Here is a 222,411-nt window from a genome sequence, read left to right as displayed (position 1 = left end):
GATCATAAAATCACAGAATATCCTGAGTTGGAGAGGACCCACAGGGATCATCCAGTCCAACTCCTGGCTCTGCACAGACACCCCAACAATCCCACCCTGGGCACCCCTGAGAGCGTTGTCCAGAAACTCCTGGAGTTCCCAGGGGCTGTGCCCATTCCCTGGGGAGCCTCTTCAGTGCCCACCATCCTCTGGGGGAAGAACCTTTTCCTAATACCCAAACCTGCCCTGGCACAGCCTCATGCCAGATCCTGAGGCTCAGAGGGCTGTTATACTGAGGGCGAAGGAAAGCCCTTTTCTGTGACAGCAGACGTGACAATGCTATGGGGATTTTCTTCCTGACTACAGCTTCAGGAATTTTGAACTTCCTGATATGACATTTAAAATTGAATCAAGTGAATTTTGATCATTATCTCGTGTTCTTGCTCGGGTGGTTTGAATTGATATTTTGGCTTTTACCCTTCAAGAGCTGAGCATTTTTGTTTCAGTGTCTTTAGTAATAAATGCTTAGTATTTTCTTGGTTTTCAGAGAACCAGCTATTCTATCTACTATCTCTTTAAAAGTGTGTCACTTCTCTGAAATTCGGGCTGTTTGTGTGAAAAATTATTCATCTATTGTGCAGCTGCTGTCATTTTGACTATTGCTTTTAAGTGTGATTGATTCTTAAAGTACAGCTAATAGAGCTCTTTGCCCACTACCCTCTTGTCATTGCTGGAGATAGAAAGAACCTTTTCAGTGAGAGAAACTATTGATTTTATTACACCTTGTACAGACTGCCATCAAAACAGAACCAGGGAGCTTGATCCTTCCCTTTCTAATCCCTGTTTTACATTGGTAATTCCTCCAGCTCGTTTCTATGAGAGAGAAGAGAGGCTCACACAACCTCTGCAGGTGGAAGGATTGGAGCTGCCATCCCTCAAAACACTGCCCCTTAAAATTATTCAGAAAAAAAGCATAAGGATTGTGGGGCTTGCACAGAAACCCTGAGAAGGTAGAAGAAAGTGGTCACATCTCTACTTTACCCAAAAAGCCCTTAATTATTGATGAGCTCTACCTGCTTACATAACTCCCATAATGTAAACAGACCTGCACATCACACAGATTAATGGATTTGTCCTTAGGCCACCTTGGCAAGGCAGGGAGAACTTAAAGGTAAATTTGATGTTAAAGCACAACCCCCCCCATGCCTTAAGACATGGAGGTGAAATACAAGTGCTTTAATCCTGGCAGTGCAGTGAGAATTGCCAGCCCAAAGCTCACAATGGCCATGATTTTGATCGTGATGTTTCCCTGATGCTTTTAACAATCTGTTTCAGCTTGTGTTCAGAACTGCCTCTGTCGGAGCAGGGCTTTGCCTGCCCCTTGCTGACACCCCTCTGTGCTGCCTGAGATAACCTCTCCAGAAGTCATGGAGCCAGTATTTATCCTCAACAGGGATTATGCCAGAGGACACAGGTCTCTGTTCTTGCCCAACAGTTCAAAAGAAAATACCTTCCTTCAGTGTTTCCTGTACTTCTGTGAGTCTTCACCTTTGGAGACACCTGACAAAGGAGAAATTGGGATGAGAAATTGGGTACTTCTGGAAAAATGCTGAGAGGAAGAGGAAGCCAAGGCAGGGATGCAGATGGGTGGAGGTGCTCAGAGAAGGAGCAGAAGAAGGAATTGAGCTGAAAAAGTGGTAACTTGGCCTTGACCTCTCATCTAAAGATTGCTAAATTATCAGTGATCACTCGACATAAAGATCAGGGTAATCCCAGACTGCAGAGCCCAAACAGACAGGAATTTATTCACAGTCCAGTATTTAAGGCTAGAGAAAGGTGAGAGTTAGGACGCATCTTTGTCCCTAATGTTTTTCTATGGGATAATTTACATGGCTTCCTTGTGGTGATGCTGTGGATCCATTTCTCCTCTGCTGCAAGTTTAGATACTGCAGCTCTGCTTTAGGGGCTAAACAGCCCGGAGTTATCTTTTTTTACAACTTTACAACTCTTCTCATGACTCCTTTCAGGTCACCTATGAGCTTTGGGAGCAAGAAAACAAACCCAATTCCCATAAACTTTTAATTCCTAAGCTACCAAATTCTGGTTCCCATGCTGCATTTACTGACCTTTAAGTAAGTAAAAACATGGCTTAAGATGGACAGAATGGTTTATCAGTAAATAATGTACATCTGAACGATATCACTTCTGTGCTCAACACTTAAACAGACAAAACACAAGAAACACCTTCAGTTTAAAGATTTTGGCTGCAACAGCCAAAATACATCCCAGCAGTTTGGGAAGCAAATCCCATTTTCACTGAATATATTGTACAAAAAGACCAACTGCTTTCAAACTGGGTTTTAGTACATTGATGTAATTCCTAATAACAGGAGCAGTGTCCTGTGGGGCTGCTGCTTAGTTCAACACACACAGAGTTAAGTGACAGGGGAGGAGCACCTCAGCTGCAGAGGCATCCCCTTTTACCCACAGGGCATCCCCTTTATCCATATCATGCCCACTCCAAGCTCTGCCTGTCAATTTTATATTGCCCTGGCCCAAATTATCAGCTGTAACACTAATTGATGTTAAGTGAATGTTGTCTACCATACCAGCTTCATGAAATTAAATGTTTCTGTCGAATTTTCCTCTCACGAGTTCAGTACCAACGTGGGGGAAATGCTGTTGCACAAAATGTTCTGCAGTCGTTTAGATCCACAAAATCAACTTTGTAATTACTGATCAATCCACAGCCTTTTTGCCTGCATGCATCATTGCTGGGGATAAAGAAAATTTAGGAGGCAACTTGCTGATGTGATAAAGATGTGATAGAAGCCTCTGACAGCCCTGCAGTGATAACCTTGAGCAGTAAATACATGGTTACAAAAGAAGGTGCTGCTACACTGAAAAGAAAGCTGGCACATGCTATTTTCTAATTCTAACTAAATTATAAAAACTTATCATCTCCCAGTGTCAGGAACACTGCAAACAAGCTCAGCCAGCAGGTTTGGACTGCCTTGGCACCGCTGCTGTAGTAACCCATGCTACCATGACATGGGTGCATGCAAATTTACCTTTGCAAATTGCAGCTGCTCTTTGCATTTATTCAGCCTCTGGCTGTTTTTCTGTGATCTAAAAGACAAATAAATTTCTCTGCTAAGAGAAAACATCACGGCACGCTCAAATGTTAGGGCTAGTTGTCTCTTTTCTGGTTATTATTTAGATTAGCACAAGGCTGAAGATCCCCAAGCAAGGTGCAGGATTCTCTTGCACCCAAACGCAAACCAAAAGGATTATTCCCATTTCCAGGAGCAAAAGGCTGAATTGTTGGTAGTCACTGAAAGTTAGTTAAATTGGCCACCTCCAAAGCTATTTCCTACAGGTACTTGAGGCATAACCTCGTTTTGAGCACAGGAGTTACCAGAAGAAGATCAGTGTTGTTCGTGTACCTGAGGCTGCAGCACACTATGGTCATGGTGATGGGATTCATAATTAAACAGCTGAAACCCAGCAAGGAGCAAGGGATTGAAAGGCACTGCCTGGTGACCAAATCCAGTTCCCTGTTATCACATAAAAACATATTTTAGAATTCTTTTAATGAATTTACGAATTTCCTCCACGTCAGCTCTTTATTTTGCTGCTATTGCTTGCATTAGGCTATCCCTGACACTCGCTGCTCAAACATCTGTGTGGCTGCTTTGGGCTGGCTTGTTCTCATGCCAGCCTCTTTTACTGTGCCAGCATTCCTGGGTGTCCCTGAAATTTGTCCTGTCCCACCCCCCTTTCCATGGTGTGCTTTAAGATAGCACTCACGTAGCAATCCCTCTCTCCTCCCTTACCTCCATCCTGCTGGTTTAAACAAGCCTTAGTTTTGCTCGTCCAAACGGATCAAATTCCTTCTCTTTTCCTGGCTGTTTGGTTCATCCTAATAGTCCTGTTCCATGTCTGCATCATGTTGAATTCTCATCTCCAGCTCCTGAAGAGCCAAAATTGGACGAGGTAGCTCAGAAGACCCCCCAGTAGGAGCAATTATTCTTAGTCCCCAAGTGTGTCATCCAGCTTTCCATGGCTTTAGATTCCATCCATGTTGTCCACAGACTTCAGCCTCAAAGTAACCTTGATTTTCCTGCAGGAGATTCTCATTCTCATCAGCCTTTCCCACAGCAAACTCCATGCAGCTGTGCCTATCACTTGTGCCATGGGCAAAGATAAAGCTATTTTTTCCCTGAGACTCATCACTGAAAATTCATTAATGAGCTCCCCATAACTGCACAATTCCCCTTTTGACACAACTCTCCATTATATCCCCGTTAGCTTTTCCTCCACAGAGAACTGCTTGAGGTTAAACAAGTAATTTTCCACATCTAAGAAATGCTTTGCTGAAGTCTGTAGAGATCAGAGTTTGCATCTAAAAAGTCAATAATAGAAGAAAAATGTTGAGTTAGTTTGGCAAGGTTTAGCTTCATAAACTTTTCAGAACTTTACCGGCATTTCTATTAATCTTTAATTATAGTAAACTTCAGAAATATTTTTGATTTTTGCACAAATCAGGAGGTCAAGTCTAAAAAGCCTGTAACTGCTGACATTGCCTTTTCCCCCGTATATCTAGGTGCTTAATTTATCATTGTCTTGATACTTGAATTAATAAAACATGCTCGGTTTGCAGTAGTCAGTCCAGGCAACGCTGATTTTCTTGGAGGGCGGGCTGCTTTTTGGACTGCTGTATGTTCCTTTTATGTAATTCTTTATAGCAACCTGTGTTTCTCAGACACTTCCCATGTAAGTCTTTGTAGGAAACGGGTTTCTCCATGAGTTAATCACAGAATTAGGAGATGGGGATTCCATCCCAACACCGTTAATTGTTGCTGGATGTGGCCGTGGTGCTGCAGATAAAGAGCCACGTGGGCATGTGTGAAGTATTTAATTGCCGCTTGCTCGCTGCAGCCCCGTGCCCGCTGTTTCCTGGAGCATGGGCAGCGCAATTCCCACGCGCACCACGGTTTTATTTGCATTTAGCAATAAATACTGCTGATGCTAATATCTGCCTCCCCGAAGAATTTTAAGAGAAAGCTTATTAAACCATTTTCAGTTCATCAGCTCCCTGTGGACAGCAGTGTTTAAATCCTGCTGCAGAATATGTAAATATCCATCTCTATGTGCATGGCAGTATGGGGTTAACTCTGTGGATTAAAAGAGCTGTTCCAGGGCATGTAGAATTCCTTGAGAATAAAGGAAATTAAGTACCTTTCCACTTACCAGAGTTATTACAGCGACAAGGATCCTCTATGCTTCTTAGATATCTAGGATGAGGAAAACAGGATCTGTGTACTGCTAACTTTTAAATAGTTCATTTACTCTTCTAGAAGAATTTAGTCATTAACATTTGAATATTTATTTTTCTTTTAAATCATGGACCCTGATGAGTACTTTTGGAGTATATGTTTTAGCGTGGGGCATCCCAGAGAAGCTGTGGCTGCCCTATCTCTGGAAGTGCTCAAGGCCAGGTTGGATGGGGCTTGGAGCAACCTGGGATAGTGGAAGGTGTGGAACTGCATGATCCTTTAGGCCCTTCCAACCCAAGCTATTCTGTGATTTCCCTGTCCTTGGTCCCAGACTGAAGTCAAACTGAGTGGTGGTGTTTAAACCGTATGTTCAGGCACCTGAGTTTGACCCATTTTGGTTAAAAATGAATCTGGATAAATTCTGGGGAGGGGACCCAGCAAGAAGGAAGGAGAGAAAAAAACCCCTTCTTTTTCTATCAAATATAACAAAGGTATCTTAATTTTAAAGCGTCTGTTTTAGTTCTAAAACAATCTGAAAATCTGGGTCAGGTCTTGCAGTTGCTACTCACTCCAAATATACAGTGCAGTCCACGAGTGTCAGTAGGGGAAAAACAAATACAAAATCTTAGATTTCTTTTATTCTTAGATTTTGGTATCTCCATTCCCATGAAATTCTCCAGGTTTCTGTTAAGAGTTGAGGAACAGATTTACGGTAGGTGAACTGTCAGGAGGAAAAAGCACAGACAAATGCTCCTTTATGCTATGGATAAAGCACCTTTCAAAGGCAATAAAAACATCAAGAATAAGAAAAAAAAATCTCCTTTTTCATTTCATCCTTCCCTCCAAGCCACTACATTAATTAGCTCTCTGACTGATTACTCAGTCAAGGATTTAAAAGATCAATGGTGACAGTAGCCAGGCAGGTAATTTGGAAGAAAAACCAGTAAAGTAATGCTCTAATGTCTTTGGGAGAATGAAGTGTGGTCCAGTTGTGTCAGCAGAAGAGACAGAGAGGGAAGTTACACACAGGAACACACTATTGAGTTTCAGTTCTGTGACAAATCACCTGGAAGTGTCTTCCTGGGATTTCATTAGCTCCTAATTGGAAGCAAACAAACAAAGCATTTATTCCTTTGAATTTTAGTATTTTAAGTACCAGTGATGTGCTCAGCGCTGCGTTAGACAAAGGAGGAAGCACAGGCTCACATGGCAGCTCACATCTGAGACCCATGAGCAATTCCAAAGGGACGAGGAAACCCTGAGGAGAATCCGACTTCTGAGCACTTCTTTTCTTTGATTTATTTTGCGACTGCATTTTCAGTGATGTAGATGAGTGTTACCAGCTTGAACATCTAAAACCCAAATTTTGAGGGGGCTGCCTACCCCAGAGGATAAATTAGAATGATTGAAGCATCAGTGCTGGTTGAGGCTGGAGTTTTACAGGCTGAGGTTGCTGGAGTGTTGTTACTGCCTGCTTTGTGTGATTGACTTCATCCCTTTAGTGTTGCCCTGGCACTCATTGCACTGTGCTATGAACCAACTGAAAAATTCATCAGGGGCAGCAAACCTCTTTTATCACATATTTTAATGGCTTTGGGGTTTTTTTTCATTTATTTGTTTCAATTTTCTTGGAGGATAACTATTTGAAATTTCCTATCCTCTGGATAGATCAGGAATATTTGATAATCAGATTGTGTTGCCTATCTCTGATTGTCCAAGTCTCCAAGGGCTCTCTGTATCTCCTGACTTGATGAGCCTTTAAACACTCCTAGCACGAATACCCCAAATTTGACTTCTCTGCCTGCACAAGCATGAAGATACTCTGCTAAGTTTTAGAATGAGCTGCTTTTTCAGCTGCTTGCACGTTTTTCAGGTGGGTATCAGGGTGGCCAAAAGAAGATCACTGTGAACAAGAAATTGGTTAAAACCAAATAAAATAGTTCCTCCTAGAAAATACTTAGTAGTACATGCACTGCTCTGCCAAATAATGGATTGCTCTAAAGTTTCTAAACCCTTATTCTTTCCTTTGTGTTGAGGTGAGCCTGGAATAGCTGCATAAAATTTAGAGTCACATCTGGCTCTCACCTGTGTAGGTCAGAGAAGATGTGACTTGCCCCCTAATGTGTGATTTTAATTTGAATGTACACAAGCACACCAGATTAGCCACTCATTGGAGTGTCGTTATCCCAAATCCAGAAATAGATGAAAGTACTCCCAGTTGCTATTGCCTGCCAACAGAAAACTTATTTTAGGATTATATTGTCAAGAGCCTGTTCTTACCAGAGTTTTGGTTAACTAATGCTAAAGAGAAAAGCTCAGGAATGAGATCAGTGGTCTTTATAGAAGTAATTGTGGATGTGGGTAACATTTTATTTTCCCAATCAGATGTAATAGGTCCCTACAGAAATATCCTCCTGACTTGAATACCAATGGGCTTCTGCTAATTCTGTCAAAATGAAATACTTTGTTTGAGCATTTTTCCTGTTTGGAGAGACTGAGTGGAGTGAGGGGACACCTTATTGCCCTCTAAAACTACCTGAAAGGAGGTTTTAGTGAGGTGGGGGTCAGGTGTGTCCCAGTGACAGGACAAGAGGAAAAGGTCTTAAGTTTTGCCAGGGGAGGTTTAGATTTGATATTAGGGAAAATTTCTTCATGGAAAGGGTTGTAAGCATGGGAACAAAGTTCCCAGGGCAGTAGTGGGGTTATTGTCCCTGGAAGTGTTCAAAAAACATTTGGATGTGGCACTCAAGGACATGGTTTAATGGTCAGTGGGGTGGTGTTTGATGGTTGCACTTGATGATTGTAAAGGTCTTTTCCAACCTTAACAACTCTGTGATTCTATGATTCTACTGCTTTGAAGTCGAATTGTTCAGACCTTTTTTATTTTCCCTCCCTTCCAACCTCTCCTGCCCTCTCCTCTGGAGGAAGACCAGACATGAATGAAAACCTAAATTCCTGTTACACCGGTGACTGTAATTTCTGCAGCTGGTGACTGCTGGATGGGCAGGGTGAAGGTGGCTGGGGAAGGAGTAGGATGCTGATGGGGAATGCCCACAGAAGGCAAACCTGTTGACCAAACATTCCCTGCCTCTCACCATCCCCTGTGGTGGTGCTGCCCAGGCAAGGGCCACGAGCAGTGTCCCAGCCCCCAGTCCCCACCAGTTTGCTCAAACACAGAGAGTTTGTCCTTACTCTTGGTGGCAGTCTGTGGGTAGCTCTGCTGCTCCCAAGTAATGGAAGAGAGGGTCAGAGGGCAGAAATGCTCAGAAAGAAAGAAATGAAGCAGGAATTTCAATTCACAGCTAATGGATGGGCTTCGGAGGCTGCTATTAGCAGAAATTATCACTGTGTTAATGTACTTCAGGCAGCATTTTTTACAGTTGAATATGGTGTTATTTTCCTAGTTATCCATTCCCTGACAAGTGGTTATAATCAAAGCTGTCTGTGAGCACTATTATCAGAAACTTACTATTATGTGCTGGAGGAAAAAATATCACAGGACGCTGCAGTGCCAGAAAACTATTGTAGGTTTTAAAGATCTACTGCAACACCAAGTATTTATTTATGTACTACTTTTACCTCCTGTGGAAGAAAATAATTTTAACTTAATTTTCTTGTCTCCCCCAACTGCTTTAGAAAATGCACCTCCCAAAATAAGTCCATAATTATGATTAACAACCCGGGCTAGATCCTCAGTTGCTGTAAATTAGCATTCCCCCATTCCTTGCAGTGGAGCAAAGCCAATTCCTTGCAACAGAGAAAGTTTCCAGTGCCCTTGGCATGCTGCTTTACATCTTAGAGGGTATTAACAAACCTTCTTTAATGTAGCACTGCACAGAATTTGCTCTGGCCAGAACAAACTTAAAAAAAGAAAAGAGGATAAATCTGGCATCACGGTCCTGAAAGTCTTTAAAATTATCTCATAAACAAAAGGAATCCTTTCAATATATTCTGTTGATGAATTAAATCAACAAAATTGCTATTGCTCTGTCATGTGATCTGGCTTCGGAGAACAACTTTATTTTCTTCTTAATTTTCAGGTTGGCCATATACTTAATAATACTACTGTAATTCTGGCACAGCTCTGTGAAGGAAGGAGCTCCAGTGAGGCAACATAGAAAGGAAGTCATTAACAAAAAACGTTTATATCTATATAGCCGACTGCGAAGCATGAAGGAAAAAAAATCCCCTACCATAGGGATTTTGAGGTTTAAGGATATGAATAGGCAATGAAAAATTCTGCACTTTTCATTAAATAAATCCTCAATAATGATCAGATTAATCTGAGCATCAGAGTAATCATTTCTGAAAACATTCTCTGCCACACTCTCCATTCAGTTGGTGCTGATGAAAATGATGGTCCAAGGCTAAGACTAGTGAAGAAATATCCAGAATTCCTGAGGATTCCCTGATAGACACTTTGCATCTGGAACAGGTACTATCCCTGCAACTTCTCAGAACTCCCCTTCTCAGCTTCCCGTCTTTTTCATCTTACACCTGGGAATTGAACAAACAGAGTCCAAAAATGGCTTTGGAACAATCCTAAATCAGGGATACTGTGAAGACAAATGGTAAATGTCTGTTACCCCAGCTGCTAAGTTAATTACTGTAATGGGAAACATCTTGACAGAAGCATTGCATATGGTTATTAGCAATTAACCCACCACTCCAAAAATCACAATTCCTGCTAATAACAGAACAGAGCTCAGCCTTCCTAATTACAATCTCTGCACAAAAATTTCTTTATATCAGAAGGGACTGTTAAATGCTGTAACTAGCTACAATTTAAAAAGACTGGCAATGGAGATACTGAGAATTAGACAGAAAAATGAAAATAGAACAGGATGGTGTGACACTGACTCAAAGTTGTGGGCAACACTCGCTCATGCTTGGGGATACACAACAACTGCCACAGCCTGTGTGTAGGAAATTATACATCAAAATTAAAATGCTAATGAAGGGGGAAATATGTTTTAAAATGGAAAGGACAGGATGGAACATTGTGAGAGGTACCAAATCTTTTACAGAATTCCTGATCAGGACAGTGTTGTAAATAATGTGCTGAATTTGGATTGCACTGGAATCTGACAGAACAATTTTCTGATCAACAAGAGAGAACAATAATGTAATTTCCATCCCTTAGAAAAGTCCTTCAGTACTATATGGAGGGCACGAGCTGTTTTATTCTCCCTAACCACTTGCACTCTAGGCAATTGGATCCCATTGTAACTGCACAAAGCCACCAAGGGGAATCAGCACTTTACCTGCTCAGCTCAAAAGCTGGTTTAGCTGAGCAAGATGCAAGTTAATTGACTCCTTTCCCTAGCTGGGAAGGGACCTCTGGTCAACATGTCAACATGGTTTGGTAGTGGCCAGGGTGCCGTTTGTAGGTGCCAAGGTCGAAGATGCACAACTTACAGCAAATACATTTCAGGAGAGCAGCAACGTGCCTGGTTGGTCATAGAAAGGATGTGGAGTATAAAGAAGTAACTAATGCTATTTCCAGTGCCCTTTTTTTCCAGAGCCTAGTGTAAGAACTGCAGTAAATGAGTCAGCTTCTACCTCTGTGTCAGGTCTGAAGGTTTAACTGACTTGAGATCCCAGCAGATCAATTATCTCAGGAGGCTCTGAAACTCCTTCCACCAATGCTGCAACTCTACCCATGGGAATTGTCCCAGTAAAGTCAACAGCTCTGCAGGATATTCTCAATTAAAACACAGCTGAGGAGAAAACATGAGATAATATTTGTAAGAAGGGCACATTGCACGGACTGGGTTGGCTTTGGAGTACAGGACAATGTCAGGGTCTGTAAATCTTCCTACCCAGAAAGCAGGGGATTTTACACAGCTCCAGCTCCAGAATTTGGCTGCAGCTGCATTTTGCTGTGTGGCCCCCAGGCAATGGTCTCATCTATTAAGTGGCCTTCACTCTGCATTTCAGTACCTCCCAATTTGCATGTTGCTGGTCCATTATTCTTAACAACTGGGTATAATAAATGTTGTGTATAATTTGTAATGATCACATACAGCTTTGAATAACAATGTTGAATAGTTTATTTTTAAGTTCCTTAAGATGGAAAAAATTAAAGTATTTTTTTAAGACTAATTTACCTCTCCTGGAAAAAAACCCAACAACCAAGGAATGAGATCCTTTGCTATTTTGCCATGATATGATCCTGAAAATAATCCAGGTTGGGATGACATCACAGGACATAATGAACACTCAGCCTTGACATAATGAATGTCTATTATTTTATGAAGAAAGATTTTCTAGGGTTTAAGAAATAAAACGATTAGAAAACTACGTGCTCTGCGGGAGGTAATGAGATTAGCTCAACACAAGGTCCTGTGGAGTTAAAACTACTCCAGACCCAAGAAAGACTCAGGCATTCAGTGGAAATTTCAGGGTACAATTATTCTGCTCTAAGGTCAGATAAGGGCTGTGTGTTTTCTTCCCCAATGAAAAAGAAATCAGTTGATAAAATCTCAAAGGGATCATGTCCACGCAAGCTTCAAAACAACGAACAATATAAAACCAGTTTTCTTGTTATGAATGCTAAATGTTTACCTATTTTAGCAAAGGCCTTGGAAAATAAAAACCATACAGGAAACCAGTTGTAAAGTGTGTGTAAAATGAGAAGTGGGTGTATCGTGTTACAGGGCTGGAAGGGAGATAAATTAATGCTCTGTGAAGCAGAGGCTGACTCCTGACTGGTGAGGATGCTGCTGTACCCATCCAGTTGTGTCTGTCACAAATCTGTGCAGGAGCTTCTGTAGAGCAAGGGAGACCAAGCCCATGCCATTGGAGTGGAAAGAAATCGCACTTTTTAGCACTGGTTGGCTCAGGGCCCATCTGCTCGTTCACAGCCCAGTGCCTGGTTAGTCACAGCTCTCTGGAGAGAGGGAAACCGTGGTGTAATACACCCGGAGACCTACATTAGATCATCGAACGCTCAAGGTGTGTTTTTCTCATTTTTTACTTGCTGCTATGCACAGTTCCCTTTCCAGGCCAGTTGATATCCCTTCTCTCACCAGAAAAGGGGAAGGAGTTGTGTTTTGACAGCAGTAAAGGTCTGGAGAGATCATAAAGATGAGAGGATGGATGGTCTAGAGGACGGCAGGCAGCTCTGGGATTTAAAAACCACTCCTCAGTTCCCCGTTTTATGTTCTTGCTGTCACTAACTCTGACCAGTAGCGGTGTTATCCCTCCCTCAAGATGTTAGATGTGTTTATTTTCACGGTTACCTCTTGGAAGTGCTCAGATATGATTGCAGCGGGCATGCCGTACAGAACAAAGAAGGACCAGAGGAAATAAAGAGAAGCCAAGATACGTCTCTGTCAGCGCAGCAGAACGCGCTTAGCATCCCAGCGCCGAACGGAGAGCAGAGGCTGGCGGCTGGGGCCGGAGATTGCACATCCCTGCGTACGTGCATCGAAATCGACCCCCTGCTCATCTCCGCCTGCGTGCCGCACCCAGCGGGGACGCGGAGCAGGGCAGGCTGCCCTTGCAGGCGGGAGTGCGGCGGCACGGCCCCGGGAAGCTCCCGGGACACGGGCACAGCCGGGCGCACACCGCTCCCCTCACGCCGCGGGCGGGGCGGGCCCGGCACTGCCCGGCGGGGCGGGGATGGGGGCGGGCCGGGGCCGCCCCGCCCGCGGCGCGGCTGTGCCGCCGCTTTAAATGATTTGGGGTCCGGGGTTGGGGCTGCTGCTGCTGCGGGTGTTGCTGCTGCTTCAGCCGCCGCTCCCATCCCGGCTGCGCCATGGGAGCCGGGCCGGTGCTGCTGTCCGTGTTGCTGGGCTGCGCTCTGGCCGCCCGCAGCGCGGTGGCGGAGCCGCGGCTGCAGCGGGGCATGTGAGTGTGCGGGGCTCGGGGGGACGGCACGGCCGGGACACGCCGCCTTTGGCCCTGCGGGGAGGGCCCTGCGCCCCTCGGGAACCTGGCCCGGCAGGGAAAGTTTGGGTGGGTGCGCTGGAACTCCGGGAGTCCCCCCAGCGCAGGTCCCCGACCCGCGGAGTTGTGTTGGATGGGGCTCGCGAGGCTCCCAGGGAGGAGGGAGGGCTTGGCTTTGCCGCGGGAGATGAAGGCAGCTCCCGGGAGCGCATCGGCAGCGCCGGGGCTGCTCCTACCTTCGCGTTCAGCCAGCGGAGCCTGGGGAACTGAGCCCGACCTGGGGAGAGCAGCAGGACAAAGGTCGGGTTCACAGCGGGAAGGGCAGGGAGAGGTGAGAGCGGGGAGCGTCCGCCCGCGGCCGGGAGCGCGCACAAAGAACTGGCGGCCGCACGTGCTGCGGGTGCCGGGGAAGTTCCTCTGAGCGGCTCTGCACGGCACGAGCAAGGAATGCCTTTGGTTGTAAATGCAGCGGAACGCTTGTGTCCAGAGATAGTTTTCTGCTCAGATGCTAAAGGAGAGTAGCTGGCCGCGCGCACGAAATCTGTGGTTAAAGTTTTTGCGTGTTGAAATTGAATGTTTCTGGAAACGGTTTCCTGCCTCGTGTACCTTTCTCGTCTTGTGTTTTTAAGGAATGTTGTGTCCCCCTGCTCTCCCTTTCAAAACAACCTGACAACAGCCTTTTCAGATGTCTGTGTATGTGTAATTTCTAACCCCTCTTATCTTCCTGGGTTTTATCTTCATCAACTTCAACCCACTCTTTCATAATTAATGTCTGGTATTTGCTTTCAGTTTAGTTATTTATTCTGTCTGAAAATTGAGATTTCCAAGCCTACTGCTCACTGGCTTTCTATGCAATACATATTTACACGGTGTTTACCAGAAGTGCTTTTAAGGTGGTTTCTATTACTCCATTTTGCTGAAGCATGAAGTATCCATCACAGTGCTTAGAGAAGTTAAGCTCATTCTGTGGTAAAACATTTTCCTTTGTTAAAAGTGCTCTGTGTTTCTTTCAGGCATGCTTTGTGCTCTCTTTCTGAGCAATTACTCTATCAGGTGGAGGAATAGTGCTGGCCTACATTAATGTGTTTGCATTTGACATCAGTAATAACTATGATTCTGCACTTCAGAAGCTGGAGGTGCTGTTAACTGTGAATTGCCTCTGAACAATTTTTGTTTGCTTGTACCCTTTCAAAGATGCGTCACTGAAAGAATAGAGGACACATTCCCTTCTGGAAGTGATGCTGTGTGAGGATGTTGCTGCTGGGCTGGAGTCACTGGGAGCAGCAGTGCGCTGGCAGCCAGCAGCAGTCGGGAGCACCCACCCAAACCCCCAGACCTGTGGCAGAGCCTTGAGTGCTTTTCCCAAGAGTCATATTCCTGAAATTACTGCCATTCTTACTGTTTTTCCTGAGCTGGGACAAGTATAAGTATTCCTCCAAACTTTCTTGCTCTTTAGGGACCTTACCTTTGGTGTAAGTAGAAATGCAAGATGTCACTACTCTTTAGGAGTGAGTCTGCTGGCTTTCACCAAGAAACAGTGAAATATCCGGGGCGGTTCTTTTCATGAATCACCTTTTTCTAATAATTCTGGTTTGTTCTTTTGACGTTGGTCATCTGCAGTCAATGAAATCAGAACAGAGAATGTATCCCTTGGAACATACCTTGCTGAGTGTGTTCTTTGCTGTTGTTTTGATTGAGCTCTTACGTGGCTGAGGCTATACAGGATATTCTTCATAATTGTTTTCGTTCTGTTGCTAACTTGAGTGTTTGCTCCTAGCTAGAAATGCAAGGGATCTGTGTGGATGTTGGTGTTCTGTTTCCAAGCCCCCTGAGGAGATTTAATGTAGAACAGACTACAGGGTGCTGAGATATTTCTGTGAACTGCTTTTCCATACAATTAGCCCTTGATGATCCTCTAATAGAGCTTCAGACAATTCTGGAATGGCCAGAGAACAGACATGCCATTTTCACTGTAGAGCATATTTGGGCCTTTAAATGAAGAATTGACCATCTCTCATGATAAAAAGCACATTTTTAACACTGTAGTGAGCTCTCTAGTCTAGAACTGGGGTGTGTAAGATAATGTAAGTGTGATGTTATCTAACACTGGGTTCACGTTCAGCATTGGCCTTCACAGAAATTGGGGGTAGTTGTGGGATAGGGCAGAAATAGGAACTAAGAGAAGAGAACTTGTGTTGCTGTCAGAAGTGGTAAATCCTCTCCTAGAGAAATATTCCTCTGGGAGTTTGAGCAGTGCAGATGTGTGCTCGTAGTTAGTGATGTAGGACAGAGCAGGAGGCAGGGGTGGTTATGAGGTATGTGCTGGGAACCCCCTTTGTGCAATAAATATCACCTTTCAGAGTTAGGACTGGGACAGGGCTCAAGAAGGGATTTTTCTGTTCCCAGGTGAGGCGAGTGAGGACTTCTCTGAGAAAGTCAGGAGATAAGTTTTGTTCCTGTCATCATTAAGCCCCTTGAGTCACTATGGTTTTGCAGATCTGGGATGACATCTAAAGGGGCTGGTTTGCTTTTAGAGGATCCAGTCTCAATCTTGCAATAAAACTGTTTTGCTTAGGGCTTTTTTTTTTTTACTGTTCACATGTTGTATCTGCATATTTTCACTTTATCCATGAGCAATCTGGTCACATTCCAAGGAACACCTCGATGTAGAGCTGGATTCCTGGCTGAGTAACTGCTTTCCAGCTTCTTCAATTCTATGGGGCACCATTGGTTTTCCTGTGCTCCTACAGATAAATCATGTTCCCAAAAGCAAAGTCTAGCATCCACATGTTATCTGCATTTGCAACCCTCAAGTAAACTTGGCCCTTCAGCTGTACCAGCTGTTGGGTACAATGACACAGGACTGCTTTTGCACCACTGCAAACAGATGTGGCTGTGGGCACTATTTTCAAGAGACATAAATAACAATTTCTTTTAAGGTATGATTAAAAAAGGTGAAGTCCACTTTTTTTTTTTTTGGATGGAACACATTTGAAGAACTAACTGCTGTTGTGCAAAGCATTTCCATGTGAGGAGATGCCTCTGAGTTGTGATTGTTACAGCGGAACAAATCTCATGTCAATTTGAATATGTTGGAAGGCAGTGCAGAAAACAAAGTAACATGAGAAATGCTTCCATAAAGTATATGGAGATACAGCGTAAACTTGGAGCCTGGGATTTTGTCATAATGCTGTCCAAATGATGTGAAAAGTAGGTTGTGTAATCATTTCTTGGTGAGATATTATCTCAATGTATTGGCTGTTTAGCCAATATACTTTATTTTCACCTCCAGTGATGTCAATTTGCAGGTGTGAGGAAAGCCTGTATTCCTTGCATTAAATAAGGGCTTAAAGTATGTTTACTTTTTTGAGCTGAACTGAGTAATGCAGTGGAATCTCCTTCATTTCTTTGAATTTCTTACACTTGGAGGCTTTGCAATTAAAAAAATTTACAGGTTTTTTGGGTGAAAATAAAGACCGAGTTTGCCACTGGTGTATTTAAATTTGTACCTTAATTTAATACATTTTTGTAGTAAATTTGTACATTGAATGGTATTAGGTCTTTCTCTTTAAACCTTGAAGTGATGCTGGCAACTGAGACTCATTGCCAAATTTTGATTTAGGCTACTGAATTTTACCTAACAAGTTGTTTTCAGCTGAAACCTCAAGCCTTTCTTCCTATTCCTGTTCCCTCAGAATCTGTAGGGTTGCAGTAAACCCTCACTGCTCCCGAACAGCAGCTACTCCAGCCTTTGAGGCTTGGATAATGGGATTGTAGTAAGCATGGTTTAAATGCTTTGGCATAAAAGTTTATGGTGGTTTCATCCCCTCATTTCCCCTTCCATGCCCCCCAGTCCTTTAATGTGCAGTTGAAGACTGAGATGTTTCTCATCTTTGTGAATGTGAACATCACACTGAAGAAAAATAGTTTTTTTAGCCTGTGCACTACAGGATGTTGCCACCAGATAGAGCTCCTGCTGGTCAGCACTACAGCACAGAATCCCATTTCTCAAGACTTTGCACTTAAAGCTTCTGTTTCACAGCTCCTGGAGGAATATTAATTTTGAATTTAGGCTTTTAACAGATGGCAAAGCGCTCTTTTTCTCTTTTTCTCCCCCAGTGTATTCACTGTCAGGAGACTTAAAGATAACGAATGAGTGTCATGGTGGTACTGTACTTTTCCTGATTTATGATGTTTTCCTGCTCTTCAGGAGAAAAATGAGATCAAGACTTTCTCCTAAACTCTGAAATAGCTGTAAGACAGGATCATAAAGTGTGATAGCCTGAAGTTGTTGTATTTATCAAAGATGAACTTGAACTGTAAATATTTTCCAGTTCTAGAAATTCTTGAACTTGTATCAGAGATGTCATAAAAGTGGTTCTAAATCTCAGAGGAGATTTAGAAATTGGCTGCTCATAATCACAGTAGCTTATATGTACTGTATGATCCTTAAATCTGCACCTTTCAGGTAAGAAAGATCCTCCTTCACTTTTAATGGAATTTGACTTCTGTCATTACTCTCCAAAAAAACACTGCAAGAGGGAAAAACTTGTCAGGTTTCTTTAGGTATAATTGTGCTGTTGTGGAATGTTGCTATAGTTTAGTTATTGATGCAATAGTTTAATGTGCTTGAAATGGGTGTTTGCAGTATTTCTTGGGAAAATTGCCTGGGTTTTGCTTCAGCTTGTCTTCTGTGTTGTTTATATCCAGCACTGCCTGTTCTTTCTAGTTCTAGGCATGCCATGATCTAGGTATGACAGACTGTGGAGTATTTTTAATAAATTTGAAGAACTCTTTGGTGAGGGGGGATGAGATTCTGTGGTGGCAGACCTGGTCGCAAGGTGACTTTTTAGCAGAAGTTTGATGGAAGCGATGCTTTGGCTCCCAGAGGGTTAACAGCCCATATTGCAGGCTTGTGTTATTCACCAATTAAATACCTTCTCTCTTTGAACACAGTTAATAGATTTCCTTCCTCTGAAATTCAAGCCTGTTCTTGCTTACATTCCCTCTCAAATCTATTGCTTTTAATTTATTTCTGGGGAGGAAGAAATTTCCTTTCATTACTGTGAAATCAAAGCATTTTAAAATTATGTTCTGAACATACGTAGTCCTGGTTTGTGCTTTGGATTGCAGGCTAGTCTTGGTTTAAAACTAATCATTAATTGTTCCACAGGGGAACTTGATATTTCTGCCATTGGTGTGAGATGATGCGTGCTTTCATGTGTACACTGAGCTCCATTTCAGTGCCTTTGACCTGTGGATGAATTTTGTGTGTGGAAAGGGGAGTGTTATTTAAGTGAGAGTGCTGACACTTGTTTTTGTGTTTTTTGGTAGAAACTCCTTCCTGTCTTCCCTCTGTAAGTCAGAGCAGAACTTGGCACAAAATCTTGATTAGAGGATAATGCCATGCCCAGACTATGTTACGTATACAGGCTAATTTAATATGGAAAATATATCCTAATATCTCAGGATGTGCCTGAGAAGTGGCTTTATAAGGTACTTTGTACTGTTTTTCAACAAAGAAATCTCCTCAAATTACAAAACACTTGGGTATTTTGGGCCTGGTCTTTTCAGGTTGGAACATCCCTGTATAGGAAATGAATTTTTAGACACCTTACCCCCAGGAGACTCTTCAGTGGTTGCCCTTCTGTTTGTAATTGCTGGTGTTCTCCCTGCCTGACCAGTGAACCATCAATGATGAAAAATGCAGTTGCATGAACTTCTCTCATCATTATGTTGTTTGTATCTTAGAATTGTGAGTCAAGGCCTGTCCATCTCTTTCGGTAGAGTAACACCAGGAACTGTGGATTATTTAGAACCTCAATATAAGTTTCTAATCCAAAAGATAATAAATTGAGATTTTTTCCCCCTTCTAGTTTGTCACTGCTGAACACTAATCCACTAATGCATAAATGTTAGTTTTTCTGTGGCTAAAATTCATAAAATATTTACCTTAACCAAGTTTTCTTAATGTTAAAACAAACAAACAAAAACCCCAAACCAAACAAAACCCCTCCAAAAATGGATATTGGTATCAGTGGTATCAAGCTAATGATTTTTATAGGGGAGTAAAACTCTTGGAATATTTTAAGATGTAAAACATTGTCATGTAGGGATTTTTCTGACACATATTGCATACATTAGATGCAATCATATTGGTTTCAGTTTGACTGGAAGTTACAGATTACATGTTATTTTAAAAGTGAGCTTTCAAAAAAAAGTTTTGCTTTGAAACTGTTCAAATCTGGCAACCACCAAAAAAGCAGTGAGCAATTCCTAGATACTGGTTGCTGAAATAAAACTGAAGATTTCACTACCTTCTAACTCATTTAATTGTCAAACAGTGTGGCACTTGCTGTAAACCAGAGTGAGCTTTCTCTCCTTATGAAATAGTGTGACACTTGGAATGATCTTTATGTTAATATTTTAACATCAGGTCCCTCTGTGCCTTCCTGCCAGAAGCAGCTCAGGTGTGTGCACCTGGCAGATTTACTGGGGTGACCTGTGTCACACACTCCTCTGCAGGGGAGTGGTAATGGCAATGGGTGTAGTTAATGTGAAATTACACCTAGAGGTGGCTGCTGCTCCTCAGGGCTTTCCTCTCTAATTTCACACTTTTACATCCCCAGTTTAGTCTGGATTTTGGACCCTTACCTGCTTTTTCTTAACGATGAGTGCATGCCTACTGTTTCTTAGCCTGCTTTATGTGATATCCCATATGGTTTTCTAATTATGTTCAGGGAGAGAGTCTTGGGACACGAGTCCTTAAGTTTGTAAAGCTGTTTGTTTGTGCTGCCTGGGGCCTTGCAGGCCAGGTCACTGGCAGTGGTGCTGGTGCTCTCCTGGATGTAGTAGACAAAACTATAAAGCTGGGTGTTTCTGGGGACTGAGGTTATGCGGCTCTAAAAGAAAAAAAAAAAATCACTCGCTGGTTTTAAAATGCAAAAAAAGGTGGCTTGGCCAATCATGGTTAAATGATCTGGATGTGCATGTTTCTTCTGCTTTTCTTGCCAACCAAAATAGATTATTCTGTGCTGGGGGGAGGGAGGAGGATGGTTAAGTAGAAGGTAAACGACAGGCGCCGCACTTTGATAGCGACAAGAAGTAAAAATCTTATTGTTGTTATAATAGCTGAGTGTGTAATTAATCATCTCCTATTGATTTGCTCTTCATCTAGATGCAGGGCACAAAGGCTGAAGGAACTCTCATGTTATTTAGCTGCTCCATCTAATCAAAGAGGGGATGTGAGTAAGACACAGCAGTGCATTAGAAACCTGTGGGATGAGGGGAGTCTTGTGTGGTGGACCTTCATCCACAGAGCCAGAGAACAGCAGTGATAATGAGACTTAATCTAAATGAGCTTGGTGCTTACAATCCATGCCCCAGAGGGGCTATAAACATCACAAATATTGATACAGGATCAGGAGAGAGCAGGGATTGATTAGTGGTCAAGGGAGCAGGATGTCCTAATTGTCTCTGGTGGTGCTGATTAATTTTATCAGGGAAATGAGCTTTAAAATAGATTAAGGGTAGAAAGGAGAGCATGGCAGTTTAAAAAATAAAAGCCTTTTCTGTTATTCTAGCCTTTGTGAATTATTAAGCAATATGTATCTAGAGACAAAATTTATGTATATAAGTAAATATGTGTAACTTGTTCTTTGGACCTTTTGTTTCTGTGGCCTGTTTCCTGATTTGACTTTTCTTTTTCTCTGTTCAAATAAAAATTGCTTTTTTCTCCCTTCCAATTGAGATTATATAGAATAAAAACTTTTAATCAACATCTCCTTTGCATACAACATCATGCTGCTGGCTGTTTCTCCTTTACAGTGCCACATGTTTCTGCAGGGTGCCACCTTGCCTTTCTAGAGATCTTTTTTTATAAGACAGTGGGGATGTTTTGCTGGGATGTTGGAGGTGTGAGGAGGTTGAGACAGTTAACCTGAAAAGTTTCTAACCAAATCCATTGTAGCAGTGTACAACTATTTTCAGATCAACATCAGTGTATTTCTAGTGCAAAAACATTTATCATCACAGCAGTGGAGAATTCAGCCCTGACTGTAATCTTGGTTGCCTGAAGGAAAATTCTTATTTGATCTTTTCAAACTAAAACTGAATAAGCAGACTCTGGTTTTCTAAACTTTTAATAACAGCATAAGGGGAAGGAGCACCAACCAATTAGTGCTTTGAAAATACAGAATTCTGGCAAGTTGCTTCTTATGACAGGTTTCATCTATTGACTGTTTTATGGGAAGATCAATAGTGTTCAGGCTGCAGATTCATCAGCTGAGGCAATGCAGGCTGCAACATCTCATTTTTAGGGAGATGTTAACAGCTGTCTGACTTAGTGTAGAAGGTGGTGTCATTCACGGAGTCTCTGTGGAAAGACCGAAAATCAGACAGCCAAATTCATATTCCTTAATGTTTTGATTTAAAGTTTGTGCTGGTGAAAGAAATCTTTAGGGATATCTTGATGTGTGTTTGCTCTCTCGCTGCTGTTAAATCTACCTACCTTTAGCTTCTTGTACTGAGCTGGGAGAAGGTCAATGGGTAGAATGAGAGATTTGCTTTGGCATTCCAAAGGCAGAAAAAGAAAATATCCATGTCAAAGATATGATGGACCTTTACAAATGGAAGTGACCAAGGCCAGGTTGGACGGGGCTCGGAGCAACCTGGGATAGTGGAAGGTGTCCCTGCCCATGGCAGGGGGTTGGAACTAGGTGATATTTAAGGTCCTTTCCAACTCAAACCATTCTGTGATTTTTGTGGTAGATGTATTCCCTTTCTTTTTAAAATTCCAAACACAGGAATGAATTACGTCCCTCCTGGACATGCTTTTAATTTTCTCTGAACTTTTCCCGTTGGGCAGTGGTTCATGGGCACCACAGCCATATGATTAGCCCAGGCTGCTCTTGTTCTGTGTTGGTCTAATTATCTGTTCATTAGAATCTCAAGTCTTGAGCTGGAAGTGTGTAGGGTGTCTTTGTTTAAAGGGCAGTCCCCTAATGCAAATATTAAGAGAGCTTTCTGCCTTGCCTGAGTCAGACTGATGAGCTAATAATAGCCTTGGTGTTAGCCTTGGCTAGCACAGAGCACCAGTGCAAAGAGGTTTTAGGGACCCGTCTGTCAATCAAATCATGGGCCATAATATGCATTTTAGTGTTTTGCTTGTTTTAACACTTAAGTTCTCATTAAGAAATGTCTTCTGAATGCAAAGGGCACAGCAGTAGAATAGGAGCTGTTCTATAATACACCATTAAATCCACTTAAGGCTTCAGCTTACTCCTGGATGGCCTCTAATTAACAGAGTCTCACAGTGCTAAACTGTACCTTCAATAGCTGTAGCCTTGTTCCAGAAGTTGTTCTGAAGTTTATAGGTAAGGTATCAAATGAGTCAGATGGCTTAAAAATTGGCTTGTTGACTGTATGTGGGGAGCTGTGAAGATGCTGAATTGTTGGAGAGGGCATGTTTGATTCCCAGCTTTGCCAGCACAGGATTACATGTTATGCAATTGCTGCAATTTAATTATAGTGTTCCAGCAGTTTTGATATCTGCCTTTAAATTATCCCAAGGGCATCAAGGAGGCATGGCTTACTTTGAATAAATCTTCATAAACACATGACTCTGCTGCTGCCTTGTTTTGTTCTGTGAGCGCCATTTGTTCCCATTAACTATATCCTAGAAGTCAATACTGCTATTCCTGGAAACATGGCAGTGTCACATGAGGAGGAACTTGTGGGATGGGCTCAATGTGTCATTACAACAATTGTCAGCTCCTCTCTTTTATTTATGGAAGAGCGATGCATATGAATGTACCTTTATCTGCAAAGTTTTAGGCAATTCTAATAAAAGGAGATACGCATGAATTATCAGAACACGATGTTCTATTCACTGGAGGGAGAGTCATTTTAAAAAGCTTGCTAAGTGAGGCATGGTTGCTAAGTAAGGCAAGGGTTTTATTAGACCAACTGACGTAATGGAAAAAAAGAAACCAGGCAAGATTTTGGGTACACAAAGATCTTCTTTGGATGGGAAACAAATGGCAGACTTTGTGCTAAGAATGGCTTGGGAACAATGGCTCTGAACTCCAGCTAAATGTGTAAAATGGGGAGGTAATTCTGGAGGGACGAGGTAGCTGGGACACATGGGAAGGATTGCTAAGTAATGGAGATGACATGGGAATGTGGAGGAAGGCTGGTTTTTTGAGGAATTGAAGGCAATCTGAAATGGGCTGTGACCATCTCCTGTCCTGCTTCGAGGTGTTGGCATCCAGGGCAGACTCGAGGAATGGGAAATACGGAGCAATATTGAGTATGGACTGCAGTCCATTGAGTATGGACTGCATTGGAGGAGGAAGAACGTGGAGGGGTGTCCACTGGCAATGTGCTTTTGGATGGTAGAGATGAGCAGTTACTCTACAGGCTGGGAGAAACAAATATTCTTGTTCAGGGAAGTAACTTCTGTCAAGGTCAGATGTTCCAGTGCAAATGGAATCTATACTTTTTTTTCCATATGGTGAGATAGGACAATCAGAGCTTACAGTTGTGGGTTTTCTTCTCCGAACTTCCCTTACATGGGCTACATGAATTCCTGAAGGGGTGATTGGTTTGTTTCTAAATCTGTTTTTCTGAAATCTTCTAAATCTTCTTCTACTGAAGTGTCCTTGTTGGGCAAAGGTCCTCTCTACCCTGAGGTAATGTCCCAGGTATTCCCCTGGGAGCTGTGGTACCTTTGGGAGACCTGGCTGCATTTTCTGTTCTCCATGGAGTGATGACAGTGTTCTGCTCAGCACTGGGAGTATTGTGGAGTGGATTTGATCCAGGCAGGGCTTCTTCCAAGTATTCAGCTCAGCAGTAAAACTGATTATGCTTATAGTACTTTCCTGTTCTGCACAGGCTTAATTTAATGGTATTTGTAAACTACTTGGAAGACCTGTGGATGAAAGATGTTGTGTTATTAGCTACCTTGTGTGGTGTTCAGGCATAATAGGGAGCCTCTGAGATAAAAAGCACCATAAATCTTGACTGAGATATTAACAATATTCAGTGTAAGTGATCATGACCAACTGCCAGGCAGCTCTTGGGCTAGAACTGCTCTCTTATTAGTGCTACCCTCAGGTTTTCTAGCACAGGGTCATGTTCTTACCTGTGATGAGTGACAGAGAAAACAAGTGTGACAGTGTGTTACCCTCTAGCTTGGAGAGGGCTCAGACTGAAATTTGGGGAAGGGCTTGTCTGCTGAGTGTTTTTGTTGCCAGGGTGGGTCTATGTCTCAAACCAGAACAGTATGGGAGCTCCCTGTTCCCCCCTGTGTTTTGCTTATTGAGGCTTATGCTTGCAGAGCCTCACCAGACTGTCTTGGGGAATTGGCGATTAAATTATCGCACTAATGATCTATAAACGACTCAAAAAAGAATCAGTAAATTAATTTCATTTTTGTTACAGGAAGTTCTTTCCTTAAAGATGACAAAACCCCTCATGTTCTGTGGTTTTAGTTAGACCCTTCTTGTTTGATGCTGTTCTTTTCCATCATGTAGAATTTCCTAATTTATACCAGGGCAAAGAAATCAGGAAAAGGCAGACAACATCTCTGCAGAACCATCAGCGTGTAACTTTTTTTTGACCCTGCATACCTTCTGCAATCTGGCTATTTTTGTAACTCTGGCTAGGTAGCAGGATGAAGATTACATATCATCCTCCAAAGCAGTGCTTTTATTTTGGCCTTGTTATTTTAGGAATAATCAGCAGAGAACAAGGATACTTCCTCTTACGAATTTCGTGTGTTTCCCTGAGGGGACTGATAGTGATGGTGGCTCTTACAGAACATACAATTCCCCCAGCAATAGCTTAGATAAATCTTATCTGCCCTTGAATCTGTGATAAATTTTTCACTGACTTGTGTGGAGCCCAAATTTCAGCGCATTGTTTACGTGCTGCCTTCTAAGGCTTGGAGCTGCAGTGTGCTCAAGCACCAGTAAAAATTCTGTTCCAAACTGTTGCACACAGCATAGTTTTATGTCTATTTCTCTAGATGTCTAAAATTTGTGTTAGAAATAAAAATTATCTTTTTCTTTCCCTCCAGGCCGAATGTGTGCCCGGTGTTTGAGCTGGCACTGGTGGGACGCCAGGAGCCGTGTATTCAGTCCTTCAGTCGGATGGTCAAGATGTGGAAACAAGGCTGCACAAAGAGGAGGTGGTGTGTGAGCTATGAGAGAAGGTAATGTATTATCTTTTGTTAGAAATGCCTTTTGTTGCTAATCTTTGTGCAGGTTCTTTAACTTCTTTGTGAGAGAAGTTGTAAACTGTTTCATCTGAAATGTGTGGCTATGGACATAGTGTCCTCCTGGGACTTGACTTGAAATCTGTTATTACTGAGTAGAAAATGTGACTTTTTTGTGTTTTGGGTTGCTCATGAGCTTCGTGGCTGGCTTTAGAGTCAGAATTTTACATTATCAGAAAACGTTCCCGTCTTGTTCTTGTTCAGGTGAAGCCCAGCTGTCAAGTCATTGACTTTGAAAAATTGAACTTCTTCCTATTTCTGTCACATGCTTAGAATTGATGGGAGATCTGACTCCCCCAACAGCTAAACCCAAAATTGATTGCAAAAAAAAGAAAAAAAAAGAAATTACTCACCTTTGACTAGCTTGAATACAAATTCTTCAAAATAATATGTGCACACAGCATATAAGGGCTGTTGGATGTTATCAGGATGCAGTTTGCTGTATTTGCTTCGTTTTTAACGAGAACTTGTGATAGCGGCTGAAGAAATGTCTCATAAAGATGACATATGAGTACAGTGTGCTACTGATGAGATGGGAGTAAGTGGAGTAGGAGTTGTGATTGCTCTCTTAAACTTCCTTTCCCCAAAGGTCTGGGTACTACACGGTTTACAAGCAGGTGTACAGGATGGAGCACCAGACTGTCTATAAGTGCTGCCCTGGCTGGGCCCAGCGTGACAACGAACCCGGCTGTCTGCACTGTGAGTTGGGGGCAAAACTGGCACAAACCAAGAGGTGACATCCTCAGGCCTTGCCTTCCTACTGATGCTTACTTTCAGATATAAGGGTTTTGTTTCTTGTTTTTTATAATTGGGATTTCCAGTGATGGGGAAAGAAATGTCGTTCAAAAATGTAAAAGTACCAAATAGCTCTAATTTTAAACCAAACAGTGAAACAGTTTAGATTAACAGTCTAAACTCTAATTGGAATTGTTGCAGCATTTTTGTGCCAGCCTGGCTTTGACAGGCCAACCAAATTTATTGCTGTTACCCAAATTATGCAGAGAAATCTGCTGTGAGGCACTTGCTTCTTGTTGTAGCACTCACTGTGGAGCCTGACTGGTTTTGGTGCTTCTGCTGTTGCTGTTGAAGCAGTTGTGTTTCTACCCCATGGTTCTCCATCTGATGAGAACCCATTTCTGTCACTAATTTCTGATCACGATTGGATGTTTTTCTAAAAGATGGAATTTAATTTAAATGATAAGGCAGCACTTCAGCCACTGTTAAGAAGACATCAGTAGAAGATGGCAACCTACTCAGTTAGTTTTGTTACTGTTTTGTCAGTAATTGTGTTTTCTGTATGAAAGTTAGCATCTGTTCATATTTGTTTTTTAACCTTCATACCAACTTCAGGGCTGCATCCAGAGAGCTTGCTTTTATGATTGTCTCTTTGTAATTAAAAACAGAAACAAGGTATGAGAGGTATTGCTGTTAGTTTCAGCCTGAATCTACATATTTAGTGTGCAGCTGTTTAGTTGTAAGAAGTCAAAAATATGTTTACAATCTGTGTTTTAATCTCCAGTCTAAAGGAGTTTACCATATGTGAGCATCAGTGGCAGTAGGAAATTTTCTTCCTGAAAGAGCAGTGCAGACTTGCTTTGGATTTTTTAAGGCACCAAAGTGGTTGAATTACTCTTTTATATTTGATACTCTTTGCAAGTTTGGCTCGACTATGTGGAATTTAAGTTATTTTAAATAAAACTGTTCTGTGTTAGAGGAAGGGAAGAATTGTAATTCCCCTCCACATGTATAATATCTCCCAGGGCATCAGTGGTTCTTATCCTTTGCTGCATTATTGTCTGGCAGTTTTTCTTGTTTTATTTTGGATTCAGGCAGTACTTTGAGTCCTGTCTTCTGCCTCTGAAGCACCTTCAAGTTAAACTGCAGTGTCTTAAGTCTTATTTTTATTAAACTTCTTCATATCAAAATGGTAGTTCCACCTATGATACCAAGTCCTACTGCAGTCTAGCCCTTCCACTTAAAAATTTGGGTTTCTTCTTATTTGGAAGGTCGTGTTACAACAGGACTGTAACAGAAAGGTAATTCTGGAGGATCCTTGGCACAAAATCAGCTAAAATAGCCTGTCCCATTCTATTTGTGTGCTCTAGTGCTCTGCACTGCTGGCACTTGCTTCAATGGAGGGAAATGCTCTGAAGAAGGATCCCAGATGTGCCAGTGTCCTGCAGGATTCCAGGGCCCTCGCTGCCAGTATGGTGAGTCCAGTGGAAATTGTCTCAAGTGCATCTGGTGTCTGGATAAAATGCATGTTCAACAATAATTGTTAAAACAAGAATATTTTATTAATGTTGACTTAAAATTAAAGATGCCTCTGTTGCACTTTTGAGTGTTTATTTGGTTGGTCTCTGATTTTCGAGAATTTTAGCATTCAATTTTAACAAAGCAAGATGAAAATCTACTTTGATTGATATCAGATGAGGAAATACCTGTATTGGATAATACCATTGAATATCAACAGTGGTGTCCTGTGGAGTATCTGTCAACTACTTCTCAATTTGAATGTTCTTGTGGTGCTCTTACCAAATTTCTCAGCATTGCTTTTACCTTTGTGAGAGTAAATTCCAAGTCAAAGCAGGTGGGCAGCAGGTAAAGAACGCAGAGAACGAACCACTGCATTTGTTCATGGGATTTTTCTTTTCAAAGTAGGAAGGTTTTATAGCTCACTACCAAATATTTCATAGTATTCTTGGAATAATATATGCACCAATCTTTCATTTCACTGTGTTCTAGTATACCATAGACTGAATTCTGTGTGACTTAAGACTATCACCCACTCTCAATGAGAATCCTTTTTGTGTCACACACTGGCTCACAATTTGATAAACCCACAATGGGTTCTCTTGTAATTTAACACACTGTGTAAAGCTCTCCAAAATTACAGAACTGCATCCATTTGGCTTCTTAAGGGAGGGAAGAAAGTAATTCCTTCAGAGTAGGCTGTGATTGGGACAAAGGATTTCTTTTGTATTAGGCAAATGATAATTTCCTTTTCAACTGAAGCATATTGTGTTTTGTTCAAAGGAAGGCAGATTTTGGAGTATTTCGTTTTTCCCCTTTTAAATTCTAATATGTTCGTGTCCTCACCTGGCTTGTCTGTCATGCAGTATGAGTGAGAAGGAACAGAACAATAAATAAAATGCAGAGCTGTTTACAATGGAACTGGTGCTGCCTGCAGACAATATTAGCTCAGTTAAGCTGTGATTGGGTATTTCTTTACTGCCCACAGAAACAAGTTTATATGGGTGAGTTGAGATGAGCCAGAGTGACACCAAGGCAGGTTGTTTATTACTGACTTACAGAAGAGCTGCTGGTTCAAGGTAAGCAGGATCAGAATCTGCAAGAAGCCTATGTAATAAGCTTTTACAAAATGGAGTATATCTCAGCAAATTATAAATTGTCCTTGCCATTATAAATTGTCCTTTGAGTCTCCTTTTGCTTGGAAATACCTATGGAACGGAGGCATTCCCAACAGGCAGATTGTGTGGGTGCAGTGTGTGGATAGCACAGGTCAGATTTTTGAGCTGAAATGAGATTGTGCAGTCTCTATTTCACAGGTTGGTGACTGCAGCCACTGTAAAAACAATGAGAGGTATCCTGCAGTCCTTGCTCTTTGCAGTTGGGTGGAACTTTTATCTTTGGTCGTTTGTCTGCTTCCTATTGATTCCTGAGGTTTGAAAAGAATTCCAGTAGTCATCATTTTCAGGTTTATACAGCAGCTGCTATCGCAGCCTGGCAGGAGTAAGTTTATAAATTGAATTCTGAAGGGAAAAACCTTCTTTCAGGAAGAATGTTATGGACCATTCACCTGCCTAACAAAAGCAAGGTAATTTAGAGTGTGAGGCCTCTTAACTGTTGCAGGTGCCTCCAGTCAGATTCTTCTGAGGTTTGTATCATATTTGTGCAAGCAAAAGTAAAAAAGAAATGTACTGTGGGACTAACAGCCATAGCCTCCAGTTTTCCTGGCTGATGTTGGAACATTGCTCTTAAAGTAGCTTGGTTTAATGTGGCTGTGTTAATCAATGGTAATACCTTCTGGGTTTAAATGGTCAGTAAGTCTGGTCTGTCCCCTCCTCCCTCCTTGTCTGTGTGACCTTACTGTGAATGTGACTGTTTTCTTTCCAACACTTAACCCAAAAGAAAAAGGGGTCTCTTCTCCCAGCATCTTTTTGTTCGAGGATCCAGTGGAATGGATGGATGCCAGGAAAACCAGTTTGGTTTTGGAGCAGGTGCTGTCAAATGTCAGTGCAAAAGCTGGTGCTGAGAGGTGAGGCTGTCTAAGGGGACTGTTGGTGCAGTGGCCCCTGTCCTTGTGCCTTGAGACTCTCCCTCAGCTGGCAGCAGTGTCCAGGGCATCCCTCTCGGGGGCTCTTAGGGGAAAGGAGGCTCTAACTGGGTGTGAGACCAGGAGCTGCTGGCAGAAAGCTGCCCCTTGGATGTTCTTGGTTGTAATCTTGGCTTCTGTCACTTCTGGTATTGTGGTCTCCTGACAATCTCCTGACAGAGGAAGAACCACAGGCATTTCATAGCTGCACTTGAACTCATTTGAGCAAAATTGCTTCATGTATCCCATTTTATATCTCCCCCTCTCCAACCTTTTTGCTTGTCTCTCTATTTCTGTCATCAGTGTTGGCAGCTAATTCTAAAGTTTCACTTGTGCAGCAGCTCTCATGATGTCCTTGCTGGGTACTGTGAACTACAGACAATAGACAAGGCATTAGTATAAAAATACTACTAAATTCCATTACTCTAAGAAGTAAATGGGAATGTACATCTCAAGAATCTTCTGATATTTCTTCTTTTTGTGGAATTTATATTTGCCATTGAGTTAGGAAGTAGATCAGTGTCCTGGAAATGAAGTTTTGTCCTGGTCTGTCTTGCAGAAAGTTTATGATGGATCCTCCAGAATGACTGATGACAGCCCAGTGCCTCACAGTGATCTCAGCAGAGATGATTATTCACAATTGGCATGATAGCAGCTAATGACTTTTTAAAGGAATTGTGGGGTGCTTTTGCAGCCTGGGACACGACATATTCCTGATTAGATGCCGAAAGGGTCAGGGCTCCTGTAAGAAACTTAATGTAATTGTGTTTAGAAATGTGTTACTGCATCCCTTGTTCACGTCACTCCATAGTTTTATTATTTTACCCACACAAGCAGCAATGAAAACTTAGATTTATGAGTGAAATGGTCGAGTTCTTCATCCAGCCATTGCAGGGACTCAGTAACAGATTGAGCTGTCTCCTGCATTGTCTGCTGCAATTTGTCTTGTAATAATAGACTTATATCAATTACAATGTAAACTTGCAAGCTGGATTTCTTTCCATTTTTTTAACTTGTTTGGAAGTTGTGATCCCCATTTTTCCCAGTGAAAGGGAGGGGAAACCTTTAACAAAAGAGAGAAGGTAAAACCCACCGCCAAGAATAAATTCTGCTGCAGTGCTGGTGTCATTGATATTCACTAGTTGTCCTGGTAATCTTGTTCAAGGCCTGGTAGCCACCTGAGCTGGACATGGAAGCAAATTAATTTCATTTAGCTTGTTTAATTCAGCCCTGGGACTTTTACCTGGACATGCAGCCAGTGAAAACATTCCAATTTCTACAAACAAGGGTGTGTTTATTTATTCCTCGTGTACATAGAATTGCTCAATGGAAAATGAGGGGTTAGTTTTGACTCTTAAATGTTCTGCCATCGAATCTCAAGTTGTTCTGGTTTTGCTGAGTGCCTCCTGATGGATTTTAAGACACAAAGTAAAAAACAGTGAGAACTGAATAGGCTTTATAATTTCTGGAGTGATACAAAATCCCAGCATGATTAATGTTTGCAAGAGGCTGCCATAATTAAGAAGGAATAAGTACAGTTGAGTCTATCTGAGACAATGGGTGTTATTAGAAGATGTTTAAAAATACGTGAGGAATGACCAGGGCAGACTTGTCAGGAAAGTCTTCTCATGGTGACATGATGTATGTCCTCTTAGAAGATGTTTGTCCTCTTTGAAGAAAGCTGAATACCATATTCCAGTGTTTAACAGCTAAAGTGTCAATAGAGTTAAATTTTACACTAATGTTTGCTGTCACACAAGTGGGATTTTAAATTCTTTTGCAGTGCCTGATGCAGATTATTAAAGATTGCAGTAAGTGCTTCCCAGGCACTCATCTTGAGAGGCAGTGTGGTCTGCTGAGTGCAGTGCTCACCTGATAAGAGCTTTCCTTTCCACCTGCCACTGACCTTGGATATTAGTGCAGTAACTTTTAGCAAATTACCCCACTCTGCCTGGGCTTCTTTGTACATGAAATGTTGATAATGGTGGCTCATTCCTCTGCCAGGTGCTTTGAGACCCAAGTAATTAAGTGTAAGATAATGGTGTTGGACTGTGTATATAAAGGCAAAATGCACACTGCATGGGTAGCTAAATGAAATGCTTATGAGGGAGATACTCATCAGTTCATTGACTAGCTGTCAATCTCTGCCGTGACTCTGGTCACACACTATTGAGATATTGAACTATATAAAGATTCTGGTAAACAAAAATGCCAGCACCTCCTAGACCAGGCAGATCAGAATTTACACTATAGAGCTACTTAAAACAAAGGTGGGTTTTTATGAAACCATTGATTAAAATGGCAGGAATTCTGATGTATCTTCTTGCAAATAAAAATACTCTTTTCATTCACTGTGAAAAAGAATTCTCTTCTATCTTCCTCTAGGAAATGTTTCTTCCTGCAAAGAGTTGCTTGATAAAACTTCTGATTAATGTCTTGTCTGCCATCCTGGTCTCTTGCAGACATGCAGATTTTCTTCTTTGAGGCTGAAGACCTACACAAGCCATACAGGGCAGTGTAAATCCATGAACCCAGTGCTATAAGTGTTCCTTTTTTAAAATAGCAAATGGCGAGCTGAAAGCTCACATGGATCTGTTGCCCATAGGGATGTCTTCAGTTTTCATGGATCTTTGCCACTGAAACTAGATGTTGGAGTATTTGTGAGGATGATTAGTTCTGATAGCTGGGCCCTCATTGTGCCAGGGGTTCTGGCATTTTGTTTTCATATTTTGGCGATGAGTCCCCTGCAGTTTGACCCAAGACAACCTTTTTAATGTGAAAATTCTCCATTAGCCTGTAGGAAGAGTGGAAGAGGCTGGCAGAAGGATAATTTATGCTTAGATTGTTCTAGTTTAGTGCATGTAATACCTTAAAGATACCAGGTTTGGTTTTTTTCTGTTCTAGCACAGTCATTCTCCTGCTCCAAATGACTCAGTCTCATTAGTAAAATGCCAGCCTGTCATGGCAAGGGTAACAGAGATGACTGATTAGGCTGCTCAGGGTAGGAAAGTACCTGTCCTCTGATAGAAAGAAAACCTTGTGATCACCCTCTCTCTTAGTGGGACCCACTGTTACTCCTCTTGCTCCTTTTTTTGCCTCCCAGGAGCAGTGATCCATCAATCCTGTGCCTATTTTTTTTTTTGCTACCATGCTCTTCCTGTGATGGAGAAGCGCTGGCAGAGAGGAAGGTGGAGATGCTTTTGGGCCTTCCTGCAGCATTGAAGGAACCCCAGTGAGCTCCTGAAAGCACCTGTAGGCTGGGAATGTGCTGCAATCCCTTGTTCCTGCATTAGGGACTGTTGGTAATGAGCCCTTTCTTAGCCCTTGTCAAGGTAATAACAGTGCTGTGTACTTAGAGCGTCCAAAACCCTTCCAAGGAGTAAGATTTGAAAACATAGGAGTGTGTTTTGAACAGCAAGCAGAGCTAACAAGGTGTGTTGATGTGTTTCATCTCATCAGAAGTTAAGAGCAGACTGTGGCACTTCTTTCTCTCTGTCATGTGTGAAGCACATGGGGAACACGAGCAGTGCGAGGCAGTTTCAGATGATGGTGCTTAAATGTCTTCACTTCGTACGTGGCAGGTTGGTTGTGGCCAGCAAGTAATGCTTGATCTTGTGTTAAAGAAGTAGTCACTGCTCTAAACTCAGCCAGTTTGAAAACAAATTGGTTTAATTCAATGAAAGAATAGGCAGTGTAGGTTTTAAACCTTGATATAAATCGGTCATATTGCCAATGCAGAAGCCCTTGATTTCAATGAAGTGATCTGAGAACTCAGTAAATATTTCTCTTTGCTGTAATTCTTTCCTGCACTGAAGACTTCAGACATTTAAAACTGCTTCAAAGGCTGTTTCAGGTGATTTTTATTCAGTGTTGAGTGTTCAGTAGAACACTGCTCAGCATGCATTTGAAAAATAACCCTTATATAACTTTAGGTGGTTTTGGATTTAAAGTCCTGCTTCAATTTTCTGGACATCTCTGCCCTTGCTAAAACCAGTCTAAAATAAGGATGACCTTTTCAAATTCCCCCTCTCAGTATCTCATTTCACATGAAGATATTGTTGTTTTTACTGTATGATTCCCCTTAGTCTGCATCTCTTCACCTTCCCCGGTGTTGTCTGGAGCACGCTGACATCAGGTGAGTTCATAGCAAATGCAGCTTTGTGTCTCAGTGTAATCCTCAGGGTCTCATCAGCCTCTGTCAGCTCGGGGTTGCCAGGGCTGGATTGGTGTCCTGCTGTCACTGCTGCCTTCACTTGGATGCTTCTCCTGCAATTCTCCTCTTGGTGACCTTAGGAGCTGCTGCCACAGCCTCTTTTTGCCTCGGGTGGGGCAGTGAAGCCTCACAGCGTCTACAAATCCAGTTTGGGCCCTTCCACAAGGACAGGGAGAAGTGGAAAAACCTTTCAGTTTACAAGTGGTTTATCAAATTTAATGAAAATTTAGATGCAGTAAAGTCTTCAGTTGTAGCCTTTTAGCTGATTCTGATCTCGCTGGAGAGTTAGAGACCTTCAGCACTCCAGTGACCTAATTACCTTGAAAATCTGTGAAACAAAAAGCTACTGCTTGATTTTTTTTTTTTTAACCCCCAAACCTTATTGAAACCTACAAATTTCACATTAGATTTTTAAATGATTTAAAGAGAAAAAAATTACTATTGTAAGTATTAAAAAAACCCAACCTGTTTCTAATCTACAGTGTCATCCCCATCAGGTAGATCTATCAAAACAGTCATCTCCTGACAGGGTTTGGTCTTGTGGTGACACACCTTTCTCTAATCTGTCTCCTGTACTCTACACTTTGGTGACAACTGACAGGTATCCTGACACTTAAAACATAATGGGTTTTGTACATTAAATTATAGACATATATAGCTACAAATTAACAGGCAGGTAACACTGGACCTAAATATCAAGTGTCACGGGGCTGGAGCTGATTAGAAACCCATGAGAAAGATGAGTCTGATGTTCTTTTGGGCAGAGATTTGCAGAAGACTAATGTAGTGCACAGATCACTGCAGGAGGTCCAAGCTATCTGTAATCTCTCAAGGAAAAAAGTTCTGGTTGAGATAAAATGACGTTATCTGTTTCAGTGATAGATAAGAGTTGATTCAGAGATTAATTCCAGTTGCGAGCAAGACCCTAGGCAGGATTCAAAAAACCTGAAAGCATGGCTTCCTCCAAACTTTCCATTCTTTCTTCTTTGCTTCCCTTTTCACACCCACCTGCTCTTTGCCAATATTGTCCATAGAAACACCTTTCATCACCAGCAAGACACGAACCTCTCCAGATAAAAAGCCCTTTAAAGCAGCCACTAAAAAGCCGTGAGGAATAAAAGCTTTGCCATTCTAAAACAGGAATGGTGAAACGCTGATTGAAAAATCATGACTGGCTCTCTCCTAGATTTGACAGGATATAATCATCAGCCCATCTTGCTGAAATGCTCCGGTGTGCCTGGGCTCTGCAGCCATTAGGAGGAAGCGACAGGTAGACAGACAGCAGAGCTGGAACTGCAAACAAATACGTCAAAAGTAAATGAACCTCAGAATAACCACTCGAGAGAGAATTCACCCCTGTTGTCTTTGCCACAAAAGGCTATTTACTCTGTGCTTGCTGCAAAAGGTAAAAGTAAAAAATAACAAGGGAAGAGCTGCTTTCTGGCTGCTGGCATTTATTTGGTGCTGTGCCAGAAAATGTGGTAGGAAGTCACAACAAAGCTGAGTGTTGTGCAGGGGTGCTGTGCAGGTACATTTCCCCCCCCCCCACACTACCAAAAGGTGAATGAGCAGACTGTGAGTCTCTGGAAACATGTGGATTCTGTTTCATGACACCTGCTGGCCTCTGTGTGACTGTGGGCAGATTTATTTGGGTTTCCAGCTTCCTTCAGGGATTCGAGCTGGATCACAATGAATTTGATCAGGTAATGCAGAAGAATTTAATGAGCCCAAGGTACCATGGCTAAGGTCTGCCAACACCCAGTTCATGCAGTACTTACGTAGCTCTGGATGCAACCCTTATGTTAATAAAGCATCTAGACAACATGGAATTTTAACTGATTTGGCAGAATATCCAGAAGATTATTATGTCTCTAAGAATATTTTTGTTGTATTTTGGTAGCTTTTCAGAGCAAAGTTGGAGATGGTTGCTGTGCATCTCATTGTCCTGTCTGCAGAGAGCTCTCCCCTTTTCAGCCTTCTGTGCTCAGAGTGAGAGGTCAAACACTTCTGCTGTACTTTCCCTCCCATCCTCAAAAATCTTCGGACTGATGTGTGTTTCCAAAGAGGTACAAATAACAGGAGAACTCTTCAGAAAGCTTGGCTGACTGTTGTTTTCTACTTCAGTGGCATTAGTGCAGTGTGTCACTGCTGATTGCTGCTCCTGCCATGAGATGTTCTTGAGGCATTGTCATTGCAGTGTTTCTTGTGAAAGGGTGGGAGTGGAGCTGCCTTGAGCAGCACTGCGAGGATTATGACTGACAAAGTCAAATTTGGGTAGCTAATTATTTCTGCTGACCTAAACGCTTTGACACACAGATATGAACAGATTTTGGCTGTGAAAGGAAAAAAGGGAGATCTCTAGAGATGTGTGGGTTTAGAAATGTATCCTAGGTTTGGAAGGGACCTTAGAGAACATCTTTTTTTCAACCCCCTGCCATGGGCAGGGACACTTTCCACTGGAAAGGTTGCTTCCACCAGGTTGCTTCTAAGCCCCATCTTTGAATACTCTCAGGAAGGGGGATCTACAACTTCTCTGGTCTGGTACCTCTAAATCTATTTTAAGACAGGAACAGTGGCCTTTAAGAATTATTTTAGCATCAAAGGAAAGCCTGTGGTGCCTGTCCTGGTTCCTTTCCAGCACTTGTCTGCAATTCTCTCAAGCTGGGTCTTGGTTTGTGCTTTATGCCAGAGGCTGCCTTTTAAGACTTAAGAGTAGATGTGTTAATGTGAATCCTGTCACTTCTTCTGCAGCAAACTCCTTCCATCCTGTGCCCTGTGTCTCCTTGGGTGTCCTCTTAGTGCTTTTAAGGAGACAGCTATTTGTTGTCAGCCATCGTCCACCTAGAAATTTGTGTTCTCAGGTGTAATGACTGCAGCAGAATTCTTCAGCATAAATACTATTTTACAGTCATTTAACAGCATTTTCAATGCTGATGTTTATTTCATCTAAAAGGGGCAGAAGAGTTAATTACATTGTCTAGAAAGGGAGGCAGAATCTTGCCAGCAACCACGAGGCATTGCTGCTCACTTCGATAGAACTGCACTCACAGTAGTGGCAGCTGGATTTAATTATAAGTTTGCTGTGGTTTCAGCAGCAGCTGCTGAAGAATGGATAATGCAAGTAGCCTTCGAAGCCATTCACATTAGAGATAAAACCTTGTCATTCACTGAGACAGCTGACTGAACAAGTATTAAAATGAATAAAGATTTCCCCGAGGAGGTTGCAGGATGAGGTTTGGTTTTTGTCTCGCTGGCTCTTGTTCAGATATGTCAGGCATGCAGGGTTTTACTCTGCTTCCACCCAAAAATATGAGACTACTCACAAATAAAAGTCTTAAATTATCTAATCTAAGCACTGGTTGTGTGATTAACCTAAACAAGTTAGGAAGGAAATATTACTTACTGGATTTTTTTTTTTTGTATTTCTGTAGCAGTCTTAAGAAAGCACTATCCCTGCCTGGAATAGGGAGGGATGGGAGAAGGCTAAACATCTGCTAAAGATACCTTAAAAATTCACTTTAGTTGTTATTTTATTCAGTGATTTGTCACTAACAGACTACCACTACTGAAATGCTGTGGAAAAATCTGTGACTACTGAAGTTACATTTTCATTATTTTGTTGTTAATATGTTTCAGTTTTTATAAAATGGAAAATCTAAAATTCTAAAATGAATTTGAGCCTTGTAAAACTAAAACTGATTGCTAGAACCTCCACAGGCAAATTAAAATAGTCTCCAAGTCAGGTTGGAACAAGAACTTGGTCAAAATGATTTTTCCAGTATCATTGGTCAGTTGCTTCCTAAAATTACTTCCATGCTCTCTTAAATTTTGAGGTGAGTAATGATTTGGAATACTGGAGACCCTTTTCTGTTTTCTCTACCATGAGACTTGGTATTCTCTGAAAATAGGTCCTGTTTAAGACAGGTTTTGTTGGTCACATAAAAAGCTATGAAAGTTGGATAAATTTCAGATTTTACTATTTGAAAATGGAGCTTTTCTTAGATCTGTTCTTAGGTGCCTCCTTTTTCCCTCAAATAATAATGAAAGCACTGAATTACTCTGCTTAAAGGAAGTGCAGCTTTTATTTGTCTAGGCAGATATTTAATTTCTGCTTTGTCACATCTCCTGTGGAAGAAGAGGCAGCTATGGATGAAGTGGTCCCTGGAGGCACTGGCCCTGTGATTCTTTGAATTTCTTTTATTTTTGAGCGTCTTCATCATTCTTCTTCCTTTTCTCTCGCTCTTCATTTTCTTTCCATCCTTGCTAATTTCCAAACCTCAAGTTGTGACTTAAACTTTAGACCCAGTTATTTCAAAATTGTTTTCTGCTTCTTCAGGTACTTCCTAATAATCTCTTCTAAGTATGCCAGAAGTTGAAAAGGCCAAATCTATTTCATGACCACCTGGAATAAAAGTGGCTTCTCCTGTTTTTCAGTTGTTTGAGAGATTCTCGTGGTGGTATTGAAGTGAGGGAATTGGTGTCTGTGCTATCCTTTTAAAGAAAACTTATTTCTTACTGTTTCCTTTTTTGTAAAATCTAATTGCTTTTGCTTCACCAAGAATTCACAGGCAATGGATTTTCTCACTGCTATCCATACTGCAAGGATGGCTTTTGTGTGCAGGGTTGCTGACCTGAATCTGTTTTCTCTCCCTGTAATCTCACTGTTTGGGAGCTCAGAGAGCTGACAGGAGTTAGGGAAGGCACTGCTGATCTGCTGGATGTCTTACATTGTTTCCTTCCCATGTGAGTACTGGAAATCCTGTTAGTATTTAACATAATGTAATGTGAGGGGGCAAATAGCCCATTCCATGGAGATTTCTGGGGCTAGATTCTCATATATCCATCCATCTCTTCTTCTACACCTGCTCCAATCTGAGATGTACCTGCAGCATGACTTTTTTCCTTCCCCACTGACCCTTTGCAACTCTTACTGTGGCCCCTAGATCTGTGTGCTGTGTTTATGTTGTAAATAATGTAGAAATTCTAAATGTGACTTTTTTGGGACTGGGGGAAAAAAAAATCAACTCAATATCATGTTCAAATTCCTGAATATTTTCTCATTTTGGATCTTGGGTATCTTATGGAACATAGTCTTGAAATTGTGTGTAAAGCTTGTTTAACTGGATGTCCTTGTTTGCTTGTTGTGCTACTGCTTAAATAGGGGCTGTTTATGTCAGTGATGTTTTCCAGGCTGGAATCTGCAGTGCATCCTTTGTGGATCTTTGTACAGTCAAAGAAGTCAAGAGTTCAGTTAAATCCTCTCTTCCCTGATTTCTGTATTTTGTGGTTAAAATCTGCTTTCATGGACTTGGAAGGTGGTACTGTGTGAATAGATCTGGGAACTGAATCTGGGATTATTTTCACACACAATCTCCACTTGTAATAATCTTTCCTTAGTTTTATATAGGGTGTGGGAAGCAACAGGAGGGAGAATGTGCTAACAGAGTAGATAAGAGAGAGATGTTCATCAGAGGGCAGACTTAATAACTGTGAAATATGTGAATCTATTACAATGCTTGCTAAATTCTTTGCATGGAGAGCAAATTAATCTGTGGCATGACTGTGCAATTATACATTGATTGCAGCAGAGTTGTGCTTCACATCTCTAGAGAATTTAGCCACAATTTGTTTCACATTCCACCTTTGTTCCAGCCAAGTGAACTCGAGACAGAAGCAAATTGCACAATACATGGGGAAAAATGGAAAAGGAGAAACTGTAGGTGTAGCTCTGAGTGTTGCTCTCATCATCATCTTTGTGTTGCAGAGAGCTTTGTGTGAGGATCCATTTATCCTGGCAGTTGTTCATTATCCTGCCAGCCACTTGGCATTATCATTCATTCTGACAAGCACATAATAAAGGCAGGAGTTTCAGAGCTGATGAACTACTGTATCTGTGAATAAATACTTCAGGAGTTTTGGGCTGGGCAACTAATTCAATTTTGCTGAAAACATTCTCTTTTGGTTTCATCTCATTCTGTATGGAAGTGGGATGGCAAATAGGTTCACCAAAACCTGAAATGCCATCACTCCTCTCATGGACTATGGACAGCTTACTAGCTAGGATAAAGCTAACTAGAATTCAGACAAGTGTATGAAGAAGTAGCACAGCTCATTAAAATACCACAGAAAGTTGTAGTTATCCATTCAGAGCAGTTCAGACTGAGATTTGGATGATACCTGCCTCTTGTCTCAAGTTTTTCAAAATTCCTGGGTATTCTTAGATAAGTATTTGTAATGTAAGGGTGCTGTCTTTATTAAAAAAAACAAAACCAAACAAAAATCACAGAAAGAAACACACCCCCTGCCCCCCCCCCCCCAAAAAAAAAAAAAAAAAAAAAAAAGAAAAGCCCAAAAAACCAAAAAAGTGGCATGCTTGTTGTAAAATCCTGGTCAGGTACTCTGTGAGCTCAGCACTTCAGAGCTGTTACTGCATCCTAGGAATGGTTCTTTTCACTTACTTGAGTCTTAAAATAAGGAAGACTAAAAAAAAACCCAACTGAATGACCCCAAAATATCCAGTCATCCATATTTGTGAAGTTTCACCTAAACATTTAGAAAAGGGAGATGCACAGGTTGGAGTGGGGGAGAATTCATGGGAGAAGAACTGAGTGAGGTTAAATCTGCTCTGACGTGGTCTTGGTCAGCCAGCATTTTTTGAACCAGGACTATTCTATTAGTGCAAATTCTCCTTATTAATTGATAGATTGCTCTTATGGCCTCTTTATAAGTGTTCATTTACATAAGCTTTCAAAAATTCAAATTTGATGCCAGCATCTCTTTCTTTTATTTTTAATAGACATATCAATGTATCAAGTTGAAAGCGTGTGTAGCAACAGCACATTCTATTTTATAAATATCAAAATAGATTTAAAATATGCTCTCAGTGGTAGCACTGTGCTTTGGGATTCAGGAGCTGAGTATGCTTGAAGTGTGGTTCATCACAGTGTGGTTACCTTGCACCAACACCCCTGGCTGACCTGCACTGCAGTTCATTCTGTCTGTGCAGTGCTCTGGATATAATGCTCTGAGTTTTGTTTGCCCTTTATCCTGACACAGGTACTTAGTAACTATCACCTGATTTATTTTATTGGGCTTGTTCCCTTCCAATATCAAATTTCCTGACTTAGTAGTTTTAAACAGGCCGTATTTTTTGCTCTGCTGGGAGGCCCATATTTCTGCCACCATTTCAAAGGTTTTCTGTGGTCATTATTAACCTTGTTCGGTGCTAACAGCAAACCTGTGAGATTTTTAACTAGTGGTGGTGAAGATCTCTTGCCTACACTGGCTTGACAGGTGTGCCAGTCCCTTCCTAAGGACACTCTGATGTCTGTGGTCTAAATCAGTTGGTGACTTACAAAGCTTTGCTGCACTGAAGCTGGAGGACAAAGGATAGGGGGTTGTACTTGTCCAGAAACCACATCAGTGTCCGTGTTTTAGAGCATACTCTGTCCTGGGGAAGAGAAAATAAATCTGGCTTTGCTGTGTGAGAACAGAGTGACTGGAGATTGCTCTTGTGCTGCTGTGTTGTCATCCCAGTTGAAAGACAGAGGGGTCCTGCTTTATCCAGCACTTTCCTGAAGTCCCTTTCCTGCCAAAGCCATTCAGGCTCGTATTTCATCCACTGCAGTGTTTTTTCTCACTTTCCTTCTGTGTTTAATGCTGCAGGATGTCAGTGTGAGCTCTGAGGCTCAGGCGTGGGTGGCTGTGTGTGATTGTCCCTCGGACAAGGATGTTGCAGTCTCCTGGGAAACACTTCTTGTGTTTTGTTGCACTGGAGTGTGGGTGAAGCTGGTACAGAAGTTCTGCAGAGCATTGTGAAGCACCTGGTCTGCTTGCCAAGCCAGGAAGGACTTGTTGCTGTGCTGTAGATCTCCAGCTCTTAAAGATTATCCCCAGCCCTTGGGATGGAAGTGATGGCTCTAGGCTGTACCCTGCAACACAACCCTGGGTGTCTGTGTTCTTCAGGAACACTTGCCCTGTTCCTGCTCTTGTCCAGCCCAGCAGGAGCTGTTTGTGTTGCTTTTGGCCTCTCACACCCTCTCTCCAAAGGCTTGGTGTGGCAGGTGTTTTGCCAGGTTTAAACTCTACATCAGGGTCATTTTGCTATTCTAGAGAAAATGAGTTGTTAACCCCACTTCCGTGGCTGTCCTTGGCTTGTTCTGTGTCTGGGGCAAGCAGCTTTCAGAATTCCTCATCTTACCCATCTATGAAGTACATATTAGAAATGTGGATGGTTTGTTTATCTTTTTTTCTTAATAATTGCAAAGCCTTTTGAAGCCCTTACAGAGAATTTCATCTGTATGGAGAAACACTCATTAAAAGCCTATTCAGTTCACAATGAAGGAAATGAGATTCTGTGGTTTAAAAAACACTCATTTCAAAATTCTGTTTAAAGTATTGCAGCAACTACATTAAAACTGAGGAGGGCTATTGATTTAATGCACACAATATGATATTGTGCTGTTAGGTTTTTCTTTTGGTACAAATTTACTATTGATTGTTTTCACTTTGACCAGATAGTAATGAACAGTGAAGTAAGTCTACACAAGTTGCCAATATAAAAAAAGATTTGAAAAGTTTTTTGCCATTTTTGATGTAGTGCACTTGTAATGATCTCATTCTTTCTCATACTTAAGTAAATCATTGTCTTCATTTTCTTGAGAATAGATTTAAGCTTAAAATGCAAGTTTATATAAATGGCAGTACTTTGTGACTTTCTGTTACAATTCATAAGCAGGAAAATGTGAATGTTGCAAATACTTGAAGGGACTTTGGCTGAAATTACCCTGACTTAGACTCTTTTCAGCCCTGCTGACTTTGAGGGAGGGACATGAGGCAGCAGAAGACTTGATGCACCATTAACCAAACTAAAATAGAGGACCTGCTTGACTCTTAGATCCTTGCAGCTCAGACTGAAATCACTGGGAAGTTTAAATGTGAAACAATGCAAGTTCAGGTTAAGATGGGTGAACCTGAAACAAACTGTCCCAGCAGAATTTGGGAGAGAGCAGGAGCAAAGTGTTAAAATACCACTTTATATAAAATGGCTGTGTCTGGCAGGGTCCTTGCTGACTGCACACACCCGAAGTGTGTTTGGAAGCTTCATTATTGGTAAAAGATGTGCTGTCACCATGGAGTAAATGAGAAATGATCACCTCCTGCTAGAGGTGGTGGGAGACCTCATAGACACGAGGTGTGACTGAATCTCTCTGTCCAGGGACTCCAAGCTGGTGCCCGTCAGCATGGCACAATAAAACTGCATCCTAGTTCAGGTGGAGAGGATAAAGAATAGTCAGAAGAGAGAAGAGGAGTTCTGACTTCAGTGTTAAGTGATGTGGAGTGGCAGTTCTGCAATTACGTGGATCTGGGACTATGCAGGCAGAGGGAATAGTCCTGGAGCCAGAGGAGAAATTCAGGAATAGGTGCCAGAAGAATGGATGATTGTTTCATTTTTAATTCTTATTATTTATACCATTAATTTTTTATAGATTTTATTTTTCCTGCCTGATGCCAGAAAGTTAGTGGTTTCTGCTATAAACCGAGGTTCTGGTCTTGGCAGTGAAATGCAGCTACAGGATTTTGGCCGGTCGGCTTGCTTAACTCTGCCCATCTGTCATCAGCATCCTCTGTTCTGTGGCAGAGAGAAACGGGGAGTTTGACTTCAGAGATGCTTGTTATGCCTGGCATGTCACTGCTCGTGACAGATCTGATGTACTCGTGTAGCAATTAATGGCAGTGCAGATTTTCTTTTGGCACCATTGTGCTTCGTGAGTTTTCATCATCCTGTACTTAGTTTGAAGTGAACAAAACACTGAATATTAGAGACAGTGAAGGCTGGGATTGCAGATGCCTTTGCAAATAGCATGAGAGAAGATGTGCTGTGGTGTTGGCCTGGCTGGGCATCAGGATTTCTGTTCTGAGATTGTTTTCAGGATCAGAGAGATGTTTTGTCTTCATCTCGCCCTGATTTGGAACAGAGCAACAAGCTTCAAGCATTTATGGACCTGAAGATCTTCCTTATTCTGCTTCAGGTAGAGAACACCTCTAACCTTAGCAGAGCCCTGCTCTGGCTGGTGCTGGCTAAATCTGCAGCGATCACTGTGACTCCTTTTAGAGTCCTCACTAAAATGAGGAGCCCTTCAGTCACAGTGTGACGTGTCCCTGGCTCTGTGCGAGCCTTGCAGCTTGGCTGCTGCCAGCGCAGCATCCCAAGTACATCCCAGTTCTGTGGCTGAAGAAGAAAACCCCTGGGGCTTTGGGGTCCATAACCCCTCCAGATGGGCTCCTAGGGCTGTTGCAGACCAGGGATCTCCAGCTGCTCTCTGAGCAGCTTTGCTCTGCGTGAGCATATGCCTCCTCTGTGTCTCATCAGAGCTGGATTCCAACTCGTGTTTTCTGTAAGATACTTATTTTATTGAATGATCTAAAAACTAAACAAGCTTGTTTTTCTTGGAAAGGTCTCAATAGCCTTTATTGTAGATTTAATTCTGCTGGTGTTTCTGGAAGATCTGATTGGCACAATCCATTGTAGTGGGTCTCTTCTCAGAGATGGTCAGCAGGATGGGTGTAGTACAGCATTAAAATCTCCTCTGCTGAGAATGTGACTGCTTCTATCCTCATGTAAAACTAGTAAAATCAAACACTAAGTTTAAACTACTTTGCCTCAGAATGAAACTCAGTATAAATATTTAGGCTAAAATATGAAATGTTTTACAGCAAGATACAGTATTCAGCATCTTCTCACGTAAAAGAAGGTAATAAAACAAAGATAATCTTCACCAAATGAAAAAAATCCACAACGCTGATCTCACTTAAGCCTGTATAAATAATAACTCTGAATTAATTTTGGGTTTATGTTTATTCTGCATTGTGATTGTCTGACAGCTGTTTATATGCAGTTGTAGCTTTATAGCCTAATTCTGCTGCTGATGATGTCAATGTCAAACTCAGCTTCCTTCACTGGAAGGACAATTGGACCCATCTGAAGAGTGAAGCTACAGTTTTTACTTTATAAAAGTAAATTGTTACAAAACCCCTTCCTGTCGGGGTTTTCAGTGACTAGAATGCGTTTTCCATATTCAGACTGTAACGAGTAACAAGTTGAACCTTGCATTATCTGTGCTGGTTTTAGGGACTATTACAGCATATTTCCAAAGTGTTTTACAGGCATAATATTTCAGGATTTTGCTTATTGTAGTCTTTAAACTGAAAAATGGCCTTCTAGAGCTGAGCTGTCCAAGTCCAGTTTGGCAGCTGCTCTGCTGCAGACTTGGACCCGTCTCACTTCACATCTCGTCGATGGAGTTATTCCATATTGTATTGCAGATTTCTTATATAAATAGCTTCACATCTCAAAGGGACTGAAACAACAGTTCTGGACTGTGACTTTTCTGATCTTTTATGCCTTTGCTGGCAGTGGTGTGTGTGTGGGTCCTGACTCAGCTACTGCACTCTTCTGCCTGCTTTTTTTTTCCCTGCTTCTTTTCCATTATTAATATCAGAGGATCACTTAGGCGCCTCAGCCTAGGTCTGAACACCCCATTTGCTGGTCAGTTTTGGTCTTCCAGCCTGGAAGGCCTGGATCATCTAAGCTTTAGAAAAAGAATTACAGTAAATCTTTCATATGGGAAAAGACTGCTTGGAGCTTGGACTTCCTTATTTTATTCCCTTTGCCCGTGTTATGTGTGACAACTAAAGTACCCAGTCATAATAATTTCAAACCATCATTATTTGAGATTATTTTCCCCAAAGGCTATGTAATTCCTTCTGTTTCTCTGCTGTTGATAGGGATGCAAGGGACAGATTTTAGATGTGGTTTAGTTGCTTTGCCATTTGCATAGCGACAAAAATAATTTACTAAAAATCACTTTCTGCTATTCAATAATTTAATGTAGAAAAATAAATACTTTTAAAATACCTTTAAGAGGTATTTATCTCTAGAAAACTTTAAAAGTTCATTTTAATTATCAATGCTGCATGCCAGTATTTTCACAGTGCGTATCCTCTGTAGAAGAAATATTTCTTGTAATGCCTTCTTTTGGGGATGTGGGGGGTGGGCCTCAGATATATTTGTATGCTCTCAAAAAAGGGTTTGACTTGTATGTCTGCAGAAAGGTGGTGATGCCTGTCATTGAACTGAGTGATTGATTGATGTCTGTGGTTTTCAAAATACATTAGAGGATATTCCTTTTTTACATAAGTCTTTGGTTTCAATAAAGAAGGAACGAGCTGCTTTTGGCTGCTGTGAGACATTCCTAACAGTTTCTTGATTTTTCTTTTCCCAGCCACCAGTGTTACGAGGTGGGAATCCTGGTTTATTCCAGCTTTTAGGATAGCCCAAGGCACTTAATAAAGTCAGTACTGTTTGTTCATAAACCTGGCGTGGCTAGAGATTCTCTTAATGAATATGTAATTTTGAGGGGAGTATGTGTGCATGTCTATGTACATGTTATCAAAGGGTAAGGAGAAAAGGTTAATTCTGTAAATCTGTAGAGTTTTTTAATCAATCTTAAAGGTAATAATGGTGTTTTTATACTTTGCTTAGAGAGTTTGTTGACATACACATACAAATGAACTCCAAGTTCACTGTCACTGAATAGGCTGGGCATTGTGAATACATACAAAGACATTATTTAAAGGTAGCTTCTTCCCAGCTATCCTTCCAACAAATGCTCCCAAAAAGAGCAGAACCTTTCCAAGACATGCTTTTTTCAGAGGATCTGTGTCTCAGCTGAGAGTCCTTTAGGACTAATGCTTCAGCACCAGCCTGGATATTGAAATCTTGGCACCATTAGCTGGAGTGTCCCAATTACTTTAATTGACACACACATATTTGAGGAGAGAGGCTGTTTCCAAGGTTACCAGGATTTGAATTACAACATCACTTTTTAAAAAGAAAAAAAAAAAATAGAAAAAGCCACCTTCCCTCTAAACTCCAGTCCTATTAAAAGTCAAAGAAATTGTAGTAAGAGTGGAGTAGGCTCTTCCCAGCCCTAGTAAATATGTGCCTAAGCAAAATTATTCAGTGTCTTATCTAATGCTGTGGCCACTTTGATTTGATTTATTTGCAGAGTACCAGTGTTGTGACTAAATTCTCTTAAAGGATCGGTTTCTGGATCATGGCTGCAGCCACTGGGGAATACTGTGAAACACTTTCTTCAGTGTCAGATCCATGTGCATGTCTGGCACTGAAAGAAAACACATCTTCTCTCATCACCCCTTTTCAGGAGAAATGTGTTACAGTCGATAGAAATGAGAGCTGAGCCTTCAGCTCTGTTCTGTATTAATGTTAAAAATGTTCATCTTATTATAAGTTGGCCTACTTCTAGAAATATTGTGTCTTCCAAACACTTCTAAGTAATTCTTAAAAATACTCCCTGTGCCGTGATGCAACTCCCAGTTCCACTGCTGCATTCCAACATCTGTTTCACTTTAGTGGGAATTTCAAACACTTATCCTCAATGTGGTGTGTGAAAATTTGAGAGTGATTTTATCCAGTTTCCGAGGGGCCTAACACTGGAAATGGCAGCAGGGCAGGTGTGGGTTTTAGGCTGTCCTAAAACAGGGAGGAGGTATGGGAAAAGTTAATGCTTAAAGGTTTTGCCTCAGTTGTCCTTCTACCCCACTGCTGCCACTTTATTGTGACTACTGCACCATAATGCACAGAGCAAGACTCTGCTGTGACATCTGGAGCTCCTTGTCAGGTTGGTGGCTTTGCTTCCTCCACAGTGTAGTTCCATAGTTGAGTCACCCTCCCCTCTGCCCTGCAGACCCTTCTCTCTTCCTCAGGTTCACTCTGTCGTGGAAACCTGCAGGACCTGGCAATGGTGGCTGTAAATGAGGACAAAACGTTGGAAGGATGGAGGGAGAATGCCTCAGGGGAGAATCTATAAAAGATACATTACTCTTTTTCCTCTGGCAGTCAGTTTTGCATTTAGCTTTGGGGATGAACACTGGGAATTGACTCAGCCAGTGCTGGAGCTGAACATTTGCTGTTGTCTCCCCTTCTGTTTTCTTACGGACTAAATTGTGCTCAAAAGTTCAGAGGATCATTTTGTTCTTAATTCTGTATTTTCTATAACAGTCTAATGCAGAAAGTCTCTCTGCCTGTAGGTTCAGCCAATTAACTTTCTGTGAACTCTCCTGCTCAATTTTCCTCTATTTCCATCACTGTAAATCGGAGCGGCTTTACTGGCCCCAGTCTGAAGTCTCTTTATGTAATTGAAGGTGGAGAGTTTGAAAAGCAGTCTGCAAAGGGTTTTGTGGCAGAAATTCTCTTAAGAGAAGGAGCTTTTTAGTCCTCCTGTGCTGATGCTACGTCAAGTAGTAGCCTGTGTGTTGTGGAACAAGGACAGGTACCCAGGTAATTTACACCTCAGTCTCCTGCAGATGGGATACCTCCCAGTGGCTCAGCTTTCTGCTTGAGCAGGTCCAGTAGCATTTTAAACCCTGATGCTCTGGCACACCTGCATTCCCCAAATCCCTGCCTGTCTGCAGCACAAAGCAGCAAAAGGCACTGAAAGCCTCAGCCTGGTTAAAACCTGTTGATGAGCATTTGGACATGCAGCCAGAGAAGTTCCATGGGATCTCCAGAGCAATTCTGTAGCTGTGATGAGTTTAAATAAAGTTCAGTAAGGCATGCTGGACTCTCAGATCATCAGTCATCTGTGTGGATAGGACTGCAGTTGTTACAGGCATGCTGTCCAGGCTCTGGAATACTCTGGTAAGGAATCATTCTCAAGACAGGTTCATAATCAATTTTTTTTATTTGTGAGTGAAACCAATTTTTTTCTTACTGGACCAAACTGAAAGATCTGTGGATCTTATCCAGCAGATTTATTAGTTTCAGGCCATTCTGGATAATGTCAGCTTTATTGAACTATAACCATTAAAGAAAATAAAAGGCTGTTTTTAGAGCCCAAGATCTTTTCATTAGAGAATTGGAGCATAGGTGGGAAGGGCTTGGGATGAATTTCCTTTCTAGTCCATGGTCCAGGTGTTTGCAAGAAATGATTTGTGGTTGAATCCAGATTTCTGACTGTGTTTGGCTAGGAGAAGAGGCAACAACACCTTCTGAACAGCATAATGAAAATAAGGCATTTAATTTTTCAGTATTTTCATTAAGTGAAGCCTGCCAGTTCTAGCCATATGTGCCATTACTGTTTTAATCATATAAATGATACATACAAGAAATGATGCACAACTCCGGTACTTGGAATTACTGAGTGTTCTTTATGCCTCTTCTGTGAAAAATAGCCTTTTTTTAATAGTCTTGTGGAGCTCTGAATAGAGAATTGCCTTCCTTAGTGTTGAACTGGAGTTTTTAGGCACTGTGACTTGTAGCAGGAACCTTCTGTTGAGGGCTGGAAAAATGATGAGCAGAAAGTCTGTCGAGAGAAGGCTGACAAAGAAAAGCCTCATTTTCTTTGTGAAAGCAAATCTACCAAGAACATCTTCTATTGAGCGTCTTTTTCCTGATTTTAAAATTCAGTCACCTCTTTAATTCTATACAGAATTGAGCATTTGGGATAAATGAATTGTGGATAAGGCCAGTTCCTTTGACTGCATAGGTAGTGTTCTTCCAGTGCCTCGATACTGGGACCAGTACTGGTTTATGTCTGTTGGGCTGGGACCCAGTGCAAGCTCTACCAGCAAGGAGGTGTTTCTGGATGTGTCTGAAAGGGTGTTGGATGCAAACTGACTATGGCAGAGTGGCCCTACAGCCTGTGCCTGCCTAATAGAAAGGCCAAGAAGGTGCAGAAACACTTTGTAGTCTCGTTTACAGCTGGCACAAATTCCATCTCTGAAACCATCCCATGCAGAACTCGTGGCATTGTGACTTAAACTGCTGAGGATAAAAACACAGAGTGCAGTTACAGCTGTTCCCCCCCCCCAGGGAATATTAGCTAGAGATCTTACTGAAAGAGCTTAAAAAATGATAAATTGTGAATGAAGTGCTTTGTTTGATGCTGTTTATTTAAATACTGTCTCTTTCTAGCAAATGTGGTTGTGTGTAACACACACACAGGTGCGTGTTCACCTCACAGGCATCCTGTAGGAGTTGCTTATCAAATCCATGGGGGCTGGTCAGTCACCCATGAGACACCTTCCCATACCCAGCCATGATTTCCTAATTCCAGTTGCACAAAAACCATTTTGGGGACATGGAGTGAGAACGCAAGCTTTTGTTTTATTCCAGCCCATTGAAGAATTGGTTTGATGCACTTTTCATCATTTATCTCCTCGTTTATATTCAGCTGCTGTTCTGGGATTTGCCAGACTCAATGGTTTTTCATTTTACTATTTCTCTTCTTGTTTAAAGGAAAAAAAAAAAAGATGTAGTAGTTGGTTGCACTTAGTACTTGTCTGGGGATGAAGGCGTGGCTCCCTTAAAGCTGACAGAAAAGCACTCATTGACTGTAATCAAACTGAGTTTTCCTTTTGAAATCTTTCAGTGATGAAAACAAACCTTTCCCTTTTCTTTCTTCCTTTGCCTTCTCCACTCTACTCCATGTTCCATCCCTACTCACTTGCCTCATGTTCAAATGCTCTTAGTGGCAACTTGCAGTAACAACAACAGACTTTATTTCTTTTGAATGACCAACTTATGGGACTCACAAGGATCATCCAGTCCAAGCCCTGGCCCTGCACAGACACCCCAACAATCCCACCCTGTGCATCCCTAAGAGCATGATCCAAATGCTCCTGGAGCTCTGGCAGCCTCAGGGTTGTGCCCATTCCCTGGGCAGCACCCAGCACCCTCTGGGGGAAGAGCCTTTGCTCATATCCAACTTAAACCTCTGACACAACTTTGGGTCCAGTCCCTGGTCCCCAGAGAGAAGAGGTCAGTGCCTTTCCCTTCCCCTCCTGAGGAAACTGTAGGTTCCTGTGAGGTCTGCCCTCAGTCTCTTCTCCGGCTGAAGAAGCCAGGTGACCTCAGCTGCTCCTCCTTTGGCTTCCCCTCCAGACCCTTCACTGTTTTCATAGCCCTGAATGTTCAGCTTTCCTCACTAATTCTTGTGCCTTTTGAAGAGGAGCAATAGCCCTTCAAAAATAGTTTTTGTTGGTGGCAGCAAGTAGAACAGGCTAAATGTCTGTAAAATGCACGTAGGTTGCCTGTTTATCCCTGGAGTTGTTACTGAGAGGAGCTGCAGTCTTGACTGAAGGTATTAAAGTGCATGTAAGCCTTTAAGATCTCACCCTAAATGTCTCACTGAGCACTTCAGTTGTCTACTGAAATTAAAAATGAATTTAGCACATGCTGGAAGTTTTGAAGCAGTTGGTAGAGTTGAAGCTTGTTTTAGAAATGATCCTGCTCTGTTTCCCAGGAAAAGCCTTTTGATGTCTTCTTTGAAGAGCTGATTCTGGATACAATGGCCACCAGGTATTTGAAGAAAGCAGACAGCAGTGTTTTCTAAATCTGCACACTGTAAATAAGCCCAGTGGTTGCTTTAGCCAGCATTGTTGTGTGGGAGCCCTGGGTTTGTGGGGCCTTTGTAAAGAGGGAATTGGATGTACAAGTTCCTCCATTGTTAGGTAACCTCAGCAACCAGCTCCTCTGACAGTGAACATGAAAGGGGCTCGTGTCTCTAGACACTGCCTTGCTGCAATTGCGTTTCTATAACAACTTGAGGAATCATTAATAAATTTGAAACACAGCTTCTCCCCCAAAGCGTTTCTTGCAGCAGAGTGGGGGCTCATGCTGGATTTCAAAGAGAGCATCGTGTCTACAGTTTATTTTCAGAGTAAAATATATTTCTTTTTGAATCAGAATTAAGCTGATATACTGAATTAAGAAATCCCTGGTGGCTCTGAAATTTGGGTAGCTTGCTTAAACAAGTAATTATTTCTAACATTCTGTAAATTATTAACTCTTTTAAGATATGAAAACATTTATCAGTTGAACTGTTCTTGTAATGCTTTTCCTTCGTATGTTATTTTTCCGCTTCTCTTGTATCTGGAGATTCAAAAATAACTGAAGATCTTGCAGGTTTATGCCCACTTATTTTTATTTTTAGATTTTTGTATTGCTCACCTCTTAGGATTTTTCAGAGATTGCTTCTGAGAAAATTCATTAATGATGCTTTTTTGAGATACGTATTTCATGGGATTATAAAAAGCAGCCTCTGAGCCCATTTCTTACAAGCAATTTGTTCTTGGGGCTGTCAGTTAATTTGTCTGTTCCTTGGTTTCTGAAATAAAACTGAGCTTATCTTGTAATGAGGTGTTTGACAGCTGTTACATAGCTAACGAGAATGAGAAAGTGTAGTCACAGAAAGAGCTTTAGAAAGTCTACTAACCTTGTGCATAATATATTTATATTATGGTTTTTTCAGAGGTTGTACTTCTGTGACTGCCATCCTTGGGAGATTAAAAAAAAAAAAAAAAAAAGCCAGCCATGCAGAAAACTGTTTTCTGGGTTTTATTTGTTGCATTGCCACCTGTAAGCTCCCCAGAAAAATATCATTAAGCTAAGTGCTCAAAGAATTTATGCATATTGCAGCATCTCCTTGTTTGTGGTTTGACTTAACCTGTGAACAGATGTAGCACTATTACAATTTACAGAAGGACCTGATTTAGGGCTCTAATAAATATTAGCCAGTGCTCATACTAACCTGACTTTCAGTTGAAGTTATTCTTCCAATTTAATTTTTGAGATAATACTAGATCTCACTGCAGGTGCACAGGCCTCCCCAGTAATGGCAGAACTTCCTTGGCACAAATGGAATGTTCTGAAGAACCTGTAATTGTGACAGAGGCTTGACCAATATTTATTTCCTGGAAGATGTACTGTGGCTTTCTTGGTGGAGGGCTGGTGAAGTGATTTACCTTCCGTAGCACCACGGCGTTGAAATGCACCGAGCGCAGCGTCATAAAACCAGATAAGACAGTTAATCTAAAAGTCCATTGTGGAATAACAAATGTTATTATTACAGCCTGTGCAGAGCAGCCCAGTGTGTTCCTAGAGAGCAGCCTGGATGATTCACGTGCTCCTTGTTTCCATTCTGGCTGTCCGGGATGAGTAATGGTGTGCTGGCCAGAACATGGGATTTTCACAGCTCCTCCTCTTCGTGCAAATCTGTTGTTCCACACCAGCTCTATCTGTTGGTATTTGAATGTCTCAAATCTCTGCTTTCAGAGGACAAAAATACACAGGCGTTGCTGAGTGAAGTTGAGAGGAACTCTGCTAATTCTTTTCTTAGTTCATTCAGGCTCGCTATGGAAATCAGCTCAGGATGCAGAGCCCAACTCAGTCCAGTTGCATCTCTGTTGAATATAAAACACCGACTTGGAGCTGTCTCTTGTTTGCCCGATAATTTTCAGCCATTGACTCTGTTCTATGATGCCCTCAGGAGGTTATTAAGAAAGTAACTCATTATAGGAATCTAAAGTGTAGTGATAATCACTCGCCATAAACTGCATAATGGAAGGATTTTATAGATTGTTAAAGCTCATTTTAACATTCTTCATTTCATCTTCTGCTTTGGGTTAATGCAAAGACATTGCAGACAGAGAAGGGATGATTGCTTCTGGATTCGTGATCTTGGATCAGGGTGGGTAGGAGTCAAGAAATAGCAGCAGATGGTTCCTATTGGGCAAACAGGGTCAGGGAAATCAAATTAGTGTGTATTTGTACTAATTTTTTTGCAAATAGTAAGAGCACCAGTCGTGATTTCAAGGCCTCTAGTGTGCTTTTACCAGATGCTTCCAATGAGAAATTCTTTTCTTTTTCTGGCAGTAGGATTAATGCACAGTGCCTGCCCAGCACACTCTGTGTACTCCACAGTTAATAGCGTTAAAAGAATTGAAAATATTGGTAATAAACCCAATTTAGCATAAGTAAGTGCACTGTCCCTCATTGTGATACTGAAAAGGCCTGAGGTGGTTCACTAGAAAATACAATACTTGGTGTATAAACATGCAGGGAACTGTCAGATCACAAAGGTTGGGTGGGAGCCAGAAGGAGAAAAAGAAGCATGGTCCTGGTGATTTGGGGGGAAAAAAGTGACAAAAATACAGGGGGTCATCAATCTCTGTTGAAAGATGTGATTTCGTAGACTTATTTCTTATTTAACTTGTAGGGATAAAAGATTTTTTTTTTTAATGGTATTGCACTTAAATGTCATTACCGTGGAGTTTAGTTACGGGTGAGGTCCTGAGACTGATGAAAATACAAAAGAATGTTGCTTATCACTGCTCAGAATTACACCTTAAAGGTAAAAGACAGTAGACAGGTAGAAAACCAATGAGAATTTAAGATATTTATTGGGCTAGATTATGTTTTTGTCATGTCCACAACCTAATCTTAGCAGAGCTTCAAAGTAACAAAGCTGTTAGGGAGGTTTTTGAAGGTGGGCAGTGATTTAGCTTTGTTCAGGGAGAGCTGAGTCCTGCAAGGTGAGAGACAATGTAAGACAATATGCAAGGAGAGTTGTTTGCTTTTATTTTTATCATATGGGTAATGTAGCCTGACATCTTGATTGATGGGACAGAGCTGTTGGGGACCTTGGAAGGAAAGAAAGGCAAGAAAATAAATACTTGATGTCGCAGAGATGAAGGAGCAGTAGAAGAAAGAATGCTGAGATCTGGCTTCAAATGCCACTTATCCAGACTGGGGGTTTCCCAAGTCTGTGGGGATATGAACAAGGGAAATTGCAACACTTGGTCTCAAAAAAAACAAAAAAAAGGAAAAAAGTGATGTGCAGATTAGGAGTAGTCACCTCCCAGGATGGTGAGGGGGTGCCTGGTAGGCAAAAGAAGATGCAGTAGTAGCTTTTGTTCTCTCCAAATAATACCTAGACAGAAAACATGGCAGCTCTGTTCTCCCCACTGCAGTCAATCCTCAAAGGATTTCGAGTCCTCATTAAAACATCAAAACAATTTGTTAATTAGCCTGTCCATTTAAAAGTGCATACATGGAAATAATTGGAATACCTGGAATTTGCATTTCTGTGGAAAAGCAGATTTAGAATTTTATGTCTAAGTAAGAGCAAGCAGTAAACTAGCTGCTGTTTTGAGCAAAACCATGGGAGAACTAGGAAAATACAGATGAAGTTGATAAAGCAATTCTCAAGCAGTTCATTTAAGTGGAAAAGTCACCCCAGGGACTGGATGGGTCTTAGTTTTCCTCACTGTCAAGTGCATGCTCCTTCTTGTTACCTGCAGCAGGGTCTGTCTTCACATTATTTTTCTCCTTTTAATATTTTATTATTTAGTTGCTAACAATTACTTTGATCTCCATTTTTTTCCTCCACCTTGTCAGTTTGAGAAAATTAATCAAACGCCTGACAATGACCAGAACTATTAATCTTTTGTGCTCCATCGTGGACTTTTTTTGTAGCTTCTTTTCTGAAGCTAAAATATATATTGCTTCAGACCTGTGTGGCTGACACATTCCCCCTCCATAAAGATTCTTCATTTTGGAAATCCACTGAGACTTTCAAATAAATTGAGTTGACCTGTGCAGCTCTGTGTGTTTGTCTCCTGCCTGACCCTCCCCTCGTGCAGCCAGCAGACAGATTGGAGTGAATATGATTATGCAGGCAAGCAAATCCTCTGGTTATAATTGCTTTTAATCGCTGTTGCTTGACACTGGAAAGTGTCAATTCTCTATTTTTTTTCCAGAAATATTTTTTCTACAGGAACTTCTGTTTGAAATGGTGATCTGGGTTGTTGAGTGACTATGCCACGACTAGATCCTGGCTGCTATAATTAGTAGCTAATTACAAGCTTTGACTGCGTGTCTAACACTGCGTTTATTCAGAAACAAATGCACCTTTTCTCTGGTGCAGGTGAAATGAGTAGCTCGGTGTTTTGTTATTCTGCCCTGTGATCATCCCCCCTGCACCAGGAGCTTTCCCTTTCATGTGCTATCGGTAGGAAATTTGTCTCTGTCAGCAGCATTCCCTTGCTCTGCATACCCAAGGATGTGTCTCTGTTTTATCAGGTGCTTCAGAATTAGCCTGGGTAGTGGGGGAAGTCTCAGAGGAGGAATTTGTCCAGCCGTTTGGGTCAGGAATCTCTTCCCTGGGCAGGATTTTCAATCCAGCTATCACAACATTATGCAAACACTTGCACACTGGAAGCTGTAGTGTGCTGGAGACAAGGGGGATGTTTATTAATATACTTTGCCTGTGCAAGCTGCAGATAACAAACAACAATAATGATGAAGTGTCTGATACACAGGTGCCAGTAAACTGCTTTTTTGTTTAAAAAAGATGATCTAGATAACTCCTCACAAAAAGAGCTCAAGGATTTTCATTTCAAAATTTATCTGTGTCCTATCATCCTTAGACTTGAATCACTAAATACCTATAGTTTTTTTTTTTTGTCTGTGTCACTCCTGATAGTGGTACTTTCAGGACAGTTTTTATATATGAAACTTAGGAAACAGTCATTTTAATGAAAAAAAAAAAAAGTCTGTGCTATAATAAGATACAGTTTTGTTCTTCCTCTGTGTAGACAATGCTGAATTATTTTTCCTTTCAAGCAGCCTCCTCTGAAGTAGAAGAAAATGTTAAGTACTTCAGCTAGCTGGAGCAAAGGCAAAGGTTGAATGGAAATCTGCCTTGCTGCTGCCGCCAGCACTGACAGTGGTTCTGATATTTCCCTGGCACTTTGTTTACTGGATGGAAATATTTCATCACTGATATCTTTTATTTCTGTTCGTCACAAAGAAGAGAGTTGGACTTTGATCCCTTTTAATCATGGTTAGTAGAACTAATACAAGGAGAGTCACACAGTGGTGCTGAGCAGGCCAGTAAAGTTAGCAGCTATTTTTTGAAGAAAAATGAACATACATATGTGAAAATGAAACTTTTTTCTCACCTTATCTTAATGTTTAATCATAGACATTGCAGCTCCCATTTTCCCTCTCTGGTGCTTAAGGTTTTGATATGATAACTCACACTGTTCTACAAACTCGAAAGCTCAAGGAAATGCCTGTAAGCACATATTAATGGTACAGTTTTCCTGGATTAAATTCACTTACATCATTCCTAAAAGAGGAGATAAGTTTGAATTGCTGAATCTGCCCGGTTTCTCTCTGGTGCAATGTCTTCTTTATGCCTCAGAGAGAGGGAAAGGGGGAGATGTGGCTTTATTTCAACTAAATTGACTATCTAGGAAAACAGGGGTGCTTGGAGTTGGGAAGAGGAGCAGATTATTTTACTGAAATAACTTGGCTGTTACAGGGCACAAAGTTTGAAGACTTAACTAGTTGAATACTGAGTTTACAATGTTAATTTAACCTGTGTATGTTTTTATCTTAAGTGTTGTCTTGAGTTTATTTTAAGCATTTGAATCAAGAAAGTGCTCACAAGACCTTAACCATCATCCTTAGGAGTGAGTGCATCCTCCTAATTAGCACCAAGAGAGCCCCATCAGCAGCACTCAGAACAGTCACAGCACAACTCCCAGGGATATTTAAAGCCCTGACTCTGCTGGTTCCACCTTTTATTTTACATCCCTTGTAAGCATGATTGTTGTGAGAAGAGAAACAGAATCATGTGGAACACCAGCTCTGTATCCTTCCATCTGTCCCAGAAGGGGAGTAGGGATGCTGCCTTCCAGGTTCCTGGACCGCCAAATGTGCCGCAGTCGTGCTGTTCCTGGTGGAAATGTTTCCGAGCAGGGAGCTGCCTTTGTTCCCACTTCAGGCTTCCACTAAGGCAATTTGTGTAAATTGAGGTTATTTTCAGTGTGGTGAGGTATTAGCTGTAATCTGGGTAAAAGCCATTTAACTTTGGAACCAGTATTGGGAGTACAGGATTTATTTGACTGGGAACCATCATTATTTTCATCATTTGTAGAGTAAAATAAACCTAACAAATGCTGGTTATCTTTATTTCTTGCCACTGTGTTACAAACAGTGGTGCTCTCAGCACTAGATGTATTTGAAAGTTCAAAGGCTGTTTCACATTAAACAGCTTTATTCTCTGAAAATGTATTCTTGTACCATTACTGGAATCTCAGACCTCCCTGCTTGGTCATAAGTCCTCTAAGCTTCCATCACCTCTTTGCAATGATGCTTTTAATGAGACTCTGCAGTTCACATCTGGCTTTTACTACTGTGGATGTGTGACAGAATACAAAGGGTTCCTTGTTTAAAAATGAAGTCCTGAGGCTTGTAAGAAAGCAGTAGGAGTTGAAAGTGACTCTAAACAAAATCCATTTTAAATGGATTCAAGTCTATAAGAGTGTTTCTTGTATATCAAAGGCCTTTATTTCTTGTTTATGGTAGGTAAAAACTGTATAGGCCATTGCTCACTATGGTTTTGTCTTTATTTCACTATATTAATGCTTTGTTACTTTAGGGCAGCATCTGTATTCAGTAAATCTATTTCTCTTTATCCATAAAGAGCCAGTGGATCTACATTCTCTTTTCAGGAAAGTATCTCTGTGTTTACACAGCACCAAATATTGTTGTCCTTTGGTGACAGACAAGGGATAATATTTCCAGTGGGAACAGAACAACCTCCTGTCCTGTGGGCAGACCCCTCAGAAAAGGGTTGTGTCCACTGGAAAGCTCCCAGGCACTGCCAGTAAGGAAGCAGAGAAGGGCAGCTCCAGAAGGGATTTCCTGGCTGATGGATCCAAGCAGTTGGAAGAGCCCTTGCTAATCCTGCACGCCAAAACCTCTTGTGTTTTGGAAGGGGGGGAGAGCAGGCATTTGAGAGAGCAGTTTTTCGTCTGAAAGGGACATCTGTGGAATGCCTCCAGTGGCACGAGGAGCGTTCCGATCTCTTGTGCTGCTCGACAGAAGGTGCCTGCACAAAGCCCCTCTTGCAAAGTGCAGAAATGCATCAACTTCAGGCACGGTAATTTTTTATAACTGGCTGGGAATCTTGCAGAGTTCCACCAGATGGTATGGCAGCTACCTGGGGCAAGCCAGGGGAGTCAGGAGGCCTGGCGTGGCTGCAGGATTGCTTTGTGTGCTCTGTGGTGGTGAGTTCTTTTTGCTTTGCTGTGTTGTTGTTTTTCACCTCCTACCACTCCCTTCTGGTTTGTCTGAACTAGCTCAGGATGGGGACAGTTCCTCACTGCTGTGTGCTCTCCACTGTGTTAACTTGGAATTTCCCCCAGACTCTGTTGCTATTTTTCTTTTTTTTTAGCTAATTTAGCCACTCTCCTCCTGGTACCTGAGCTAACATAATAGAAAGTGTGTGGGAAGTGCTGGAAATGGTAATTTGCTGTGCCATGTAGACCCCCTGCTTGCTTTTGTACTGGTTCTTACAGCTGAGACCTCTAAATGATACCATATTTTTGGTGGATTCATACAGGCTGATAAAGTCAGGTTGTGTCTTTTTGTACTTTCCTTTGGTCTCTAATTTGACTTACTTCTCATCATTACTTACTTCATACAAAGAAATAGTGATTGAAATTAATGGCATGTGTAAAGCCATGAGAATATGGTATTAAAGAAATGATACTTCAGGCAAAATAGAAAATTTGTTATTGTGAACTTGTGTACAATGCTACTCAGAGTATACTGAAAAGCATAAATGATAGAGCTAATCCCAGCCCAAGATTTGAAGAAAATAACTTTTAAAAAAATTATTTTAAGGAATACTGATGTTAACCTCCTCAAGGATTTCATAAAAAGGTTCATCTCGAGCAGATAAGCTCTGGTAGCTGATGCTACCTCCATGAGACTCAGTAATGAGGGAAAAAAACAACGTCTCGATTGGGGCACGCACATGCACTAATTTTGGTTTAAGATAATTTCTGAAGTTGGAAACCAAACAAACAGTGGAGGGGAGAAAATGCTATGACAAAGTATACACCTTCACAGATGGTTTTAGTCAAAAGGTGGCCTACAGAGCTTTTCTGTCACTGTTGTGGGTGCCAGGAATCCTGGGGTCTCTCTTGGCTCGCTCTGCTCAGCTGAAGCCTTTGCTTTGTTTGCAGTGTGGGGCTGATAAGGGCCCTGGTTGCTGTTGGCATTCAGAGGAACATCTGTGAGGGAGGGAGCTGATGGGATTTCTGGGGCAGGTAAGGTGCGCTGCACCTGCACAGACTTCAAAATTTATCTTAAGCATAATCTGCTCTGTGATCCAGTGCAGAGTAACGAAGAAACAATTTGTAGGCAGACTTGAACGAAGCCTGAACAAGTGAGCTTCATTGCAAAATCTCTGTGCCTCTGTTTCTCACCTGCAGACCACTGATGGGCATGATTTGTAGGTCAGGGCGCGAGTTTTGCTTGGCAGCTTGTTCCTGGTGTGCTTGGCTGGGCTGTGGCCCCGCCGTCCAGCACTGCTGCCAGCCTGACCTTGGCAGGGCTGGCAGTCTCCAACCCAGCCCCATCTGTGAGAGAAAGGTCTGGGAAGTCTCTCTGTGCCCACAAATGCTTACTCTGCTCATCCCTGCTTTCCTGATACATGACAGATGAGGTCCTGCAATTTTGTTTTCTTGGAAATTACATCGTAGTTCCTTTTCCCTCCTTAGAGGTTGATTTATTTTTTGTATTTCTTGCCAGGAACGGAAATTTAGAAGACTTGGTTTTCTAGGGCCAAAGCAATCCCTGAGGTTTGGCATCTGAATCTATTCCAAAGCAAGAAAGGTCTACCCTCCGCTTCGGGTTTGGTCAGAATATTACAAGATCTTTCAATCCAGACAGAGAGAAATACTGTAATAGTTAATTCGAGCTGATTTTTACAATTACAGCTTGCCCTATTCTTCTGGTGCAAATATGGATTTTATTATGCAGATTTTTTTTGGTAATAAATGTCAGAAACTTCCAGTATGTATTAAATTTTGTGCTGCATTGGTATATTTATCAGGCAGCACGAGGTGCCAAGGAAACATTTCCATCCTTTGTGGTATCTCTGTTCCTGTTGTGCCATATCCTGTGGCACTGATGCTCTCGGGGACTTTGGTGGTACATACGCTTTGTACAAAGTACTGCTCACTGTGAGTGGGGTTAGCATAATCTGTTCTTAAAATTCAAGATAAGGAGTTTCAGCACCTCCAGGTCCTGAATAGTTGCTTTTGTAGCCCACAGCATGATGAGAAATGGAGCCGAGCAATTGAATGCAGGAAAGATCACCAAGGTCTAAGGGAAACAAATACAAGAAAAAATACCGTGCTGAACAAGCAGAAGCCTTTGCATTGAACAGGCACCAGAAACTTTATCTTCTGGGGGCAGGTTGTGTGATCTTTGACTGGTTATCTGCTCCAGAAGCAGAGAATACTCTGGCCGGGAAGGTTTCTTTTCCCTTCATTCAGTCTCTCATTACGTGGCCTGATTTTTGCCTGTTTAACCTTTCATGCTCACACAAGGTTAGAGCTTCGAGGATATTTTTTGCTGTTCCCACAAAAGCTGCGGCATGAGGGAGGTGCAGAATGCAGCTTCATCTGCTGCAGCTCCTCAGTTAATCCAAACTGCCGCAGAGGCACCGGAATTGCAGGGCGGGGTGCCAAATTGTTTTTGTCTGCTCTTCTCTCAGGGCTGAGTTACAGGCATCAGTACACTCATGGTTTGTAAATGACATACCCTGAGCACCTCATCTCTAAACACGTGGCAGCTCCATCGTATAAACTGGGTCATAAACGAGAGAAACCGAGGCACGTCCTTGTTCAACATTTGTGGGATGTAGGACTTGGTGAAAAGAGCAATAATTAAGCCAAATTTCCCCTATCTTGAGTTATTTATGTAACCTCCTGTGTGCTGGTTTATGCAGGGTTTAACCCTAGCCATCAAGGGGTACCTATTTTGATGACAACTTGCTCCCCTTCCTGCAGGACACGTAGCTCCTGGAGCTTGGCTTTTCACAAATGCCGGCACCCAAATCATCTGTGAAGTCGTTTGGGGTATGTGAGCTTGGCAGCTTTGAAAGTGAGACTTTGGGTTGTAAAATGTTGTTCACAGCCTTCAGAGTTAAGTCGTAGGATGGGTCAGCTCAGAAGGGACCACAGTGGGTCACTGGTGCCACCTCCCTGCTCACGCAGGGTCGTCCCAGAGCACACGGCACAGGATTGTGTCCAGAGGGCTCTGGAATATCTCCAGTGAGGGAGATTCCACACCCTCTCCAGGCAAACTATTTTTCTCAGTTCTGGAAAAGTAGTTTTTCATTTCCTGGTGCTGTGGCAGTGGTAAATAATCAAGTGTTCAGTGCTCTGGTTGGAGTCAAGTGCAGTGGGGCATAAATGAGACCTTAAAGCAAACCTGTCCAAAGCTAAAAGCTGAAATAAAGCTCCTCCCCCTTCAGATTAATGGCACCATGAATTGAAACCAACCTGCAATGTGTATCCAGGTCAGGGCTTCTTTACTCCTTCTGTCTTCAGTGTGAGCCACACACTCTTTAAGTCTTTCCATTGCTGCTTTGGGAATAGATCAGGCTCTAATTGTCCCTCTAATGAAAGGTTGACCTCTTGACCGATTATTTTGCTTTTAATGAATTAGCTTCTTTTCGTGTTTGAACAGAGAAGAGACTTTGGATGCCACTAACGTTGACTCTGTTAAATAAGGCGAACTGATACTTTAAAATATCAGTGATGATGCTTCTCTTGCACTGGGTTTTGATGTCCCCTGTAGGAACATTCTGGCACCATCATGAGTGGAAATCAGTGGAGTCTCTCCATTAACCCCTAACCAAGGTCATACAAAAAATACATACAATAGGATATGTTAGAAATAAATAGATTTTTTTTCATGAAGCTTAATAAGGATGAGTTATACCTTCAGATACTTTTATCTGTTCTATAGCAGCTTGATAAAACTATTGGCTGCAAAGAAAGTGAAATATTTTTTTGTCTATTCCAGCCAACTTTTTTCCAAAAATGAAGCATCCTAGATTGGGATTTTTGGTGAACCCTGACATCACAAAAAACTTTCGTGTTAATGCGTGTATAGTTTTTATTAATGAAAAAATTTTGAGTAATTGTAAGTTAGCATTAGAAAAACACTCAAGATGAAATGTTTTATAAATAAGAGACCTCTATTGTGACTGTGAGACATCTTAATACTTTAGGTAATATTGTTTTCATTGAGAATTCCAGGAAGCTGTGACCCATATGTGTCTTTTCTGAATTTTTTTATCCAGGGAGGATTTAGAGGTCACTCACTTCCTTGGCATGTCTTCTCTTTAGCTAAATCACAGGCATTGTTCTTTGAAAAGAACTGGAGCAGTAATGAGATGCTGCCTTCTTTCCAAAGAAATATGGAGCCTAGAAAGAAACTCTGTGGGGAAACCAAATGCAACCATCTAATATTCTATGAAGAATTATTTTTCCTCCAGGGTTACTATTTCATGTTTTTATTCTAATAGATCTTGTTAAACAATGAGGCAGGTAACTCTGTCCTTACTTTTAATGACTGCCTTCAAAAAAGTGCAGCTGTTCATCAAGTTAACTGCTTAATTATAGTTCCCTAGGCCATTTACAAATACGCCCAGAAACAGTTATCAGAATACAGATTAATTGAAGTCTTTTTGTTGTCTGGGGAAAATTTGAGGTAATTTGGTTGTCTCGAGAGAGTTTCAGAAAGTTTTCTTGATTTCCCCCGCCCCCCGGTTTTATGAGTGAGCTCACAGGTGAGGTGTCAGGGACTTGTGTTGGGGTTGTCACGTGTGGCAATTTTTTTTTCCAGCTCTAGACAGTCTGTCACTGTTTCTAAGACTATGCCTTCGTTGAGGAGCTGATCCAAAGTCTGTATCTCAGACTTTCAATCAACTCACGGCTGTGTTGGCTTCCTGCTGTGGCTCAGAGGACCAAAAGAGCTTCCACTTCAGTGATCAACAGGCTCTGATAATAAGGCAGAATGAAGGGACTGATTTTTCTTTGAACACCTAGCAAAAGTTGCTTCATTAAACCATCATCAGTGCAAAAAATACCTGTTCAAATAGGCAGTGCCTACCTGCTAAGAGGTTGGCATCCTGAACGTTTTATATTTGATGTATATTCTGCTTTTCATCAGTGCCTGTGGGCTTTATGAAGTGTTTATGAACTTCTTTGCTTCTCTCCTTATGACAGTGCATTAACCTGCAGGCTGGAGTTCCTCAGTCATCATCACATGCCAGGAGCTTTAAAGAAAACTGAAAGAACTTAAAAAGTATTATTCTGCTCTTTTGGTAGTGTATTAAGGTCCTGATCGTGCTCGGGCTCCTGTTTTGCTGAGCAATGTAAAGCTACCTAACAGGAAGGTAATTTATTTCCCAGTTATATTAATAATAAGATAAATATAAACGTAACAATAACAGGTGGAGGCAGCAGATTGAGAGTGTGCAAGTTAATCATGATGTGGCTATAATTAAAGTATTAACAGTGGTTATTTTACAACAGCTGCTTTGTTGTCTGGAACAACCTCTCCAGCTAAAGTAACAATGATACAGGTGAGAATGTAGCTTCTAATGAAAAAACTCCAAAAGGCATTGCCATCTTGTCATTAATGCCAACCTATGCACTCATTACTGATTTATAACAATTACTGGATCTCTTCAAAATCTGATCCAGAAAAGGGATCTTACAACAATCACAGAGCATTTAATGTTGTAGTGAGATGGGGATTTGCCCCTCATCCATGCTACTTTTGGAATGTATTTTTTAAAAATTATTTTTAAAAAATTAAATACTTCTTCTTTGGAGAGAGATTTTATTAAGGTTGAAATAATTATTTTAAGAGTTGTATATTCTCTGCCACATTCTTACAGTCTATCCTTTTAAAAATTGCTGGAGAGATCAAGGGAGTTCCCTTATCTGTGGAGCCCTCACAGACAACAAGGGGAAAGGTGATGCTGAAAGACAGACATCCACTTCATTTCTTGAAAAGCTTGGAGAGATGAGGCCTGATGGGGAAGAAAACCAAGCCCAATAATACAGTGAGAAATGTCCCTACAAGTATATTCCAGCATCTCAGTTTTGGCCAGAATTATGTCACTTATAAGGGGTTGTGTTTTCCATTGAAGTAAATCATCCAAAGAAAGTTAGGGCTCCTGTGGCCATAAAAACAGGAGCAGCTCTGAGGGAAGTGCCCCCCTTTGACAGAGACTGACATTAACTGGATTTTCTTTCTGGTCCTGCAAAAGCCACAGTAGTGTTTTGGTTTAGATTTCAAAAGGTAGCAGGTGTAGGCAGCTCAGGATGAGGAACACAGGACATGAGGGAGGTGAGGTCCATGGTGCTATTTCACTGTTGTGGTTCTCTCTGAAAATATCTGGCATAAGGTTATGACATATAAAATGTTTATTATTGTGGTCTCTGCCCTCGTTAATGTCTGTCTGTGATGCTGGTATCTTGCCATCAAGAAGGCAAGGGATCTTCCAGTGTGAAAAGCACAGAATCTTGTAAAAGCTGGGAGTCTGTTCCCACCAGGAGGAAAATGCTTCAGTCCTCAACCCATGGATTTGTGTGTAATAAATGATTGGAACCAACATATCATGAGTAACTGAAGTATCCATCACATCCCGTCCTAAAATAGTGACAACTACCAACCTGAGCTAGCAGAAGGTGTCCCTGCCCGTGGCAGGGGCTTGGAGTGAGATGATCTTTAAGATTCCTCCCAACTCCAGCCATTCTGTGATTCCATGATAATTCCTGGAGCAGTATAGGGAAGGTAGAGTTGTGATATACACACTCCTATAGTTTTTGCTTTGCTTCAAAGCAGTGCTGCCACAGGGATGTGCTGAAGGTGAGCTGGAGAAGCTCCTGGCATCACTCCAAGCCAGCAGAGTCAGCAAGTGCTCATTAATCATCCTGACCTGCTCAGTCCTTGTAACTCTTCTGTGGTTTCCAGTGCTGTGAGCTGCACCTTGTCCCTCTGCAAATGGTGTTAAAGAAGCAGCTGTTCACAGAGAACTATTTCCTGGGAGAAGAAATATCTTGTGTCGAAATAATTTTTTTTTTCAGCACACAGTAGAAAAATACTATATTCAGGTCAACAGTTCATTGGGAGAAAATTCTTGAAAAGGCATTCTCCTTGGCTTTGAGTGATGCAGCTTTGCAACCACTACATTCTGCAGTGTAAGCTTGCAAGACCTCAAAGGTGTTGCCTTTGCTCAGCACATCACAAGTATTAATAATTAAAGTTGGGTTTCAAGGGACAACTGGGCTTTGATACGCAACTCCTCTGCCTCCTCCCTCTTCTGTTCATTAGGGACCTTAGGAGTGAGAGAGGCAAAGGGAGAGGTTTTCATTCCACTTTTGCTTTGCACAGTGAAAGGGTGGTTTTTGAACTGCAGTAGCAAATTTATTTTTTCATTGGTCTTGCTGATTGGATTAGGAATACTGCTGGCTTTATTACCCCTGATTAAAGTCAGGGCACTGGGGATCTGACAAATGAATTCTGTCTGTAGTTCACCCAGCACACACTGTTTAATCCTGTTGATTGCAAGGCTTACCAAAATTGTTTAGTCACAAAGCCAGTTCTGTAAGTCAGCGAGGAGAAAAAAGGTAAATAAAAGATGACTCAGGAGGAAATGTGTTTGCAAATTATATAGACTTATATAAGCTCTACTGAAAGTCCAGAAAATCAGAGTGTTAAAAAGTTAGAGCTCTGGGAGACCTTTCAGTTGTCTGGTCCATGCCTGTACTGATGCTGGATTGTTCACATTCTGTGCTGCACATCTTTTAAACACTACAGAAGGGAGATAATGTCTGAGTACTCTGCTCATGAAAATTACTCAGTGGTGAAACAAAAATAAGAGCAGTACATATTTCACTGTTTTCTGTGTTCCTTGGACCTCAGATCTCCTAAATGTGGGAGCAATGATTAAATTATTTTGCTTCCATAAACATTTTTTCCTTCATAAGGCTGAATACAGTAATGGCTCTTTGCTAACAGTATTAGTGGTAGACAAATTAGTAAGCTGCTATTTTTGGTTGTAATTATCTATGGGGTTTGTGGTTTTCATTGTTCTCTAACTGCCTTGTGTCTTCAGTCCTCAATTTCTGCCACAGCTTTCAGGCTGCAGCCCTGCTTGGCTCCCACCTTGTGCTGTCAAGCAATTAGGCAGAATGTAGCCAGATTTTGTGGTGATCCTTCTGCACTGCCAAGGTTTTTGCAGTGCACTGCTCAGCCTGGCCAGCTGGTCCCTGCTCCTGGCTTCTCTTGCTCTTGCACTGCAAGAGAGTCTGGTTTGGTGGAGTTTTGCGGAGTTTTGTTTTGCCAACCCTTGGGAATCATGAGAAGGAAAGACAGGTCCAAGCAGGGACAGAAGACTACAAGCTGCACTGAGCAGTTGGATGCTGAGAGTGCAAGTTGTGCAGCAGAGAGGATGCATTCCATGACCTCTTAAGAAAAAGCCTGGTCTTAAAATAGCTTGCCAAAGCCTAGAGGGATATGATGAGATTCACCTTAAAAAGTGAAGTTTGGAGTCCCTGTCATTCTGCAAGGGAGGGTTATGGCTGGTCATTCCTGCATGGAGTGTGTTTGTGCTCCTTGAAAACTGGGAGGTGCATGTCAGCTTTTCAAGTCTTGGTTGTTGGCCCTGCTCAGGATTGAGAGTTGGCCTTGACTTTTTCAGTGTTGCTGCTTAATTCAGTACAGTAACACTGGGAATCTTCTGTTAGAAAACACTAAATTAGCTTTTGACTGTAAATGGAGGTTATATAAATGAGACGTGATAAATCAAAGCTTTTTTTTAAGGGTGTAATTTGTACTGAATAATCTTGGAATGAGTTTTGTGGATTTGGAAGCTGAATATTACAATTTCAATGTGGCAGAAATATGTTTTGGTGAGAATTAATTCCTGAGTAACAGAATTATGTTTGTCTACTCAGCCTCTCCTCTCCAAGGCAGCATCTGGCTTATTCTCCTTCCCAATTTTACATTTGGATAAAGTCCGAATGAGAAAACTCTGGGCTGTACTGCAGATCCCCAAGTAACTCAGGGAACCCAGTCCTGCTGCAGTCCTTCCCTAGCTCTCTGCTGGAACAGGTCATGGGAAGTCTCTGAGTACACAAACAGAGGGATGATGTGTTTGTCTCTCTAATCTTCCTGACTCTCAGTGAGAAAGATTTTGCAGAATCACAGAATCATTAAGGAAGGGAAAAGACATCCAAAAATCACTGATTCCAACCTTTTGTATTTGTAATTTGTTGCGTAGCTTGACCAGACGTACAGACCAAAATCCCACATTGGGATTTTGGATCGTGGAAATCCAGGAGAGTTTTAAGTGCAGCAGCTTCTCTTGGTGTTTGGTTTGTGTCGTGCTGTGGGAACAGGCTCTTCTGCCCCTTGCTGTGTCCTCCCCAGGTGAGAGTTATGGGAAAGCTGGTAGGAATGAGCTGCCTCTGCTTCCTCAGCAGCTCCTGCTTAATAATCCTGCAACAACAAAGCAGGAGAGCTTGGGAGCATCTCTGCTCCTGTTCAGGTGGGTGGTGGTGTTTTCCCAGCAAGGTTGTTTTCACCACTGCCTTGTTATCCTTTTCCCATTGCTTCTCCCTGTAATGTTTGGGGGCTTGGCTTCTGTATTTTTGTTAATAAATTGAAAATACACAGTGGCATTCAAATCTTGTTAAATGATGTTTGGGTTGCCTCATAAAACAAGATAATTGTGCAATCAAAAAATGGTTTAAACATCTGATTTGGATTAGAAACAAAAACGCTGTGTAATTGCTCTCTGAAACTTGTAACTCAGGTGAAATGGATGTTATCAGGCAGATGTTCTTTCATTCACCAGCACACCCGGAATCTCTGGCTCTTAAGTGCCAGGGTAAGTGAAACATGGTTAATTAGCTCAATAGGCTGTGGCTAATCCTTCTGCACAGCCTCTGGTTCCAGGTACAGCTCTGCAATGGCTCCTGACCATCTCCTCAGGCACTTGATGGTGTTATGCCAGTGCACTGAGCCTGTGCTGCAAGACAGAAGAAGTGGCAAAAGTTTGGGAACAACACCTCTTACAACTGCCCCCAGAAAATGGAGGATTTAGTGATAAATAGGCTCTAAAATGGCATCGACGTGTAGAACAGCTCATACCTTGCTAGGGAGGTACTTAGATGGAAACCTCTGAACAAGACAGTAGAGATTTTAAAATCTGAATTATTTCAGGAGTTAAACTTTAAAACCTAGCTTAATTTTTTGCTGTCCCAAAATTAAAACCACTCATTTTTGTGCATGCTTTTCTTTTAGGTTTCAGACCTGTTTGCATGTTCTGAAGTCAATTAAGTAACTTTCCTAGGGAAGGGCCACAAACCTCCCAGGCAAATTCCACCTCTTCCACCAATCTGAGAACAAATTCCAAAGAAACTGCAGCCTTGCAGTAATATGTGAGGGGGCTGTTGACAAGTCAGAAAGGATCATCCTGATAAAGTACAGTTCCAGCAGTCCTGGAATCTCTCTTCTGAGAGACTCTTAAGTGCTTGGAAGTTCTCAGGACTGTGGAGTAGGAAGGTAAAGATGACCGGAAAAATCTTTGCCAACCAGAGTTATCCCAAATCTTCTGGGATTTCTGCTGCATGTTAGTGTCTTTCCCCTTGTCCTGTTACATGTCTTGTTGTTGCCAGGTCTTCAAGTCTTTCTCTAAGCCCAGGATGAGGCAGAAATTGCTTTTTAAGGTAGTGTGAGCAGAGATTGTGTCTTTCTGTATTGAGCAAAGGCCAAACCTTGGGCATGAAAGAATAGTGGTAGGTTTTAAATCCAAACTTGGTTCTCTTTGCCCTTTCATGCTGTGTTAACCAGCTAAGACTGGGATGTTTAATTTGTCTGGCTAAATTTCCCTTGAGGATTCAAATTAGACTCTTCTCCCAGCTCTCTGTTGCTGATTGCTGGCAGATTTTCCCTTCTATCCTTTTGTCACTAATGTGAGAAGAAATTAATATCCTCAAACATAAACTCTTTTTATTGCGTAGATGGGACCATATTCTTTCAAGTTCATTTTCTTTGTGGTACCTCAGCTCCTAAAGGCATCATACATGAGTCTAAAAAAGAGAAAGGCAGCAATGGTGACTGAGGTTTGCATTACTCATCATTCTGAATAAAACACAGGCCAGAGCTGGAGATGCACTGAAGCAGCACAAAGGGTGCACGTAGACATCTCTGTCTTCTGCAGAGAAGCTTCCAAGAATCCTTCTTCCTCCAGGAGAACTATAAAATCCTGTTGCTGAATTAATTAATTGCTAGGAAATGGAAGTTTAGGTCATAAAAGCAAATTAGAACCATAACCACCATACCACAAAGCACCTTCTAATTTTATCGGAAACACTGATCATACTTAGAAGCGTTTATGGGATCATTTTTCAAGTAAAATTACGACAAACAGAGAAAAGAAGCCAAAGGCTTCCAAACTAATTTTGGGGGACTAAAACAATGAGCAGATCCCAAGGTGCAGCATGAGACTGTAAAGGGATTGTAACTCGTGTAGTTGACAGTCTGAGAATCCATGTGCAGTCATCCTGAAATATTGTTAAATTAACTTAAAGTTGCCTCATGACAAAAATTGATTTTTTTCCTCCTTATCAGACTTTTCTTTCCTACAGAAAAAAAACCCCAGTATCATATTTGTTGCATTTAAAGTGTGCCTAGGCACCTTGAAATCTAGTCTGTGGATTAAAATGAACTAGGGATGGACACAGGTTTATTTCTGATCAAAGCTGAAATTTTTGTCGCTTTTTAGGGGTCTGCTCTGGCTGTGCTGGACAAGTCTATTGAAGAGAGCTGGGGCTGTGCTCTGCAGGAATGTTGGACTCCTGGTTCTCATTAACCTGCACAGGATCTCTGACATGGGCAGTCAGGAGATCATGGAAATATGGCATTGCCTTGCCGGACCTGCCTAATTAAAAAAAATCTAAAAATAGCCTGTGCACTGGCCTAAAGGGGGGATTTAACCTTTCCAGCAAATTCGGGTTTACCTGGCAGTAAAATTGGGCCAGATCTTAGAAATCCCCTGTCTTTGTGTGCTGTCACAGCTGCAGGGCTTGGGAGGTGGGAGCTGCGGGATGTCTGTCCCTCAGCACCACGAGTGGGGCTGGTTTGCTTTAACATTCCTCACTGGCAGAAGATGAATTTCCTGGATGTGAAGCTCACCGCTGGAATCAGGCTGCGAAACAGGAAGGTGGTTATGAATCTGTAGCAGCTGGAGGACTAGATAATTTTTCAGCTTATTTTTCTGAGGTTTTTAGTGTCTGATTGATTGCCTTAGGGAGAACTTAGAATTAAAGTTTAGTTTAAGCCACTCTGCTGGTTCCTTTAACACATTGTCTTCCTTTGGGGTGGAAGAGGAGCAACTGAATTTGAGCACAGAGCCTGATGTACTTAAGTTCATGTAAGCTGAGAATTCTGAAGTTTGTGCAGTAAACTGTAAATTGCATATCAGTATTTAAAACTCCTCCATCCAGAAGCTGTTTCTAACTTCTTAATACGAGTAGGAAGGATTCAGGAAGTAATTTTGATAATCATATTGGTGTGCTGTGATAAGGGAGTTACACTGATGAGGACTGACTGAGATTCACTGATTTTCAAAAAGGTAGAATTGCTAGTTGTTTCATTGGAGAGAAGATTTAACCACTTAAGGGAAAATGTTGGTTGGTGTGGTGAGAGCAGCGTTCATGGGATCACGCTACAGAGGGACTCAGCATCCCTCCTGGAGGGTGGAGGGGGTTGAAAATGTGCTAAGTGGGAGAAGAGAAAAACAAGCAGCTGGTATTTGCTAAAGTAAATAGTAACAGAAACGAGGTTGTAGGGCCTGGGAGGACTTGAAAGCACTAACTGTTATTGGGGTTTCTGACACGCGGGGAGAGCGCGGAGAGCTCTGAATGGACCAGTGCGCAGGTGTCTGGCAGCAGCCAGGGAAGGTGTGGAATTTGAGACTTCACTGTAGGCAAAACAATAAAGGAAGTGTTTCAACAAGGAAACATTCAGCAGCATGGGAGAGACTGAAATGAGGAGAAGTGCGATGGTCCCGTGGCTTGTGCTCGCTGGGGCAGCTGAGTTCTCCTCCCCTGGGAGCCCAGACAGGGCTCTCCAACTCCCCCTTTCCTGCTAAATGGAAAGATTTGTTTCCTTACCTCACGGGAGAGCACTGATAGTAAATTAAGAGATTCTCATGAAATAACATAGACCTAGGACTGGAAGAAAGCTCCTGGGCCACTGACTGGATTTCCAGCTAGAGTGAGCAGATGTCTTATTAATCCCTCTATAAACTTGTTAAGCAATTGCTTTAAAAAACATTATGTTCCAGTATTTGTGTCGTCTTTTCAGACCTTACTGTCATTAAATATTTTTTTCATTGCTGTTGCTGTTAAACCATCTGGCAGTGGATGCAAATTTCTAGTTTTTCTAAGGTTTTCTTCAATTTCTCCTGTTGGGGTTTGGGGTTCCTGGTTTAGTACCAGGTATAACTCCAAAGAAATGAGGAGCTGAGGGGCTAAACCACCATTAATGCTTTTATTTTATGAACCATCTGCAGGCAACAGTCATTTGAACCATAGACTGAACTTTGACTGTCGAGATGGAAATTTTGCATGTTCATATGTGTTTAGTTAAAACACAGTTTAGAGCAAAAAAAATATTTTTAAATCTTGGACTTGTCAAGTCTCTGCTTTCTTTTCAGGAAATAAAGTCTAATAAATAAATCTGGGAAGGGCAGCAATAGGAGAGGTGAATCACAGGATATCAGATTGGAAGGAGAGCTCAAGAACCGTGTGATCCAAATTTCATGGCAAAATGCTGTGGTGATAATTAACAGGAATATCAAATGTGAGCAACTACAACATTAAACAGGAGTGAAGAAAAAGTGATGGAGAACAAGGATGAAATTATGTTTGAAGAAGGTGTTTTTGGTTGCTATGACATTTCATTTAAAGGACATGCTGCAGTAGGGAAGTGCAAAATATTTTTTTAAAAACTGCAGGCAAAACTTGATTCCTTTGCACAACATTCATGGACACGAGTTACAACGTTGCATGGGGTGCTCTGCTGTCTATTTACAGGTAACTAAGCCGCAGTACATCAGCTCTGGTTTTCACAAAGCAGATTTGTGACATGAATGAAACACTCCTTGGTACTATATCACTTTGTTGTACCTTAAGTCCAACCATCTTTGTCTGTGGAAAGAGAGGAAGGATTAGCTGTGGTAGAGGACCTTAGGTTCTTTACCCCATTCAGGCTTGAGTGCAGTTCTTTCCCCTCCTTTTCTTTTTGTGGTTCAAGAGGAAGCAGAAATGGCTGCTGGTCTCATCCCATTTCCCACCTCATCTTTTAACTGGCTGTTTTATCCAAGTTCATTTTTCCCTGGGTTGGTGAAGGTCACGCTCCTCTCTGATGTCATTAACTGTGTGACACTTCTTATAAACCTTCATTTCTGTAATAAATCTCAGAAATGCCAGCTGGATTGTGGGATAGAGTCCTTTTGCTGTCCTTCTGTGTTTGCATGTTTGTTTTGTGGGGACTGTAATTACACTGTTTTCTTTGCTTACAAGGTCAAGGTATGACCCCAATTTCCACCTTGCCATCGTGGTTGGAATTGCAGCTCCAGCAGTTAATGTCGACATAAGATATATCTGCTTCCCTTCCATCAGCTGTGAGAGCAGAGAAGTCAACTGAACACTGATACCAAGTTCTGTTGATGCCACTTGTTCTTTAGGCCACTTTGAGTCGCTCTCCAGATAAACATTTCCATCCCAGTTATTTGTATGTGGTTTTATTTACTTGTATTTGTATTCCATTTTGATACATTTATTTGAGGCAGAGTTGGCTATAAGTGTAACTCTACACCAGAAAAAACCCCAGCAGTTTTGTTCTCCAAGTTGCATCAGTTGGTTAAGTATCCTGTCTGCCACTTGGATTTTGAATCCCTTTATCCAAACTAACTTGCAGACTGACACCAGACTTCTAAGAAAGTCTTGGTGTGAGCCACACTGCCTCCACCCTGGAGCTGTGAGTTGTACAGCTGCGCTGGTCCTCAGTATTTACAAAATGATCAATGTGAAAGAAGAGACATCCCTGTGGCAGCTGCTGCTGTTCTGGGTTCCTGGCCAGGATGGCAGCAGAAGAGCACATCAGCATCCTTGGTGCCGTACGGCTTGAGACTGTTGTGTCGCACACCATGTGGAAGATGAGAGAGAATAATTTCAGCTGAGTATTTAGGGAAGGCTGCTGGGTATTTTAGGTGCCTCTGTGTCCTCATCTTGACCCTTTCTCTGCGGTGTGTCTGCTTAGATAAATCTTGTCAGCGTGAAGGTTTGCGACACATACTTTTCCTTATATCAGATAAATTAGTCTTGTGAGACTGTTACTCCAGTGATTGATTTCACCCTATGTCTCCCTCTCACCATCTCTCCTTCCTGTTGTGTGAGCAGGCTTTACATCCTGACATCCCCTTTAAGTGTCTTCACAAATGACTGAATTAACTTTCTTTTTTGAGTCTTATCCTATGTGTTAGACAAGGCTGCTGTTGTTGGTGGAGCTGCTTTCTAGCTAAGCACTTGTATTTGATATCAGATGCCCTTTTTTAAATGCAAACAAAACATATTCTGCTAAAATGAAAACAAAGCCTGTTAAGCAAAGACCAGGCACACAGGGCTTGCCTGATGTTCAGAAGTTATTTTTTTTTCCGCTGTGAACTCCTGTCAAAGCCTAGAATCCATGAAAGTAAAAAAGAGCCTTGATTCCCTTCTTGTGCCCTTGGGGAATATAGATGGCAAAAAGATTTAAAATTCTGATCCAGCTGCTGCAGAAACATGGCATCTGAAATAAATTATTTTCACTCCATAGCAGCAAGCAAACTTTTACACTGAAGTTATTCCTTTTGAACTTGTGAGGGGTGTGCAGCGCAAGTGTCTCGAGCCGCCGGCACCGAGCAAAACCCGTCCTCAGTGCTGTCGCCTTCCTGGCTCGGGCTCGTCCCAGCAGCTGTCACACTGCTGCCTGTCCTCTGCTATTGATCACTTGACTGGAAAATGAGAAGATAATTAAGAGTCTGAAATTTAATAGGGCATTGTTTAAAAAACAAGGCAAGGGCCTAGATGGAAAGGATTCCTGGTGGAAATCACCTGGAAATTGCATGTTTCACTTAACTGCAGATTTGCCTCGTAAATCTTAACAGTTCTGTTCCATATTGAGTGAATTTAGTGTCAGCAAATTTTAAAACTCTGTCTAAAGTGTCTAATGAATTTATAAGCCACTAGAGAAGATAGGATGCTTTGCTTGCAGCGTGGAGCTTAATTTGATACTCAAGGTCAGCACATTAAACTTCTTAATCAGGACCATAATGAGGAAAGCATTCCTGCTCAAGCAAAGGAGCAACAAATAGGATCAGTGCAAAAAGGAGCATTTACACAGCTGATTACTGTGTTCTTGTTTTAGTCCCCTGTCAAAGTTGAACCAAAACTCTTATATGCTCTTCTATTTACTGGTGCATTAAAATGTAAAAAAGTTACCAAGGGATTGGTAAATGCCTGTGAAACCCCATCATCCCATTTTATTAGCAAGGTGACAGTGTTCTGGTGCCCTACATTTCAAATGGAAAAGCTGAAGCCTTCAAGTTTTAATGCATTAAATGGTCTCTTAAATTGGGCTGCAGTAGAAGCAGAGCACGGGGAGGGAACTTGAGGAAAGCTTTGCAAAGGAGCTGGGAGCTGCTTTAGGGAATTAGTGAAGGTATTCTGTTTATATTAGCAAATGAAGATAAGAACTCCTCAGTTCTTTCACAGCAGAGTTAAAATCTCAGTCCTTAGGGCACTCTTTTCGCTGGAAAAACAGCCTGATGCTTTAATAATTTTATTTGTACAGTTGATAACAGGAATTGTTTCTGTCTTCACAAGCTGATGTCCAAGGATTGAAGCAATAGTGTTCAAGTATAGCTGCTTTCTCTGAATGCTTCAGGCATTTGACCTTCACTTTGCCCTTCAACTGGGTGTTTTTGGCTCTGCGTCTGCAGACAACACAAGCAGAATGTCCAAAATTATTTCAGGCTGAGATACTGTCAATATGTCATCAACTACAGCCCTACTGGGGAGTTTTAAAATTCCTTCCAACACATAATGGATATATCTGTTTAAACAGTTCTTAAAATTCTGAGGAGACAGACAAATCCGGCAGAAAATCAATAGGGTGTTGCTAGTGGCTCTATTATTTATTAATTTCAGCACCATCCAGGACTGCCAGGTGAATACCAAAGGCCAGGATTTTTTTTTTTTTTTTAGTGCATTATGAAGATAATATCTTAAGGGGTTGGGAGGATAATTTGAAAGTCTTTTATCAGATAAATATCTCCAGAGGGTCCATCAACTCAACTCCATTCCTTTTGAAGTCTGAGGTTCATTTTAGAGTAATAGAATGGGTATACAGACTAATATTTGCATGGATTTCTGTAGAGTTACTTTTCTTCACCCTGTTTTATTTTCTCTGAAATCAGAATGTGTAACCTTTGGTGTGATCCTTGTGTCCATGATGTTCTGTAATCTTTCTAGGAAATGAAGAGAAAAGTCTGGTATATAGAAATATTTCCTTTCCCTTACTGGGCTATCTGGTGTGCCTTATAAATAAAGACTTAAGAAAAGCTGCTTCAGTAAGTATATTTATATTGACAATAAATCTATTTTATCACAGTACAAGCTATTATTGCTCATCGTGGGTGTCCGCTATAAATTGGCAATAGCTTGGGGCAGCTTCTAAATGGTAAATTGTGATTATGAAGGTATTAAAGCCAGGCACTCTCCTCAGAATAAGTAGGTAGTGATGACACCATCTGACTTGCAGATCTACTTCCTGCAGGTATTTATGGTCCAACCTGCTGATGGAAGACACTAAAATAGGTTCTGTTTGCTGACTAGCTCCTGGAAATGGAGCTTTTCTCAGGGCTAAGCAAATCCACCCATCCTTCTTGGGAGAGCTCTGATAGCAGGATCTTTCAAGGCCAGTAATATATTCAGCATGAAAAAAAATGGGTAAGGCTTTTAGATACAAAATGAAATTACTATGCTATTGAAAACCAATGTGAGGAAGCCAATAAACAGATGAAGATAAACCTAAAGCTCTCCTGGGAATGGGACAATCTCCTGGACATCTCCTAGAGCATTCATAAAAGTATTGGTAGGAGGGAAGTGTATTCCTTTGCTGCAAAAATGTACCATTGTGGGGAAAAACATGGCAGGTTTTGTGTTTTTATCTTTCTTTTTCAAATGCAAACTGTAAATCTGAGTTCTGTGCAGAGCCTGGTCAGCAGTACACAAGGCTAGAAAGGGAAACTAAGTCTAGAACTAAAAACTGGTTCTTTTGATGTATCCCTAGAGCTGTGCTGAGGTAGGATGCAGTGGGACTTTTCAGGACTGTGCTGGCTGACTGGAGTGCCCATGTTGGGGGAATTTGGGGTAGCTGGGTCAGTCTGGGTAACCAGCTCCAATTTTCTGCTGCTGTGGGCCAGCCATACCACATAAGGTCTTACACAGTATTGTTCTCAGACTGCTGTTGTGTTTTTTATTTCAATCTCTTCCCTTTCCTGTTCTGGAATCAAGTGACCGTGCTTGGAGTCCCCTGGCCTGGCCACCACACAGTTCCCTGCTCCAGTCTTCAGCAGTTTCCTGAGACTCCTCCCAGCTATGAGAGTGTTTCCCGTTTCCCACAGACCTGGCTGATGTCCTGCACAATGCCAGACTTCCATCTCCCTGGTTAAATGGGCCAAGGAATGGAGCCCAGATGGCTGAAATGAGCTCCAGGTGCACGGACATGGCTCGTGGCTGCTGTTCACCCCTGGAGCCGTGGGATTCCCTCGGCCTCTGCCCGTATTTAAGTTACTGGTAGGTGCCTGTTGGCGTTCACAGAGTGGTGATTAGTTATTACATTGAATTTCTAAAATGGTTCCTTGTGGTTCTCTGAGAACTTTCCAGTGAGAGGAAGGCAAAGTATCAGCTGTCACAGCAAGTTTCACATCCCTGGAACCAGTTGGGATTCAGAACTTACAGTTCATTCTCACCCTGTGTTAGGGGATCAATCCTGTGACAGGTACAGAAGTGGTAACCTCCTCTTCAGCAGTAATAAGATTGTTAACTAATTGTTTGTAAGAGTGGAATTATCCTCCTGTAGCCATCTTAGAACCTTTCTCCTGCACCATTCTTTTCCTTCTGTGTATTGAGAATTTAAACAACTTTCTAGAAAGTTCTTCTGTCGTTATCATGGACTGAGACATTTTTGAGTAAAATTTTTTAGAAATTTTTAGGACTGCAGTTTAGAAGAAACTTCTTGGGAAGTTTTTCTATTGTATTATTTCATTCCTGTTGTTGGGAATGTGCCATTCCCATTTTGGCTTCCATGCTTGATCTGTTATTTGTGTAATGGAGGGATAAATTCTGTTTGGACAGTTTTATGGACATTGTAGGTTCTGTGACTTAAGACATAGAAATAGTTTAAACTATCTAAAACTAGTGGAATCTGACCCTGAACTGTGGAGTCAAAGTCAACAGTAAAAATGGTTTTATTCTCATTTGAAATAAAAAACATAAAAAGCACATGTGATAATAGTATTTAGAACCCTCTTTGGAGTTTGAATCTCAGAGTTGTTTTCTAGTATAATGAATCCAAATACTTTATCTTTGCTATCTATTCGTGTGTTTGTACACATAAAATCCCCTTTAAATCATGTACGGATAAGGTCAAGTTCAGTCAAGGAAGAATCTTGGCCAAACACAGTAAATCATGAAGTCACACATGAAAAATAAGCTTTAATCCACTTAGCAGGTTCTCTGTACAGGAGCTGTGAACCATTTTATGCACTGAGTGATGGGGTGTGGATGTAGGACTCCTGTGGGAAATTTATGAGTGGATATTTGGGAGAAGGTATGTGCTGCAAAGGCAGGAAATCTCATTCCAGTATTTCTTTGTGTTTTTAACAGTAATAAGCATTTTGGGGTTTTTGTTTTGGTTTTTTATTAATTCAGTAGGTGGATTCTCTTTGCCAAGTGGATTGTGCAGCTGTCTTAAGTCTAGTGCAGCTTATTGTTTCATTTGGAATTCCAATTTGCAGTAGAAAGTAATTTCTTAATGTCAGATTTGAATTAAGCATATTCTTCTGTAATATATTTGAACATGCAAGTATTGTATTCTAGTTTATGGTATCCGAATACCTGCTAAATACACTTTTATCTTCCCCTTCACTAGAAAAGTCATTGTTACTGGAAATATATTACTTTTGTTGGAGACAGATATTTTTCATTTTCAATAATTTATTACATATAAATCTTTGCTTATAACTTCATGAAGCCTTCAGGCTGGAGGCATTGTTGAAGAAGAGTTATAGAAGGCAGTCATTTTTTATATGTTCCTAATAAATGGAACTAGGCCAGGTAAGGGCATAAAAAAGTCAATCTGCAAGAAGCAAAGATGTGAAGCCAGTGGATTGCATTTGTGTTCTCATCTGAATAAGAAGCAGTGCAAATGCTACAGAGAGATCAAGTAAGGTTTGTTGTGCATGTGGGTACCTAAAAAACACAGTGAAAGGCGAATTCTTATTCTGGGTGAGTTATTTCTTTCTTCCAAGGAGCCCACGAAGGGGGTGTGTGTCAAGTGGTTGTGTCCCAATGCAGTTTGGTTATCTTGGGTTTCACATCCAGAACAACCTCTTTGATGTAAGTTTGCAGCTGAATTATGGATGTCATTTTTCACCAAATACACTTGAAATTATGTATCTCTTGACTGTGTGGAGCTGATTTTCCTCATGCAAACCAGAGCACAGGGATAGTTTTCATGTTCAGCCTCACCATGTGATGCCAGTGCCACCATTAAACCTGAACAGTTACTGGTGAGTGACAGGGACAGAGCAGCCAGGATTATAGAGCTGTGGGATATAAAACACAAATCACATTCCATGTCCATATATTTGTATATTAAATAGCCCAAGGATAACAACAACAACAAAAACTCCCTCCTCAGGACTTCTCTCCCTGCAGCACAGGCATATTCTGGGCTGCTTCTCCCACCACTTATTATCCTAAAAAAGTTGTAGGTGTACTCTGACACCACCTTGGTGCTCTTGGAGCAGCAGATAAGAGCCTGCAGTGCCTGTACAGCTGTGGCAGGGTCTCAGGGAGTACACAAATTCACCTGAGCCATGGTGCTGGTGTAAATACCCTGTGGGATAGCATAAGCCAGCACCGTGTCCTTGCCCTTCACATCCTGCCTGACCTGGGGAAGAGACTCAGCTCCTGTAAATCCTCCTGGCTGCATTTGTCAGGGTTCACTTACTGTTGTTTACAGCACTTGAGGACGTGTCCCTGTTGCACCCACTGCTGGCCCTGTGTCAGTGTGACTGTCCCGTTTGTGCCTCCTGGGGTTCAACAGCAGCCTCTGCTTGGCACCTGCACAGAAATCGTGGTTTGTTTTTTAATGGGAACGCAAGGAGTTGAAAAATTCAGAATTCTCGGAATTCTTACTAGTGGAAATGATGGTTTTCAGGGTATTGGATACCTGGAGAAAAATATGTTTGTGTTTGTGCTAAAGAGGACGAGCATCAGGGTCAGCCTCGGCACAAACACAGTTGGGAGCTGTGGGAGAGTTCAAGGCTCCTGGTGTTCAGGTATGGAAGCAACACAGTAAAAAAAAAATGAAAATAAAATTCCATCTGGATTGTTTTTTAGGGAAAAAAAATTATTAGCTCTAGCAAATCTAACAACTCTTAGACAGAAACAGCGTGAGTAGGAGTTTCTGTGACCTTCCCCAGTTTGGGGATGTCTCACCCGTCTGTGTCTCCCCAAGAGAGGGCTTTGCTGTTGGGAGCAATGCTCAGTCTGAGACACTACCTGAAGAGAAAGATTAATGTGTCAATGCTGGCTTAAGTTGTCAAGCACATAATATTTCTTTTTTTCTAGAAAAGTAATTACTAATAAGGTAAACGATGGGTTTAGGCACCCAGAAGTTTGAACTGACATGAAGTATTTGGTGCCACTATTCTAAGAGGTGATTTATTCTGGTGGATCCAGAAGGCTGGTGCAACGAAAATCTTTCTGGTTACTTTCACTGCTTACCGTGCATAAAATCCCTGAAAGAGAAATACCTGAACCGTCCCAAAGAGTAATACTGGAAAGAAACCCAGGATGCATGGATCCTTGCAGTTTGTATTCATCGTCTCACTCTCATTGTTTTCTTTTTGTTACCTGGAAAATTCCAGTAAACTATGAATAATATTTACTGCTAAAACACCCCAACACTTCCACTCTGTTGTTAGAACTGCAAGCTGTAAATGAAGTGAACGCAGGATTATTTGGCTGATTACCCATTTTCACAATGATAGGTTTCCTTGTTGCGTGTGAAAACTAAATGGTGATGTTTAAGTCACGACTGCACCTTGGCAGCCTTTGAATTTGGATGTGCAGAGCTTTCCTTGAGCTAATATCAGAGCCTGGTAGCACAGAGCAGTAATTGATGTGACTGATCTGCCAGTGAACCCTGCAAGGCGTAAGAAGAATAGCAATGACTTGCAGGAGCTGCAGTAATGAGCCAGGCTGTGTTTTACTCTGCTTCTCTAGGTGTGTGCAGCTGCAGGTTGCACAGACTTAACTCTGTGCTGCACAGTAAAGGGCATCCTCATCTCACCCCAGAATTTTAGTTTTCATTCATTTCAAAAAGATCTCTAAGGTGAGAGATTTTATGGGCAGTATAAATTCTCCTAGTTTTGCATTGTGCTAAAAAGGGATTTTTTTTTTCTTTTCATAAATCTTCCTTCTAAGCAAAATCCCTGTGGTATTTGGAGTGTTGCTTTTGTGTCATTTCATACCAAGTTACAGGATGGTTTCTTGTATGTAACAGAACAGGTTGCTTAACTTATTCAGGTGTTTAAAAGAAAGAGAAGTTTTCTTCTGCTAAGTAGTCCTTTAACTAATAAAGGTATAACCTATTATGTATGGTTTAGTATTAATACACTTCTGCATTTGGCCATGGTATTTATTCTACTGAAAGAACTCTCTGCAAATAGCTGGCTTCGAACAAGGGCTGCAAAATGTCAGACTCACGTTCTCTTATTTTATTCCCTAGTCAGTATATTTCATATTTGAAATGATGCTTCTGCTTACTTCTTGATATAAAACACTTCACTTGCAAAGCACCTTTCCTTGGCAGTCACTGCTGAGGTGCTTCTGAGGACCTTGATGCTCCAGGAGGTGCCTTGCAGCAGGGCTCACCTTGGCAGTGCTGATGTTCAGCTGATAGTTCATTGTTTCAGTCTGGCAAATGTGGAGCTATGGTGGGATATTTCAAAAAAAACCACCAAGTCTCGTAGGCCACGTTGAATGGGACTTTTTCTCCTGGCTTTTTCAATTCTTATCAGTGAAAGTGCATGTGAAAGTGTGCTGTGAAAGCAGAAAATTGAGGGGGATTAGTGAAATTGGTAGCAGTTAAACTGAACAAGCCCATCTCTCTGCACGTTGTGTATCACACCAACGATGGTTTGCACAGAGCTTTATGAGCAATATGAGAAAAGTGGGTGTTTAATCCTTAATTTCCTTAGTTTTTCCCTGTCCTCTGCATGCAGCTCCAGCCCTGGCAGCACTGCTAAGTTTGAATTTCTCTCTTTGTTAGAGTTAAGGTGAGGGGAGGGCGAGTTTGTGTTGCTGAAGATCAATGGCAGCACTTTCATTGACTTCCAAGGCGTGAGAAAACAGCAGCCAGGAATCAGGGGCGGGGGAAGGAGTGATGGGCCATTACTGTTTGGATCTGAGGGGAGGTGGGAGTTAAAAGGGTGATGAAGTTTATGCATTATTGACAGAATACCCATAATGAGTCCTTAGGAGCTATTATACAGTGATATGTGAAGGCCTTAGTTGGGGATGGTTTAATTTATGAATCATTTCTGTGATGGATTGCCTGCTCTGTCAGCCTGGCTACTGCACTAACTCGGGGATCTTAATTCATTATGGAAGATTTTATGCAAAGTAATTGCTGTACAACACCACTCTTCAGAATGAAATAATGTGGCTGCTTTTCCCCCCTCTCCTACTGGTGAAAGCTTTTGTTCACATTCTGAGCAGCGCCCCGTTTGTGAGGTATCATCCGGAAAAGCTTTGTAAGGGAGCAGCTCTGCTAAAGAAAGGAGCTTCTGAAATGCCCAATGTTTTTGCACTTACAGGTCTAATCTTCCAGGTTTCGGGTTCACTTCTGTCTAATGAAGTCACATGTTAATTCAGACAGAGGGGAACATATTGAAATTCTTCGTTCACAAATCCTCCAGAGGAATCCAGGAGTTGGTTCTGAAATATCAAGGGTGAAATTTAAAAAGGTCTTTCTATTATTTTGGTGGTTTTCCTGCACAGTCTTCAGCAAGGCTCGTAATCTTTCTCTGCCTTTCTCTTTTTACAGCAAAATGAAGTTGCCCGTGTGTCCTTTTTTTAGAGAAAGCGAAAAATTACTTTTTCAAGCAACACAAAATGAAGGAACTCAGTTTTATAGTATGTGGAGCCCCAAAAAGTACAAAATGAGTTGTGACGAATTAGACAAATTCTGTTCCCATCTGCAACACTTGGATGCTGTGGCCCAGGTGCAAGTTTAGTCTTGGCAAATCTCAATACGAATGGAGTTTAGAAGGGTGGAGCACCCCTCCTACAAGGAAAGGCTGGGAGAATTGGGGTTATTCAGCCTGGAAAAGAGAAGCTTTGGGGTGACCCAGTTGTGGCCTTCCAGTACCTGAAGGGTGCTACAGGAAAGATGGAGAGAGATTATTTACAAGGGCCTGGAGTGACAAGACAGGGGGAATGGCTTCAAAACGAAGCAGGGCAGGGTTAGAGGGGATATTAGGAAGGAATTGTTCCCTGTGACGGTGGTGAGGCCCAGAGCAGCTGTGGCTGCCCCTGGATCCCTGGCAGTGTCCAAGGCCAGGCTGGACGGGGCTTGGAGCAGCCTGGGACAGTGGAAGGTGTCCCTGCCCATGGCAGGGGTGGAACAGGATGGGCTTTAAAGTCCCTTCCAACTCAGGCTACTTTATGATTTTATAATTCTTCCTTTCCCTCCTGATGTGCTGATTTCCCAGTTCTGAGCCAGCCAGGACATTTCCCAGTCCTGAGCCAGCCAGGATGCTGACCCAGGTCAGGCTGTGATCATCAAGGACACGCTGAGGACCCTCTTTCCTCACCTGGTTCTCCCTGTGAGCCCTTCCCAGCAGGGACTGCCTTTCCTGCAGGGCAGCAGTGTGAGGTTAAAGCCCTGTTCTCCAAGGCCTGGAGGGACTCATCTCCTACACACAATGCAGGGCCATGCAGGGATGCTGGAGTCAGCCCCAGAATAAGAAGCTTGTTAATGTGGTACATGCTTAATTTATTCTGCTCCTCGGGGGGTGAGTGGCGAGTCATTACTGAGCAAGAGCACAAACAGAGAAATCCAAGGCATGGTTTTGGTAGTTATTTTAAAAATCTCAATTCCTTCATTCTGCTTTCCTAATTCAAAGCAGGGATGGAATTGTACTATATTCTTCTGGGAAACACAAAAATGGATTCCTCTGGGGGAAGAAATTCAAATTTGAGTGTAAAAATAACTTGAGTGATCCTTTTATTTCCCATTAATATGTCCTATTTTTAAAGTCTAGAGATGAAATCTTATAAGGTTTTGTGTCTTTTCCTTTCAAATAAATGGATGAATAAGTTAAAAGTGCAGTCCCAGAAATCTTGTAAGAGGGTACAAGCTCTTCTGCCTTGGACAAGATTGATGAGGTTAGCCTGACTGGCCAAGTGTGCAGTTTACATGCTAATAGCAAGTAGGTTGTCTTTCAGGGAGAAAATACATTGCAGAGTAAGTGTGGAATGTTTATTAGTCCCAGTAAAGTGCAATGGAGACAGTACAGATGATGTAAGAGGAATGTTCTGCAGGAAATACAAGTCATAAGATCAGGCATATGTGTTTCTTGGCCAAAACCCCTTTGTTTTATAACGGGTCTGTGAGGCCTCGGTGCAGACAGACGTCGCCCTCATCATCCTCACCCCACACTGGGTTCCACGGGATGCAGACAGTGCCCAAACAGCCCCATGGCTCCAGAAATCAAGGGTGGGTAAGACCTCGTAAGCAAACTCTAAGGCGACCCATACTTGGTTTCAGGGGCTGTGGGCGCTCGTCTCCGCTGGGTTTCGATGCTCACACAAAGTACAGGACAGCAGCTCTGCTCTTCCCCTGCTTCCAGCAAAGTCTGGGACAAGGAAAGGTTGAATGAAGGGTGGTAAGAGCCTTTTGCATTGGGAGATACCAAGCTTTCCTTTCGTTGGTAGAGAGGGAAAGCAGGGAGGGTTTGAAATCTCACCGTCCTTTTTGTCATATGAGTCATAAATTTGAGGGAGAGTTTAAGACACAGTGACTGGAAACAAAATGAAATTTATCCTGATCCTTCATGGATGGTAGGTTTTTTTCTGTGGAAAGCACCTTGGTGTCATTGGCTGAAGCTTCTTTGTTTTCTTCTCAGTTTTACATAACCTACTACTTACTAAAATCAAAATGTGATTAATTTATATTACTGTGATTTTAGGATGTGGAAGGGGATCACTTTTTTTTATGCTGTACCTACTTTTCTCTAACTTTTCTCCTTGAAGAATAGAAAATTCAAATTAGTTTTTCTTTTGAGAACGTCGGTTTTATACAAGAAACCCATCAAGAAGTGTCTTGCAGTAATGACTGGGTTTTTTTAATCTTTGAGTACCAAAACTTCATTTTTTAACTTTGTTGGACAAACCATTTGAGCTTCCATTCAGCACAGCTAAAGATTTACTCACATTTGTATTTGTCAAATTAGAATGGAAATTTCTAACATTATTGTAGTGTTATCAACTGCAAATGAGCCAAAGGAAAAGGTGGCAGGAAGCAGGAGGGGAGTCTGTGATGCCTGTTACTGAAAAAGGTTACTTTCCCCAGTCAATGTGGTTCTCCTCACCCATGTTAACATTTCTCCTGGTTGTGCATCTGATCATGTTTGCCTGTGCAGGTGTAGCTCTCTGCATGAATTATTCCAACATATCTTGGATTTTGTGTCCCTTGAAACAACTGACAAACGTCATGGACCAAGGAATCAGCACTTTGCTACAGAAAATCCACTCCATGTCTTTGGGTTTTGTTTTTGCCTCTGGGTACAGACAGAAAAATAGAAATCAAGGAAGGATGGACAAATAAAAGCATCTCTTCTATGATCAGTTGTTGACAATAGTCTTAAACAAAACAAGTCACCTGCTCTAAATATGCTCCAAAATTCACTGTCAGTGGCTTTCCAAGCTCAAACACTTAGAAAATAAAGAAATACGGAAAGCCTTAAGCAGCCAGAAACAGAAACTTCAAAAATTGGAAGATTCTAGCAAGAGTTTAAAAAAAAAAAAATAAAGTCACATCCCTGCATGCCATTTATCCACATCCTTCATCATTTGCATACTGGCAAACAAAATAACCTGCTCCCCAATCCTCTGAATAGACTTTTCCAGACTGGTTTTTTTCGGGGGTTTTGGTTTTTTGTTTTTTTGTTAATTGCTCTATTTCTTCCTGGCATGTAAGGCAGGGTGTTGACTTTTTTTTCTTACCTCATACATGAGATGTAACAGTTTGCAGAGACATGCTTTTCTAGAAATATAAAATTTTGGGTAGTATATTTTTAAAGCTGATTTACTGTTTTTCTTTTATTAGCTTAAGGGTTAGAAGCTTTGGACAGATTTTAAAGTGTTTGATCTTCTTTTTTTTTTTTCTTTCCTGTGAAGATGACAGTTCATGACAATCAGTGAGCTTTATCTTTCTGGGTTTTCTGCAAAATAAGTATCTCTTTATGTGAAAGTATAGTTTCACATTTTAAACAAGGACCATTTCAGAAGAGGCCATACTTAAAACAATTTTTGAAACAATGGTGTTAAATGATGTTAATAATCCTTAGAAAAAATAATCTAAGCTTCATTCTCTCCTTTTTCTCAGTGCAGATTTTACAGTTTGTAAGGAGAAGGCCAGTGTATTATGTGGGATTTGTAAATCAAAACAGGAGGTCAGGCATGCTCAGAAGTGTGAATGGTTGTTGGTCGTGAAGAGGGCTCATAAGAGAGGAAAATGTGCTTATTTTCAGAGGTTTCATTCTCCTTTTGTCTGTTGACATCCTTCCATTTTCTGTGTAGAGTGCACACCTGCTGTACTGTTTGTGTAGGTTTCATTTTGGGTTGCAGTGTTCTGCTCTGAGTGCAGCTCCAGGAACTCCAGAGCTGTTCCCAAACCTGGTACTGCCCCACAGCAGCCACAGGGCAGGAGCTGCAGGGGGAGGCTTGGACAGTCCCAAACAGAACATCTGGAAGTTCACTGCTTCAAATTCAGCAAGGGAAAATGACTCTTCTTCCGCTGAAAAACCAATTTTCTTCCATTTCCCTGCTTTGCTTCAGCATTGTGTCTGCTGAGAACAGCATCTGGTGGGGCTTGTCCCCCGACTGTCTCAGGCTTTCGTGCTGTGTTCTGTTGTAGCTGGAATATTTCTTCACTTATCTGTTGAGCCTCTTTTCCCCCTCTTTTACACTTCTCTTTTTTTATTTTCTGTGTGCTCAGCCCTCCCTGCATGTATGCTGTTCTTGTTACCCACTGCCTGGGGTGGAAGGACCAGAGTAGTTGTTCATTGTAACAATGCAACTCCTCGCATCTTTTGGGTGTGGATAAATGACATTACATCACTAGCTGTTGGTATCTGTGGAATCTAAGGAGCATGGTTGATCTGGGTCACATCTAAAAGTGGCACAGGTATTACTCTCTTCTAAACGATTTTGGATGTGCTGGAGAATTATTTGTAAGAATTAATCCCATTCCCTTTTCCCAGTGAAGAGGGGGAGAGTGTCTGTCTTGCCTCTGTGGAAAGCGTTTAACCATTCAATTAGCAAGTTCGTCTGGAAGCATGTGAAGAAAGACACAAGAATCCTCCTGGGCATGCTGTATGAATACCAATGTATTAATTAAAATCTACCTAAATATGTCAGGATTGTGCACTTAGAGCCGTATCACAGGGCCATATTTTATCATAAAGTTCCACTGTACACAGACAGCGTTAGGTATTTATCTTTTAAAAAGCACTTTATTTCTGGGATATGTGTGTGATATTCTGGAAGGCTCCTGGGTTTATAAAAGTGTCTCATTACTGCAAAGAACCATATTGCCATTCCAGCAGGGAGATCTGCTGGGATGCTTCCCGTTGGGCCCTGGAAAGGCAAGGTCTGTTTGGGTTTGTCCCTCTGGTCTCCCTTCTTTTGTTTAAAGTAAGAAACAACACAATGTAAACACACAGCAGAGATAGCCAAACCCAAATGTAATCTATTAATTTTGTTACTTTGGGCTTAGGTTTTTTAAAATGCTCTGGAGTGCATGTTCTCAGGCTCCTTGGACTTTGTGCTCAATCAGCAAGTCTGCCCCTGTCTCCTCCATCACTCCAATGATCTGTTCCACCAGGCTCAGGTCTTGTTGTCACCTTCTCTGCTTCCCCTCCACTTTCTCTTACTTTCTGCCTTACTTTTTTCTGTTCTTTTTAATTATTCTCCCTTTTTCTCTAGAGAGCTTCCTACTCAGCTTCTAAAAACTTGCTATTTTGGGACCCCAAATCCATGTGAACTTACAGCTAGAACAGATGCTCGTGCTTTGGAGTCCATATTTCCCTTGACCACTGTTATGAAAAAGACTAAAAAAGACTAAAACCAAGGATTTCCCTGCTGGTTAGTGGCATGAATCCAGGAGATGGATTTTTTGGGGGAAAATTAGCAGCTACTGCGAGGCTCATGCTAAATTCCAAGGGTGGGAGACCTCACGTAATACTCTCAGCTGTGGCTTACAGTAAGTAGGAGGGTGTCATTTAGGGTGACATTGGGTGCTGTGCTGGCAAATATTTAAAATGTGCTGGATTTTATATTAATTTAATATTAATATGTGCTGAAGGTGTTTAAAAGATGTATAGACGTGGCACGTAGGGACGTGGTTTATTGGTGGGCTTGGCAACGCTGGGTTAAAGGTTGGGCTTGATGAACTGAGAGGTCTTTCCCAACCTAAAAAGTGACGATTCTGTGGAAATCCAGTGAATCCTGTGGGAAGGAGCATCAGTGCACCAAGGGCACACATTCACCCACCAGTGCCTGTAACCAGTGTGGTTTTGGGGATAAAAATCTCCTTTGTCCCTCTGGTGCAGGGGAGAGGGAGCAGGGCACAGGCTCAGGTGTTTCACCTGTCGGTGGATGGTGCTGCCTTGTCACTCTCCCTTTAAGCCCTTTGTGCCTTCTGTGTTGCTTTATAAAGTTCATAAAGTTTTCCCATTCCATTTGCTGTTGCTAGGTGCTGGTTTTTTTTTTTTTTTTTCATTGTGCTTGTTATGAAGAAGCCTTCAGCAGGCTAAGAATATTTTATAAGGTTAGAAAATGGTGTTAAATGTTAATTAGCAGTTGCATAATCCCAGGTGGCATCCTCTCACATGCACTCGTCAATTTTTAATGAGTGTCACTCGTGCACATCAAACTCAAAATTAGCTTTCTTTCCCAAGTACTCTGTTTGATTTTCACACTCACTTCCCCTCCCCTTCTCCTTTGATGTTACTGACACAATATATCATGCTGGCATTTGCTTTGGTTTCATCTCCAATGCATATTGTCATGTAGCTAGTTAGTTATCTGCAACATAGACACACACTCCTACCTGCAGGAGCGCCGTTCAGAGAGGCACAGGATGAAGCTTGACTTTTATTTTTCCCTTCTTAGGCGTAGCCTCTTGTAACTGCAATAAGGAAAACCTGATGCAAAGGCATTTTGGGTTTTGATCTGAGGATTCTGAGTGCTGGAGCTGCTCTCTGAGCTTAGCTGGAGGTGCCCCTCGCTGATCTGCGTTGCATCTGGGGGTAGTTCATCCAAATTAAAATTTGGAGCAGATGACTATGTACCCTTGAAATTTATCACAAGTTAAACACTAAAAGGTGTTGTACATCCTTATATCTGCTAACTGGTGGGATAATTCCACACTTTATCAGTGCATTGGGCTGATATAAAAGCATGACTGCTCAGAGGTGAAAAGGAGATTTTTATCCCCAAAACCACAACCAGCCCAGTACGGGAAAGCCCTCTGTGGGGTGGTTTGGTTTCTCTAAGGGGGCAGGAGTAGCAGTGGTTTGGAGATGTGTCTGTGTGGGTGAAGTAACCCAGTTCTTGCTGCTCTCAGGGGGAGCTGGGCAAACTGGGAGAGTGTGACCCAAACAGCTGGGGTGGGAGGAGGTGCACACCTGGCAATGGCTGCAGATGAAAGGGCAGCCAGGCTAAGATGATCCCAACTCCTCTGGAGTCCCTCTCTGGGCTTTCTCAGTGTAGCAGAGCTGGAAACTCAAATCTGTTTGGCAGCTTTGCAGTAAGTAAGGGGCCAGCAGAACAGGAGCCCAGATAACTGAATTTTCAGTGCTGATCATTTGCATTAGTCTTCTTGCTTGTTAAAAGCAAAACTCCGTCCCCCTCCCCCAATGGCACAGCTTGGCCTTAGCTTCTGATTTGATCATGGGAGTAATTTCACTTTGGTCTGCATTTTGCTTTGATTTTTATTTGTTAAGGAAAGAGTTCTTCTAAGCATCAGGATGATTTTGTTTTGTTAAATGGAGTTGTTAGCTCACTTGGCAGGAGGCTCTGTACAGACTTTGCTTTGATTTCCCCTAAGAATACCATGTGTTTGTAAAATATTGGCTTCTTGACACCATAGTGCCAATGACCTCTCTTTCCAATGAACAAACTCAGCTTTAAATTATTTTTATTAATCAAGATTTTATCTCTTACCAGAGATTGACAGCTTTCCAAAATCTTTTTGACAGCTACTGTTACATGCAAGAGGTGAACCAGAATTAATGATCAAGGGTTTGGGGCCTGATTCCTGCTGTTTCTTCCCAAAACGTAAATGGGGGGAGGGCTTGCTGATCCTCCTGTGCTTACACCAGCACAAATGAGATTAGAACCCAGTCGTGTATCCAGGAAAATGAAAATGTCACGGCAATGACTTGTGTCCAACTTGTGGAATAAACAGATCAAGCAGGAGTAATTGCGTTTCTCCTTCCTCCTCTCTGCACACAGACACTTTTCACTGTCCTTTGATGATCTCTACAGAAAATGTAGATGATAATAAATATTTCCACACCCTTTGCTAGTTTGCAAGAGTAATGTAGCTACTTAGAAGAAAGTGGCAAGATAATACACAAGGTGTTGAAGTGCCAAAACACCAGTGTATTTTCTGAAAGCTTAAAACTTAAAATGTGGGGTTTGTTGTTTTAGGTTCTTTTTAACTCACAGTAGGAAAGAGGAAAAAAAAAATAATGCTGTTTTGTTTTTTGGTGGTTTTTTTGTATCCCAGCAGTACAGAGAAGCCCCAGTCCTGGACAGACCCCAGTGCAGGCACTGTCCAAGCAGGCAGCAGGGATAAATCGAATGGTGCCTCGCTGCCAGGTCCCTCTATGCTGTTCTCCAGTGCAAGCAAAGATACAAAATACTCAGATGTGCCCACTGAAACATATTGTGCTTTCATTTCAGAGCTCTTACTGCATATGAGCTGTTAAAAGATCTCTCTAATATCAGTTAACCTGCTTTTGATCCTTTGTGACAAAAGGCAAGCTGTTGTGATAGGAATCCAGCCTGGAACTTTTATCTGCTCTAGACCCATCTGGAAACTCAAATGCAGTGGATGACTTGAGGAGAGAAATGATTACTGAGTTTTTTTCCCGGTCTGGATCAGGAGTTGAATGTTGGAAATGTAACGAGATAACTTGCTGTGATGATATATGGAACTTAATGGAGTTTCTTAAAAGCTCTGAGCAGGGCACAGCATTTCTTAGACTGAGTTTGGGTTTGCTTTGACTCTCCCTGCCACCCTTCAGGGTTTCATCCTTTCTTTTCAAGAGCTTTGGACTGTCCTTTGAAGCTTTGAAGAGCTAGGTACCATTAAAGAGGATGTGGTTTTTCAGGCCGTTTTTGTTGTCATGCTATTAGACAAATTATCAGCTGCTTCTGGAAGATCTCCAGTCATTTTGTGAGCTTTTGTGACCAAGCACGTGCTGCCAGGCATTTGACTCCTGAAAGCAGCTTATTCTTCTGTGTCTGCTAAGCCTTGTGTAGCAGCCTTAAAATGCTGCCTGAAGAGCCGAGGAGAAAGGAGCAGAAAGATGCTCTCAGTGCAATACTTCATGTCCTGTTTCCTAGCTCCTAATTACGTGTTTTTGAACACACACACTGTGATAAGTGAAACCTATTCATTTGGAGGGCAGGGGTTTTTCTTTTCTCCTCCTCCTTGCTTCTGAATTATGATTTGCTTAATATAAGATACTCTGCTTTCCAGGAGGCAGAAAATTGGTTGCTTCTGCCAATATTTGGAGTTATAAACCATTGCTTAAACTTTATGATGGCATTAATCCCAGTGTATAGATTGTTACTGTGGTTAAGGACTGTCTTATCAGCTTTAACAGCCCTTGGAGTTGCTTCAGGCCATTAAGCAACAAATTGTCTGTAAGAAATAATTTGTTGCCTTTCTCCTACCTTGTTTTATAAGGAAAGATATTATATTTAATGTTACGCTTCCCTGGGTTCAGTTGTCCCCCCCAGACATCAGTCTGTGTAACTGTCCAGTTATTGCCACTCTTGGGAATATACCTTGGAGAAGGTATGGTGGATTTTAAAGTATTTTGGAATTATGGCAGGGTTTGCTCATTAAAATTCTGAGTCCAGCAATCCCACGAAATCTCTGTTGTTGTGGTTGGGTTTGTTTTTGGCCCACGACAAGCAAATGCAGACTTTTGATCATCCATTGGCATGTCAGTACTGAGTTTTATGAATGCATATGCTGGCTTACAGAAAGTTGTGACAGAAGAAGGATGTCAAAAGACAGAATTAATGAAGAAATTTTAATTGCGGAATAAAATTATTAAATAAAATTAGAGATGTGATAAAACAAAAATATGGCCCTGTTTTGAATGAAGACTATGGAGATGTTTCATGTCATCTTCTCACTAGCATTAAATCATATTTATTCAAACTCTAATTGACTTTAAGCTTGTTCTTGGGTTTTGTTCTCCATGTTTACAACTTGCTTAGCAGCAGCAGTATTGACTCCCTGTGTGTGCTGTTGACAGCAGGGTCCCTCCTACACATAAACAACATCCCTGTCTCCATCCAGGCACTGGTGGAGCAAACACACTCATCTTTAGCCAGGCCTCACTCACTCGTTCTCATTTCGTTCTGTTGCTTTAGAATTGATTCAGTTTCTCTGTAAATGGGCTGAGAAATGCCCCAAGTGCATCTCTGAGAAAGGGCTGGGAGCAATGAACAATTATACTGCATTGCATCAAGGATCCACCTGGAACTAGGCGGTCCCAGGGCTGGAAAATGCTGTGAGAAAAGGTAGGAAATGTGTTGGATGCTTCTTTCCTTCTTCCTGGACCATCTCCTACGTCTGGCTCACTTTGAAACAAAGGCTGGATTCCAGCCATGCCCAGTGCTCTGCTCCAGACAGGTGTTAGCATTTCACAGTTACTGACTTGGGCAGGGTGATTTAAAAACCCGTTAAATGCCTTTTCTCCTTCTGCCGTTAGACTTGAGGAGCCAGCAAATCCAAGGACAGTGCTGTAGAGAAAGCTGTGCGTCAGTGAACTCCATTGATTTTGATGGAGAACTCCATCGATTTTGATGGAGCCACATTGACTGACACCACCCAAGGAATCTGCCTAAAGTGAGAGGTGGATTGGATTTTTTTTTTTCCCCTTATTACTTAGAGAATTGGGAGGGCTTTACATTCTAGTTAGCCCAGAAATGTGTAAATTTGTTGAAAGCTTTTGCTGACATAGGGAACAACAAGGATGTAATTTGTCTCTGTGGAACTTTAAAGCAGGAAGGTGAGAAACTGAGGGGTTTGATTTTCCTTTTAGGGGAATGTAAATCAGAAATAAGCACTGAAATCAGTGAGCTACACAAATGTAAAAAATGGAGAAAGCAAAAAGCAAGTCTGTCCCATTAGCATTTTACTTGTAAACTCAATGCTTCTGATAAAAAAATCATTTAGAAATAATAAACATGCCATTTTTGCAGTCACATTTCAGAGCAGAACCACACTTCGAGGGCTATAATTGTGACCTACATTTTGAATTATTTGATAAGGCTGACCCCCCATGATGATCTCAAATTAAAATCTTATAAATTACCACTTTCTGGCAAATAGGCTTGCTGTTATCATTTCACTCTGACATTTATTCTTTGCTATGGGTCACTGCTTTATTACTGTAGGAGCTTTTGGCCAAGTGCTGTTCCCAAAGCATAGAAAAGACGTTAAAGGTTAATTTCTTGCAAACTGTGAGAAAATGTTATGTCTCATTCATTTAGACTTGCATTACTGAATTTGCATTCTTTTTATAGTATGTGTATTAGTATGTAGCTACAATCCCTCACAGCAAATCAACCAATAAATTGCACTGAATTGCAGTGCAGTAATGAATTAATTGCTTGTCATTTGGTTTCTAACAACAATAACAAGAAGGTTTTTTATGCTCTTGGCCAGACAATTGACATATTCTCTCGTGGTGTAACTCTGGAGTCTTTGGAGCTCTGCCTGCAGAGGACTTGGCCCAAAAGTTGCAAGTGCCATAAAAGTCCATTGTCACGTCTTCATCTGAGCGTGCCTGGGGCTGTAGCCTTGCTACAAAAAATTACAATGATGAGAGCTCGTGTTTGGTCCTGCTCTTCACTGGGTGTTCAAATGGACAGGCAATTCCTCTGGAAATTTGCAGCTGTACTTAAAGGTAAAACCATTCCTGGTCAGGCAACACAAGACCAGATGGGCTAATTCCCCCCAGGAAGAGCCCTATAAAGTGTTTGTTCTGCATGTAAACAAGATTCATTTGGCATTTGATACGGGGACTGCGTATGGAGGACTTACTGGGATTTATCAGACCTGCCTTTCAGGTGGTGACAAGGCCAGAAGGCAGCAGGAATGATCTGAATGTGCAATTGCCTTCTGAATGCACTGTGTTCTTTGTGAGGGTTTCTTTTTAAGGTATTAATGTCTCCCTTCCCTGTGGGAAATACTGCAGAGGGAACTGTTAATTGTCACCACACTCAGCTGGTACCAAGGAGGAGCTGAATGACTCTGTCATACCTTCATGTTGCCTGTGCAAGCACTTCCCTGAAGTTGTCCTTAGAAAACACAGGGTAGAGCATGGAGGTGATAGCAGTGAAGGCACCCACACACACCTGGGTCCTTCGGTGTTACTCAGAGGAGTTTGGCTGTGAAGAGGAGGAGGGAGGGAAACACTGACACAGCTTTTTACCAGACAGAAATGATTAAAAAATGAATCATGGTTCTACACCGTGTGAGCGATCACTGGGAGCTCCCTGAAGAAGTAGGTTAATCAAGTTGTGGCCTAATTAAATCACAGACCTTGTTTGTCTCCTTGCCCATTGGAGACTGACATCTCCCAGGCTTTGCCATGGCACCAGCCCCTCATGCAGGACAGTGCAGGCAGGTGAGATGTTTTACACTCTGAGTCACTGAATATTCCACTTTTTCCTTGTTTGGGGACTTGTATTAGTCAGTTTATCGTTTACTAGTTGGGTTTGCATGCAGTTCCTGCTCAGCATCAGGAAACATCTGTGGGATCTCTCCCAAGGCTTTTGTCATTACTGCACCGTCTAGTCCTCATTCTCTCTGATTATTTTGGCAATCATGCAGTCTCTCTCTGCTGCCAAGTGTGGAGGCTTCAGTAAATAGCAAATTAAATGTGTAACCTGCGTGTAAGGAAAACCTATACATCATAAAGGCACTGCTTCCCCTTGCACTGCGTGACTCATTGGTGCAGTCAGGGGGAGATGAGCTGTGCTAGTGAGGATCATGCAAGGTTTGCTTCGTGCCAGCTTTGAGTTACTCATCATTGTGGCTTCTTGGGGAAGCTCTCCCTATGCCTGATACCAGTGGGTTGTTGCTGCCTGTTCCAGGTTTGATCCTGGTGGTGATGGGGTTGACTCCCAGTGAGGTTTGTAGCAGTTCGGTACCAGGAATCAAATTAGTGCCTCATTCCTGGTGCCGAATGAGGTTCACATTCAGAATAAAACCTGTGAAATATTCTCTCTCGAGTTTCATGCTGTGTTGATACACAACAGGGAGTGCATACACAATATGTGAGCTTCACATCCTACTCTTTTATGGCTCCACTAGGGTTGAGATAGGAATTGGAGCTTTATGTGTGTCCCTATTAGAGCATATAATATATCTGACCTTTTGAGATTTTGTTTTCTTCAGAGTGTAAGCATATTGTGTCTGCCTTCATTCTAACTTGGAGTTTTATTTTGAGTTAAGCGCTCTGATAGTTGTCAGTTGAAGGATGTAGAACCATGGTTATGAGATTCAATAAGCCACTGATATGATTATAATAGCCTCAGCAAATAGCTGTTACATTCAGCCCTCACAGAGCTCATTTTTTCATTCTCATTCTTACCTAAAGAAGTGCTAATGAGAACATTCTGCTATGACTTCTATAACTTTTCTCTGCTTTCTTGTATGAGACTTGGAGGTTTAGTTTGAATTTGTAAGACAGCTTTTTTCTTATGAGATTTTTTTTCAACAGGGAAACATCAGGGACTGCAAGGAGAAAAATGATAGAAACATGTTGGAGATGAAAATAGATCAGTATTTGGCACTTCATGCTGCCTAATTAGGAAAACATTTAGTTCTTTTTAATTTAATTATTTGGTTGATGTAAAGAACTTCAAGGATTTTGCCATGGAAGATCTCATTGTACATCAATATTCACATTGATTTCTGGTGTAGTTTGAGATCATGCATGTTTTCTCCAGCGTATTCCTGGTGCAGATCCCCAAGGTGTTGTATCTGTGCCAGTCTAATTGACAAAGGGGTCAACTGGTGGGACCTTCTGACTTGAGGAGATCCAACCTCATGTTGGTCAGGTTATTTCCTTAAACTGTCTTAAGAACTTAGCAGCTGAGTAAGAGAATGTGTTTGGTGATGGATCATCCAGTCCTAGTGCCGTACTACAAACCGTGTTAAAGAATAATCAAAGAAAGTGCCTTGAGCTTAGAATTTTATCACTTTGATGACAAAATTATCAGTGCATGCTGAGTTGCCTATGTCAGTTGTGTCAACTCTAAATTTGGAACTCACTCTGTTTAAGTGGAAATAGCAAATAATCCTTTTCTAACCTTAGTGGTAATTAATCTTTATCTGATTTAATTCTGATTGTTTTAAAGCTTTATTATCTCAGTATTAATGCAAATTAACCAATTCAGTTTTTTCATTGCTAAGAGGATACACAGTTGTCTGACTTCTGGAAGAAGTTGGGTTTCCTTATATTCCTGGAGTCCTCAGCCCAAACTTGCCATAAGAGACATACTGTTTGGATTTAATTCTAAAAACAAATAGTGGAAAAACCCATTCAGCTCCTTAAATAAGTAAAAATAATTCATAAAGGATACAGATTGAAAGCTGGTTTGTCATTAAGTGTATGATGGGAAGAAATGAATTTTTTTTTTAGAAATGAAATGTGATCTTTTCAAGACCTTTAGCCACGAGAGAGAATGTTTCTCTGTGCTGGAGAAGTCAGACTGGTGACAATTGTCAGTGGAGCGAATTAAGCAGAATAAGGAGTGTCTCCCCTCACACTGCTCTGCTGCCCTGCTCTCCAGCTGCTCCCAGACCCTCACCATGGATGTCTATTACTGGTTTCATTGATGGGAGGCTGTATGAATTTGTCCTCTAGGTAGACACATTTCTGTTTTAAAGGGAGCAGAAATTGTACCCAGTTACAGCTAAATGATCAAAATGCTCCTGGCTCTTGGTGTAGTTTTTGGCTTATTGATTTGGTCTGTGGTTGGCTACAGTGCATTTAAAACCAGACAAGTGAGGCAGTGGGAAATAAGGGAATATCCTACAGTGGCATGGGCTGGCCAGATGATGCAACAGGTGTTTTTCAGCTGTAAATCCTGACATTGTACGAGTTTAAATTAAAAGAGAGATTTCAATTTACGTGTTAGGTAGTGAGGATATAACGTGTAACTTCAAAAGAAAAATGCAGAAATACAGTATTAAATGTAAGTATTCAGTGTTAAGGCTCCTGAGATGCTTGCCTAGGTTATTGTTCTTCTAAGTTTAAATGCACAGTAGTACTTTTGGAAAATCACTTGTACAGACATGCTATTTCTCTTCGAGTAATGATGATTTACCACCTTTTATTTTATCTTTTGGATGTCCAGGATAGTAGCATTGGCACATCAAAACTAAAATCACATTTCTTATATCCTATTTCATTCTCTTTAGCAGCATTTGACAAGACAAAGAACAGTACATTTCCAAACTACAAAATACCCCCATATGTCCTTAGGAGAATATTACGAAACTAATGAGGCACACTTCAATAACTTCAGTCACGTACTCAAAGGAGGCAGAAGCAATATATTGACTAGTGAAGTACTTACAGAAGGAAAAAATTGGCATTTACTGTGTTGCAAGGACTTTATGACCATTTTATGGAGACTTCTGGACCCTGAGATTTAATAATCTTTTTGATTTGTCACTCCAGTGGAATGATGGTGCTCATGAATTTACTCTAAATAAAATTTTCTAATCATCCTTAGGAAAATTAGAGATATGTGGCACATTAAGGGACCAGCCATTCATCTGCTGGGTTAAACGCACTAACATAAACTTAACAAGCGATGTCGTCTTTTAACACATGCAAAGGACCAAATTATCTGCTGAAAGACTGACATTATGTAAATGTAACATTTGCTGGACCTCTAAACCCTGTGATTAAATTACTGTCTAAATTATTCTGCAATATGAATGTCGCCTACAAAAAGAAAAGCTGTAAAAGAAACGACTGTGACATCTTCGGGGTTTGCAGTATTTCCATAATGAGTGTTTGAGATGAAGGGTTTGTATGTGTAGCTCACAATCTTAATGAAATAAGGAGAAGGAAAGGGGAGGACGTGACGTGAGGAAAAGTTACTCTGCAAAGAGGTAAATTTATCCTGGGGTTTCCACAAGAATTTGTTAGCAGAAGAAGCATGGCTCAATTAAGAGGGGAATTTAATCCACAAATCAAAACTTGTCACTGGAGAGATGCTTCCCCCACCTTCCTCTGTGGATGTGTTGGGTAATCAGTGGCAGGTAATCTGTTTCCACTTAGTACTGTGAGAGTGACACATCTGTAAAACAGCAAAAAATAAAAAAGGGAAGAGTGTGCTGAGACTCTGGTATTGCAAATAATTATGGCCCTGAAAGGCTGCGTGCAAACTGTTCCCTGCAAAGAGCCAGCTCCTGGTGCAGAATAACCCATCAGTTAACTTGCACTGTATCATTAACTCACATGAATTGTCTTAACTCCTATTTCACTCATTCAAAAAATTAAAATCTAGCAGAACAAATGTGCTTCAGCAAATGGAGGAATTGAATGTTCTGTTAATTGGTTACTTAGGAAGCTGTGACAGCAACAGAGAGGGGTTGCACTTCACCCCCTGGCGCACCTGTGAGGTGAAATTACTGACAGCCCTTTTTGGGTTACATGGCACCAGGGCCCACAGTGATGGAGAGCCAACCGTCCCCTGAAAATCCATGAAGGCCAGGGGTTTGCTCCTTTAGCATCTCTGTGAAACCCCAGGTGGGAGTCCAGCAGAGATGGAAAGCAGCAAAACTGAGATGCTCAGAGAAAGCCCTTGATACCCACCTTCACGGGCGAGTAAAGGATTTCTGTAAAGCTCAGCTTTATTTCTTTGGTGTAGCTTTTGCTCTTTGGTGGGGACCTTTTTTTCCTCTGCTCTCTGTGCCTCTTTCTCAGGGGAAAGATTTGGGGAGCACAGGGGAGGCTGTGGGGCGGGAAGGGCAGCTCTGAGGCCTTGGAGAGGGAACACTCCTGCTGCCCTCCAAGCAGATATCTCTTGGGAGATATCTAACAATAGATGAAAGGAGACAAATACATGTTCATTTAGCTAAGGTGAGCTGTTACACTGCTGGGTTTCAAAGCTACTCCACATCTCCACCATCCTTAGTGACATTTTATAATTGAGAATGCTGGTTTCAACACGTGGACATTCCTCTTTGTTTTTTCAGCAGCTTGATGGGACTTCTTAATTATTTTTATGAATATTTGTGGTTGTAATGACCAGAAAATGTAGTGTGATCGTTTTACCTGCAATGTGTGCGTGTTACCTTTCCTCGGACAGCAGCGAAGTTTCCTCTCGGTGCTGTTTGCCTGAGAGCCTTGTTCCCTTCTTGTTTCATGTGCCAAATCCTGTAGCAGGAGAAGCAGTTCTGTGTTTCAGACAGGACCATTTCATTCAGCTTCTGGTGAAATCAGATGTTCTGGATGTTCATGTTCGTTTCTGGATTAGTTCATGTATCCACAAGCCAAGCAATCGTGGTGCTATTTCCAGATGAAACAGATCTCTCTCAATCCTACAGATACTTCATAAAACTCACCTCTTTTCCCAGTCCCCTCCATGTGATTTTGTTCGGTGAGACTGGGACTGAAAAGGGTTTAATTTATGTGATTTTGTAGTGATCGTACCTGTTGCAGTGTAAACTGCCTCTTAAATGGGGCGTGATGCATTTTTTGCTAGAGAAAGTTTTTTGGTTTTTTTTTTTTTTTTTTTTTTTTTGGTGTGGTTTTTTTTTTTTTTTTTACAAAAGAAGCCTGCAGTTGTCCTGGCTTCCCTTCATCCAAAGTTTCCTGGTGTGTGGGAAGAAAAGCAGGAGAAAAGAATAATAAATGTATTAATAATCATAATAACAGAAGAAACCCTCTAAACTGACTCACCTCACCAAACTATTTACAGATTCAACCAAAGTGACATCTTAATGTTGAAATTTTATTTTTTTCTTTATATCTCCTCCTCACTGGCCCTTACTAATGTAGCCTGGCCAGATCACAGCTGGGAGAGGGCTCTGCACAGGGACTTACTGGTTTTGTAAAAGCTACTGGTTTTTAGCTTTTCCTCTTCTGAAGTGGAAATACTATTTCCTGTGAAACTGTACCAAAGTTACCTGCAGGATTTGCCTCACTTTTTGTGTGAAAAGGGAATATTTCGTTTTTCCCTCTGTCTTGTTCCCTGTTCCTGTTTGATCAGTGCCCCATAAATACATCTGAAAACAGCCCCTGCTCTGAGCAGTTAGTTTGTGATTGAAAATACCAGGAAAATAGGAAAGCACAGCAATCAGTGGTATGTATACTCCTTGATTTTTCAGTTTATCCACATTCTGAAGAAAATGAGTTGCAGAGGGAAATAGCTGAGTTTAAATGCTTTGAGGGTGAGGGCTGGTCCTATATTTGATTATCTCTGATATATATATTGCTTTTATACCATAATCCCTGATAACTGAGAACTTTGGTAATAATCTGGCACAAACATCAGTAGCGCTTCAAGTTCTTGCCATCCACCTTTAATTACCCCAGGTTTACACTTGTGTAACTATAAACTGAACTTTTTCATTAATTTTTCAGCATTAAAAAAAAAAAGTAGGCTAAACTTCAGCTGTTGTAGATGAAGTATTTAGAATAATTTCCCAAAGCCCTTCATAAATGTGACATTGATTCATTGATATACAGACCATTAGCAGTTAGTCTCCTCTGTTCATCTATCATTTCAATTATCTCTAGACTTCCCCAGGGTCTTTGACAAATGGGAGACAATTTGCATTTTGTACATTAATGACCTTGGTGGAATTTGTAATTTTATCCCCCCCCATCTCATAATTATACTTTATCATTGGAGGGGAAAACCCCACAAAACTACACTGGTCTGCTTTTTAATTTAATTGGAAGCATGGGACTGTCAAGGTGATGGGAAAGGAAGAAATAAGGAAAAAAAGAAATTTGGAAGTATTTTGCGCCTTGTGGAGAACTTTCACCAGAAGATGAAGCAGATTCTTGTAAGTTAAGCTTGAGGTCTATTTTACAGTGGAATTTTGCCTCTCTGTGTCGCAGGCTTAGGGGAGCAGTTAAGAACACAGCCTAAATCTCGGCCTAAGAAGATTTGTTGCTCTTCCCCCAAACCAACTGATTTCTTCCTGGAAAAGCTGTCTCTTGGTTCCTTTGATAATGCACAAAAGGAATTTCAGAAAGTGATCCCTAAAAAGACAAAGATGTAAGGAATTGGAGCTGTGTTTTAAAACGTGTATTTCAGAGGGGTATGGCATGGCTGGATGCTCAAGAATCTTAACAATTCCCATTAATAATTTTATAATGTTTTCTAATATTAACAGATTATCCTTCTTAGCTTTATGTTCTGTAGAAGTTTGCCTGTTAAGTTAAACTATTCATTTCCTCCACTCCCATCTTTGAACCTCTGGTCTTTTACTCTAGTGGTGTTATGACCAGGTTTTAGCATTACCTGTGTTGGCCACCATTCACCCCTTTCCTGTGTTTAAAAAAGTAAATACAGAGAAATATTCACACGTTATCAGCACTTTTCACTGTTTGTTAATGGTCATAATGCAAGTATCCTGGAGAAGAGAGATGAGTATTTAGTAAAATTAGGAAGTATAAATATCTAGTAAAATGAATCCTTTTAAGCTCCTAGGTGGGCCAAAGAGGCCGTGCAGTGTGGACAGAAAAAGTGAAATTAATAACTAAAGTATCCTGTAACTGAAGAACAGCTTATGGCCTTGCTGCATTCATTCCTTCAGCAGAAAACTTCAGGCCAACTCGCAGGGTTTTGGGGTGGTTTGTTGTTTTTTGAGTAACTCGGGGATGCACACGCAGGGGCCGCATCCCATGTGGGGAAGGCGATCGCTGCCTTCTCCAGGAATATCCTCCAGTTGTTAAAACTCCCCGTTGCCAGCAGTAACGGCAGCGTGGGATCGGAGATAGCAGAGGCTCTGCCTCTCCCTTTGAACACGAAATCACTGCAGTCTCTCAGACAACATTAGGTGGTAACTGTTGGCAACAGCGGCAATGTTGGGAGCGACGTCTGTTTCTGGCTGCATTTCCAGAACCATCCGTAATGTTGTGGTGGATGTACTTTGCTCATAGATCACACTTTCCCTTTGTGCGTCACAGTGAATTTGGCTGTTTCTCCCATGCAAAAAAAATAATTAGCCTGGCTTGAATGTGAGGAATTTATTTTTTTTGGTTGGAACTGAAGGGTGAAATTCCGAATGTGGAAACCTGAGCTGTGAACAGGCATCGACCTGCGGCTGCTGTCCTGCCTTGTTGCTCAGGTTTAGGGGGTTTTATGCATATAGCAAGAAAGATCTTGGTTTTAATCAGTGCTCAGGCCAGGCTGTTCAGCCTTGGATTCCTCTGATGTGCGTTGTACAACTGTTTTTCCACCAGCTGAAGAGCTGGCAGTGCTGGGTTTGAAGAGCTTTGGTTAAATGAGATGCTCTGAGTGGTCTGTAAGAGTGAGCTAAAGATCAAGGCAAACACACTTATTGATTTACTTCCTGTCTCTTCTGAAAATAGGACTCAGACTCCAAACAATACACATGTCTGTGGAATATACTTGTCTTTGTCCATGTTACGTGTGCTGCACACAAGTGTGTGCTGGATATGTATTTAGTTTTACACAGCCTTCTGGCCCTGTTTGAATTTTTCTCCCCCTAGTAGTGTTTGCCTTTTGCTGTCTGTTTCCAATTTTTTGAGCATTTTCAATAGATCTTTAAAACTTCAAGTTTATTTCTAGTGCATGTTCTGTTCAAGAGATTTAAATTTAATACTTTGACCTTAGTGTTGCTCCAAAAACCAGAGTTTGTTATCCTAAACCAAACAATCGTACAGGAGTGTGGTGTGATGTAATATTCTACTATGGCGCACACTTTGTTAATGGTGAGGAACATGAAAATATATGTCAGCTGTTTGCAGGGAGAGAGGTAGAGCATGTTTTAAGGTGTAAAGTGTTCGTGTATAAAAAGACCAAATGATGTTGTAACTTGGAAATCTGAAATTATTTAAACTGATGAGACGCTGATGTCTCGCTGAAGACGCAAATGCAAATTTCTCTTTGGTTATACCCCCTGAAAAAAATAGGTGTGGTTCTCCATCAAGACCAGATGCCTGACATCCAAAGGGATTTAAAAAGGCAAATTTAGTTTGTGTTGGGAACCAGAATGTGAAGTTTGGGTTACATGAAACTGACTCTTCCTGCTCTGGTATGAATTAATTTCAGCCATGCAGGATTAACAATTTCAGCCCTCTAATTTCTGCCTGTGATCACCTTTGACACTGGTCTGTTGGAAAAACCTTGGGATCCCGTATTTTTATGAGCAGAATTCCCAGGCTGTGAAGCTGAGTCTGCTCCCTGTGCTCAGGCAGCAGCTACACGTGGTGAGCACATGTGTGAGCAGAGCTGGGAATGTCCCAGGTTCAAATGCTGGTATCAGGCTGAGGGAACTGGATGCCACATTGCTCCTTCTGCAGAGTGTCTGCCTTCCCCCACCACACTGGGCCAGATTTATGTTTTAAAGGAGGGTTCTGTGCTGCTCTGCTGGGAAAGGCCCTGAGAAACCACAGCTGCGCTCAGCTACTCATTGTTCATTTAAATGGAAAGAGAAAATCCTGTTTCTTCAATTCTGTGCTTTGAGCTTGTCACTGGTGAAATCTGCATGAGAGTTAATGGTTTGTACATCCCTCTTTTTTCAAGCTTGATGTAACTCCATATTCAAGTGCCCTGGTTGAATTCCTTAGTGGGAATTCCCTTTCAGTTAAAGGATGCTCACCTGGCTGCTGTTTCTGATGAGGAGGATTCAGACCTCTCTGCAATGTTTAGCTCCTGTTCAGCACTAAATGCCATCTCTGCCTTTTCAAAGGACTCCCCTTCAGCAGGGACAGTAAGCAACAATCACAGTAAGCAATAGTTAACGAGCACCCATTGGTGTCAGAGAAGTTGGAAGAATTGGGAAGACAAATTAGGCAATGGAGTTTCTGGGAATAATGACTTCCCTTGGGTTTCTTTACAAATTAAACTGATGAAGATTTAATCTTTTCTCTTTTTGTTCCCATGGGTTGCTTTGCCCTTGACACACAAGATCAGTTACTGGCAGGTGCAGTGACTGTGCCTTACACTTCTGCCTGTGTAAACTGAATAACCAGTTCCCATTTGTGTCTCTTGTAAACGAGTGACCTGGTTGTGTGGTTGTGTTTCAGCCACGCAGGGAATGATGACAGAAACGTTATTTTCTGTAGTAGGAAGTGGAGCGAGTTTACAGTTAAAGTTAGCACAGGATTTTTGTCAGGGCAGTGAGTAATTCTGCCCACAGAACTGCTAGAAAGATCTTCTAGAAATGGAAAACAAAAGATGGGAGAGAATATTCAGGAGGATATAGGAAAGAAGAAATATTTAACCCATTTCAGGCCATAGCAGAGGCTGTTGGATCTAATCCCAGGCTAGATCTGATGATGAGCAAAGGTTTGGTTTAGACTGGCAAGGACAACTATTAAGAAAAATAAGAAAAGAAAATAGGAGCTTCCATTTAAATCTCCATAATTAATTCCTGTTCTAAACTAGAACCCAGCACACATCATCCTTTCTCTGCTGAGAAATTTTTTACATTCATTTCTGTTCGTAATGGTTTGGGAAAAGAAAAGAGAAAAAAGAAAAAAAGGTTTTCATTATTCATGTGAAAAATGAACTCATTTGCTCACATGCTTAGTGCTGGGGTTAATTATATTATGAAAAAGCATAGTTTGTAAGGAACTGGCTTATTACAATAGGAATGCCCTGAGATTTAAACTGCCTAATTTGTCAGCTTGCTCAGACCATACTGCTGTAACACTCAGCCTGTTTGTAGGTTAAGCAGCAACTTCTGGGCTTGGGGCTTTGGTCCTGCACTGGGGCCTGTGGGCAGGAGAGGGGTTTGACATTTCTCTCCTGAGGGTTTCCCCGTGGCAGCACTGTCACTCAGCACCTGCAGTCCTGGCCACCTGCTGCATCAGGGACTGTACCCATGACATCAGGGACTATTTTGGACCAGGGGAGAGCTGCCCTGGTGTGGATTGAAGTGGATTGAAGTACCAGAATTGGCTGTGGAGTGCCTCGGGTGTCCCTTTCCCACAGTGTTGCAGTGGACACAAGGACACTCCTGGATTTGAGACATACATTCCACAGGTGTAGACAAAAGTTCGCTTGCTCAGATTGATGAGTTCTTCTGAGGACACAATAAAGACAGAGACAAAGCTGGAATAAGCACTTACTTTATTCTACACTTACAACAGGACTTTCCTTTGTTGTCTTTTCTGCAGCCAGAAGCTAAAGCTGTGATTTGTGTCCTTTCCCTGGGTGTTTGGAAGCTGATTTCCAGATAAGCCGTTCTTGCAGCGCTCGGTTCCCTATTCCTGCGTCCTGCTGGCTCGAGCTCATCCTCTCACACTCCTGCTGTCACGAACTCAGATTGCTGCTGTACACAGATTTTTGAGTAATGCTATAGCAGAGCTTCTAAACACCCCACGTTGCACGTGGTATGCCACCACTAAATTGTTACAATCTGACCCATCCTGACAGGTTTTACCTGGAACAAGCATTTAGTTCTGTTTGAAATTGTTCATTCACCTTTCATCCTGGGGAGCCTCAAAGGCATCACCAACGTACACATCTATCTTTATCTCTGGTTTTGTTATTGCTGTGTTGGATCACTGCAGTGCTCTTCATAAGACCTGACATCATAAATCCCTTAAAAGTACAGGTTGAGCAGAATACACAAAGTGCTGCCTTTGCTTCCTTGCTGTTCCTTTTTGATGCCAGTGCTGTGGTCTCTGAGCTTGTGTTTGGTCCTGAAGATGCTGGCACTGGCTAACCCATGGGTATCTTCAGGTTATTTACACTTCTAGATGACACTGGGTGTCACTCTCCAGCTGTCTCGGCCTGAAAACCTCTATAAACGTGCATAGCCTTGATTTTTTTTGTTCTCATGGAGATCTGTAAAACTTAATGACTGTAAATGCTAAGCTTTTAAAAATGACCCAGTACATTGGGGTTTTTTTCTATATCCTTTTTCAATTCAATTCTGCTGACCTGATTTATAGGTGTTTACAGGAAGCTGGAGAAAAGGCAGAAGTTAATGTAAATTTTCTTGAGATCCAGAAGCAGGAGAGGAGAGTTGGGGATAATAGGAAATACTAGCAAAGAGCCAGCCTTAGTTCATGACCAAGTGGTTTACTGTCTTCCTCTCTCAGGAGAGCAGAAGGCAGCAGGATGCAAGGATGTCTGGAGTCCAAGGTGCATTTTGTGACCTCTGCTTTGGGCACCAGGACTTGGCTTGGCTGGAGTCAACCGTGGCTTTGTGCTTGGGGTTTTGCACTCAAAACATCAATCCAGTTGCTAAGAGTCCTGAAGCCTCACTGATAGTCACTGCCTTGGAAATGTTTGAAGAATGTTTACCTGCCTGCAAAAATACTAAGGGTTATATTGTGAAATCAGACTTGGAAAGTTCAAAGCCTTTCTGTGTTTGAGTGTGCATAACCAGCACTTGTCGGTGCTGGAAGTCAGATACACTGCAAAGAGACTGCATTTTTAGGGCAAAAGCACTTGTAGACAAAAGCAAGGGCTTTTAAGGATGTTACTGCAGAGCCCTGAATTCTTTCTAAAAGGGTTCCATTTTGTGGCATAAAAAGTCAAAGCAGAAAGAAACCCATCTCGGCAGAGCTCTGATGTGGAGAAGGTGCCGTACAGCCAGCCAGGCTTTCTTTTATGTTTTGCTCATAACCATCATAGCAGGGAAAGGCAAACACTTGTCTAATTTGATAAAATATCTTTAATTGCAGAAGCAGTACTTGAGGTTTGGGCTGGCTGCATCAGCTCTGTTTGTAATCACAGCTCCAGCCTCACTCCACAATCAGCGCCAATTGCTGCCAATTAGCTTTTGCTAGGCTGGTGTTGCTTTATTCAGATGTTCTGGGGTGTTTGGTTGCATTATTCATACCTTGTCTGGGAAAACAGTTTAAAAATGAGTACCATTACAGGATTTCATTGTACTGTGATAGACTTTCTCTTCTCTCCACCTCTCGGTTTAGTTGTTGTGGTTTAGTGAACAGAGGAAAGCTTCGGGCATGATTTAGGTCCTGCATTTCACTTCTAGGAAATAGCTCCTGCTTGGTAGAGGATTTTAAAGAGAGATCAAAAGAAATCAAAGCTGGTGTTTTTTCACATAACAGTTTGATTTTGGAAGTCGTTGTTGCAAAATGTCATCAATGTGCAGGACATCAAAAAGAGGAAGAAAAATTTCTAAAAGTGAGCAGACATGTATATGGTTATGGAGGACTGCCATAACCAGGGGCAGAGATTTTAAAAGGACTTTTAAATGCCAGTTTCAGAACTGAGTCTGGTCTGTGGTGTAGGAGAGCTTGGGGTGGAAGGGGCCATCTCTGTACCTGCAGCAGGTACAGACTATTCTCTGTAGTGGCACAAGATGAGCTACAGGTCCAGTCTAAGACAGCAGCATGTGCCAGCATGTTGGTTTTGAGACCTTGTGGTTTCACTTATTTAAACTTTGAGCCTGTATTTTCCCCCTTCAGGATTTTATTCTGACTTCAAAGAAGTTGTTCTTAATCCAAGCAAGTGCAAATGATTGATGAATGTGTGTGGTTTTTTTTCTTCAGATGATGATTTTAATAAGGAGAAATGAATGCTAGCTAAGTATGTTTTATAAGGATCTTTGTTTGCTTTTGGTTTTGCATCTAAGTTGAATTAAATGAAATTTTTTAGTGCCACAGTAACGAAAGAAAGCAAACCATGGCAGAGCCCCACGTCCCTGGGGAACAGGGGCCGTGCACATCCTCGTTACGTGATGGATGTTCTCTGCATATAGGAATATGACATGGGGATGGAAGAGGAATGAGTGCAGCAGTAATCTTTTTAATTAAAAAAAAAAAAAAAAATTGGAAAAAGGAGGTGATAACTTGTGGAAGCACAAGGGCCACAGCTGCCAGCAGAGACAGTGGCAGTGATGGGTGTTTGCTGGGAGGTGACGTTCCTGGAGCCTGTGCCAAACTCTCCAATAAGCTCCGCTAATCAGGCGCTTGTTAATAATGACTCAGATGTACGATACTTCATAACAGCCCAAGAAGAAATATTCATCCTGGTATTGACTTTGTGGGGGAAGAAAACCTAATAAAGCATTGAGAGTGCTTAATCAATACCCGGGCTGCGCTGACTATCAGAATGAGCAGCTTTGTTTGCTACTCAGGCGGATAATTTATGGTTAGTGCTGGAAGTGATGTATGTAATTTATGTTTTAGAGACAATTACTGCTCAAAGACAACTGCTGCAAAGCTTTTTGCAGGAAACCAAGAAAAAGACAAATGCACTCTTTGGGGTGTGAGTGTTGTGCCTGGCAGCCTGTCCAGTGTATTTGATCATTACATTATATTTATGTGTGGTGTTGATATGATGTATGTGCATGTGTGCTTGTGTGAACTGTGTTGCATTGTAGCAATGAGTGGCCTTTAAAGCACAAATCAACTTTTCTCAGGTTTCGAGATTTTCTCAGACATATGGTTTTGGTTGCAGACCATCTGAGCTGTAATTAAAAAAAAAAAAAAAAAAACCAGTGTGTAAAACTTCATAAGGTACTTATTCTTTGGATCTTCAGCATTTTTAAAAAATTGAATCAAATAATTTAGATCAGTATATGAGAAATTGTCAAATGTGCATTGTGATTTGCAGACACTTGCCTATAATACCTCCTTATAAAAACAAATTGTAGGATAGTTACAGTACTACACCTTTGTGTGCCAGGCAGTCAGATTTATTAAAGGACACATATAGGAGCATTTCAGGTGCACATGATAAACTGCATTTAGACTTTGATCCTAACCATTATGAGGGTTTGGTTTGGTTTTTGTTTTACCCAACAGCACTTATGTTTTCTGAGTTAGGAATTCATGTCTCTAAATTGCTATAAAAGTCAATATAAGCTGCCAGTGCCTGTTAGAGAAAGGAATCAAACTGCTTTCTTAAAGGTATTTAACATTTAGATTCCTGAAATCAGCCCATCTTCATCGTAGTCTTCAGGAGAAGGTCCCAAGTGTTATTAATGAAATGCTGTCTTCCCTCGAAAATAACTGTGTTGTGGTTCCTGTGACTCCTGATTGAAGCAGGGTGTGTTACCCTAATGCTTTTAAACTAATCAAAATCACCTCCTCGCTCCGTGCTGGTGGGCTTTGTTCAGGCAGGATTGCAGGAACAGTGGGAGAATGATTTTACAGATTTTATTGCACTTCAGTGATTTATTACGGGTCCAGGCAGCTCTGACACGCACTGGAGTCAGTGGCTCACAGGTCAGAGCACGGGTTAGCCCCAAAGCTGGGCACCCAAATGGCAACTTGGCATGTGGCTGCCTTAAGTAAATAAAGTTGTTGCTCACATAAAGCTGATAAACACAGAAACCTGGGAAAATGGGTTTTAAATACTAGGTGGCAGTTATGAGATTCCTTTTGGTATCTTAAAAATTAGTCTTTATGTTAATGAATATTGCATAAACTTGTATGGGGAAGATAAAAATAACTTAACCTGCAGGCAGTGAGTTAACTGCTGTGCTCCCCTCATCTAAACATACAAACTGTTGCCACAATTAAATGATGTTTCACTTCATGGTTTGCCTGCTGCAGAACTGAGCCCCTGCTCGGTGCAGGTGTTTCTCCTTCCCCAGGTCTGGCCAGTCCTGTGCTCAGGGCAGGCTTAATCCCTCGCTGGATTTTAAAGGTGGTGAATTGAGCTCCAGGTGGAGACCCTGCAGAGCTGCAGCCCTCACGGGCAACTCAGTGGAGAGATGTGGAGAGGAGATTTCTACCCCAATGCCAATATATTTCTGCTTTTCACACTGATTTTTCTTCATCTGCTGTCTTCATTTGAGAGCTGGTGATAGAGCAGGTCACTGCTGTTAGATTTCAAACTGGAATTACCAATGAAAACCACTTTGTCCAGTGTCTGCTTTTATATAAAGCTTTCATTCATTTGTTGGAAATCTGAAATCACCTACATTTTCATAAAACCTTGGTGAAGGGTTGTTTTCCCTGGAGCTGAGGGTGGGTGATGTTTTCAGACTGGGAATAGCATTAAACAAGAAGAGAGAAGTGAAGGATTGGAATTGTCCTTCTCCATTTAGCATGTAGTTCTTAGGCAGGATTAATTGGGCAGAGGTGGTCTGCTTCCTGAAAAAAAGGCATGTTTCCTTCCATATCAAGTATTTTATAAGATTTTCGGAGAAAAGACACCTTTTTACGTAGTTCTGTTGTATGATTCCACGTGTGCAGGGAGTGTGGGACATGGGCACATGTCCACAATCCCTATTTTAGCATACTACTGAATTTAAGATATATTGTGGAATTTTATTTTTCCCCACGTGTGCTAGACAGATCATATATAAAGTTAATATCAAGTTAATCTAGATGAAAGGTGTTTTCAATTATTTTTCCCATGGCAAGATTGAAGGCTCACATCCAGTATGTCCCATGGATAATGTTTTTGTGTTGCAACATTGGCTCTATAAATAAATGTGAAACATTGCAGTAGCAAACATCACTTTTTTTTTTTTTTGAAGTGCCTACAGCATGTCATTACAGATGGATTGATAGGCTTGATAACATTGAACTTTAGTCAGACCTAACGTGGCAGACTTGTTACGTGTCAGAAATTTTCTGTCATTTTCTCACACATCTCACTGTTCAAAAGGCAAAATATATTTGCAACCTTGAGTGACATTGAATATGGAAAGCAGACAGAAATTTATCATTTGACAGAATTGTTTTTGTTTGGTTCATTTTACTTCTTTTTTTTTTCTTTCTTTCTTTTTTCGGTGGCAAAGCTGTAATCGGATTTTTAAATCCTGACTACTCTGTTTTAGGAATATGGAACAGCTGATGGTAGCTTGTAAAAGCTCTATGACCCGGCCTTTTACAAATGTAAAACACATTCTTTATTACTTCACATTCAGATCATTTATTTTTGTGCTTCTTTGGACTGAGGCAACATCTGACCTTTATTATGGAGTTGCAGAAAACAACTTGGCAGAGAGCAGGCAGTGGAGAAGGTCTTGAACAGGAGACAGGACAGCAAAGGATGCAGATGCTCAGAGAGCAAATTTTCATAGCATAAGGCTAAAACTGGTGAGATTTATACCTAGTCAGTGTATTCCTTCGAATGTGACTGCTCTCCAATAAAAACGTATCAAAAAAACTTGTTTCTTAACTCAGAAATTAAATCATAGTTTATTTTATGATGATTAGCTTTAAATAAGGTGTTTGTTTTAAAGACACATGGAGATGGAAAGTCAGGTTTTGCAAGTATAATAGAAAAACATGGTGGGTTTCTGGTGTAAAAAGCAGCAAGGAAATGCATGAAAACATTTCCTCGAAAGACAAAAATGAGTTTTAAGGCAGAGACAAGGAAATCCTGGACAGAGCATTAAGAAGGCGGAATTAGAAGAAGGAGAAAATGATGTTTTCAGTCATACAGCGCCAATACTTTTGTAGCTGGACCACAGCATTTTATGCTGAACAAGGAAGGAAGAGATTTCTAATTGCTGACAGGAACACTCGGCAATCAAAGGAGAAACTTCCTATATATTAGCATGCAACAGCACTATACACTTCCGAATGGATTATACCCTGGTGAAATCAAGGGGATAATGATTAGCTCCTCAGCTGGAAGGGTTTTGTTCCAATATTTTGGTTCAAAATATAGCCATTGGTGTTAATAAATCGGGCTGTATATCCTTGACCACCTCACCCAGTCAATATTTTACCCCAGGAGGCCATGTGGCATTGCGGGTGCTAAAGAATAAAGTAATTCTTCCCTTTATTTTGTTTTTAAAAAATGAAATCAAAAGAGCAAGGAGATTTTATTAGTTTTCAATCCTGTTAGTATAAATAGAAGTCGAAGCTGTGGAGCCGGGTCATTATGTGGCTCATTACTGTTTATTACCACGAGGCACATCAAGATGTCTGCAAGCTGGGGGGAGTGGAGTGGATCCCTTGGAAGGGGCGCGCTTGTCGCGCTCCGCGCGGCGCCGAGCGCTCGCGTGCCTCCTCCCAGTGCTTGGAGGAACACATCCAAAATCTGTCGCTTGTCATATGTTCTCCCTGCCTCAGCCGAGGAGAAGCGAGCAGACGCTCGTTCTTATTTTGGTGCCGTTTGTTTTTGGAGAGGAGCGGGGGGGAGTGTTTTTCTCGGGGAAAAGTTTCTGTTTAAATTGCATTCCCGTGAAATCGAGAAGAGCCTTCTTGGCTTCACGCGAGTTAGGATTTGGTTTGTTGTGTAGCTCTGAGATAACTGAATTCTATTTTATTTTTTTATAGCCTGCCAGTGTTTTCCAGTTTCACTGAGGACAAAGAAACTACCATTTTGTTGATCATTGCATTGAATCTAAAGCTGTAGAGACACGAGATGGTTTTAGTGGGTTTGTGCCTCTTCAGCTACACTTTAGCAAAAGTTGGGGTTTCATGATACACTTTTCTTTTAGCTTTTTAGTGGTCTGAAATGTCCTCAAAAAATTCTTTTAACCTGTGGCTTTTAGCCAGGATCAGAAATGAGCCAGTCAAGTGAAGCTCGAGCCCATCGAAGAAGTAACAAACTTTGGTAAATCTTAGTCTTTAACAACGAAGGGTTACAGTTGAAAGGCTCTCACCTCTCTTGTATGAATGTGAAATCCGTTTTTTTAATTTTTCTTTACAAACTAATTAAATCTAATTAAATGGCTTTTTTAAAGCCTCATTTCCCCCTTGGGAACAAGGCATGCCACTAATACAGAGTAACTGCCTGTGGTTTTTACAGCCATGATGATGCTTATCTTCTGCTGCTTAATCCTCCTCCTCCTGACATCCCTGCTATCTCACCTGAAAGCAACATGAGATCCTTCCCAGTGCCAAAGGCCTGTCAGATCTGTCATCTGCACCCTCAGCCTGGGCTTGGAGGAGATGTTGTGTCTCCTCAGCGCTGTCTGTGCCACCAAGCCAGATCAAGAGATGTGCCCAAAAATTGAAGCCAAGCCCCCCGGAGCCCATTATTCTCACACAGGTCCATCCCTGCTTGCCCTGGCGCTGCTGGATTGGGTGTGTGTTGGTCATCAACACTTCAGAGAGCAAAGTGAATGAGAAGGCATTTCCCGAGTTCCGGTGTGCATGGAATCAGTGCAGCAAATACCTGCTGGGTTTGTTACATTTACCATCCCCCTTGAACAAATTTTCTGTTTTGGAAATCACTTCCACACCGTCTGTTGTCTCTGCTCCTGCTCAGCAGAGCAGTACTGCTGGCCTGATGGTTCCTATCATATTTCTTTGAAATTTCTTACGTAGGGTATTTAAGTAGATTTGTAAGTGAACATCTTTGCTCTTGATTTTTCTCTGCCACTGGCTGTCTATTTACTTATTTATTTTTTTCATTTAGTTCTTTAATGTTCTTCATTTGTAATGTGTAAAGTTCTATTTTGCATGCAAGAAAACACCAGCTTACGAGGTGAATAAGTGAGGTGTGTAGATACCAGCACCTGACAGAAAGGAGGACCATAATTGATTTAAAATCCTACCATCTTTCAGAGATTTTTCATCTCTGCCACTGCTTCTAGAAGCAACTTTACACCCAAGTGAGGCTGCTGGAATGAGTGTACAGAGGTTGTTCCTGATGTCGCTGCCCAGAGGCGGAAGTTGGCGAGCTGGGTAGAGCCTGTAGCCAGAGCCAGGTGGGCTCTGCGCTCAGCTTGTGCAGAAGGGGAGGGGGAAAATCCCACCCTTCCAACTCTTAGAATCACAGAACCATTTAGGTTGTAAAGACCTTTAAGACCATTGAGTCCAACCATTAACCCAGCACTGCCAAGCCCACCACTAAAGCACGTCCCCAAAGGCCACATCCACTAATGGTGGGGCTCAAGGATCTTAGAGGTGTTTTCCAGCTGTAATGATTCTATGATATTTATCTTTTAAATCCCTCTAGGGATGGTGTCTCCACCACTTCCCTGGGCACCCTTTCAATGCTTGGCAATCCTTTCAATGAAGAAATGTTTTGTGATACCCAATCTAAACCTCCCCTGGGACAACTTGGTTGGGTGGAGGGGCTCAGCAGCGTAGCTGCGAGTTGCTGCTCTTGGGTTTGCTTCAGGGTCCTGAGCTGAGTTTCATCTCAGAAACTTTGTAATTTTTTCACCTCAGTCAGACACGATTGTCTTTAGATCTTCAGGCAGTGTGGTCAGTGCCCACTCTTCACTGGTTGCTTGTGCTTTCTTCTGGCAGATGTGAATGAGTGCACCATGGAGAACGGGGGCTGCCACGACCGCTGCTGCAACACCATCGGCAGCTACCACTGCAAGTGTCCAGCTGGCCAGAAGCTGGGGGAAGATGGAAAATCCTGTGGAGGTAATGCTTTGTGCCATGTCTCACTGCTATTAAGGAATCAGCAGACTTAGGAAGGAGAAGGAGATGCTGGCTTTTATGTGGAGCCAGCTGAAGAGCGTGTGCTCAGAGTTGTCGAGAGTGCGGATCTTCTCATGTCTGGATTATGAAGATGTAACTGTAAGAACACTTCAAAGGGTTGGGGTTTTGTTTTATTTTGTCGAAAAAAATGTTATCACTTAACCTGGATTGGCTGTGCCATGTTCTGATTATGGGATTTCCATCATCAATTTAAAAACCTGAAGGAAGTGTATACGCTTGATAATATTTCATCTGTCTCTGAAGCAAAATGGTTCTTACCAGAAGATACACATACATTTTCACATTTCAATCACAATTCCACAGCTAGAGATTAACTGAATAAAAAAGGATTTAAAAACCACATGCTATGTAAACCCATTTGTCTTTTTCCTAAGGGAGATTTAAGTCTAGTTAGTGTATTATAGGGTAAAATTTGTTCGTATGCAAAAACTTAATGTTAGAACACATAATGAATTATGGTCAGACTTCCTAAAGGTGCACTGGTAAACAGAGTGGGTGTGAACAAGCCCAGATGAGGTGTTGACCTAGAGTCACTACATTTTGTGCATCAACAGATGCTGCAGAAGGTGGAGGAGGCCAGGTGTTAGGTACCCAAGGTGTGCTGCATTGCAGGCCAGAGCAGTTCCTTCTGTCTGAGCTCTCCCCTGACACAGGGAACGGGGATGTGCTGCCACATGCTCTGGTGTGCTCTGCTGTGTGCCTGGGTTGCACCTCCCCTGCATTTCAGTGCTGCAGTAAATGCATCAGTGATGATTTTTTTTTAATCTCAGGGCAGCTTTTCATTAACTGTATTACCAGCTTTCCACAAGAAACAGTATTCTCTGGCTTTTCCCATTGCACAGTATCTCACACATTCCTTTCTTCCAGGATTTCATTTTACCATTGTTCGACTCCTTCTTAAGGTTTGTACAAAGCACTGTATTTCTTGCTTGTGGTCATATGATTTATCCTAACTTTATAATTTATTTGCCTGCACTCCTTTTTTCCTTTGATTTTTGGACTATATTTTGTCTGACCAGGAATTGCAGTGGGATATATTATTAGCTGTTTTGAAGCTATTTTTTGAAATCTTCAGGCAAAAATGGAAACATACAATGAGCTGGAAACGCTCAAGTCATAGAACAAAGGGAACGTGGTGGTGTCACTCAGTACACCTGAAATCCTGCAGAGGTGACAACCACAACGAGCATTTGGCTGTACTGACCTGCAAGGAGGCCAATTTCAGCCAAGTTCTGGCCATCAGGTGTTATGATATCAGTAACTTAGTGGTTGGTTACTACATGAGGGAAGAGTGAGCTCCCAAACAAAACTGTGTGTGCTGCTGGAAGGTCTTCGAGGGTGTGGCACTGAACTGGGGCTTTATTGATGCCTCTGCTTTGCTCAGAGGAGTCATTTTGCAGATGGGAGTAAAACAGCTCCTCATTCAGGTTAACCAGTGGTTTTGGAGGAATGAAGCTTATTGTCATTCTGGGTTGTTCCATTCTTTCTGTCTTTATGGCATCACTGTGCTTTATGTTACCTCTTAGTCTAAACTCAGGCGTTAAATAGATGTGCACTATTGTTCTGCTCCCATTATTTGTCTCATGGTTGGTTTTATTTCACTGGTGCCTGCAATGATCGATTGGTGTACGGGGTTTTTTTATAAGCCAAGGTACAAATAAGGTGTATTGTTAGAAAAGCAGCATGGAAGTAGCACAGATTTTGTTCAGCGAGTCATTATTGCTGGAAAGATTGATCATGTTTTTCAGAAACAAAATAGAGCATCCTTCTGACAAAAGGGAAAGATGTCAGGAAATAACTGTTGGGTTTTTTTAAATATTATTTTAGCCATTTGTAGCTGTTGAATGCTAAGGAAGGGAAAGTGGATAAAAATTCACTAACCAACAACATGCTGAAGTGCACTGCTCTTTTGATCAATCATTGCTGGGAGTTTGTGAACAATTCTTTTGGAGACCCAAAGGCCTAATTTCACAGCTTGAATGAGCTGACAGTGCTCAACATCTCCACCTTCCAGGGTGTCAGAGGTGCGTGCAAGACACGAGGCTCCATGAATATGCACGAGACAACAGCATAAAATAGGTGAGATAATCTTAAAATAGTTATTACTATCAGCTTTGATTAAACCTTCCCCTTCTTGAGTGGTTCCGTGGCTGGTTGGACCCACATGGGGAAGGGGATCAAGCAGCACAGCCTGGGACACCCTGTGGTGCAGGGTCTATCCTCCTTCCAGGGCCTGTAGGGATCTTTCCTGGCTATTTGTAGGGATCGTTCCTGGCTGTTTGGGGGTTCTTATGGCAGGATATGTCATTCAGAGTTACGTAGTTTGTAAAGTCTTGCTTCGCTTTGGTGCGGGATACTTGTATCAAGAGGCAAGGTGTGGTGAGATGAAGGCATGTGCATCTCCGTAGAAATGCCAGCCAGAGCAGTGACCTGATTAGCCTTTCAGAACTAATTATCTCCATGTTGTACTGCAGCTTTCACTCTCCAGCCTTCATGCTCAGAACTTCAGTTTGCTTCTGTGACAGAGAAATATCTTCTGGCAGCTCCTCGTGTAGGCATTACAGATTGTGACAGAAAGCTCCTGCTTCCCTCCCGCTCCTCGTGTGCCTGGTGGAAATGAATGATGAGACGGGATTTGGCTTTAAATCACTGCACAAATAATGTGACAAATTAATATTTGACGTTTACTGGTGTGTAGGACTGTCAGGCTGATGCTGTGCCCTGTGCATCCCGTGGTGTTCCTGGGGCAGCCTGGGGAGGGGCCATGGGTGGGTTTGCTCAGAAAGGTGGTCTGAGGAAGGGAGGGGAGATGGGTGTGTGTCCCATATCTCCTTGTTTGTGAAGCAGAGGTACCACTGACAGCCTGTGTCAGCGAGATAGGCTGTGAAATGCAGAGATATCCTCATTTCATATTTTATTCTAATGCGAAACAGTTCTACTGGAGCATTGCAAAATGCAGAAATGGTATTTTCTGAACATAAATACCACTTTAAATGGTATTTTAAATGGTAATTTGAAAGCTCAGTTGTTGGCACAAGTCTAGATTTGTAAGGGATGCTGAGGCTACAGCTACAAAAGCGTGTTTTCACACATGAATAAGCTGCAGAAGTCAAGTAGAAAAAGGTCGTGACCTTATGTTAACCTTCTTTGGTAAACTGTCATTTCTTATTTATATTATTGTGTTCTCATCTGTCAAGGCAACTGGAGGAACTTAGAGACAAGTGAAGTCCTGTGATTAACTGTTGATGAAAAAAGCCCCTATTTTGTTGATTAGAGTGATATTGCAATCACTGTAACCCCGTCCCCAGGGGTTTCGGTCAAACCTCGGAGCTCTGGCAGGTTTCCTGACCTTGGCCAGGGGGACTTTGGGAGCAGCTGCCTCCAGAGCCGGAGTGTGACTGTGCAGGGCCACCACTGGTTACCCCAGTAATGGAAGAGTCACCAGGGTCAGTGCTGGAGCCTGATCCCAGGGCACATGGGAACTCTCCAAATGCTGTTTGTTGCCTTGGAAGAATTAATAGTGGGCTAAAAGGAATACTGAGGGACATGTCTGAGAGCAAGGAAGTGTTTATTAATATGGTGACAGCATTTATTAAGTTAACAAGGTCTGAGATATAACTTATTCTTGTCAAATTCTGGTTTTGTTGAAGAGAACAAACATTAATTCTGCATTTGGGCTGTTTTCCCTGCCCAGCAAATCAATGTACAGGTGTCTGCCATGTCCTGTGATAAAACCTGAACGATATGCACTTTGAGGGAAATACCAAGGAATTTTTAACTACATTTATTTAATTTTTATTAGAACAGGAGAAATGAGTCTACTGGAAGGATTCAGGATGCTTTTGCATTGTCTTAACTCTAAAAGTTGCATTTGATTCAACACGCATCATTGGCAGGCCGTGACACTGAGGTACTTATTTCCAGGAACACTTCAACAGAAGGAGAACAAGGAGAATATATTTTACAAAAAGAAAAAAATGTACCAGTTCATACTCTAGATGCAACAAATACCACACCAACTGAACTCAACTCTTACAGCACTTAAGTGAAGGCACCCCTAGATGAGGTGAAGCCACCCAGCCCTCTTCATCTTTCTCTATTTCAAGGCCTTGTCTTGAGACAAAGAAATAAATCCAGTTGCAGGAATTGTATCACAATTATCTAATTATTTGTAACTGAATTACTCTGCCCACCTCATGTCTGCCTCATGGAGTGAGGGGAACTGACAACTCCACCTCAGCAACTTAGCAGACCCTGGGTGAGCCATCGTGGTAACTGAGGTATTTCAGGGTATTGGAATTTTACAGCAGTTCTAAAAAGAAGAGAAAAAGAACAGGCAAAAGAAAAAGACTTGTGAGAGGAGAGAAGGTAAAATCTAATTTCTGATTTTTCCAACCCTGTTGTTAGTTGTTCTCAGGTATCCTGGGACTCCAGCTTGGGCTTTTAGAGCTAAGTCAGATAATTTCAAGTATTTAAGTTTCAAAGTATAAAAAACCCGCAGTAATCTGCCGGGGGGGGGGAAGAATAAACATTTTCTTCTCCATTAGTTTGTACATCCAGAATAGTGGTAAATGTCTGATAATTAAAGTGAATTCAACAAGAAGCAATACTTGTTTTTAAATTTAAATATTATTTATGATTGCTTCTACCTGTCAAATCAGTGTTTTTAGTCATGAGTAAAAAGCATAATAATTGCTTTGATTTCAGATCCCAGTTGATAATAAGAAAAAAAAAAGGAAGGGTTCCCCTACTTCTCTCATAGAGGGAACTGTATTAACTGAGATTAAGGATTAATTGTGCATTATAAACACTATTTGGCATTGCGCACTCAGACTTCTGTGGTTTTCTGGAGACTGTTGGATTTAGGCAGGAGAACTGTGTGATTTTTGTGCATGGCTGCAGAGAAGCTCCAGGCAGAAACTGCTGGAGACGTCCATAGCTACATTTGCAAACTTGATGGGGAATCTAATTTTATTTCTACTCCCAAGTCATTCTTTTGGAATTCTCCATTTCAAGCATTTCTCTCTGGCTCTTGAGCAGAAATGATGGGTGGAGGTTGTTCCTCTGACCTGCCTCGTGCTCTCCCAAGCCGTGTTGGATCCGGCTGGGATCAATAGCTGTGCGGAGCTGTTACGCTCTCCTAGGCGCATGGTGTCATCCGTCTGCATTTGTCTGTTCCTGGTAGTTCTACAGCAAAAAAAGTGCTCCAGATAAGTAGCAAAAATGACAACAGATTCATAGTAACACTGACTGCAGCTTATTGGAGTTTTTAAATGAATTACCTGAGTGCTGATTCCTGGCAAGCCCGGGCAGACAGGAACCTGAGCTGAATTTCGGGGGCTCATTCCAGGCTGGCAGTGGCTGTCAGCGCAGCAATGCTTGGTCTGGGCAGTCCCCTTGCTTTTGGTGAGCCCTTGTGAGCATAAAACACTCAGCTACATGCTGGGGGCACACAAACCTTTTCCATCTTACGAAAATATATCAAATACTAAACTCTGCAAATCCCAGCATTTTGCATCTGTTTCTCTTCAGTCAGGGAAGGGACACATTGCTCGGGCCAGAACAGACACTTCCTGCCTGGTTCTGTGTCAGTCTGGGCTGAGAAGAGCAGCTGATGCTCTGATAATTGATTTATTGTTGAATTTTAATTACCCTTGTTTAGTTTCTTCCTGATTCCTGCTTGACTGTTGCTGAAGTCTCCCTGCTCTTCTCTCCCACACCGAACAAAGGCGGCTGTGAGCTGAACCACCCGATTTCTCACATCTGCCATCCCTCGGGGTAGACAGGCTCACAGTTATGACAGCTCCCTCCAAAGTGAATATTGCCATTGAAGGCTGAGCTCGTTTATCCTGGATACACGTTTTCATCGATAGGAGCTGAGAACAGGCTGAGTCAGTTTTCAGTCACTTTTTAAGTAGAAGTTTTATGCATAGCAGTTGGGTCAAGGGTACTATTACCCTAATCCAAGCCTCCAAAGCAAGAGCTGAATGAATGCTACCTTTATTTGCAGCCCTTGACTCTTGGGGAAGACTGGGACCACTTATATTTCAAGGGCTCAATGATTATTTCCAGATAATCTTGGTAAATCTCTTTTTTTCAATGGAGCTTGTTTTCTGGTGCCTACATTTTTCCCTTTGAATGCTTAATTCAGCTGCAACGTTTTAATAACAGCCTTTTGCATAAACAAACCATGGAACTGGCAGTTTAATTTTCAGGTTGTGTCAGGATTACACAGGGTTAGGTGTAGTGCAGCTTGTCACCATGTCATACATTTCCTGCATCTCAACTTCTGCCATGTTCCAAGGCAGCAGCTTTTAAGAAGCACGGTACTGCTCATACCCCACAGCAGACTGGCACCTTTTCCCTTTGCATTTCAGTTATCAGATGAATTATTGATCACTGATCTGAAGGGGGAAGCTTGTTTCTGGATGTCACAGGTAGCAGCAAACGCAGAGTCCTGTCTCGGCGGCATCTGCCGGTGCCGTCCATATGGCGCTCGCAGCTCCCCGTGCGTCACAGCTGATCACAGACTCGGCACATGGACTGCTTCCCAAGGCTTCCAGCTACCTTGTCTTCCTCCAGCTCCACCAGCTGGAAGGAAATACAGAGCAGAAACCTCAACTTGCCATTCTCCTTGGAAAGGAGTGTTTGTGGGAAGTGCAGGGACAGTGACCGTCACCCCCTCCCTCGTTCCTCCGTGGGTAGCTCCAGGTCTTGCAGTTGTGAGTTTGTGCACAAAGTTGGGCATGGGCAAAATAAAGTGGCCTGGAAAGTTTTCTTTGTCCAAACCACTTGATGCAGAAATCTCTATTGATCAGCTGTTGATAGTGAAAACACTTAAAGTTCAGAAATATTATGGTATTTGTCACACTACTCAGGGACTTAATGCTTTTAATTAATATAGGAGCTGTGAAGAGTTGGATGAAAAGCATTATAGAACTATATGAAAAGACTATTACTGTCCAGATGAAAGATAGTATTTGGAAATAATGTGACAAAAAATGATAGACTGAGGTACAAATATGTTTTGAGATATTTCTAGGGCTCTGATTAGTTTGTATTAGCTAGTTTTTTGCATTTATGACTACCTCTGAAAGGCAGGTTATGGAGAATGTTAGCATTCCAGTGGGCTGATTGACAATAATTAGGTTTTTTTTAAGGAAAGGAAAGAAGCAGGGTATTGTTGGAGCTGACTAATGTGAATTAAAAGCCAGGTAATCATTTCTGCAATTACAGAGATACAATGATTGCTGTTGTAAGAGAAGAAAATCCACTCGTACTTTTAAGAATCATTGTGTAGGAAGAGCTTTGCAAGCCTGAAATTGAAGCTCTGGTCAGGGTCTCCAAAATTACACATAGTAGTAATTTTATGCAGAAGCAAGACTTTTGAATACTTAAATTATAGCTTGTTTGTAGCAAGGTATTTACCAGCAAATACAGGCATCTTATAAACAGCCCATGAGTCATCTTGGTGTTCATTTCGAGCACATCGAAAATGCAAATTGCAGCTGAATTATTCTTGTGTGGAGAAGCGAGGCTTAGAAAAACCTTAAATTCGTACTTTAAATGGAAATTATGAGGGGAAAAATGTGCACATTTGCCTTTCAGAGGAGGTTATTGTGCAGGGTGTCTACAGCTTTTTCTATAGCTTTGCCTACAGGCTCCGTAAACAAGGACTGAGGGCAGGTACAGAGACGGGAAGGAGCACAGCTCCTGAGTGGTGTTTATGCTCCCCTTTGGGAGCATTTAATACTGTTCTTCACCAGGACAGCTAATAGAACTCCCTTTTTCTTTTTTTTCTTTTTTTCTTTTTTATTATTGAAATGCCTGTGGATTTTATGAGCCATCTGATACAACCTTAAAAAGCTTTAAAACAATTTGTGATAAAATCTAAGGCAAACAGAAATCTGTCAGCTTCTCTGTTCAAAGCCTTGGCCCAAAGGAAGCGATCCAGACATGACTGTCAGCGAGATAGCAACTGCTGGGAGAGCTACACTGCTTTATTAAAAGATCAGTAGTTTGATCAACATCATATTGGATTACTCAAACTTCAGTTACAGGAGTACCTGAGGGCTTTAGCTGGGATATATTAGAAGACCAACTTGAAGTAAACCTGCTGTTGTTGCATGCCAGCTCTGTGAAAGGCCCACCTGAGAACCTTGTTAACAGTTCCTGTCGCAAAAGGGATTCAGTGTCAGCCAAGGAGTTCAAAAACAACTAATAAAATTGGAGCAATCAACTGATTAATTTGATGTGAATTTTAATCTCAGGAAGAGGAAGAAAAAAGGAAGTAAAATAAATTCTTCTGTGCCTGATGACATTATTCCTACAAGACAGGGTGAGAGAGTTGGGGTGGTTCAGCCTGAAGAAGAAGAGTGTCTGGGGAGACCTCAGAGCCCCTTCCAGTGCCTAAAAGGGTTCCAAGAGGGCTGGAGGGGGACTTTTGACAAAGCCATGGAGTGATAAGAGAGAGGGAAATGGCTTCAAACTGACAGAGGGCAGGTTTAGATCAGATGTTGAGAAGAAATTCTTCCCTGTGTGGATTGTGAGGCACTGGTACAGCTTTCCCAGAGAATTCATGGCTGCCCTATGCCTGGAAGTGTCCAAGGCCAGGTTTGACAGGGCTTGGAGCTACCTGGGCTAGTGGAAGGGGGATTAGAACTGGTTGATCTTCAGGGTCCCTTCCAACCCAAACAATCTGTGATTCACAATCAGGATCCAGCTCTGGAAGGTGGCATGGACAGATTTTGGATGTGTTAATGTCACTTCTCTCTTCTTCTAGTAGAATCTCTGCAGAGTCACACATGATGTAAAGGAAGCAGATCAAGAAAATCTGTGTAAAATGCTGTCCTTTGCTGGCTGGCAGTTTATGTAGCAGATTGTCCTGGAGCTGGGATGGCTCCAGTGGGGGATCGATGCTTGTGGTGGCACCTGAAGAGGCACCCCATGAACTGCTGGCTGTAGAGCAGTGCCAGGAGCCAGCTGTGACAGGGGGAGGAGGTTGTGCTGTGGTCTCAGGCTTAGAGTGGCAGAGGTGGAGCTTGGTGGCTGAACGGTGTCTGCGCCCTCCTGTTCTCCTGGTCCTGCACAGCCTTGTCACAAATCACATGTGTATTTCCAGCCAGCACAGGACGTGTACTGTAAGCTGGAAACACCAGATTATGGAGGTGTTTGCATGATTATAATTTTCTTGTGCATGTTGTACCTGCTGTCTGTGGAAAACACATTCCTCTGCATTCTGCTGTAGTAGAGACACGGAGCTCAGCAAGTGTGCGTTGATATTGCTGCTAGCAAAATCCAGGTGTTGTCATCACATCAGGCATTTCTCTTTTTATTCCATAACTACTCTTGCAAACTTCCATATCCTGCCGAGACAAGATGCTGGTGGCCCAGCATATAAACCTCCTTAATGCAGCTCAGATCCGAGCTGCACACACGGACACGTGGCTGTATCATGCTGTCATTTATTAAGTATATCTCCTTGTGGAGATCCTCTCCTCCTTTGCCACCCTCCCACCTCACAGCAGGGCCCAACTGGGTTGTGCTGAGGAGCTGTGTTTAAAAACTGATACATACATAACAAATGTTCTCTCTGCTGTTCCGCCCCACATCAGAAAGTCTTGCAGGAGTGTTGCAGGAGCTGCTGATACTGATGATCTCAAAGTCTTTCTCCTAAGCAGAAATCACATAAAATGTTGATTGTTGTCTTTAAAACATTCCTTCCGACTTCCCTGTTCACAGTCAGTACATTCACCTCTTTTCTACTGGAAACAGTGACATTAATGAAGGTGGGTTTTTTCAGTATGTAAATGTTTTTTTAGGAGCTTAAGTTACCCTTTTATCTGGTTTGTCGTTCTTCAGCTCGTACTTCCTTGTTATTTCATGTGGTCATTCACTTATCCTGGCACACTTCTCCCCTAAGAGTTTGTGTCCATCTGTGTGAGTTTCATATTGATGGGAGTTGGAGACGTCAAGGGGGTGCAGTTGCCAAAATATCTATTAGTCTAACCCCACTGTGGAGGCTGGTAACCCTACCACTCTTCCTTTTTGGCTTTTGCTTTGCTGGGATGCTGTGTACTACACCGAGATCCCAGAATGGATCATTCTTTTTTGTTTAAAATACTTAGAGTGGAGAAAAACATACAGAACTGCTTTGTGAAGAGACGGAAAAATGTATTTCTTCAGGGCTGTGTGAAAACATCAGAGTGTTGTCTGAGGTCTGCCCGTGAAATTATCATGTTCCTTGCTTTAATTCTATAGCCTGCTTTTCTTGCAAATTGTCTGGTTTCAATAATTGCTTAAAATATGTGTGTGTGTGTATATATATATATATATATATATATATATATATATATGTCTCTGTGTGTGTGTATTTAATGAAGAATTCCTTGAAACTCTAATTAGGGCTGCTTGACTCCAAAGCAGTTTATGTATCACAGGCTTACACAGCTATCAAACAGATGCTTCTCCTTTTTTTTCGTTCAGCTGACATTTTCATTTTCTCTGCATATTTTGAGCACTGAGCAGTGATGTGTTTTGACTCCTGAGGCTACAGATGATATCAAAATGAGGATTAGAAATGAAGCTTTACCTGTCAATTAAGTTGTTAAGCTTGTCCTCCACAGTGTCTACACTTTGAAATGGCCTGTTTATTGAATTTGAAATAGTTTTCATTCTTGACTTTGTTTAAATTGAATGGACAGTTCTAATTATAATCTTCAGGGTTTTCATCTGCAACATATGGTTTGCATTTAGAGCTGTGGATGAGGGGCTCTTGGATGTTTATTGAGCTAAACCACTGTTAAATATCTCATGAGAGAGTGGCATGTCAGACATTGAGAGTAAGCAGAAATGGGCAGTACAAATATTGGCCAATTTTCTCTTTTCACATCACTCTGTCCAGGAGATTTCCTGGGAGACAGCTGAGAAATGAACTGTGGTGGCAGGGTCCAGGCATTGGTGAGGAACAAGTCACCACCTTCAGTGGTTGCCTTGTGCCAGTCTTACCTTGAAAGCAATATTAGAAAAAAAAGAGAAAGAAAGAAAAAAGTCTTAGAGCATCTTTGATATATTCCTTCCCCATCCTGAATTCAAATTCAATCAATTCAAATTACCAGGATCTTTGTCAGGTCAATGTCATTCTTTCCAATCACGTGTGGCCCCCACTAACAGGGTTGCATGATATCTCATGGCAATTTATTCCTCTGTTTATTCTCCAGTAAGGCCAGTGACAGACCAGGAAATGAAATCTAGGTCTTTTAGACTTGATGGAGTGGATTGTCCTTGCAGTGTTCGTAGAAGTCTTCTCCCCAAAAGCAGGTTGTGGGGCAGCTCCTGCCATTCCTGCTCCATGGCTCTGTCAAAAATGCCATACCTTGGAGATGCCTCTGTCCTTTTCCTTTGAAAACAGGCACCTGGAGATGCATCTCCTTTCAGATCTGGATATAAATATTTATTACCTAACGCATGGTCCAGCTGATGACTCTGCTTTTCAGTGTTTCACAGCGCCGTGATTTCCATCCTTTGGTGTTTAATGTGTAGAGAGAGAGAAACCAGAAGGAGAGAAGTGAAACCTAGCCTAGGCACAGCTGGAAGTCCTTAAAACTACCTGGGAAAACATCTGAGGTGTAGGGCAAGGTACCAACTACAGGGCAGAAGATGCCTCTCCATGGTGTGACCAAATCTCCAGGGAGGTCTGGAGGAAGGACTGAAAGGCAGTGAACCTGGTACAAAAGGCTGTGCTAATTTAATGTCATTATTTACCTTCCCCGTTTTCAGGGGAAGTTAGATAACCAGATAACTTGAAAAGCTTCTTTCTGTGCCTGCAGAATGGGTGCTGGTAAAAGTTGCTTTGTCCTTAATCCTGGGTGAAGAAATGTAGTGCAAAACTGGCTGCTCCAACAAGGGCCCTCGTTCTTTGTGAAATCGGTTTGCAGGGGCTAAATTGGGTGAAGAATCATTAACCTTGCTTTTAACCAGTCCCTTACCAGGCATTATGTGCTCCTTTTTGGTATGGTTTGCTGAAGCCATTCCATGAATTAGTCCTGTTGGAGCAGCCTTGCCTGGGACACCTGTGAGTGAGGAACGTGAGGAAGCTGCAGCAGTCAGGGCTGACCTGGCTGGCTTGGAGCTGGAGCAGACAATGGATGCTCATCTAATCCGTGGCAGGGGCCAGCAAAGGGCAGAACAAATATCTGAGGAACAAAAATAAAAGCCTGGGAGCACTAACAGTTCAAAATGACCCAGCTGGCTCCGCAGGAGCACATTTATCTATGCTGAAAGCTGTTTCATGGAGGTGTTTTAACATCAGGTTGTAGAAAACCACTCAAAAGAGCTTGTAGCATATTTGTGGGGTTTTGTGAAGCATAAAAAAAAAGCCCTAGACCAGGACTTCTGCAATTTAAAACCTCCCAGCCATCCAAGACTGCTGTTGTCAATCTTTGCTGCTCAGTTTGGTTCAATGAAAAAAAAATACGTTTTTTATTAATATGAACAGATTTTTAATTTTTTTTTTTAATTTTAGGCTTTGTTTTGGACCAGACCTTAAACTTGTATTTTCCTTCCTAGAGTCAATACCAGTGTAAAACTTCTTTCATTGTGGAAAAGGTGGCCAAATTTTTTTCTAGCAATAGGAGTTTCCAACCCCCTCCAATCAAAATTTCAAACCATGAAAATCATTTTAGTGTTAGTAAAACAGGAGAGATCCTTTTCAAAACTTCTGCTGTGAGAGAAAATTATGTCATGCTCAGTAGTGAGTGCATTTCTGAGGGGATTCACACTGGTTGTCAGATTTTGGACATTTTCAAGCTTGAGACTTGAGCTACTCTGATGTAAAGGAAGCTGTGAGTTGAATCTATTATAAATTTACCTACTTACAGCAATAACAGGGGCTTATCTTCAGTTTTACAGAATAATTTTTGACTTTTGTGATCAACTTAAGAATGTCTGTGCATCAAGCCTGTTTCCCTTCCTTCCCGTGAGTATATAAATTATTGAATTGAAAAACACACTAAATTAATGTGTAAAATCCACCATGTAATTAGCGGGGAAAGACCATATGATATTTTCACTTCATAACTTTTATGAGGTTTAAACATCCTTTGGAATATAGAAAAGAGAGTAGTAACAGTGTAGTTACAAATAACAGAAGGCAAAGCACTGTCATGCATCTTTGTTGATTTAAAATATCACATTAAGTAGCAAACAATCAGAGTTTTCATATCAGATGTACGAAATGATCTGCAGCTGAAGAGACTGGGGGAGCCCATCAGGGCAAGGGAGAGGTGAGCCAGATTGTTGGAACTTATTTCCAAATCTGTGTTGGAGTTGAACAGTTTATCCCCATGTGATAATTTTAAGTAGAGCCACTTAATGTTTCTTGTTGTGGTACTTTATACTTAAGATCCAGTCTCCTCTCTTTCTCTATCACCATCATTCCTGACTGATCCTCACAATGCTGTGTGGGGACCAGTGAGCCACAGAGCTCCCAGGGTAAAGAGGGGACAATCCCTGATTTTACTGGATTGTAAGATAATGCTGCAAAGACTAGACCATGTTTCTTCTTTCTGGTCATGATCTTTTTTATAAATAATCGCTGTAACTCTTTTTAATTATAATCTGATTTTAAAACCATCAGCATAAACCGTTCCCTAAGTAAATACAAGTAGGGGTTTGTGTTTCCTTGCTTCTGCTGGTCTCATCCTTTCTGCAGCAAGCTGGGGGATTGTGGTAGCTGGAAAACAGAAACATTTGCATGTCATTCATTCCAGTTTTATGTAGTATTTCTTAGGCATTTGGTAAAAAGAGTGTAGTTATGCTTCCATGAAAGGCATTAGGGCCAGATCCACAGATGGTGTGATGGTGGTGGTCTGGGCCCCTGCATGCAGGTGACTGTGCCAGCAGGGACCCAGAATGGGCTCTCACATCAGCTCCCAGCTGGACTGAAATCCTTTTATCCATATGAAGTCTCTGGTGATTGTGGGGTGGCTGGTGCTCACAACCATTTGGTCTCTGCCTCTCCGTGTTGTTCGCTGCTTGACAAAGCAAAGAGGTTTTGCCAACAACTAATAATTAAATAAATAATCCTGAAATCATACAGCCATTAAGGTTGGAAAAGACTTTCAAGATCAAGTCCAGCAGTCAGCCCAGCATCACCACCATGTTCACCATTAAACCATGTCCTCAAGTGCCGATATCCACACTTCAGGGATGGTGACATTTCCATCACTGCCCCAGGCAGCTTCTTCCAGTGCTTTACAACCCCTTCCAGGAAGAAATTTTTTCCTAATATCTAATCTAAATGGTGAGGTTGGTACTGTCCAGTTCTGGTTTCTTTCTCCATCAGTGCCTGGGCACTGGGAAAAGGAAATTTTTTCTGCTTATCTCTCAGAAAATACTGACTTAGAGCAGTTCTTCTTGATCTGTGCATGTTTTTGTAGTCAAGGGAAGGAAAGCCTGTTCATTTGTCACCCTGAAGAAGTGCCACTGGCTGGGGGAAGCTCCCTGAGAGGCAAACCTTGCTGTCACCCTGTGTCACATGGTGCTCTTGGCCAGTGTCCTCCTCAGTGGGAATATCATCCCTGGGATCATCTCCTCCATTCAGGATTCTCAAAATGGAGGCTTGTGTCCTTCCTTCCTTTTTTGTTCTTTTGGGGTTTAGTTCTGTATCTTGTTTGCACTTCTTAGTGGTCTAAAAAGTAAAGCTTTCTGTTAGTAGAGAATTGTTCTGGCAGCATCTTCCTTTTTTTGTTCCTTTATAAAAGCCAGGTTTGCAGGTTCACTAATTATCCCTGTTTAACACTGCTCTCTGTGTATTTTTGAGGAACTGATTGATCATACCTGTTCCTGAGCATTTTAATAATGATACGAAAAAAGCCACTGATGTGATGATCGTGAATACCAAACAAGCAGTCACACAGCTCTGTATTGAAAGAGGTTTTGGGCAGGGAAAACGGACTGTTGTCAGTGTGGTTCATCAAATCAATTAGGGACAAACCTCCTTGGAGATTAGCAGGGCCCTCAGTCAGGGGTCTGGGGGATGTCACAGTCTATAACTTCACCTGTAGGATCTGCCCTTGGAAAGGGCAGGGTGCTGGCAGTGGCTTGGGCATTTGTACATCGCATCCTCTTTTATTGTGTTTGGAACTTGAGATGTCGGGATGGAGGAAGGGTCAGTCCAAGTGCTCAGCCCTCAGGAGCATGAAGAGCTAAAAAAGATGTATAACATGGTGGGTAGAATATTTTACATCTTGGAAACACACAGGCTTTTGTTTGTGTGCCTGAGTATTAGGTTATTCCTGATGAAAGGTGAATAAACAAGGACACAGGAAGGTACCTTCAGTGGAGAATCCCCCTGTAAAGCCTCTCTGAAATCTTCTGAAGGTGAGAAGGAGAATATCCACACACTGCCTCTGCTTTGTTCACCCAGCAGCATAATCCCCTTGGCAAGACAGCCCGGGGACAGCACACAGCTCTCATTTTCCCTCTTGTCTCCGTGGATTGCTCTCCCTTTGTCTTGTGGGGATGCAGTTGCTTTCATCACAGTCTGACTTGTGATAAGCAAGCTGTAAGTGGCTTGAAATTCAGGTTATTCAGATAAGCATCCTAAGTTGTAACTATAGCAAGTCGAGCAGGAAGGTGTTCCAGTTTGATCTGCAGGGGAAACTAATCCAAATTTAATCACAGATACAGATACAATCTTCCATAATCTTGTGATATTCCTGAATTGCAAAGGAAGGGCTTTATATGTCAAGAATACTTTTAAATTTTTTTATTCATCCGCTATTATAGATTAATTTCATCTTTCTATAGCTATTCCTGTGTAGAAGAAGAAATGGCCACTTGTGTATCTACAACAGCAGAAGCTGCTGCTTTCCTGCTATATGTCCTTTACTAGTACAGCAATTTGTAAAAGTCCAAATAGTTTAGACTTTTAAAACTTTCAAATGCAGTCCAAGCATTTATAGCAGTGTCTGCTTTGCAGACTGCTCCCCAGACAAAACAATTAGGGAATTTTTCTGCTGTAACTGGGGGCGAAGCTGTTTCCTGGCCTCGAGATGGAGGAGACGTGGAAAGGCGACTGTGCCTTGCATTTCTCTTGATTTTATCTGTAGGATGTGAAGGAATCTTTCAGCATATAATCCTTAAAATATTGATCTTGTGGAGGAAGTCTGGGGCTGGAAGGGATCATCTGTCATCAAATTTGCTGTTCATGTGGCGTCGCAGAGCTGCATTTTCGGCTCCTGGGTCTCGCCTCCACTTGCTGCAGGGAGTCTCAGGCTAGGGCTGGGTCTAGTTCATGTACACAAGTGGTTTAGGATCTTTTATTTTGCATTGAATGACGTTGGCTTTCAGCAATATCACTGCTTTATGCCCCTCTGGGATGTGCCAGCACCAGGGAAATGCCGCTGAGGGAAGAGCTGCTGCTGGGTGCAGAGCTCCCCCACAAACCAAGTCACTCCTTTAAATCTCCAAATGGAGACTAACAAATATCACTAACTCTGAGCTCATTTTTATTAGCTGGACTATTTTTTCTCCTTTGTAAGTGCCAATACCCGAACTTAAAACTGCGTTTGGTATATGAGAGAAATTCTCCAGATGATCGTAGCCTATAAAATTAAAATATTGAAGCTCCCAGTGTTTGAGTTTATTGAGGTATAAATACTAGAACGTGGTGTACTATGTGGTTCAGCTGCTTCCTTGTTCTATTTTTCTGAGTCTTTTTGCTTGTTTTATTTCTCTGGCACTCCATACAAAGACTTTCCTGGGTTTGATTTCATCCTGGCATTTTTCAGCAGGCTGGTTCTTAGCAGTATGGAATTCAACAAGGTAAATAACATTTTCTCTTTATCGTTTACATTTTAAAAAGCAAAATTTCTGTTTAAAAAAAGGCATATTCCAGATGTCTCTGGGCAGTAGGACGTGTATGTAGTATATAGTCTAATAAAACAACAAATATAGCAGAAGGATCAAAAAGCTGTGCATGTTAGCAAATGGTCTGAATTTAAACACCAGTCAACACCAGGACTTCATTTTAGGTGAGGGAAATTCACATGTGAAGTATTAAAATTTAACTTCATAAATACATTTGCTCAGGAGCGGGATGTTGTGCATTTCCAAGTTTCATTTAAAACTTCCTCTTTCAGTAAATTTTGATTAGATTGTCTAAGATGGAATAAACATAAAAGCATTAAAAAATATGTAAACCATGAAAGTCAAATGCAAAACAGATACAACCACAGCAAAAATATGAAAGCCAGACCACTTGTTCCTCAAGCACAATATGGGGGGCAAATTCCTTCACCGTCGACTCCCTTCCCCACAGGAGCAGTTGTGGACTTGCCTCACATTAGATGATTTCAGAACGTGATCTAAAGAGCAATTAAATCAGCAGGAGGGTTCAGTGTTGAAAGTGGGGTTCTTTATAGAAGTCTGTTGCAGGAGGGAGGCTTGACTTGGGGAGGAAGATATCTTTGGCATTTGGGATAATTTGGTACCAGCATCGCCCCTGGGGGAGATGGTGGGAGGTGGAGTTGCCATCCCTGGGGACTGCTAAGGAAAGGACAGACAAAATCTAGGCAAACATCTGCCAGGTGAAATTTTTTCAGGGAATGGACTAATTGACCCTTATTTCCAATGACCCCTGTGTTGATTTTTAAGGTAATGGTGTCAACATGTCAATCAAACGCTATTTACAGTAGCACAACGTTGCTGAAGAGGGGCAAAAACTGCTTGTGTGGTACTTCTGGAAATTCAGTTTTATGGGCCTGTCTTAGACCTTCACCCATTTACTTAAACTGTTCTTGATCTTTGTCCATCATTGTCCATCATTTTCAGATGAAACTTTACAGCAGCATTCTCAAGCTGGTTTAATGCTTGTTCCGCTCTTCATTGGACTGAATGTAATCCTCTAAAATCCCCTGAAATATGGAATGATACCTGCTTAGCTTTGGAAAAGGTATCAGCAGGAGCTCACATGGTTTTTCTGGGATGTCATCTGAGAAGGTGCTATGGAAAATGCAGGTGAACACAAGGGAGAACAAGGGGTAATGTTTCCCCCCCTCCTTAGAAGTGTCCGGGGCCAGGCTGGATGAAGCTTGGAGCAGCCTGGGATAGTGGAAGGTGTCCCTGCATGTGGCAGGGGGTTGGAATGAGATGAGCTTTAGGGTCCCTTCCAGCCCAAACCATTCTGTGATTCTATGATTCTATGACAAGAGTCACAGAAAATGTGGTGCAAATTCCTCATTCTTTTAAAATTTTCTCTTTAAGCTCTCTGTGCTTTCCATGGTTGATAATGTAATGGTGATGGAGAACGTCTGTTTTCCATTTATGTCAGTTGTACCTGCTTGTACCCCCAAGAACAAATAAGAGTAAAGGCCTGATGCAGAATGAAATCTTCATACAGCAAGTTTTTACAAAAGCCATACTTGACCAGCAGTTCTTACAAGCTCAAGTGTGTTATCTAACCCTAATTCTTTCTCTGTATTTTTCTCTTGGCCTCAGTGAAGGAGCCATGTCACAAATCACTCTAATTAACAAGGACTTCAGAGGCAGAGACTACAGAGGCAGTGCCTGCAGGAGCTTGGAAAAATACCGTAAAATTCTGCTTTTCTTTGCTCTTTTGCTCAAGTGAAGTAAACAACAACCCAGCCCGAGCACCCTGGCTGCATTATGGACGAGCCACGCAGGAGAACCAAGGTCTGGCTGTGCTGGGCTCTCTTGTAATCCTTCCTCACCATGTCCCTTCCTTCTGCAGACGTGGATGAGTGTGAGGTGCTGAATGGAGGCTGCCAGCAGAGCTGTGTCAACACCCAGGGCTCCTTCCAGTGCCAGTGCCAGGCGGGATACCGGCTCCACGCCGACGGGCGCACCTGCATCGGTAAGGAACCACTTCACATCCTTCCAAGACTGGCTTTGCTCTGTCTTTGTCTAAGTGCAAAGCTTCCTAGACTACTCCAGTCTGAGTTTTGACTAAATATCATTACCCGTTCTGGTTCCAGCAGCCTGTGAAAATGCAGATATTGCCAAGCTTTTTGTTTTGTTTTGGGGTTTTTTTGATGGTGTCTCATGTTGGTGAAAATTTTTTTGCAGCAGGCAATAAAGAACTTAGGGGGTCTTCATTTCAAGTGACAACATTCTTTGAATTCTGAGTGCTTTTTCTTTGTGGCACATCTCCCTGCATGTTCCAGCATTGTCCTGGGACTTGATGATTTTAGAGGTTGTTTCCAAGCTAAATGATTGTGATTTACAGGATGGAGTTACTCTGTGTCTGCTCATGTCAATGAGAGCACCATGGTGCTCAGCTGTGACACATTGCCTGTTTGTGTGGTGAGGATTAACAGCTCTGCCATTAGAAATAAACCCTGTGTTTCTTAGGTTGTACTCTAAACACTGAAACAAGGCATAACAGAGTTAATTCTGCATGTTGTTAAAAAGAACAATGTAAAAGACACAGTCCTTGTATTGCATTTAAATCAGTACAAAAGTCAAATTTTTGAATTCTGCAGAAAGGATTGAAATGATCTTTCATCTGGGAAGAAGAAGGGGCACCATTTGTTTAAATTTTTAAGCCTGATTTGAGGTAATATGGGAAGAACAGTCACGAACGGTCAGACCACATCTGCAGAATAAGTTCACTCATGGTTTGGGCATTGTCTCAGTTCCTGCACAAAGTCCCTTGGTTGTGCTTAACTTCAGCCAGAGATGTCATCAGTCATTCCTGGTATTATCACAGCAATACATTCACTGATGCAACCAGAACACAGGAGGCACCAGTGCTCAAGCTGTGGGAATAATGGATTTTTTTAGGTTTTTTGGGTTTATCACATACAGAGACTTTCAGTGTTTTGGTAATTAACTGCAATTAAAAATAGGATGAAGTCTCAGTCATTATCTTAGTTGGTGAAGGACTGGGCAAGGAAACACTGTAGTGAGAGGAAAAAAGAAAGTAAAAGCAGAGTGGTTCATGATTAACTAGAAACAGTGGTGGTTTTCTGTGAATTAAAAGAGAAATTAATCTCTCTCTGATCAGATCTGACCAGGGAAGACCCAGAAGTGAAAGATGTGATGTTTGAGCTATGGCACTCCCTCTCAATAGTCTCCTTTGTGGTGGAGAGGGAATTTTATGTGCAAAGGGGACTAAAGGGGCTTTGGGGGGAAAAAGAGAAAGAGAACTGTGTGATAAAGGCACAAAGTAGGTGTAAATGGCAATTAAATGAATTTACCTGTGTAATATATAAAGCTTTCTGTGGACATACCATAGTAAAGTTTCCTCTTGCCTCAAATAATCAGAAAGCTCAGTTTAGCTTTGTCCAAGGTGTGAACAATACCACAGAGCAGGTTTTCATTTCATAAATGTAAATGTTCTCAAGGAGTTATTCAAAATACTTCAGAGAGTGATCAGCTTTGTTTGAAGTATCTCAAAAATTACCAAGGAGAAACAAAAAGAAATCCTAAGATGAGAGACAGGAGTTTCAGAGAGCTCTGCTATCATGATAATGGATGGACATGATGCTGAGGGAGGATATTGAGTCCTGTTCCAGCTGTTTGGGCAAGACACCAAAATATAAGGATATAGTAAGCTCTCCTGCATTGGAGAACAAGGCAGTTACTGATTGAGGAGGACAGGGAGAAGCATTTCATGTAAACCAGTAATGAGGAGTGCCTAGGACTGGGCTTTGGGCAGTAGCTGCGTGTTGGGGATGGAGAGTTTGCCCCTTGTGCTGCGCCAGGTTGTACATTCAGCTTTCATCACTCACCTGATGGAGAAGCAAACCACCAGTGCACCTCTGCTTTGACCTAGTGCAGCTAAGCAGAACATCCAGCATTTCAAACAGGCCGTGAATTAGCAATGGTGTTTCTTCCATGGATACTTCAGAGGATGTAACAATCTCTCCTGCATGCTGAGCATAGAAAGGGACCACATTCTGGCACTGAGCTGTTCATGGAAGGTGGTTATCTCAGCTGCAGAAATAAGAAACAAGCATCCCTTTAGGCTTTTCAGAGGAGCCCAGCCCAGATTGCTGTTACATTCATCCTTTCCACGTCTTCCTTCTCTTTTTTGGCAACCCTGTGTTTGTGGGAACAAAAGTGCCAAAATCATTTGAGGGGAAGCAGATTTTGCAGCCTGGATGGTTTGGAAATCTCCCATACATAAGGAAGTGGATCTATCATCTTAAAAGATATTCAGCCTACATGTGAAGACTCAAAAACCTGGGATAAGATACTTTCCCATGTGATTGATGGAATATTACTGAACTTCTGTCACAAGTTGTTTCCAGCAAGCCTGGTCCTCCTGCCACCTCATCACAGGGTGTTTGGGATCCTGACTAGTTGCTCTTGGTCCATCCCTCTGCTGCCAGTATGAGCCTCAAAATACATGGATAGAGGAAATCTGCTTTTGTCATTCTTCCTGTTCTTATTGGAAACTTTTGCTCGTACTCTAAGGCAGAGAATCTCCAAAGTGGGTTGCCTTATTCAGTGATGACCAGTGCTTGAAAGTAAACTGCTTCATTCCTGAATCCTTTGATGTTATCCAATACTTTGTGCCATGACAAAATCCCATCTTTTTCAATGCTCCTTTTCTTTCTTCAGCTCTTTGGTCCCACAAATTTTGCTCAATATTGAATTCATTTTTAGATTCACGTGCCAGACCAAATATTCACTGCAACACTGTCCAATTTTTTTGTTTGTTTTGTTTGTAATGCCTTGATTATGTTAATGCAATGAATTTGACTTCACTGGAGCTTAACCAGCTGGTATCTGAAAAGCTGAAACTCGGAAAGAACATGTTTATTGTAGTATTGGGCTGTGGGTTTGGATTGATGTAGATTCATTGTCTTCAGTGGAATTTATTCCTTTTTGAACTCCTAGAAGTGAAAACAGGGCACAGCTGTTGGACCCTGATTCATTTCTAGTGCCAGCTGTTACCTTTGATGTCTGCTGTATGTGGAGAAGCTGTTGAGGTGGAGGTTTTTTATGGAGATTTTAGCCCACTAAGGCTCTTAATAGAGAAAATAACAAAGAGAATATCTCTACAACTCTGTAATCTGTTTCCCAGCATAAATAAGCCCTGTATGTCTGAATTTACATTTCTTGTCATTGCCAGGGTTGGATTTAAGGTGATGGAAAACATAGGTTGGAAAAGGTTGCATGTTCTAACCCCATGGTTGCTATGCATGTATCTAACTATGGCTTCAGACCCAGCTCTTTGTAAAAATACGACCATTATTATAAAAAATAACGGGTTGGGAAATGTGTATTTCCTAACTGTTATCAGATCAGGGGCCTGCAAGAGAGCTGGAGAGGGACTTTCTACAAGGACATATTGTGACAGAACAAGGCAGAATGGCTTTGAATTGACAGAGAGCAGGGTTAGATTGGATATTAGGAAGGAATGTTCCCTGTGAGGGTGGGGAGGCCCTGGCACAGGGTGCCTAGAGAAGCTCTGGCTGCCCCTGGATCCCTGGCAGTGCCCAAGGCCAGGTTGGACAGGGCTTGGGAGCAGTCTGGGACAGTGGAAGGTGTCCTTGCCCATGGCAGGGGGTGGAATGAGATGATCTTTAAGATGAACCCAAACCGTTCTGGAATTCTGTGATCCTTGTTTCTCACATGGTGTCTCCTACCACTGTCCCCCTCCTTAGATGCCACCTCCCTTGCTTGGCATCACCTGGCATCATCACCAGCCATCTGGAATCCATGTCAGGGCTGGGTTTCTACCAGATTTCGAGAGTAAATCTTTGAAAGTGAATGTCAGGCCATATTTCTGCCTATGGAGGTGCTCAGACCTCCAGCCACAAGCCCCTTTGTCACAGATGGAATCAGACCCATGAGGTGCCAAGTCTCTCCCTTTCTCTGATCAGAGATGTGTTGCTGGCTCCTGGCAGCACGAGCACAATCCGTCCTGTCCTGTCCCTGGTGGAGGCTCCTCTCCTTCAGTCTGGCACCTCCTCTCATGGATCCAGCGTGATGCTTCAGCAGCAGCCGTGACAAACCTGCCCTGGGTGCTCCAGGGGCACCCCTGGGCTCCCTGGCCGCTGGCAGAGCCACGCACCAAATTGGGATGCACAGTCCCTCCAGTGCAGGATTTCACACCTGTCCCCTCCCACCTTCAGATCCTCCAAAATTCTTGTCATGACAGGTTGCTGCTTATCTCCCCTTGCATCCAAATTGGCTCGTGCCCAGAAACGGAGGGAGAAAATGGCACTTTAAAAGCCGAGATGTATATTCTGTCACTTGGATTTAAGATGTTTTTCGTCTTCTGAAATATTTTCATCTTATTTGAATATTCTTGCTGGAAAACAGGTCTTTGGATACAAATGTGCAGGGAGCTGGAAGCTCAGAGTGCATGGGGTCTGCTGTCTCCTGTGTAGACATGAAGCTGCTTTCAAGTTCTGTTTCTAACAGGGCAGAATGTTCGTGGGCACAGGTGGAGATTGGAAGCCAGGGTCAGGCTTTTGTGCAGTAAGGTGCCTCCTGCTGTGTGTGCAGCCAAGAGGATGTAAAAATTTGCTTTTCTTTTCACCTTTTTAACACACACTTGACTGCACAAACTCAGTGTTTGCTAATTGGTGGCATAGGGTGAAACAAATCCTGTAGCAGGTTCCGCAACTAACATTTGCTAATGTCTGTTGCAGATAAATGAAGAAATATGAATATTGCTAAAATAAGTATCAGTGGTCTTTGCTGACTTCATTGGGTTCAGAGTTTGGTGCATTCCATGAAGGACCAAATAGTCTTTCCAGCTACTCATAGAGAACACAGAACCCTAGAGTGGTGTGGGTAGGAAGGGACTTCAGAGCCCATCCAGTGCCACCCCCTGCCATGGGCAGGGACACCTTCCACTATCCCAGGTTGCTCCAAGCCCTGTCCAACCTGGCCTTGGACACTTCCAGGCATGGGGCAGCCAGAGCTTCTCTGGGCACCCTGTGCCAGGGCCTCCCCACCCTCAGAGTCAAGAATTTCCTCCTAATATCTAATTTAAATCTCTCCATACTACATCCCTGCTGTTGAAATACATCTCAGTGCAGCCGTGCACACACACTGCCATCCGTGCAGCACAATAGCAGCGTCAAACCATCACTCTTATTTTTACATGCAGCATGTGAATAGGTGTGGGTGTGTGTTAACATGTTTTGTCAGGAGGAGAAATGTTTCTCCAGAGGCCAGGGATATGTGTTGAACAAAAACGAATATTAATTTGCTTGGGTGAAAGAAGCAGCATCTTTAAAGATGTACAGAGGACCCTCTGTTCCTGTGGTTTGCTGTGTGAGTCTGTCCTGCAGAGTCTGTGGCTTCTGTCATTTGCATTTTTTTATGTACGAGGCTGAGGAAATCAGCCTGAAAGACAATTACTATTTTTAATCAATGAAAGCAGGCCGAGAAGAAGATAATCAATGGGCAAGTGCCAGCAGGGCTGGTTTTTTTCCCCTCCTTACCTCGGTGGATTGTCAGTGCTTTGGTGCTGTCAGATCAAAGGGTGCTGTGCTTCAGTCAGCATTACAGCCCTTAGATCTCACCTGCCTCTCTCTGGAATCAGGATTTCAGTGGTGTGGGACACTGTGTCAGCCAAGCCCTGTGAGCACAAGGGAGAGCAGTCACTCAGGGGTGGGGACAGGTGCATTTGTGAAAGCTGTTCAGCGAGGTTTGCCTGGTTTTGCTGTCATTTATGTATTTAAAATAGGAAATAAGTTTCTCAGGTTGTTGACGTGCATTCCTTCACTGCTTCCTTGGCTCCAGCTGTCAATTCCTGCAGCGTTAACAACGGAGGCTGTGAGCAGGACTGTGTTCAGCTCAGTGAGGACCACTACAAGTGCCAGTGCCAGCCAGGCTACAAGCTGAAGACAGATGCCAAATCCTGTGAAGGTGAGTCCTGTGATACCTGCCTGAAGACACACAGTAAAGGCAATTTAAAAAACCCCAGGATGGTGTGTTCATTCCTATTTCCCCCTGTGTGCCAAAAGCAGCTTTAGGAATTGCTTATTAGCAGGATTTTAAAATGACACGTTTGAGGTGTGAAGTTCACTTCAAATCACAACTTTGAACAAGATTTTGGCCTCGTAGATCCCTGGCTGTTCCTTGCATGCTGATGGTGATGGCATAGGTTAGGAACTTAATCGTGATTTAATTCTAACATTTTATTGTTCATCAAGTTGCATATAGAGTTGGCCTGTATTACATGTTTTATTCTACAAAAAGTCTTTTCTTTATCTCCTTTTAGCTTATCACAGTCTGATTCATTCATCCTCCCCTTCAGGTTTCTAAGCACTCTCTCAAGCAGAACAGCAATGCTACCTTTGAGTTTGATTGTTGCTTTTCTTTTCTCGTATATCTTAACATATTCATCAGTTTTGAAGGCAACCCCCCCATTCCCCAACACAAGCACACACACACCCTTGAACATGCCAGAGAAAGATAGGGCCAAATTTATGGATTTATTGAGCTGAAATTCCTGTCACAAAACCGTTTCCATATGGCTCCTCTTCTGCTCGGAGATTTTATGTGCTGTGTATGAAGTGTAAGTAAATCCTGCTGTTCAGATGGCTCCCAGCTCCTGCTGGGTGCAGAGAGCACTCGTCCTCGGTTTGAGCCTCCCCAAATCCTGCCCTCTGTGGGGGCTGCACCTCAGGGAGCACCCACATCCTGGTGGCCTCTCTGTCTCTCGCGGGATGGCCACGTTCTGTCCTTGAGATTATCAGAAAGAGCCAGAAAAGAGGAGCTTTAGGGAGAAGGGGGTGTCAGAGACCTTCCTCCACTGTTCTCCATCCTGTTTCTCAACATCTTGAGATGTCCATGGCCAGCTGGCTGTGCAGGGCCTGCACAGGACTGAAGGGTGGGTTTTTATGGTGTGGTGGGGTCACCAGGGTTGGAGTGTGGTGATGCCAGCTGGGGTGGGAGTTGTCCCAGAGTGGTCACGGCACAGTTCAAGCTTTCCTGGGCCACCTCATACTCTGTCTCAGCTGGGCCCCTAAAGGGGGAGGTTTTGCCACTGCTGTTCACTCCCTCACGTCATGGGGCTGGAGAGGGTCAGCCACCCACCAAAGGCAGTGGTTCATCACCAGCTAGCAATTACTGAAAACTGCAGAGGGGCAGGCTCAGCCTTGTCTGCAGGTGAGGCCTTACCTGGGTGCCTGCTTACCTCAGGGTGTTTAAATCAAAATAAATCAGTGCAACTCCCTCAGGAGGGCAGTTGTGCCTGGGGGAACGAACATCTGTCTTGTAAGCAGAGCTCATCTTGAAAAATGAGGACTGAGTAGGATGCTTTTCCCCCCATAAATACCTTAGTGAATGAATACCTGGGAGAGAAAAGTGCTAGGTAAGCCCATGGACAAGATTTTTACAGGAACAAATGAGGGTGGTCATGAATGCATTTGGGTTGTCAGTTCAGAGGTATTTTAAGTAGAAGAGGTGGGAGGAGGTGAGCCTGGCTGGTTTTTTATTTTCCAACCACAAGGCTTGGCTGCTGGAGTCATGGTTTGGATGGAGAAAACACAGTGTATGAGAGCATTTGCCACAGCAGGTGTAGGTGTTGGGCAGGTGTGGATTCATCCCTGTGGACTACTTGGGAGCTAATAGTGCACCCACAGCCCTGGAAAGCTTTAGAGAAACACTTAAGCCTGGCAATTTTGCTCTTTAACACTTTATATTTTCTCCAGTGTGAAGTCACGGTTGCTGTGAACAAGAAAATTAATTTGATAAGGCCCAAATCTCTTTTCTTTAGGTGCACTAGAGGTCATGGCAGATAGGCCTGGAGACCCTGTTCTTTACAGCCTTGCAGTGAAGGACTGGGAGGTCTGCCCCATCCCTGGAAGTGTTCAAGGCCAGGTTGGATGGGGCTTGGAGCAACCTGGGATAGTGGAAGGTGTCCCTGCCCATGGCAGGGGATGGAGCTGGATGAGCTTTAAGGTCCCTTCCAACCCAAACCATCCTGGGATTCTGTGTCCTGAGGCACGTGGGCAATGAAACCATGCCAGTAAATTTTTCACCATAGTGTTTAACAGCTTGGAAGTAGGGCTTTGTAGGATGGAGTCTGTTACCTACTGAAGTAATTAAATGAACCAATAAGAGGCAAATGTGTGAAACAAGAACACTAATGAGTTATTTTTGGCTTTTCCTGAAACCTTCTTGTAACAGGAACATGCATGTCGCTGGAAAGCAAGTCAATCACTGATTGCCTTATGTCCTGAAGATCTTTCCTTTACAAACTTACCTCATCCAAGGATTTCCAAGGCTGCTATCTTTATTTGAATTACTATGTTTTACTAACATCTACCATGTAATTTGTTGTTTGCCTGTTGTCATGTCACAGAGCATTACAAGCTTTACTCCGGTGCCGTAATCATTCTCAAATTAAAGCTTTAGCTGCTCTGAAAACCTTCATAATATGCAGGTTTAGCAGATGCTGTTTGATAGCGATTTCATTTAATTTACCCAAATAGAAAAAGAATCGGCAAATAACTCAATATTTCATATCAGCACGGAGTGAGTTCTTGCTTGGAGCTAAATCCTTTGTAGACCGCAAATTGTCGAGCTGCGGAGCCAAGTTGTCAGCCTTGGAAGTGTCATGCACGATGAAGTGCTGCTGTTCCTTGGAAACCTATTTGCAACCTATCGTGTCAGAAGTCCAATTTCACTTCTACATCCCTAACAGTGCTTTTATTTTTTTTTTTTTTAATACTGTCAAGTCAAACTGAGCCCTGCAGCCTGGAACGGTTGTGTGTTCCCGAGATGGCAGGAGGTGACGTGAGGGAGTTTGAGGCAGTTCTGTGGCAGCTTCCTCCTTTGCCAAGTGGTGGCACAAAATGCCACTTGGCTGCACAGAAAAGTGACAAAAAAAGCCCTGCCCCATATTTGAATCCACATGAAGTAGAGGTTTTTCTCTCCTATTCCCTTCTCCTGCGTAGCTACTGGAACAGCGAAGCAGCCAGGTCTAGAGCAAAACTCCTTCAGCCCTTCCCCAGGGTTCCTCAAACCCTGACTCCATTGTTGTTAAACTGATGGTGAGTTTTTCCTGGGGCTCTGAGAGAAGGGGAAGGAAACGTTGGGCTGGAGGCAAGTGATGAATATTGGTCATCTGCCTCAAATCAGACAGTAATTAGTAAAATGCTAAAACTGAATTAGAGCTGGAATTGTAAGGAAACAAGTATAGCTTTTCAAAAGTTTTAGTTGAAGCTAAGCAGAACTCTAGAGGACACATTTTCAAGCTGTCCTCCAAGTTTACCTGTGGAATTTTATTCAGCAGAATTTTGGTGTAATGAGTGCTCCAAAGCAAAACCTCAGCGTGGTGCAGAATGTCAGATCCTAACCAAAATCAGACGTGTCTGAACAGTTGTGGTAGGTCTGTTTTGGTGTGTACCAAGTCTTTATTTGATCAATGTGCTTCCAGCAGGTGCATGTTCCAGAAATAAACCCATAAAACCCAGTGAAATCTTCGAGGTGGAGGCTTCTGCAGGCACTTGATGAAAGTTTTTCTAAGTACTTGCCACTTAGAGCAGCTTATCCTTGAAAAGGTATTGTTCAAGAAAAGGGAAGAGCCTTGATGTACAACATGAATGGCATATGTTTATAGACTGAAAGATGTCTTTGGGGGCTCTTCAGTGTTTATTTCCCCTAGAGCCTTTTAAATATTCATTGGTTTGTGGTGAGCTCCATCATTGTGTGTGTTTATGGATTCACACATACTGGAGTGCTAATTGCTGTTGTTTAGAGGACTCTTGAAAATCTGTTCAGGTACAGCAAAATAACAATAAAATGTACTTTCTTTGTCCTACTTCCAATGTAATACAAGCTTGGTTTCCTGCTGTTTAAAGCCTCATTGCTGCTCTATGAAAAATGTTGTCCAGCAGCAAAGAGCATCCAGAAAAACAGCAGCTTTACTGTACACCAGATGCTGTCACATTTTTTCCCTGTCTAATCTCTTCCAGCTACTTCGTCATTAGTTGTAACAATGGCAGGTAAGACCATTTTCAGGCAAAAAGTGACCTTTCAGTTGACAGTGTGCTCTAATTGGTTTCAGTGATAGACCCCTGCACAAGTGGGAATGGAGGATGCTCACAAATCTGTCAGAATGAGAGAGGAATTGCAAAATGTGGGTGTCGTCCAGGGCATTCTCTTTCTGCAGACAAGAAGTCCTGTTTAGGTAAGAAACTCTGGACTATTTATTGTGAAGAAAGGTATTAATCAGTGCTCTGGCTTACTGAGCTGTGAGTGGAAAGGAATGTTACACAAATATATGTGTGCATTTTGTAGCAATGTTTCTCTCTGTCGTGTTCACAGCAGCCCAAAGTCTTGAAGTACCTTTTTAGTGATGAAAATTCCTCTGTGATCTCCTAAGTCATGCTTTCTAGCAACTGGATTTGTCAGTGCTGTAGTGTTATTCTTGTGGGGTCCCTTTAAAATAATGTCCCAGATACAGCTCCTGGAAAATTGGTTCAAGTAAAACTCTGAACCAGGTCACAGAAAACCTATTTAGAATTCAAAGGGCTTTTTAGCTGGAGAGCTGTTTCCATATTAATGGAGAAACTACTGTGAAGGAAGGAATCATGATGTGTAAGATTTCCAAAGAGAGGAGCTTAAAAAGTTGAATTCTAAAGTCTGTATTTAGTCTGAGGTTGTCAAAAGGATCTGTAGCGTTTCTGACCTGAAATGTGGGGGAATTAGAGATCAAAATACCTGCTTTTCTCTTTCACTGAAACTCTTGGAAGATAGTTTAGCAGTTTTATGAAGTAAAAAGCATTTGTGGACGTGATGGTGCACAGATTTTTAACAGCCAAGTCAGGATCAGGGTGTGTGTATATACATATATAGATACAGATATATATTCAGACACTAATTTTAAACTCCTCTTTTGGAAACTTGGCCGAAATCTTGACAATATTTAAATTATTGTCTCGTCTAAAGGGTGCTGGGTGCCTTTCAAAATATTTACGTCCTACCCTGAGTATTTTACTCAGTTGCCTGTAAGCCCTTCTGTGAGAAGAATGGCAGATCTTAGAGATTCTCTCTTACTGGAATTACTCATGAGTAATTACTGTAAATAAGAAGTATTTTCAAGTAGTGTAGTCACTTCACTGATGGTGAGTGGATGGAAACAGCTGTGGGTTTAGCAGTAGGGTCAGCCTGTTGTTCCTTTTATCTCAGATACTCACTGACATTTCTGTTGATTTATGTATAAACTGAATCACTGAGTTAACTTGCAGTGCTACATATTGGAACAAATTTTCTCCCCAGCCTCATGGCAACAATCTTTTGAATCATTAAGCAGCGTGTCTTACCATGGATATACAATTATTGGTTTTTTCTCCTAGAAGTTACTCAATGTCTTTTGCAAAATTCAAGCTGCTGTTTGACTCTGGAAGCTGAGCTGGGAGGAGACAGAGGGCAGCTGGAGTGTCATACTTCAGCTATTAGCTGCAGGACAGGAAGAAACCTGTGCAGGATGGTGGCTGTGGTTCAACTTTTTATTTTTCTGTTTAAGGAGAAGAAGGGAAAAGAATGTTACAGCATTGGCCAGCACAGTGTACTCGCAAACTGACAATTAGAGAAAAAGGAGAAATAACCCGTTTTATTCTAAGCAGCAGCTGCTCACATGGCTGCCTCAGAGAAGCTGTCATTTGTCCTGAAATTTTCATGAGCCAATGTGTGGTGTTTGCACTGCCTGGGGCCTCTCTTTGCAAGGAGCCTGATTGCATCCGTCAAGCTCCTTGTGCTCAAGTGCATGGGCACAAGCACAGCACTGGGCACAGCACATGTGGAGGGACAAAACTGCTAGAAAGTGGTTTTCTGGGATAAAAAGTGAGGAGCTGCACATCAGATTGTTCCCTGCCGTGTGCAAGACACTGACCCGGGTTCGGTGCAGTAAATAGTCTGTATTTCGCCAGAAAAATGTCAGAAGGAACAGGAGATGGATCAGGGGTTTGCCATGTGCGATACCAGCCTTCGCACAGAGGTTGGTGTTTTGTGCAGCTGTATTTAGTGTAAGTTTTTGTGGTTTGGGGGTTTTTTTTTAACTAATTACTCCTTAAAAGTACTTTTATGTTCCACTGAGGTTTTTAGGAAGATTAATACCTTTGGAGGCATTTAACTCCAAAATACAGTCTAGCAAGTGTGAAGCTGAGGAGCAGCCTGTGTGACAGGGACCGGGGGAAGAGCAGCCTTCCTCCTTAGGGCTCTGCACCTTTTCCTTTCCTCACAGTGGGGTGAAGCTGCTCTGGTTGCAGCAGGTGCCTCCCCACTGTGCTGCTGCAGAAGCAGCTGCAGGATTCAGGGATGATCTGTCTCCATCGTCCCTGCTGAAACCCAGCCACTACTTAATCCAGATCATTTGACATTCAGAAAATAATCAGCTATTTCCTGCTCCGTTAATTTAACTATAATGGCATGGAGGACGTGGTGATAATTTCAGAGTTTTAGAAGTTAGGGCTTTCTTCTGAGTTCTTCACATGAGGTCTTCTTTTGCCATCACTGTTTTTACAGGAATAATAAATAAGTTGCTTTGGCCGATTCTGCAAAATACAATGTGTGACACTGTAAATGTTCACACTGAGAAATTGAAGGTCAATGGTGCTTAGAAAAAAAGATTGTTCTGGAGAATAATGTGAGTGTAACATTCCTGGGTTCATCGGGTGCTGTCCTTTGTAGACTGACATCAGGATAATCCTTTCAGCAGATATTTGGAAACGCAGCCATGTCCACATAGAGCAGCATTGTTTTTTATTTCAGTATCCAGCTGAGTGCCTTTGCCTTTCTCTCTGCTTGCAGACGTTGATGAGTGTGCAGAAGGCAGGGCCAGGTGTGCCCATCGCTGTGTGAACACCCCGGGCTCCTTCAGCTGTGCCTGCAGCCCCGGCTTCGAGCTGGGGGCGGACGGGCGGCAGTGCTACCGTAAGTGACACCTGCACTTCAGCCTCTTCTGTCTGCACCCTGCTCTGCTTCCCTTCCCATTCAGTGGGGTTAGCATTCCCAGCAAAATAAATGCATGCAGAAGCTCAAGCTTAATACTGTTTCCTTCCTCTGCTGCTGCTGCTGGGTTTGCAGGGTGACACGTTCCTAAGCCTGTGTTCACAGACCTCTAATTACTGCCTTTCAAAGAGCAAATAGTCCTGTTGGTTTGTCATCAGAGTCTGGTGAATTCTGCTGCAGAGCTACCAGAATGCTGCTGTTCTATGAAATGTATTCATTCCTGCCCTCCTCCTCGTCCTCCCAGCTTTCTTACAGATACGATGCAAGAGAAAACCAACATGATGTTCTGCTCTGGTCTTTACCTGTCTGGGTTTGCTTATGCTTCTCCTGAGATTATTGACACTATTAAGAGGACGCTTTTTAAAAAAAGGCAACAAAAAAGAGAGATGGGGGATGAAAAAATAGTTGAACAACTAAAATTCCTCAAACTAAAGCGAGCCCTGCTGTCTTTCCTCACATACTTACCTCTTGCCAGCGGGGTTTCTTAATCAACTCAGCTTTTCTGGAGAGAGGGACTGAATCCCAGTGCTGTTAGCTGATAGGTGATCCCTGGCCTGCCCTTGAGGGTAAATGTAGATTAATAAAGGAGGTGATGTGGAAGAGTTGGGGTTATTATGGACCTAACATAAGCTCCCTGGAATGCAGACAAAAGCATGGCCTGTTTTAGCAAAGAGGTGGGCAAAGATCATTCAATCTAATAATACTGTGCAAGAGCTTTCAGCAGAGCTTCCTTAGGAAAATATGCTGCATGCCAGAGAGTGAGTGCTTTATTTAAGAATGTGTGTGTAAGAAATAGTTATTAAGAATGAAATCCAGTTTCACAGCATTAACATACATTAAAAACAAAACCCAATTATGTGAGAGACATCCTGGAGAGTTATTTCATAGGTGATGGGGAGCTGTGAGTGGTGCAATGGCAGAGGAAATGTGATTAATGTATAGATATGAAATGTTCTGTCAGAGGCATAAAAAAGGGGTTTAGACCACTTAGATTTCATTGTGCTTTTCTGATAATATTTTTTCTGGCTGTTCAGCAGATCTCAGGGGATGGTGATTCTCTGTGCCTCATGTACAATATTGCAGAGCAAACAATAAAAATAAAAACATTCTGCATATATTTATGATCAGGATTATCCCAGTGTTTGAGCAATTTACAATCTTTGTTTATTCTTTCATTTCCCCAGTGGCTGGGGAAGAGCTGGTATTTCAGTTTTACTAATGAAGAACTGAGACAAAGTAAATGATGAAGATCATGTTTAAAGTCAGATTTGGCATTTAATCGCTGGGTTTACTAAATCCCGGCTTAACACACTGGACTGGAGACACGATTTCTTCTCCCTGGTGCAAATAATCACACTATGCATGAGATGTAGCCCTCAATATTTATTGTCTTAATTTATACCCTCTTCCAGCTGGAATTACATTTCTTGTTGGCAAGCAGGTTGCTCCCTGGGAGCACAAAGAGGGGTAGGACCAGAGCCCACCAACACAGATGTGTCTGGGGAAATTCTGTGCCAGATCTGATGGCCGCCACTCTGAGCTGGGGTGTTTCTGGAAGTACAGAGGATACTTTAGGAAGGGTTTCTCAGTTCTCCTACATAGTGGGAGAAATTATTTCCTCTCTAAATAGCTCTGTAACAAGACAAGCTGGCTAATCCTTCATGAAAAACTTTTTAACTGACCCTGTGGGTTCTTTTCATCCTGGAGAAATCATCTGAGGAAGTAGCTGGGCGGGAATGAGGTGGCCAGGTGTTCCCTTTTCTGTAGGAGGGTTCCCACTGGAAATGGCCAGAATGTTGTGAGGGCTGTCCGGTGCAGCCACACGAAGAGGGCATGGAAGTCTGTCAGGGCAAAGGGGGCTGGCAGTGGCACTGTACCACCCTGTCTTAGCTGTAGGGGACAAAGTCTCAGCAGAGGAGCTGCTGTGTCCCCTGGAAGGGACATGAAAGAGCCAAAACCTGGAGATCGTTTTGCATTGTGGTTGGGTGTCCATTTTGCCAGCAGGACTCTGCTCAGGAAGTTTCAATGCCTTTGTGTTTGGGGGATGTTTCAGAATCCAACTCTTTGCCATTCCCATGCAAAACTCAAAGCTGCTCTTTGGGAAGCGTATCAGGTTGGGTTGGGGGGCACCACCTGGGCTCCTCAGATGGTTCTGTTCCTCCTTTGGGGCAAGCACTGTGTCCAAACAAAGCATAAACCTGAGGAAACCTGTGAAGGCTCCTGTAGCAGGTGGCTGCTGGAACACTGAGCCAGCTTCACATGGCTGAATTTGAGAGCATCCATTGTTCTGACACAAACACCTGGAGCTCAGTGACTCCACAGCCTGCTCTTCTGGGGAGGGGGTGTGAGCTGACCGTAGTCACTGCTACAGCACTCATGGCTGCTGGTTTACAGCAAGCTGTTCCTCCAGTGACTCCCCCTGGGCTTGCTTTTTAACATCCTTTTGATTTATTTCTCTGCAAGGCATCGAAATGGAAATTGTCGACAGCTGCCGGGATGGGAACGGCGGCTGCTCCCACCACTGCGAGCACACGGCGGCGGGGCCGCGCTGCTCCTGCGACCACGGCCACCGCCTCGGCGGGGACGGCAAAACCTGCACAGGTAACCCGTGCTGGGAGCAGGGGGCAGGTGTGGAGGGGCCCAGGGAGCCTGCAGGAGCTGTCACTCAGGGAAACGCCTCCCCATGCCTTCCCTCCTTCTGCAGGTGTTAGTGAACGGGTCCTCTGGCTGCTCCAGCCTGCCTGGCTCTGCGGGCTCGCTGGGATGAGTCACTAACGAGGGGAGGGAGTGGAAATGACACTGGTGCATCACCTGTTACCATGGCCATGTCTCACCGTGGGCAGCCCAGAGGCATCACAGGACATTGTTTTCCCTTCCCTCCTCAGCCATGGCTGGGAGGAGGTTGGCTGTGGCTGGGAGCAGCGGCACACCTGCTCTGAAGCGCTTCATGCACAAACTCCACTTTGTGTCACAGAGGCTGCTGTGTTTCCATCAGATTTGCTCAGGCATGAGGTTACACTTCTGCCTGTGAGAAGTCTCACTTGGGAGGTGAAAGCAACAGAGTTAGATTTGGGTTTGTTTTGAGAGAAGAGCTTAAAAAGTCATTCATGTTTTAAGCAATTCTGCTATGAAATTTGTGTGTGTTTGTTTTGTTTTGTTTATGGCTTTTGCCATGCAGACTGTATCTCATTCTGCTTTGGGCTTGCTGTCAGTATGCCATTACGATTTTTAAGAATAGCCAGGAAGAGAGGGGGGATGGAAAAAGGAACAGGCACCACAAAGCAGTGTACTGAGATATGAGATGATGAGAAGAGGTAGAGAGTGGGAGCATTGATGAGTGAGAGGCAAAATGAGTCTTGCAAGGAAAAAAGGCCAAGTACAAGGAGAGAGGAGGAGGAGGGGAGCACTGAGGGCTGCAAGGGCGGGTGATGATGGAAATTAAAAAAGCAAAAAAAGTTTGGGAGGCAGATTTGGAGCCAGAGCCTCAGGGGTGGGTGGGTTACACAGTCTTGTCTGTACAGCTGACAGGAGGCAAAGCAGCCTCCTGCCCACATCCCAGCTCAGTGACCAGAATTCTGCTGGGGATTTCAGAGGGAAGCAGATACTCCAGAGACAGCAAAGGAAGGGGGAGAACACAGGGGAAGTCTGAGGACATGAAAAGTTGCTCCTAACAGCAAAAATCTCCTTTTTGTTGGGAAAGGAGAGAACACTGACGAAGGCTGAGGACATGAAAAGTCGCTCCTAACAGCAAAAATCTCCTTTTTGTTGGATGCAGATTTTACATTCCTACAGAAACAAGGGGCTGTTGCTGGAACCCAGAGCGAGGCATTGCCTGATGTACTGCAGAGGAGCTCAGCTTGTGACATTTCTGGAAAACACTGCCTTCAAATAACCTGCATTAATCATTTTCACACTGACCTCTTCACCTCAATTGATTAATTACATTTTCTTTCTCCTGTCCGTGTTTCCTCATAAAGTTGGTGCTCCTTCCAAGGTTAATTGAGACACTGACCTTTCCCATCTGCAGCTGCTCAGCCGGGCCACGTTCAGAAGCATTTTGCAGACTCAGCATTGACAAGGTGGCCCTTGGATGGCCACTGACCTGCTCAGCAGCCTGACAGCAGCCAGGAGCCTGCAGTGCACAGATAACAGCTCAGCTCTCCTATCTAATCACCAGAACAGTGGTGTCAATACCAATCTCTGAATGGACACAGAGCAGGAGGAGGCAATGGGAAATCAGTTACCAAAAACTACAGTTGAACCTTCCAGGCTGCTGCTGTCCAGCAAATGCCTGGTTGGATCAGAGCATTGTTAGTTTGCATTCAGTAAGATTGAGTATAAAGAAATCTCAGTGGTCAAATGTAGGTTACTGTTAAACAGAACATTTTTGAGGGCTGGTGGGTCCTTGCTGTTGTCTCTTTTCATAGAACCATATAATATCCTGAGTTGGAAGGGACACACAAGGATCATTCAGTCCAACTCCTGTCCCTGCACAGACACGCCAACAATCCCACTCTGGGCGTCCCTAAGGGTGTTGTCCAAACCCTCCTGGAGCTCTGGCAGCCTCGGGGCCGTGCCCATTCCCTGGGGAGCCTGGGCAGTGCCCCAGCACCCTCTGGGGGAAAAACCTTTTCTGATATCCAACCTAAACCTGCCCTGAAACAGCTCCAGCCATTCCTCAGGTCCTGTCCCTGGTCACCAGCGAGACCAGCTGGTGTTTTGTAAATCCCCTCATGGCAGCTCAGGCTTGTGGAGGAGATGCCTCTCCCGGGACATGGAGGGTCCTGGTTGCTATGGGAGAAGGCAGAAGGCAGCTGCTGTCAGGATTCAGGATTCAGACAGTGTTTATGTGGTTGAAGGAAGAGGAAGGTGTAAAGTGGTGAGTGCTGCAGCACAGTAGCTCTGAGCAGAGCTGTGGCAGCAGCTCAGGGTGTCTCAAGGGCTGAATGTGCTGCCCTTTCCTTGCAGAGGTGGACGAGTGTGAGACTGGAGAGTCCTGCTGCTCCCAGTTCTGCATCAACTACGCGGGGGGCTACGAGTGCGCCTGCAAGGCGGGGTTCCAGCTCAGTGCTGACGGCTGCTCCTGCGACGGTGAGTGCAGAGCCAGGGAATGGGCTGGGCTGCAAGGGACCGTAGAGGTCATCTCATTCCACCCCCTGCCACGGGCAGGGACACCTTCCACTATCCCGGGTTACTCCAAGCCCCATCCAACATGGCCTGGAACACTTCTAGGGATGGGGCAGCCACAGCTTCTCTGGGCAGCCGGGGCGTCATCACCCTCACAGGGACAAGTTCTCTCCTAATATCCAATCTAAACCCTCTTCCTTTTAGTTTAAAGCCATTCCCACTTGTCCTGCATCATTCCATGCCCTTGTCAAAAGTCTTTTGGTATCAGTGGCTCAGTCTAATCACAGCCCAGGGTAGAAGAAATGCTGTCAAAACCTTTTGCAGGGCTTTGTGGGCACTGCCCTAATGAGAGTCACTGACCCCATGTCAGCTTTGCTGATAAGGTTTTGCAAATGTGTAATTTCCACTTTGTGAGGCTGGAATACAGGAGTAACCCAGCAGCCAGAGTGGGGAAGTGGGGATGTGGAGATGAGCCAGCAGAGAGAAAGTTTCCCTCCTCTCTCCATGGACACTGTATATTGATGTGTGTTAAACACTCCTTCTACAAAAGAAGAGCCCTCAAAATAACTGAAGGATCAACTGGGCTTAACAGCTTCAAGCATCTGTTTTCATTCGAGACAAAAACATCAGTGAAGTAATCTACTCCCTGTTGCCCTGAAATGTTTTCATACCTCCAATACCAGAGAGAAATGGAGAGCCCCAAAACACGTAAGAAAAATTGTGTTCTCTTATGTATAGAATAATTTGCCAGATGCAGCTGGGCACAGCGTGGGCTCTCCAAGCAGAAGTACTTGCTCCTAATCACCATTTATATCTGGATTTTCTAGATGTGGATGAATGTCGTCTGGATAATGGCAACTGTGACCATTTCTGTGTGAATTCCCTGGGCTCGTACGAGTGTGCCTGTAAGGAGGGTTACAGGCTTGGGGATAACAGATGGGCCTGCGTGGGTGAGTTATTAATACAATTTGAGGGCCATTAAGCATTTCCCACTGATTTAAAAAGTGATTTTGGAGCTGGGATCTTCACAGATCCTGGGATTTTGGGAGTCCAACTTGAGCTATGTCTGAACGTGGCCAGGGTAGAGCTATGTGCAGTGCGTGGATCCGAGTTCATCCTCCAGTAATGGGTTTTGCCACAGATTAATGGCAGATGAACACTTAAATCCCCTGGACATGTTTGAAAACCTAAAGCTCCTGATTTAGAAATAAATACTCTTTTGACACTTTTCTTGCACTATTTGATGAAGTTTAACATCCTGGGGGGAAAAAAAAAAGGTAGCCAGATTCTGCTTTGATCAACCATGGCAAGTTTTCCATTAGTCAGTGACGTTATTCTGGATTTCTGCCAGTGTAACCAGTCCAGAGTTTAGCAGAGCAACTCAGTTTTATAACCCAAGTTTAGCACCTGCTAAACCTTAAGCCAGAGTTTGATATTCTAACCAACACCAAAAAGAAAGCCAGCTGACTTCCCATCAGTTTAAGGCTCAAATTTTAATGTTTCTGAAAATAAATTGCACAGCCAGCCTCACTTTCTATTTGTCGTCTCCAAAACGAGCAAGAGTAATGACCTTCATTAACTAAAAATAATCTCAAACTTCAAGTGAGGAAAATGAATCTCCTCGTTTAATTTTGATTCTCCAGGAGCAGAGTTTTTTTCCAGGAAAAGGAAAGAGATGGGGAGTTTTCCCCTCTTTTCTCTTTTATTTTTTTTGCCTGTTTTTTTTTTTGGATAGCAGAAAGTCTGTAAGTACAGATGAGAAAATGCCTGGGCTGGGACTGCCGGCCAGAGGTGTGACTGGAAAACCTGATGGCATCGTAATAGCAACAGGGGATGTAAATGAGAGGCAGGTGCTGTGGAGGCAGCTGGGGTGCTGATGGGCTGTGTTTGTGCTGCCCTAGGTGTGCAGGAGGTGGATGCAGAGGAGGCAGCGGGCTTTGCCGGCGCCCCGGGGCTGCACTTCCGAGGGCCCCCCCAGCTGCTCCGCTACGCGCTCGGGGCCCTGGCCGAGGATGGAGACCCCCGAGGAGAGCTCACCCTGGTGCACAGGGTCGGTGAGTGACCAGCAGGGCCCTGAGCCAGCACAGCAAGCTGGGGACATCGTCTCAGGGGGGAGGATTTGGGGCTGGGCTGGCTGAGCATCAGCAGGAGGGATGAGCGTTAATCCTGCTTCCTGCCCTCTCCGTGCCAGCAGGGATGAGGCATTACCATGTGCTCCATCCCAAATGGGACATGTTTGAGGAGCCAGGAGGCTGCCTGGATGCGTTGGGAGGGAGGCAGGGGAAAAGTGAGCAGCACAGCAAGCAGTGGCTGGGGAGCTGCTTGGAAAACAGCCCTAGGGGCAGCAGCCAGAGGGTTCTCGTCATCCCAGGGGTGAGAGGACACCATGGGTTACTGTGATGCACTAAATCCCTTGGGAAATGCTCCCTTTCTCCTGGAGCTGGGAGTGTGTGTACCTGTTTACAAACCTTTTTTAACAACCAGAGGCTTTTGGTTTAAGATATTTGCATTTCATTTGTGTTAAAAACAATCCTCCAAAGATTCAGGTTTCCCTTGATGTTCTGGGTGTGTTCCCCAGGAAAAGCACCCAACCCATCCACATATTGCTCAGCTCAAGTGGTGGCAAACAGCACAGGAGCACCCACTGTCACAGGAGGGGGTGCAGAGCAGCTTTGCACCCACCTGGGCTTTGCATGATTCAGTCTTTGCCACCTGCAGGTTCACAACTTTAAAGAGCATTATGAGGTGAAACCCTGTGCTTGCTTTGGTGCTGAGTGCTGGTGGGCCACCAGGGAGGATTTCTTGTTTTTCCTATATATGTCCTGTGATTTTTGTATAAACTCTAATTACTCATCTGAGGACTGTGCCCTACAGGCAAAAATCGGGAGCTGGTCTTGACTTTAATAAAAAAATAACTTACTTTTATGAACAAAACTGTTAAGACCCTCCCAAATCACACAGCATCCAGCCGGACTCAACAACACCGATAACCAACTGGGAAACTGATAAATGAGATAACCACAGGCAAAATTATCAGGCCTAGAAACCACAATCAAATATTTATTGACCATTTTTTGCATGTTTTATTTATATTTAGCCACAGAAATTTGGGTGTTATCAGTCATAGCTGAGCAGCTGCACTTCTTCTAAGGTTCAAGCTTTGCAGCATGCAGTGGTTTGTAGGAAAAGGTGGTGGAGGAAAGGCACTTTAAATGGTTTAGTAAGTTCTTTTACCTCCCAAATAGTAATTTATTGCTTATACTTTCAGACATATTTTTGGGCTGCTGTCTATATTATAAAAAAGCCTGCTTTAATGGTAAGGTGGTGCAAGTAATTAAATATTTTCTATAGCTTGAATGACTTTTTAGCGTGAAAGCATGATGTTTTTAATGGTGATCTGTATTCTTCTCCTGAAGTATGAGTTTGTACCCTCTTCCAAGTAGGAGCACTAGGATTCTGAATGTCCCTGAAAGCTTGGGCATTTGTTCAGCTACAGAAAAAAGGGAACAGTTGGGTGCTCAGACCTAGAGGAAATCTTGCCTCACAGAGAAAATTGTTGGTGAAAAGAGACCAGCCTGTGACTTACTGTAGGCTGAAATAAATTGCCAGCTCACTTTCAGGTGCTGCTCAAAATCCCCTTCCAAAAAGCCTCCAGCCACAGCCATAAAGCCTCGAAGGCACAAAGCTGCATGGATGGAATCTTCAATGCCACTGAAGTATTTTATCAGACAGTCACATTTATTTTCCAAGCCTGTTTCAACAAAGAGAACATGAAGTTGCAAGGGATAAAAGGGGGGTGGGGAAGGAAAGGGGAAAAAATGCATTTTCATATCAGGTTTCCTATACAAAACTCTTCATATCCATGAAGAAATAAGGAAGTGATAGATGTGTATTTTGCTTTGTTTCCCTAGAATAACACTCAAATTAGGTGGTTGAAAATATCAATGAACCCTGTTTAAATAGCACCACATCCACTTACTGCAATAAAACAACAGGGATAGCCTAGCAAGATGAGGAGTCCCAGTAAATGCTTCTAATTATATACAACGTTATCAAGCATTAGCTGCAAATTTCCTTTTTCTGAAGGCAAAACACTTGCTTTTAAAAAGTAGCTTGAAGTGCTCTTCGCTGGAGAATTACAGCATTTAGGGGAGTAAATTCCAGCTGAACACCCAGCTTTCCTTTTCCTTAGAGTCAAAAATGCGAGGAGGGAGATTCAGGAATGCCCATTTCACTGTGCCTTTTGTGCTGACCCGGCGGGGTTTGCAGCCCAGCGATAGGTACGAGCTTGCAGGAGCGTTTTTGTCTGGCTGCTCACTCAGCCCTGTGTGGTTTTTTGCTGTCAGTGTGCCTGGGTGACACGTTTGGCCAGGACTGCAGCCTGAGGTGTGAGGATTGTCTGCACGGGGGCCACTGCAACAGCGAGCGCAGCGGCTGCGTCTGCCCGCCCGGCTGGGCTGGCATCACCTGCAACGAGAGTGAGTACAGGGCCTTGGAGGGGGAATGATCCTCCTGCAGGGTCTGTACAGCTGGGGAATGGGGGTAACCTCTGGTACTTCTCATCTGTGAAGCTCCCCAAGGAGCACAGCTGTCTCACAGTCCGATCTATTGTGCTGGGACGCATTAAATAGGAATTGTAGGTGATGCCGTGGTTCACGGAGGGCCCGGCCCCCCCGGTGCAGGTCAGGGCAGAACCACCCCCCCCTCCTAAATATTTCGTTGTTGTTCATTCCTGTTCACTCTGCTGCTAAAAGCTGCCAAAGTTTGCCGGCCATGCTTCATTCCACAGCTTGCCTCTGTGACTTTCAGAAGTCTGTCCCAGCAGTTGGTGTGACAGTCTGGGTGGACATGTATGCTGAACTTGAGTTTTCCCATTGTAGCATCCCACAACACTGCCTTTTAAATTTTTGTTCTTACATTTTCCTTTTTTTTTACTTACCCTTTTTATTATTAGCATCACTTTCTTGGAACAGTTAATTTTTCGTATTTGAAATCATATTTTTCAGAATTCTATTGCCAAGTCAGTGCCCTTTATAATAGCTTTTCACTCCCCTTACTCCTGTTTCCTGGCAGAAGATCTTTCTGATTCAGAAGTATGTGTCAAAACCCATTGGAGAGAGAGTGGTGATTTCTTGATGTGCTGTTCTTCATCTGCAGTTTGGCAAAACTTGTCTGCTGCTTGTCTGAGACATCATACAGCACATTTCCTGTTTGAGATGGGTCCCTCCATTTCGTGGTGTGTGACATGATGGCCCATCATTCTCAGAAAGTCTTTGCTGTCACTGGTGAGACAAAGAGTCGATGAAAATTTATTACTTGACATCAGTAGACAGCACTCTTCAGGTTAATTGCCATCAAGATTGTTCAAGAGATGTCATCATGTGGACAGAAATGTAGAAAAATCAAGCAAGTGATTGAAACCAACAGTCTGCCCGTGGTTATTTTGGGAAACTGATGGTGGGTTTGGTTTGTAAACACTGGGAGCAGCTAAGAGAATAGGAAATGGGGAGGATTAAAATCATCATTTCCAGTCTGTCTGAGTTCAAGGTATCAAGTTAGGATATTCTTACTTCTATTCCTGTTGTGCTGGTGGTTCAGGATAGATTATAAAAATTTCAAGGCAGTATCCAAAGTCTTTGGTTCATTTCATAAATAACATTTCTGATGTATATTTGCAGTAGATATCCATGCACATAATCTAATCTCTGGAATTTAAAGAACTTTAATAGGCCTGTGTTATTGAGCTAAACCTGCTGTCTGATGAAGACAGCATGGAAAGCGATAAATACAATACCTAATCTGTATGAATTAGTCATATGTGATAGCTTTCACTCTTTTCTCTTGCTTTTTTTAATACACAGCATAATTCATGGATTTAGGATAAGCAGGTTTTAGGGTAAGCTAAAACAGTGGAGAAAACTGGAACTAAATTTCTCTAATAATGCACCAAAGAAGCCGAATGGAAATTGATGTGAAATGTCAACTTTCTTAATGTACATTGATAAAATGTCAGTGAAGTCAGATGACTCCAGCAGCTGTATTCACTCAGCCAGCTCAGGCTGCAAACAGCAGAGCAAGGCTTTATCTCACAGTTTGTTTTTGCTGTTGTGGATCCACTGCTGCCATGATCACCTTGGGAATTTCAGAAACTATATTTGAAAAGCAACATATTGTTTTCATAATAGTATTTGGGAGAGAAAAAAGAATGTTTAAAATATTTATCTCCAAGTATTCCAAGCTGTGCTCCGTTGTTTAAACTTTGGACTTGACAGGCAATGGTTTTTGAGCTGTGCTTTGTGGGGAGGGGAGCATGTGCAGGGGAGGGTTGGATACATGACAGTACTTCCTCAAGCTTGGTTAATTCAGCGTCCTTTGAGATGTTCTAGTAAATATCAGGTGGATGTGCATTGCTTTATAGAAGAATATAACTTTGTTTAGAGCCTGCTCAACTGAAAGGACTCTCTCCTTGCTCAGTTTTCACAGAATCACAGAATCAATTAGGCTGGAAAAGACCTTTGAGACTGAGTCCAGCCTGTGACCCAACACCACCTGCTCAACCAGACCATGGCACTGAGTGCCACATCCAGTCTTTTCTTAAACACCTGCAGGGATGGTGACTCCACCACTTCCCGAGGCAGCCCATTCCAATGCCCAGTCAACTTTCTGTGAAGAAATTCCTCCTGATGTCCAACCTAAACCTGCCCTGGTGCAGCTTAAGGCTGTGTCCTCTTGTCCTGTTGCTGGTTGCCTGGGAGAAGAAACCGACCTGCACCTGACTGCACCCTCCTCTCAGGGAATTGTAGGGAGTGATGAGGTCTCCCACGAGTTCTCCATACTGAACACCCCCAGCTCCCTCAGCTGTTCCTCACAGGACTTGTGTCCCAGAACCTTCACCAGCCTTGTTGTCCTTCTCAATGACCGAAGCCTTGTTTTGCTTCCCTTGCAGCAGAGGGGAAGGATTTCTTGGTGTGTTCATGCTCCCTGCTGTCTCCACAGCCTGTCCCCCCGGGACGTTTGGCAGAGGATGTGCCGGTGTCTGCAAGTGCCAGAACGGAGGCTCGTGTGACCCCGGCACGGGGCAGTGCCACTGCCCGCCCGGCGTGCTGGGCCAGCTCTGCGAGGATGGTACGGCTCCATCTCTGCCTCAGGCTCACCACTTCTCCCCCCTTGTTCCTTTTAAATAATGAGCAAAACAGGGGGTGAGAAAAGCCAGTGGCTAGCGAGGCTGCGCAGAACCCCGGCTCAACCACAAACCACTTTGGGGTTGGAGCTTTGACCTGTGGTAGCTGATGCCTTGCTGTGTTTGTGCACTCCAAAGGTTGCCCGAAAGGTTTCTTTGGGAAGAACTGTAACAAGCCATGCAACTGTGCCAACAAGGGCCACTGCCACAGACTGTACGGAGCCTGCCTGTGTGACCCCGGGCTCTACGGCCGCTTCTGCCACCTCAGTAAGTCCCCGGCATTTTTTGGATCTGTTTAATGTGTGCACAGCATAACAGTCTGTGAAAGATTCCACATTGTTTAAAGAGGGCTGGCAAAAAGGAAGGAGAGTGACTTTTTGCACAGTCAGACAGTGATAGGACAGTATTTACTAAAACAGTAATGATTTAGCTTAGACGTTAGAAAAAAGTTCTCTGCTGGGAGGGTGGGAAGGCCCTGGCACAGGGTGCCCAGAGAAGCTCTGGCTGCCTGTGGATACCTGGAAGTGTCCAAGGCCAGGTTGGACAGGGCTTGGAGCAGCCTGGGATAGTGGAAGGTGTTCCTGCCCATGGTAGGAGGTGGAAAAAAATGGGCTTTAAGGTCCCTTCCAACCCAAACCATTCTGTGATAAAATGAGCAAGACTTTGCGTTCTGCAATGGGCTGGGAGTAGCAGGAGGGCAAGACTTTTGATTTGTGTCAGGAAGCCCCAGAAGCTTCATTAATCTTTTCCTCTGGTGATTAATCTTTGCCATAAGGACTGAAATTTACTGATGCTCAAAGGTGAGGGTTATAGGTGGGGTGGACAGGTCAGCATCTGGGTTATTGCTGAGGTCAGAATCTGGTTGGAGCTGGTTAGTGACTGCTGATGAGTTGGAGTGGGAGCTGGGGAGCAGGGCTGGCTGGGGCAGGATGAGAATCAGACATTAGAGGGAATAAAAGGAATTAAAACAAGAACCTTGCAAAATAGATGATCGAGTTTATTTGTACTTACAGGTTTTGTTTGTAGAATTTGTACAAGATTGAAAATCTTCCGTGTTTTATTTTGTTTGGGGTTTTATTACGAAAGCTTTTGTCTTGGGGTGCATTCAAGTGTTTTTTCATTCAGAAAATGAGCTGAGTTTGCTTTGAAATGTTTCTGCTTGACATGAAGTGAATGCCCTAACACAGGAATCATGTAAACTCTTTTTTCACCCACCCACATGTGAACCAGCACTGCCGTAGGAATGGAGATGTACTTGCTGGAAATGAAACACAGGTTTTGCTTCTTGCAGCAGTTGCATTCTGCAGCAGTGTGCAATTTCAACCAGCTCCTACATAATCACAGAGCTGATGCTTCCTTTTCTTGTGGCTGCAGCCTGTCCCAGGTGGGCCTTCGGCGCGGGCTGCTCGGAGGAGTGTCAGTGTGTGAAGGAGCACACGCTGGAGTGCAGCCCCAGGAACGGCTCCTGCACCTGCCAGCCTGGATATCACGGCAAAAAGTGTCAGAAAGGTATCACACACAGCCAGCTTCCCCACGTCTGCTTGTGCCTTTGTCCTAGTAATTTCTCATTCTTCCACCCATCTGCTTTGTTTGGCTGCTGCTACTCACATATTCATATCCTACTAATGATTTTGTGGGGTTTTAACCCTGCTAGGGTTGCAGGGACATCGAGGGGAGTAGAGCTTAAGAATTGCAAGACTTTTAGCCTGATCAAGTGACAACAGAAATCCAGAACCTGAATTCTAATACAACCCTAAATAACAAAGATTGTGTGAGGCTTTGTTTTTGTTCTGTGCTTTTTCCACACAGACAGTAAATAAGTGGCAAAATCTGTGTTTTATGGCAGCAAGGTGATTTGTAAACAGGTTCAGTAATGCTGCTTTTCCTTCAGATTTGCAGCTCTTTGAATTCAACTTATTCTTTGTAGTTTTTGGGGGTAGTTCAAAGAGAATTCTATCCCATATTCATGTTTGCATGTCTCAGTAGCCCTTTCCAGACAGCAGTGGAGTATAACAATAAAGATTCTCCCTTCAGATTTTTCTCTGAGCAGGTGGGACTGTGTTGGATTTAGGACAGTAGTTCTGGTGGGTTTGGTGGAGAACAATAATGACAGTATTTAATATTTTTATCATTCTTGGTGATGGGCTCATTTCTGTTAGGGAGCATGCCTTGTCCAGCACTGGCTTTGCACCAAGGCAGAGAGCAGCAGAACTTACATACACGTAAGAAGAGAATTCTATAATGGATTTAATTTAATATATCCTCAAATATTCAAATTAAAACCTTAAGCATTCTGCCACTCTGTTTCTGGTTTATATTTAAGCAGTAACCTCTTTGAAAAGTAAGTGTGTACAAAGTACACTTCAGCAACACCTCCAAAATGTACATTGTAATATATTCTCTGCAAGTTTCTGCCAAATTACTTTCTGATTTTTGTTCACTTTTCTTAACTTTTCTGTTTTCTTATACATGTTCTGTGTCTGCTTCTATTTCTAGAGTGCACCCCGGGGTTTTATGGGGCTGGTTGCAAACTGAGGTGCAGCTGTCCTCCTGATGTTCTGTGTGATCCTGAGACAGGAGCCTGCAAACATCCTTGTCCAGCTGGGTTTCATGGAGAAAAATGCCATTTGTGTAGGTACTCACTGCATGTTTCCCTGGGAGATACACTTTGGATGGGAAAGCTTATTCAGGAAACTTAGGTTCAGATATAGAAGTTGCAGAGAAAAGATGCACTTGTTGTTGATATGAGTTGGCAGTTCCTCACTGGAACCAAACTGATATTTGGAGCCTGGCAAATGCTGTCTCTCTCTCCCTCCCTGCAAAGGTCGAGGCACAAGGCTGAGGCCAGTTACCCAAACTAACGTTTGTCCAGCTAACAATAGTTGCTTTCAAAGCTTCAGGCTCAGATTTTCCAGGGCTCTGTTGCAGTTAATTACAGACCACCAGTTGCTCAGGCACTAATGCTAACACTGATCACTTCTACCAGCACAGCTCAGTTTAAAATTGGTGGCCGTGGTGCCTCCCTATGTCTTCAGAATGCTTCTAACCATGTCTTTGGGGTTTTTGTCCAGCCTGTCTGCCTGGCAGCTTTGGGATAGGCTGCAGGCAGAAGTGCAGCTGTGGAGGAGCACCGTGTGATCCGAAGACAGGGCAGTGTGTTTGCCCAGCTGGGAAGACTGGTGCTACGTGTGAGCAAGGTGTGTGAGGTGCCTGGCTTTGGAAGATGTGATAAGAAGTAGAATTTTGCTGTTTCCCAAACCAATAAACAGACACACTGTGGTGGAAATTGGAAGAGAGCCTTTGGTCTCTCTTTAGCTGTGTTCTTGTGTGCTGCAGTTTAATGGCAGGGCTGACAGGCCTGTAGGTCTATAGAGATAATATTACAGCTCAGTTATGCTGTTATTTTTTAATTCTTTAGGGTAACAGCAGAAATCTAAAACTGTCCTGAAGCAGAAAATGACACTGGTTACACTTCATGTGCTTTTTCTCCAGATTGCCCAGATGGCCAGTGGGGACCAGACTGCCAGAACTCCTGCGAGCCCTGTGCCAACGGGGGACAGTGCAACAGGGAAACTGGAGCCTGTGACTGTCCCCCTGGCTACACTGGGCCAGCCTGCTCTGCCAGTAAGTCCTTGCACCAGCCTTCCTCATGAAAAGAAATTCCCCCCAGATTGAAAATTCAGGTTATGGCTTGATTTCTGCCTTTTTACTCTTTTGTGAGAGAAAACATGCTGATCTGAGAAGTGCCCTTCATCTTCAGGAATTCCCCAGGTTGGATTTGACATTATTTATGGGAGGGAGATTGCAGATAAAACCACGTGACCAGCTAAACTGCATCCCAAATGGATGTTATCATTAGACCTAATTTATGGCAATCAGTACTTGGAAATGCAGTGTTTAACAGCCACAACACTGGTGGTGTAATCCTGGCTGTTTGGCAAGAGGTGTGACCAGCTGGCCCATGTGGCATCACTCCTGGGTTGTGTTTGCAGCAGCACTCCTTGGTGTATATAATTCAGGATTAAACAATACTGAAGCTGAAGGAGCTGTTCTGTGCTGCTCTTCCAGCCTCTGGGTGTTAAAAGGCTGCTCGAGTTTGGCTGTTGTGCTGCACAGACGGGCTCTCAGGGACAGCCCTGCTTTGTGCAAGACCTCAGTGGTGGCACATTTTTAATTCTTGTTAGTCACAAAATGGCTTTTGAGGAAGGTTTGCCCAGCACCTTTTCCTCCTCTGAGGAAACAGCCTGATGCACAGGAGTACCCAAAAATCACTGAAGTTACTCCCACATTCCAGAACTCAGGCCCAGACACCCAGGGCGCAGATCCCAGGTATTTCTTTCACGTTGCCGTTTTGATTCCTGGATTCAGCTAAAGCCTGTTTTAGGGGGTGAGCTGTTGCTGTCTGATTGAGAAGATCATTCTGTGGCTGAGTTGTGACCTGAGTGAAGTCCCAGTGTGTCTCTGTTTGCAGCCTGCCCCGATGGGCACTATGGACTGAGCTGCCTGTCGCTGTGCAGCTGTGGCAGCAGCGCTCAGTGTCACCACGTCAGCGGGCAGTGCTCGTGTCCCCCGGGCTGGACTGGCCACGACTGCAAGCGCAGTAAGTCAGGGCATGTGGGATCTCCCAGGGACTGCACGTGGAGGAAGCAGCTCTGTTTGCTCTTAGTTTATTACAGTTTTTTAATATAGTTTTGCTAATCTTACTGCTTCTGAAATGGTGTGTTTGTGGGCTTGCGCAGCCTGGGTGGTTATAATCCTTAATTATCCAGGTTCAAAGCATTGAAATAGATGGCTGATGAAGCGCAAAGTATTGATATAAGCTCTTATTTCAACACTATGGATCCCTTTGCCCAATACCATCTGTCCCGTCAGCATTTTGACTGACAGACAGTTTTGTTTTTCATTTTCAGTGCAGATTAGTTTTGAGATTAATTCTCCATTTCTCATTTTGTTTGGGGGAGATTTATTCAACAACTGAGTGGCGTGTAGAGTCGTGTGTCTAAAGGTCACTTTTTAACTTGGGAATATAAATGCTGTGAGAAATTCTGTTCTCTGGAAGAGCAGAGCATCCTTCTGTTGACTTTAGCATCGCTCTCCATATTGGTGGCTGTGTGAGAGAGTAGATTTGCCCTTTTTGGATGGCACCATATAAATGTGAAGCCATCCTGCTTGATTCCTTCCTTTTCCTGTGACACATCTCTTCTGCTTGATTCATTGTGATGCCTCTTGCAAAAAGCCAACAGAAGACAAGCCTTTTTCTAAACTTGGTCTTAAACACATAAAATCATTTAATTGGCAGTGTTGACAGCAGCAAGTTTTGCACCTGACTTCTCAGGCTCTGTACTGAAGAAAATGCTGGGAAAATCTGAAGTTTCCATCAATATGCATATTTTAAAAATCAAACCAGTTGGTAGTGTGTAGAGCCACTGAGATGGCCTTTCATGACTCCCTGGGCTGTCTAGAGAATTGAGAGACCATGACAAAGGAAAGCTTTTACTTCTATTCGACATAAGATCTGGGAAAAACTGTTTTGCAGAGGTATCTCAGTAAGGCAGCTCTTCCACCTATTGCAGACTGGGCATTAAACAGATTCCCAACCCCAAAACCAGGTTTCTGTTGCCCTAATTGGCACTTTCATCTTCATCCTTACTCGAAAGAAAGGAGATGCTGTGGTACATTGTCGTAATTATGTCAGAGCTATGTGATTTTAGGATGAAAGCAGTAAGTTGCTTTACCAAACATTGTGAGATTCCTTTGTGTCCATGCTGAATTTCCCAGTATTTTGGGGAAAGCATGGAGGGTGCTCCCATATCTGTCTGGTTTTACCCATTAACTGTTCTGGTTATGCAGATTTTCATTGAGTGAGTCAATAGCTGATACTTTATTTCCATGAAATTATAGATTTGTGACTGACGGGTGTGGATTGATTAGTTTTCATGTGCGTGGGATAATATCTGCCTGCATCCAGCTGAAACAGATCAACAAAAATGGTCTTTATTTCCATGAATTGTGCCTGTGCTGCAGCTGGGGGTTTAGTCTGGTACCATTTTGTGTATTTTGTGTCCTCTGATGTAGAAGTGAAGTGGGGTTTGGGGATGGTGCTGGATGTGACCCCGTATTCCATCAAGCCTGCAGCAGCGGCCGCTGGGGCCGGGGCTGTGCCCACTCCTGTTCCTGTGACCCCACCACGGGCGCCTGCTCCTGCCAGCTGGGATTCACCAGGGAGCACTGCCAGCTCCCTGAGTGCCCGCCTCCCCAGCACGAGGAGCTTCCAAACCCCAGCTCTGCAAGTTGTGTTTTCCTGATCGTTCCCCCCAGGAACGCTCTCAGGCTCTTCCGCCCCTGCTCCGCCCGGCGCGGCGCTCTCGGGTTTCAGCAGGGTTAGATGCTTTCCCTAATTCGATTTCCAGAAAAGGTATTTTCAGCCTTGTTTTGGACCCAGCAGCTATTTTTAACGGTAGGATCTCGTGTGAGGGATGGGATTGATGTATATTTGGGTTGCGGCATAAGAGTTTCCATATTGGTTTGATTTATTCAGTTTTAGGGCAGCACTATGCCTTCGTAAATCTCTGTGAAAGGTCAGGCATATAGAAATACTTCACATGTACATAAAAGAAGAAAAACCAGGAATTTTTGGAGTCCTGTATTTATTAACAACAAAAATGTTCAATGGTCTTATCAGAGGCCCATGACCTCACCTTGACATTCAGCTCTAACTGAGGTCAACAGCAGATGCTTCAAGCATATGAAAACAGGATTATAGTAAATTCCTGATATGCCTCCCCAGGTATCATCAATTTCTCATTCAGGAGCTTCTTGAGACAGAAGCAGTAGCTCTATATTTAATGCAACTTGATTTTTTCTTTTCCAATTAATATGCCTGTTTTCTTTTTCATTTCATGCAAGCATTTGGAATCTACTTCATCTTGTGGCAGTAAGTTGCATAGTTAAGCTGCTATTATTATTATTATTATTATTATTATTATTATTGATTCTGTCGATGTTGTTAGATAAAATAAACATTTTATCTACAAGTTTAACAATCTTAAAGTAGCACAAATGTAGCTAGCAGAGTCTCAGCAGCGTGGGCAGGATTAACTGCTGGTGTCATACAGAAATGTCAGAACAATTAATCTGGAACCATGACCTAAGACAAAGCCTGGAAAGTTGATCTTGCAGCCCTTGTTGCTGTTGGCACAGAGGGAATGGAAGGACAGTGTGTCGAGAGGACCAGCTCCCAGAGAAGGAGCTGCCAGCTCCGCTTCTCTTTTGCTCTTGATCTCTCTCAAAATAGCATCTCTGCAGACAGAGAGTGGCCAAATAGCTGCTTGTAATCTTCACTGGGAAGGGAATCAGTGAAGCCATCGCCACTGACAAAACATCTGGCAATCCCTAAAGTTCTTTCTGTGGGTTTTCTGTTTCATCTAGTCTGCTTTTTACCCTCTTTAGTGTGTGTGTATATATATGTATAAAAATGCACATATATATGTGTGTGTGTGTGTGTACGTGCAAGATTATGAAAACCACAGTTCTTCCCATAATTTCATGCTGCCTTGGAGGTGAGATCTTCACTATCCCTGGATATCTCCTCTGCTCCCCAGACATCCCTACACTCTCCCTGCAGGTTGGGCTCCTTCCCGTGGCAGGAGCTCAGTTTCTCTGGCAGGGTGGCTGGCTCCTGACACGCATCACAGCAGCCTGTGCCTGATGGAGCAGTGGCAGATTTTCTGTGCTGTGGACTGTGAAATCATTTGTGAAGTGCTCTGACCCTTTGCCATCACCTTGAAAAGCCTCAGCTCCAGGCTAAACACCGTGGACCTGAAGGGAGCTCTGTGGAGGGCCCCACACCTCTTGCTGCACTGCAGCACCATTTCCCTTGCACAGATCCTCTGACTGAAATTTCAGCTGAAAAGGAAACATGGAGAAGGATCCAGCTTTTAAGGGACTTTTAAGGCACAAGTGCTCTTCTGTGTATTTATTTGTTGAACAGTGGTCTGCAGCTTTGGGAAGAGGAAGGGATGTCACCTGTAAGTGCAAAAAAATAGGTTCAAACGTACTCAGATTTAAACAATGTCCCATTTTTTGACTCTGAAAGCAAAGAAATACTTAAGGCACCTTGCTCTTCTCCCGTCTCCCATCCTGACTTCTCTATAAGACACACAGTTGGCAGAGTCACTGAGCTGCAGGAGCACCTGAATTCACACCAGCTCCAGTCACTGCCCACCCACAGCACCAAACAGACAACACCAAACCCACCCCTCTATTCCAGACATGGAGGTGTCTTTGAGAACCCTTGTTTTCTGCTCTCTCTGATTCTTTCCAGATTGCCTGAAAATCACTCTGTTGATGTAAATGCTAAAATCATATGCTTCTAGAAGAGATCTGGCAGTAATCTCCATAACTCATTTAAAGGGATGTTCACGAGACCTTCAAACATGAGTGGAGGCCCTGTAATACTGTGTTTAGCCAAGTCTATCTCTGTGTTTCAGCCTGTCCAAAATATCCAATGTGAATTGGGCATCTGGCCCTGTTCTTAATTGATTTTCCTATAATCCTGGAAGAAATTATTTTCATTCTCAAATGTTTTCTTTCTTCTGATGGCGAGTACCATGCAAATCTTTTAAAACTCTTCACATTAACTGCTGTGGAAATGTAATTGTTAATCTGTCCCCCAGATGTAACGTTTTCGCTTGAATTTTTCAAAGCAGAGCATGAAAGTAAAGTGTGCAGCATTCGATTTGGAGCTTTGTGAAGGCAACCAACACATTTCATATTTTCTCCAGCTTTCTGAGGGAAGAGGATTTACAGGGGAGCAGAGGAGCTTCTCCCCTCCCAGTTGATAAAGTCCCAGAGGAGATGTGCACATAAGCGACTCAAGACCAGTGGGCAAAGTGTCATCAGGCAGAACCTGTAAAATCTCAGGCTTTGCAATAGCAGATGTTAGTTTTCTGTGCAGAATTTAGTCTTTCAACACTCTGGAATTTTTCTAAAATAGATCTTAAATGTAGCCCAGCTTACCTGAACCTCAAGGGGAACACTCATATCTCGTTGTTTTTAAGTTGTTACCATTATGCCTTGATTCTTTTGGAAATAGTTAGATTTCCCATGTATCTAAAAATTCCTCATTGGTCCTGAGCTGCTCTGGCATGAACCCATCATCTGGTTGTGATTCCTCTGCTGCAGGGTGCCCCGAGGGGAGCTTTGGCCCGAGCTGTGAGTCCAGCTGCCAGTGCCAGAACGGAGCTGCCTGCGACCACGTCAGCGGAGCCTGCACTTGCGCGGCGGGCTGGACAGGAACCTTTTGTGAAAGAGGTACTGCTGCTCCCCCCTGGTCCCTTCTGGATTCATGGAGAATTTGTTTTGATTTTAATTCAGAGAGCTGGTTTTACAGTTTACAGTGTTGGATCTAAATGAACCACTGAACTTAATTGGAAGCCGATACCGAAATGTGAGCTCCCCTCCTAACTCCGCAAAGCATCGTGCTGGGTGCCAAATGTCAGGCATGTGTTTTAGCATGGTTAAAATTAGATATATGCTTAAGGCTTCTGCTATATCACATCTTCATGAGGACTCTTTTTAAGCAGAGTCCCACTATTTGAGCGCTGAGCAAGGAGATGCTTGTTCAGCCTTACACTTGCTTGTTTCTGGTGCCTCCCTGAAACGATTTAGAGAAAAACATGGATGTGTGCATCATCCTCGTGGAAGTCTTTAAGAACAGATGCACTTATAACTTAAATAAATCCAACAGAGCATCTTCTATTACCTTGTCATTTGGAAAAGTGTTGGAGAGGTTGGACTGGATTCCTTAGCTGCGTTATGGTGAGTCAGGTCTGTGGCATTATCACAGGAGGTTGCTGTCATGGTGCATCATTTTCCTGATTTTTTTGTATAAAAAATACAGCAGAAACAGCACAGAGTCATTCAGGCACTGTGAAAGTTAAGTGTAGCTGAGTGAAGATTCTGCAAAACATGGTACTTGAACCGAAGTCACAACTGTTTTGGATAGAAAGCAGCTTTATCAGCCAGTTTCAGCAGCGAGGATGGGGGGAAGAGGCAGCACTCGCAGGCAGCTGCTGCCCTCTCATGGGAAGGGAGATGCTCCACAGCCTGACCACGAATGTAGCAAGGCACCCACCAACTGGAGTTGATATTGTTTGTTGTTGCTTTGCTCTCCTTCTTACCAGGCACTATTACATAAAATAAATATTCTTTCCAAGGTTCTGCTGCAAATTGGACCTTGTAAATCGTGATATCTCCACTGTATCCCTTATAATATAATTTAGCTGAAATATGTTTTCCTAAATCTATGGGGTTTTTTTAATTATTGTATTTTTACCGTACAAAAAAACGAGGCAGTTATCTGTGTTGTTGTGTAAGTCTCTTCATTCCAGCAGGAATTATAATGGCAACAAAGAGGCTAAACATCCTTTTCCAGAGTAGGTGTGAGGAATAGGGAGAAGACTGGGTGATTCTATTGGGGACAAAAAAAACCCAAAGCTTCCAAATCAGTCATGTTGGACATTTTTATCTTTTTTTAATTCCTGAAAAAAGATTGTGTCAGGGAGAGTGGAATTTAGCACTTTGTAAAACACCATTTTCTCCATGTTTTCTCTCAAGAAGGCAGAGTGTTTGCTGTCAGCTGACCTGGGCTACCTTTTAACTTAGAAAATTTCAACCAGAACAGTTTGGCAGCTTCCAAAAGATGCCAAGGGAGGAAAACATGTGGGTGGTTTGCCCTTGGTAGAACCTTCTTGGCACCTTCTCTCGGAGGAGCTGTAGAGCTTCTGTTTCGAGTGACTGGGAGACTGGCAGGGTTTCCTTCTGGCAGGGATGTGCTTTTTGCTGTCCTCTTGGCAATCCACCCACATTGGCCAGGCTCTGTGCCTTGCAGGCAGAAATTCAGATCGAGCCCTGGCGCTGCAGAGTTGCTTTGGACTTCAAACATCCTGCTGATGCCTCAGCTCGTGGCTGGGAAGGACTTCTCCATCATCACAGAAATGTTGAAATGGAGACTTTTGCAGCCTAAGTTCAAAGTCCTAGGAGAACACAGTCCCTTATAAAATCTGATTTTGGTTAATATTAGTAATTAATATCACCCCTGCACAGCGACGGTGTTTGAACCTGCTGTCATTGCTTTTGGTGCTTTGCACTGGGCCAGCACGGGATCCAGATTCAAGCTGAGACTGCAGAAATCCCAAAATTTGCCTTCGGTATTGTTTGTTTTCATTTGGGGAAAATTTCTTCCCATTTTGGTGGGAAGCTGCTATTTCTTTTCATTAATTTGCTGCCCTCAGTATGAAGTAGGGTATTATAAGTTTAGGTACCAGCCCCTGTTGCAAAACACCACTTCAGTGGCCATTTCCAAGCTTATTTGCCACAAATTTCCATAATCTCGTATTAATATTTATTAGAATTGTTAATATAATCTTAGTCCTTGCTGAGTCTCAATCTATATATATCATCTGTCAGTAATACAGATAACAGCCAAAGCCACACCATCTTCATCATCATTGTCACCCACCAGCATGGGACAGTTTCCAAGCTCAGCCATAGCAGGAGACACTTCTGCTCCAGGGCTGCTGGTTCATGAGACCTTGCTGTGAATTATTCAGGAGCTGACTGAACTTCTGTGCTCTGAGCCACAGGATGCTGACAAAAGACCTCACACTCTTCAAAGGACTTTTGTCTGTCCATCAGCATCTCAGTTCTGCTCTGCCCTGAGTCACCTTTGATCAGCTGCTCTTCATCTGGCACTGCTCAGTGGTACTGTTGCCTCTGCAGTTGTGCTGTGGTCACATGGAATAATGATGGGTAAGAATAAAGCTATCAAGGCACTCTCTGAAAGAAAATAAGTCGTTTCTGAAGGTGGTACATGCCTGCTCCATCTTTCAGCCCTGCTCAGTGCTTTGTGAAAATGAACCATGTGAATCTTGTGACTCTTTCAAAGGAGTTTCAAAAGCAGCAAAACTGTTTCATTTGCAGAGTAGCTAACGGTTGCAAATAAGGCTGAAAACAAAATAATCTACAAAGAAATTATTTCAGTCTGTGAGAGCAATCTAGGAAAGGCTTCCTTTGGATTTTCTTGAAAGCAGCAAGTGATATAAGCAGAACACTGATGAAATAATGTGTATTTCTTCACAAGGTCTTGCATTATCAAAGGAAAATAAATCATTTTTGGTGGATGCTGCTAGCAGAGCCACTAGCCAGCTTCCGTATCTGAGTGGAGAATGGTGTGTGCTTGGGCAGGGGGTACCAGAGGGACACGGGGAGTTCTGGCTGTTCCTGGACTGGAGCAGAAGTCAATGCCTCTGCATTCCTGGGCTCTGCAAAGGCAGGGGTCACAGCAAAAGTGGCTTTGTAAGTCCTTTCTGTCCTGTTCAAGTACAGATAGCCAAAGTATCATCATCTCCAGAAAAGATGCTTCTGTATTCACCCACTGCTGCAGGGCTGTGGTTAGAATGCAATTCCAGCTAAACAGGCAAGGCAAAAAAAACCCAAATAAAAAAATCCCAACCCCAAAACCGGTCATTATTGTGATAAATGGAAAAATACATCAATGCTTACTCCCACCTAAATGTAAAAATCTGCCATGCAAGAAGCCTGAGCCATGGGCTCCTGGCAAACCCAGAGGAATCCAGGTGTGCCTGTGTTCTGCAGCCACACTCACAGCTTTGTTACAGATGTGCCAAGTGAGCTGGGACACCCTGTCTTGAACCAGGGCTGCTCCACTCCTGTTTGGGGAGGCACTTGTTATAATTGATTTGATTCTGTGGAGTGCTGAGCATCTGCTGCTCCCACTTTGAAGGCTGTGATTGCCTTCCCTGCACTGTGATTTTGTTTAATTCCCTTCCCCGCTGCTCTGTGGTATGTGCTGTATGACCCAAGGCTTGTGTCCAGTTTTGGGATCAGGCCAACAGTTATCCAGTTCACTGGTTCATCTGTCCGAATATCCCAAAATGCCAGACAATTAGTCCACTAAGTGGAGGCAGCAGGAGTCTCACACCATTCCTAGTGTATATTTATTAATTGATCCATTAATAACAACGACATACCACCCTTTTGGAGCACAGAGCTTGGCTTTTGCATCTCACCTGCTGTGGGATCAGCACTGCCAGGGGATGGACGGACTGGACCCTTCCCTGGGGATTTCAGCAGTTAATCATTACCATAAGAGAGCCCAGAAAGATTGCTGTTTTGCTGAGATAAAAGGAGAAAATGAGCACAGTGCATGTTGAGGAATAGCTGACAAGGCTGTGCAGTCCCTGTTTCAAAGAACTTTGTCAGCCCTTAAAGTCACTGAGGGCTCAGCAGGAGGAGCCCGTGCTTGTGCTGTGCCATACCTGCTACTGAAGCAGGTAAATGGGGAATAACAGATGAACCTCACCCTGGTGGCTCTTCCTTGTGCATTGGTATCAGCTCTCTCCTGGGGAGCACTGAGCAGAGGCTGATGGATGTGTTACGGTGTTCTATGGGTGTGAAGCCCCATTTCTGTTTTCCTGAGGCAGCACAAACCTGGGAAGGGCAGCAAGCCTGAAACCTCTCGTGTGCCAGGGAAGAAGCTGCAGCTTGGACAGGCTGGGGAAGGGACAGGCTTGGACAGAAGGGAAGAGCAGGCTTTTGATTTTGGGTGGATGAAACAACTGTGTGTAGTCACAAGCTGAGCAGTAGAGCAGCCAAAGCAGATGTTCAGTGTTTTACACTGTCGCTGGATGATAGTCCAGGTTTTCCTAAAACTACGGACACAGAATTTCCTCCACTTGTAGCCAAAGCAGACAGCAGTGCACACGGTTGAACTGAATTTGTGTCTGTGGAAGAGGCAGTGTGATAGACTGGGACAAAAAGCCTGGGCATGAAGAAGCCCCAGGGCAAGAAAAGGGACAGAAGAGTCCAACAGTGGAAGATGCACGTGGAAAACTCACTGGAAATGTTCAATGCCAGGTTGAACAGGGCTTGGGAGCAACCTGGTCTAGTGAAAGGTGTCCTTGTCCATGGCAGGAGGGTTGATGGCAGATGATCATTAGGGTCCCTTTCAACCTAACCCATTCTTTGATGGCACCAGTGTTACTCTGACCTGGTAGAGAGCTGTGGAATTAAGTGTGGAGGGTTGTTGGTCAGTGTATATGGTATGATGATAATCACGATGAGGTTCTCTTGGGAATCCAGTCATTCTGATTTCATGGTAGAAGTGTAAAGGTTGGATTTTAAATATAAGTTTATATTGAACAAGAGGACAGAGAGATAAGTTTTACTGAACTACTGCTTATTTCACGAGCACCATCAATCCTGAGGTTGATTCAGGGATTCTGTGGAAAGAATGATGTACAGTTGTGTATCTATAGATTTGTTATTACTTAGTGTAACATAACATACTGTACTGTGTGACATAATATCTGCACTTACATAATCTAAGCACACACACAGAGGTTAAATTAAGGCTACATAGAGAATATATTTTTAAACTCTGCATAGCAGCCTTAGTGTTCTTGTAATGCAGCATTTGGGGTATGATGTGGCCCACTGACAAGCACTGGTCATTATTTTCACTGCTGTCAGCGCTGGTACAGATAAAAATTGGATCCATGGGGCTGCTCTTCCTTATGTCTCCCAGATGTAGGTGCAGAGCTCCTTCAGCTCCCTGGGATTGTTTTGTGATGTTTAATTTGCCTCGGTTTTCTCTACTCATTCACTTAGCCAGTTTTTCATTTCAGCACTGAACTGCACCACTGTGGCTTAGGTTCACTGTTAAAGGATCTTTAGAAAAGTGTCAGGACAGTAAATGGGAGCAGAAGTTTTGCATTTTCAAAGGGAGGGAGGTCAGCAGGGATGGCCCTGAAGTCTTGCATTATGTTGAATTATTTCCTCTGTCCATTACAGAGGCACAAGTAACAGTTTGTGTGAGCCCAGCTCCATTCTCTCACTTGTTTTATGGCTTTTCAGTGTTCTCAGCCCTGTTCTCCTGTGCAGAAATCTGTTACTTGTGTAAAAGGGTCACATTTTTCCAAGATGCACATATCAGAACTGGGCAGGCTTAACCCTTGAAGCAACTCCGGTTCTTAAGAATCTCTGAAAAGACCAGATGGAGTTTATGCAAAAAAAAAAAAAAAAAGCAGGAACTGTGCTAAAAAGAAATGTTTTGCATTTGCAGCTTGTCCAGATGGATTCTTTGGGGTTGACTGCCACCAGGTGTGCAAGTGCAAGAATGCTGCTGGCTGTGACCACGTGCTGGGCTCGTGCCGTTGCCTGCCGGGCTGGCTGGGAGAGACCTGCGAGCAGCGTACGTACACCAAACCCCCAAACCTCCCCTGGCACTGCGGGCTGATGCCCTGCCAGGGTACACTTTTAGATAGGTCACGTTCCTTCCCAGTGATGCCAAAAAAGGGAACAATTTTTGGTGGCTCTGTAAAATCATCAGCTCTTTTTTTGTTGTTTGTTTTTTAACTCGTCAAACATGATGAGCATCAGGTTTTAAATAGCAGAGCTGCCTCCTGCCGTATGACAGCTCTCTGCTTTTCATTTTTGTGTGGCATTAAGAGATTAAATGTTGTGTATCTGTTTCTGGTGTATCTCCTCTAATTATCAATTACAAAGTGACAGATTACAAATGTGCAAAGTGGAGAAATCAGAGCTGGGACTATTTTGTTATTTGAGTGTGACAAAATAGTTTTTTTAAATTATTATTAGAAAATTTATTTGTTTTAAAATAATTGTCAGCTTCCTAGATGTTCACAAGTATGGATTATCCCACAATTTTTAAGCTAACAAATGCTTGTGTGTATACATATATAAAATTGGCTAGTCTGAGAAAATTTTCACTACATTTCATGGGAAATTAGGTTATTTTCTTTAGCTGCATGGCATTACATCTGGAGATCACTGAGCCTATTTGCCAAGTTGAGCAAATAAGTAGGGTTTTTTTTAAGATTTTCAGGTTTTAGCTTCTCAACTTCCTTGTTTTCCTTTAGGATGATGTCATGGTCTAAGCTTCCTTTTGAAAATATGAGTGCTGTCTGCAGGGCTGAGGTGTAGAGCTGAGCTCCAGTGCTGCTTCACAATGAGCCAGCTCTGTTAGGGAACACTTCTTTAATCCATAGCTTGTGGCTTTCTGCAACAGAAAAGTGGTTTAATTTAGAAAATAGAGAGAAATCTGGCTTGTATTGAGACAATTCTGTCCTCTGGCCACACCCTATTTTAACATCAGCCCTGTTTGAGGGCAGTGCTTGTTCTTCATAATATTTTTCCCTCATTTGCCCCCACCACTCAGCACAGCCCATCTTCTGAGAAGGCTTCTCCTGCAAAGTCCCCTGCTCTTTTGTTTACAGGTGGGTCAGTTCTGCTGAATCTTCCCAGTTTTAGACATTTTCCCTAACATCCCACCACTGCAGTCCTTTTTGCCTCCTCGTGCCCTCCCATAGGAACACTTGGCTCTCCATCTTCTACCATCTGAAGATGCTGGTGGTAATACACCCTTTTAGTGTAGATAAATGGAGTGACCAGAGAATAAAAGCAGACCAGAGCCACACAGCCATCCCATAGATCAGAAAAGATGCTTCTGAGCAGGGCAGGGTTTGCTTATTGGTCACAGCCCATTTTTCCTGTCGAGCCACAGCGTTGGCAATGTGTCACCTTGCCCCTTCCCTAGTCCTTAGCATTAGGGATGGGAAGCTTTGTTACATATTTCATTAAATTCAATTAAGAAATGCAGCTCCTTGTCCATGGCCCCTGGTGCCCCCCTCTACTCACATTAGGAAAAAAAAACCCCTATTTATTATCTTGTGCCAGAGCCATTAGAGCTTTGTGCTGGGCTGATTTATTCCTCCTGCTGGTGAAGGTGCCAAAGCCTCCGAGGCCTCTGTGAGTGAGAGAGAGAGGTCAGTTACCAGTGCAGGGTGTCTCCTCCTTTTCTCTTGGCTAAGTGAGGGATCTTCATCATGATTTTACAACTCATCCACACTGCTCCAAAGCTGCTCAGAGTAAGGGTGGGAGCTCAGCACTCCCCATCCTCCCGGGGTGTTTAATATTCACCTTGCCTGTTCCTGGGACCCGCCAGCTCCAGCAGCTGGAAGGACAGCACTCGTGTGGAAGTAATCAGATTGCAGGCAATGTGCTGGAGGATATTGAGGAATAATTTTGGCATCATGGGATTTGAATTGATCCTAAGCCAGCCATGCAGTGTGTTTTATACTCTGCTATCTAATTACAGGCAATACGGACAGTGATGCCTTTTGTTGGAGCTGCCTAATGCTTTCCATTACCAGACCATGGGTTTCAGTTGTTTGAAAATGAATTATGTTAATCTGGGGTGAAATCTGCCAAGCAAGCTCTGCCTGAGCTTCAGTTTGTGCTCGGAGATTTTATTTGGGGATTTTTTGAGTGTCCACCTGAGGTGTTTTAGGTTTCCAAGAAAGAGGCTTAGGAAAAGTATGCTGCCTATTCTTTTTTTTTCTTTTTTCTAAATAAACTCTTTCACTGAGTTCTGTGACACAGAAGTGAGGACCTGGCATTTGGCATTTCTTTGTGATAGAGATGTAATCTTCCTTTCTGGATACTCGCTCCCTGTAAGTGTTCAAGGCCAGGCTGGATGGGAGGAGCAACCTCATCTAGTAGTGGCATCCCTGTTCATGACAGGGGAGTTGGAACTTGATGATCTTTAGGATCCCTTCCAGCCCAAACCCTGCTAGGATTCACTGCAAATTCATCCAAAGTTTGCAAACTTAAAAAAACCCAACCAAACCCTCCAAAAATCTCATGTTGCATATGGTCTGTAGCAGATGTGCACAATTCAGCATCTGAATTTTGCCTTAATTCTGTCAGTACTAAACATGCCTCTTTCTGAAGCTGTTGGGGCTCAGCAGAATCTTCACTGAAGTGGTTCCTTGTGGTAAAAAAGAGAGCATGCTAGTTTGAAAAATAAGTGACTACAGAAAGATTGGCTCTGCCAGAGGCACTGGTAACAGGGGTTTGACATTTCATGGTGTGTGAGCACTTGACTTTGCAAATTCCCTGTTCTTTAAAAGCTAAAGCTTCATTTTGTGGGGAATAAGCCACAGAAGTTGCTTGAAAACAAAGCTACTGGACACCCTATAGAGCATGAGAGCCCATCATTTGCCTGTGCTCCTGGGCACTGTTGATGGCTGTTGACTTCTAGTCTGGAAGAGAAGTCTCCAGTTTCATGTGTTCCTTACTCTGCATGCAAAAAGGGATTTTAAAGAGTGCAAACAAATAAATCCTCATCTTGCAGAAGAAGGACACGAAGAGGAAAATTTTGAACCAGGAAAAAGTCTGCTAATTTAAACCTTTGGATTAAGTCTTTCCTTTTCTCTCATCATGAAGAAAAAAGAAAAGGCCCACGGATATTTGTGCGTTCAGTTGTGGAACTTCATGAAGTAGCTTCAATATATCACTTTTTTTCTTAATCTTCAGAAAAGTACTTTAAAAAAACCCATTTGTATCTACCCAGTAGAATAGTCAAAATTTTCTTCTCCAGAAATTTCTGCTTTCTTACCAGAATTTTCACTGAAACACTATTGTCTTTTTGGTAAGTGTAACAAGAGCTTTGCACACATACTCCAAAAACCTCACACAAACCACTGGTAACAAGTTAGGGGATCTGGTGATGAGCTGGTTTTTCCTTTGGCTGGGTTGTGCTATAGTTCTGGTCTGTATTGTGGAAATACTTAGTTCTGCTCCCAAAAACTGAGCCAGAGCTCTGTAGGATGTGCTGAACTTTTTACTTGGCATCCAAGCTTCATTTGCAGAACAAACTTTTAGCTGTGATGGGACTGAGCTCCTGCTCTTTCTTGTGGTTTCAATGTGGACGGGGTCCAAGCGATGACAAGAAAGAGCACTGTGGAAAAGAGGTCCTGGGAGAAATGGTGTCTGAGAACCAGGCTGGGGAGCTGGAAGCCCTCAGATGGGGAGAAAAGGGCTGAGAATGGGTCAGAGACTGTCAGCCAAGTTCACCTCCAAGATCAAGGTGGTTTCACACCTCCCTTCTGTCCCTAGGGACTTGTTCTCCCAGAGTACTACATCATGTTCACTGACACCCTGAAAGGCAGAGAAGTTTGGGTGAAAATTCACTGTTTGGCTGTGAAACCTGGAAGATGTCACATTCATCGAGTGCAGGACACTCTCCTGGATCAGGGATCCAGGCTTTTTTTGCGTCTCCGGTGCACGCCAGAAGTGCTACAGGGATGAGAGGCTCTGACAGGAGCCCCTGCAATGCAGAACAAAAACCGTGCAAGGAGGCGATCCAGCTCCATCAACCCTCTTTGTATTATTTTGGATGATAACTGAAGAAAACAGGGTAGCAGACCTGTCTGTTTTCCACCATTCAGAGCTACCCAAATCTCCAGTGCAAGGGAGACTGCAGGAATTTTATCACTGCCATTTTTCACGGGCAGCAGCACTGAAAGAGGAGCGTTTGCTTGCAAGATGACTGCATTAAGTTTTCACCTGGGAGCCAGCTGCTTAACCAAACTCATTGAAAATATCACCCCTCTCTGACCAAAGAATGAGAGTCTGGGTGAGCAGAGGCATCCAGCTGTGAAAAATGAACACTGAAAACAATGAAGTTGTCAGTTCTCTTACCAGGATGCAAATAAATACTGGGGTTGTCAGGCTGGTGGTTCTGCTGGACCATTAGTTTAGCACAAAGACATTCTGCAGAGCAGGGGCTGGCAGCTGATCCATCACCCCCTGTGATCCAGCCCCTCGATAGAAACCTCATCAGAAAGGGCTGTGATTCATATTTTTAAGCCACATTATTATGTTAAGCTTTCATAAGACACATTATCTCTAAACTGCGAGTGTTGCAGAGCAGTTCCAGTCTATGTGGTCTTAATTGGCAGAATATTTTTTTTCAAAATACCTTTTGCAGTTCATGTATTGGCTGATATTGTGGTGGACTTGGCAGTGCTGAGTTAACAGTTGGACTTGATGATCTTAAAGGTCTTTTCAAACCTAATGATTCTATTACTCTATCTAGAGTCAGACGTGGTTAATATTTGGGGGTTTGTATATTTATGTGTGTGTGTGTGTATATATATGTATATATATTTATATATATTTCCAGGAATGGTGAAGTCACCATTCCCTGAAGTGTTCAAAGAATGAGTAGACACAGCACTTTGTGATTTGGTTTAAGGATCAGGAAGGTATTAGGCCAAAGGTTGGACTGATGATCTTGGAGATCTTTTCCAGCCTTTATGATTTTATGTGGACTTAGGCACCCTTATGATGTGAAAAGTGTCATCGGAGCACAGCTCCAACCTGATTTCCCTGGCACTGGCTTGTGTCTCGGGTTTGCTCTGTGCAGTGCTTCCTTGGATGCTTCCTGATGGTTTTATGAAATTCTCTCACTGCAGCCTGCCAGGAGAACAGCTATGGGCCGGGCTGCAGGAGCACTTGTCACTGTCACAACGGAGCTCTCTGTCACCACGTAACCGGGACGTGCCTTTGTAGCCCAGGCTGGAAAGGAGCCACCTGCCAAGAAGGTACAGTCAGAAATTCAAACCCCCTGCCTATGGATTATAGGAGGGAAAAGTAAAACCTGTGTTTGGGGAAAGCTCAGTGGTGTTTTAACTCTCAGCTCATTGCCCTGTGTTGTCATTGGGTTTGTATCCACAGTGACGTGAGCTGGTCCATTAAATTAATCCGTGACATCGTGATGTAGGATCCCGGTGTGCACAGGGCAGGAGGGTGAAACAGCCATAAACTGGAAAGAGAGCTGATTTTGAGGGCTGACGAAGGGAGAAAAGGTCCATAAAACTCCCAATTATGATGCTGAAATGCAGCTCTGTTTCTTTTCTCTGGGCTGCTTTACTGTCCCATGCACCAGACTGATCCTTGGCATTACCTTGCGCTGTTCCAGACAGAGCCTAAATCCAGAACATGTGAAAGGCATCGAGCCTTGCAGCCTTGGCTATCAGAGCCAGACATGTGGCTCAAACAGAGAGCCTTGAGAAGAGGCTGGCAAAGAAAGGCTGCACTGTGGTTGCACTGCACATCCTAATCCGTGCATCCTAGGCACTAGGAAAAGTCTGTCCATCCCTGTTGCAGAAGGCTCCTTGTTCTGTGCCTTCCCCACGAGGTCCCTGGGGTGTCAGCAGTACCGTGGAGCTGGGAATGCTGCTGTGGGTGCTCCTGGGTGAGCTGGGATTTGGAGTCAGCACCTGCACTCAGAGGCTGCTCTTCAGCATCCCAAGAGGATTGTTAGGGAAAGGGGATGGAAGCTGGCACAGGTAGAGTAATATATAAATTTAGTGCATTCCCCTTTTAAAACTTGATATGAAGAGGTCTTTCCATGAAGAATTTAAAAATTGGGAAGGCACCAAACTGTTCTTGATGACATGTTAGGCATGACCTAAATTTTTCTGTTTTGTCCACAGGCCACAAATACAAAACCAAAGCAAAAGTTACAAAATCTGTTTCAAACACGCCTTTTCAAATTTATGTTTGGGGGTTTCTTTTCTCTTTGAAGTGAGGAGGTAGAATAATTGTGTGAGGCTGGGGGAATCATCCTCTGGTGCCTATGCTTTTCCAAAGTGAGAGCTTGCTCCTGTTACTGTCTTCAAGAGGTTTCACTCTGGCACATGGCAGAGGTGTGTAGTTTTTTGCCAAAAAATTGGGTTCTATCCATAGGAACTGGTTGTGATGGGAATTAATAAACTTGCTTAATTAAAATTAGGTAAATGGTGAAATGTCAGGCAGCTGTGGGCAGCAGGATCAGTTAGAGAAGGAGCTGTGATTTTAAAAGGACTGTAAAAAGAAATTCTGGGAACAGGGAAATCAAGAACTGCGCTCCCCAGTGTTGAGAAAGCTGGAAGGAACCAAAAAAACGGATTTTCTAGGTACAAACAGAAAGTCTCAAGGTTGTCTGGTGGGTCACTAGTTCACTTCATCACCTATTTTGTTCCCACACCAGTTGTACATTGGTTGGAGTAATTCCTTATCAGTCATGTCCCCATTTCTGCTGGTTGTACCTCCCACAGCATCCTCCAGGGCGAGAAGGGCTGTGAGATGGGAGAGGTGGTGTTGAGCCTGTGTCCTTCTCCTGCACTTCCTCACGGAAGGTTTTCCCTGCCTCCCTTCGCAGCCTGTCCTCCGGGGTGGCACGGAGCCGGCTGCCTGCAGCGCTGCCTGTGCCACGGCCAGGCCACCTGTGACCCTGTGAGCGGCGAGTGCCAGTGTCCCCAGGGCTGGACGGGGACAGCCTGTGAGCTGGGTGAGTCTCCCCACCTCCTCCACCTCTCCAGCGCCTCGGTTCAGTCACTCTGCAAGGAAATCCCCAGTTATGGTGGGGTCTGGTTTGAGACAGCCCAGAGGAAAAAGGAGGCAGAACAATGGAAAACACCAGGTGGGGAGAGGTTGAAAAAGCTGGGGTTGTTTAGTCAGAAGTGAGAAGACTGAGGGGAGACATGAGACTTGAACACATCCGTGGTGGTGGAAACTTGCTGGGCAGGGGAGAGGAATAAGCCATTCTCTGCCCTTTGGGAACAGGGAAGATAGGTAATGGTCTCCATTTAAAGAGAAAAAAAGAAATACTTAAAAGAGGAAAATGATGTGTTTCTAGAGAATTTTGCCAAGGGAGGCTTCAAAATTTCCTTCACGGAAGGTTTTTAGGCCCAGTTTAGGTGGCTCATCATATTGCAGAGACATGAGGGAGTTCCTGCTGGGGTTGCTCCAGCCTGGTTCCCCATCAGTCTCCCCCATCCCGTTTCAGAGTGTGGGGACGGGCAGTTCGGAGAGGGCTGTGAGCAGAACTGCAGCTGCCACCGCGGGGTGTGTGATGTGCCCTCAGGGAAGTGCCTGTGCCGTGCTGGCTGGACTGGGGACCGCTGCGATGTTGGTAAGGGCAGCTCCTTCTGCAAATCCTTCATTTTAACCACCAGCCAGTTCTGCCTGTTTTCTGGTTTGTATCTTAATTTTCCAGTGTTCTGCAGGCCAATTATGATTTATGCCCTCTCACCCCAGCTCAGACCCACAGGCAGGTCTCTGCCCAACCGTGCCCTTGTCCAAATCATTTTATCTCCTCCTACCTCTGTTCCCTGCCTGCTAAGAAAATGAAGGTATTTCTCTACCTTATGCACACAAGGAAGAACACATGGAAGTGAGGGAGTTTTAAGGAGAATTTACCAGATCAGCCACCTGCTGCTGAGTGTCTGTGGGTCACTGAGGGCAGCTCAGCAAACTGGACTGTGATAGTTCAGATGTACAGATCTTGCACATGACCCAGATTTGACACAGCTGTTTGGCATGCTTAGAGCCCTCTGAATCCCTGAAATGGGGACTAGTTCTCACACACAGGTGACTAAAAACATGCTTTCAGCTCAACCACTGAGGTGCTGTGCTTTTACCAAGCCACAAGCAGCTTTCTGAGGTCTCCTGAGGCACTGAGGACTCTCAAAGCCTCAGCCACCACTGCGACCTGTAAAGCCTTCTCAGTGCCCACCTCCCTTTCTCTTTGGTCACTTTGCAGGGACTCGGGAGGTGGAAGCAGTTTGTGGGCATAGTTCCCACTGTTCCAACAGCTGTCCCTGGGTGCGTAGTTGTATCAAAGCAAACAGCATCACCCTCTCTGTGGACCCCATCTGGATTTGTACTCCAGCTGTGGCTACATCATTGCAAACTTTCCTGTGCAGGCTCATTAGCAGTCAGCGTTAAATGCTTTTAATACTTTTAGTATCTTCTCCTTCACTGATATTTTCTGGCCACGTAGTCTGCTAAGTGTACTCCTGAGCAGGAGCTCAGGCAAGAAGGATCCTTGGATTGCCAGTGGAGCTGCTCCCCCCGCAGCAGGTAGAATGTGTCTCTCTCTGCTTGCCCCCAGCCTGCCCGCCGGGATTTTTCGGCCAGCGCTGCGAGGAGCGGTGTGACTGCGCCCACGGCCGGTCCTGCCACCCCCAGACCGGAGCGTGTCACTGCCAGAGGGGGTGGCGAGGGAGGCACTGTGACAAACGTGAGTGAGGGGAGGCTGCTCAGGTCGGTGCGCGCGTTCCCCCCAAATCCAGAGCTCTCGGTCACGGCCGGGTGCTTTCACATACCTGGCGGGGATGGGTGCAGCGGGTCCGTGGAGGGGGTGGCTTTGTCCTGTCCTGCTGGCCCTGACAGGGTTGGTGTCCCCCCAGCCTGCCTGCCGGGCCGCTACGGAGCGGGATGTGCCCAGCGGTGCCGCTGTCCCCCGGGAAGGCCCTGCCACCACCTGACGGGCGCCTGCGGATGTCCCCCGGGGTTCGCCGGCCACGGCTGCGAGAAGAGTAAGTTTGTTACCACAACACAAATACTTCCCTTGTCAATTAGTTAGTAAATTGATGTCTTGAATAAAAACATGATGGTGTGATGCCCGAAGAGGGAGGAGATGACAATCTGACAGGAGGGAGGATGGCTGAGGGCTGCTTGTCCCTCACCCAAGTGGTTTGGCCAGCTCTGAGCTCCGTGCCAGGCACAGTTTCAGCTCCTGGGGTTTGCAGGGAGCAGCCAGGGCCTGAACTGGACCCAGATAGGTTGAGGATGTGCCACTGGTGCTCGGCCCCTGCCCACAGCCAGCACTGTGCTGTCAGTAAAGCAGCAGCTCAGCTTTTGGTGGCCTTGCCCCTGTGAGAGGCCGTCTATTCCTGCTCTCAGAAGGGAAAGAACATTATTTGGCTTCGCTTAGCATGGAGTTTGGTCCCCCAGAGATGTCTTTGGAAGCAGGCTCCTTCTCTGACCCCAGCTGCAGCACCCTGACTTCGTTCCTCCCTACGAAACTTTGCCTGAGCCCTGCTTTAGCAAAAAGAGAACCAGCAATAAATAAGAATTGAAAGGATTGACATTGATGTCCCACACCCTCCACCAAAGGACTCTGAATGCTGACCCACAACCAGGGCAGCTGAATGGAAATGAGATGTAGGAATTAAATGTGGAAGGTCCAAAACCTGTAGGCAATGTAGCTGTCAGCAGGCAGAGTGAAACCTGTGGAGATGTTGATGTCGCAGCAGCTTTGCAAGTTCAAACTCTCTGCAAAAGGCAGAATGTCTTTATCCTGGTCCCCTGGGAATTATACTGTTATTTTAGTCAATTTTACCTGACATTTCCCTATGATTTTTTTTCTAGTGACAAGAAAATTGTATCTGGCCCTTGACAGTTGGGCACAAATTGACTGAACAAAACAAAATCAAGCAGTCAAGTAACCTCCAAGTAAATGTAATAAATCCAAAGTCCCGGAGGAGAGCGTCATTCCGTAGGCAGGGATTTTATTTAATAGATTTCAGCCCGCTCTTTGTTTGAGTGCTATATTTACCAAGACAAATTTAATTTATTGGTTTGCATTTCTTCCTCCCAAAGCTTGTCCACCAGGCACGTACGGGCAGGACTGTCACGGGGTGTGCCAGTGCTCAGCTGAGAATCAGAAATGTCACCCTGTCACCGGCCACTGCTCCTGCAGCCCGGGCTACCACGGGCCCCTCTGCCACCTCCGTGAGTATTTTTGGGGGTTGCTGCTGTTCTGACAGAGGGCTGAGTCCTGCAGGAGCATCTGCTGGTGCTTTGGGTTCATCTGTGTCAGTACAGCGGTGACTGAGAGAAGTAGAGGTTAATTGTAGTATAAAAGTCATAGTGTTACAAGTAAGTTATGGTATAAGAAGTAAGCACAGGGTGGGTAAATTTACACTAAAAGTAGTAGTTGTATTATTGCAAGGAATTAAATTTTTAAAACATTTTCTAAAAAAGTTCATTAATAGTGTTAATTCAAAAATGTAATGAATTCAATTGTTCAAATTAATTTTTAAAACCCCCAAATTGTCACCCCAGGACAACCAGCTAAATTCTTTCCAATTTCATGCCACGCTAAAGAATTTCAAGATCATTCTGTGCATTTGCATCTCCCAGCTACACCTGGATATTGCGCAGCTCTCTCATTTCCAAATACCAAGTCCAAAATACTTCCCGAAATCTCTGCGTGCTCAAGTAAGGACAAATGGTTATGAGAAAACAACAAGCTGAAATTGGCAATAAATCCAAGTGATTCATAAAGTCCTTTCAGTTGCAGAGCCTTCTGAGGAACAATCAAATTAAACCAACTGTTACTCTGGATTGAAAAATGGTGACTAGTGTAGAGGACAAAATGCCAACTGGCCCAATGCTCCATCATAAAAAATATTCCCAGATCCACATGGCTCATGCCGGTATTTTCGGACGTCTGTAAAGTTGTTTCTGTTGGAATGTGGCAACTGATAAGAAACACACACCAAAGCAGCCAATAAAGGAGACAGTTAATTACCTTTTTATTTACAACTTTAATTTTGGTTTTACTCCCTGGCTTGTAATGGTCTCATTTTGAGGAGAAAGAAAATGGGGAAAAAAAAAAAAAAAAAAAAAAAAAAAGCTGTTGTCTTTCTTGCTCAGGTTTTCTCTTTTTGGCAAGTGCTGATTTCCCTTTTTTGGGAATCCAGCACAGCTCTGTTTGGCTGAATTGCTTTTTGGGGTGACAGTTTGGATACAAAAGCCAGCTGTAACATGTGCAGCCCTAGTAAGAGTTAAACCAGTGTTTTATTTCTTGAGCAGAAATAGAAGAAAGACTCGCTTTAGAGATGGGCCTTTGTATTGCCATCACGTCATCACAAGTTATTCTTTAAAATATAAATTATAAATAAAATACAAAGGATTGATTCTGTCCTCCTTTGTGCATCAGTTTTTGCTGTGAGTGAGATCGAAATCTTGCCTTCAACATCAGGGCTGGAGCCATCTGGATCCATTATGCATTAGATTATAATAAATGTTATAGTAGAGCAGTAGTGGAGATCAGCTATTTAACAGGATCATTTAAAAAGACCTAATCATGGTCAGCCTATTACTTTTATGTAGCAATTTCTCAGTAGTCATTACCTGTGTGTGTAGCACTAAATCTCTGTAGTTACAGTAAATGTCCTCGAACTTACTTAGATACTTCAGGTTTTATTTCAGAATTTTAAAGTTTAAAGCATTAACAATTACACTGAAGCTCTGATAGAAGAGATATAAAAAGATTGATTGCGAAATAAAATCTGTGTTTTGCTGCATTCAGGGGGGATTTTTGCCATGGATTTCTGTGTAGCTGGCATTAAACCTATAGAGTATGAGATTTGAGATTTCATGGTGTTTTGTACTCTTGAGATTCCAAAAATATGCCGCAAATTCTTAAACACAAGTTTGTTAGATATTTATTGGAGGAATAATGGAATGGTGGAAGTTCACAGAAAGAGAAAAATACTCATCTGTGTTGGTGTTTTTTCTGTTGTCCCCTGTGCCACTCTGAGCATTGCATTGACAAACACAAAAATAGAAGGAAAACAGTTAAAAGTGAGTTATTTTTAGGTTTAGATCCGTGGAGGGAGAGATTGTGGGCCTGATTCTGAAGTGGCTGACTGAAAACCAAGGATAGCTCGCGTGACTTCGGTGGGGATACTCCAAGTTCCTGCTGTCCTCACTGCAGGGAAAGCTGGGGCTGCTCCAGGGTGAAGAAGCTCTCGATAGAATATTAAAACCAGCACAGGGAGCCGCTCCCAAACGGGCTCTGGTCCAGTCAACATGTGGTTGGATGCTGCTGGAAACAGTTTCTGGCAACTGATGCTATATTTATAGTACAGTGAAAAAAGGTTCAAGAAAGTATCTATAAAAGGTGTAGTTGGCTGGGAAGTCAAATTTCCAGGAGCCAAGAGCAACGGGGCTTTCATGTTCTCAAATTTTGGAGTGAGGAGCTGAAACAGTCTCTTGGCAGGGTCCAGAGGAAGCAGACAAACTAGCAATAATGTTCCCATCACTTGTCCATAACTTGGTGGATGGGCACATCGACTTGTTAAAATGAATAAAAAGCAATAAGTGGTGGTGAAATGATTTAAAAAAAAATCATGTTATGTTTCTGTGACATTGACTGGTCTGGGGGCACCCAGAGCCAGAAAGATCTCACCAGCTTCACCTCAAGCTTAGGTGACAGGATGTGTCAGAAGGGATTATTTGACAGTGCAATGAAGAGCATTGGTCAGAAAAGCCTCCGTGTGTGCAATTGCTATGAAAAGATTTAGGAGCTCTTGGTCATGACAAACCCACTCAAAGCAGAAGTAAAATCAGGAAATGAGGTGGAAATCTGGCTGCCACTCTTTTGTTCGCAGAAAAAACTTAAGTCAGAAGCACAGGAAACTGTTAAATTAGAAAATGTCTTTATGAGATAACTGGTGGTGCAAGAATAGCCCTCTTTACAAAGGCAGAGCCTACTGAACTGGTGAGACATGGTGCAAATCGCCCTTGTTATCTGCATCAAAATTCTTCTGCAAAGTACTAACAGATGAGGTGGCCCTGTTACTGTTCCTGTGCACGTTGCAGCAGCTGAGCTTGCCCTGCCTGTGCTGCTCTTTCTCGAACCAAAATACAGGGAATACTGCAAGGGCAAATAATTTGGTAAGGAGGGAAATACTGCATCCCTTTCAGTAACGGAGCAGCTACTGCTAGCCTTGAGCTAAGGAATAACTCTGATAGCTTTTCCAGGGAGAAGCAGCATCTTTGGGAGTCTGGGAGACAGAATTTAAAAAAAGGGAAAAATCCAAATGATAACCGAAAGGAAAAGGAGGAGGAAAAGAGAAGCTCACATAGAGAAATTAAATCATTGACTTTGGATGAGTCCTTAACTTCAAGTCTTGGTGGGAATGAAGCAGGGGTCCTCCTTGATGCCAGGGCTTGCACGTGAAAGAGATTTTGCGTCCTGGCAGATGGAAGCACGGATGACAGAGCATTCACTGAGGAGAATCTGTGGTTGAGGAGGGCTGGGGGAGAGTATTTGCATGTTATAAAAGTGTGTATCTGTTTAGTCCTGATGATCTGCTATCCTGGTTTGAGCAGAAGCCAGCATTCAGTTTTATTTTAAAAGGCACCCCTTCAAAGCTTCCCCATAAGCTCTCCCTTGCTATTGAATAGTTCAGAAAAGCCAGAGATTTCTCCAGCCACTCAGGCCGTGCTTTCATGCCTTTAGGAAAGAGAAAATACGTGAAGTTATTTATGCACAGATTGCAGGGGATCTGTTGCTTGGAGACATGAGCAAATATATTTTCAACCAGTTTCCAAAGTAGCCATAGACTTTCCTTCTGCCAGGGAAGAGAAGGAAGGGACAAGCAAAGAAATGGCATCTAGAGGTAGTAGCACAAGTGGAACTGTTGGATGATGATCATGCTGCTCAAGCACCAGCTACTCCTTCTTCCAGTACACTGGAAAATTAGGAGAATAACCTGCATCTCCAGAGTTCAGTGGTGGCACACTGGAGGTTCAGTGGTGCATATGCCCAGCAGCTCTGCCCAGCTCTTTCCCTCAGTTCCAACCTCCATCGCTCTAAAGATCATCCTGAAGACGTAAGCCAAACGTGGCAAATGCATTTACATCTTCCTGATCTCTTGTTCAATTCTCCTTGAACTTTAGCTGTCCAGCAAAAAACCAGAAATCCTCACTACCACCTGGAAAACCTCTCCATGGACAGTTTGTTGCCACGTAACACTGGCCCAGCAATTCATCCGGGCGTAATGATTCTTCTGGTTCTTACAAAATACAGCTGGTTTTTTTCCCTGAGAGAATTTTCTGGCTTTGCATTTCAATAATGTTCCTCCTGTATCTATCTTCTGAGAAGGTGTCTTCTGAAATTCTGTGTTGCTGTCCTGTGCACATTTTCCTGGTCTTCCGTCCACAGGGCTGGAAGGGAACTTAAAGTTCATCCAGCTCTAGCCCCTGCCACGGGCAGGGACACCTTCCACTATCCCAGGTTGCTCCACGCCCTTCCAGTCTGGCCTTGGACACTTCCAGGGATGGGGAATCCACGACCTCTCAGGGCAACCACTAACAATGCCAGCTCCAGTTTGGGAAGGAGTAGATTATAGAGGAAGCAAACTTTCTCCAACTTACACATTTTTAGGAGACGTGACCTGCCCCATACCCATAAAACAGCTGCTAAAAGAGGCAGAGGTGGCTCACAGCTTCTCACTGTCTTGGGCAAACCAGATGGCTGCTGCCCAAAGGAAGAGGGAGAATGACCCAATCTCTCCTTCTGTCTAAGAGGGAAAGAGGAAATAGGTTCATTTAGAACAGAAATCCCAAGAGGAAAATCTCTGTAGAACAGGGCTTGCTTTTCTTGCTTCTGTCACATGTGGGGAAGGGGGGAGCACAGAGCCAGGAGCAGCAGCACTCAGTCCAGCTCTCCAGGGGTTTGACATTACAACTAGTGCTGTCCCAAGGGCCACATTGTCCAAAGCAGCCATCTGCTCCTCAATGCCTACTCCTGACCCTCTGGAAGTGAATAATACTAGAAAATGAAAACCAAACTTCGACTGAAAGCAACAAAGTGTTTATGACATGAAATACAATGGGCCCAGTAGCAACCTAACCTAATTGCTGGGTGTTTTTCTTTTAAAACAGGGTGTCCAAAAGGCACTTACGGTTCAAACTGCCAAAATGCCTGTAAATGCATGAACGGAGGCCACTGTGACCCTGTGTCGGGAACGTGTGATTGTGCTCCCGGTTTCATCGGAGCCAACTGCAGCAAAAGTAAGCCAACATTCATGTTCTGCTTCTGTCAAAACACAGCAAGGAGAGTCATTTGCATAAGAGCTTGTCAGTAGAAAAACAGACAGATCCCAGCTACCTCTTCCTTGAATTGTAAATCAGGATTCCAGCTATGTAAAAAATCTCTTGCAAAATATTTTCCCTCTCTTCTGCATGCATAGAAGCAAGGACACTCATCCCAGGATTACAACCTGCTTGCCCAAATTTATTTCTAGAGCCAGCTCAGCATGAATTGCTCAAGTTCCTTCTTCCTGTCCAAAATTTCGAGGTTGAGAAATTATCTCAATATTTTGCTTCACACTATGGTGCCATTAGTTTCAATAAATGGGAAAAAGATCAAGTTTTGTCATGGCAAAACTGGTAAAGACTCCATGGCACCCCTGCTGTTACTTCTCTGCTTCAGAGCTAAATGGTGTGGCTGAATTTCTGTGCTGCTTCCAAAACTCTGGTCTCTGTGAAGTTCTCTTCACCTTATTCACAGAAAGGCAATGTTTGAGTGTTCTGTTGCCCATAGCTTTACTCTTTGGTGTTGGGCAGCATCGGTATTAAGGAAGGAAAGATGTTTTAAGCTGGAAGGGTGAGCAGCTGATATTTCAGTTATATTCATTTCTCTGATAAGAAAGACAGTAAATAGTCCATGTGAAATCATGGACTGTATTTATAACCTCAAGTAGTCTCAGAAGGTAAAGCAGTAGTGTCTTTGGGTGGGTTTTGGCTTCGTAGTTGTTGCTTTGAAGCGCATTGGGTGGAATATAAACAAAGCCAGCTCTATCCCTAAGATTGTGGCTAAGTTAAAAATGAAAACTGGCATTAGATATGCCAGGCGTTTAACAGATCCTGTGTTCCCTTCAGCTTGCCCTGAGAGCCGATATGGGAAGGACTGTGCCCAGTTCTGTGCCTGTGGCAAAGGTCAGTGTGACCCCCGGACTGGCAAGTGCACCTGTGCCCCTGGCCACACGGGACCTGCCTGTCAGCAAGGTAACAGAGCGGGACCCAGGTCACCTCACCAGTGGGTGACACGCTTCAAACACCCAGCAGATAACACTCGGTGCCAAACATTGTTCACAGCCACATTCCCCAGGGCCTTTTGTTGAGAACGCTGCAGTTTGGGGTGCTCTGTCCCTCCCCGCTCCATCACCCAGCCTAATCCTGCCCACACCTCCCTGCCACCCTCAGTGCCAGGGCACTGCGTTCTCCAGGAAGCTGAGGAGATATGTCAGGACAGAGTCTTTGGGTGAAACTGATAATAATCATGGAGTAGTGTCCCACTACCCTAGGGAGACACCAGTCACTTGGGATACATGTGGGGTGCATGTGTTTGTGTTTATTCCCTGTCACCTTCATCCTTTTCTTGGGGTGCTGATTTTTGGGTTTTTTCAAACTTTGTTAATTCTCTGTAGTGTGTCCCCAGGGACAATATGGCCCCAACTGCCACCTGACATGCACGTGTCAGAACGGTGGCATCTGTGACCACGTGGATGGCAACTGCACCTGCGGGCTCGGCTGGACGGGAAGATCCTGTGAGAAAGGTGATTTCCTGCTTTGATGGCAGTGGATCTGTACACTCAAGCTGGGGTTTGCAGTGTCCCCACCATCCACAGACAAGGACAGACAGTTTCAGAACTGCTCCTAGTTAGAGCTTCAGGTCTTTTTTCAAAGACAGTTTCCTCACAAGTCCTGCTCATGAATTCCCTTGCACACTCCTTATTTCTTCTTCACTCTGTTATTTCTTCTCCTGTCCAACTTCTGTGTTCTTTTGTTCATAGGAATGTTGGATTTTGTCTTGTTCCTTGTGATCCTCAGAGGAGCAGAAGCCTATGTCTTCCTTATCACTGGTTGTGTTCTTCTCTTCCATTTGACTCAGGACTGGAGTTGAACTTGCCATGTATTGACTTCCAGATGTTCTGACAACATCTGTCTGAAGCAGTTGAGATTGTCCTGCTGTCTTACCCTTACTTCTGCATGACAGCTGTCCTTTACACAAGGCAAAGCACACTAACAGAATAAGCTCATATGTTCCTCCAGAATCCCTCCTGACAGCCCAGAGTAGAGTCTTCCCACAGCTGTCCTGTCCATCTCCAAAAACCATTCTGCATTTCTGTGTTCCCTTTTCTCTCTGTAGATAAGAGGTATCTGTATAGTTATGGACTTAAATGTTCAGGAAACCACAAGTCCATTGGTATGAAATACAAGTAGTTAGTTCAGAGTTCACATTCAAGACAAAAATCATCATTCAATCATGGCTGCCATGGTTCAAGCTCCCCAACACCTCCCAGGCCCTCATTTACAGCACTTCTGTCCCTGACACCTGTAGAATATTCACCTCAAACTCCATATGTATCTTTACCAAGAACTGGTTGTTACAGGAGAGTGTCCCTATGTAAAAGTGTCCTCTACAAATGACACTTCTAGCAGCATTCTGAGACTCAGTTTTTCCACTCTGCACCTGAGGAGACTCAGAGCCCCACTGTGCATCTGTGTGCAGAGGAGGAGCAGGGAGGAAGGGAAGGATGCAGCTACTCACAGTGTGAATCCTGTGAGGATTCAGTGGACAGTGAATGTTCTCTGTGGACAGGCTCTAAAACATTTGCAGTTTACCAATATCTGGCTGACCTGGTGTTGCAAAGGCCACCTGTGTTCATCTCCATTTGTCTGTTCCTGAAAATCTCTGTAGTCACCCACAGTCTGTGTTGGGGCTGCTGAGCCTCAGCAGGATGGTGCAGGTGTCCCCACACCACATGGAGTAGTGGATTGTGGGTGTATCTCGTAGATAAAACGTCTCTGGAGTGGAGCATGGGGGCAGACATGCACACATCACATAAGGGACTGTGTGTTGTGTTACTAGAAAGAGCTTCACTATTTATTTTTTGACAGAGGGAGTGAAATTACTGGAAAATGGAGTCTTGATCTCAACAGCAGTGTGGGCTTGAGTGTGTTGTGACTGGAAATCAAAGACAGCTAATCAGGCATCCTTTTAATAGAGATTAGATATGATGTCCCTGGAAGATCCTGTCTGGCATTTGCAGAGTTCTCAATCTGATTATTTGGACGGCCACGCTCGTTTAAGTTTGTCTGCCCAGATTCAAATTATCCCAGTAGTGGGAAGTTAACTTATTCAGAGATGATGCTGAGGTTAATTATATTGGCACAGTCCCTTCTGCATGAGTTGGCTTTCAGTAATTTGAGACGTGTTTAGTTCTGTAAAAGCAGATAGCTCATTATACATGGAAAGACTGTTGCTATGTGTGAAAAAGATCCTCCTGGTTTTATTGGGAATTCAAATAGTGTGAACTCCAATGATAACACAGAGGAGGAAAAGCTTCATGTTTTCTTTCACACTTTTTAAGTGCCTAAAAGAAAATATTGCTGTAGATAAAGAAAAAAAAAGAAAATAAAGTTTATGCCATGCACTACATGGCTTTACAACACGTGGTGCAGGTTCAGCATCGAGTCTGTGAAGAGACAAATTGAATAAGGCAGACTGTTAAAAGTATGAGGAAATCACTGTTCAAACATCTATATAACAAAAGATTTCTCACCAGAGTATGTAAATGCATGACAGTTGTGCAGAAACCCTGTGTCTCCATAACAAATATTCTTGGGTCTGCAAACTGTTCTCCAGGCATCGTTTCTCAGCAATGCAATCTATCACAAACAAGCTTTTCTGGGTGAGGTCAGTGACTGTTTGATTGTTTGTCTGTTTTTCTGTCCATGTCCTGCCAGCAGAATGTCTCCCAGGGAAGTATGGGGCTGGCTGCTCCTTGGACTGCCTGTGCCAGCACAATGGCACCTGTGACAGGTTCACAGGGTGCTGCCACTGCCCCGAGGGCTTCTACGGCCACTCCTGTGAGCACAGTAAGTGGAGGCACTCGGGGTGATTGTCGCAGGTTTGGGGCTTCAGAGTAGTCAAGAAACACCTCCTGGTTCAGTTAAAATTCTGGGGATGTCCCAGATCACCCAGCTGCTTCCAGATCTTGCATGTCTCTGATGCTGGGTGGTACAAGTTTAAAAGTCCATGGCATTATTAGAGTTAAGGGTAAATGTCGTTTTTTGTTGGCTGCCAGGGAACGTCACAGAGAATACAGAGGACTTTAATGGTGTGTATGATTTTCTTCATGAACCTTCTTCACTTTATACTTCCTTTTTCAGGGTGCCCCCTTGGATTTTATGGGCTGGGCTGTCTTCACACCTGTGCCTGTAAAAATGGAGCGAGCTGTGATGCAGTGACAGGACAGTGCCTTTGTCCTTTGGGTTATCACGGTGTTCACTGTGAAAAAGGTACTGGTGCCCCTCTGATGGCAAAACCAAAAGCAGAAAAACAAGACCGAAAACAGAGCTCAAAAAACCTCACATAATTACTGAACTAGTTGTTGGGAGCCACTTCTTCTATATTTTGGGCTTAATGAATATCCTGAAACATTGAATTTGGGGCGGATTTCCTGTTGTACAGCTGGGTGTTCCCATTCCCTTATAAATTAACTAATCTGGTTCTGATTAATACAGTGAAAGCCCTGGTCTCCATGATGTCTTGCAGCAATGAGTTCCACATGCCATTTATTAAAAAGAAGTCCCTTTTACTGATTCTACATTTGCTTCTAAAACTCCAAATAAGATTATTAAATAGGTGCATGTTAGACCTGTCGAGTGTTATGGAGAGGTCTTCTAGAGAGTTCTAATTAAAAATAAAAATAAGTGCCAGCTACATTTCTGGGACAGATTTACAGATACCTTTGAGAAGTTCGATTAGACGACCCTAACAGAAGGAGAACTCATATAAATATTATGCCCATTCCACTATGTTTTATTCTTCATTAAGCTTGGCATTTACACTGACTTCAGCAGAGAGTTTATGAGCTTTCCTCTGAGACATCCTGGGAAAACTCTGGGTTTAATGTACATCTTGCCATTCAAATGTGCATCTAAAGGGTTCTCTTGCTGTCAGGCTGTGACAGGGGCTGGTTTGGTGAGAGGTGCCAGCATCAGTGTGACTGTGGAGGTGCTCCTTGTGATCCAGAGACTGGGAAGTGCCTTTGCCCACCTGGGAAGACTGGAGACAAATGTGACATCGGTAAGGGAGATATTTTTAAGGGCTGGACTGTGAATAGTTAAACCACTCTGACCTATTGGTCTCAGAATAACTGTAAAAGGACATTTGCTGGTGTTCAAGAACACATTGTTTGTAGAAAATTGCTCTTTGGGGTTATCGACACCTTTATCAGCAGGCTTGTACCTCTTGATTTAATCAATATTTAAATTGATACACTGATAGGAAAACTGTTCACGGGTCAGCTGTAAAATGTCATTGGCCTTGAGTTTTGGAGAACACAGGCTGGGGAAGAATGACCAAGAAGTTTTGCAAATGTAGTGGGGAAGACTGCAGAGGGTGCAGATGGGCACCAAGGGCTCCAGTGTCTGGTTTGTCACACAGACATTTGTGACCCTTTTCAATCCAGTGCAAATGTATATCCAGCTCTGGATTTGCTTCCTCTGGAAGCAGGATGGAATCCCTACAGGTGGGGGGAGTGGAGCTACAGCAGCTGTGCCTGCCCCTGGACTTCAGCAGCAGCCCAGGAACTTTTAACCCAAATGTAATTCCCACTTTTCAGCACAGGCACTTGGGCTGTGTGTTGGCCCACAGGAGCAGAATTCTTCTGTAACAGGGATATAAAAATAGGTGATAAATTTTTCCTGTGGGGAAAACCCTCTCCAGTGCTGTACCCTGGTGGGGTGGGTGCAGGATTGAGAGGCAGCAGTGGCAGATTCCTGAGCCAGTCTCTGGTCACAGTTCTGACTCTGATCATAGTTCAGGGCCAGGTTGGATCAGGCTGGGAGCAACCTGGTCTGGTGAAAAGTGTCCTGTGCCCATGTTTGGAACCAGATGAGTTTAAAGGTCCCTTCTAACCCAGGCTTTTCTAGGATTCTGTGATTATGGTGGAGCAGTTTCTGGGTAATCACCGGAGTAAAAGGAATTGCAGTGGTTTAACTGAGTGTCAGAAGACATTTGTGAGCCCAGTGCTGTGACAAACAAGGTAAAAGGAGTGAACATCCATGTGCCACTGTGGAGCTTCACACCAGGAGCCAGAATCCTCCTGAGCCCCTGGAACAATGGGGGAATATTATTTCTGCTTTTGTTCTAGGATGGGGCAGGAAGTAGATCTGAACAGGCTGTTATTAATACACATTGCTGTGAGCTTAAGCCTTAGTGCAACCTCCAAAACAAACTACAATGGAAAAGCATTTGATTCCCTCTGTGCACTGTCCTGTGGTCATGAGATGAAGCTCCCAGTCTGCAGCACTGTTCCAGTGGGGACATGAGCCACCCTCACTGGCCACACAGCACTGGGTGTCCATGGGCCCTTCCAGGAAAATTTTAGGCAGAAGTGGAACGCAAGGGGGAAGCTCAGCACCAAAAATGGGAATTGAGGTTTTCCTCCTTGCAAACTCTGTGAGTCATTTTTATGTTTCTTAAATCAGCTAGGGTAGCCCCCATCCATGAAAAGCTGTTATGGGGTAGGTTTTATTTGCATTTTTATTTTCAATTAGGCTCAGTTCATCTGTGATATAACTGTGAGCAGCTGTGACTGTGCAGCAGCCATAAAGATAAAAGGCCTGATTTTAATTTGAACTCTGGTAAAGCACCCATTAAACAGGCAAAATGTTAATTAAAAAAAAAAAAAAGAGAGAGAATATAACAGACTTTTATGGGCGTTCTTTTTCTGTAGTAAATTAACATTGCAGACTTTCAAACAGATGTCTTAAATACACATTGTTATTAACATGAAAATGTGGTATTACATAAATTAAAATCAGGTCCAGAGGTGTTTGGGGAGACCTTTTCTCATAACATTTCCTAATTGAAAAGGCCAAGCTCGGAGCGCACGGGGCGAGTTCTCCCATGTGCTGGGGCTGCAGCTGATGCAGGGCTCAGCAGGACTTTATTTACCCGAGGGTGTTCGTGGGAGAAAGCAAATTCCCTGGTTACAGGGTTTTCCAGCGAGGTGAGGGAGAGAGGGCTATTGTTTTCTCAGTGTTTTACACCCTGCCTTGTGACCCTGCTGCTCACTTTCCTTTCCTGCCCGTCCTCTGATGCATAAAAAATTGCAGTGAGGATTTAGTAGCCTAGGTATGAAACATATTTGCATTTGGAATTGAGATTTTTTTTGCGAGTTTGATTTGCCAGGAGGCAGCAGAATTGTGCAATCAGAGCAAGACATGACTATCTATAAAATGGATTAATTCTTAGTGTCACATTCTGTGAGGGAAGGCTCTTGGCCAGCACACACTGACAGCCCAGCCATGCAGGAGAGACAGGGGCAGGAGATAGTGTGGATCCAGGATGCTGACAGCAACTTTCCTGAGCAGATCCCAAGATGTTCCCTGTTGGGCTGTCGGCCCCTGTTTTTACACCAGTAATGATTTCCATTCTGGGAACCTCTTCAGGACAGCTGGGCTGCAGCTTGGGCAGAGCATGTGGCAGACGAAACTTGACGGCTGCCGCACTTTCCAAAATGTCATGTTTTAATGCTAACAGATGTAGGTGTCTAAGCAGCTTCCTGATCCACAGAAGAGGGAGACTACCAGGCAGTGTTCCCCCTCTCCCAAACCCTCCTGTCCTTGCAGAGTGCAGGCCAGACCGGTACGGCCCCGGCTGCTCCCTGCGGTGCCAGTGTGCCGGCAGATCCCGCTGCAATCCCTACAACGGGAACTGCGCCTGCCCAGCCTCCTGGATGGGGCCAACCTGCAGAGAAGGTAACTGGGCTGGGGAGGGTGCAGCCTTTCCTGGCAGAGTAAAACACATGTGGCCTGTGGAGGTGCTCGGTTTGGATGGGAGTGTCAACCCATTGGATCATTTGGATAATTTCTCTTCTTAGTGAAATACAATACTGAGGGCAAGTCTCCTCTCACTTGTAGCTAATCACAACTCCTTCCGTTTAGGAAAAACTTTTGGGAACCTTCTGATTTGGAGGTGTTTTGCTGTTTTGCCTGCTCTCTGCCTCTGTGAGGAGGCTGCTGTAACTCCCTCCTCTACCTTCTTTTCAAGACTACCATTTATTGAATTATTTAAGTGTAAATTGTATAATCTATATAATATTTCAGTATTAGGTTATATGGACCTGAAACCATGTTTCTACTTAATTCTCTAGGTGGCCCTCCAAAGCTTTCCTTTTATGAAGAACAAACTCAAGAAAGAGGGAGTATTTTTCCAAGAGCTCTACAACAGTAACATTTGGACTAATAAATGAACTGTTTTATATGCACAGACGGTATTTGAATTTGGATATGAAAACAGTTATTCAATTCAGGTTGAATTGTACTGAAGTATTCACACTTCTCATGGAAGACTACAGAGGCCATTTAGTAGCTGGATCCTTTTAAAAAGTTGAATCTGTTTCATGTGCTCATTCCTAGCCTCTTGCCCCTCCATTAATCTACTCTGGACATTCTTTCTGATATTAATATAATCCATTGCTTGAAAGCCTGGACATGTTTTTAATCAGACCAGCTCCAAAGAGTATCAGGGTAAGCAGCATGTAACACATCACCATGGAATGAGCCATGCTCTGTATCAGGGACTTTCTAAAGCCACTTGACAACCAGTACCAAGTTCAAAGAGTGTTCCACAGATTATGAAGCTTCTACAGATTCACTGCAAAATCACATTGCACAGAAACTAGAGGGATTCATCAAGTTAATTCCTCTTTGAATAACACTGTGTGTTCGAGAGAAGCACAAAGTTTAATTTTGAACTTGCAGCTGAAGAAGAATCTGCCACAGTCCTCAATAAGTTGTTAATTTATTTAAGAGCATCTTCTGCATTTCTGGTGTGGTTTGACTGATTGGAAGGTCTCTGTCTGAATCTGCCTTCCAAAGAGCCTGGTGTCATCTGCCAGACTCCCCTGGCATTCCGTGTTCTCACATCTTACCAGATGAATTTCTCAGTGGTTTGTCAAACTGTGCAGCGCTTCTCATCAAACAGTATCTGCTAATGCAGAAAAGGTTTTATCTTGAATGGAGAAAGCAGGTAGTAAGCAAGGAGAGATGCTTAAAGATAATCTCTCTGGATTTTGTGGTTTTATTGAGCCTTTTTTTTTTCTAAAGTCATCTTGCAACAGTCCTGATACCATTCAACAGCTGCTGGTGGCCACTTTGTAGGACAAAGACATTTTGGTGCTATTTTGTCTGTTTAGACTGGTTTTCCTTTGATATAGAACTGTGTTATTATAAACAAGTTTATGTTCTGTATTTTAATGCTCTGAGTTAGCCAGGCTAAAAGATTTCACAGTGCCTTTTTATACCTCTCTTTAGGTTAGGAGTGAGAAAATCTATATAGTAACCACTTGATTCTGACTGTATCAAAAGTGCACTTAAGAAGGGGTGTCAGGACCATGATAGACACAGAGTATGGGCAGTTCCAGCTCTTGTGCTGACACTCCATTCACCCACCAGAACAAACTGCAGCTTTCCAAGAGCAGGTTTTTGTCTTGCAAGAGACAAAACGACAATAATTGATGGTAACTTGGGATTTGTAGAGATGTTTGTTGTTGTGGTTGGGTAAGGGATGAGTTGGTGAAGCAGGATCCAGGGGGTTGGATGGGAAGGTGAGGTAACAATTCTCCCCCACAGTTTGTCTCAGCTCTTAAACACATCTGCAGTCAGTAACTGTCCAGGCCAAAGCAAGGGGCACTTGCTCCTCTGGGAGTTAATTTCAAGCTGTGATCTATGGGAAGCAATACAGATTTGGGAGGTGTTTTCCAAGCTTCGTGGAAGTCTTATTGTTGTTATTCATCACTTCATAGGTGTTGAAAGTAAATGTATTTGTGAATGTGTCAAAATTAATTAACTAACTGTGCTTTCAGCCAGAAAATCACTGGGGCTTATGCTGATCCCTTTTAATTTCTTCTGTAGAGCTCAATGAATGTCACTGGAAAGTTCATTCAATGTAAATGTGGCAAAGTTATGGTCCCAGAAGCGTGTGACTCTCAGCAAGGCAGTGACATTTCAAATGTTCTTTTGGAGGTGTGAGGCCTGGGTCTGATCCTACAATTATGTGAACTTGGGGCAATTTTACTGAACTGGAACCTGTAAGGTCAATTTCCTGTGAGACAATGAGATACAATCTTAGCAACTGCTGGAGAAGAACAATTCCAGTTGAGCAGTTGACATATTTTGATCGTAACTCCGTATTCACTGCAGAGCCAAACTGCAAAGTAGTGCAAGTGTCACACTGTACTCAAGACTTTTTGTAGAATCACTGAGTGAGTAAAGTTGTAGAAAACCTCTGAAGGTCCAAGTTTCCCGTGAAAGCCTGGTCAGCTTCAGAGTCAAATGGGTCAGAGATTCATTGTTCAAGTCAAATTCCAGAGATACATCCCACTGAGTTCTGAATATCTCCAAGGATGGAGATCCCACCACCACTTTGAACCTGTCCCAGTGAAGATTTCATGATCTTTTTTTTTTTTCCATGGTTTCTAATCAGAATTTCCTGAGTTTCATCTTTGATCCACTGCTTTTCATCCTTTCAGTGTGAATCTCTGAGGAGCCTTTGGCTTCCTCTCCCCCACAGCCCCCATGGGGTAGTTGGCTACAGCCTTGGTCTTCTCTTCTGAAGACACCCCATTACCTCAGTGACTCTCTACTGGCCACATTCCAGACATCAGACATTCCAGTTCATGGACAGCTGCCCAGAGAGTGGTGTGGTTACTCAGCAGCTCATGCATAAAACCCTTTACACTGCTGTCAGACAGCAGAATGTATCAAATGTACTGTTTTTCTCTTATTTTTGTAGACTGGCATGTGATTTGAGCAGCTAATGTGAGGGGAAACCTTTCTCAAGCCATATTATTTACACCTGTGTATACTTGTTTACATTTTCCACAGTACCTTGATAACAGAATTGTAAATATGTAGTATAAGGAAATAAAAGATTTTTGTATTAAGTGTTTTTAAAGGATGTCACGATTTTAGGTACATGATGAAACACATATTTTAAGTGACTGATACTGAGCCTGAGCCAATGAATTAGAGGCCCAAGTAGATCTGCTTTGGGAAATTTTTCAACAAACTTTTTTTTAAATCAAAAAGTGCCACTTCATACAAACCACTACATATGCAATATTCGAAATGCTTCTTGGCTTCTTTTTATTATTACCTTGGGGGAAGAAATTCACTTCAGTGCCATCAAACAGACTATTCTGATTTGTGGTTCTGCATGACTTCTGTTTCAAAATGAAGTACAGTCATATATAGGTAAAAATCAGAATTAGAGATTTCAAAAACATTAAGAGATGAATTTTGATTGGGGTAGCTGAAATGTCTTATCTTGGCTCTTTTTCATAAGGCAGAGAAAATGTTACAGGATTTTGTTTTCTAGAAGAGCCACAGCTTTACATTATTAACTATTAATTAAGGGAGTTTGCTTGTTTGTGATATTAATGTTTTGATTCTGCTCCTTGCTACGGTTTAACACATTTACCTAATTCTTTGCCTACAAAATAGTCTTTATTAGACAGGATGGAATTTTTAAATGGAAAACTGACTAAATCAGCTTTTCCAGAGGTTAATTTTGTGGCAGGTGAGTGTAGTTGCTACTAAATTAATACAACTCTGCTTATTTGCTTCATCAGATTCCAGTGAAAGAATGTCAGGCTGATACAGTCCTGACCACAGCACTGGGGCCTGTTGAAAATGAAAGTGAAAAATTCAGTGAAAATGGGGTTTATAGTTAAATTGATGTCCATGTTCTTCTTGGTGAAGGCCTTTGCTGGCTCCCCATTTCCCAGGAGGCTGAAGTTAATTACACTTCCTTGAAGAGAGCGCTCTGTGTATTCCTCTGTAACACACTTGCACGTGCAGATAACTCCTTTCAGAAAGACATTGGAATTATTTCAGCCATGCAGTTCTTGTGCCAGATCCCCCTCTCTTACCTTGTGTATTCCAGATATAACTTCAGTCTGAGTGGGAAGGAGTTGAGTGTAACTCAGTGGGCCCAGCAGAATCTCGCTCGCTGAGAATTCATGAAACCAGGACAACGTGTTTTAAGTTAGACTTCACTAACACTATCCTCATAGGAAAACAATCAGAATTTTAAAAATTCCCCGCTTCCCCTGCCAAATATTATTACTCTACTTTTATCCTTTTTATGTTGAAGAACCATAGCTATTAAAGTTTGCCCAGATTCCTTGCCAACCATATTATTTTGATTGGCTGCAGGTTTCTGTTTGTGTAAGTAATAACCAGCATAGTGTCAGGAGTTGCCAACGGGACAAACATGGAAATAATACCTTTATGTCCTTCCCAGAAGAGGCAAAGACACATTTGGGAGCCATCGTGGCTTCATTGTGCAGATCAAACAGCGACTCTGTTAGAATTTAGCTTCTTATCAGGGCAAAGTAAAGCTTAGGAACAACCTTTGAGAGTGCTGGTGGACCATGGAACCTCCATCCTCCCATCCTCATGTTAATATTTTTGTCTTTAGACTAGAAACCTTCTCAGTCATCAGTTTTTGAAGGACTTTTCCTTCAGGTTGGCCTGTGGCTGAGAGAGCAGCTCCGTGCACGGGCTGCAACTGTGCTCAGTAATCCTTTTGCAAGGTCACAGCTTTAAATTCTGACACTGTAAAGCAATTTCCAGCAGTAAACACCAAATCTCAACCTTGTAGAGCATAAGTTGTTCATTCTGTTCTTTTTATTGCTTTTAATGAGCACTTGCATAGCAATATTATTTCTCTGTGAATTTGTAACCCCTCTTCAAGGAATGTGTGGGATGTATCTCAGATCTGTACTGTGCTTTCTGTTGTAGACATGTTGTAGTGAAAGGATGCTGATGTTTTTTTATATAAACATGTGATTAAAACTTGTTCTTGTTTTTCCCTTATTGCTAGTCTTGAAGCAATGGGCTTATGTTGTGGAGGAAACTTTATTCTACTGAACTATTTCACATTCAGAGCAAACAGGCTGAAATCACACTCCTGCTTTTAGGAGTTTGTATAGAATAAAGAATGGCCTGTGCCCAAATGGGTTTGTGTATGATCCCTGACCAGGGCAACCTGGCCAGTGTCCGAGCCTGACAAATAGAGCTTTCTGGCACTCACACTCCAGAGTATTAGAAATATTCAAAACACAGCATAAATCTTGCTGGAAGAGGATGGTTATGCAGTGTAACATTTCAGGAAGGCTTGGGACAGAGCACTTCGAAGGCATTTGAAACCACACACCTGCAGCCTCCCATCGCCTGCTTGGGCATTCCCAGAGCCCAGTTCTGCCAACAGCTTGCCTGGTTCACCTTCAGGGTATTGTCTTCTCACATTGGCAGGGGCTGAAGGAACACATGTGCCTGCCTAATGCCAAATAATGCAACAAGAGTGTGCTGGTTAATTGGAAGTAGCAGGCTAAATTGAATTCAAAATGTGTAACAAAGGGAGAATGGTAGATCGAGCTGTCAGAAAAAGTGGACAGCTCTGGCTTGCTGCTTTCTGGGAGAGCAGGCTTGGATTCCTTTTTAAATTTCAGGGCAAAGAGTTTGAATTGAGCTGTGTAATACTGCAGGGTTCTGTCTTGCGTGATTTACTTCACTCTTCCTGCAGTTTTCAACAAGGAACAGAATAATTAAGTTCATTTGGTTTGTCGTCTTTTTGACATACGTTCTAAAAATAATTCCATAATCCTTACAACTTACCCGGTAATTTCTTTATTAGTAGCCATATTTAAGCTATTCAAAGAAGATGTTATTGCTATTAACCTCTCAGATTGCTGTTAAAAGCTGATCAAAAACTAGACATGGAATATTAAACTGTAATATTCTCAACCTCTGCAGAGTTAGCATTGATCTGTGTTTTAAACCTTTAAAAATCCATGCCTCTGCAGCACTTGAAATGTTCATAAATCATGGAATGGTTTGGGTTGGAAGGGACCTTAAAAACCATCTATTTCCAACTAGGTGTGGAGCAGCCACAATTTCTCTGGGCACCCTGTGCCAGTGCCTCACCACCCTCACAGTAAAGGGTTTTTTCCTAATATCTGAAGTATATGGGACCAGGGTGACCTTGTGAGAGTATCCAGGGAGCTCTGTTCCATGGCTTGGTCCCTCAGCATCTTCAGAAATCATTATCCCTATCTGCAGCCAGCACTGCTTATCTCTTATTTAATCAGCCCTGGAAGTTCACAGGGTGCTAATAGAATATTCTGCATGCATGCAATAAAAACAACCATCCAAAACCCTGTGAATGGTTTAAAAATGAGTTAAAAGCACTGTATGATAAGGCATTGCTTTGTTGATTCCTTCAAGCATGGTAGTTAAAAAAAACACAACTCAGTTGTGTTATTTTATATATGAATAAAGATGTCAGCAAGTAGTCATCTAACTGTCCGTGCCATTTGGCAGTATCTAGCTTCCTTTTTAGTAATAGCCCTATAAATCTTTATCTTTTACTAAGCTGATGACAGCAAAACATCTTGAGAAGCTGCATGTGGTGTAGATATTATAGTTAATGCTTAAATGCTTCATGCCATCATCTACTGGGAGTTTTTTCCCGTCCAGATGTAACATCCTGGTTTAAGGCATGTGCTCCCTTCTCCCTCTAGTGATTCCAAGGGCCCAAGGATAATTAATTAATTAATTTAAGGTCTGTTATCCAAGACCACCGTGTTGGTCCACAGTAACTGAGATCCACCTGCTCAGGTGACCTCACTGACCTCCTACCAAAAGTAGTACAAAAGTAGCAGCTTTGCCTTTTGCAGTAGGTTCTGTACTTCGTGTTTTCTTTCTGCCTACATGTCCTTGGTTCATCCAAAAATCCAGGGCTTTTCTCAGCTCTGTCCCCTGCGTTGGAGGTGGCTGTGGAGGCTTCCCAGTGTGGGAGCAGCACTGTGAACTCGGCTCATGTTGGCTGGGTAAGTGGAGCCACGTTTGGGGTGGAAATGCTCCATGTCCCTCTGATTCTGCCCTGTTCCCATTTAGGAGAAACCAGCCTGTCATTTCTTTGTTATTTGGTAAGTCTTAAAGTGTCATGAATTACTTACAAAGTGACTTAATGAAAACTCTCTAATTTTTTCAGCTGGAGGAGGCTTTTTTCAGCCAGAAGTCCAGGTCTTAAATTACTTATTTGTCCTGTAAGACCCACATTAAGATTTCTTGCTGTACATCATCATCAAAGAGCGAGATCGGTGCAAGGAGAGACTGTGGGGTAATTCTTGCCTGTCCATTTGATTTTTTCCCCTTTTCCCTGACATTTCAGCTGTGGTAGCTCTTGTGGATCTTGGCTTTGCACTACCAGGCACAGGGGAGGGCTGCTCTTAATTAACATTAAGGGTATATATGAAATACAGAGCAGCAAAGAGCATCCCATTAAATATGGGCTGTATCCCTGGGTAATGAGGGGTGGGAATGCTGCAGGAACAGCAGCCACGGATGGCATGACTCTGCTCCAGCCTTTTGTGGAGCCCTTCACCCTCTCAAAAGTAAGAGGTTTGAACAGGCAGCTTGAAGGACTATTAGGACTGCTCACGGTCATAGTTAGCGTGTTAAAATATTTTACAAGAACCAGTGAATTTGATCAGAAAATAGTTATTTTTGGCTGCCAATGTGGCAAAACCACTTAAAATACAAACTCAAGAATGTGTTGAAAGGAGTCAGTTTGCCAGCACAGCTATTGTTGTAGCAAAGTCTCTCTTCTGATCCAACGGGAATCCTCTCCTCAAGTTTTATTACTTAAAAAGTTAACGTGGATGTCAAGCACCTGGAAATCTTTACATCTTTGAAAGGAGTGTTGGTGGGGGCTGGGTGGGTTTGGTTTCTTGTTGCAAAGTCTTTTGCTCCACGTAGTTAGCTGGGGATTTCCTTCCCTTGGGAAGCTTTGAGGATTGATTTGGTAGTTCAGTGTCACTGCTTTGATAATGTGCTCTCGACAAGGGATAACAACATGTGTGACTTGGTGCATCAGTATTTGAATTTGCAATGGATTTTCTCTTACTTTTGATTTCTAGCTTAAAATAAGAAAAAAAAAAAAAGACACCAAAACCAAAAACCTTGGCTTTTTTAACCTTTTTTTTTTAATGTGTAAAAAACCCCAACGCCACACAGGGTCCTCTGGAGAGACAGGGCTGCCTCCTTCGAGAAAAATCAAAAACTGCCTGCAAACACTCGGGAAAGTATGATTTCAGCAGTAGAAATCCATTTTAATGCATGTCTCAGTGAGGGTTTGTGCAAGCAGAAAGCAGCCCCTGGGACCGTTCAGGAGCTGGAGAAGGGATGGATCTGCAGCCCTTGTTATCTCGAGTACATAAATGGTGCTTCAGCCCCTGCATCACGTGCCAAGGCAGGGGAGATGTGAAAAGCATCATGACCAATAAATTAATGTTTTACTTTGAGTAGGCATAAAGGAGGATGTTGAAAACTGAGTTTCTTCCTGCCTCTGCTGCCAGCAAAGCAAAGCCCCACACAAGAGGGTTTGAAGGTCCCTCTGGGAAAAAATGCCACTGGCAGCTCCACCGGGTGCCTTGTCCAAGTTGCCCTGAAGGAATCTCTTCCAGAAATACCTGTTAACAATAAGGACCTGTTAATGTTTCACAATTATTTTCCCAAGTATTTAATTGCTGTGCCAGTCCCCAGCACAAGAAACTGGCAGATACTAAATACACAATAGCTGTGGAAACCTCTGGTCTGTCTGCATGTGCCAAGACCAAGATACAGCTGCACATCTGCAGGTCTGGTGAGGGCTCAGTGAGCTGAGCTTGCACCTGGCAGAGAGGGATTAATAGGGTGTGTCCAGCTCACCCTTGGGATCCTTTCTGAACCAACACTGGGGAAGAGAAGATGGTCAACAATGAAAAACTAACTAAAAAAAATTAACATCAGTACCTTATAGTAGTATTTAAAATCTTAACTTGTCATTATTTATTTGCCTGGACTTGTGAGTCTGTGCTTTTTAATCTATTTTTTTTCAGACCCAAAGCTGACACACTTCATTAGAGATGAAAAAACCCCCAGACTTGTGCTTTTCATGCCATTCCCCTGACACTGGGCATACCTGACATCAGGTAGTATCTCCCCCTGCTCTGTGTGCAATCAGGAAGAATAAAAAGCTGGGGCTCTGTCAGTCATAACTACAACTTTTCCCAAGAAAATCAACATGATTTTCATCTTTTGTGGAAGGAAGCTAAGCCACAAATTACTCATGGCAGGCACATCCCAACTTTTCTGTACAGAGGCTGCACTAGGGAATGAAGGAGAGTGGTGTTGGTGGCCGGTCAGGAGGGATTGCTTGTAATTGCCCACCCTCACAAAGGTGTTGCTTTGTCACTGGCTTCAGACCAGGTACAAACTCATGATTTACCAGAGGTGGGATCTTCCTGCCTCGAGGTGTATTTAGAGAGCTCTTGCTTGGCTTCCTCTTGTGGAGGTCAAAGCTGACCAGGCTGACCTTTACAACTGAAAAAAACCCATGAATTTCAGCTTCTCTGCCTGATATCAAGGCAACATTGAAGCTTATTTTGATAGTTTGTCCTCCCCAAGTGAGGAAACTGCAGCACTGGCACACCACCTTCAGTATTTCTGCCTCACTCCGCAGCATCTTAAAGACAAGGCTGTGCCTTGATGGATGTCAGAAAGGAACATTGGCTTTGAAGTGGTACTGAGAGCCTGTCTTCATTCTTGAGCCTTGATATACCTTTTCAGCTTGTAAATTTAGATATCTGCCTAAATTTCATCTGCCTGATAGAGTGTATGAGCTACTTGACAGCAAACCTTCCCAGTTCCTGTCGGGCTGCTCAACGACACAGGTCCCACGGAGCGGTTCCTGGTGAGGGTGCCGCGCTGCTGGATTCCCATGGGTAGTGACATCCATCACTTGCCAAAAAAATTCATGGACTGCCACGACACAGATTCATTTTTCTTGGGTTTTCCAGAGGAATAGCTGGATTCAAACCTGCTGAGAGTCAAGGGGGAGCTGGACTGGAGTCTCCTACACCTTGGTAAGAGCTCCAGTCACTGATTTGATAACCAGAACACTCCCTATGGCTATCTTCCCACAGGCTTATAAATATAGCCTGAGGGTTTGTTTATTTTTAACTGGAACGAGCATATTGGTAATTTGCATGATATTTTTTGGCCTCCAAAAATGTTTGAGCGACTCAGTAGGTGGCACCCTTTCTATTCCTTTATTTTCCACCAAATGTCAAAAATAAGTTGGAGCTGGAGCCTGTGTGTGTGTAACAAGTTCAGTAAAAATGTAAATGCATATTTGTCTCCTTAATTGAATATAGTATATTGTGAAATCATTACTGTCAGGGCACACTTGGGTTTATACAAACGCTTAAGTAAAGAAAATACATAAACCTAGATTGACTTGAACAATTTGAATGTGATAGCAGACATCTGTGTTCAATAACATCACTTTGGTAAGCGGTGTTTAATATTTCATGTCAAAGCAAGGAGAGTAATAGAACGGGGTATTTTCAGAATTCTTAGATTGCTGAAGTTTATGGCATAATATATAATCTGTCCTTTGTCAAGCTCACCAGAAAAAGCCCTGCTGCAGCTGAAGATGTAAAGTGCTCTAATATATATGTTTCTAGACCTCTCCCTGCTTGAGGAATTACTCTTGGAAGGTGCTGAGTGCCCTGAAGTGCCAGTGAAGTCAGTGGGATTTGAAGTTCCTCGCAGCTTGGAGAACGGGGATCCTTACAGGGGCTAATTACTCTCTTCCAGTCCTGGCCAGGAAAGCCCTTCAGGGCTCCTTAACTTTTAGTGTGTGAGGAGTCCTCTTCAAACTGCATTAGGAATGCTTCTGGGATAGTGTCCAGAGGTCCAGCTCATTCCTCCATCATCTGGTAAAATGAGAGCTGCTCCCTGACCTCAGGAACTTAAAATTTGGGGGCAAAGAGGTGAAAATGAGAAAGTTCCTTGCCTATGGGCAGATCTGCCACTGAGGGCTGAGCCCAGAGTGCCGCAAAGCAGATTAGAGCCTTATCTGCTGGGTTTTGGGGGTGGAGGAAGAGGAAAGGGGCACCCCTTCATTCCAAGTGAGGTCCATGCACAAGTACATCACCAGCTCAGGGACTCTGTTTGGCTTCAGAAAGTTCAAAGGAAGAGAAACATTTTTAAGTATCTTCCAACTCTGTTATTAATGAGCAATTACACTGATGTTCTTGGATGAATTTCCACAGGGTAATTCATCTACAAACAAATCTTTCTTTTGTATTTCTCCCCCCCAAACCCCAGTCTTTTGTATTTCATTTTTAGGTGAAATTCTGTAGTGAAAGGGGCCAAAAGAAACATGCTTTCCTGAGCCTCATGCTGAATGTCTGTCTGGATAGTTTCATTTTAACTGCAGCTTGGAAAAAAAAATGTAAACATGGTGTGAGTATCATTTTTACTCTGAAGCTGTTTTTCCCCCGTGTTCAAATAGCATTATAAATGTTTGCTCAAAAGAGGCATATTTATTCATCTAGCCTCTGAGAGAACGCTGTGTGCATAGGTAGCAATAAAAATGTGTTAAGGGCTGAGAGAGATTCCCCTGGTAAATGACTTTTCTCTTGACCTCCTCTTAAGCATCTTAGCGGGGCTGAGCTCCTGCCTCTCTGAGAAAGTATGTTTGCACTGGGGAGGAAGAATTTTTAAAGTTGCGGAGTGTTACAAACAGTGAGCAAATAACTGTGGGGGTTTGGTTGGGGTTTTTTTTATGATGTTGGAAAAAAACTCTTACGAAAAAGACGTGGCGTGCAAAGCAGTCACACACATTGAAAGTTGTTCCCAACATGCTGTATGATTTCTTGCAAGGAAGATGATCCATGCAATTGCTATTCTTTTTTTTCCTCACTATTTTCTCAACGAATAAATATTTTTGTGTGACTGTTCACCACTCCTTCATTTGATAGTGGAATCTACTTGCAAGGGTTGTTTAGTGTGGAGAAGAGGAGGATCAGGGGGACCTTATAACTTTCTACAACTCCATGACAGGAGGTTGAACCCAGGTGGGGAGTGGTGTTTTCTTCCAGGTAATGAGTGATATGACAAGAAGAAATGGTCTCAAGTTGTGCCAGGGGAGGTCTTGCTTGGATATTAGGGAAAACATCTTCTCCAAAAGGATGGTCAGGCATTGGAACAGGCTGTGCAGGGCAGTGATGGAATCACCACACCTGGAATTGTTCCAACAACATGCAAATGTGGTGCTTAGGGACATGGCTGGTGGTGGGCTTGGCAGTGCTGGGTTAATGGTTGGATTCAATGGTCTCGGATGGCTTTTCCAGCTTAAATGATTCTCTGATTCTGTGCTTATTCAGATATAGATCAGACACACATCGTCACGTGGCTTCTCTGGTACATGAGGTTATTGTCCCCTGATTACAAGCCCAAGTATTCTGGTGTGCAGAAATGATTTCCAATGACTCTTTCTCATGAGACCATGGAATTGCTTTTCCCTGAATTCGGTTCACTCAAATGTTTGTGGAAAGGAAACGCAAAATAAGGAAGGACTGTAGCAGAAGGAAATTCATCAGGCTGTTTGTATGAATAAGGGCAAAGCTTCCCTGCTTTGCTCACCCAGCTCTCTGTCCTATCCAATTAAACATGCACTTGGCAGTTGTCAGACTGAATAACTCGACCTGCCACGGAAGCTGGAGATGGAAAACACCTGCTCAGATCATCCCCTGTCCAGTGTAGAGCCTTTCCCTGCAGGACAGGGGTCATCCCTAAATCCTGCAGCTGACACGCAATACACAGCCTCAACTGGCAACATCCTGTCCAGAGTTGCACTTCATAAATCAGGGGTAGGCCCAGTAAATCAGCAAGGAAGAGCAGTTACCAGCGCCGTATCTCCCTTCCCAATGGTTTTCTTCTGTTCTGAGGAATCAGTGGCATGTCAGAAATGATTCTCTTACCCAAGCACTAACCAGTATCTCCACAGTGCTGTATCTTGCCAAGCAGGAACATAAGCAAACACTCAGGTCTGCACTGGGGACTTGAGCAATCGCCCTGCACGGCCAACATTCCTCCCAGCTGTTAATGTGTCCGTCACAGGGTCGTTGCTGTTGTTATCGATAGCTGATGTTGCTGCTGCTGCAGCACTGTGTCATTTTATCGTTCCTGGGTGGGAGGATGAGTTAAACGATGAATCTGCGCATATTTGTCACGATGGGAGCCTCCAGATCGCCATGTTCCTATGGAAACCTGGCCCTGGTTTAGCTGAACTGGCCCCGTCGTGGGTGCTGAGCACTCAGAAAAGGAAAAAAGCTGGCGCTGGGCTCTGCTTGGAAATCTGCTCCCAGATGTATGGATGTTTGTTTATTTTTACATTTAAGAGACCTAAAACTGCACCAAGATGCAAAATAGCACGGAAGAAACAGTCTTTGCAAGGACTAATCCTCACTGATTGGCATAAAGAGGGTATGTATTCTTTCCATAACTTTTGGGTAAGATTAAATTACAAGAGGCCTAAAAGGAAAGATTTAAAAAAAAAAAAAAGCCTATCTTGGCCAAGGTTGTTAGTTTAGACTATATGTATTGCCAAAACAATACAAGTTGCACAATTTCACCACACATACCCATTTCTTAACCCATTCTGGCTTCATCAAACTCAGCGGAAGCTGGTGACTCCAGTAGACTGCAATGGACTTCACACTGGGCTGTGGCACTCGATGTCCTGCTCCTGGTTATGGCCTGCTGACCTCAGTGCAGGTAATATTGGACATTATAGGGTTATTTCTGCCTTACCTGGTGAGTATTTTGAGTACAGATTCCTTAGGTACTAATCAGAAACGGTGCACCCTCCCCTCTGTTAGATGTGGGTTGAAAGCAAGCTCTGCTGGAAGGCTGCTGCTTCACTTTCTGAAAAAGCCCTGTATTACTGTGTGTGCCTTGCCAGGCCACGAGATGAAGTTTTTCCATGTGCTCTTGAGATATCTGTAACATATGGTGACATTTTCAAACCCTCACCATGCTGGAGAGTCCGTGCCGTAATGTCACTGCCACGCCGCAGGGATGCTGGGGAAATGGCTGGTGGAGCTAAGATTAAATTGCATTCACCAAATTTTAACAAGTTATCACAGTGGCCTTGGGAAAACTTCAGCCATGTGGTTCTCTGAAGACTTTGAGGTATTGTTAATTAAATGACTGCTGTGCTTTTACCTCCCATAAAAAACTTTGCCGCCCATAAAAGGTTTTTAGCTTGACAATGCATCAGGCAGAACTCCTGCCCAGTGTCTGGCTTATATTGCTCCTGGGGCTGTGCAAGCAACACAGCTGCAGTGCCAGCGCCCCAACCCAACTGTGTCCGGCTGGAAGGGCCCTGAAACACCAGCCCTGCCTCCCATTTGGTCACGAGGGGGACAGTGGCAGCAACTTCCTGGCTGATGAATGCGCCAGGCGAGATGGGAAGGGCATGAAAACATTCAGATTGCCATGAGTGAGAAGCAACACAACATCCATATTGCGTCTCTTGTTCTTGGCATTGCAACAATGCATAGTTTTCTGTTGTCTCTGGAACCACTCAGGCCTGTAATGAATGGAGTACCAGTGATTGGAAACGGTCCTTTTAAGCGGATGTTTCCATTAATTTGCTTTCCTCCTTAAACCTTATAATGTTCTTTTTCAAGTGTCAGCAGAAGGGCTGAAGCATCTCTTGATCTTGCAGATTGTGTGTCCATGAGGACCAGTCCAGGCACTGAGTGGAATTTCCAACACAATATTCACTTGTTCTCTGAGCTCTCGATGTTTTGATTAGTTCATTTCACTGGTACTAAAGAGGGAAGACATCCAAGGTCTACATTTTTAACACTGATCACAGACAGTAATTCTGTTCACAAACATGGTATACTTACAGCTGATTTTCAGAGAAGCTGAGGTCACCTCCTTCTCCATGACTCCAGGCAAAGTTATGGTAGTTTGATGTCTCCAAAGAATGGAAAAAAGTAGTGGTCACCCTTTAAAATATCGGTTGGATTTTTAGAGTTGATTAGGACACTTCAACTAAAACAAAGTCTTAGAAATTTGTCAACACCAAAACCCTGTGAAAAATCAGATTAATTTAGACCCTTACACTGTTTCCCTTTCTTACTCTGTGTTTTACCCAAATCATAAGAACTCTCCTGGTTTAAACATCCCAGTGGTCAGGAGAGCTTGCATATGTGAGAACTGGGATTACAACCTTCAGCTGAACATATCTGAGCAGCAACTTAGTCTTGAATTTCCCACAGCCAAAGGCCCAGATTCCAGGATATTAGCAAGATAGAAACAGTTGTCAGGCATCTATCTTGTTCTGTTGGAGAGAAAAAGGTGGAAAAAAAGACAGAGAAAGGGAGAGAAAAAATGCTTGGCTTCATCCTAGTGTGAAAACCTTTTCCCATCTCAATTTGGCTGAAAAAAAGAGCCAAGACTAACAGCCAATCCTTAGTAACATAGGGACCCCATTCAGAAAACTGTTTAATCCCATACTTAACTGTACCTATGGATATGGGTTGTGTTCAAACTTGCATGTTTTGCTGGATTTTGATTAATTTAGATAGAAACTTGAAGATCTGGAGATGTAAGTCTGTGTTAGGATGGTTGGTGAGGCACTGGCACAGGGTGCCCAGAGAGGCTGTGGTTGCCCCATCCCTGGCAGTGTCCAAGGCCAGGTTGGATGGGGCTTGGAGCAACCTGGGACAGTGGAAGGTGTCCCTGCCCATGGCAGGGGGTGGAATGAGATGGTCTTAAAGGCCCCCCTGCAATTCAAACCATTCCAGGATTCTACGATAAAAGAGGGGTATCCTGGATCTGATTTACTTTTGCACCACTTCAGCAGAGAAGTCCCGCATTCCCATGCTCCCAGACGTGCTGGATGTGTTTTGATGAGCTCACAGAAATGAGGGGTTGGCTGGGACCTGGGAGGTCAGTCAGCCAAGCTGCTGCACCGAGGCCAAGACCATCCCTGACGTGTGTTTGCCTGCGCAGTTATTGCAAACCTCCTCCCAAGGGACTCGCTGATTTCCCTCTTTGCATTTAGGGATTCACAACCTCTGCGGTTGGGAAGCGCTGCCTGACGTCCGAGCCACACCACCTCTGCCACAAACCCCACAGGATACAGAGCTGCTCATTCCCTTTCCACAACCCCCCTGGAGCTGTGCCCCTCTCCCACTCCCATCCACTGCTCAGCTCCTGTTGACCACTCTCATGGCTACACATCAAGTGACCCTGAGCTCTTTCCTCCAGGTCGTTTTTCTAGACTTTGTCAGACTGTGTTGAATGAGGACTCTCAAAATCCTCCCCAAATCCCCCAGGTCCAAGGTGGCGAGCTGCTGAAGGACCTGCAAATCCCAGTGGCCATGTGGGGTGACCCATCATCTGGGGGTTCTCATGCTGATACAGTGGCATGGTTGTTCATAAAATAAATATACAGGGATTCAGTCACGACTCTACCCCACAGGATCATAGAGTGATTTAATATTTTAAACTATGAAACTTGGCTTTTAACAGTTTCTGCAGGGTGCAAGGGGACTTACAAGATAGCACTGTATTATTCACTACCATGGGCCACCTTCTGAATATTATAAACCTTAATTTACTTTTTTTATAATCTGAATGGACTTTTTAAGTATATCTAAGGGAATTGGAGTGAGGAGAAACATTGCTTAATTCAGCCATTGCATCCTTAAAGCCAGATTGGAAACATGGAAACCATATGTGAGCTTTTAGCTAATAAAATAAAATGCCAAAATGTGGCGGCTGAAGATATTGCACCCAAAATATAATTGCACATATGCTCATTTACCCACTTATAATCAAAACATTAAAAATTTAAAAAAAAATCTTTGATACTCAGACTAGGTGTAACTGTTGGACTAAGTTATTTTACAAAATTATTTTATATGGAAAGAATGTGCACAGGTTTTTCTAATGGTGATATGAGAAGCAAACTGTATAAATACAGCCACACACAGCAGCAATTGATAATGTTTCACCTGAACACAAAAAAAGTCCTCAAAATACTTTAGCAAGCCAAATTTATATTCATTTTATTATAAGGTAATCTTGCTTTTAGATGGCTCTAGTCTACATATTAATGGTAAATGTGTTTTTTATGCTGAGTGTTGATTTTCTTAGTGGAACATTCATTTTTTTCTTTACTACAAGTCCTAAAGAGATATTTAGCCTTGCCAAAGGTGCCAGAACTGAAATCATCTCTTTGCTTTAACACTTCATCCCTCATGTCCTGACTGTCTCTAAAACATTAGTTTTAGCTGGTTTTAGCCTCTCTTCAATCCAAGTTTTACTGTCCAAGACCTGATTGGAAGCCTCATGGAGATATTGAAAATGGTCTGTTTAAAAATCAGTCAGAGAAGACCCTGCTTCTCCTGCAGAGGTCAAGGATCAAACTGTCCTTTTCCTCCTCCTATTTTTTGCTCTGATATCACTTGCTTAAATACAAAGAATCTCAGCTCAGCTTGGGCAGCAGAAAAGGGATTTGCAGCACGTGGTCCCTCGGGAGATTTTTGCTGAAGCCATGCAGGGATGGGCAAAGAGCACTGAGGGCATCAATCTTGGACGCCAAGGTCTAGTGCAGGCCTGAACCACTGATGGGGCCGCAATAAATTCCCTTTTCCTGCGGATTAGCTGTCAAGAGTGGGAAGCAGGAGGAGCAGCACTGCTCTCTCTGACCGATAGACTGCACTAAAACTTGTCTGAGCATAAACTTCAACCCAGCGTGCAGCCAAGTGCCATTGTCTGGCTGGAAATAACAGAAGCAGCTCTTTAACTTTGGAAGCAGTGACCTTCCTGGTGCTGCTCTCGCCAGGGGCAGCCCCCATGCTGGATCTGCAGCTTCGCTCCCAAGGGCAATGCAAAGCTCCTAGAAATTAGCCAAAGTGACTGAAAAAATGCGTGACGTTCATGAAGAATTTGATTTTTGAATCGCCAGCGCTTTATTTTGTTAGAAACATGAGAGAAGGGGGTAAAAATTGTAATGTGCCTTCTCAAAGGATGAGAGAGGAAAATTAATTAGTAGGGAAGCAATTGGATGGGAATGTGGGTTAAGTGGCTGGCTCTGCCACTGGCTTCTTTCGCAACCATGGCCAACATCCATAATTCTTCCTCTCTCCAACCTCCATGTCCCTACTGCCCCCATCTTCCATCTGTACAACAGCTCCCATCTGTGAAGTGTTTCCATTGTTTGTCTCAAGGGCTTGATGGCTTTTGACTCTGTGCAGCGCGTTGCACAACGGCCTCTGGATGCGATTTTATAAACAGCAAATATAAATAGAAAACTTTTAGGGAGACTAATGAAAAAACTTTAGGAATAATCTGTTTAAAGTGAATTTGAAAGTGAAAAGCTGACATGCAGATGCAGTGCTGGGATATCTTTAAGACAGGCTAGCCAAGAAATTTGCCCTTGTTTATTTTCTTATGTGATAAGTTTGATAGCAAAAATGTTGGGGTTTTTTTTAAATTATAAAATCAGATGGAGCAGCCAAAGGAATGAGTGAAGTCAGATCAAAGATGATAAATTGAGTCTGATGAGATGAAGACTTTACCTATTTCAAATACCCAACTGAAGGTCTAATTTTGCAGAAAATTCTTTCTTAAAAAAAAAAAAAAAAAGAGGGAGAGAGAGGAAGAAAAAAAACACAAGAGAAATGAAAAGAAAAACATGCCATAGCCAATAAGTTGTGAAAAACTCTGGAGACTGGCACTTTCAAATGCTTGGCAGGTTATTAAGCCAATTTTTATTTAGTCCACTATAACTGTTGGAGGGTCTGTGATTCCCAACTGTTTCACATCAGAGAATGAAAACAACTATAGCCCAGCCAAGACCACATTGGTGACTGCCAGCCCCTTTATGTGCCAAACATGAAAGCAACAAGTCCAGATGCTTTGATCCCAGCATTTTTGGATTTAGCCCAGAATGTTTTTAACTCATGTTAGGACAACATACATTATAACTGGAAATCAATCAATAGCACTGTGACCTTCAAACGCAGTAAATGTTTGGAGTTAGTTTCTGAGCGTGTAATCTAAATTGGGGATTGGAAGTTGGAAGCAATCCTAACCTAACAGAAAAAAAAAAAGAAAGTGTATAGTTTTAAAATCTGGAGTTGCAAGGAAGCAACAAATGAAGGTTTAATTGTCTCGGAAAAGATTATCAGGCACTGGAGATGCGTCTGATGCGGAAGGGAGGGCTGGAAAAGCCCAAGGAGCAAAGCAACGCCATCCACCCGAGCATGGTGGAGAAACAATAAATGGGATAATATGGGAGAAATAAATATGGACCAGCCACTGCCACTCTGGACATGGTTGGTCTTGACTCCACACTGAGGGTGCACAGAGGAGGGTGGCACAAAAGGGCGAGGAGATGCCCATGGGAAACAGGCATGGAAAACATCCATGCATCCCAGGAAGTTTATGCTCAGTATCTGCATCCTGGACATTTCACATGAATCCTGAGTGACAGCCCCATGCTGAGGGACTCCTTTGGCAAAGTTTGTAGCAAGGAAAAAAAAGAACAGATTTATTGCAAATACAGCTGTGTTATAGGCCAGTCTTTGGCCTGTCTTATAGACAAACACATGATCCCTTTAACCTTCACACTGCTGCTACATCAGTGGAGCAACACCTGATGTGCACTGATTTAAATCAAGGTCTGACCTCTACAGGGAAGAAGTGGCTTCAAAAGGTAATTAAAATAATTTAATCTCTTTTTCTTTTTTTCTTCCGCAATATGATTTAATTGTACTGCCACTAAATACCAGTCTAGACAAGGTCTTGTTCAAAGTTTTAAAATCCCTGAGTAGTTTTACCTATTAGTGATGGTGAGTAGCTGTTGGCATGTGGACCAAGCTCACACAAAGCTCTCTTATAGCAGTGCTCCCAAGCCCTATCACAAGGAATAAAAAAAAAACCAAAAAGAAAAAAATAGGAATAAAAGGTATTCTCCAGCTAGAAAAGCAAGCAAATATGGTTTTAGCAAATATGAAATCTGCAATAGTGCAAATCACAAACTGTCAAACAGCTGTGTCAATAAAATACCAACCCCATGCCCAGCCTGGTTGTCACCTGCAGTTGTGGGGACACAGTGCTGATGGCAAAAAGGTGTCCATCCTTGTAGTATAATGCAGGGAAAGGAGGCAGCCAGGTCACTGGGCACATGGAAACCACTGGGAGAGGACACACTGCCCTCAGCCTGGAGTATCACCTGCCAGTGGGAAAAGCCCTGTCCTAGTGAACACAGTGTGCAGGAGCAGGGCTGGGACGTGAAGGAGATCCTTGGAAGTGATTCTGGGGGCAGGCAGAGGCAGTATCACCCCTGGGCTGAGCCTGGGGGTGGTTATGTGAGCACCAAACCCCTGTCAGAAGGGGCATCCCTCGTGGTTTTGCTTTTACTTCTCACACTTTGACCTCTCACACCTGTATTCCTCACACCTGCACTCCCTGTGCCCTCTAAGCACAGGACCAGCCCTCACCCTCTCTCCTTTTCCAGGGCACCATATTCTCAGTGGCCCACTTACAAGAAAAGGAAAGATGCATCAAGTGTCACAGGGGATCCAAAAGTATTTTCATGAGCCCCCAGTCCTTCACTGCCAGAAAAAGCGCTTTTTGTCAATACTAAGAGAAAATAACATGGTGGTGGATAATTGCCCTCATTTGTCAGTCTGAGCTGATGACTTTCCCGTTTCATTTCCTCCCGTGTAACGTTAGAGGGGACATATATGAGATATTCGGCAAGGACTGAAGCAGGGAAGTCTGCAGGAGTGTTTAGTGGGAGGTCAGGAATTTTTAAGAGGTATTATTACAAGGCGGTGTGGTTTGGGTCATGTTTCTTGTAGACATCTTGTCAGGAAACTTTTTGAATAATAAATTATAATCTTCTTATATATTGTACAAGCTTATTAAACTTAATCTTTAAACATAAAACTGAATTTTGAAAATATCATCAGACAAGCTCAGAAACTAAACAAACAACATAGGAACATAAAAAAGAAGAGAAATAAAACATATGCTGGCCAGAGTTTTAGAGACAGTAGCCCCAGCACAGCAGATTTTAATTAGCAGCTACCTGCAGTGGCAGTGGCCTGGGATGAAATGTTTTGATGTGTGTAAATGTTTCTATAAAACAGTTGAAGCTTTCTTAGATCCTGTATCATTTTTTTCCTGAGCATTGCGGTTTTCCAGCATGGACATTTCACAGACTGGGATCTCAGGAAGATCTAAAGTCTTTGCTTTCTGTCTTTGTTTCTCCAATAGTAAATTGAGGATACTTATATTTATTTACTATGAAAGGCTCTTAGTGCTTCCAAAAACCCAGTACTTAATGACTGGGTAGGACCAGCAGTTGTGGTAGCAAGAGTTGAAGGCGCAATCTTACCATAAATCCTGCTCACACTTGGACTTGAAAAATAACTCCATATATAATGATACAGAATTCCTATTTGAAATATTTCTGCTGTGCCATCTTTTGTTAAAAATATTCTTGAGCTTAACCAGCACAGACCTTTTTTGGAAGTGTAAAGCAAGCGATTTCTGTTCATTCTGCCAATGGCAGGGCACTGCTGAGTCTGACTTACCCAAGGCACTTCACAAACTGAAGTCTTAAAGGTGGCGTGGTGAACAAAGCTCCAGTTCTGCTGGGGTTTCCTCATGGCAGGATCTCAGCTCTGGTTTGCATGTGGGGAAATTCGCTTTATCATCATCTCTTCCCTTCCAGATGGGTCAGGACTGCACGGTGAATAGCAGTGATGGAATCACTGACATCACTTTGTGTCCCAAAAAGACATGGGATTATGAGGTGGGTCTTGAAGAGGTTTTGGAGAAGGAGGAGCTGCCCAACAGCATGCTCATCCCTTGTTCATTACAAGGGACTGACTTCATGGTGCAGAAAGTGATGGAAAGGCAGGACCAATGCAGTCTGTGAGTCAGGACTTCATGGTAAGGGATGATAATGTCTGATAAAGTCAGGAGAAGGTTCATCTTCCTGAGCACAGTCTGATTTATATAATATATAAAGGATAAGGTGTGCTTGGAGTCCTTTACATAAATGCTGCCCCAAGTCATGCAGGTGGCTGCTGCTTCTGCTTAAAGGAATAGCAGCAAATTACTGGGGTATCCCTTAACATGTGTGCACTGTGGATCTAAATGGCAGAGACAATCTATAGAAGTGTGTTGACATGTGTCCTACCTTCTGTGCCCGTGATGCTCATTTCTGACCTCGTTTTTCTGCCCTGAATTCCCTGGACCCCAATATGAAAGATCTTGTCTTGCAGTCCACACCTCCCCCCACATCCCCAGGGAGGTCACCCCAACCCGTGGAGTCATTGGATGCAGAGGATGCACCATGTCCTCTCCTGATTTACAGCTACACAGTCCAGCCCTGCCCCACGTTGGCAGCTGGCACCTGGTGAGCAGATAATATTTATAGAGATATAAATCAGGGAGCCCCTTTCCAATGTGAATAGTACCAAAAGGATTTGACCCTAGGTACTAATTTCCTGTCTTAATCCGTAGTCTAATAGAGCGTTCTTGTAAAATTCAAATTTTCTTCAAAGGTACCTTTTTTCAAGCTCTTGATGGAGGTAGGTGGAATGATGGATTGTGAATCGCCAGCCTCAGAGTGAGGGTGAATGTGATTCAGGTAATTATGTTGTAGGCACTGTTACATATTAGAGATAACTATAGATTTGTATTATCTGCTGTGTCACATTTAATTGGTGGCTCTTAGAGTCATGTCAGAACTGAAGACACACAGAGCTTTTTAATGGGAAATCTGATCTCACCTGGGGGCATCTTCTCTCTGCAGTCATTCTTCTCTATCCCAGGAAATATTTGTATTCATCAGTATCACAGCAGCTCTTGATGAAAAAAGCAATCTCTGGTGGTCATGAGGAGGTGCTAGAAGGCCTAGGATGAGCAGGCATTTGGAGAAGACAATATGGGGAATATTATGGAACCAAGAGTTTATTCTCTGCATTCCTAACTACCTGTGCTTGAATTTCTGTCAATTTCTGTCTATTTTTGTAAGTTCTCCAAGATCAGAAGTAGTACACTATATTGGTACAGAGATGACCATATTGGCTCTAGTCTTATTTTTGGATCTGTTGGTCTTCTTATAACACAAATAATAACTATGGAATACTACCAGACACTGGGGATTCTTTAAAAATTTTATTTCAAAGTGAGATCCAGATCCAGGCTTAGAACAAGAATTTCTGGCACGAGCACAGAACAGGAAAGGGAATTGTACGATCCTTTAATTAACCATGGACCAGGCAAGATACATTGGCAAATCCCATTGAGAAGCTGCTGATTCCGGCAATGCTCTACAAGGGGACCTTGCATTCTCCTGGAGGAAACATCCTTACAGCTGAACCACACAGCTCATCAGCCCCACATAACTGGCTGGATTTATCCTCTGCAAATTCTCATCCCCATGTACAGAGTCAGTCCAATGTTGTAAAGCCTGCGAAATTTGATGGGCTCACAGCACGAGGCAGTTTAGCTGCCGCTATGTGAGATCCCCATCTATGTTCAGGTTTATTGAAAACCTTATGTCCCATCTGTTTCTAGATGCTCCTTTCATGTTCCTCTTCTCTTTAGGCTCTCTTTTCCAAAGAGTTCACTGGATCCATGTGGACTTAATAAGCGATTTTGGTGTGTGTGTATAAGTGCAAGGACCAAGATGTCTTGTTTCATGAAAGTCTGTCACTGATTTATTCCTCCTTCTGCTGCCCTGCTTCCTGTTCATTTCTCCTCGCACTTCCAGAGTGAGGAGCGCTGTTTACATTAAGGATGTTTCTTGTGTTTACAGATGGGGCAGCATTTGTAAATGATTCCAAAGAGTTGTTGTTTCCAAGGAGCCTCTTCAGGCTTTCAAGAAGGGCTCTCACCATGTTAGTGCTTCGTGCTCACTGTTTGTTTTAAATTTGTTTTATGTGCCCTAAAAACGTCCCATGGGACCGGCCAACTCCTGATGCTGTTATAACCTCCTTCCCCACCATTTTGTGATGGCTGGACAGCCAGGAATGCATGTGGACACTGGATCCAGCAGCACTTGTCTTCTCCGTGTGTGGAATCGAGTGTGGCACCCAGGGGGGTTTATTTCAGAAAGGCATCTTTCCACCTCCTCTCTCTCCCCCACGTGTGCCGAGTCTGCACATCATGACTGGGAGCACTGGAGTTTTATAAAAGCACTTCTTTTTCCTTCAGGAAAAAGAGCAAAACCACGCTAGTTTTGTGTTTCATTGCTTTGTGTTCTTTATCTTCTGAGTTCTGCTTGAAAGACACATTTGTTGTTTTGGACATTTTCAAGTTAATTAAAAATATAGTCCAGGAATAGATCAGCCAGAGGCATGGCTCCTCCTGGAAGTCCTTCTGCCACTCATGGTGGAGTTTGTCCTTCTCTTGACATCTGAACTGTAGAGGGGCACTGGAA

General features: G+C 42.9%; 1 protein-coding gene across 9 annotated transcripts; it reads left to right on the top strand.

Moving 5' to 3' along the window:
* The first annotated feature begins 12,932 nt into the window (after positions 1–12,932).
* LOC116448728 (multiple epidermal growth factor-like domains protein 6) lies at positions 12,933–203,032 on the top strand. 9 transcript variants are annotated; one of them, XM_032119574.1, is made up of 37 exons: positions 12,934–13,112; positions 25,231–25,365; positions 26,018–26,127; positions 27,534–27,638; positions 115,013–115,135; positions 133,968–134,090; positions 139,949–140,074; positions 144,225–144,347; positions 146,969–147,091; positions 149,633–149,770; positions 152,138–152,260; positions 153,124–153,246; positions 154,198–154,350; positions 156,643–156,774; positions 159,293–159,421; positions 159,615–159,743; positions 160,851–160,985; positions 161,973–162,107; positions 162,548–162,673; positions 162,969–163,100; positions 163,948–164,076; positions 168,660–168,788; positions 174,622–174,750; positions 179,840–179,968; positions 181,570–181,698; positions 182,197–182,322; positions 183,304–183,432; positions 183,602–183,730; positions 184,797–184,928; positions 189,879–190,007; positions 190,878–191,003; positions 191,426–191,554; positions 193,752–193,880; positions 194,175–194,303; positions 194,968–195,093; positions 197,646–197,774; positions 198,170–203,032. In XM_032119574.1, the coding sequence occupies exons 1-37, from the start codon at positions 13,021–13,023 to the stop codon at positions 198,247–198,249; spliced, it is 4,653 nt and encodes a 1,550-aa protein (XP_031975465.1). In that variant the 5' UTR covers positions 12,934–13,020; the 3' UTR covers positions 198,250–203,032. The 9 variants fall into 9 exon arrangements, 7 of the variants coding, with proteins under 7 accessions (XP_031975466.1, XP_031975467.1, XP_031975469.1 ...); XM_032119575.1 differs by lacking the exon at positions 144,225–144,347 and having other exon boundaries at positions 12,933–13,112; XM_032119576.1 differs by lacking the exon at positions 162,548–162,673 and having other exon boundaries at positions 12,933–13,112.
* The last annotated feature ends 19,379 nt before the right edge of the window (positions 203,033–222,411 follow it).

Source organism: Corvus moneduloides, chromosome 10, assembly GCF_009650955.1.
Source record: "Corvus moneduloides isolate bCorMon1 chromosome 10, bCorMon1.pri, whole genome shotgun sequence".
Taxonomy (NCBI): domain Eukaryota; kingdom Metazoa; phylum Chordata; class Aves; order Passeriformes; family Corvidae; genus Corvus; species Corvus moneduloides.
The sequence above is the reverse complement of the archived record's forward strand: the minus strand, read 5'-3'. Positions and strand labels throughout refer to the sequence as shown.

What these genes read in the sequence shown, in the direction of transcription:
- LOC116448728 (XM_032119574.1), top strand. Translation starts at nt 13,021, where the DNA reads ATGGGAGCCGGGCCGGTGCTGCTGTCCGTGTTGCTGGGCTGCGCTCTG. An exon ending in CACCCTGGTGCACAGGGTCG is followed by an intron (nt 154,351 to 156,642) that starts GTGAGTGACCAG and finishes TTTTGCTGTCAG; the next exon opens with TGTGCCTGGGTGACACGTTT. An exon ending in CGGTGTTCACTGTGAAAAAG is followed by an intron (nt 194,304 to 194,967) that starts GTACTGGTGCCC and finishes TCTTGCTGTCAG; the next exon opens with GCTGTGACAGGGGCTGGTTT.